Source organism: Schistocerca cancellata, chromosome 8 (assembly GCF_023864275.1).
Source record: "Schistocerca cancellata isolate TAMUIC-IGC-003103 chromosome 8, iqSchCanc2.1, whole genome shotgun sequence".
Lineage (NCBI taxonomy): Eukaryota > Metazoa > Arthropoda > Insecta > Orthoptera > Acrididae > Schistocerca > Schistocerca cancellata.
In genome coordinates this window covers 596,899,896-597,188,253 of record NC_064633.1, presented here as the reverse complement: position 1 = coordinate 597,188,253, position 288,358 = coordinate 596,899,896, and the positions used below count along the sequence as shown (strand labels likewise).

At 44.0% G+C, this 288,358-nt stretch overlaps 1 protein-coding gene across 1 annotated transcript; it reads left to right on the top strand.

The window, feature by feature from the left end:
- Window positions 1-48,235: 48,235 nt before the first annotated feature.
- On the top strand, window positions 48,236-278,930 carry LOC126095701 (uncharacterized). The gene is made up of 14 exons (XM_049910453.1): window positions 48,236-48,450; window positions 88,163-88,396; window positions 103,362-103,561; window positions 122,131-122,352; window positions 132,137-132,409; window positions 154,331-154,504; window positions 154,685-154,878; window positions 202,624-202,702; window positions 210,338-210,674; window positions 230,198-230,525; window positions 242,451-242,688; window positions 259,834-260,055; window positions 269,050-269,313; window positions 278,743-278,930. The coding sequence occupies exons 1-14, from the start codon at window positions 48,359-48,361 to the stop codon at window positions 278,928-278,930; spliced, it is 3,045 nt and encodes a 1,014-aa protein (XP_049766410.1). The 5' UTR covers window positions 48,236-48,358.
- Window positions 278,931-288,358: the final 9,428 nt, after the last annotated feature.

The following is a 288,358-nucleotide window of genomic DNA, read 5'->3' as shown; positions in this document are numbered from 1 at the left end:
TCGGCAGTGGCGGAACACTGCCTTAACGAAGGACACAGGATGATGTATGACAAGACACAATTGATCTCTCCTGCTTCTCGCTAATGGGAATGTGTTCTTAAAGAATCCGTTGAAATTAGATTATCAAGTAATATCATTAACAGAGATAAACGTTTTCCTCTAAGTGAGATATGGAATCCGATTTTGTCCGACTTTAAACAACAACCGTCTTCTTTTCGATCATTGGATTCTTCAGACTAGTGCTGTTGCGATTTATCGTTTCTGCCGTCTTCTCCCATCGGCGCGCGGCTTGTGTCTACTTCCCGCCAGGAGGCGCTGCCCATCATCTCACGCACGCGAGGTACTCTGCACGTGGTGTATTAAGGTTTCCGTCGTTGTGTCCGGAATCCTCCACCCTTTAACTCCTTTCCCAAGGTGGCTTCCATCAACTCCCCCTCCCGGATGATGCCCTCTCTCCCTCCATTTATCCCTCCTATCAGCTCTGATCCTCAACCCCCCCCCCCTTCCTTTCCTCTGTCCTTTTCCTGGGCTCCCTCTCCCCCCACCCTTCCATCCTCTTTTTTTTCCCCACCTACCCTCTCTCTGCCCCCCCTTCTCTCCCCCGAGTCCTTTTGCATTTACCTCCTCTGCCTTTTCCCATTCCCTCTCGCTTCTGCCCTGCCCCTCCCCCCCTTATGAGTCCTCTCCCTCTTGTGGTTCCCCCCTTGCGTTTTTCATCTCCTCCCTCCTTGTCCCCCCCCCCCCATCTGTCCTCGGCTATGGTGTGTTATCTTTGTGCCGACATTTTAGTACAGTGTTTACAGCGAGTGTTCAGTCTTGTGTGTCTTCTCCGAAGTGTTGCAAACAGACATCATATTGTCGCTGGGTGTGATTTTTATATCTCTTGCGAACGGAAACCAGACTGTCACCATGTTTTTTAATTGTCTGTCTACTATGTTCCCTGTCTGCTTCCTGTGTATTTTATTAGCTTTGCCAACCTTTTGCTTTATGTTTTAACTTTCCACAATTTTCTGCCGCCGTTTTACAATTTCAGTCACCGTTTTATCACCTGATTTTATTGTTTCTTATCTTCTTTCTTACGTTTTAAAAAGTCTGTAGGCTGCAGAGCAGCGTAATACGCTGCTGCCATCCCACCCCCTTCGGGGGGGAAACGAAATACAATAAAAGAAAAAAAAATGGCCGGAATTCAGTTTTCGGCGAGGCAGTGCACGAGCATTAACACACCTGAAGATGGCGGTTTGTGTGGACGACGACATGATCCGGCTGCAAACCCGTGAAGAATATCAGCAAAGATGTAGAAAGTTTGAAATAAATTTGTGATCCCAACGTCGTGGCCTTCCCTTGTAAGCGATCATTTGTTACGTACAGATGAATCGAATATTTTGCCTGATTGCAGTTGGAGAAAGAAGCGGAAGAAAGCGACAGACAGTGACGCTGGAGTTGAGGGTCAGCGGAAGGAGGCCAAAGCTCTTAATCCAGGTGCTCCAGAGATCACTGGGCAAACTGGTTACGGAGGAATGTTCCGGCGGGGGAAAGCTTAACACGCCACCGCAGCACTGCGCCAACACTCGCCTCGGCGCCGGCAAATTGCAGTGGACGGACGCCGCCAGCTGGAACCCGTGGGCCGGAGGTGGGTGGCGGAGGGGGCTTCCGCTGTCAAGGACGACGGGTCGGAGGCAGGGAATTCCCGCTTGCGTTTCGAGGGCCGGGCGGCCGCGAATAGCCGCAGTCAGCAGTCAGCCGCGAATAGCGCGCCACGCCGCAGCAAGTGCGCCCGCCCGCCCGCCCAACAGCACACCGCGGAGGACTCTCCGGCCTGCACCGTAATGTGACGTCACAGGTAATCAGCCGAGAAGTCAGCTGCGTCACCGCCACCGCCTCAGCAGGCTAAACAGGTCGGTGCAGATTTCAAACTACGCGATGAGCCGTTGTCCATCTGTCTCGATATTCGCGTGGCGCTTCCGTGCACGTTCCCCACAAACAAGTTTCTCAGTACCGCTTCTGGTTGGTCCACGTAAACACGCCAGAATCGATTTATAAATGCCGTTCTAGCTGTCGATGTCCTTTCTCAGTACCGCTTCTGGTTGGTCCACGTAAACACGCCAGAATCGATTTATAAATGCCGTTCTAGCTGTCGATGTCCTAGTTGCGTGCTCGTTCACGAAACAGAAACGGTCCCAGACTCGTTCCCTGATGCCGCAGACCTGAACTCTGAGCACACTTCAGCGCCTCGAAGCTTACCATTCATTATAAAGTTGACACACTGTTCCTTTTGTCACAGTCATAACTTCTCCCTAAAAATTATCACACGTACTCAGTTTTCTCTGCCAGTAAAACACAGGCCATCAGCCTCACACAAGCACACCTCCTTCTCTGTTCGTATCTGAGCTGATCAGGCCACCTTTTTTCCCTCTCTTCATTATTTGTATTGTTGTGATGTTCCTCTCTCTCTTTCTCCCCCACCGCACTCAGCTTAAATCTATCTGATTGTAATATTTGTTGTTTTAGGTTTCATGAACTAACTTAAACTCCGGTTATATTTCTTCTTTTCTTTTCTAAGGTATTTCTTAATGGATATTTTTCTATACACTTCGTGAATCATTATTTACAAACAAAACATTGTTGTTGTTGTGGTCTTCAGTCCGAAGACTGCTCCTTTGATGCAGCTCTCCTCGCCACTCTATTCTGTGCAAGCATCTTCATCTCCGAGTAGCTACTGAAACCTACAGCGTTATGAATCTGAAGCATGATGGTATGAGTAAATGATTGGTATATATCGCCACTATAAACTGCTCACGAAATGATTATACGATAATAATAAGAACAAAAACTCACATATCATGTACACTGTATTTTTAGATAGTTCGTTGCGCATATTTTAGTAGATGAACATCAGATTTGATGCTAGTGCACTGTTTTGGGTTGACAACAACACTATAAGAGTAACCTTCGCGTTAACCGATGCTCTGACAAAATATTTTTTTGTGGCTTGCATCTGGTAGACAAAACGGTAGATCATTCACGTCTCATTCTTCCTTGCATAAATCACGTAATGGACGTTCCTAGAATACTTTAAGGAAGAGTTGAGTTATGAATTTGCCTTGATTTAAGCGCATGCGTGGTATTCGTTGTTATTAATCGTCTATTCCTGGACCAGTCAGTAAACCAAGTGGATAACGCTGTTTTAGCCAGCAACTGCACATGTTGTGCTAGTTTTGCTATCTCGGTCAAATCTCATTGCGTCTGAAAGTCATTCCTCGACTTTTCATCCATTAAGCTCAGCGTTTCTTCAGAAGGCAATCTATTATTTAGGATTTCACATAAGTTCTTTCCTCACTTTGCTAAGCTATCTACTACTTCATTCCTGCTTGCTTGTTTGGAAGGACTTCTTTAGTAATAGCTGCAATTATAGGCGACACACTTTTTATCCCTTTTGTTATTAAGGCTCTTTCTTCTACACTTAGAGTACTGGTTAATATCAACATACAGCTTCGTATGCAAGATCTACTGTATTTTATGGCTTCCTGTAATAGATTTTTGCTGCATTAGGTAGAGACTATAGGGCTTGTATGCTGCACACCCTACTTTGTTGCCGTCGATGGTTTTCGATCTGACCGTATAAATCTTTGATGAATTCAGGAAGATAGTACTGAGCAAGATGTTGATTTCACTCTTCACATTTAGAGAATGTTCTCTGCTGCCTTTGGATAAGCAACTGCCAGCAGAAAGTCGTATACTCTTAGCGCAATTATTTGGTACATAGTTTAATTCTTAATTTCTTTGCGTGTTTTTGGTACTTGCATTGTTTAATTCATAAATTTCGGGCGTATTATAGTATTTGAGAGTTGTAGCATCGCGTATTTGTACCTGAACAGTGTAAATTCGCGTAGTCGTCTGTCTTCTGTTTTTGTTTTGAACGGCCAGTGTCGGTTGGTCACAGCCAGTGTGCTCCCTGCCGCCGCTGGATAAGCAGCTGCCAGCAGCAAGTCGTATACTCTTAGCTCACTTATTTGCTACATAGTTTAATTCTTAATTTCTTTGCGTGTTTTTGGTACTTGCATTGTTTAATTCATAAATTTCGGGCGTATTATAGTATTTTAGAGTTGTAGCATCGCGTTTTAGTACCTGAATAGTGTAAAATCTCGTAGCCTCCTTCCGCCGCCGAGCAGTGTGTCAGCAGTGAGCAAGAGGCAGCATTACTGCATTTACTAGGCAATCTTGTATTTTAATAACAGTTTAAATTTTGTGTCGAATTGTTTGTGTTCTCTGTAGATTAGTTCAGACGTTCTTTGCACAACAGTTTTTAGCATGGATAGCGACTGCAACTTGCTGTGTTCGGATGCAGGCTGAGTTGGAATCCCTTCGCTCCCAGCTTCAGGCAGTGTCGGCTTTGGTCACACAGCTTGAGGCTGTTGCCAATGGGCATCACTGTGGGGGTCCGGATGGGGGTTTGTCGGGGACGACCAGCTCGTCCCACGCATCCCCAGATCGGACTACGGCTGTGGCTGCCCGGGATACTGCAAACATTGAGGCTGATCCCTCACCTGTGGTAGAGTGGGAGGTCGTCTCGAGGTGTGGCAGGGGGCCAAAGACCTTCCAGAGGGCTGAACGGAAGGCCTCTCCAGTTTGTCTGACGAACCGGTTTCAGGCTCTGTCTCCGGCTGATACTGATCTTCGGCCGGACATGGCTCCTTGTCCTGATCCAGAGGTTGCCCCTCAGTCTGCAAGATCCGGGCGGTCGCAGAGGGTGGGCTTACTGGTAGTTGGAAGCTCCAACGTCATGCACGTAATGGGGCCCCTTAGGGATATGGCAGTAAGAGAGGGGAAGAAAACCAATGTGCACTCCGTGTGCATACCGGGGGGAGTCATTCCAGATGTGGAAAGGGTCCTTCCGGGTGCCATGAGGGGTACAGGGTGCACCCATCTGCAGGTGGTCGCTCATGTCGGCACCAATGATGTGTGTCGCTATGGATCGCAGGAAATCCTCTCTGGCTTCCGGCGGCTATCTGATTGGGTGAAGACTGCCAGTCTAGCGGGATGAAAGCAGAGCTCACCATCTGCAGCATCGGCGACAGGACTGACTGCGGACCTTTGATACAGAGCCGAGTGGAGGGTCTGAATCAGAGGCTGAGACGGTTCTACGACCGTGTGGGCTGCAGATTCCTCGACTTGCGCCATAGGGTGGTGGGGTTTCGGATTCCGCTGGATAGGTCAGGAGTCCACTACACGCAGCAAGCGGCTACACGGGTAGCAGGGGTTGTATGGCGTGGACTGGGCGGTTTTTTAGGTTATATGGCCTCGGGCGAGTACAGAAAGGGCAACAGCCTCAAAGGGTGCGGGGCAAAGTCAGGACATGCGGGGACCAAGCAGCAATCGGTATTGTAATTGTAAACTGTCGAAGCTGCGTTGGTAGAGTACCGGAACTTCAAGCGCTGATAGAAAGCACCGAAGCTGAAATCGTTATAGGTACAGAAAGCTGGCTGAAGCCAGAGATAAATTCTGCCGAAATTTTTACAAAGGCACAGACGGTGTTTAGAAAGGATAGACTGCATACAACCGGTGGTGGCGTGTTTGTCGCTGTTAGTAGTAGTTTATCCTGTAGTGAAGTAGAAGTGGATAGTTCCTGTGGATTATTATGAGTGGAGGTTACACTCAACAACCGAGCTAGGTTAATAATTGGCTCCTTTTACGGACCTCCCGACTCAGCAGCATTAGTGGCAGATCAACTGAGAGAAAATTAGGAATACATTTCACAAAAATTTTCTCTGCATGTTATAGTCTTAGGTGGAAATTTCAATTTACCAGATATAGACTGGGACACTCAGATCTTTAAGACGGGTGGTAGGGACAGAGCATCGAGTGACATTATACTGAGTGCACTATCCGAAAATTACCTCGAGCAATTAAACAGAGAACCGACTTGTGGAGATTACATCTTGGACCTACTGATAACAAACAGTCCCGAACTATTCGACTCTGTAAGTGCAGAACAGGGAATCAGTGATAATAAGGCCGTTGCAGCATCCCTAAATATGGAAGTTAATAGGAATATAAAAAAAGGGAGGAAGGTTTATCTGTTTAGCAAAGTAATAGAAGGCAGATTTCAGACTACCTAACAAATCAAAACGAAAATTTCTGTTCCGACACTGACAATGTTGAGTGTTTATGCAAAAAGTTCAAGGTAATCGTAAAGTGCGTTGTAGACAGGTACGTGCCGAGTAAAACTGTGAGGGACGGGAAAAACCCACCGTGGTTCAACAACGAAGTTAGGAATCTACTGCGAAAGCAAAGAGAGCTTCACTCCAAGTTTAAACGCAGCGAAAACCTCTCAGGCAAACAGAAGCTAAACGATGTCAAAGCTAGCGTAAGGAGGGCTATGCGTGAAGCGTTCAGTGAATTCGAAAGTAAAATTCTATGTACTGACTTGACAGAAAATCCTAGGAAGTTCTGGTCTTACGTTAAATCAGTAAGTGGCTCGAAACAACATGTCCAGACACTCCGGGATGATGAAGACATTGAAACAGAGGATGACACGCGTAAAGCTGAAATAATAAACACCATTTTCCAAAGCTGTTTCACAGAGGAGCACCGCACTGCAGTTCCTTCTCTAAATCCTCGCACAAACGAAAAAATGTGTCCAAGGAATAGAAAAGCAACTGGAATCACTCAACAGAGGAAAGTCCACTGGACCTGACGGGATACCAATTCGATTCTACACAGAGTACGCGAAAGAACTTGCCCTCTTTCTAACAGCCGTGTATCGCAAGTCTCTAGAGGAACGGAAGGTTCCAAATGATTGGAAAAGAGCACAGGTAGTCCCAGTCTTCAAGAAGGGTCGTCGAGCAGATGCGCAAAACTATAGACCTATATCTCTGACATCGATCTGTTGTAGAATTGTAGAACACGTTTTTTGCTCGAGTAACATGTCGTTTTTGGAAACCCAGAATCTACTTTGTAGGAATCAACATGGATTCCGGAAACAGCGATCGTGTGAGACCCAACTCGCTTTATTTGTTTATGAGACCCAGAAAATATTAGACACAGGCTCCCAGCTAGATGCTATTTTCCTTGACTTGCGGAAGGCGTTCGATACAGTTCCGCACTGTCGCCTGATAAACAAAGTAAGAGCCTACGGAATATCAGACCAGCACAGCATGTTGTAATCAATGGAGAGACGTCTAGAGACGTTAAAGTAACCTCTGGCGTGCCACAGGGGAGTGTTATGGGATCATTGCTTTTCACAATATATATAAATGACCTAGTAGATAGTGTCGGAAGTTCCATGCGGCTTTTCGCGGATGATTCTGTAGTATACAGAGAAGATGCATCATTAGAAAATTGTAGCGAAATGCAGGAAGATCTGCAGCGGATAGGCACTTAGTGCAGGGAGTGGCAACTGACCCTTAAAATAGACAAATGTAATGTATTGCGAATACATAGAAAGAAGGATCCTTTATTGTATGATTATATGATAGCGGAACAAACACTGGTGGCAGTTACTTCTGTAAAATATCTGGGAATATGCGTGCGGAACGATTTGAGGTGGAATGATCATATAAAATTAATTTTTGGTAAGGTGGGTACCAGGTTGAGATTCATTGGGAGAGTCCTTAGAAAATGTAGTCCATCAACAAAGGAGGTGGCATACAAAACACTCGTTCGACCTATACTTGAGTATTGCTCATCAGTGTGGGATCCGTACCAGATCGGGTTGACGGAGGAGATAGAGAAGATCCAAAGAAGAGCGGTGCGTTTCGTCACAGGGTTATTTAGTAAACGTGATAGCGTTACGGAGATGTTCAGCAAACTCGAGTGGCAGACTCTGCAAGAGAGGCGCTGTGCATCGCGGTGTAGCTTGCTCGCCAGGTTTCGAGAGGGTGCGTTTCTGGATGAGGTATCGAATATATTGCTTCCCCCTACTTATACCTCCCGAGGAGATCACGAATGTAAAATTAGAGAGGTTTTCCGGCAGTCGTTCTTGCCGCGAACCATACGCGACTGGAACAGAAAAGGGAGGTAATGACAGTGGCACGTAAAGTGCCCTCCGCCACACACCTTTTGGTGGCTTGCGCAGTGGAAATGTAGATGTAGATGTAGAATGTTTATACTGTATGAAATTATGAAAGAATAATACATTTTCTTCTCTGAAGATGAATGGGACTAGGTATTCCGGTAAGATGTATTTCTGTGTTTTATTTTCGTACAAGGTCCACCTTTCAAGATATTTCTTAATTAGCGGTTTTCTTCTATTTCCAGAGAAATATTTAAATTTCTCGGTGTCTGGCAGATATTTCGTTATTCCATTGATTGTCCTGTCTGCGGGCTTCGATTCAAAATGAACTCATTTACGAGTTTTTCCCTTCTGATACGCAGTCGGGCTCCTCCTTGCTCAAGAACGAGAGCCTTTGATGGTATACTCTTAATAAACTCTTTGGATTTTACACAATGCAAAATCCCTGGCTTGGCGAGCGTTTCTGCTACAGAATTTTACAATTCTGTTCTTGAATGTTTCGTTATAAACATGCATTACACGTCTTTAAATGATGATCATTACTAACGAACTATGGAAGTACACGCTCTTGTATTCGGAAATTAATGCTAATACTGCATGAAGAAACGAAATTACAATTACTGTTCGTCGTTGTGAACATAATGCAGCTAAACAGATTGCCCGACCAGAGGTAAGGCAGGTTCTGATGGCCCTATTCCTGCCAGAATAAATAAAGAAGAGCGTAAATAATTAAATATTCGTTCAATGAATTTAGATACGTGCTTTGTTGGTCAGCTTCCTATTTCCAATAATCTGGACCAAGTGACGTTTTGTTCAGCAGAAGGAAAGAGGAAGAGTTAGACCGACCAAAAAGTTATCGATCTCCCATATTTAAGTGAAGAAAAGCAGTCGTTCTGACTGAATCGGTAACGGAACAGATTATTTCCACAGCCCTTGCGTACAAAACAACCGTCGATTGGAGAAGTACCGTAGACTGGGTTAGCAAAATCGATGTAGGCCATAAGTTGTAAACTCGTCAGAGATAATTCGTTTTCCACATTTGGATTTCGTCTCCGGAAGTTTTGTTGCATGTAAGTGTAGCACATGAGCAATGACCTGCTTTGGCACATGACTACCTTACGAGGAGAACACCCATACTGCATGTTCTAGTTAGCAGCCCACTTGGGATACATGTGAGAGTATTTAAAAGTCTTTCACACTTAGGGATGGTTATTAAACGCCATGAGTGGCGTAAGGCCGAGTCCTCCGCAAGCTTGAGAAGCGACCGGCAGCGCACTACATGTCGGTATGAGACACTCCATCTAGAAGCAGCAGCATCGGGCGATACGATCGGGTGTCCAACTTGCAAGTGATCAGCTCTCTCTGCAGGTTGGCTACTAGAGCCGACCAGCTGTTCCTATAGAACGGCGCCCATAAATGTTGCAGCTCGAGAAAATTAGCTCAGCTTAGGAAAAGAAGGGGATAAAGAAGCGCTGTGCTTGAAATTTACAAAAACAGGAATCTTCATGGAGGGTTTCATAATTTCATAATCAACAACGAAGATAACCAGACAGATCCATCGAATATAAACGGATGAGCAGGTATGTTGGACTGTCTCATCAATGAATTAAAGATGTTTCTTGTATGGCCAAGAACTTTCAACTGCTAATTAGAGCAAAAGAATGACTCAAAACTAGACATAATTGTCTCACTACCGGAAGTACGATAAAATGTGTGACTGCCTCCACAAGAAGTTCTTAGCGTTTTGGTAACACCGTTGCCTGGTAATCAGAATCGTCGTGGGTTACGGATTTGAACCCAGCTTCTTTTTATTTCTGAACTAACCCAGCTACAACTCTATAACCTGTTTTGTGTTGTAAGTTTTATCTGTTCTCTTTACACTGCATCTCAAAGAACATTTTTAACGTATGCCGAAGTACTTGATCTTTATACACCTGGTGATCAAAGTCAGTATAAATTAGAAAACTCAATAAGTCACGGAATAATGTAGATAGAGAGGTACAAATTGACACACATGTTTGGAATGACATGGGGTTTTATTAGAACCAAAAAATACAAACGTTCAAAAAAAGTCCGACAGATGTCGCTTCACCTGATCAGAATAGCAATAATTAGCATGACAAAGTAAGACAAAGAAAAGATGACGTTCCTTACAGGAAATGCTCGATATGTCCACCATCATTCGTCAACAATAGCTGTAGTCGAGGAATAATGTTGTGAACACCACTGTAAAGCACGTCCGGAATTATGGTGAGGCACGGGCGTCGGATGTTGTCTTTCAGCATCCCTAGAGATGTCGGTCGATCACGATACACCTGCGACTTCAGGTAACCCCAAAGCCAATAATCTCACGGACTGAGGTCTGGGGACCTGGGAGGCCAAGCATGACGAAAGTGGCGGCTGAGCACACGATCATCACCAAACGACGCGCGCAAGAGATCTTTCACGCGTCTAGCGCCATCCTTCATAAACATCGTACGTTCCAGCAGGTGTTTATCATCCAGACTGGGAATGATGCGATTCTCTAACATATCGGCGTACCTCTCACCCGTCACGGTAGCAGTTTTGCTGTCCATAGCGGTCTGTCTGACATTTTGTGAACTTTTTTTTTTGGTCTAATAAAACCCTATGTCATTCCAAGAATGTGTGTCAATTTTTACCTCTCTATCTACATTATTCCGTGGTTTATTAAGTTTTCAAATTTATACTGACGTTTTGATCACCCTGTATATAGGGTGGCCCATTGATCATGACCGGGCCAAATATCTCACGAAATAAGCGTCAAACGAAAAAACTACGAAGAACAAAACTAGTCTAACTTGAAGGGGGAAACAAGATAACGGCATGGTTGGCCCACTAGATGCCGCTGCCATAGGTCAAACGGATATCAAATGCGTTTTTTAAAATAGGAACCCCCACTTTATTACATATTCGTGTAGTACGTAAAGAATTATGAATATATTAGTTGGACCACTTTTTTCGCCTTGTGATAGATGGCGCTGTAATAGTCACAAACAAATGGCTCACAATTTTAGGCGAACAGTTGGTAACAGTTAGGTTTTTTAAATTAAAATACAGAACGTAGGTACGTTTGAACATTTTATTTCGGTTGTTCCAATGTGATACATGTGCCTTTTTGAACTTATCATTTCTGAGAAAGCATGGTGTTATTCGTGATTACCTACAAATACCACATTAATGCAATATATGCTCAAAATATCTGTCAAACTCAATGAATTTGGCAATACGTGTAACGACATTCCTATCAAAAGCGAGTAGTTCGCCTTCCGTAATGTTTGCACATGCATTGACAATGCGCTGAAGCATATTGTCAGGCGTTGTCGGTGGATCGCGATGGCAAATATCCTTCAACTTTCACCACAGAAATAAATCCGGGGACGTCAGATCCGGTGAACGTGCGGGTCATGGTATGGCGCATCGACGACCAATCCACCTGTCATGAAATATGCTGTTCAATACCGCTTCAATCGCACGTGAGCTATGTGCCGGACATCCATCATGTTGGAAGTACATCGCCATTCTGTCATGCAGTGAGACATCTTGTAGTAACATCGGTAGTACATTACGTAGGAAATCAGCATACATTGCACCATTTATATTGCCATCAGTATAATGGGGGCCAATTATCCTTCCTCCCATAATGCCGCACCATACATTAACCCGCCAAGGTCGCTGATGTTCCACTTGCTGCAGCCATCGTGTATTTTCAGTTGCCTAGTATTGCATATTATGCCGGTTTTCGTTACCGCTGTTGGTGAATGACGCTTCGTCGCTAAATAGAACGCGTGCAAAGAATCTGTCATCGTCCCGTAATTTCTCTTGTGCCCAGTGGCAGAACAGTACACGACGTTCAAAGCTGTCGCCATGCAATTCCTGGTGCATAGAAATATGATACGGGTGCAATCGATGTTGATGTAGCATTCTTAACACCGACGTTTTTGAGATTCCCGATTCTCGCGCAATTTGTCTGCTATTGATGTGCGGATTAGCCGCGACAGCAGTTAAAACACCTACTTGGGCATCATCATTTGTTGCAGGTCGTGGTTGACGTTTCACATGTGGCTGAACACTTCCTGTTTCCTTAAATAACGTAACTATTCTGCAAACGGTCCGGACACTTGGATGATGTCCTCCAGGATACCGAGCAGCATACATAGCACACGCCCGTAGGGTATTTTGATCACAATAGCCATACATCAACACGATATCGACCTTTTCTGCAATTGGTAAACGGTCCATTGTAACACGGGTAATGTATCACGAAGCAAATACCGTCCACACTGGTGGAATGTTACGTGATTGCACGTACTTATACGTTTGTGACTATTACAGCGTCATCTGTTACAAAGCGAAAACAGTGGTCCAACTAAAACATTCATGTTTCTTTACGTACTACACGAATATGTAATAAAAAAGTGGGGGTTCCTATTTTTAAAAAACACAGTTGATATCCGTTTGACGTATGGCAGCGCCATCTAGCGGGCCAACCATTGTGCCTTCTGTTTTCCTCCTTCAAGCTAGACGAATTTCGTTCTTTGTAGTTTTTTCGTTTGACCATTATTTCGTGAGATATTTGGCCCTGTCACGATAAATGGACCAGCCTTTGTATCACACACATTAAATTCCTCTGAAAGGTCATTGAACAACGGCGAAATTTTACTGATATTTGGTTTTTGGGAACATAATTCATCGGCTGTCAATGTTAATGCCAAATTTTTCAGTTAACCTAAATAGTATGCATAAATAAAGGAATTATCTGGAAAAAGAGGTCAAACGTTTTATGAAATGGTTCGGCTGAAAATAAGGAACAAAATAGATTTTAGAAACATTTGATCCACCTCAATTGCTCTTTGTTATTTCGAGCATCATTCAAAGGCTCGTCTTACGTTTCTTCAATCTATATTGTTTGTTTTAGACAAATCATTTCACAAGACATTTGACGAATTTATTTCTCTTTTTTTTATTTTCAAGTTTTATTGAGTGACATGTTCGTGTTCACACGTGCTTGACTTTTCTAGCATTTTACGTTCCTATTGATAACACCAAGTCTCGTCACCAGTGATGATCTTTTATAGAAAAAAATTCTCCACGTTATGCACTTCAATCAAGTCGCGACAGGTATCCACGTGTCGATTTCATTGTTAGGCAGTCAAGGTGTGAGGGACAAACTTTTCAGACACTTTTCTCTTCTTTAAAACTTTTTTGAGGATACCATGAACACTTGATTTTTAGGCATCCAGTTCGTTGCTTCATCGCGATTTCTAACGCTGACGTACTACATCCCCACGTCCTCTACTTAACAGCGACTGCTCACGACTGCTCGAATACACATCTGTTGTTTACAGTTATTAGTCCAAGCTGCTACAACAGATATTGTGCTCACGTCACTTACATGCTAGAAATGAGATCAGCCACGGAATTGTTTGGAGGGGCAGTGTACATCACTTCATATCGGACGTACATATGGATATATTTCGCCTTATAGTAATAAATATGTGGGCAGGTTGGCTATCACTGAACTTTCGCTAATTGAAGAGCCGCCATGGGAAACGAGTGAGCGTAGTACAATGAATCTTTGTGGAAAGATTTGTAGGGACACTCGTAAGAGAAATAAAGACTTAACGAAGGAAAGAAACACATTTTAATTTGCACGTGAGACGATAACGTATGTTAATTGCGTACCATGTTTGCGTTCCAGGCTACAGATTCTCCTCAGAGTGACAACCTTCTACATCCTAGACAGCTTGGAACCGCACTGGAAACACCATTTCACAATTGCTTATAGCACTTCTCGAGAGGTGGACCTTGGAACGTTCAGCTGTCGTCGCACAGCTCGTGCAATGATTTAAGATGCTCATTGCGTACCGCATTCTCAGTCACGACAACAGTAACTTCTTCCAAAATTTGCGGCGCAACTGGGCGTCGACCTCTCCCAGGAGTAATTTCCAAATCGCCAGTTAATTCGAACTCATGCGGTGCGGATAGATGTCTTCTCCGAATTCCGCGTCGATACTTGTTAAAAAGTAGCTGCACTTTTCCTGTTGTTTAAATGAAACAGCTTTACGAGTACAGTTTGGTCACCTTGTCCTCACCCACTTTGATTGTCTGCATCAGTAATGCACACTGATTATTGTGTTTCAACCCTACTTGGCCGTACCAGTGCTGGCGGCTAAAGGCAAGTCATTACATTGACACTACTCACAACCCAAATCGTGGAGCACACAGTCTGGACGTCGTCCCGATGAAGTTGGATACCCATACCGTAAAGATTTTTCCGTCTACACTGTCTCAAACAGTTGAAGTTTGATTATAATAACCCTATGTAGAGAAGGTCAATACAAAGGAAACGAACTTGCAGCCAATATCACGGAAAGAGGAAGTAGATAGCGAATTTGACAGAGCACTAAAATACTCACATCAAAACCAGGCACCTGAACTAGCTCACTTACCGTTAGAATTCTGGAGAAACCCTACGATGGCAAAGCTGTTCCGGTTAGTAGGCAAGATTGATGTTCTCAGACTTCAAGAAAGTGTAATTATTTCAATTCAAAGGTATGAATGCAGCGAAAGGTACCAATCAACCGAGTCATCAGTTTAATGAGTTTTGACTGCAAAATGTTGATAGAATTATTTACAAATTAATGGGAAGACTGGTAGAAGCGGACCTCAGGGCAGCTTAGTTTAAGTTCCAGAGAAATAGTAATCGCCTGTCCTGTTAGTCGCGAGTCTGATTTTATCCCTGGCGTAGAAGCAACGTCAGTGAAATAGCTGTTGTGACCTCTTGAACTAAGAACGCTAAACAACATACACACATCAAAAAAAGTTTTGCATCACCCCGGTTCCCAGAACTCCTGAAGATAGACGTTGACTGTGGATGTTGTATCTCAGAGACAGCCCATTTGACTGTTTAGAGATGTCATTAAACCTGCCCGAAGATGTAAACGACCATGCAGGAGCTGCGCCTATTAAATGGAGGGGGTCCGACAGCCGATTTCCAGTCGTTCCACGAGGAAGGAGGTATGTTGTCCGGACATGGAGGAGATACAGAGAGAGAGAGGAACTGTCGATGACATGCCTCGCTCAGGTCGCCCAAGGGCTACAGCTGCAGTTGATGACCGCTACCTACTGATTATGGCCCGGAGGAACCATGACAGCAACGCCACCGTGTTGAATAAAGCTTTTAGTGCAGCCACAGGACGTCATGTTACGACTCAAACTGTGCGAAATAAGCTGTATGATGCGCAACTTCACTCCCGACGGCCATGGCGAGGTCCATCTTTGCAGCCACGACACCATGCAGCGCGGTCCAGATGGGTCCAACAACATGCCGAATGGACCGATCAGGATAGGCATCATGTTCTCTTCACCGATGATTGTCGCATATGCCTTCATCCAGAGAATAGTCAGAGACGTGTTTGGAGTCAACCACGTCAGGGTGAACGCCTCAGGCACACTCTCCAGAGAGTGCAACAAAGTGGAGGTTCCCTGCTGTGTTGGGGTGGCATTATGTAGGGCCGACGTACGCCGCTGGTGGTCATGGAAGACGCCGTAACGGCGACGTGAATACCATCCTCCGACCGATAGTGCAACCATATCGGCAGCATATTGGCTAGGTATTCGTCTTAATGGACGACAATTCGCGCCCTCATCGTGCACATCTTGTGACTGACTTCCTTCAGGATACCGACATCACTCGACTAGAGTGGCCAGCATGTTCTCCAGACATGAAAAGGACTGTATATGGACGACGTCACCCACCAATCACTCTGAAGGATATACGCTGCATTTGAGGAATGTGACAATCTGGACTAACAGTGCCTTGATAAATTTGTGGATAGTATGTCACGACGAATACAGGCATGCATCAGTGCAAGAGTACGTGCTACTAGGTATTACAGATACAGGTGTTTACAACAATCTGGACCATGACCTCTGAAGGTCTCTTTGTATGGTGGCACAACATGCAATGTGTGGTTTCCATGAGCAATAAAAAGGGCGGAAATGACTTTTATGTTGATCTCTATTCCACTTTTCTGTACAGGTTCCGGAACTCTCGGACCCGAGGTGATGAAAAACCTTACTGTTGTGTTATAAATCCAATGAAACAACGAACTGGAACCGCTAAATAAAGTATTCAAGATATTCTGCAGAACGTTTTGAAGAGGAGTAAAGTCTGTGCAAACTCTAGTCTCGCACACCTTTACTATCGAACAAAAGCAACAAAGCGTGGATCCCTGTCGCGACTTGACTGAAATAAAAAAAAATGTGGAAATCTCTTTTCATCAAAAATCGTCACCAGTTACAACGCTACTAGAAAAAGACAAAATGCCGAATGGGTCCCTGTCGGTTCAACAGGACTGAAGAAGGTGCAAATGTGGCGCGAGTTGATCGACATTCCAAAGAAGAAAAGAAAATTAGTATGTAATGTCCCATCGACGTTAGGGTCATTATAGACTGAGCGCAAGCTCGGATGAGAGGAAATCGGCCATAGGAACAATCCGGGCATTTGCCTGGAGAGATTTAGGGAAATCGTGGAAAACCTAAATCTGGATGGTCGGACGCGGGATTTGAGCCGTCGTCCTCGCGAATGCGAGTCCAGTGTACTGACCACTGCGCCACCGCTCTCGGTTTCCCGAAGCAGAGCTTTTATGACTGTTTCGAGTGGCTGTATGAACGCTTTATGCGTTACTCAAGTTAGGAGAGAATATGTAGAACACCTGAAGCATAAGATCCACCATCTTAACTTTTCTCTATTTTTTTAAATTTATCCAGTCTCCCAACGTTTTAGAGGGTAGGTAAATGCGAGGGGATATTAATTCCAAGCACAAAATATTTGATTAGGCGAACATCCGCAACTGAGGAATATATATCATAAAAATGTCATGGGAAAAGTGGAATGTAAACAAAAGTCTGGAAAACAGAGAAAACTGCCTACAAAAGAGAAGAGAAGCTACTAGAATTTTTTAGAGAGAGAGGGGTGAATGAGCTACATCAAATCAAAAAAAGATTTCAAAGGGCGTAAGACGAGGAATCATTACAATCTGTTTAAGAAACAACTAACCTATTGTATACCGCCAATATTGCTACTAGTGAGCCCAAAAACTAATCAAATGGCCCATTCTAAGCAGGTTAACTGTAACATAACGGCAAAATATTTTCGAGATTTACACATTATCATAAACCTGTAACCAGACTCACTTTTAGTGAAAATTATACTCAAAATAACAATTCAATGTCCCCAGATTTAAAAGAACTTAAAGAAATGATATGGGTCTTAAAAAACAATCAGGCAGCCGGTGAGGATGGGATTAAGGCGGAGCTATGGTGGGCTCTTGATAATGACATTATTCTTAAACTTAAAAATTTAGTAGAAAAAATTTTGGGAGAAAGAAGAAATTCCGGAAGACTGGAAAACTGCCGCTATACACCCTCTGCACAAGAAAGACCTACAACAGATCCCAATAATTATAGGGGGATGTCACTTCTGCCAGTAATGTATCCTACCTGAAGCACTACCCTGTCGGGCGGAACATCAAGTATATGCACAATTAAGGGAACACCATTAGGTTTTCGGGAAAAATAGATCATGCATTGAACAGATCTGGAGTCTGAAAACCATCTATGAAATGAGAAAACTAAGAAACAAAGATTCAACTATTACCTTTGTAGATTTCATGAAATCATATGATTCCATTAATAGAGAATCTGTTATCAGTATTATAAAAGAATTCGGCTTACATCCAAGAACTACAAACTTTATCAAAGACACACTGAGAAACACATCATCTAAAGTCAGCTTCCATGGAGAAATCTCCAAAAGGTTTGAAATAAAAACAGAAGTCAGGTAGAGAGATAGGCTGTCACTTTTAATTGTGCCCTGCAAAACGTGATTAGAGAATTGCTTAACATCCGCAGATGACATTGCCCTGACCACAGATACACCGGAGAATGTGAAAATCCAAATAGAAAACCGAATTGAGCAAGCAAGAAAAATAAGTTTAAAAATTTCTTTCATAAAGAGAGAGTTTGTAACATACGGCCAAATTTACCCGGAGAAACTATTCATAAATGAAAACAGAATCGCGGAAGTCAATTCACTCAAATGTGAGAGAGAAGATAAAGTAATAAGAGCAAATAAGATCAACATCGCATCCTAGAGTACCGGAAATATACAGGGTGACTCACCTAACATTACCGCTGGATATATTTCGTAAACCACATCAAATACTGACGAATCGATTCCACAGACCGAACGTGAGGAGAGGGGCTAGTGTAATTGGTTAATAGAAACCATACAAAATTGCACGGCAGTATGTTTTTTAACACAAACCTACGTTTTCTTAAATGTAACCCCGTTAGTTATTTTAGCACATCTGAACATATAAACAAATTCGTAATCAGTGCCGTTTGTTGCATTGTGAAATGTTAATTACATCCGGAGATATTGTAACCTAAAGTTGACGCTTGAGTACCATTCCTCCGCTGTTCGATCGTTTGTATCGGAGAGCACCGAATTACGTAGGGATCCAAAGGGAACGGTGATGGACCTTAGGTACAGAAGAGACTGGAGCAGCACATTACGTCCACATGCTAACACCTTTTTATTGGGCTTTTTCACTGACGCACATGTACATTACCATGAGGGGTGAGGCACACGTACACACGTGGTTTCCATTTTCAATTACGGAGTGGAATAGAGTGTGTCCCGACATTTAAGGCCAATAGATGTTCAATGTGGTGGCCATCATTTGATGCACACAACTGCAATCTCTGGCGTAATGAATGTCGTACACGCCGCAGTACATCTGGTGTAATGTCGCCGCAGGCTGCCACAATACGTTGTTTCATATCCTCTGGGGTTGTAGGCACATCACGGTACACATTCTCCTTTAACGTAGCCCACAGAAAGAAGTCCAGAGGTGTAAGATCAGGAGAACGGGCTGGCCAATTTATGCGTCCTCCACGTCCTATGAAACGCCCGTCGAACATCCTGTCAAGGGTCAGCCTATTGTTAATTGCGGAATGTGCAGGTGCACCATCATGCTGATACCACATACGTCGACGCGTTTCCAGTGGGACATTTTCGAGCAACGTTGGCAGATTATTCTGTAGAAACGCGATGTATGTTGCAGCTGTTTGGGCCCCTGCAATGAAGTGAGGACCAATGAGGTGGTCGCCAATGATTCCGCACCATACATTTACAGTCCACGGTCGCTGTCGCTCTACCTGTCTGAGCCAGCGAGAATTGTCCACGGACCAGTAATGCATGTTCCGTAGATTCACTGCCCCGTGGTTTGTGAAACCCGCTTAATCGGTAAACAGGTAGAACTGCAACGCATTCTCTGTTAATGCCCATTGACAGAATTGCACTCGATGATTAAAGTCTTCACTATGTAATTGCTGATGTAGCGACACATGACGTCTGGTAACACGGTGTACTACAGTTGGTCTGCGTGCGGAGACGAATGCAGAATAACAATAGCAGCAAGCGCTACATGCGGACACTGCGAGAGCTAGACCAAACCACAACAGTGCACTACAGCCACGCTCGTAAACATGTCCCTGCAGATGCTGCTCGCCGACCGTGGCCTGTGTTTGTTACAACATGCAACTGAACGTCGGAGGTTACAAGCGTCAACTTTAGGTTACAATATCTCCGGATGTAATTAACATTTTACAATGCAACAAACGGCACTGATTACGTATTTGTTTATATGTTCAGATGTGCTAAAATAACTAACGGGGTTCCATTTAAAAAAAACGTAGGTTTGTGTTAAAAACATACCTCAATGCATTTTTTTTATGGTTTGTATTAAACAATTACACTAGTCCCTCTCCTCACGTTCGGTCTGTGGAATCGGTTCGTCAGTATTTGATGTGGTTTACGAAATATATCCAGCGGTAACGTTAGGTGACTCACCCTGTATACGAGAAGAAGTCATTACCATAAGACACCAAATGTAATATTACAGTACAGTGATGAGAACAAGGGCTTTGTATGGTGTTGAAATTCTAGACCTAGTACAAAAAGGTGGGATAAATAAAGCAATAAAAATAGAAAGGAGGCCATTTAGACGCATACTCGGTCCACGGACAACAGGAACATAATACAACAGACCACGACACAATGAGGAAATCTACGAACATGTAGAGAACATAATACGTACTACACGCAAGAAAATAATGCCATTTTTTGAACATTTGGCGAGAATGGAAAACGACAGGTGTGGTGTCACCGCCAGACACCACACTTGGTTGGTGGTAGCCTTTAAATCGGCCGCGGTCCGTTAGTATACGTCAGACCCACGGTGTCGCCACTATCAGTGATTGCAGACCGAGCGCCGCCACACGGCAGGTCTAGAGAGACTTTCTAGCACTCGCTCCAGTTGTACAACCGACTTTGCTAGCGATGGTTCACTGACTAAATACGCTCTCATTTGCCGAGACGATAGTTAGCATAGCCTTCATCTACGTCATTTGCTACAACCCAGCAAGGCGCCGTGTTCAGTTACTATTGATACTGTGAATAATGTACAGTCAAGATCGGCGCTCATCATTAATGGATTAAAGTTAAGTATTCCACCAGCTACGTCCGTTTTTCTAAATTCAAATTTCCTTGTCGTGTTCCAGACCTCACACCAGCCTGCGTGAGCTAAAACGCGTGCTTTTCGGCTTCCTCTAGTAACCCGGTGTTGGCTCTCCTGCCAACCTGCAACAACAGGCTCACAAATAAATCTTTAATAAATTGATGAAGATCAAAGACAACTTTAAATGACCTCCAAGAAGCAAACATTGAGATAATGGGCACACACAAGAGAAACTTATGAAACTTATAGAGGAACAAAATTCAGAAGGTGATCTTGAGGGAAGAACAAGAGAAATAAAGAAAGCAGCCTCATAACATCGAGCAGATCTGGAGACAGAGATCGGAACGCATGAAATTAATGTGGGCAGAAAGGAAGAAGAACGAGGAAAGCAAGAACTGATTTATTGATTTGACGTACTCTGTAAAAGTGCCATTCGAATAAATAAATAAAAATAGATATACGTATGTACGTGTGTGTGTGTTTGTGTGTGTGTGTGTGTGTGTGTGTGTGTGTGTGTGTGTGTGTGTTCCAAATCTCCTCCCAAATCCCTGAACCGATTTGAACCATACTTGGCACCCATATACCTCAGTGTCAGGCGACAATCGCCGTGGTGGTAAGAACAACCTAAACCTACCAGTCATAGGAGGGGGGGGGGGGGGGGAGGGGGGAAGGCGGTGAGAAAGAAACATAGATCACAGAATTTAGTCATCCAGGATTTGTAAATGCGAGCAGTTAGCGACTTGCAACAAACCTTACACATATTTTCAAAGCCTTATAAATTTTCTTCTCACTCACGAACGCTACAAAATGATGAAACTAAAAAGGTTTATCGCCTGTTATTTTTCCGCTGCTCACTCTGTTCAGGCAGTCGAAGTGCCGCATGAGGCTTTAGTTATTATTTATTTACTACTAACTCCAAACCGAGCGAGGTGGCGCAGTGGCTAGCACACTGAACTCGCATTCGGGATGACGACGGTTCAATCCCACGTCTGGCCATCCTGATTTAGGTTTTCCGTGATTTTCCTAAATCGCTCCATGCAAATGCCGGGATGGTTCATTTGAAAGGGCACGGCCGACTTCCTTCCCTAATTCGACGAGACGGATGACCTCGCTGTCTGGTCTCCTTCCCAAAATAACCCAACCAACCCAACCCAACTCCATTCGCGACTCACTTTACAGACAATGTCCACACTAGCAGCTGGATGTCCCTAGAAAATTATACCATTGTACAACACCTACTTCATGAGATATGACGTCATAAACATTAAGCTCAAGGTCAGATGCCACGTGGTTCGGGCGTCGACGCACAACTATAAATAAGTACCTGTCAAACACCGGTTTTCTGCGCTAGTTTATATAATAAATATCCACTTCAGTTGCCAGTAATTCTTCTGGTCACCCCCCGCGACGTGTTGTCCAGGAGCGTGTTGTAGTTGCTGGTTCTGTGCTCCCGTACGTTTATCTGACGTGAGCGTGACTGAGTGACCTGACTGTCACATATTTATGTCTTTATAATCATTTGGTCACACTTGATTATAAAGTTGGCTTAGAAACAGGTCGAGCAATAAATAAGAAACTTTCGGCAACTGAAGTCGTGTTTTTTATTATAAACACTGATCACTAGAGTTAATAGAGAGAGTGGTATGAGACAGACTTACGATTATAGCATTTGTGTATTGTGAGAGCATTGATTTGAATACACTCTTTGAAATTTTGGATATATCAAAGGAGAGCAATATTATTTAAAACTTGTATAGGAACCAGACAACTGTTGTAAGAGGTGAATGACTTGAAAATAAAGGAGTGTCTCATAAAGGCATGAGACTAGACAGTCACTATATCATTAAATCTGTACGTTCAGAAAGCTGTGAAGGAAACCAAGGATATATTTGAATATGGAATTAAAGTTCAGGGAGAAGAAAAACGTTTGAGGTTTTCCGATGACATTGTAATTCTTTCAGAGACAGTCTGGAGCAGCAGACGGACGGCATGTGTACTGCCAAGAAAAGAGATTGTAATTTGAGCTCAACAAAAGTAATACAATAATGGTAGAATTTAGTCGACATTGATCAAGTTATTCCGCGGGAATAGACAGGAACGTGAAATTAAAAGTTGTCGATGACTTTTGCTATTTGGACAGCAAAGTAACTTAGGATACTCGAAGTAATAACCACAAGAAATGGAAACAGTCAATATCAATAATACAGTTCCCGGAAAGTTTTAAATGTCGCGAAATGCGGTAGGGAGGTGGTGTTAGGTGGAAAGGTGTTGAGCCGTAATGTTTTTATTAACATTTATGAAACAGTAATGACTCTATTTTTAAAAGCAAAAATCCAGGAATAACATTAAATGATAAGACTGAATTTCAGTAACACAACTGATAGCAAACAACTCAAAAGGGCAATAGTATAAAATCACTACCTCTTAGTAAAGAATATTAAATGAAGTAAAAAAAAATACATTTACATTACACACAGCAAAACATATGAAATGATTATGTCAGAAATATCAACCATCGGATATTGCCAGTAATTATTATTTAGAAGTAGCCAAAATGACTGACGAAAGTAGTTCAAATTTATGATGATAGAGGCGGTGGCAGAGGGAATGGCAGTAGCAATAATTCCTCCTTCACTACTAACATAGGACGGCGGTTACCACTACCTTCATTAAAATTTTCAGTAATGGTACTCAGGCATCTTTAACAAGATCACAGTTAACAAGAGATACAATCACCTGTCCTGTAACACAGAGACAAGTAGTTAATTGTTTAGTATAAGTTAACATACTACAAATGCAGAAATTCTTCTTTAGTTTTTTTTATAGATGCACACAATTTGGTAAACAGCTAGAGCACATGTAGTAGCCACCAGGTAACTATAGACATGTCTCAGAAATAAGGCAGCTAAGTTCACCAATTCTCACTGACTATAAAGTACAATTCGTAAGTCAGAAGAATTACATCTGCATTCTATACCATTAGATTCTAAAATCATTTGGGGATAGTAAGAGCCACAAGCCCACACACATTGACAGAATTGGACTCAAGTAGTACCAGGAAAAATCTTCATGGATAACTCATTTATAAACATAAAGACCGGCAACCAGGACACGGACCGAGCGAGGTGGCGCAGTGGTTAGCACACTGGACTCGCATTCGGGAGGACGACGGTTCAATCCCGTCTCCAGCCATCCTGATTTAGGTTTTCCGTGATTTCCCTAAATCGTTTCAGGCAAATTCCGGGATGGTTCCTTTGAAAGGGCACGGCTGATACCCTTCCCCATCCTTCCCTAACCCGAGCTTGCGCTCCGTCTCTAATGACATCGTTGTCGACTGGACGTTGAACAACACTCACTTAACCTAACCAGGATACGGAGTCAAAATAGCCACCACACTACACCAAGTGACGTGCAGACTAATCGGATGCTCACCGCAATTTCTCGTAGAATCCAGCTCCCTTGCTTAGAGAGCGCCGAGAGAAGGATGTAACAAAGATTACTCGTAGTCGGAAACCCACGGGTATCATGCAGCAGACGCCAGTGCGTCCAGTAGTTGCAGAGGTCAGACTGGACTCCAAACCGGCACCCCGATGGACACAAACTGCTTGCAACTTCAGTAGCAGAGGACAAACCGAATAATGTGGGTCCTACCGAAGTATCTCTTAACGAGCAATGTTCGCTGCTGCAACCAACACTCGGCCCCGCCAATGCCGCAGTGAGCAAAGGCACCACTCTTGCCAAAGGGTCACGGCAGATGCTTGGCCACAACAACGCCCCGCCTCAGCTGCGCCCCTAGTTGCCCGTGTCACGCTCCCCATTTTTCCAGGTTTCTCCTCCGACCTGCCCTTTACAGGTGACAGTAACGCTCCATGCGGTCTTGCGGCCAGAGGGACTCCATATCCGCGGGAATTCACGATATTAAAAGCGGGGGTACGGCTCATGTCAAATATCAGTTTTAGCGTTAAGGATCATTTCTGAAGGAATTTGCCTAGAGTGTAGTTTTGTATGGAAGTAAAATATCGATAATAAGTTCACAAAAGAAGAGAATAGAAACTTTAAAAAATATAGGGGAAGGAAGACTGATAGATCGAATAATTAAAGAAGGGGTTACTGCGCGAATTGGAAGAAAACAGCCTTATGGCTGTAAGAGGTATGCGCTGCCTGCGATATGTAAGCTATAAGAGAATCTGAGACCAAAGAGCAGTGTTGACTGCAGTACGAACTGTGTAGCAGTAGCAGTAAGTTGTTGCTAGGGAGCAGTCGCCTGTCTGCGGTTGTCAGTCCTGTCTGGTGTATCGTGTTGGCTGGGCCGGTCTCGGTGCAGCGATGCCGAAGCCTGAGTATTATTGTATAAGGTAAAAAGCAGCCTCGCGCATATCTAGTAATGTTATGTGAAATCCCATGTAAATCTTTTAAAAATGTCCTAATAATAATCTTCGTGATATTTGAAAGAGAGTATTCCAGTTAACATTGTCAAAAGATTTCTCTAAGTCTACAAATGCTAGAAACGTAGGTTTGCCTTTTCTTAATCTTTCTTCTAAGATAAGTCGTAAGGTCAGTATTGCCTCACGTGTTCCAACATTTCTACGGAATCCAAACTGATCGTCCCCGAGGTCGGCTTCTACCAGTTTTTCCATTCGTCTGTAAAGAATTCGCGTTAGTATTTTGCAGCTGTGACTTATTAAACTGATAGTTCGGTAATTTTCACATCTGTCAACACCTGCTTTCTTTGGGATTGGAATTATTATATTCTTCTTGAAGTCTGAGGGTATTTCGCCTGTTTCATACATCTTGCTCACCAGATGGTAGAGTTTTGTCAGGACTGGCTCTCCCAAGGCCGTCAGTAGTTCCAATGGAATGTTGTCTACTCCGGGGGCCTTGTTTCGACTCAGGTCTTTCAGTGCTCTGTCAAACTCTTCACGCAGTATCGTATCTCCCATTTCATCGTCATCTACATCCTCTTCCATTTCCATAATATTGTCCTCAAGTGCATCGCCCTTGTATAGACCCTCTATATACTCCTTCCACCTTTCTGCTTTTCCTTCTTTGCTTAGAACTGGGTTTCCATCTGAGCTCTTGATGTTCATACAAGTGATTCTCTTATATCCAAAAGTCTCTTTAATTTTCCTGTAGGCAGTATCTATCTTACCCCTAGTGAGATACGCCTCTACATCCTTACATTTGTCCTCTAGCCATCCCCGCTTAGCCATTTTGCACTTCCTGTTGATCTCATTTTTGAGACGTTTGTATTCCTTTTTGCCTGCTTCATTTACTGCATTTTTATATTTTCTCCTTTCGTCAATTAAATTCAATATTTCTTCTGTTACCCAAGGATTTCTGCTAGCCCTCGTCTTTTTACCTACTTGATCCTCTGCTGCCTTCACTACTTCATCCCTCAAAGCTACCCATTCTCCTTCTACTGTATTTCTTTCCCCCATTCCTGTCAATTGTTCCCTTATGCTCTCCCTGAAACTCTGTACAACCTCTGGTTCTTTCAGTTTATCCAGGTCCCATCTCCTTAAATTCCCACCTTTTTGCAGTTTCTTCAGTTTTAATCTACAGGTCATAACCAATAGATTGTGGTCAGAGTCCACATCTGCCCCTGGAAATGTCTTACAATTTAAAACCTGGTTCCTAAATCTCTGTCTTACCATTATATAATCTATCTGATACCTTTTAGTGTCTCCAGGGTTCTTCCATGTATACAACCTTCTATCGTGATTCTTAAACGAAGTGTTAGCTATGATTAAGTTGTGCTCTGTGCAAAATTCTACCAGGCGGCTTCCTCTTTCATTTCTTAGCCCCAATCCATATTCACCTACTACGTTTCCTTCTCTCCCTTTTCCTACACTCGAATTCCAGTCACCCATGACTATTAAATTTTCGTCTCCCTTCACTATCTGAATAATTTCTTTTATTTCATCATACATTTCTTCAATTTCTTCGTCATCTGCAGAGCTAGTTGGCATATAAACTTGTACTACTGTAGTAGGTGTGGGCTTCGTATCTATCTTGGCCACAATAATGCGTTCACTATGCTGTTTGTAGTAGCTTACCCGCATTCCTATTTTCCTATTCATTATTAAACCTACTCCTGCATTACCCCTATTTGACTTTGTGTTTATAACCCTGTATTCACCTGACCAAAAGTCTTGTTCCTCCTGCCACCGAACTTCACTAATTCCCTCTATATCTAACTTTAACCTATCCATTTCCCTTTTTAAATTTTCTAACCTACCTGCCCGATTAAGGGATCTGACATTCCACGCTCCGATCCGTAGAACGCCAGTTTTCTTTCTGCTGATAACGACATCCTCTTGAGTAGTCCCCGCCCGGAGATCCGAATGGGGGACTATTTTACCTCCGGAATATTTTACCCAAGAGGACGCCATCATCATTTAATCATACAGTAAAGCTGCATGCCCTCGGGAAAAATTACGGCCTAGTTTCCCCTTGCTTTCAGCCGTTCGCAGTACCAGCACAGCAAGGCCGTTTTGGTTATTGTTACAAGGCCAGATCAGTCAATCATCCAGACTGTTGCCCTTGTAACTACTGAAAAGGCTGCTGCCCCTCTTCAGGAACCACACGTTTGTCTGGCCTCTCAACAGATACCCCTCCGTTGTGGTTGTACCTACGGTACGGCCATCTGTATCGCTGAGGCACGCAAGCCTCCCCACCAACGGCAAGGTCCATGGTTCATGGGGGGGGCCTTGAATATTAGTACAGCAATTCTGATAGCATTGTCTTCACATCCAAATAAATATGTACTTTTGAATTTTTTCGTTTGTACTTTCTCCGAATGTTCCTTCTTCAGTGTATTTTGGAAGTAAAATTTTCCTTATTATTGTTTGTCTATCTTTTGGAAATCTCCATTTGTCCTCTTGTCCCTCTTTTCATTTAATACGAATGTTTCAGAGCCGTAAAGGCACTCGGATTTGATTAACGCCCAATAATGTCTTCGTTTTGTGTTTAGAGGTGAAATTATAGTTGGTTCATGACTTTTTTGGGTCTGAGGGTTTTACTTGTTTTGTGGTAACAAGTTACATAAATTTTTTTGGCCTGTCCCTCGTCAATAGATGACAAGAGAAACTCACTGGATTTTTCAATATATTTAGTTTCTAGAACTGTCGGCGCCATATTGTGGTAGAAACGGCACTTTAAAAAAAATGTGTACTTAGGAAATCTACTCTTTATGTTGTGTCTTTAGGAATTTTTGTTCTGTTTGACTGCCCTGCCAATGTGCAGTTTTATGTGGTATTTAAAAGTCTAGCAGTCTGACCTAATATCGATTCTTCCTAAATTGTGTTGTTAGTTAATTTTAAGGTCCGATTTTAGTTTTGGCACTGTTGGATTACTTTATCTGAAACAACGATTAAAACTAATGGATTCTACGACATTATTTGACTCCTGTGTATTTTCAAAACATTACGAAATATGTCCCATTATTTTTACTTTATATTTTTTCTGCTGTGTAGCGTTGTTCTATTGATTGCAGTGGTTCTGACGTCCAGATTTTGCTCATTCAGAGTTCGAAAGGGAGAATTACTGTCCTCTGAGTCATAATCATTTTCCATTTTTATCAGATAAGACTTTTTGCTGCTGGAAGTACAGAGGTTTATATGTTTAATTATTTTGCACTCGGCGCGTTCCGGGAAACCATTATCGTTCTCAAGAAATGTTGTTTCTCACTTTTAATTTTTTATTACGTTAGTATATTTAACGACTATTTCCTGTGTGTGAACAGCTTCAGTGTTCGGGAAATTTCACCCTAATGCTCACGGGTGGAAATTTATTTGTTTAGTCTTTTGATGTCATGTGGGTACTGAGAGATTTGAAAGTAATTATGTTTATGGACTTTGTGTGCCTGTGATACTGCAACTCACTGATGTTAATCGTCACCTATACAGCACACTTGCGCACAACCAAAACCGAAAAAAATGGTTCAAATGGCTCTGAGCACTATGGGACTCAACTTCTGAGGTCATCAGTCCCCTAGAATTTAGAAGTACTTAAACCTAACTAACCTAAGGACATCACACACATCCATGCCCGAGGCAGGATTCGAACCTGTGACCGTAGCGCAAAACCGAAAGATTAATAAACAATCTACTGAGATATTATTTACATCTACATCTGTATCTACATACACATATACATAGGTACTCCGAAAACCACCGTAAGGTGCGTGGTGGAGGGTACTCTGTACCATTACTTGTCATTTCCCCTTCTCTTTCTCTCGCAAAGAGAGCGATGGAGAAATGGCCGTCTGCACGCCTCCGTATTAGCTCTGATCTCTCGTATCTTATCTTCTTGGTCCTTACCCGCGACGTATGCTGACGACAGGAGAACCGTTCGGCAGTCAGCTTCAAAAGCTGGTCCTCAATTATTTTTTTAAATAGTGATTCCTAAAAAGAACGCCGCTTTCCATCTGGAGTTCCTGAAGCATCTCCGTAACATGTTTTGTTGGAATCTACCGGAAAAAATCTAGCAGAACTCGTCTGAATTTCTACGATGTCTTCCTCCAATCGGACCTGGTACGGATCCCAAACATTAGAGAAGTACGTAAGGATAGGTTGCACCAGCATTATATATGCGGTGAACCACTCTTTCCTACAAATCTCTTAATAAACCAAAGTCGACCACTGGCCTTCCGTATCACACTTCTCAAATCCTCGTTCCATTTCATATCGCTTTTCATTTTTATGCCCACATATTTAAACAACTTGACTGTGTCAAGCTGGACACTAATAATGCCTATCCCAATATTACAGGTACGTGTTTCCTACTCCTCCGCGTTAATTTACATTTCTCCACATTTAGAGCAACAAAATCAACTGGAAATTTTGTCTAAGCCGTCTTGTACCCTCCTACAGTTACTCAACTTCGACACCTTACCGTACACCACGGCATTAACAGCAAATAACGGCGGCTTCCTTCGCACCCTGTCCGTAACTGTACGAAGGTACAAGACGGCTTAGACAAAATTTCCAGTTGGTTTGCTGAATGTCAGCTAGAAAGAGAGAGAGAGAGAGAGAGAGAGAGAGAGAGAGAGGGAGAGAGGGAGAGAGAGGGAGCGGGAGAGGGAGAGAGAGAGGGAGAGGGAGAGAGAGAGAGAGGGAGAGAGAGAGGGAAGAGAGAGAGAGAGAGAGAGAGAGGGAGAGAGAGAGAGAGAGGGAGAGAGAGAGAGAGAGAGAGAGAGAGAACTACAGCGGTCCTATCACACTTCCCTGGGGTACTCCTCACAATACTGGGTTCTATTATTTAAGAAGTCTTCGAGCAACTCACATATCTGTGAACCTATTCTATATGCTCGTACCTTCGTTAACAGCCTCCAGTGTGGCACCGTGTTAAATGTTTTCCGGAAATCTGGAAATATGGCATCTGTCTGTTGCCCTTCATCCATAGTTCTCAGTATATCATGTGAGTAAAGGGTAAGCTGAGTTTAGCAAGAGTGATGATTTCTAAAATCATGTTGATTCGTGGACATAAGCTGCTTAGCTCAAGGAAGTTTGTTGTATTCGAACTGAGAATGTGTTTAAGCATTCTGCAGGAAACAGAAGTTAGGGATATCGTTCTGTAATTTTGCTGGTCCGTTCTTACATACTGGAGTCACCAGCGCTTTTTTCAGTCGCTTGGGACTTGCTGGTGGGCGAGAGATTCACGATAAATGTAAGTCAGATAAGGTGCCAATGCCGTAGTGCACTATTCGTAAAATAGAACTGGGATTCCATCCGGACCTGGTGATTGATTTGTTTTCAAATATTTAAGTTACTTCTCTACGCCGGGTATGCTTATTTCAGCATCGTCCATACGGGAGTCTGTCCGATGGTCAAATGACGGTATGTTTGTACGGTTCTCCTGCGTGAACCATTTTTTGAACGTGAAATTTAAAACTTTTGCTTTCGTTTTGCTATCTTCAACTGACACACCAGAGAAGTGACTGATTGGAAGCCTTAGATCCGCTTGGATATTTTACATACGACCACAATTTTCTCGGTTTCCCTGCAGACCTTTTAAACACCTGAAGCAGAAATAATTAGACACAAATGTAAGACTATGATGTCAGCAGGGTTATGTATGAACTTTCTGAGTAAAGGTAACAGTTAGGCAAAGTCCGATGTGTTATTTGCTTGTGTAGCAATGAGCTAGTTACTTTTATGCACATTATTCTGAAAGTTTTTTTTAAATTAAGAACGTCAACACATTTGAAGAAATTCACTGAGTTGCTTTTAGTTTTTTTTTTTTTTTCATTTAGTAATTTGCCTTCACACGTTTCTCGACGTCAGTGGATCTACACTTGTTTCTGTCGTGACCTTTAATTACCGGTGGAATGATTTAACACACGCAAAACTGTTTATACAGTGTACGAACAGCCACTGATATTTGTTGGATACAGGAAACTTTATTTTCATCTGATGTGTTCTTCAAAAGATTTCCAATATATTGAGACACATTACCAATGTATGGTATGTTTGTTACACATATACATTTCAGTCTTTTTCTTCAACTGTGTTATTTGCAGCCGTTTTTTCTTTACTTTATTTAGTATTGTGTCAACAAGAGAGCTTGTGAGGTCAACAGCTACTACAATCAATTCCACAATATTGCAATGTTCTGGTGCGTGTTTTCTGTGCTAAAAGTATTTTTATTTTTCTGTTGATACTGGCTTGCATGTTTCCTGTTTGCGAACGTTTTAATTACGTGATGTATCGGCATTAAAGGAGGAATTCAGGAAAACGGTAAAAACAATCTCGGTTTTGTAGTTGGTAATGGAATTCGCTTGGCGCAACGAATATTTCGATTAGCAGGAATAAATCTACACTGATACAAACCCAGGGAACGCCTACAGCACAAATCTGAGAACCGGACATTGATCGCCTCGGGTACAATGTGTTAACGACTGCAACACGTCAGCCATAAATCTAATATGAGCACTTTCGACGGTCAGTATACTCACAAATAGCTTCTGACGCTCCATAAATGGAGAAAAACCACCGTTGCCGCCATTCGATGTACAAAAGTACACTCGCGTAAATTAATAGGCCATGTGCTGATTTTATCTCCCACAGATGTCGTAACGTACCTCAATAAACCAACCTTAGTTAAGTAATAAAAGGAATTTCACCAAGCGCTGAATTTTTCCAGTGGAGTCTTATGCTGAGGCGTGTATCGTGCGTGGTTGTATAAGTTGAGAAATTGCAATATGGTGGTCGTAATAGAAACTTAATAATCTACTGAGTCACAGCCATCAAATAATTATCGAAATGGCAGCAAAAAATTTGTCCAGATACTACACCCATTTTCATCTCTTGCAGTTAGTGAGCGTCATCCCATTTCTAACAGTTCTTTTCACACTGAATCATTTTTTGAACTAACTGCCAAATTTAGAATATCACATCACCTGTGATAATGTTGCTGTCATTGTTTGCGGTAGCATTTTGGCACTTTAGCACGGATGTTATCATAATCGTCTGTCCGAAGACCGGCAAGATGCAGCAGACCATGCTAGTCTATACTGTGGAAGGCTCTCCATGTCTGCCGTTTGAAGTCTCAGTGGTAGTCCTGTCAGTCTGTCCACTTTTAGAGTAAACATGTGCCATTAACCTCTTTCCTCCCCAGTCAGAATAAGTACCTTCTAATTGGCTATCTAATGTATCCATCTAACCCATTGAGTTCTTCTGTAGTACCAAATTGGAAAAGCTTACACACCTTTCTTGTCTGAACTATGTAAAATAGCTAAGTGAGTCTAAGATTTCCATTCCGCCACTTGTTGACCAGTCTGGTGAGACACCTGAAAATAGCAAAACAAAAGCCGGAGCTTTAAATATCACGTTCAAGAAATCGTCCATGCAGGAGAATGGTACAATCATACCGTTGTGGCCGGCCGCGGTGGTCTAGCGGTTCTAGGCGCGCAGTCCGGAACCGCGCGACCGCTACGGTCGCAGGTTCGAATCCTGCCTCGGGCATGGATGTGTGTGATGTCCTTAGGTTAGTTAGGTTTAAGTAGTTCTAAGTTCTAGGGGACTGATGACCTCAGATGTTAAATCCCATAGTGCTCAGAGCCATACCGTTGTGTCACCATCGAACAGACTCACCTGTAGCCGATATAATGATAAGCATCCTTGGCGTAGAGAAAAAACTGAAGAAACTGAAAACAAGTAAGTCGACAGGTACGGTGTTTGACAGAGCACTCTACGGAATTGGCCTCTTACTTAGCTTGCATTTACTGAGAATCTCTTGCCCAGCGCTAAGTCCCAAGCGAGTGGAAAAAAGTGCAGGTGTCACTTGTGCCTAAGAAGGGCAAAAGAACGGACCCGCAAAATTGAAGACCAGTATCAAATGGTTCAAATGGCTCTGAGCACTATGGGACTCAACTGCTGTGGTCATAAGTCCCCTAGAACTTAGAACTACTTAACCTAAGGACAGCACACAACACCCAGCCATCACGAGGCAGAGAAAATCCCTGACCCCGCCGGGAATCGAACCCGGGAACCCGGGCGTGGGAAGCGAGAACGCTACCGCACGACCACGAGATGCGGGCGAAGACCAGTATCCCTAACATCGGTTTCCTACAGACTCCTTGAACGTATTCTCGCTTCGAATATAATAAATTTTCTTGTGACCGAGAATCGTATGTCTCCGAATCAGCATGGTTTTAGAAAAAACTGCTTGTGCGGAACTCAGCTTGTCCTTTACTCACATTATGTACTGCGAACTGTATATGAAGGACAACAGGGAGATTCCATATTTCTAGATCTCCGAAGAGCATTTGACACGGCTCCGATTGCAGGCTGTTAACGAAGGTATAGTCTGTCTGTAAACTCAAGAGCGAGCAGTGCTTTAGGTGGGGGAAGCGGCCTTTCCCAGAAGAACCCTGCCACTGGCCTACAGGGGCACCCAAAGTCAGTTGCCCGTTACCTGCCTAGCGGTGTAGATCAGCGAGCAGTGATACACGTCGTTCTGTTCGTGGGATCTTAATTGCCAGTGTCAGACAGTTAATTTTGTATGCTTACTGATATACTTCGGTATCCAGAAGTGATGGATAATCGCCCTGCATTGCAAGAGAATGTGCAGAATATGGAGAAGAGGAGGTATTTATGGAGTAACGAGCGTTAAATTGTTTGTAATGTTACAACATCATGTGTTAAAGAGGCGGCACAAAAGAACTGTGGGCTAATATCACCAGTCCCAATCAGAGGGCTGCAATTTATGCAAACGTCAGCCTCGCCACAATAGGACGCATAAGGAAGAAACGCGAAAATAGACCGCGTGGTTTACTGGAACCGCCACGAAGGAAAACTGCTAATTTTGGGAGGAAACTCTTCGTTATAGGCAGTTTCACAAAATCGGTCATTCGACAAACGATGGAGGACTTTCACATAAACCAAAAAAGAATGACGACATTACGGACATTGCTTACTGCCGTAAAAAAAAAAAGTCTGTTTTCTTTGAAAGAAGGATGTTTTACGTAAGACACAGCGTAAAATCGGATTTACCTGGAAATTTCTAGCTTTTAATAGAAACATAAAGTAAGAACAAGGCTTCAATTCTACAGATTGATTGCACCATATGGGGTTCGTTTTGCGAATAGCAGTAGAGGGTACATACATTCACATGAACAGGCATTCGGTTCTGTATTTGTAGCAGAATCCTGACTTCCGTTCCTACATTAATATTACTTACTCTATAATGTTGTGTTTCGGAAGAAGCTATCGTCTTTTGTATTGCTTATGGTCTTAACGCATTTGTCTAAAAATAAACACTGCCAGGACGTATCTGTACACGGCGTCGCCACAGATTTAAAACGCGCGCCGCGGCAGGACCGGTACTAAGTTGTGAAACAGCCTGTAGAAGCGCATCGTGACGTAGCTGGGTAGGCAGAGTGGGGACTCGCTCGCTCGCTCTTCAGTTTACCGACAGACTAGAGGTGGGCCAAACGGTTATTCTGGAGTAACCGTTATCACAGTTCCAGTTATTCTTTGATAACCGTTATCGTTAACCGTTATTAATAACTGCCAAGTTATTTTTCGCTAGCGAATACCGATAACTCCGACAGTTAAATAACGACATAGTTGGAATCCATCAGTTTAGTTATCAGTATAACTGCGAGTAGTATGAAATAGCAGGAATGTCGTATGAATCGTGTCATAACCTTAGCTTATTAACTCCGGGTACATTTTAGTTGATGTTAGAACGATTATTAGTGTTTCATATTATATGTTTGTAGGTTATCGGTCGCTATTAGAAATATTATCTTCGCAGCTGCGACAGAAAGTACGCGGAACTTCGCCAAAGCACTGTTTAAGTAAAATGTTAACAACGTGCGTTTTTAAGTATGAAGTAATATGTAAACTGAGTACTGTAGGTTAAATTCGAAGCTTAATTTCTTGTGCTGCTCACATAATAGAATAAAGTGTACAGCCTTATAATACAACAAAAAATATACGTAATGTGACAGATTCATTTACTCCTGTGCTGTAAAAGCTAGTCCTATTGGGGAAAGTGTGAGTACGCTAATCCAAGTTTTATGTCAGATTTGCAAACTGCTCGATTTCCCCATCGACAGCATGTTTATAACATATGAAGACATGCAGACCGTAAAGGTTGACAGTGTTACATTTCAATCATCCCTACATAAATTAAATCACATTCAATACATCATAAATACACAAAACATCACAGCTAGAAAAAAAAAAACCTTAATTACCACCATCAAATTCCGGCACTGCAACCTAGATCGACAGCCCCGCCCCCCCTCCCCCCCCCCCCACACACACACAAACCAACTCATAAACACCGTGCTGTAATGACATTCACACACCACAACACCTTTACGTCGAAGCAGACGGGTGGAATCAGACGCTTCCATTGACCTCTCCTTCTACTCTGTAGATGAATATCGTAACAGAGACTGATAGACCAGCTTAGGTAAAAATTCTGCTATATTTCAGTTTTGACAGCACTTGGTTGCAACAGTCAAGATCGGGTATTCTGTGTACGATAAATTTATTAAAAGTACGTAACTGTGTTTTATTCTGTCAGTGTACCAATTCTGTAAATATTAGCAGTTACTGTGATATATTCACATATTTTGACAATCTCCTGACAAATGATGAGGATAATAATTATTATATTCCACTGTATTATGTTATACTTTCTGACATGTTATTTGTCATTCGCGATGGCCAGCGGCTATTTCCGTAGCAGTACGAAAATATTTGTTCGCTCCAGTTACTATCCTCTCTGGAAATATCACCTGGAACTACGACCTTTAACTGGAGTCACCGAGTCAGGAACGTCTAGACACACAGTTATTCCGTTACCAGCTTCCAGGTTATCTGTAGTGGTAGCCCGATAACTACCAGAGAACTAGAACTACGAGCCAATAACGATAACTGCCAGAGGAGAATACCGGTCTCTGACAGTTATTTCCATAGTCGCTCGAATTCCTAAGTAACTTTCCTTCTACTACCCGTCCAAGCTAAATTAACACGTGAGGCGGTGGCTTAAGGGAACGACCGTACTTGTTAATGCCTGTACTGCAGCTCCTATCAGCCACGGCTCGGACATTAACTTTATTTAATTGTTTATGCTAAAAGTAACGAAGGCCCACGAAATAGTACACAGTTCTTATCAACAGATGGCGCGCAGTTTCACAGTTATTCCCGTGGTCTATAGAACGCCTTCCAAATGCGCGGTACGATCTTCGATCAACAGATGGCGCGAGGCACTGTTGACACTAAACAGTTATTGAAATAACTGCCAGAATCAGAGGAACGGTTATCGCAGTAACCGTTACTTCTCAGTAACCGGTTATTTCTATCAGTTACGTTATTTTTTGCCACCTCTACGACAGACTATACGAGCATACGGAGTAGCTTCCCAGATACGTCATGTTGTCCTCGGGGGCGAGAGTTCACCAGAGACAAGGATATCGTCAGAAGTCTGATAGGACCGCTGTTGTTTCCTATATACGTAAATGATTTGGCAGGCAGGGTGGGCTGCAGTCTGCGGTTGTTTCCTGACGATGCAGCGAAGTTGAGTGAATGTAGGAGGAACAAGATGACTGAGACAAAGTTTCTAGTTGGTGTGATGAATGGCAGCTAGAACTAAATGTAGAAAAACGTACGTTAATACTGATGAGTAGGAAATAAAGACCTGTAATGTTCGGATATAACATTAGTATTGTCGTGCTTGACACAGTCACGTCATTTACAGGGTGTTTCAAAAATGACCGGTATATTTGAAACGGCAATAAAAACTAAATGAGCAGCGATAGAAATACACCGTTTGTTGCAATATGCTTGGGACAACAGTACATTTTCAGGCAGACAAACTTTCGAAATTACAGTAGTCACAATTTTCAAAAACAGATGGCGCTGCGGTCTGGGAAACTCTACAGTACGATATTTTCCACATATCCACCATGCGTAGCAATAATATGGCGTAGTCTCTGAATGAAATTACCCGAAACCTTTGACAACGTGTCTGGCGGAATGGCTTCACATGCAGATGAGATGTACTGCTTCAGCTGTTCAATTGTTTCTGGATTCTGGCGGTACACCTGGTCTTTCAAGTGTCCCCACAGAAAGAAGTCAGAGGGGTTCATGTCTGGCGAATAGGGAGGCCAATCCACGCCGCCTCCTGTATGTTTCGGATAGCCCAAAGCAATCACACGATCATCGAAATATTCATTCAGGAAATTAAAGACGTCGGCCGTGCGATGTGGCCGGGCAGCATCTTGCATGAACCACGAGGCGTTCGCAGTGTCGTCTAAGGCAGTTTGTACCGCCACAAATTAACGAAGAATGTCCAGATAGCGTGATGCAGTCATCGTTTCGGATCTGAAAAATGGGCCAATGATTCCTTTGGAAGAAATGGCGGCCCAGACCAGTACTTTTTGAGGATTCAGAGACGATGGGACTGCAACATGGGGCTTTTCGGTTCCCCATATGCGCCAGTTCTGTTTATTGACGAAGCCGTCCAGGTAAAAATAAGCTTCATCAGTAAACCAAATGCTGCCCACATGCATATCGCCGTCATCAATCCTGTGCACTATATCGTTAGCGAATGTCTCTCGTGCAGCAATGGTAGCAGCGCTGAGGGGTTGCCGCGTTTGAATTTTGTACGGATAGAGGTGTAAACTCTGGCGCATGAGACGATACGTGGACGTTGGCGTCATTTGGACCGCAGCTGCAACACGGCGAATGGAAACCCGAGGCCGCTGTCGGATCACCTGCTGCACTAGCTGCGCGTTGCCCTCTGTGGTTGCCGTACGCGGTCGCCCTACCTTTCCAGCACGTTCATCCGTCACGTTCCCAGTCCGTTGAAATTTTTCAAACAGATCCTTTATTGTATCGCTTTTCGGTCCTTTGGTTACATTAAACCTCCGTTGAAAACTTCGTCTTGTTGCAACAACACTGTGTTCTAGGCGGTGGAATTCCAACACCAGAAAAATCCTCTGTTCTAAGGAATAAACCATGTTGTCTACAGCACACTTGCACGTTGTGAACAGCACACGCTTACAGCAGAAAGACGACGTACAGAATGGCGCATCCACAGACTGCGTTGTCTTCTGTATCTTTCACATCACTTGCAGCGCCATCTGTTGTTGAAAATTGTAACTACTGTAATTTCGAAAGTTTGTCCGCCTGAAAATGTACTGTTGTCCCAAGCATATTGCAACAAACGGTGTATTTCTATCGCTGCTCGTTTAGTTTTTATTGCCGTTTCAGATATACCGGTCATTTTTGAAACACCCTGTAAATATCTGGGCATAACGTTGCCGATATGACGTGGAACGAGCGTGTGCGGACTGTGGTAGGGAAGGTGAATGGTTGACTTCGGTTTACTGGGAGAATTCTAGGGAAGGGGACCGCATATGGAACGCTAGTGCAACCTATTCTTGAATAATGCTCAAGTGTTTTGTATCCGTACCAGGTCGGATTAAAGGAAGACCTTTGCTGTGCTGTGGTCCCCAAGCGCCGCTCGTATCACGTGTACTGCCTACGAGCGCTCATAGGCAGCACCCAGCGGCTGGTACACGCGGCGCTCGGGGATCACAGCACAGCTACGACACCTGATGATGGGCTTATAACAGTCCGAAACCGGTCGTGTGAAAATAAAGTAATTTACAACTGAAGCGGTATTTTCAACCTCTGCTACTTGGAAACCATTTGCAACGATTCCAGGACTTCAAGTTTCCAAACAATGACGGAATTTTTATGTACGACAGTGTGCCATAACACCGTTCACGAACTGGTTTGAAGAACATTCTGCATAATTAGAACGAATTATTCGGACAACCAGAATGACAGATATAAATTTCATCGACCATTTGTGGGATGTAGTCAAAAGGCCAGTTCTACATCTACATCTACATCCACACTCCACAAGCCACCTGACGGTGTGTGGCGGAGGGTACCTCTATCGGTTCTCCCTTCTATTCCAGTCTCCTATTGTTCGTGGAAAGAAAGATTGTCGGTATGCCTCTGTGTAGGCTCCAATCTCTCTGATTTTATCCTTATGGTCTCTTCGCGAGATATACGTAGGAGGGAGCAATATACTCGGTGAAGGTATGTTCTCGAAACTTCAACAAAAGCCCGTACCGACCTACTGAGCGTCTCTCCTGCAGAGTCTTCCACTGGAGTTTATCTATCATCTCCGCAACGCTTTCGCGATTACTAAACGATCCTATAACGAAGCGCGCTGCTCTCCATCCCACACCGGTGAGCAGTATTCGAGCAGTGGGTGAACAAGTGTACTGTAACCTACTTCCTTTATTATCGGACTGCATTTCCTTAGGATTCTTCCAATGAATCTCAGTCTGGCATCTGCTTTACCGACGATTAATTTTGCATGGTCATTCCACTTTAAATCAGTCCCAATGCCTACTCCCAGATAATTTATGTAATTAACTGCTTCCAGTTGCTGACCTGCTATATTGTAGATAAATGATAAAGGATCTTACCTTCTATGTATTCGCGGTACACTACACTTGTCTACATTGAGATTCCATTGCCATGCCCTGCGCCATGCGTCAATTCGTTGCAGATCCTCCTGCATTTCAGTACAATTTTCCATTGTTACAACCTCTCGATATACTACAGTATCATCCGCAAAAAGCCTCAGTGAACTTCCGATGTCATCCACAACGTCATTTATATATATTGTGAATAGCAACGGTCCTACAACACTCTCCTGCGGCACATCTGTAAACACTCTTACTTCGGAAGAGAATGACATGCTGCGTTCTGTTATCTAGGAACTCTTCAATCCAATCACACAATTGGTCTGTTAGTCCATATGGTCTTAATTTGTTCATTAAACGACTGTGGGGAACTGTATCGAACGCCTTGCGGAAGTCAAGAAACACGGCATCTACCTGAGACCCCGTGTCTACGGCCCTCTGGGTCTCGTGGACGAATAGCGCGAGCTGGGTTTCACACGACCGTCTTTTTCGAAACCCATGCTGATTCCTACAGTGTAGATTTCTAGTCTCCAGAAAAGTCATTGTATTCGAACGTAATACGTGTTCCAAAGTTCTTCAACTTCTACAAATTCTGTGGACAAAATCCTGCACCAGCAACATCCTTAATAATTGTGGGCGGCTATAGAGGCAGCATGGATCAAAATTTCTGCAGGGGACTTTCAAGTACGTGTTGAGTCCGCTCCAAGTCGAACTACTGCACTGCGGCAGGCAACCGGTGGTCTGACACGATATTAGGAGAAATCGAATAACTTTTGTCAGTGCAGAGCAAAGGTGAAGGTGGACATTTTCCGTCTGTTTAGTTATGCATCGTTACCTTTTTTGTATCTCTCTTCCTCTGTTTCCTTCTATCTATGCTAGAGCGTGCCCGACGTGTGTGTGGCCAAAGTCGCCTCACTGACGCGTGCTTGCCCACTTGATACATTGCTCAGGAGGATTGAATTTAAGGGGTCGGTCAGACGTTTAGTTGAATGATCTGATGATTAGTATGTTAATACTGCGCAACGAATAACGCGGGGGAGGGCTCAAACAACCAAGTGGGCAAGTCAGTAAAGGGCACGCTCCATCATGATCTATAAGGACACCATTTTGTTAGTAAAATTGCTCTCTACACAGGACTGGGGTTTGTAATGATCATTAAATTCATGATATTGCTCTCGACACAAGACTGGGGTTTGTAATGACCACTAAATGCATGACATCAAGTTTATAGAACATTTATTGTCTAGATTCCCAGAAACTTTACAAACTTAATATGACATTTATTATCTATATTCCCCAAAACTTTACAAATTTAATAACTGCAGCAAACAAAGTCAAGTCAAATAACTTCTAGTTTTGTCTCGCACTGAAGGCGCTTAAACTAACAGGCATCTCATTTCTACTTAAGCACTGGGAAAGAGGACGGGACTACGTTGCTTCCCTTGTGGTCCGTCTGTTGGGACAGTGATCGAAATTCGCACCCAAGATTATTACAAGGACCGAGTAACAAAAATTCTCTTTGGTGGAGAAACGGGGAACAAAGAAGACACAGGCCGGCCGAGGTGGCCGAGCTGTTCTAGGCGATACAGTCTGGAACCGCGCGACCACTACGGTCGCAGGTTCGAATCCTGCCTCGGGCATGGATGTGTGTGATGTCCTTAGGCTAGTTAGGTTTAAGTAGTTCTAAGTTCTAGGGGACTGATGACCTGAGAAGTTTAGTCCCATAGTGCTCAGAGCCATTTGAACCATTTTTTGAAAGCAGACACAAACATCTCCCATATTCACAAAAGAAAGCAAATTCTTAAAAAAATAAAACATCCTGTGAAATACGACACACGCAAATAATCAATTAACAACACATGTATGCATCCTAACCTTAACTAATTTCCAAAAACGAACTGGTAGCTCGCTGGTACTACAAATCGGCACCAAGTGGGTGACCGATACCAACAGCTAATTTCTTTGTACTCATCCCTGTGTTCATTCTTGCTTTCCATACTATACAATCATTCACACGCTCAACCTTTTCTTTATTAAAGTAGTTAGGACGTGCTGCCTGTAGATGGGGGTTAAAAAGGAACCGTGAACAAAATCTATGAGATGGGCTAGAAAAATTTTACATCACACGCTTAGAACCGTAAGTATGTGACACACGCAGCTCCTACCATGTTTCACACGGAATCGTCATCCAAATTACTAATCAGCCGTTACGACCACGTGTAAACTAGGCGGGGTGAGGCCCCAGGATACTTTAAGATTGCAAAAAACGAAGCTTCTAAAAGTGAAACTATACGATTCTTTTTAGAGCTGTTGCTGCTGTCGTGTGCTGAGGCACCAAGTGATTGCAGCACTATAAAGGGATATCGCGAGCCCCCATGCTCGCCTCTGAAAAACAAACCCTAACTGAAATCTTTAATTGTAAAGGCAAATTGTCTAAAAAATTAATGAAGGAATGGCCGTAACGGCACGCTAACTGTTTCAATCCTGAAGAAGAGCGTATTACTAACAGTGTAAAACATAATGCCTCATCCCACGGTGAAATTGGTGGCAAAGGCGGAGATCGCCGTCGATTCCGTCAACTCAGTTCAGCCGCTACCCCAAGAGTGACTATCATGGCGGCTCTCAACGGTCGTTCCCTTACATGGAGGGGAGGAGGAACTGTTACCAACCCCTACCCCATGGCCAACAGGTGCACCATCTCTGTCTTTACTCCAGGCTTAGGTTGGCACTAACCGACCTACAGGGTGACCACATCTCTGCCTTGGCACTACCAGCAGACGAACTCTTAATACAAACCCCAAACTTAATCAACCCAAGGCAACGTAGTGCGATTAGGGAAAGGAAATGCATTTATGTAATTATGAATTGAATTAAATAAACAGGTAGTCCACTTCTTCACTCGAGATATCACACCATTTAAACTAAAAAAAGTGTTGAAAGTATATTCAATATAATGCAACAAAGAACTAATTGTAATGAGATGGAACAAACTATTCCCACTCAAGTCCTCATATTGATGTCGAGTAACAGGTGATTGTATAATTTTGATCAGGCAGTGTATAATATTTGCTGTGGGGGTCAGAAGCAGAAGCAGTTACGAGAATACTGGCGGTTGCCGTAGTAGGCAGCAGCTGGAGCATACAGGGCACATTGGCTACACCGCGAAGTGTACTCTGCCCCTCACTGCACAAAAGGCACGAGTTGCGTGCACCACTACAGTAGCAGCGTCCCCAAATAACAACTTTTCCATCAGTATTGGTTAAAAACACCCTTGGTTGCAATTTTAGTTTTTTTTTTAATTTGATGACTAACTGAAACCCTCAGCTGCCGAGAAGTGTTGTTGATATACCTCGATGTGGACAGCTGAAAATGTGTGCCCCGACCAGGACTCGGACTCGGGATCTCCTGCTTATCCATCTGAGCCACCGAGGACACAGATGAATAGCGCGACTGCAGGGTCGTATCCCTTGCACGCTTCCCGTGAGACTCACATTCCCAACTGTCCACAATTCTACGTATGTACTCGTATTGTACGTTATAGACAATTGCCCACCCACCCATTACTCGCGCACGCTTTGGCGATTCCCGTAAGAGTTTGGGCAACCCGTGCGCATTCGCACAGACGAAGGTCGACGCCTGCGTAGCCTTAACTATATATATGAAGACAGTAACTGTTCTCGAAAGAACAGATACTGCTGATGACCGTGCAGCTTTTCCCTGGAATAAATGACGACTAACTGAAACCCTCAGATGCCGACAGGTGTTGTTGATATACCTCGATGCGGACTGCTGAACAACAACACCTTCAGCAGCTGAGGGTTTCAGTTCGTCGTAATTTATTCCAGGGAAAAGCTGCACGGTCATCAGCAGTATCTGTTCTTTCGAGAACAGTTGCTGCCTTCATATACAGGATGCTACAAAAAGGTACGGCAAAACTTTCAGGCAACATTCCTCACACACAAAGAAAGAAAATATGTTATGTGGACATGTGTCCGGAAACGCTTACTTTCCATGTTAGAGCTCATTTTATTACTTCTCTTCAAATCACATTAGTCATGGAATGGAAACACACAGCAACAGAGCGTACCAGCGTGACTTCAAACACTTTGTTACAGGAAATGTTCAAAATGACCTCCGTTAGGGAGGATACATGCGCCTACCCTCCGTCGCATGGAATCCCTAATGCGCTGATGCAGCCCTGGAGAATGGCCTATTGTATCACAGCCGTCCACAATACGAGCACGAAGAGTCTCTAAGTTTTGTACTGGGGTTGCGTAGACAAGATCTTTCAAATGCCCCCATAAATGAAAGTCAAGAAGGTTGAGATCAGGAGAGCGTGGAGCCCATGGAATTGGTCCGCCTCTACCAATCCATCGGTCACCGAATCTGTTGTTGAGAAGCGTACGAACACTTCGACTTAAATGTGCAGGAACTCCATCGTGCATGAACCACATGTTGTGTCGTATTTGTGAAGGCACATGTTTAGCAGCACAGCTAGAGTATCCCGTATGAAATCATGATAACGTGCTCCATTGAGCGTAGGTGGAAGAACATGGGGGCAATCAAGACATCACCAGAAAATCTGTGTTTATGACACGATTGCATAATTGATTGTGAAAATTTACAATTTGATCACGTTGGAATGAAGCCTCATCCGTAAAGAGAACATTTGCACTGAAGTGTGGATTGACACATTGTTGGATGAATCATTCGCAGAAGTGTACCCGTGGAGGCCAATCAGCTGCTGATAGTGCCTGCACACGCTGTACATGGTACAGAAAGAACTGGTTCTCCCGTAGCACTCTCCATACAGTGACGTGGTCAACGTTACCTTGTACAGCAGCAGCTTCTCTGGTTATCGTCAACTGCACGAAGAATTCCCTCGTCCATTTGCAGGTGTCCTCGTCGTTCTAGGTCTTCCCCAGTCGCGAGTCATAGGCTGGAATGTTCCGTGCTCGCTAAGACGCCGATCAATTCCTTCGAACGTCATCCTGTCGGGACACCTTCGTTCTGGAAATCTGTCTCGATACAAACGTACCGCGCCACGGCTATTTCCCCGTGCTAATCCATACATCAAATGGGCATCTGCCAACTCCGCATTTGTAAACATTGCACTGACTGCAAAACCACGTTCGTGATGAACACTAACCTGTTGATGCTACGTACTGATGTGCTAGTACTGTAGAGCAATGAGTCGCATGTCAACACAAGCACCGAAGTCAACAGCACCTTCGTTCAATTGGGCGAACTGGCGGTGAATCGAGGAAGTACACTACATACTGACGAGACTAAAATGAGCTGTAACATGGAAATTAAGCGTTTCCGGACCCATGTCCACATAACATCTTATCTTTATTTGTGTGTGAGGAATGTTTCCTGAAAGTTTGGCCGTACCTTTTTGTAACACCCTGTATATATGAAGACAGTAACTGTTCTCGAAATAACAGATACTGTTGATGACCGCGAAGCTTTCCCCTGGAATAAATAACGACTAACTGAAACCCTCGGCTGCCGACAGGTGTTGTTGATATACCTCGATGTGGACTGTTGATCAACAACACCTGTCGGCAGCCGAGGGTTTCAGTTAGTCAGCCGGCCGGTGTGGCCGTGCGGTTCTAGGCGCTTCAGTCTGGAAACGCGTGACCGCTACGGTCGCAGGTTCGAATCCTACCTCGGGCACGGATGTGTGTGATGTCCTTAGGTTAGTTAGGTGTAAGTAGTTCTAAGTCTAGGGGACTGATGACCACAGCAATTAAGTCCCATAGTGCTCAGAGCCATTTTTTCAGGTAGTCAAGATTTATTCCAGGGAAAAGTGCACGGTCATCAACAGTACCTGTTCATTCGAGAACAGCTACTGTCTTTATATATATATATATATATATATATATATATATATATATATATATATATATATATATATAATTATTATTGGTGTTTTGCCATTAAAGAGCGCATTTGGACTAAACTACATGGCCAGTTCCTCTTGCTGCCTTCCTTGCTGCCCAAACTTCCCTCATTCGCTCGCTGTGTTTCTGTTTCCGGTCCTCTGTCCATGCTTCTTGTCGGCTTTGTGTCTTCGGCTTCATCTTGATTGCCTTTTTGGTTGCCCATATTTCTTTCATCTTCTGGCTGTGATCTTGCTTGCGTTCTTCGGTCCATTTTATGCCTGTTCGTTTGTCACATTGTATCTCATGTAGTTTACTTTTCTTAATGATGTTTCTGAATTTTATTCTGTCGTTTATTGTGTCTGCTGTTATGTTGAGTTGGTTCAGGTCGTTTTCTACCTCTGCCACCCATTTGTTGTTTCTAGTGGTTACCCAGTCAAAGATCTGTTTGGTCAGCCTGTGTGATGGCATTCTGTATAGGTGTCCGTAGAATTGTAGTCTGTGTTTTCTAATCTTTTCTGTGATTGTCTCCGTATGTTTGTACAGTTCCATTGTTGTTAGTTGCGCCAAATATTTTCCTAAGTATTCTCCGTTCCACTTTTTCTAATTGTCTGATACGTGTATGTCCTAGGATTAGTGTGGTCTCTGCTGCATATAGTGCCTCGGGGAGCACCACCGTATCGTAATGGCGTAATTTGGCTTTTTGTGACATAGACTTCTTGTTGTAATGATTCCACACTACTTTGTATGCCTTGTCCAGTTTAGTCTTTCTTTCTTCGTTTGAGTCTCTGTTATGTCCACTCATTTGTAGTGTTTCACCGAGATATTTGAAGTTTGCCGTTTTGTAAATCGTGCCATACTTTGTGTTCAGAGAAGAGAGTTCCTTTGTGCTCATAAACTGTGTCTTTTCGTAACAGATCTGTAGTCCAGTTTTGGAAGCGATTTCGTGCAGTTTTTCAATAGCGTCTTTTGTTTCCTTTATACCTTTCGTGACAATTGCCAAATCGTCTGCAAAAGCCAGGCATTTAATCTGTAGGTTTCCTAAGGTTATCCCTGTTGTGATGCATCCCATTCTTTTATGACCTTATCTAACACCAGATTGAAAAGGAGAGGTGAGAGGCCATCACCTTGTCGGACACCTGTGCGAATTTCAAAGGGCTCTGATAGTTCCCCACAGAACTTTACTTTGGAGGTCGTGTTCGTTAAAGTTTGCTCTATGATGGCCCGTGTTTTGTTGTCTACTTTGTATTCTGCTAGAATTTTGAAGAGAGTTTTCCGGTCGATAGAGTCGTACGCCTTTTTGAAGTCAACAAAGGTAATGATCAGGTTCTGTTTGTGTTGTAAAATCATTTTCAGGTTCCAAATTTGTTCCGCACAAGACCGCCCTTTACGGAAGCCTGCTTGGTGTTCCCCAATCAAGTGATCGGTCTGGCATTATAGTCCGTTCAGTAAAGCTTTAGAGAGGATTTTGTATGTGACTGGTAGTAGGGATATTCCTCTGTAGTTGTTCGGGTCAGTCTTGTCACCTTTTTTGTGTAGTGGGTGTATCCGGGCAGTTTTCCAGTCGTCAGGAATTTTCATGGTCTTCCAGATGTCTTCCAAGATCCTGTGGATGTCTTTGGTGAGTTCTGGGTCTTGTAACTTCCAGATTTCCGCGATGATGCCATCTTCTCTTGGTGCTCTACGATTCTTGAGTGACTTGATTATTTCTTTAACTTCTTCTAGAGTTGGAGGTTCACTATCTGGATTGTACGTGCTCGTTTCTGTCATCATTTCTTCCATAGGGGGATCTGTGTTGAGCAGTTTTTCAAAGTACTTTGCCAGAATGTCACAATTGCTTTTGGTATTGGTTTCTAGGGCTCCATCCGGTCTATATATCAACGACGCGTTTCGCCTTATTTAGGGATCTTCAGGTTATCTTTTCTAGATGGGCGCGAGAGGCACCAAGATTTCCGTCATCTACATCTACATCTACATGATTACTCTGCAATTCACATTTAAGTGCTTGGCAGAGGGTTGATCGAACCACAGTCATACTATCTCTCTACCATTCCACTCCCAAACAGCGCGCGGAAAAAACGAACACCTAAACCTTTCCGTTCGAGCTCTGATTTCTCTTATTTTATTTTGATGATCATTCCTACCTATGTAGGTTGGGCTCAACAAAATATTTTCGCATTCGGAAGAGAAAGTTGGTGACTGAAATTTCGTAAATAGATCTCGCCGCGACGAAAAACCACTTTGCTTTAATCACTTCCATCCCACCTCGCGTATCATATCTGCCACACTCTCTCCCTTATTACGTGATAATATAAAACGAGCTGCCCCTTTTTCCACCCTTTCGATCTTGGTGCCTCTCGCGTCCATCTAGAAAGGATAACCTGAAGATGCCTAAATAAGGCGAAACGCGTCGTTGAAAAATAAAAAAAAAAAGTAAAACTAAAATTGCAACCAATACTGTTCAGCACTGGTTTGCTGTCATGCCACATATGGACTGGAAGAAGCTTTCCATCGCCTGCCTCTCTGCAGCGCAGAGCGAAGCGGCGTCGGCATGTGGACGGCCCTGCTGCTGGCGGCAGCGACCGCGGCGGCGGGCGCGGCGTGCTGGTTCCTGCGGCGCAGCGCGTCCCACTGGGCGCGGCGCGGGCTGCCCCACCTGCGGCCGCACCTGCTGCTCGGCAACGCGGCCGGCTTCGCGCTGAACCGGCAGACGTGCGGCCAGGTGTTGGGCGAGCTGTACGCGCGCCTGCGCGGCCACCCGCTGGCCGGCATCTTCCTGCTGTGGCAGCCGGCGCTGCTGGTGCGCGACCCCGCCATCGCGGGCCGCGTGCTCGTCCGGGACTTCGAGTGCTTCCGCGACCGCGGCCACCGCGCCTCCGAGCCCATGCTGCAGGACCTCTTCTTCCTCAGCGGCGACCGCCGCTGGAGGACCCTCAGGGACAGCCTCGAGCCGGGGTTCGGACCGAAAGGCGCCAGGTAACGCCCTGAAGGTCACACCTTGCTTCCTTTACGTCACTTTCTAACTGAGCAGTCTATTAAATGTCACATAACTTGGCGAGTAGGTTACAAATGGCGAGCTGCACACGGCTTTAAATTGCTGTAAGGAAATTGTAACCTGCTCGGATATCATTGATAACCATGCCAAGAAACTGCAACAGGAGTTCTAAAGTAAACGTGTCATCTTGTTGTTGTTGTGGTCTTCAGTCCTGAGACTGGTTTGATGCAGCTCTCCATGCTACTCTATCCTGTGCAAGCTTCTTCATCTCCCAGTACCTACTGCAACCTACATCTGCTTAGTGTATTCATCTCTTGGTCTCCCTCTACGATTTTTACCCTCCACACTGCCCTCCAATACTAAATGAGTGATACCTTCATGCATCAGAACATGTCCTACCAACCGATCCCTTCTTCTAGTCAAGTTGTGCCACAAACTTCTCTTCTCCCCAATCCTATTCAGAACCTCCTCATTACTTATGTAATCTACCCATCTAACCTTCAGCATTCTTATGTAGCACCACATTTCGAAAGCTTCTATTCTCTTCTTGTCCAAACTAGTTATCGTCCATGTCTCACTTCCATACATGGCTACACTCCATACAAATACTTTCAGAAACGACTTCCTGACATTTAAATCTGCACTCGATGTTAACAAATTCCTCTTCTTGAGAAACGCTTTCCTTGCCATTGCCAGTCTCCATTTTATATCCTCTCTACTTCGACCATCATCGGTTATTTTACTCCCTAAATAGCAAAACTCCTTTACTACTTTAAGTGTCTCATTTCCTAATCTAATTCCCTCAGCATCACCCGACTTAATTTGACTACATTCCATTATCCTCGTTTTGCTTTTGTTGATGTTCATCTTATATCCTCCTTTCAAGACACTATCCATTCCGTTCAACTGCTCTTCCAAGTCCTTGCTGTCTCTGACAGAATTACAATGTCATCGGCGAACCTCAAAGTTTTTACTTCTTCTCCATGAATTTTAATACCTACTCCGAATTTTTCTTTTGTTTCCTTCACTGCTTGCTCAATATACAGATTGAATAACATCGGGGAGAGGCTACAACCCTGTCTTACTCCTTTCCCAACCACTGCTTCCCTTTCATGCCCCTCGACTCTTATAACTGCCATCTGGTTTCTGTACAAACTGTAAATAGCCTTTCGCTCCCTGTATTTTACCCCTGCCACCTTCAGAATTTGAAAGAGAGTATTCCAGTTAACATTGTCAAAAGCTTTCTCTAAGTCTACAAATGCTAGAAACGTAGGTTTGCCTTTTCTTAATCTTTCTTCTAAGATAAGTCGTAAGGTCAGCATTGCCTCACGTGTTCCAATATTTCTACAGAATCCAAACTGATCTTCCCTGAGGTCGGCTTCTACTAGTTTTTTCCATTTGTCTGTAAAGAATTCGCGCTAGTATATTGCAGCTGTGGCTTATTGAACTGATTGTTCGGTAATTTTCACATCTGTCAACACCTGCTTTCTTTGGGATTGTAATTATTATATTCTTCTCGAAGTCTGAGGGAATTTCGCATGTCTCATACATCTTGCTCACAAGATGGTAGAGTTTTGTCAGGACTGGCTCTCCCAAGGCTGTCAGTAGTTCTAGTGGAATGTTGTCTACTCCCGGGGCCTTGTTTCGGTGTCATCTTAGTGAGGAATATTGTTAAAAGAGTGAAGACGGCCGGAGTTGATCACTTTCCGTTTGGATTCGTGTGGTGTGCGTACTGTAAGAGCTTCGGTACACACACCATCGGATTATTTGACTTGTCGCTCTAACGAGGTAGGCGAGTGTCAGCAGTATGTCTCGTGGTCTTATCGTAGCGTGTTTATCTTCTTCCGTTAGGTCAGACGATAGAAATGCCACTTGCACGCTTAGAGTAGCAGATTGACGGTGACCAACTTTAAACAGACCTTGATTAATTTTCACACACATTTATTAAAATAGTAACAAGCATAAACATTATGTAGTTTGATTTTGGATGCTATTTACAACTGACAATTTGAAGTTCCTTTGGTATTAGTAGGTTAATCTTATTCTCACATTTCTCTGGTACTTGACAAAGTGTCTATACATTTATCTACGTGCCTAAGTACAGGAATATGGTAATCGTATTAGGCGCAGACTGAAACTTGACTATAGACTGGTACAGACTAATGCAGACAGGTACAGACTGGTGCAGACTGACTAATTGGAGGTCTGTACACTCGTTATAATACCTCACGCATTCAGGTATCACTGCGCGAGTGTGATCCACGAGGAGAAAAGGTTCTACGTTAGCAGCAATCTCATTGGCTGCGTTACATATTAATACGCGGATCGGCGGAAGCAGTATTTGGTCCGTCTCTAAGGCAGCGCCATCTCGTAGTGCGGAGATGGACGAGCGCTGCGCCTGCGCTGTTGTGCTTAGCGGGACGAGCTATAGTGGGAAAGTTGTGTACACGCTGACTATGCAGAACTATGTACACAACAATTCGGCTGCTAGAAAGAACAGTGAGTGGAAAAAAGTCACCACATTGTATGTTCATTAAAGCAAAGGGGACACCGTATTGCGCTCAGATGTGGGTGGATCGTCGTACCACAACTGTCGATCCCACTGTCATCAGGCCAGCTATGGAAGCAGCTATACTCTGGTGGAGTGAGGAATTACACTCTGCATTTTGTGGGAAGGATGGGGCTGGGGAGATAGGCAAAAAGGGAGGCACATCAAAACCAAAGAATCTCGCAGCCTTTCATTTAGCGTGTGTGAAATGTTGCCGAAACATTAGGCACTGTAGGAGGAGATTGTGGAAAGAGATCCCGTACACCACAAACCAGTCCACAAAAAGTATGAACGTATGGAATGCCTCTCATCCTATCTGATATTTTTTACATGTAATGAGAACATCAGAGGTTCTATTACGCCTCTATCGGCCACACCCGATGTTGCTTTTGCATTCACCCAGTGTTCATCTAGCTCATTTCTGCAGACACTGCTCACGCGCACCTAAAATTTGCAAGATATCGTAAATGAATAAAGCATGCTCTTTTTCACGAAAACATTTTACTCATTTATTTTTGTTAAAATTTTTTGGAACAGTTTCTTTTCTTCCAAGAACGTCATTATATTAGAGCGCAGATATACTTTTCGATCCTGCAACGAGAGAGACGTAAGCCATATTGTTATATACATTTGTACTTCCATTTGTAAACTATTTGAAAACTGTAGTGATTTGCGTCTTTTTGCAGTCGTATAGAAATCATTCGCTCTTTCCTGTACTACTTCCTTAACTCATTGAGTCCAATGATATAATTGTAAAATTTTTCATAACATTCCCCTTTGTGATCATATTTGGCATAGAATACAAGAAGAAATTGGCAAAAATTAACAGGGTAGTTTCACTTTGGACCCACTGGAACGTACAGTTTTCAACCACCAATGATTTCATGAGATATATTTGGAAGCAAGTTCGCATTTTCTTTTTTATATAGACACAGTCTCATATCTCGGAACTCTATGAAATCATAAAGTGTAAAACAGATCCCAGTCCTAAGCAACAAGCAAAAATCGGCCTAAAATCCCACCGACGCATGAGGCTGAAGATACCCGTTTGGCAAACCACCGTGTCCTGCTGGGTGAAGAAGTCCGTAACTGCCTGGTGCACATCCTCGACCGTCAGGAATCGTCGGCCCTCAAGGCTTTTGTAAGAGACCGTACATTAACCAGCCAAGGTCACTGATGTTCCACTTTTCGTAGCCATCGTGGATTTTCCGTTGCCCAATAGTGCATATTATGCCGGTTTACGTTACCGCTGTTCGTCGCTAAATAGAACGCGTGCAAAAAATCTCTCATAGTCCCGTAATTTCTCTTGTGCCCAGTGGCAGAACTGTACACGACGTTCAAAGCCGTCGCCATGCAATTCCTGGTGCATAGAATTATGGTACGTGTGCAATCGATGTTGATGTAGCATTCTCAACACCGACGTTTTTGAGATTTCCGAATCTCGCGCAATTTGTCTGCTATTGATGTGCGGATTAACCACGACAGCAACTAAAACACCTACTTGGGCATCATCATTTGTTGCAGGTCGTGGTTGACCTTTCACATGTGGCTGAACACTTCCTCTTTCCTTAAATAACGTAACTATCCGGCGAACCGTCCGGACACTTGGATGATGTCGTCCAGGATACCGAGCGGCATACATAGCACACGCCCGTTTGGCATTTTGATCACAATAGCCATACATCGACACGATATCGACCTTTTCGGCAATTGGTAAACGGTCGATTTTAACACGGGTAATGTATCACGAAGCAAATACCGTCCGCATTGGCGGAATGTTACGTAGTACCACGTAGTTATACGCTTGTGACTATTACAGCGCCATCTATCACAAAGCGAAAAAAGTGGTCCAACTAAAACATTCATATTTCTTTACGCACTACACGAATACGTAATAAAAATTGGGGTTCCTATTTTAAAACAACACAGTTGATATCCGTTTGACCTATGGCAGCGCCATCTAGCGGGCTAACCATAGCGCCATCTGGTTTCCCTCCTCAAGCTAGACGAATTTCGTTCTTTGGAGTTTTTTCGTTTGATGCTTATTTCGTAAGATATGTGACCCGGTCACTAACAATGGACCACCCTGTATATCACAATTAGTAAGTATTATTATATTTTGGATACGAATAAACTGATTTGATATTTTTGTTTCTGTTACAAGGTATTGCATAATACGTGTACAGAAGTGTAGGAAATTTAAGAGCCCCCAACATCTAACAGCACTCCGTTTAAAAATAAACATTTAAAATGAATTAGCTTGTGCTCACTAATTTTTTCCATCAATTCTGTGTAAATGGTTTGCTGGACCTGTATGTTAACAGACTACAGTCGCAGTTAGTGGCCTTGGATGTGTGTGATGTCCTTAGGTTAATTAGGTTTAAGTAGTTCTAAGTTCTAGGGGACTGATGACCACAGAAATTAAGTCCCATAGTGCTCAAAGCCACTTGAACCACTCAGTGCCTCTTCTGTTTTATTTTACCAAGTGTTTCTTTGTCACCCCTTTCCCCTTCAACCATTACCTTCTTCATTGCTCTTGACGGCCAATTTTTCGATATCCCAGCATCTGACGAAATCATTTCAGCACTTGCTCTCACAGAACCATCTTCAGAAACTCCATATTTTAATTTCTCCGCATAGTCGTATTTCGGATCGTGACCCTCATCGTGTTGTTTTCTATTTTCCGTAGGTGTCACATTTCAGCTGCCTGGATCCGACTATTTGCACGCTTACTCGCCCATCCGAGATTCAAATGCATAGGCCTATGTAGGTAGATCTATATACCGCTAACTTCTCCAGATATCTGCCCGACTACATTAAATGGATGTCCTACTGCCGCGGATCTTCCCTGGTTTCTACTTTCACGTACGCGTTTACATAGATGGGAAAGCCCAAGTTCTTAAATTAAAAAGCAGTTGTAATGGCTCACGTTCAGGTGTGATATTATGCTTTTCTTCACTTTTGTTTGCAATTAAGGTTTTTCTTTTTATGACATTTAGTCCCATTCTATTGTTTTATCATCTCTTCCACCTAGACACAAATGTCTTGAACATTTTGTTCACGGACGGCTGTTGTCACAAGCTAGTCTGGAAACGCGAAGCCTACGTAAAGAATGTTTCACAACAGATAACGCTTGATTACGTCAACGACATTAGTTTCATTTCTATGGGTCATTTTTCTTAGATATTTTAGGTCGCAGCATAAGTTCGCAACGTTTTTGTTTTGCATTTTGGTATTCCGATTGTTACGGGTTTATTTGTCGTTTGTCATTTTTTATTTGTACTTAATTGATGCTACCTGAGTGTACATACTGTCATTTTGTCATCTGGAGACAGTAGGAGGAGCTGTGGACGCTATGAAATGGGGTGCCAAGTGGAGAAATCGGAACAGTTCCGACATATTCTACTGTCTGAGTTCAATAGAGAGGTGGCAGCAGTGGACGCAGCCGGAAACATTTGCGCCGTGTGTAATGCCAATAGACAGAGCTCTGCAAAAAAATCATTTTCTCCGTTAAAGGAGGGACGTTTTGACGTTAGTGACTCTCCACCTTCAGAAAGACCACCGCAGATTCGTGAAGGTCGTTTAAACCAATTAATCCACAGTCATCCACGTCAGTGTACTCGAGAACTAGCAAATGTGGCGAACTGTGAGTATTGCTGTCCTGTATAGTTATTGAAGACGGGAAATGGTGGCTTTATGCGAAGATAAGGAAAATAATGTAATGGATGAGTCTAAACAAAACAGCAATTCCCCATAGAAAGGAATGCGAGCGCTCACAAAAGTTAATGTTATGCATGTGGTGGAACAGCGACGGTATGTTGTACTACGAGGTGCATTCAAGTTCTAAGGCCTCCGATTTGTTTCTAATTAACTACTCACCCGAAATCGATGAAACTGGCGTTACTTCTCGACGTAATCGCCCTGCAGACGTACACATTTTTCACAATCCTGACGCCACGATTCCATGGCAGCGGCGAAGGCTTCTTTAGGAGTCTGTTTTGACCACTGGAAAATCGCTGAGGCAATAGCAGCACGGCTGGTGAATGTGCGGCCACGGAGAGTGTCTTTCATTGTTGGAAAAAGCCAAAAGTCTTTAGGAGCCAGGTCAGGTGAGTAGGGAGCATGAAGAATCACTTCAAAGTTGTTATCACGAAGAAACTGTTGCGTAACGTTAGCTCGATGTGCGGGTGCGTTGTCTTGGTGAAACAGCACACGCTCAGCCCTTCCCGGACGTTTTTGTTGCAGTGCAGGAAGGAATTTGTCCTTCAAAACATTTTCGTAGGATGCACCTGTTACCGTAGTGCCCTTTGGAACGCAATAGGTGAGGATTACGCCCTCGCTGTCCCAGAACATGGACACCATCAGTTTTTCAGTACTGGCGGTTACCCGAAATGTTTTTGGTGGCGGTGAATCTGTGTGCTTCCATTGAGCTGACTGGTGCCTCGTGATGACTGGGTGTTGTGTGATGTCCTTAGGTTAGTTAGGTTTAAGTAGTTCTAAGTTCTAGGGGACTGATGACCATAGATGTTATGTCCCATAGTGCTCAGAGCCATTTGAACCATTCTTTTTTTTTTTTTTTTTTGAGCTGACTGGCGCTTTGTTTCTGGATTGAAAAATGGCATCCACGTCTCATCCATTGTCACAACCGACGAAAAGAAAGTCCCATTCATGCTGTCGTTGCGCGTCAACATTGCTTGGCAACATGCCACACGGGCAGCCATGTGGTCGTCCGTCAGCGTTTGTGGCACCCACCTGGAGGACACTTTTCGCGTTTGCAGGTCGTCATGCAGGATTGTGTGCACAGAACCTACAAAGATGCCAACTCTGGAGGCGATCTGTTCAACAGCCATTCGGCAATCCCCCAAAACAATTCTCTGCAATTTTTTGATCATGTTGTCAGACCGGCTTGTGCGAGCCCGAGGTTGTTTCGGTTTGTTGTCACACGATGTTCTGCCTTCATTGAACTGTCGCACCACGAACGCACTTTCGACACATCCATAACTCCATCACCACATGTCTCCTTCAACTGTCGATAAATTTCAATTGGTTTCACACCATGCAAATTCAGAAAACGAATGATTGCACGCTGTTCAAGTAAGGAAAACGTAGCCATTTTAATTATTTAAAACAGTTCTCATTCTCGCCGCTGGCGGTAAAATTGCATCTGTCGTACGGTGCTGCCATCTCTGGGAGGTATTGAAAATGAACGCGGCCTCATTTTAAAACAATGCGCATGTTTCTATCTCTTTCCATTCCGGAGAAAAAAAATCGGAGGCCTTAGAACTTGAATGCACCTCGTACAAATTGCTTCCGCAAGGTGTAACCATGACTGCTGACATTTATGGTCAACCACTGAGATGTCTTGCGGACACGTCCAAGGAGTCCCACCAGGATGACTGCGTGAAGTGATGCTACTCCACGGTAACACCAGCCCGCGTTGTGTTGGGACTGACAAAGAACAGTATACGGGAGTTGGTTGGAAAGACACGCCACACCCACCTTATGCACCTGATCACCTTTTCAGCTCTCTGTCAAACACCCTTCAAGGATCTTCCTTTCCGGATGAAAATGCGCTACAACGATGGTTCAACGAGTTCTTAGCCTCAAAACCCTGTGATACAGTCGCAGACTCGAAAAGTTACCCAGCGTCGGCAGCTGTTGTATACAGTGAAGGAGAATCTGTTATTGGTGACTGAAGTGTTCATTAAACTTAGGGGGAAAATCCTAAGAATTTATGTACCAACCGAACATTAATTTGCGGTGGCCCTGGGATGTATTTCCAGACCGAGGCCGGCTGTTTCACTGCCGTCTCCACAGGCAACTATTCGCAGAACAGAGGGGACAGACAGGGCAGTGGCAGTGGTGACGAAGGCCATGAGACGGCTCCATAATAGCCTCCAAGTTTCTCCATCACGAATTCCCAGAACAGACTGCCCAAACATCAAGCGATGAAGCCCAAGGGGTGAGAGAGAAGGTCTCCATTACATCCGACTGCAGCAGACCGTGTCTCTGAAATCCGTCCCTCTGTAGTGAATTAGACAGTCTGTGAATCAGTACTTACAATCGATATTTTGTTGTACGAAGAACTTGCGATGGGTGAATTACACTGCCCCTGTACACATTTGTGTATCAGGTTTATGCAAACATTTTATTGCAGACATTCTGTGTAAACAAATGTTTGGCGCATTGGAAATACTGTGCGTCCTAGTGTTCGCGTCTGGTAGTCAAGACTGGAGCATACGCTTTTGTGGCTCGTTGCGTACTTCACTTTTCACAGATCAATGTTATTTATACGTCGCCGGTCTTTTCCCAGTTGGCTTGACAGCGATTTCTCATCCCCAGTATTTCTCCATAGTAAATACCGGCCATCTTGAGATTCTCACTTCGCAAACGATAAGGCCTTTCAGAAACATACATGCGATTTCACAAGATTACATCTTCCACATGAATAAGACATAACCTTTCCGTAAATCTCAGCTTACGTATAGGAATAGAAACTTCATAGTTTCAAAAGAGCCAAAGTCGTAACTTTTACGTTTGTCCACAGCAACTTTTCCAATTAAGTTTAGGATCAAAGATTTAATTTAACTTTCACAAATGTTCAGTGTCTCAATCTGACGCAAGACAAACATCCAGACGATTGTAAAACTCGTCCCATACATTTTTCAGCTTGTCTGCGGTCACTACATTCAGTTGCCATTGCGGTATCCCTCTTCCACACAATCCATTCTATTTGCGTATCTGGGACAGTTACGGAATTCTTACGCTGTAGCGTGCGATCACTCCAACGAGTATGTATAACCGTTACACTCCGTGACTAACAGAATGAGGCGGTCTTTGGAATGATCAAACAATGTTACTCGGTGCGATGACAATTATGCGAGGAAGTAATGATGTAGACAATTGTTGTTCTTTGTCTAGGTAATTGTTGTACGACGCGATTACACAATTGTAACGGATTATGCAATTTAAGTCCTTATGTGTTACTAGTCTGAAAAATATATTCTATTAAGTTCCAGCTTTGTTTTCCAATTAATATATTTAGGATCAAACTTTCCAATATATACTTGGGGTTAGGGGTATAACTGCAGATATTTTTGTTGCTGACTGAGGAGAGTGTACTGAACGACATTATGCCAGTAATTATTTCATCTGCGGACTAATAACTGTAGCTACTAGAAACGGTATGTTTTTAGGTTGGTCAGTAGCTCCAAGCACACGTCTCAAGAGGAAGCCATTAATGCTTATTTTCCCACGGACAGCAGATCAGGTGTCAAAAGTGTGTATGCGTGAAAGCAAACCAGTTAGTCTATACTGACAGGCGTAGTCCTCTTACAAGGGAACATTCCCAAGTGTCAATAAACGATCTTTGTTAAACTTGGCAGTTGTGTAGACGTAGCAAAATAAGGCAATACGTATTTTTTATATTCTGCCTAGTTGCACTTTTACGGGATTATGCACACCACGAACGGTAATTTGGCATATTACGTTTGGAAGGAATATCTCCGAAACAATGATACATAAAATATGTTACTCATATAAGAGTTGATATGTAATTAACGTTCTGGAAAACTGAATTTGTTTTGTAATAACTAGAAATTTTGCAGAATACCCCATCACCATTCATTAATTTTGAGAAATAACAACTTGTGTTACAACATAAATTAAAGAAGCCTTCAAGCTATGAAGATACATATATAATGAAGCTGGTTTCTTAAATGACAGCAGGAGCGCTCTCCTGGTTGTCCCATGCACCCTGGATGCAAAATCGTACGTCAGTCTGGTCATTCGATATGTTGTGAAGTCATTCACGAACAGCATTACAGGGTTTTTTTTCCAGCAGGCAAGAGTATATTCAATACACCTAATTAAAATATCTAAACATTCATTACTATTTAAGAGAATATCAAGCAGTAAATTACGTAACATGTTTGCCAGAAGAGTGTTAGACGCAGAGAAAAAGCAACAAACACATAGAGTTGGGTACACATGGGTACATATTAACTTCCCAATGATCACAAAACCTGTGCCTATTACTCAACAGCCTGTAAAATAGGCTATATATGGTTCAAATGACTCTGAGCACTATGGGACTTAACATCTGACGTCATCAGTCCCCTAGAAAGCCGGAAGCGCGGGACTGTTACAATCGCAGGTTCGAATCCTGCCTCGGGCATGGATGTGTGTGATGTCCTTAGGTTAGTTAGGTTTAAGTAGATCTAAGTTCTAGGGGACTGATGACCACAGATGTTAAGTCCCATAGTGCTCAGAGCCATTTTTCCCCCCTAGAACTTAGAACTCCTTGAACCTAACTAACCTAGGGACATCACACACATCTATGCCCGAGGCAGGATTCGAACCTGCGACCGTAGCGGTCGTGTGGTTCCAGATTGAAGCGCCTAGAACCGCTCGGCCGCAATGGCCGGCAAAGTAGGCTGCTTCTGGATTGTAAAAATCTGCATAGAATGGATGCGTGGACAGAAACTGCAATCTCGTAATAGTTCTGTTTGGGGAACGTTTCCTTTGACGGAATTTTCACTTTTAATCGATTATGAAGACAGCTACTATCCAGCCTCCACTGAGAGAGCAACTCGCGCACGTAAGTGCACTCCTTACTATCCACCAATGTTGAAAGGAATTCAGTGGACAAAATTGCGCGGTCCAAAAATTAAGATTGTTATTTACTACAATTTTATCAGTATCGCCAATGCTGAAACCTGACTGAATATGAAAGACATCCTCTACATCAATTATCCACTCCGCAAATCCATGAAACGGTAGCAATCAGACTTCAAAGTTTATGTAATGTTGTTACAGAAGGATTAGTCACATTATTAGTGTGCAAAATAACATTAAAACTATAATCTAAAGACTGTCCCCTCAATAATTAACTTACGTAGTTTGTGAGAGGCCTTAGTCAGCTTCTGTTGATATTCACTGACGCGTAAACGAAAGTTGGTAGGCGTGTTGCTTCATCTGAAAGATAATATCTACCCAGATTTCGTGGCAGTCGTATAAGAGTGGTGTTAGTGGCGCCTCTATGAGGATGCAAATCAGGTCTGCTGTCAATACACGCTGTGCCGGTAGTGAGAGTTAGTTACCTTTGGGACTGGACGTGGTGAGTCGATATTAGTACAGAACGTCTTTCAAGGCGACAAAGACGCCATTTTGTAGGAATGCATGCTTTCGCGGCAATATCCGTTAATAAAACGTTCTCTGGTTTCGAGCCGCGTCAAGTGGTTGACTGCCCACGAGCTTTCGGCAGAGATCTCCTCTGCCATTTTCAAGTGGATGAATGCCGTGTGGTTGTCATTGCCGTGCTCATATAGCCTCGCCTTCGCTCGTGACGTCACTGGTGTTCGGTCCCGCACCATATATGGTAATGTTTTGGCTGCGCGACTGCCGGGCCCACTTCAACTCCCAGATCCCACGCTGTACTCAGCGGCAATCCACCGTCTCCATTAAAGGTGTTGTCAGAAATTCTAATCTCTATGGCCTCCTTAGGCACACTCTGACGTCATCATATTTCTTACATCATTTCGAAGACATCGCCTTGGACACGGCTGCTACAAAGCGGAGCTGTTTTTATCGCTACGTCGACGATACCTTCGTCATTTGCTCACATGGACAAGAAAAGTTAGAAGAGTTCCTGGAGCACCTCAGCAGTGTCCACGACCACATCAGCTTCACAATGGAAGTAGAGAAGGAGGGTTCCCTGCCGTTCTTGGACGTGCTTGTCCGCCGTAAACCCAGTCGGTCTCTAGGTCATAGCATTTGCCGCAAGCGCACCCTCACGGAGCGGTATCTGGACGCCGCTAGCTTCCACCAGACAGAACAGAAACAGTCAGTTTTCACGACCTTAGTACATCGAGCTGAAACCGTCTCAGACGCTGAAAACTTGCCGAAAGAATTGAACCACTTACGCAAAGTTTTTAAGGAAAACAGTTACAACAACAAAAAGATCTCACAAGCAGTGCCATCCAAGTCTCAAAGGAAGAAGACCTCTGAAGAAGACACCAAGCAGGTTGCATTTTGACCATTTTGTGGTTCGACAACAAGGAAGATTAGTCGGCTCCTGGAAAGGCATAAAATACGAGGTGCATTCAAGTTCTAAGGCCTCCAATTTTTTATCTCCGGACTGGAAAGAGATACAAACATGCACATTGTTTTAAAATGAGGCCGCGTTCTTTGTCAATACGTCCCAGAGATGGCAGCACCGTACGGCAGATGGAAAATTTTACCAGCAGCGGCGAGAATGACAACTGTTTTAAATACTTAAAATGGCGACTTTTCCTTACTTGAACAAAGTGCAATCATTCGTTTTCTGAATTTGCGTAGTGTGAAACCAATTGAAATTCATCGACAGTTGAAGGAGACATGTGGTGATGGAGTTATGGATGTGTCGAAACTGCGTTCGTGGGTGCGACAGTTTAATGAAGGCAGAACATCGTGTGACAACAAACCGAAACAACCTCGGGCTCGCACAAGCCGGTCTGACGACATGATCGAGAAAGTGGAGAGAATTGTTTCGGGGGATCGCCGAATGACTGTTGAACAGATCGCCTCCAGAGTTGGCATTTCTGTGGATTCTCTGCACACAATCCTGCATGACGACCTGAAAATGCGAAAAGTGTCATCCAGGTGGGTGCCACGAATGCTGACGGACGACCACATGGCTGCCCGTGTGGCATGTTGCCGAGCAATGTTGACGCGCAATGACAGCATGAATGGGACTTTCTTTTCGTCGGTTGTGACAACGGATGAGACGTGGATGCCATTTTTCAATCCAGAAACAAAGCGCCAGTCAGCTCAATGGCAGCACACAGATTCACCGCCACCAAAAAAATTTCGGGTAACCGCCAGTGCTGAAAAAATGATGGTGTCCATGTTCTGGGACAGCGAGGGCGTAATCCTTACCCATTGCCTTCCAAAGGGCAGTACGGTAACAGGTGCGTCCTTCGAAAATGTTTTGAAGAACAAATTCCTTCCTGCACTGCAACAAAAACGTCCGGGAAGGGCTGCGCGTGTGCTGTTTCACCAAGACAACGCACCCGCACATCGAGCTAACGTTACGCAACAGTTTCGTCGTGATAACTGAAATGATTCCTCATGCTCCCTACTCACCTGACCTGGCTCCTAGCGACTTTTGGCTTTTTCCAACAATGAAAGACACTCTCCGTGGCCGCACATTCACCAGCTGTGCTGCTATTGCCTCAGCGATTTTCCAGTGGTCAAAACAGACTCCTAAAGAAGCCTTCGTCGCTGCCATGGAATCATGGCGTCATCGTTGTGAAAAATGTGTACGTCTGCAGGGCGATTACGTCGAGAAGTAACGCCAGTTTCATAGATTTCGGGTGAGTAGTTAATTAGAAAAAACATCGGAGGCTTTAGAACTTGAATGTACCTCGTAGACACAATCTTCAGGCCTCCGACAAAGATCCGGCAACTAATGTAATCTGTGAAAGACGATGTAGGCCTCAGAACGCCAGGAATTTACAAGATACCGCTTGGATGTGGGCAGTTCTATGTCGGCCAGACTGTTCGCACTTTTGAACAGCGCCGTATGGAACATGAAACGTGTTAACGTCTGCGCTATCCCGAAAAGTCAGCTGTAGCAGAACGTGCTCTGCATAGCGGACACCGACTTGCATTCGATGAGACGTCTATTATTAAACGGAGAAATGGCTTCTGGGACAGCGTGATGAACAAGGCCATAGAGATTAGAATTTCTGACACCTTCAATAGGGACAGTGGATTGCGGCTGAGTACAGCGTGGGATCCGGTGTTGAGAGAGTTGAAGCGGGCCCGGCAGTCGCGCGGCCAGAACATTACCATATATGGTGCGGGACCGAGCTCCAGTGACGTCACGAGCGACGGCGCGACTATACAGAGTGAGTCACGTAACGTTACCGCTGGATATATTTCGTAAACAACATCAAATACTGACGAATCGATCCCACAGACCGAACGTGAGGAGAGGGGCTAGTGTAATTGGTTAATACAAACCATACAAAAATGCACGGAAGTATGTTTTTAACACAAACCTACGTTTTTTTAAATGGAACCCCGTTAGTTTTGTTAGCACATCTGAACACATAAACAAATACGTAATCATTGCCGTTTGTTGCATTGTAAAATGTTAATTACATCCGGAGATATTGTAACCTAAAGTTGACGCTTGAGTACCACTCCTCCGCTGTTCGATCGTGTGTATCGGAGAGCACCGAATTACGTAGGGATCCAAAGGGAACGGTGATGGACCTTAGGTACAGAAGAGACTGGAACAGCACATTACGTCCACATGCTAACACCTTTTTATTGGTCTTTTTCACTGACGCACATGTACACTACCATGAGGGGTGAGGTACACGTACACGCGTGGTTTCCGTTTTCAATTACGGAGTGGAATAGAGTGTGTCCCGACATGTCAGGCCAACAGATGTTAAATGTGGTGGCCATCATTTGCTGCACACAATTGCAATCTCTGGCGTAATGAATGTCGTACACGCCGCAGTACATCTGGTGTAATGTCGCCGCAGGCTGCCACAATACGTTGTTTCATATCCTCTGGGGTTGTAGGCACATCACGGTACACATCTCCTTTAACGTACCCCACAGAAAGAAGTCCAGAGGTGTAAGATCAGGAGAACGGGCTGGCCAATTTATGCGTCCTCCACGTCCTATGAAACGCCCGTCGAATGTGTACCTCACCCCTCATGGTAATGTACATGTGCGTCAGTGAAAAAGACCAATAAAAAGGTGTTAGCATGTGGACGTAATGTGCTGTTCCAGTCTCTTCTGTACCTAAGGGCCGTCACCGTTCCCTTTGAATCCCTGCGTAATTCGGTGCTCTCCGATACACACGATCGAACAGCGGAGGAGTGGTACTCAAGCGTCAACTTTAGGTTACAATATCTCCGGATGTAATTAACATTTTGCAATGCAACAAACGGCAATGATTACGTATTTGTTTATGTGTTCAGATGTGCTAATAAAACTAACAGGGTTCCATTTAAAAAAAACGTAGGTTTGTGTTAAAACACATACTTCCGTGAATTTTTGTATTGTTTGTATTAACCAATTACACTAGCCCCTGTCCTCACGTTCGGTCTGTGTAATCGCTTCGTCGGTATTTGATGTGGTTTGCGAAATATATCCAGCGGTAGTGTTAGGTGACTCACCCTGTATAAGCACGGCAATGACAGCCACACGACAGTCACCCATTTGACAATGGCAGAGGAGATCTCTGCCGATAGCTCGTGGGCAGTAAACCACTTGAGGCGGCTCGAAACCCGAGAATGTTTTATTAAAAGACGTCATTGTCTGAACTTCACTGAGATTGAAATAGGTCGTCTAAAAGGGCTACGAGAAGCTGTCGCAGAAAGAATTTTCAGCAATGTAGACACTGCACACGAATGCAAGCGGCGGTGGTCGCAAGAGCGTAGGGTCGCAATAATACAGGTCTCCGGACGGCCACGTGGAACTACCGACAGGCAAGACCATCGTGTTCAGCGGATGGATCTAGCTCATCGCACTGCAGCTGCGGCTGCAATTTCACATAAGTTGGCACCACAGTGATACAACGAATAGATACAAATCGGTTACTTCAAGCACAGATCCGAGCCGACCCCTGTAGTGCATTCCACTGACCCCATACCACTGCCATTTGTAATTTCGGTGGTGTCAAACCAGAGCTTATTCGAGGGCAGAGTGGATGTCTGCTGCTTTTTCTGATGAAATCTATGTCTGCCTCTGCGTCAGTGATGGACGTATGTTGAGTAAAAGGAGGCTAGTTAAAGTCCCGCAACCAACTTGTCTGCGTGCTAGACGCCCTGAACCTACACTTTGCGTTATGGTCTAGCGTGTGACAGGAGGAGTAATCTCGTGGCTATCTCACACCCCTTGACTGCAATACTGTACGTCAGTCCAGTGATTTTACTTGTTGTGTTGCCATTCACGAACTGCATTCAGGGGTATTTTCCAAGAGGATAATTCTCGCCCATATGCCGTTGTTGTAGCCTGACGTGCTCCACGGAGTGCCGAAATCTTGCTTTGACCTGCACTATCACCAGATCTGCCTCCAATCGAGAAGATATGGGACATCATCGGACGGCAACTCCAGTGTCATGCATAAACAGCATTAACCGTCTCTGTACGAGGTGCATTCAAGTTCTAAGGCCTCCGACTTTTTTTCTAATTAACTACTCACCCGAAACCGATGAAACTGGCGTTACTTCTCGACGTAATCGCCCTGCAGACGTACACATTTTCCACAACGATGACGCCATGATTCCATGGCAGCGGCGAAGGCTTCTTTAGGAGACTGTTTTGACCACTGGAAAATCGCTGAGACAATAGCAGCACGGCTGGTGAATGTGCGGCCACGGAGAGTGTCTTTCATTGTTGGAAAAAGCCAAAAGTCACTAGGAGCCAGGTCAGGTGAGTAGGGAGCATGAGGAATCTCTTCAAAGTTGTTATCACGAAGAAACTGTTGCGTAACGCTAGCTCGATGTGCGGGTGCGTTGTCTTGGTGAAACAGCACACGCGCAGCCCTTCCCGGACGTTTTTGTTGCAGTGCAGGAAGGAATTTGTTCTTCAAAACATTTTCGTAGGATGCACCTATTACCGTAGTGCCCTTTGGAACGCAATGGGTAAGGATTACGCCCTCGCTGTCCCAGAACATGGACACCATCGTTTTTTCAGCACTGGCGGTTACCCGAAATTCTTTTGGTGGCGGTGAATCTGTGTGCTTCCATTGAGCTGACTAGAGCTTTGTTTCTGGATTGAAAAATGGCATCCACGTCTCATCCATTGTCACAACCGACGAAAAGAAAGTCCCATTCATGCTGTCATTGCGCGTCAACATTGCTAGGCAACATGCCACACGGGCAGCCGTGTCGTCGTCCGTCAGCATTCGTGGCACCCACCTGGATGACACTTCTCGAATTTTCAGGTCGTCATGCAGGATTGTGTGCACAGAACCCACAGAAATGCCAACTCTGGAGGCGATCTGTTCAACAGTCATTCGGCGATCCCCCAAAACAATTCTCTCCACTTTCTCGATCATGTCGTCAGACCGGCTTGTGCGAGCCCGAGGTTGTTTCGGTTTGTTGTCACACGATGTTCTGCCTTCATTAAACTGTCGCACCCACGAACGCACTTTCGACACATCCATAACTCCATCATCACATGTCTCCTTCAACTGTCGATGAATTTCAATTGGTTTCACAGCACGCAAGTTCAGAAAACGAATGATTGCACGCTGTTCAAGTAAGGAAAACGTCGCCATTTTAAGTATTTAAAACAGTTCTCATTCTTGCCGCTGGCGGTAAAATTCCATCTGCCGTATGGTGCTGCCATCTCTGGGACATATTGACAATGAACGCGGCCTCATTTTAAAACAATGTGCATGTTTCTATCTCTATCCAGTCCGGAGAAAAAAAATGGTGGCCTTAGAACTTGAATGCACCTCGTACCAACCGACCAAGTGTAACAGGCATGGCACTCCAGCCCACAAACTGACATCCGGCACCTGTACAACAAAATCCATACAAGTTTGAGTGCTTGCATTAAACACTATGGCGGTTACACCGGTTATTAATATCTTATAATATTATCATTATTCCATCCAGGATTTTACATTGTTTTATTAGTTTAGATCACTTATGGAAAGCTGGGTGTTCTCATTCTGTCCAAAATGGACGTCTTAATTCCACCTTCCCTCATCATCTTCTAATTGTTTCACTTATCCACCTCAATCATCTGGATGGTGGAGAAAAGGAATTTCATTTCTGATGCCTGGAGCCTCGGTGACCAACTCTTTGTATGCGCTATTGCTCTGATACCGTTGGTCAATATAGGTACGAGTAGCTGTTGAACATCACTAATTTTTGCTTTTCTAGAATCTTGTCGTCCCATATGTGTTGATAGAATTGAGCGCCCTCTTGCACTCCGACAGGATATTACCAGGAGAGTGCAAAAGTGTGTTCAATTCTGTCAACAAGTGAGGACCCATTTATGTCACGACAATATTTCAGAAAAAGCAAAATTAGTGATGTTCAACAGCTACTTAGTGCCTATAATGAATGAATGAATGATCATGTAAAATTAATTGTTGGTAAGGCGGGTTCCAGGTCCTTAGAAAATGTAGTCGACCAACAAAGGAGGTGGCTTACAAAACACTCGTTCGACCTATATTTGAGTATTGCTCATCAGTGTGGGATCTGTACCAGTTCGGGTCGACAGAGGAGATACAGAAGATCCAAAGAAGAGCGGCGCGTTTCGTCACACGGTAATTTTGTAAGCGTGATAGCGTTACGGAGATGTTTAACAAACTCAAGTGGCAGACTCTGCAAGAGAGGCGCTCTGCATCGCGGTGTAGCTTGCTGTCCAGGTTTCGAGACGGTGCTTTTCTGGATGAGGTATCGAATATATTGCTTCCCCCTACTTATACCTCCCGAGGAGATCACGAATGTAAAATGAGAGAGATTCGAGCGCGCACGGAGGCTTTCCGGCTGTCGTTCTTGCCGCGAACCATACGCGACTGGAACAGGAAAGGGAGGTAATGACAGTGGCACGTAAAGTGCCCTCCGCCACACGCCGTTGAGTGGCTTGCGGAGTATAAATGTAGATGTAGATAAGGACCTACGCTATCAAAGCATGTACCATCACAAAAGGAGGGTCATCAAGGCTCCAGGCGTCACAAATGAAATTCCTAAGATGCACCATCCAGAAGAGTAAAATAGATAAGTTAAGGAACGATAAAATAACGAAGAAAGCCAGATTCAAGACATCCCTTTTACGGAGTAACGGCATATCCAGACCAGAGTGGCACGAGAAAGTAATGAATACATTTGGAAAAAGAGGTAACAAGGGAAATAGCCAGGAGGAAGGCCAAGAATCCTTTCGTTGGACATGGTGAAGGAAGACATCGCTGCCAAAGGAAAGACAGTGGATAATGTTCTACGTGACAGATTGTACGTGGACAGAAGAGGATCATTAACAGTCCTCGGCAAACTTAAACTGTAAAATGTTGTTGTTGTTGTTGTTGTTGTTGTTGTTGATGATGATGATGCTGATGGCGACGATTAGGATTTATAACCGTATTATTAGCTCTTAAAGTCGGTCCCAGGACTGCAGCGGTCACGCACATTTTATCCGTGGACCTTACCGACGTCTTGCTGGCGAGACGTTGAACACTAGAATCGACTGTCTATTGTTACCTTTGGATACTAATTTAGTTCTTTTGAAAATCACAAAGTGTCAGAAGAACAGAGACATATATGGAGTGAAGATACATAAGCGCGCCAGACTAAAAGGAGGCATCCCTAGCAGAAATCAGCTAAATGCCATGTAACTTCGCCTCTATCCTTGATGACGCCCTTAATTCGGTGACGAAGGAATAAGTTTCTTCTGGTGGGATATGTCCAGCTGAATCTGATGATAAGATCCCACACACCTACCAAATTTCAGGAATGTTGGTTGCTACGTTTCGCTCGCTGTTCCCAGGCATTTTCTATGGGATTAATGTCTGGTGATTCAGCGGGGCAGTTAGAGTACGGCATGATGCCTGAGTGAACGACTAGCAAAGGGATGTATGCGTGCAGAACTGGGAGCCTGGCCGTGGTCATCTAGGAAAATAAGAATGTACATAGCGTATCTATGATGAGGATGTAGAAAGAAGGGCTATAGTTGATCACTGAGAATGTTGAAACAAACATACTGCTTCTTGTTCGTTCGAACATGAACAAGAGGCGCCGAGTTGTGCGAAGTGCGTCCCTAAAACTGCAAGTAACCATTTTCGGCCTGCCATACGAGATCTGTCCGGAAAACAGCCGGACATCTCGAAGTACAGGCCAACGAAGGTATTTAGTGATATGGCTTTGGCAGCACTGCCTTGCGCGTTACCTCCTTTGTAAACATGTACCTTTTTAGAGTGTTGGAATCTGGTTGAAGTTTCATGAAATTATTATTTTAGTGCAGCGTCTCCAAGTGTTAGTTTTTGAAACATGCAACTTCCTGGTGCAAGGTACAACTTTGTATGAAACGTTTATAGAAACGTTTCAGCTTTTGAAAGAAGCTGACAGATGTTCAGTGACATATATGCAATGTAAGAAATGCTTTTTACGGTTTAAAAGTGGTCGCCAGTCATTTGATGATGGTCCTCGGCCAGGAAGGCATTCCACTTGAATTGACTCATACGTTCTGAAAATCAACAAACTGCTGTCTAAAATTCTTCGATTGACTGAAGACGTGTTGCTTCATGTGGAGCTGTGAGTAATGAACTTTTTCGAGCTACTCGACTCTATAGGTGCAGATATTCCTATTGGTGACTGAGGATGGTGTACTGACCAACATTACATCAGTATTTATATCATTTGCAGACTGCCAGTTTTAGCTATTACAAGTTCATGTTTTTTGGGTAGTTAGTACATTCAAGTCACGTGGAAAGAGCAAGGCCATTAATGCGTATTTTACCCTGGGCGGTAGGTCACGTGTTGAATCGCGGACGCGAGGACGCGCAACGGTTGGTCTACACTGACAGGCGTAGTCCACTTAGTGCAGTGCTACAGCCATACTAAAAACATCAGGTCGTAAATTTTGGGACATGTTCATGGGAAGACAGCTCGACTCAGGGAAAGAACAACACATACCCTGCTGTGTACTATATTTAAAAATGTGTCCACTTGTGGACACACACACACACACACACACACACACACACACACACATATATATATATATATATATATATATATATATATATAATGCGGATGTAGAAAAAAGGGGTATAGTTGATCACTGAGAACGTTGAAATATATATATATATATATATATATATATATATATATATATATATATATATATATACTCCTGGAAATGGAAAAAAGAACACATTGACACCGGTGTGTCAGACCCACCATACTTGCTCCGGACACTGCGAGAGGGCTGTACAAGCAATGATCACACGCACGGCACAGCGGACACACCAGGAACCGCGGTGTTGGCCGTCGAATGGCGCTAGCTGCGCAGCATTTGTGCACCGCCGCCGTCAGTGTCAGCCAGTTTGCCGTGGCATACGGAGCTCCATCGCAGTCTTTAACACTGGTAGCATGCCGCGACAGCGTGGACGTGAACCGTATGTGCAGTTGACGGACTTTGAGCGAGGGCGTATATTGGGCATGCGGGAGGCCGGGTGGACGTACCGCCGAATTGCTCAACACGTGGGGCGTGAGGTCTCCACAGTACATCGATGTTGTCGCCAGTGGTCGGCAGAAGGTGCACGTGCCCGTCGACCTGGGACCGGACCGCAGCGACGCACGGATGCACGCCAAGACCGTAGGATCCTACGCAGTGCCGTAGGGGACCGCACCGCCATTTCCCAGCAAATTAGGGACACTGTTGCTCCTGGGGTATCGGCGAGGACCATTCGCAACCGTCTCCATGAAGCTGGGCTACGGTCCCGCACACCGTTAGGCCGTCTTCCGCTCACGCCCCAACATCGTGCAGCCCGCCTCCAGTGGTGTCGCGACAGGCGTGAATGGAGGGACGAATGGAGACGTGTCGTCTTCAGCGATGAGAGTCGCTTCTGCCTTGGTGCCAATGATGGTCGTATGCGTGTTTGGCGCCGTGCAGGTGAGCGCCACAATCAGGACTGCATACGACCGAGGCACACAGGGCCAACAACCGGCATCATGGTGTTGGGAGTGATCTCCTACACTGGCCGTACACCACTGGTGATCGTCGAGGGGACACTGAATAGTGCACGGTACATCCAAACCGTCATCGAACCCATCGTTCTACCATTCCTAGCCCGGCAAGGGAACTTGCTGTTCCAACAGGACAATGCACGTCCGCATGTATCCCGTGCCACCCAACGTGCTCTAGAAGGTGTAAGTCAACTACCCTGGCCAGCAAGATCTCCGGATCTGTCCCCCATTGAGCATGTTTGGGACTGGATGAAGCGTCGTCTCACGCGGTCTGCACGTCCAGCACGAACGCTGGTCCAACTGAGGCGCCAGGTGGAAATGGCATGGCAAGCCGTTCCACAGGACTACATCCAGCATCTCTACGATCGTCTCCATGGGAGAATAGCAGCCTGCATTGCTGCGAAAGGTGGATATACACTGTACTAGTGCCGACATTGTGAATGCTCTGTTGCCTGTGTCTATGTGCCTGTGGTTCTGTCAGTGTAATCATGTGATGTATCTGACCCCAGGAATGTGTCAATAAAGTTTCCCCTTCCTGGGACAATGAATTCACGGTGTTATTATTTCAATTTCCAGGAGTGTATATATATATATATATATATATATATATATATATATATATACAGGGTGCTACAAAAAGGTACGGCAAAACTTTCAGGAAACATTCGTCACACACAAATGAAGGAAAGATGTTATGTGGACATGTGTCCGGAAACGCTTAATTTACATGTTAGAGCTCATTTTAGTTTCGTCAGTATGTACTGTACTTCCTCGATTCACCGCTAGTTGGCCCAATTGAAGGAAGGTAATGTTGACTTCGGTGCTTGTGTTGATATGCGAATCATTGCTCTACAGTACTAGCATCAAGCACATCAGTACGTAGCATCATCAGTTTAGTGTTCATCACGAACGTGGTTTTGCAGTCAGTACAATGTTTACAAATGCGGAATTGGCAGATGCCCATTTGATGTATGGATTAGCACGGGGCAATAGCCGTGGCGCGGTACGTTTGTATCGAGACAGATTTCCAGAACGAAGGTGTCCCAACAGGAAGACGTTCGAAGGAATTGATCGGCGTCTTAGGGAGCACGGAACATTCCAGTCTATGACTCGCGACTAGGGAAGACCTAGAACGACGAGGACACCTGCATTCGACGAGGCAATTCTTCGTGCAGTTGACGATAACCCTAATGTCAGCGGCAGAGAAGTTGCTGCTGTACAATGTAACGTTGACCACGTCACTGTATGGAGAGTGCTACGGGAGAACCAGTTGTTTCCGTACCATGTACAGCGTGTGCAGGCACTATCAGCAGCTGATTGGCCTCCACGGGGACACTTATGCGAATGGTTCATCCAATAATGTGTCAATCCTCATTGCAGTGCAAATGTTCTCTTTACGGATGAGGCTTCATTCCAACGTGATCAAATTGTAAATTTTCACAATCAACATGTGTGGGCTGAGGAGAATCCGCACGCAATCGTGCAATCACGTCATCAACACAGATTTTCGGTGAAAGTTTGGGCAGGCATTATTGTTGATGTCTTGATTGGGCCCCATGTTCTTTCACCCACGCTCAATGGAGCACGTTATCATGATTTCATAAGGGATACGCTACCTGTGCTGCTAGAACATGTGCCTTTACAAGTACGACACAACATGTGGTTCATGCGCGATGGAGCTCCTGCACATTCCAGTCGAAGTGTTCGTACGCTTCTCAACAACAGATTCGGTGACCGATGGATTGGTAGAGGCGGACCAATTCCATGGCCTCCTCGCTTTCCTGACCTCGACCCTCTTGACTTTCATTTATGGGGGCATTTGAAAGCTCTTGTCTACGCAACCCCGGTACCAAATATAGAGACTCTTCGTGCTCGTATTGTGGACGGCTGTGATACAATACACCATTCTCCAGGGCTGCATCAGCGCATCAGGGATTCCATGCGACGGAGGGTGGATGCATGTATTCTCGCTAACGGAGGACATTTTGAACATTTCCTGTAACAAAGTGTTTGAAGTCACGCTGGTACGTTCAGTTTCTGTGTGTTTCCATTCCATGATTAATATAATTTAAAGAGAAGTAATAAAATGAGCTCTGACATGGAAAGTAAGCGTTTCCGCACACATGTCCACATAACATATTTTCTTTCTTTGGTGTGAGGAATGTTTCCTGAAAGTTTGGCCGTACCTTTTTGTAACACCCTGTATATGCCTCAAGTAACTAAATTTTTTGCACGTATTGCACAGTATTAGGAGAGAATAACCAACAGGTGAGTCACCTTAGCACATCTATTTGTGGTACTTACAACATGGTGACTTGTGAAAATCGTTTGTGAAAAAGTGGTTCAATTTCCCTTGAACTGGGTCCATTTAGGTCCTACTAAAGGAAATAAGTAAAGGCTGTTAATCGGGTTTTACTGAATAAGTAATATGCATACTATGATAGTTTAAGTAACAGCAGCTCTTCTTGTATGTTACAGATACTGTTGTTGTTTGATCTAAGAGAATATTAATGCCAGATGAAATTTAAGTGTGTGCTGAGCAAAATTCATTTGTTGTATTCCTGAACAAAGTACCACTAATTTTTAAATTTCGATAGTTTTAACACTACCGCCTCCTACTAAATTTGCAGTATCCAGTTATTGTTATTCCTGTGAAGGAATTTTATAATAGCGACTTTGTGTAATGGAAACGAGTGGGACTATTTTTCGATTCTGGAAGGGCTGTTATTGAGAGGAAACGATAGTAAAATAAACGGGAATCGAACCAAGGTTCTATTAGTAATCACGCAGACTCTAATTACGTAAAAAGAAACAGTCGTCAACCTAATTAGGCAAAGTTGTACTCAGTACTAGCATGATTCCTAAAGAAACTTATCTATGTAGGTTTACTTTACTTGATACCGAACTTTCGTTTTTTTTTTTTTTTTTCGTAAACATGTTAGTTATCTAGTAAGTGGATCACAGGATGCTGGGCTGTGATGTTGTTAGCCGGCCGCGGTGGCCGTGCGGTTCTATGCGCTCCAGTCCGGAGCCGCGCTGCTGCTACGGTCGCAGGTTCGAATCCTGCCTTGGGCATGGGTGTGTGTGTGATGTCCTTAGGTTAGTTAGGTATATGATGCCCTGTAGCCTGTTAATGTGCCGTTTGAAGTACGGACGCCTGGTGCGCTGCCATTGTCTCCTGAGGCGATTCCTCATTGAGATTAGGCCCAGGATTTCCTGGGACAGGGCCGCACTGCGTTGTTGTGAGGTGCGATCAGGTATGGTGCCTGCCATTGCGTCCTGGACGTCGTTAGTGAGGGTTTCTACTGCCTCGTCAATTTGTGCTGTTTCATTAATTTCGTGTATAGGTGGGATATGGCTATCGAGCGTTTGCTTGAACAATGTCCAATTCGCACGCCCGTAGTCCAACATCTTGCGTTGTTCCATGCGCTGCAGTGTTTCCTCAATGTATAGTATTACAGGTTGGTGGTTTGAGGGCAGATCGTTTCCAGCGGCAACGTTGAGTGTCGATGCAGTGCCCTTGATAAGGGCCATGTCTATCACGTCTGGCCTGTGTCCGCTCTGATAGGGAATGTGTGTCGGTTCAGTCGGCGCTAGTATAATGTAGTTTCTGCCTAGTGAATGATCGTACAGTTTTTTTCCGTTTGCGTGAATTCCATTCTGGGTGTTTTGCGTTGAGATCTCCAGCGACTATTACTCGCGGTGAAATGTTGAGTAATGTGCTGATATCGCGTGTTGAAATCCCTACAGGGCTGTTGTATACCGATATTAGTGTGGTGTAGGCTCCGTTGAACTTGACTCAGACGGCCGTAACCTCGATTTTTTCCAGTTCAGGGAGCTCTATGTTTGTGTGCTCAATGTCTTTGTGTATGACGATTGCAGTTCCACCTGCCACGGCGTCGCCCGGTCGGTCGGTACGATAGACACAGTAGCCAGGAAAGTCTAATTGTTTGTGCGGTTTAAGCTTAGTCTCGCTCAGTAGCGCGACAAGGATTCCCTTGCGCTCCATGAACGCGGCAAATTCTGCCCTTTTGTTTTGGATCGAGTCTGCATTCCAGAACAGGATCTGTGATAGTGTGTGCGGGTTTGCGTTATGGGCCGGGTGTGGTATATTATTCATGTAAGAGCGTGAAAGAGTGTTGTGATGACAGTGTGTATGACAGCCCAGTATTGCCCGGGTTCGGCGCTCATGAGCTGGCTGATGAGTATAGTGACGGCCGTCAGTACCTTGGTAAGGATTTGAACGGTCGTGTGTCGAGGGAATAGTGTTTCCAGTATTCCCCCAGGTGATGTGTTGGTGTTGGCTGTGGCAGCCTGAGGTGCTGTTGAGTTAGCGGCCGCTTGTGCGGGTATTGGTGTGTTGTTAGGTGTGGCATTTGTGTTTTTGTTTTGTGACAGAGGTTGTGACGCCTGTGTTACTTCTGTGGTGAGGGGGATGGTAGTGTGAGTTACAGTCTCGCTGTCTTGTCGACTGTTTTCCTGTGTGTCGCTGATCTGTTGTTGCTGCGTGGCCTGTTGTGGTGATTTCGTGTTCCCCACCCTGTGTTTACGTGTACGTCTATTCCTTTCTGGGTTTGGGGTTCGGGGGGTTCTTGTATGGATGTGTTTTCCTGTATATGGTGCGTTCCTTCGCAGCACGTGATTTCCGGGAGTGGGGTCGTGTTGTTTGGGGGCATAGGTGTTGGTACCGATGCTTGTTGGGTTTCAGGTGTTGTCTGTGGCTGTTGTGTAGCTGTTGCAGCGGTTGTTACGCGTGTGTGTGAAGGGCGCTGAGTTTCCGCGGCCTGTGTCGTTCCGCCAGGGCGTGCGACCGTGGCAAACGTTACGCCGTTCCTTACTGGGTTCGGCGCTGGCCTCGGGCGTGGTATGTCGTACTGTACCCTGCTCTTGTCTTGTTTCCGCTTCAGCGCCTGTTTGTATGCACTGCACTGTCTGAAGTTTGCCGCATGGGGCCCACCGCAGTTGGCACAGCGTCGCTGGTTTGGCTGTGTTTGTGTGCAAGTGTTGGATCTGTGATTGCCAGCGCATCCGCGGCGAGTTACCAGGCCGCAGCGGAGGGCCGAGTGGCCGAACCGCTGGCAGTTGTTACATTGTTGGGGGGACGTTGGGTGGTTCGTAGTGTTCTGCACGTACGTCCATCCGCAGAAAGCTCTTTATCTGCTGAATGGCGCGGGAATCAGCCGCGTCGGCTAACTCAGCCATGTAGTGTGGTAACGGTGCGTGTGTACGGAACCCTGTCATCCGGGAGGCACTTTTACAGTCGAATCCCAGCTAACAAAGCACCGCCTGTACTGTCTCGTTGGGGGTACTGGGATCCACTCCCTTGATCACGTACTGCTGGGTTCTCTCGTCCAGTCCGCAGCTCGTGGTCGTGCGGTAGTTTCTCGCTTCCCGCGCCCGGGTTCCCGGGTTCGATTCCCGGCGGGGTCAGGGATTTTCTCTGCCTCGTGATGACTGGGTGTTGTGTGCTGTCCTTAGGTTAGTTAGGTTTACGTAGTTCTAAGTTCTAGGGGACTGATGACCATACATGTTAAGTCCCATATTGCTCAGAGCCATTTCTCTCGTCCAGCGTTCTGTACGTGTAATGTTCGATCTTCCAATCTTTGAGGAAGCTCAGAAGATCTTTATATTCGTTGTCTGTGGCAACGTACAGTGAGGCCCTATCCCCCGAGTACTTTGCATGTAATGTACTGTTTATGTGCCTTTCCGCGAATGCAGTGTTAAGGGCACTAAGGTTCCCACACTTTTGTATAACGACTGGGGGTAAACCAGTCTCGTGTTGTGTGGGCACCGCTGTGGCTTTGTGTGCTTTGTTGTTGTTCGCCACAGCTGTGTTTGCGTTTTGTTTTGTGCTAATGTTACTAGCCTGACTGTTTATATACTTTCCGGGATGCGAGGTCGTGGTCCAAGAACTTTTCTGCTCCTTACGTTTCGTCCAGGACTGCGCTGGACTTCCTCAGAGGCGCTGCTCCGCTGAGTCTTGCCGGCAAGACTCAGCGGAGCAGCGCCTCTGAGGAAGTCCAGCGCAGTCCTGGACGAAACGTAAGGAGCAGAAAAGTTCTTGGACCACGACCTCGCATCCCGGAAAGTATATAAACAGCCATGTCAACCGGTCGTGAAAGCCTTCATTCTACAATTACTAGCCTGAGATGAGCTAGTAGGTGTAGGCAACAGCGCCTTTCGGTTGCCTAGCGAGTTTGGCTGCTCGCTTGTTTGTGTTGGTGTTTTTTCCCTGGGTGTGCGTTTTGGGCCCTCCACCTGCCAGGGCTCTGTGTAGGGGTTTTCTGTGTCCACATCCGCCGCCACTGCCTCGATCTCTTGAGGCTGCGGCGCCGGTGGGAATATGGTACATGACTGTCCAGGTTACGTTAAGTGTAGTTGTTTTGGTGGGTGAGACGTCCGCCCCGAAAAGTTCGGTGATTAGCCGGCGCGACTCGAGCTGCTTTTGCGCTTTCGCGCCAGGCTGTCGAGCGTCGCCAGCCGCTCCCTTGCCTCCGGTCGTGGGCGGGGCGCGAGTTTCGACGGGTGCAGTCGATCCTCGCGCCTCGTGTGTTGCAGTCTTACTGCGGCTAACAGCAGGGGAAGTGCTAGCACTCCGCCATCTCGCACTTAGGATTATTTATGAGGTGGGAGGGGGGAAAACGACAATTTTGCTTTTCTCGCTAGGCGAGGGGAAGTGTCTCTTGTTCCCTATTGATGCGGACACGACATCGCAGACATGCCTATGTGCAGCGTAACAGAAATCTCCAGAGGATGGACAGCGATACCCACAGTGACAGTGAAAATAGTGACAATGATGAGGAACAGGAGGAGGAAGCTGAGATGTGACAGTAAATAAGCAAATTGCTAGCAATATAACCAAGAAAACATCAAATGCTGTACATGGATGATCACCTAATGTAGTTAATACATTTGATTAGTTACAAATAGGATAAGCAACATTATTTCTCTATTAATGACCATTTGTGTGTGTCTGTGTGTGTGTGTGTGTGTGTGTGTGTGTGTGTGTGTGTGTGTGTGTGTGTGACTGGCGGTCAACGGCTCGAAGAAACCATTCCGAGGTATTCACCGTCAGTCACATCGGTGATTCTACTAACAAATCTCTCATCTATCCTATCTTCTTTCTATATTCTTCTAAAAAAATATATATTTGTATTTCAACCTTAAATTATAGTTTTTTGAAAAGTGTCATTCTTTGTAAATTTTGTAGATAAAACAAAAGGAAAGAAAACTGTAAAAAGATGAGAAACGAAAATTGTAAGATGTACGACCTGTTTCAAACATCAGGTAACAGGTCTATAATTTGGCAATAAATAAATAAAAATAAATACTGTTCAATATTGAAGTGGGTGGTCCCTACGTTACGCTAACATGCGCTGTTCGTGCAAGCGCGCCACCTAAAGGAGGTGCGGAAGAAGAATGGCCGGCAGCACGCGGGCGTGGTCCCGTGAAGGAGCCGCGGTACTGCCTCAGAGTCCCTAAAAGAACGCGAGAATCAAGTTGGGTAACCGGAGGCTACCAGGAGCTGCGAGCCGAAGCTCCAACGCGGCAGTCCGCGACTGGTTGCGCGGCTTTGTGTCGAAGAACACAGCATGTTGTTATCAACGGAGAGACGTCTACAGACGTTAAAGTAACCTCTGGCGTGCCACAGGGGAGTGTTATGGGACCATTACTTTTCACAATATACACTCCTGGAAATTGAAATAAGAACACCGTGAATTCATTGTCCCAGGAAGGGGAAACTTTATTGACACATTCCTGGGGTCAGATACATCACATGATCACACTGACAGAACCACAGGCACATAGAGACAGGCAACAGAGCATGCACAATGTCGGCACTAGTACAGTGTATATCCACCTTTCGCAGCAATGCAGGCTGCTATTCTCCCATGGAGACGATCGTAGTGATGCTGAATGTAGTCCTGTGGAACGGCTTGCCATGCCATTTCCACCTGGCGCCTCAGTTGGACCAGCGTTCGTGCTGGACGTGCAGACCGCGTGAGACGACGCTTCATCCAGTCCCAAACACGCTCAATGGGGGACAGATCCGGAGATCTTGCTCGCCAGGGTAGTTGACTTACACCTTCTAGAGCACGTTGGGTGGCACGGGATACATGCGGACGTGCATTGTCCTGTTGGAACAGCAAGTTCCCTTGCCGGTCTAGGAATGGTAGAACGATGGGTTCGATGACGGTTTGGATGTACCGTGCACTATTCAGTGTCCCCTCGACGATCACCAGTGGTGTACGGCCAGTGTAGGAGATCGCTCCCCACACCATGACGCCGGGTGTTGGCCCTGTGTTCCTCGGTCGTATGCAGTCCTGATTGTGGCGCTCACCTGCACGGCGCCAAACACGCATACGACCATCATTGGCACCAAGGCAGAAGCGACTCTCATCGCTGAAGACGACACGTCTCCATTCGTCCCTCCATTCACGCCTGTCGCGACACCACTGGAGGCGGGCTGCACGATGTTGGGGTGTGAGCGGAAGACGGCCTAACGGTGTGCGGGACCGTAGCCCAGCTTCATGGAGACGGTTGCGAATGGTCCTCGCCGATACCCCAGGAGCAACAGTGTCCCTAGTATGCTGGGAAGTGGCGGTGCGGTCCCCTACGGCACTGCGTAGGATCCTACGGTCTTGGCGTGCATCCGTGCGTCGCTGCGGTCCGGTCCCAGGTCGACGGGCACGTGCACCTTCTGCCGACCACTGGCGACAACATCGATGTACTGTGGAGACCTCACGCCCCACGTGTTGAGCAATTCGGCGGTACGTCCACCCGGCCTCCCGCATGCCCACTATACGCCCTCGCTCAAAGACCGTCAACTGCACATACGGTTCACGTCCACGCTGTCGCGGCATGCTACCAGTGTTAAAGACTGCGATGGAGCTCCGTATGCCACGGCAAACTGGCTGACACTGACGGCGGCGGTGCACAAATGCTGCGCAGCTAGCGCCATTCGACGGCCAACACCGCGGTTCCTGGTGTGTCCGCTGTGCCGCGCGTGTGATCATTGCTTGTACAGCCCTCTCGCAGTGTCCGGAGCAAGTATGGTGGGTCTGACACACCGGTGTCAATGTGTTCTTTTTTCCATTTCCAGGAGTGTATATAAATGATCTAGTAGATAGTGTCGGAAGTTCCATGCGGCTTTTCCTCGGATGATGCTGTAGTATACAGAGAAGTTGCAGCATTAGAAAATTGTAGCGAAATACAGGAAGATGTGCAGCGCAAAAGGCACTTGGTGCAGGGAGCGGCAACTGACCCTTAACATAGACAAATGTAATGTATTGCGAATACATAGAAAGAAGGATCCTTTATTGTATGATTATATGATAGCGGAACAAACACTGGTAGCAGTTACTGCTGTAAAATATCTGGGAGTATGCGTACGGAACGATTTGAAGTGGAATGATCATATAAAATTAATTGTTGGTAAGGCGGGTACCAGGTTGAGATTCATTGGGAGAGTCCTTAGGAACTGTAGTCCATCAACAAAGGAGGTGGCTTACAAAACACTCGTTCGACCTATACTTGAGTATTGCTCATCAGTGTGGGATCCGTACCAGATCGGGCTGACGGAGGAGATAGAGAAGATCCAAAGAAGAGCGGAACGTTTCGTCACAGGGTTATTTGGTAACCGTGATAGCGTTACGGAGATGTTTAACAAACTCAAGTGGCATACTCTGCAAGAGAGGCGCTCTGCATCGCTGTGTGGCTTGCTCGCCAGGTTTCGAGAGGATGCGTTTCTGGATGAGGTATCGAATATATTGCTTCCCCCTACTTATACCTCCCGAGGAGATCACGAATGTAAAATTAGAGAGATTAGAGCGCGCACAGAGGCTTTCAGACAGTCTTTCTTCCCGCGAACCATACGCGACTGGAACAGGAAAGGGAGGTAATGACAGTGGCACGTAAAGTGCCCTCCGCCACACACCGTTGGGTGGCTTGCGGAGTATAAATGTAGATGTAGATGTAGAAGGGGAACGAGCTCAGCCCTTCGGCACTCGGCCGGTTGCCGCTGGGCTGATGCGCACGCCCCGGGCGCTTCCGGGCGACTGGCTACGGAGCGCTGGTAAGATACAGGACAGCAGCACAGTTTAGCAAGTAACGTTCCAGAGAACTGACGTGAACTACAGTGGAGAAGCAATAATGTGTTTAGGCAACAATTGGCTCTTAGTAACACTTACTATCTGTATACAAAGGTAGGATGATAATTATAGGTAAATGGTTACTAATGGTGGAGCACCATTCACGTGGACGAGAGGTTCTTTCGTCAATTTAATTATAGGAAATTACTAAGACTGAAATAGCTGTGAATTAATAAAACCTTTCTACTAATTATTATTTGCTTTCTCAAGTAATATTCACTAGCTTGTATTATTTAGCTGAAATGGAATATGCGGCACCTCAATCTAATATACACTCCTGGAAATTGAAATAAGAACACCGTGAATTCATTGTCCCAGGAAGGGGAAACTTTATTGACACATTCCTGGGGTCAGATACATCACATGATCACACTGACAGAACCACAGGCACATAGACACAGGCAACAGAGCATGCACAATGTCGGCACTAGTACAGTGTATATCCACCTTTCGCAGCAATGCAGGCTGCTATTCTCCCATGGAGACGATCGTAGAGATGCTGGATGTAGTCCTGTGGAACGGCTTGCCATGCCATTTCCACCTGGCGCCTCAGTTGGACCAGCGTTCGTGCTGGACGTGCAGACCGCGTGAGACGACGCTTCATCCAGTCCCAAACATGCTCAATGGGCGACAGATCCGGAGATCTTGCTGGCCAGGGTAGTTGACTTACACCTTCTAGAGCACGTTGGGTGGCACGGGATACATGCGGACGTGCATTGTCCTGTTGGAACAGCAAGTTCCCTTGCCGGTCTAGGAATGGTAGAACGATGGGTTCGATGACGGTTTGGATGTACCGTGCACTATTCAGTGTCCCCTCGACGATCACCAGTGGTGTACGGCCAGTGTAGGAGATCACTCCCAACACCATGATGCCGGGTGTTGGCCCTGTGTGCCTCGGTCGTATGCAGTCCTGATTGTGGCGCTCACCTGCACGGCGCCAAACACGCATACGACCATCACTGGCACCAAGGCAGAAGCGACTCTCATCGCTGAAGACGACACGTCTCCATTCGTCCCTCCATTCACGCCTGTCGCGACACCACTGGAGGCGGGCTGCACGATGTTGGGGCGTGAGCGGAAGACGGCCTAACGGTGTGCGGGACCGTAGCCCAGCTTCATGGAGACGGTTGCGAATGGTCCTCGCCGATACCCCAGGAGCAACAGTGTCCCTAATTTGCTGGGAAGTGGCGGTGCGGTCCCCTACGGCACTGCGTAGGATCCTACGGTCTTGGCGTGCATCCGTGCGTCGCTGCGGTCCGGTCCCAGGTCGACGGGCACGTGCACCTTCCGCCGACCACTGGCGACAACATCGATGTACTGTGGAGACCTCACGCCCCACGTGTTGAGCAATTCGGCGGTACGTCCACCCGGCCTCCCGCATGCCCACTATACGCCCTCGCTCAAAGTCCGTCAACTGCACATACGGTTCACGTCCACGCTGTCGCGGCATGCTACCAGTGTTAAAGACTGCGATGGAGCTCCGTATGCCACGGCAAACTGGCTGACACTGACGGCGGCGGTGCACAAATGCTGCGCAGCTAGCGCCATTCGACGGCCAACACCGCGGTTCCTGGTGTGTCCGCTGTGCCGTGCGTGTGATCATTGCTTGTACAGCCCTCTCGCAGTGTCCGGAGCAAGTATGGTGGGTCTGACACACCGGTGTCAATGTGTTCTTTTTTCCATTTCCAGGAGTGTAATATAGTTTGAATAACTGTAGCGAGTTGCATAGTTCTGATTGCTGTTATTGTAATATGACATTTAAATGTGGCTCAACAACCAGCATGGGGAACTAGACTCTAATTTATCGGTAGATTCAGAACGTGGCTCAACACTTAAGTCAAACACAAAACTAGAAAACACTGTTAACTACATCAGCCCAATATTCAAGAAAGTTGGTAGGAGTAATCCACTAAATTACAGACCCATATCATTAACGTCGATATGCAGAGGGCTTTTGGAACATATATTGTGTTCGAAGTTTATGAATTACCTCGAAGAAAACGGTCTATTGACACACAGTCAACATGGATTTCGAAAACATTGTTGTTGTGAAAAACAACTGGCTCTTTACTCACATGAAGTGTTGAGCGCTATTGACAAGGGATCTCAAGTTGATTCCGTATTTCTTGATTTCTGGAAGGCTGTTGTTACTGTACCATTCAAGTGGCCTGTAGTAAAATTTTGTGCTTATGGAATATCGTCTCTCTTATATAGCTGGATTAGTGATTTCCTGTCAGAGAGACCACAGTTCATAGTAACTGACGTAAAGTCATGGAGTAAAACTGAAGTCATTTCTGGCGTTCCTCAAGGCTGTATTGTCGGCTCTTTGCTGTTCCTTATCTATATAAACGATTTGTGAGACAATCTGAGCAGCCGTCTTAGGTTGTTTTCAGATAACGCTGTCGTTTATTGACTAGTAACGTCATCAGAAGATCAAAACAAATTGCATAAGATTTAGAAAATATATCTGTATAGCATGCAAATTGGCAAATGGCCCTAAATAACGAAAAGTATGAGGTCATCCACATGAGTGCTAAAAAGAATCCCTTAAACCTCGGTTACACGATAAATCTGTCAAATCAAAAGACCGAAAATTCAACTAAATACCTAGGAATCACAATTACGAACAACCTAAATTGGAAGGAAAACATTGAAAATGTTGTGGGGAAGACTGCGTTTTATTGGCAGGACACTTAGAAATGTAACAGATGTACTACGGAGACTGCGAACACTACGGTTGTTCGTCCTCTTCTAGAATACTGCTGAGCGATGTGGGATACTTACCAAATAGGTGTGACGCAGTCATCCAGAAAGTTCCAAGAAGAGAGAGTGTCACTGAAGCGATACAGAATTTTGGATGGACATGATTAAAACAAAGGCGTGTTTCGTGCTGACGAATCTTCTCACGAAATTCTAGTCACCAACTTTGTGTTCCGAGTGCGAAAATATTTTGTTGAGTCCGGCCTACAGAGGGAGAAACGATCACCACGATAAAATAGGGAAATCAGAGTTCGTACGGAAGGAAAAAGGAATTCGTACTTCCCGCGCGCTATGCTAGATTGGAATAGTAGATAATTGTGAAGGTAGTTTGATGAAACCTCTGCCAGGCACTTAAATGTGATTTGCAGAATGTAAATGTACACAGAAAATTGTGAACACTATTATCTCAATGAAAACAATCTTTGAACTGAGTACTGTAACTCTCCATTCATGAAAACTACGTGGATTATTTGAAAATTTACGCTTACCAAATAATTATTTATTTTACAGCTCCACAATATTTGTTAACTTTTGTTAAGGAAAATGATTGTTCTTCGGTTCAGTAAAGCAGAATAGTCGGATTCATCGTAGCACTTAGGACAGGACCCTGTCTATGTCAATGAATAAGGATTAAATACGCTGGCTCAACACAAGTGTACAGAACACAAAACTGTTATTGAAAATGGAACCATGTATCTGCTCCATGCAGTTACTAAACTGCTAATGTGAGATGAAGATGGTGGCAGCGTCGATCTCCTCAGCTATTCAAAAAAGTGCAGCGTAAAGTATCCATGGCCCTTCCTGTGTGACGAGCTCTGAAAATTCTCCTCTTAGCGTCGAATTTTGATAGCACAGAGCTAACCAAAGTATGCCACGAATAATAAGGCACATTACGTCCACATCCGATGTTACATTACACGATATTGCATTAGTTCTCGCCTCATTCAGTTCAGAAGACGTGCACTTTTTGTCTCTTAGCCACCGACTGACTCCTGCTACACAGGAGCCTTGCTGTTCGACCGCCAATCCACCTTTTCTATTCCTGCCCAATCAGTTCCGTTGCGGAGGGACCTCCATCCAAGTTCTACATGACTACAAACCTACGTTCCTTATGCATGAACCAATATTACAATTAAATATTTAGCATTTTACATTCTTTTACATCGCATTACTTCTGACACAACGTCCACAGATTAATTACAATGATATAAATTATCATAAACAAAGGATAAAACACTTACATCGCTTTACATCAAAGAGTATAGTTATATAAAAGTCACATTAAGTAAAAACAGACAAAGAAATTACATAAGATCGTTATAGATAATATCGATACTTGTGTTGCAGAGTGTCTGCATTTCATTAAGTAGTTCCGGTAGAAGGAGACGAATCACTGGTAATGAGAGATATAGCTTCTCGAAAGTCTCATCACTACCTCATCGAGCTGCTCATAAAATACTCTATTTCACAACCACTTTCGGTCGACAAACAATCACCATTTTCTTGAAAGCATTTACAGCTACATATTAGGCGAATGTAAAGTCATTGACATCAAGTAATAAAGTCCTAAATTTTTTACTGTTTTCAGCGATGTCAGAACAGAGACGATGTAGTGGTTCCATTATTTGGCGTCAATGATTTGTCCTTGCTTTTTAAATAAAACCACCTTTTCTTGCTGCAGCTTAATTTATTTTTCCCAGACGTGTTCCGCCTTTTTCTTATTCCAAGGTATCTTCAGTGGGATCTGTAACGATACAGTTTCGGTAATTTTACGAGGGCTATCCACAAAGTACATTACGTTTTGGAATTAAAAATAATTAAAGGATTGGGAATTTTTTTATTATATAGAGATGAAAGCCACACTTAAATACTACTTTTCTACATAGTTGCCATTTAAATTAAGGCACTTATCGTAGCGATGGACAGCTTGGAAATTCCTTCGTCGTAATATTCGGCCGCCTGCGCCTTCAACCACGTGGCGACTGTCTTTTGGGACAGAAAAGGTGTGATTTTTGTGGATTTCCTGGAAAGAGGCACTACAATAAACTCTCAAAGGTATTGCCAAACTCTGCACAACCTCAGAAGAGCAATACAAAACAAGCGCAGGGGAAAGTTGGGCTCAAAGATCTTGCTGATTCACGACAACGCCCGGGCCCATACGGCAAATGCCACTCGTGAAGTTATCGAATCTTTTAGGTGGGAGTTGTTTCCTCATCCGCCGTACAGTCCGGACCTGGCACCGAGCGACTTCCACTTATTCCCAGCAATGAAGAAGTGGTTGGCTATGCGGCGTTTTGATGACGACGCACAGCTTCAAGAAGAGGTAACCACGTGGTTGAAGGCGTAGGCGGCCGAATTTTAAGACGAAGGAATTTCTAAGCTCGTCCATCGCTACGATAAGTGCCTTAATTTAAATGGCAACTATGTAGAAAAGTAGTATTTAAGTGTGGCTTTCATCTCTATATAATAAAAAGAATTTCCAGTATTTTATTTATTTTTAATTCCAAAACGTAATGTACTTTGTGGATAGCCGACGTAGATTATCTAAAAATAACAAAACTGTTTTCTTGTAGATCCCACTGAAGATGCTTTAGAGCAAGAAAAAGGCGAAACGCGTCTGGGAAGAATAATTTAAGTCGCAGCAGGAAAAGGCGGTTTTATTTACAGAACAAGTATTTCTGCGATTTCTGCGGAGCGTGGCCACGCAAACAAACTTGTCAATGATTTTATTCTTCTGATACGATGCTGTAAATACTTTTTAGTCCTGATGATGGTCTGTCGAACGAAACTATTTTTAAAATAAAGACTTTTATCAACAGCGTGAGGCAGTAATCAAGGCATTTTGCAAATATCAACGAACTGTGGGACACCAACTGAGACGTAACGCCTTACATCGCGCCTATTGAGGTCGGCATAACAGTGACGAACAGGCGTACAGTACGAGTCACGAGCAGGACAAGTGACGTCAGATACCCTGGTATATGTACTTTCTATGCGATCTGGTAGATGTCACTAGCTGACGGACACTGTTTGAACTGCAATCAAAATACTGTCATTTTTATTTGCACCTCTGTTTGTTTACCTAATTGAGTATTAATTACTACCATAATTGTGCTCAGTTGTGCGAGTGAATGAAGGAGTGAATGTGAAATAATGTTTTCTGTAAAGTTTGTATTCTACACTTTGAAGTAATTGGTCTCGTGAGGAATATTCGAGAATGACGTGTGTGTTAGTCAATCGTACCGCGGAGTTTGTGGCACTGGTGAAATGAGATTATAATTTCGGTAAAATAGGTTTGTTAACAGGAAGTTAAAACTTTATATTTGTGGTTTTTCCAAATTTATTTATGTTAATTTACTGTTCTGATTCAGTGAGAAATTTTGATTGGTTCTTTATATATGCGCGAGTTTGAGTCGGTTTGATCCTGCTTTCCCATTAGCTGTGATGATTCTCTGCCAATTATAAATTAGCATATTCGCACGTATTTCGGGAACTAGAAACTTATTTGGTGTAGAGAGATGAGTAGAGTCGGGGCTTGGATTTCATAGTGAGCAGACCTATAGATAAGTGCTTCGATGAAAATTATTAATATTGTGATATTTCCCGTACCGAAATGTTTGGGAAGTGCCGTAAAGTATGGAAGAGAGTTCGATATATTGCACAGTCTATAATACGGAACTTTTGGTGACATTTTAAATAACTAAATTTGGCGTGGCGTGTTGCTTGCTCTAGAATGTGAACATTTTGTTACGTGAGAGTGACTATACCAACATTTCAGAGAGCTATTCTAAAAGAAACAATCGGTTTGTAAGCTTTCGGAGAAGGATAACTAATAATTACCATAAACTGAAAACGGTTATGAATGATGGGTGCGTGTGGACATTTCAGTCCTTGTACACCCTAGAGCAAGGCTTGGAAGTAACTTCGGTATGCAAGCTTGCCGTAGTAGAGTAGCAAGTTTCAACAGACTATGCTGTCATCTTCAGGTCTTTCGTTGTAAAACATGTTCATTTTACGCTGACCTCACGCACAAGGTGTGAAGTGGATAAAAATAGCATGCTGTCCACATGACATCCTGTGCGTGAGCTCAGCGTAAAATGAACGCCTTTTGCAACAAGAGATTTTAAGACCTGAAGATGACAGCATAGTCTGTTGAAACTGACTGTCTTAAAAAAAAAAGGAGACAGATTTTATGCGTTCTTGGCCGGTAGAAGGTTTTTAATAATTTAACAGATCATCCTCCAGTTTCCCCCAAATTTGAACTTTATTCGCTGCAACACCGCAACGCGCCGCCACACACCTCTTACAACATACAGTATGTTGAGATACAGCTTTGATGCCCAATGGCGGTGGTGGGGAATCCCTCAGAATGAGCTCTAGTAACATTGCAAAGAGAATACTTAAGTCATCCACACAGAATGATTAATATTGACTATTGTGACTTCAGACTTGTGACAATGATGTTTAGCATTGATCTTTCATTGAGCTATACAGGAAAGGAACTGCAAAGGCGATAATTTTGCAGGCACATGTTCTTCCTGCTGGACGAGATGGCACAACGTCTTTTGAAGGTGCTGGAGGCTCCAGCAGAGCGGCTCCTGGAGCTGGACGTCTACGACCAAATGCACCGTTTCGTCATCGACACGGTGGGGACGTGCGCTTTCGGCGTGGAGTTCGAATCCATGCTGAACTACGACTGCTTCTTCGTGAGGAAGACGAGGCGCATGGCTACCGGCTCGCTCCTCAGAAGGATCAGAAAGTACGGTACTGTGCACTCAACACTACAGCCTTCTGCGTATTACGTAGCAGCTCATGCAAAGCATTCCTGCTTTCCTATTTTCTTACGATAATATTGTCATTTTGAAACCACGATCAAGTGCAAATCTGAATGCAGCGTCGTCAGTTAAGCATAACTTTTAATAATGAAAGCATATTTATTACTGACCCCAATGTATGGCCAGAACAGAATTGAAGTAAGATACGGAAGGAGCTGTTATTTATACCAACGCTTAATATTGCAGAAACATTTGAGATTTCGAGAATCTCGCAAAATTGACAAATACTACATATCAAATACACTGTTGTACAAAACTTGAGGACAAAGTAACTTTAAAATGATGCGTCACTGCCACGTAACACAGCTTAATGTGTTTGTGTTGCTTACATAATACTAAGGAGAGCTGGGCTACAGACTGGCGTGGCAACAGGAGCAGAAATGTTTAGGGAACTACGAGGTGCGTTCAAGTTCTGAGGCCTCAGATTTTTTTTCTAATTAACTACTCACCCGAAATCGATGAAACTGGCGTTACTTCTCGACTTAATCGCCCTGCGGACGTACACACTTTTCACAACGCTGACGCCATGATTCCATGGCAGCGGCGAAGGCTTCTTTAGGAATCTGTTTTGACCACTGGAAAATCGCTGAGGCAATAGCAGCACGGCTGGTGAATGTGCGGCCACGGAGAGTGTCTCTCATTGTTGGAAAAAGCCAAAAGTCACTACGAGCCAGGTCAGGTGAGTAGGGAGCATGAGCAATCACTTCAAAGTTGTTATCACGAAGAAACTGTAGCGTAACGTTAGCTCGATGTTCGGGTGCGTTGTCTTAGTGAAACAGCTCACGCGCATCCCTTCCCGGACGTTTTTGTTGCAGTGCAGGAAGGAATTTGTTCTTCAAAATATTTTCGTAGGATGCACCTGTTACCGTAGTGCCCTTTGGAACGCAATGGGTAAGGATTACGCCCTCGCTGTCCCAGAACATGGACACCATCATTTTTTCAGCACTGGCGGTTACCCGAAATTTTTTTGGTGGCGGCGAATCTGTGTGTTCCATTGAGCTGACTGGCGCTTTGTTTCTGGATTGAAAAATGGCATCCACGTCTCATCCATTGTCACAACCGACGAAAAGAAAGTCCCATTCATGCTGTCGTTGCACGTCAACATTGCTTGGCAACATGCCACACGGGCAGCCATGTGGTCGTCCGTCAGCATTCGTGGCACCCACCTGTATGACACTTTTCGCATTTTCAGGTCGTCATGCAGGATTGTGTCCACAGAACCCACAGAAATGCCAACACTGGAGGCGATCTGTTCAACAGTCATTCTGCGATCCCCCAAAACAATTCTCTCCACTTTCTCGATCATGTCGTCAGACCGGCTTGTGCGAGCCCGAGGTTGTTTCGGTTTGTTGTCACACAATGTTCTGCCTTCAATAAACTGTCGCACCCACGAACGCACTTTCGACACATCCATAACTCCATCACCACATGTCTCCTTCAACTGTCGATGAATTTCAATTGGTTTCACACCACGCACATTCAGAAAACGAATGATTGCACGCTGTTCAAGTAAGGAAAACGTCGCCATTTTAAGTATTTAAAACAGTTATCATTCTCGCCGCTGGCAGTAAAATTCCATCTGCCGTACGGTGCTGCCATCTCTGGGACGCATTGACAATGAACGTGGCCTCATTTTAAAGCAATGCGCATATTTCTATCTCTTTCCAGTCCGGAGAAAAAAAATCGGAGGCCTTCGAACTTGAATGCACCTCGTAGTTAACACAACAAACAGAAGATTTACTTAACGAAGATTCATTACAAGTAATTCGACATAAAACAGAGTCCAGGTATCACAATTTTACAAGAAAGAGGCTCCAAGTGCGAATGCACCGAGTGGCTGCCGCAGACCGTCCTACACTGATGAGCCAAAGAAACTGATATAGGCATGCGTATTCAAATACAGAGATATACAACAGGCAGAATACGGCAACGCCTATATAAGACAACAAGTGTCTGGCGCACTTGTTAGGTCGGTTTCTGCTCTTACAGTGCCACGTTGTCAAGAATTAAGTGAGTTTGAACGTGGTGTTCCAGTCGGCGCCTGCTTCTTTCACCTCCGTCGCCTACCGTCATGGTACTAACAAGGGAACCTCCCCATCGCACCCCCCTCATATTTAGTTACAAGCTGGCTCAGTGGATAGGCCTTGAAAAACTGAACACAGATCAATCGAGAAAACAGGAAGAAGTTGTGTGGAACTATGAAAAAAATAACCAAAATATACAAACTGAGTAAACCATGTCCGACATAGGCAACATCAAGGAAGGTATCAGCGCAGCAGCGCCGTGGTCCCGTGGTTAGCGTAAGCATCTGCGGAATGAGAGGACCTTGGTTCAAGTCTTCCCTCGAGTAAAAATTTTAATTTTTTATTTTCGCAAAGTTATGATCAGTCCGTTCGTTCACTGACGTCTCTGTTCACTGCAGTAAGTTTAGTGTCTGTGTTTTACGACCGCACTGCAAAACCGTGCGATTAGTAGACGAAAGGACGTGCCTCTCCAATGGGAACCGAAAACATTTGATCGCAAGGTCATAGGTCAACCGATTCCTCCACAGGAAAACACGTCTGATATATTCTACACGACACTGGTGATGCCATGTGCGTCACATGACAGGAATATGTTTTCTACCCACCTAAGTTGTACACTTGGCGAATGGGTAAAAAGATTCTTGTACATTGCCCGATTTTGGTTTTCTTGTGGATGTGAAAATCACTCACAAAAAAGTGATTAAAACATAAGAGTTTGTCACATAAACTGCAACAGTTTCACAGTTTTCCCTGTGCTCTTCAAAACATAGGTTTTTAACGTTTTCAAATTTTTCTGTTTGTAGACTGTCGAATCCTGCTTATGTCCAAGCAAATCTGAACATGTCCTGAAATGTTGGAGAGCGAAGTTGCTTATGTGTGAATGCCTGAACTTTGATAATTGTCTGAAAATAAAAAATTAAACTCTTCACTCGAGAGATGACTTGAAGCCAGGACCTCTCGTTCCGCAGCTGCTCATGCTAACCACGGGACCACGGCGCTCCTGAGCTCACATTATCCTTGATGTTGCTTATCTTCTGCATGGACTACTCTGTTTGTATGTTTTGCTTATTTTTTTCATAGTTCCACACAACGTCTTCCTGTTTTCTCGCTTGATCTGTGTTCAATTTTTCAAGGCCTATCCGCTGTGCCATCTTATAACTAAATCTGAGGGGGGTGCGATGGGGAGATTCCCTTGTAAGTTCAGAAGACGGTCACATTCTAACCGGGAGCGATTACCTTTGCAAATTAATATTTTATTACAGCCAAGACCGTTTTGAATACATTGCTGGTGAGTATAGTACTTTTGTAGATAATAAAAGGTTAACGCAGGATAGGTAAAAATAGAAGGCAGAATCGAATCAAAACCGTGACCTCAAAAATAAGTGTGGGTTTGGCTTCGGAGAGTTTCTTGCTCTTCGCTGAGAGTCGCAACCTGACTAGCGAGAGGAGACGCAGAGTCCCTCCCTCCGCCACGTCTCTGCTCTCAGGAGCCCTAGTCCCTCAGGATTAACAGGAGAGCTTCTGGCAACGTACAGGATCACAGGGCGAGATCCAGGCTTACCAGGAAGTTCCACTGAGCCAAAAAAGAAGGCGCCGGCAGTGCACTAGCTTCTGGGCATTCAAATAACGCTGTAAAAGGCCAAAGCCGACAAGAGTGGTTTCAGGATGACTTGCGCATAATTTCTGTTCGGTAGCATGAACGCCAGGTAGCGATAAATGTTGTGTCTAGACAAGACAGCCTAGACACAATGAGAGGAAGCCGAAAGGCACGCGCTTAAACGCACGCAGGCTGGCGTGAGGTCTGAAACAGGATACGTAATGAATGCTATAAAGAAAAGTACGTAGCTTCTGGAATACTTAACTTTAATCCACATTTGTATAACATCGCTCTTGATGATACATTAACAGAATCTCAATATCACTTGAATACGGCGCCTTGCTAGGTCGTAGCAATTGTAGCTGAAGGCTAACTATCGTCTCGGCAAATGAGAGCGTAGTTGTCAGTGAACCATGGCTAGCAACGTCGGCTGTACAACTGGGGCGAGTGCTAGTACGTCTCACTAGACCTGCCGTGTGGCGGCGCTCGGTCTGCCATCACTGACAGTGGCGACACGCGGGTCCGTCGTATACTAGCGGACCGCGGCCGATTTAAAAGCTACCACCTAGCAACTGTGGTGTCTGGCGGTGACACCACAATAAATATACGTTAATTCAATTTAAGCTAGTGATAATTAGTAAGAGGAACATTTCTGCAATGTTCAGCAACAGCACCAATCGTTTGCTGCGGTTGTGTCGATTAAATACCAACGTGTAACTTGCAATGAAACAGGCACCTAATCTCAGTTTTTGGGAAGTCGAATGGTTGACTGCGGCTTATTGGGAGAGTTCTGTGCGCTTACGAATGACAGCACGTACAGAACTATTTTGTGACTTTGTTGTGATTCTGGGATTCCCATCAGGATAGATTAAAGGAAGATGTTTGTCAGCAATTGATAATGTGTTTTCGGGTATTCTGTCGAGTTATTGTTTCCATTTTATGCAGAAAGTGGAAGCAACAACAATAACAACACCACAAAACAACCTGAACCGCACTGTTAATCAGTTTCGCCAAGAAAAACTGAACGATCGCGTCTGTAAGCAGTGTTCTACATATTCTAAGTATTTTAAAGAACGCCATTATTAACCATCAAAAAAGTGCTACATTCATAATTTTGACATACAACAGAACACTAGACATTTCTGTTTACTGTCGTGTACTTCAATATAGTCTACTGAATTTAATTTGGTATCTGTCATTATGTTAAGAAATAACTTAAGAGTTTGTCGTCTGATGTAGACTGTACTGTGTGATATGTCCTTATTATCGTTTATGCTGCAGCTGTACCTTGTATTGTACGTTACGTAACAGACTTATGTATTCAAACGTGGTACACGTTTCTACTTCTATATCTACACAGGTAATCTCCAGTTAATATAGTGCCTGGCATATGATTCATCGAATCATCATTAAGCTCTTTCTATTTCGTTCCACTCCCGAAAAGCGCGTGTGAGAAACGAGCTCTTAAATCTTTCCGTGCGGGCTCTGATTTCTGTCATTTTGTAGAGGTGATCATTTCTCCCTGTGCAGGTAGACACCAACTAAATTTTGATTGAAATTTCGTGAAATGACGCAGCCGCAACGAAAAATGCCTTTGTTTTAACGGCTGCCACCCAAGCTTGCATATCATGTACGTGACACTCTCTCCCTTATCTCGTGACAGTAAAAAAAGTGCTCTCCTTGTTTGGACTATTTCTATGTTCTCCGTGAATCCTATCTGATGTGAATCTCGTACCTTGCAGCAATACTCCAGAAGAGGACGGACAAGCGTAATGTAAGCAAATGGTTCAAATGGCTCTGAGCACTATGGGACTTAACTTCTGAGGTCATCAGTCCCCCAGAACTTAGAACTACTTAAACCTAACTAACCTAAGGACATCACACACATCCATGCCCGAGACAGGATTCGAACCTGCGACCGTAGCGGCCGCGCGATTCCAGACTGTAGCGCCTAGAACCGCTCGGCCACCCCGTCCGGCGTAATATAAGCAGTCTCTTTAGTAGACCTGTTGCATCTTCTAAGTGTTCCGTCAGTCAATCGCAGTCTTTGGTTACCTTTCCCCAAGACATTATCTGTGTGAACGTTCCAATTTAGTTATTCGTAATCTCTAATTATTTATGTAATTGAAATCACTCGGTTTAGAGTTGTGTAATATTGTCTTGTAACCGAAATTTAACGAATTTATTTTAGTACTCATGTGGGTAACCTCACACTTTTTGTTATTTAGGATTAGTTTCCTCTTTTCACACGATACCGATACCCTGCTAAATCATATTGCAGCTGGTTTTGATGTTCCGATGACTTTGCCAGACGGCAGATGACAGCATCACCTGGAAAAAATCCAAGAGAGCTCTCAGATTTTCTCCTAAATCGTTTATGTGGATTAGGAACAGCTTACGAACTGTGAAATTTCTGGCAGAAACCACGAATACTGTAGCAAAACTAGGCTATACTCCGCAGGTACGCAGTACGATTAGCAGTCGCTTGTGAGAAACGGTGTGAAACTCCGCTTGGAAATCTGAATATATGGAATCAATTTGAGATCGCATGCCGACAGCACTCATTACCTCGCATGAATAAATGACTAGTTCTGTTTCAGAACGATATTATCCGACTTCCCTCCTTTAGGTTTTTTAAATAATAATCACAGGTAGGTGAAACTGGATTGTTATACAGGGTGTTACAAAAAGGTACGGCCAAACTTTCAGGAAACATTCCTCACACACAAACAAAGAAAGGATGTTATGTGGACATGTATCCGGAAACGCTTAATTTCTATGTTAGAGCTCATTTTAGTTTCGTCCACCTACGCTCAATGGAGCATGTTATCATGATTTCATACGGGATACTCTACCTGTGCTGCTAGAACATGTGCTTTTACAAGTACGACACAATATGTGGTTCATGCACGATGGAGCTCCTGTACATTTCAGTCGAAGTGTTCATACGCTTCTCAACAACAGATACGGTGACCGATGGATTGGTAGAAGCGGACCAATTCCATGGCCTCCACGCTCTCCTGACCTCAACCCTCTTGACTTTCATTTATGGGGGCATTTGAAAGCTCTTGTCCACGGAACCCCGGTACCAAATGTAGAGACTCTTCGTGCTCGTATTGTGGACGGCTGTGAGACAATACGCCATTCTCCAGGGCTGCATCAGCGCATCAGGGATTCCATGCGATGGAGGGTGGATGCATGTACCCTCGCTAACGGAGGACATTTTGAACATTTCCTGTAACAAAGTGTTTGAAGTCACACTGGTATGTTCTGTTGCTGTGTGTTTCCATTCCATGATTAATGTGATTTGAAGAGAATAAAATGAGCTCTAACATGGAAAGTAAGCGTTTCTGGACACATGCCCACATAACATATTTTCTTTCTTTGTGTCTGGGGGATATTTCCTGAAAGTTTGGCCGTACCTTTTTGTAACACCCTGTATAACCTATATAGAGACCCATGTGATAATACCTACGTTTACCAATATCCCTCTGAACATCTTCGCACAGAGATGTGACATGTGGGGGGCGTGCTGAAAAGTAATGCCCCCGAATTTTAATGTGATAACTCTTAATCTATTTGATTAAACAAATCTTATTAAACTGCCCCAGACTGCCGCCAAATTTAACAAAAAAGACGTAGAGGAAGACCACCAGCCAGATGGGATAGAGATACAAGGAGGACAATGGTGTTCAATTGGGAACGGAAAGCTCAGGATCGGATGAGATGGAAGGTCTTACTGGAATGCTTTGCTACACGCCAAATCAAAGAGGCCACATCATTATCTGATAGAACTCGCTGATGATGATGATTTAACTGTCTACATCCTTATTCTTCATGGCTACGTATTTCCAGACATGTGCCGCTAGAAGGCTCCGAATTGAAGCGTGTAACATGACTATGTGTAACGTAACTCTGCTGGCGCCTAAGAAACAGCGCGCCTTAATCGAGTTTAGAATTCGAGGAGTTCGTCCACACAGGGAACATCCCCTGCTTCAGTATGACAATGCCAGACTTCAAATGTGAGCTGCGACATCTTCAACAATCCGCCGCTTTGTATTCACTGTCATTGATCATCCTTCGTACGATTCCGACTTGGCCGCTCTTCATCTGTTTCCAAAACTTAAAGAACACCTTTGAGGATTTCAGTTAAATAGTGATGAAGCCGAGGCTCCATCAACAAAGTCGAACATTCTACAGTTACGGCACCAACAAACTGTATTCTCGTTGGAAGAAATGTGTTCGTCGCTAGGGTGACTATGTTGAGAAATAAATAATATGTAGTCATGAAGAATAATGATGGAAAATGTTAATAACGTTTGTTTTATTTAAAAAGGTATAAGAGCATTCACGTAAAAGAATACGGAGACACTAGTTTTCAGCACGTCCAATCTTTGGACGAGTTTGGTGGTATGATCGATTATACAGATGTCCTTGGTATTGGCGAATGATTATTGCTGGACTCAATGCTTAGACAAACATCAGCTAATCCAGCTGTAACAAGACTTACACAGGTCTGTTTCTGGAACGTCGTTTGTGGTTGGTAACGGTACGTCACAAGTATATAAATAATGAAGTATGAAATTTGTGTTAATGGTTTTAGATTCACAGCAGTATTTTAAACATGGTTTTTGAGTACAAGCAACAGTTCTGTAAGGGTTTGCCGTTAACACCCATTCAGTGACCGCGGCAGAGGACAGGTTGCCATCGATCTGGTCTTTATACTGGTTCATGGACTTAATCGTTTACGAGTACTGCAGGCATGTTATGCCACAATTTCTGGCCTCGAGTTGTGCTATGTCGAGTCGTTTGGGCTTACGTTGAACCATAAGAACTTGGAGGTGTGCTTCTGTCCAGATGAAGGCACTGCATAATAACACCAGGGAAGATCATTCCTAGAAGAATGGAGTCGACCAGAAGAGGGAGCCCAGAGGTAGCCAAGAAAATAGTGGGTGCCTTTAAAATCTGCAGGGTGGTCCAAAGGATAGAACCACCTTTCCAAACCAAAGGGAAATTAGGATAAGCAGAAATTTAAAGTGAAATAGTGTGAGATCTACATCTACATCTACATCTACATCCATACTCCGCAAGCCACCTGACGGTGTGTGGCGGAGGGTACCTTCAGTACCTCTACCGGTTCTCCCTTCTATTCCAGTCTCGTATTGTTCGTGGAAAGAAGGATTGTCGGTATGCCTCTGTGTGGGCTCTAATCTCTCTGATTTTATACTCATGGGATTTGGGGAGGAGAGGTGAAGCCTTGAGGATATGTTACCAACATGGTGGCCATTTTGAAAGCCGCCATCTTGGGGCAAACCTTTACTATTAGATAAGATGAGAGTCATCTGACATGTAGAACATGTAGAGTATTACACGAGAAAAGCAATGGTGTCTTCCTTTGAGCATTTTATTCATTCTCGAGCTGTCATTTACAGGGGATGAACGCTGAGTATGGTGATGTGGGGTAACACTCACTATTCCAATCTGTGAGCTGCTACTCCACGTTATAGAGTCACCGTCCAGCAATACCAGTGTAAAACTACGTGCAACGGTGACCTGAGTTTAACTAAAATTTTAAGCCAGAGTGCTGTAATGAAACTTCAACTCTCTCACACATAAATATGTTTCTGATTCCTACGAAATTGAAAATTTTGAGTGTGATTACAGCCTTTTACTATCATAAGGATCCAAGAATGAAATACGATGAGCCAAAATAATAACATATAATTAGAAAAAAAATGTAAATTTCTGCAGTGCAATTGGCAGAGTGAAGAATGGTTGCGTCCTACACCACGGATCATACTTGGAATGCGGATCACGCAATGTGACTAATTCGCTGGACTGACAGAAATCGTGAAGCGCAAACTGGACGTTAACGCGCCATACGTATGTCGCACTATGTCTCCTGCTGTCTGCAGGGGCGAACGCCGAACGCAGCGAGCGATTCTCCTCGAATATCCCTGTCAAGCCGGAGCAGCGTAGAGCCTACCACGCACCGTCGGGAGTCTGCAATTCAGTGGACACTGGGCCACAGTTGTGACTCGACCGACGTACCCCAGTGCCTGCTGGTCTATGTCGGACCAAGAGCTGTGTCTCCAAACCGACACCTAATTGTAATCGCAAACCAAGGCTCTCGGTCAGGAAATTCACTCACATTTGCCTCACGACACTGAACCGTGATTTATTTTCAAAGAATATACTTCAGAATTTACTTTATTTACTAGCGATTCATCAAGAACATCATCACATTTAATCACACTATGTGAGCGTGGAAGTACTTGCCAGGGAGTAACTGATGAAATCAAAATGAAATTGCTTTTAACAAATGGGAATTTTATTCCTAAAAGCCATTTTTTAAGAAGCGGGTTTAAAATTATAAGCAGAAAGCACCCTCTAAATATCAAGTTACAATTTACTCAGAGCTAGAAAGAAACAAGTTTTTGAGTGTATGAGTTTTCGGGCTGAGAACCTTGCCGCTCCCTTTTGACACGGCAGTAGTCACGACCGCTCACAACAACTTCTGAAAGACTGCACTGGTGCAAATCTGTAACACACCAGATTACCTTAAACAAATAGTTTTAACAATTCACACAAGCACACCAACTATGCACCCCGTAGGAGGGATGGAAATGGTACAGAACACTAAAATTAAAAGATTAACTTGCCACCGAAGGTGCAACTTGATTTTAACTTCTAAGAAAAGTCTTACGGTGAAAGGGTGGCAACTTTATATACTAAAATGATCATTTTAATAAAAGCCTATAAAATGCAATGTTATATAAAATTATACAAAGTTGCCGAAATAAATTAAGATGCTCTACAGTACACACATACCACCTCTCAAAAAAATGGTTCAAATGGCTCTGAGCACTATGGGACTTAACATCTATGGTCATCAGTCCCCTAGAACTTAGAACTGCTTAAACCTAACTAACCTACGGACAGCACACAACACCCAGCCATCACGAGGCAGAGAAAATCCCTCACCCCGCCGGGAATCGAACCCGGGAACCCGGGCGTGGGAAGCGAGAACGCTACCGCACGACCACGAGATGCGGGCCCCACCTCTCAAGATGACAGGCAAGATCAAAACATACTTCAGGTTTTAGGCCGTTACACTCCAAGCAATAAATTCGTTAACACAGCAAATCCGATAAACATGACAGAGGCAGCTCCGAACGACAGACAAACAGTAACTGCCCAACAAATGCGGACGAGGGACAGACGAGCAAGCTGGGGACGAGAGACTGACCCAGACTCACTCCGACTGACCAACTGACAACAGACTGGCGAGCTCAGAGCGCCCCTTAAATGCGCGTGAACAGGCAACCTTTCTCCTTTCCCACCAGAGGGAGACACCAAAGCTGCGACTGCCGCAGCGGGGTCACCGCCAGAAACGGAGGGCGACTGCTTCACACTACGCGCTGCGGCGCGCTCTCCAAAACAGCAATATTTGCCACGGCTCAGACACATAAACCGTAATGCCGTTCACCTAACCCAGAGTGTATGGTCGGCCTCGCGGCTGCCATACAGTACTTGTGATTACGACTCCTCACTGGTAGTTCCATCGCTACCCTCGTCCTCTCCTCACGCCCCGGAACCGTCTCTGTGTCAGTCTTATTTATTTTATTTTATTTATTTATGCATTTATTTTACCTGGCAAGATTAGGGCCTTCAGGCCCTCTCTTACACCTAACCAGGCATACTCAGATTCAACAAATTTCAGTTTCTACAGAACATTAAGGACATATAACATGTTATACAGTATTAATGTTAAAGAAAAAAAATAGAGATTATAAAAGTAGTACAATGATAATTATAACAATCAAAAAATAATTATAACAATAAAGAATAATTATAATAATCAAGAACAATAATAATAGTAATGAGTATGTATAGGAAAGTAAACATATTTTTCTTTTATGATTGTCAGTCCTATTGCTAGTTGGGAATTTTCTCGTTATATTCTTGCAGCTTGTGAGTTATTCTCATCAAGCAGAGACATAAGACGATGGAATGGGGTGAAAGAGATATAAAAGAGGTAGATCGGTTAGAGGAAGAGAAATAGAATGGTAAAATTCGAAGTTATGATAGAGAGGAGAAAGAAAAAGATGAGAGGAGCACAACAATGGTGGCTATACCGTCCCTAACATGTAAGTCTTGAGTTCCCTCTTGAATGTTGAGTGGTTCTGGATAAGACGCAGATCACAGGGGAGCGCGTTCCATAGTTGTATGGCTGAGATGGAGAATGACACGGAGAAAGATTTTGTGTTATGTAAAGGTACAGCCAAGATGCTAGACGTATCCGATCTGGTATTGCGGTTCTGGAATGATGATAGGTGTTTAATGTGAGAAGATAAGTATTGGGGGCACCAGTGGCTAAGAAATCGATGAAGTAAGCACATCGTGTGGAGATCGCGGCCCGTATGTGGGCGTATCCAACCTAGCTGGGAGTATGAAGGACTGATATGATCATACAACCGTATATTGCATACGTATCTAACGCAAGCATTCATCACTAGCTCGAGGCATCTCGAATTTTCACTATTTGTGCCGTGTTGAACTACATCACAGTAGTAAAGATTAGGCAAGACTAGTGTTTGGTCTAATTTTTGTTTAACATGGGTTGGAAATATTTTTCTAAATTTTTGAATTGCATGTAGGGAGGAGAGCGATTTCCGGCAAGCTGTGACTGTTTGTTCTTCCCAGTTTAGGTGTTCATCCAAGATTATTCCAAGGTCTTTTACTGTTTTTTGGTATGGTAGTTGGGTACCATTGAGGAGTATTTGAGGGACTGTTTCGCGAAAGTACCGACTGATTAACTTTGGATGAGATATAAGTATGACCTGGGATTTCTTGGGGTTTAGTTTCAGACCTAGGTTCTGTGCCCATCGAGAAACAGAGCAAAGATCTGCGTTCATACTCGCTACTGCGTCAGCAATGTTCTTGGGGTTTGCACTTATGTACAGTTGGATGTCGTCGGCATATAGATGGTAGTTGCAGGAGTGAATCACTGAAGAAATATCATTAATGTACAGTGAGAACAGTAATGGACCAAGGACGGAGCCTTGGGGAACTTATCTCACCTGTCGATGGGACATCAGCGAACATATACGCTGAAGCGCCAAAGAAGCTGGTATAGGTATGGGGGTGTTCACGGACATAACGTGAACAGGCAGAAAACGGCGCAGCGGTCAGCAACGCCTATATAACACAACAGGTCTCTGACACAGTCGTGAGATCGTTTACTGCTGTTTCAATAGCAGGTTGTCAAGATTTAAGTGTGACTGAAAGTGGTGTTATAGTCGGTGCTCGAGCGATGGGACACAGCATGTCAGAGGTAGCGATGAAGTGGGGGTTTTTCCGTACGACCATTTCACGACTGTACCGTGAATATGAGAAATCTGGTAAAACATCAAATCTCCGACGTCGCTGTGGCCGGAAAAAGATCCTGCAAGAATGGGACCAACGATGACTGAAGAGAATCTTCAACGTGACAGAAGTGCAGCCTTCCGCAAATTTCCTCAGATTTCAATGCTGGGCCATCAGCAAGTGTCAGCGTGCGAACCATTCAACGAAACATCATCGATATGGGCTTTCGGAACCGATGGACCACTCGTTGTGTACCCTTGATGACTGCACGACTGTTCGGACGAGTCTCGTTTCAAATTGTATCGAGCGTTTGGGCGTGTACGGGTATGAAGCCAACCTCATGAATCCATTGATCCTGCTTGTTTCAAGCTGGTGGATGCTCCGTAGTGGTGCGAGACGTGTGCAGTTGGAGTGATAAGAGCTGTAATGTTAAGTGTGCCTCACTGCTGTTTTTTAAAACTAATTTGTGCCTGATTTTATTCTGAGAAGCTCAGTAAAGTATGTAAATACCGTAAACGTAAATGTGATTCAAAAAGTACTTGAAGTGGAGTGCTGCTGGTCAGCACGAAAATCTTTAGCGCGCAATCCCCGCAACGATAGTAGTTGTGAATCTTTGAGTATGGACTCTAAAAGAAAAGACAATTGATTTATGAAAAAGAAAGAGGACTGTTAATCTGTATCTTGTGGAAAGAGGGCGTGTTTCTAGGACGTCGCTCAGAACGTATTGTTACATTTAATGAAACCTGATATTTTAATGATAAAACGGAGTAAAGTGTGTGTAACAGTTGCCAAACATTCATGTATACAAATTTTCTGGAAGTGAAGAATAAAAATATTTTGTCTTGGAGGTGAACTTAATTGTGGTCGCCGTCTATCAATCGACATTCACTAAAATACAGGAAAAGAAATACATTCTCTATAGTTTTCATTCAATAAGTAACAACCTCTCATAATTTCTTAATTACAGTAATCGGATTATGTTCTTGTGCAATAGTATGGTGCTGAACTCCACTGACCAATTTTGGTGTAACAGGACGCGTAATTTGAAGGAAGTTTGTGTCCAAAGCAATCTCCTTTTCTCACGAAAAGCGGATTGTTGTTTGATCTTATTTACTTACAACAGTGATCCCTTAGATATGAAAAGCTACGAAAACTTGAGCTGAAAGCTATCAGCAATACGGCCAAGTAACTAACAGAGTGGTATTTTAAACCTTAAAGAACAATAACTTCCTCCAAATTGCAATACGTCAACAACTGCTGCAGAAGCTGATCGTTCAAGGAGGCAGCAAACAAAATTCAAGTACCAGTTACGACTTAAAGTAAAAATCTCAATCAAAAATCAATCTCTCTCTCTCTCTCCAAACACTAATATGAATATTCATATTATTAAGATAAAAGTCATTTTATAGAGCCCCTGCTACGTCTAAATACGACTCTGACAGGTGAAGCTTACGTAAGCATCCTGTCTGATCATCTGCTTTCATACACGTCCATTGTGCATTCCGACGGACTTGGGCAATTCCAGGAGGACAATGCGACACCCCACACGTCCTGAATTGCTTTAGAGTGGCTGCAGGAACTCACTTCCGCTAGCCATGAAACTCCCCAGACTTGAACATTATTGAGCATATCTGGGATGGCTTGCAAGGTTCTGTTCAGAAGCGATCTCCACCTCCTGGTACTGCAGGATTCATCGTGTGAGTTCCCTCCAGTACTGCTTCAGACGTTAGTCGAGTTCATGTGACGTCGTGTTGCGGCGCTTCTGCGCGTTCTCTGGGGGCCCTACACGATATTATGCGAGTTTACCAGCTTCTTTGGCTCTTCATTGCAGCTAACAAGTGCTTGGGCGCCTTCAGCTGACGGCAGGTCCAGCTTTAAAGCGTCCGACGCCTGTTGCAGGACGCTGGTTCTGGCGGTGCCCGACGCGGCCAGGGCGATGGGCGTCCGCTTCCTGCGCTCCGGCGACGCCGACGTCTTCCGCTGGCTGACGGCAGAGATCGTGGCGCACCGCCGCCGCCACAACGTACGGCGCAACGACCTCATGCAGCTGCTGATGGCACTCGCAGCCAAGGAGGACGCCGGGGACTCACCACAGTCTGGTCAGTAGCAGCCTCTGTTCACTGCTAATGCCTAGAGTCACAGCCGACGTAGGTAATCGCTCTGGTATGGAAAGTATGCATACGGGATACAATTTTATAAAGAACTAGGTGAGTACCTAGCGTTACAGAGGTACGTGTTTATTCCAATTCCATTATTCCAGCTTCTCTTTCCCCACTCCCTTCATTCATCTGCTCTTTCCTCCTCTCTCTTTCCAGTCTAGTAAAATAAGTCATCAACTAGTGAATTAAGTCATCAGTCATCATCAGAGTGGGAAGAAATTACATCTGGTGTCCCACAAGGATCCATCTTAGGGCCACTAATGATCTCTCATCAGTTACACTGCCAGAAGCAGAGTTCGTTTTTTTTTGCAGGTGACACAAGTATTGCAATAAATAGTATGTCGAGTGTAGTTCTAGAACGATTTGCTAATGATATTTACATCAATATTAATAAATGGTTTAAAGCCAACTCAGTGACATTAAACTTCGAAAAGACTCACCATATGCAATTCAAAACCTGTAAGAGGTTTCCACCCAGCATATGCATAAAGTAGGAAGAAGAGCAGATAGAAGAGGTTGACAGTCTTAAATTCCTAGGATTACAACTTGATAATAAGTTCAGTTGGGAGGAGCACACCACAGAACTGCAGAAACGCCTTAACAAATCTGTATTTTCAATTCGAGTGTTAGCTGACATAGGCGACATAAAAATGAAAAAGCTTGCATACTTTGCCTACTTTCATTCCATAATGTCATATTGTATAATATTTTGGTGTAACTGTTCAAGTTAAACAAAAGTTTTCAGAGTCAAAAAGCGTGTAATACGTATTATTTGTGGAGTAAACTCACGGACGTCCTGTAGAAACCTCTTCAAAGAACTGGGTATACTAACTACTGCCTCTCAGTATATTTACGCCTTAATGAAATTTGTCCTCAATAATATCTCTTTTTCCAACAAACAGCTCAGTTCATACATACAATACCAGGAACAAAAATGATCTGCACAAGGACTTAGAAACACTTACTTTAGTTCAAAAAGGGGTCCACTACTCAGGAACACTCGTCTTCAATAATTTGCCAGCAAACATAAAAAATGTAGTTACAAATAAAGATCAGTTTAATAGGAGCCTGAAAGACTTACTAGTTGCCAACTCCTTCTACTCCATTGACGAATTTTTTAATAGAAACAAATGATGTATTGTATATATTCGTATTATTAGTATTGTTATTTCACCTTAAAAAGAAAATATTGACGTGTTCCACATCCACGAGGATCTCCTCAGCACGGATCTATGGAACGAAAAACTAATCTAATCTAATCTAATCTAATCCATCTCCTCATCCCCTACCTGTCCACCGCCTCCTCGCTCCTCTCCTCCACGTTTCTCTATCCGTTTCATCCTCCCCCTCTCCCGGGGCATGTCCCCATTCCTCCGCTCCATCCATCGGCTCCTTTCCTTCTTGTGCTCATCTCCTTCTCCTCTCTCCGTCCATGTTCTCCTCTCTACCTCTTCCCCCCATCGATTTCTCTCCACCTTAACATCCACCCCCCCCCCTCCCAATTCAATAAGAGGTTACTGATATTTACCCAGCAGTACATCGTTGCGAATAGCTCGGTTGAAATCGATCGATGGTCTTAGTAGGCGTCTTTTATCAGCGAATTTGCCCTCATATGCGCGCCCCATACATTATACCTTACGACACACATATTTTACACATGCTTAACGTATTTCTCACACATTTGTACACATACTTCACTTGTATCTCAAGCGAATTTCGCCCTGTAGTTTCATTTTCACACAGCTCAAATGTTATCACGTGATATCTCCTGCAATGCAATGATATTTCGTGGAATGATAATTCTGTAGGTACATTCACTGGTATATGTGAGTACTGTCTGTGAAACGTGTTGCCAATATTGTTAGTTGAAAGAAGTAATAACTGCCTGATGCGACAGTTTTACTACGTGAATAGGGAAAGTGAAGTAAGCTATAAACTGTTCTCTTATCAACATCTCGTGGAACTGGCCGGTGACAAAAGCTTTCGTAATTGTTTGAGTTCATGTGTTAAGTGATTTGCAAGTCACTAACTGCTTTCCTTACCAAATACTGGGTTAATAAAGCTTGTAATTTTGCCCGTTATGGTCTAACTTCTTTTTCACTCCCACCCCCATCCCTTTAGCTCGTTCTTACCCACACAGTGATTATTTCTAGACAGTAAGAGACACGTGTACCAAGTTTCTTTTAAATTGTTCTGTTGTTTAGGAAGAGATGTGGAACGTACATACGTACATATGGTCACATGTACATACATCACATGTTATAGTATCTACGCATTCCTTAGCATAAAATGCCGTAGCGTTCCTTGTTTCTGATATATTTTTTGTCATCAGCCTTCCGATCGGTACGCTGCAAAGATCCACTATTTCATCTCGTGTATCTTCATCTCACAGTCGGACATACGCCCAACATTCTCAACTGTTCGTTACATTCAGGATGAATCGCCTGAAACTTTTACCACAAATATTGTGGACATCGAAGGCATTATTCATGTGCAGTTTTCACAGGATGCATTGGTTGACAGGGGCTCGTATTGTCAGCCAGTCAACAAATGTAGTAATATTTAGGAAGCGGATTTTTGTGGAGCCTTTCATTGTTTTAAATGGAACAATGCTAAAAGTAGAGCAAATCAGAATATCAGTCGTGTTCGTTGCGGGATTGTAATGCGAATCGTATACGAGAAATCGTATTTTGAAAAGTTTCCACACTGACACTTGTACTATACCCGTGATAGCACACACTAAAGAAGAACGCAAGTGGGTACATCTACATCTACATTTATACTCCGCAAGCCACCCAACGGTGTGTGGCGGAGGGCACTTTACATGCCACTGTCATTACCTCCCTTTCCTGCTCCAGTCGCGTATGGTTCGCGGGAAGAACGACTGTCTGAAAGCCTCCGTGCGCGCTCTAATCTCTCTAATTTTACATTCGTGATCTCCTCGTGAGGTATATGTAGGGGGAAGCAATATATTCGATACCTCATCCAGAAACGCACCCTCTCGAAACCTGGCGAGCAAGCTATACCGCGATGCAGAGCGCCTCTCTTGCAGAGTCTGCCACTGGAGTTTGTTAAACATCTCCGTAACGCTATCACGGTTACCAAATAACCCTGTGACGAAACGCGCCGCTCTTCTTTGGATCTTCTCTATCTCCTCCGTCAGCCCGATCTGGTACGGAACCCACACTGATGAGCAATACTCAAGTATAGGTCGAACGAGTGTTTTGTAAGCCACCTCCTTTGTTGATGGACTACATTTTCTAAGGACTCTCCCAATGAATCTCAACCTGGTACCCGCCTTACCAACAGTTAATTTTATATGATCATTCCACTTCAAATCGTTCCGCACGCATACTCCCAGATATTTTACAGAAGTAACTGCTACACTGGCTATGTGATTCTGACCAGTGACGAGGCAACTGGCCATCCCAGGTTGTATTCAAAACGATCACCGTTAGCAGTAGCACACGCTTCCAGTCTGGTACGGAACTACTGCTGCACACGTGGTCGCACTTGAGCGGAGATGTCCGAGCAGGCTGCAGTAAGACGTCGTTCCATATTATCGCGTGTAGTTGGCGTTCCCCAGTAGACAACATCTTTCAGCTTTTCCCACAGGAAAGCGTCTGCAGGTGTCGAATGCGGGGAATGGGCCGGCCAGGGTACATGTCCAGAGTGTCCAATCTAACGATCTGGAAATACACTCCTGGAAATGGAAAAAATAACACATTGACACCGGTGTGTCAGACCCACCATACTTGCTCCGGACACTGCGAGAGGGCTGTACAAGCAATGATCACACGCACGGCACAGCGAACACACCAGGAACCGCGGTGTTGGCCGTCGAAAGGCGCTAGCTGCGCAGCATTTGTGCACCGCCGCCGTCAGTGTCAGCCAGTTTGCCGTGGCATACGGAGCTCCATCGCAGTCTTTAACACTGGTAGCATGCCGCGACAGCGTGGACGTGAACCGTATGTGCAGTTGACGGACTTTGAGCGAGGGCGTATAGTGGGCATGCGGGAGGCCGGGTGGACGTACCGCCGAATTGCTCAACACGTGGGGCGTGAGGTCTCCACAGTACATCGATGTTGTCGCCAGTGGTCGGCGGAAGGTGCACGTGCCCGTCGACCTGGGACCGGACCGCAGCGACGCACGGATGCACGCCAAGACCGTAGGATCCTACGCAGTGCCGTAGGGGACCGCACCGCCACTTCCCAGCAAATTAGGGACACTGTTGCTCCTGGGGTATCGGCGAGGACCATTCGCAACCGTCTCCATGAAGCTGGGCTACGGTCCCGCACACCGTTAGGCCGTCTTCCGCTCACACCCCAACATCGTGCAGCCCGCCTCCAGTGGTGTCGTGACAGGCGTGAATGGAGGGACGAATGGAGACGTGTCGTCTTCAGCGATGAGAGTCGCTTCTGCCTTGGTGCCAATGATGGTCGTATGCGTGTTTGGCGCCGTGCAGGTGAGCGCCACAATCAGGACTGCATACGACCGAGGCACACAGGGCCAACACCCGGCATCATGGTGTGGGGAGCGATCTCCTACACTGGCCGTACACCACTGGTGATCGTCGAGGGGACACTGAATAGTGCACGGTACATCCAAACCGTCATCGAACCCATCGTTCTACCATTCCTAGACCGGCAAGGGAACTTGCTGTTCCAACAGGACAATGCACGTCCGCATGTATCCCGTGCCACCCAACGTGCTCTAGAAGGTGTAAGTCAACTACCCTGGCCAGCAAGATCTCCGGATCTGTCCCACATTGAGCATGTTTGGGACTGGATGAAGCGTCGTCTCACGCGGTCTGCACGTCCAGCACGAACGCTGGTCCATCTGAGGCGCCAGGTGGAAATGGCATGGCAAGCCGTTCCACAGGACTACATCCAGCATCTCTACGATCGTCTCCATGGGAGAATAGCAGCCTGCATTGCTGCGAAAGGTGGATATACACTGTACTAGTGCCGACATTGTGCATGCTCTGTTGCCTGTGTCTATGTGCCTGTGGTTCTGTCAGTGTGATCATGTGATGTATCTGACCCCAGGAATGTGTCAATAAAGTTTCCCCTTCCTGGGACAATGAATTCACGGTGTTCTTATTTCAATTTCCAGGAGTGTAATTCGTGAAGACATGCTGTAGTACTTTGTGCATATTGGTACCATAGGTTCTTTCTAGCCTGTTGAGCAACGTCTTCTAGCATCCTTGAAACATGATCTGTTAGGTAGATGCGATACTTGTGCGCGTTCAGTGTTCTGTCTATGAAAAACGGGCCTATGAGCTGATGATTCACTGTCCCACACCACATGTTTACACTCCGTGGACGCTGGCGTTCCACCCGACAATGGAAATGAGGATTGTCGACAGATCGATAGTGCATATTTCGGCTGTTTACCTGGCCATGGCGGTGGCTGAACGGTTCTAGGTGCTTCAATCCGGAACCGCGCGACCGCTACGGCCGCAGGTTCGAATCCTGCCTCGGGCGTGGACGTGTGTGATGTCCTTAGGTTAGTTAGGTTTAAGTAGTTCTAAGTTCTATTGGACTGATGACCTCAGATGTTAAGTCCCATAGTGCTCACAGCCATTTGAACCATTTGAACCTGGCCATGATTGGTAAATGTAGCTTTATCACTAAACCACATACATGATACATTTGTGGTCCATCGACAGAAGTTAACACTATACTCATAATCGTTTGCGTTCACCTCTGGACGGAGAAAGGTGTGATAGGGTAGGCAGCTAGAAAGAGGACACTTGCCTGACTCATGCCACTTCCTCGTGCGATTGCGTGGGAGCTACCGTGTGGATCAACAGTAACAAGAACATTAACATCCCTCTCTGCTCACTTACCTCACAAAAATCTTCGTTACTCGAACTACTGCCATACAGCGAACGCCACTACTGCCAGCTAAATAAAAGATTCAAACTACGGAAGGCACTAACTACTGATAGTCTTAGCAAATGAAAGATTCTAATAGAGAACAAACAATGTATTTACCTCAATATTCATAATATATATAGCAGTTCATGACATTTTTCAAAACTCCGCTATCTCTCTCCCCACATCCACCACTGCTGGCGGCTCACCTCCAACTGCGCAACGCTACGCGCTGTTCACATCCAGCTGCCTAACACTACAATGGCGAGTATTACAACAATGCAAAGCAGCCACAGACTGCACACAGCACAGCCAGTGATTTTCATATAGAGCGCTACGTAACGTTGCCAATAAGAAAACATAAACAGCCTACTTGCCAATAAGAAAACATAAACAGCCTACTTACAACTGCATTCATCCTACACTATCCATATGCCACAAGCATGTCGTCATTTTCTGCATTGGTAAATCCCATCGTTATCTCACAACCTGCTGCTTGGACAGTCACACGTTGACTAGCAAGTTGCAGTTCACTCAAGGAACACCCAAGTACACTGAAAGCAAACATAACAACATTGTACCTGGCAACTACGCAGGGTGAATCGCACAAACAAGTGTCTGTGTGGAAACTTTTCAAAATACAAAGTCTCGTAAACGACTCGCGCTAGAATTCTGCAACAGACACCACTGACAGTCTAACTTACACTACTTACAGTTTGTTAATTTAAATAGGCACTGTCCCATTTAAAAAGTCTATGTTTGAACAAAAATTACACTTCCTAAGTATTATTACAATCTGTTTATTGGCCAACAATACGAGTTCCTGACTGCCAATCCATTCTGTGAAAACCGCACATCAGTAGCACTTCGCACTTCAGCAATATTTGCCGTGTACGTTTTAGGTAATTCACTGTATATAATCTAATCATTTTATTTCCTCACAATTTTCTTTCTGCTATTCCCTTTCGTAGCAAGGAAGCTATTCCGTCCTTCCGTAGCACATATCCTACCGTCAGCTCCGCTCCTCTTGTTTTCTTCAGATATTTATATCCTTGTCTATTCTGTACAGAACCTAAACTAACTGTTCTACAACTGCATCTGGATACGTATTCCGTATGACACCACACGGTACATGGCGCAAGATACCTAGTCCACTGTTAGTCGTTGTCTTCCCGTTTCCACTAGCAATTGGAGCGAGGGAGAAAAGCCTGTCTATAGGCAACTAAATGCACGTTGGCAATAGAAGAATCGTCCTGCAGCCAGACGCAAATACCGAATATCTAAATTTCAAAAGCATTTTTCGAAAACAATGTGTCTTCTAGAACGAAATTTTCACTCTACAGCGGAGTGTGCGCTGAAATAACAGTTTTAATCTGCCAGGAAGTTTCATATCAGTGCACACTCCGCTGTAGAGCGAAAATTTCATACTAGAAACATCCCCCAGGCTGTGGCTAAGCCATGTCTTCGCAATATCCTTTCTTTCAGGAGTGCTAGTTCTGCAAGGTTCGCAGGAGAGCTTCTGTAAAGTTTGGAAGGTTGGAGACGAGATACTGGCAGAAGTAAAGCTGTGAGGATGGGGCGTGAATCGTGCTTGGGTAGCTCAGTCGGTAGAGCACTTGCCAGCGAAAGGCAAAGGTCCCGAGTTCGAGTCTCGGTCCGGCACACAGTTTTAATCTGCCAGGAAGTTTCACAATGTGTCTTCCCTCCAGAGATTCCTATTTGAGTTCACGAAGCTTTTCTGTAATACCCGTTAAAATATCTGGCAACACACCTCTGAGCAGCTTCGATCCGACCTAGCAGGGATCCCAAACATTCTAGCAGTACTGAAGAACAGGTTGTACCAGCGTTCTGTATGCAGTCTCCTTTATAGCTCAGATACATTTCCATGAAGATCTACCAATGAACTGAATTCTGTCATTCGCCTTCCCTTCTACCAACCTTTCAATCTCGTTTCATTTCACATCGCCTTGCCAGGGTCTTTCTGTGACATCATACGTAAAAACTCTGAAGTTTCCAGATAGAGGCGCTTATATTTGAGGGTAATTGCGCATTGCTATCAAAGCTCTCTTCACGTGTGCTCGTGTGAGTCTTCTGTTCACGTCGCTTCATCAGTCGTGCGATGTTGTCCTTATACTATGTGATCCGGTGCTCCACAACCATTTTTCCTTTCTTAGTTTACTCTCTCAAGTAGAGGGCGCCTACTCGTCATCATCGATTTCGTCCGAATTTATGATATATGCAGGGCTTGGCCAGAAATTGTAACGTACCCTCTCTCTGTTATTGTTTTTTGTTTTTTTTGTTATTGTAGTTGTAGAGATATGAAATTATTGTAGCAGTTTGGTTAGTCAGCCGTACTTCGGAATTTTTTGACATTAAATGGAGTCTCAAACTTGCGTAATAAATACTTCGCGTGAAGTGCGATTTGCGGCATAACCAAAAATTAATTGCGGAGATGCAATCCACAGAATATTAACAAAAAAGCTTTAGAACAATGCGCACGACTGACTGGACACATTCAGAGGGTACGTACATTCGCGTACGAGTGGTTGCGATCTGATGAGAAAGATCTATCTTAATTTTTTTGTGTAAAATAATTACATCGTAACACACTCGGAGATTGCGAACGTACAATCAGGGTAGAGGCACGTACTTTCTATCATTCCCCGTGACCTGGGTAAAAGAATTGCAATTATTTAAATTTAAGAATATTTCTTTTTCAATCGGACTCCTATTTTTATACGAAAAGGAAGATTGCAGGTTCTGAATGTCTCGGCAAAAACACATCTAAATTAATCTTAGCGGCCACCAAAGGAAACTAGTGAGCACAATCACGTACCTCTATTGTTGAGCAGCGCCGTCGTAAAGATCGGCGCCCCCATCTGAAATTCGCCTTCTCGAATTAACGGAATAATTTGTACTCCATTGGTATGGGATTTATCTTGATCTTGACAGAAATTATAAAACACATTTTTTCATCATTTAACACCTTCATTTAACACACACATAGGCATGAAACTATACAATACGTCTTTACGCCAGCACATCAGAACAAAAAAGGTAGTTAATACTAGAAGTAATAAAAGAATCTCGAAATTAGTCCTTTGTCTCTCAATAATGAAAAAGTTTTTTAGAGTATTCCTCTGGTATGACAGTCGAACAAATTTTCTTCTAGTATGTTTGAGATTAAATTACAACATTTTTTAGTTCCTTTTCAAAATGAAAGTGACAAAAGTGAGAGCATCGAATGCCCAATGGTTCAGGAAAGAATAACATTTTTATGGCGCTGGTCGGCCGAGACAAGAGCCACTGATTTTAGCGCAGTGTCCTGGCGGCGGTTGGCGAAAAGAGTACAGAATGGTAATCCGAGGAGTTTCTCTGTGGATACTTTTCGTTTTATTTTCAGTATTTACGTTACTTACACTGAAAATTGACCGAAATACTGATCAATATATTGTTTTCATCAGTATTTTCAAAACAGGTACTAAAAGACAAAGTAAACTGTGAGATTGTTGATTAACTTTCAAGACACGTATTATAAAGCGTACATGGGGACTTAGCACATAAAATTAGATACCTTTGTTACCTTACAGTTGGTAATTTGCACGTGCTATTGTAATATTCATCGTAAAAAAAGGGGAAGTGGTAATTTTATTGGCATCATGTGCACGTTACAAACGCCGCAATCTTAGAGCTATATGGTTGTCTTAAAATTTATATACAGAAACAAGTTCCATTTACACTCATAAAAGATTCTGTCTAATCGCACAGTTTGGGAGCAAACCACGTGCAGTGCATCATTTCGGCAAATATTGGTGAGGATAGCTGATGACGTACAATGAAATGCATTGTGATGCAGTCTTGCCGGGATGTGGTTTATTCTTCTGTCTCGACAAGATAAGGGCAGTTTTGATACTTTTTTTGATCCAATTCATTAGACAACGATGGAAACAGACATCGCTGGGCTGTATTTGTGGTGCACATATGGGGGAAACCACTTCAATAACGCACGATGCAATTAACAGAAGAAACGTCTGCTGCACATAGGGTTTCATCACATCAAATGCAAACTGAGAAATTATTGGCAGTGTAAGTAACGTAAAAATGGAAAATGAAAGGCGTTTCTATCAATGCTTTACTCCCACTATCCTCCCATCACCATTTCATACTCTTCCTGCTGCTCCAACCACTGTCTGGCAACTAGTCTGTCATAAATGCCTCTAATCTCGCCCGATCAACGCCAAAAGTGCCATTTTCTCTAAACCCTTGGCCATCTCGAGCTCCCACTTCGTCACTTTCATTTCTGGCCAAGCCATGCGTATACCATAAATTTGGACGAAATCGATGGTGACGAATAGGTGCGGTCCTCTTACCAGCCCAACGGGTTGTTCATTGTATTGAAAAACTGCAACTATGAATCTCTTTCACTGGGAATGGCTATATCGTCGGTCAACTGTAACATGTGATACCTGCTTACCTTGAATTCTAATTACACTTCTCAACCTTCTTTTTATTTCCATGAGTTTCTTTATCACATGCAGGTTGAATAGAACGCGACAAAGACTGCAGTCTTAACTGAATCCTATTCCTGGTCTCAGTACTTTTCTCTCGGTCCTCTCTTCTTACTGTTGTCCGTTGGTTTCGTATATATTTTGGTTACTGAAAGAAAATCGTGTAAAATGCTGCTGGGTAGAAGTCCATCATCCAAAATGCGTTCTGAGTAAGTATAAACATTTGGAATGTACGGGGCTCCGCAACTTCCATGTGCTTGATATATGACAGTTTCCAAAACAACACCTTTAATTCGCTTATAACTTGTTTATTGTTTGACTGATGTTCGAGACCACCCCATCATCGAGATTCTTATCCTAGCATCAATGAATCCGGTAGCATTATGTGTACCACACAGCAGCTGCGTTCCTTCTTCGTGTTTTCATGAAGTTGGCATCCATTGTATACCTGTGTCCGCAGCGATTGTTGAATATTCAAACAGAAGGAATTACAGCAGTCAGTCGCAAAATATGTAATTTATTTTACATCTAGATTTAGGCTATATCGACTGAAGACATAAAGTCTAAAAATGAGTCCGTGGTGATGTTTTTGGAACTTAATTTTACAAGTCCATCTTGATCACATATTTCTTTTTTTTTTTTCGACTGTGACCGGTTTCGGCCACTGCCATCTTCAGATCATGAAATGTTCTGATGTAATATCAACGTCAAGCCCGCCCGGTTAGCCGAGCGTCCTAACGCACGGTTTGCCAGAGTGGGAAGGAGCGCTTGGTCCCCGGCGGACTTGTGTCGAGGTCCGGTGAGCCAACGAGTCTGTGGATGGTTTTCAGGCGGTTTTCCATCTGCCTCAGCGAATGCAGGCTGCTTTCCCTTATTCCGCCTCAGCTACACCATGTCGGCAATTGCTGCTCAAAGAAGTTCTCCACGTTAGCGTACACCATCGTTACTCTAACTCGCAAACATGTGAGTTACACTAGTCTGGTGTCAGACGTTCCCTGGGGTGGGGGTGTGGGGTCCACCGGGGGCCGAACCGCACAATAACCATGGGGACAGTGTGGGGCGGTGGAGGGGTGAAGTGGACTGCGATAGTCGTCGTGGGGTTGTGGACCACTGCGGCTGTGGCGGGGACGGAGCCTCTCCGTCATTACTAGGTCCCCAGTTAACATACGATACAATACAATAGAATAAACGTCAAACTAAACATGTAGGTACATACATATTTACATACAATACAATACAATAGAATCAACGTCAAACTAAACATGTAGGTACATACATATTTAGTTTCACATTGATATTACATCAGAATATTTTATGATCTGAAGATGGTAGTGGTCGAAACCGGTCAAAGTAAAAAAAATTTTGATCAAGACGGACCTACAAAATAAAGTGCCAAAATTTAGACTATAACTTGTGTCTCCCATGTAATGGCTACCGTAATTTTGTCGTGTTATGCTCTGACATGTTAGGACTGTTTGGTAAATGCACCAATCTACATCTACATCTACATCTATATCTACATTTATACTCCGCAAGCCACCGAACGGTGTGTGGCGGAGGGCACTTTACGTGCCACTGTCATTACCTCCCTTTCCTGTTCCAGTCGCGTACGGTTCGCGGGAAAAACGACTGTCTGAAAGCCTCCGTGCGCGCTCTAATCTCTCTAATTTTACATTCGTGATCTCCTCGGGAGGTATAAGTAGGGGGAAGCAATATATTCGATTCCTCATCGAGGAAAACACCCTCTCGAAACCTGGCGAGCAAGCTACACCGCGATGCAGAGCGCCTCTCTTGCAGAGTCTGCCACTTGAGTTTGTTAAACATCTCCGTAACGCTATCACGGTTACCAAATAACCCTGTGACGAAACGCGCCGCTCTTCTTTGGATCTTCTCTATCTCCTCCGTCAACCCGATCTGGTACGGATCCCACACTGATGAGCAATACTCAAGTATAGGTCGAACGAGTGTTTTGTAAGCCACCTCCTTCGTTGATGGACTACATTTTCTAAGGACTCTCCCAATGATGACAATGCTTTTGCTTTTGGTTGAGGCCTTATTCCCGCTGCAATGCGGGCTCGGCCTTGTCGCAATTGTTTTGGCAGTGTTAATTGCAGAGGGTGGCAGGATGCCCTTCCAGCCGCCACACTGAACCCTCTTGGACGGAATGAATGTACCCCAGCTGTCTGTGTCTAGTGCAAGCCGTGGGAGAGTGCGAACGTGTTCCAAATGTCTGTGAGTCGTGTCACTGAGACGTAAAGTGGGTGCCAGCCTGTTAATCACCTAGCGAGATGTGGAAAACCGCCTAAAATCCACATCCAGGCTGGCCGGCATACCGGCCCTCGCCGTTATCCGCCGGGTGTATTCGATCCGGGGCCAGCGCGCCTACCCGAGTTCAGGAAGCAGCGCATTATCGCTCTCGGCTACCCTGAAGGATAGATGAAAAACTGAATTTCCACGAACACATAAGGCTAACAACAGACAAAGCAGAAAAAATAATACACAAACTGGTGAGGCGAAATTCAAAACAGTACAGACTACCTCTACCAGTCATACGTACATACCACTATGCGCTCTTCGAATCAGTACTCAGCTTAGAAGCTAGCACGTGGGTACATAGACTGAACGTTGTCAGCAAGAAAGCATCCGTCAGACGAGGGCAGAGAAGTGTCCTACTTAGGCTATCTGGAGCCTTCGGTACCATCTCAGCGGATGCACTGTGTGTGGTGCTCGAAATATGCCCCATAGACATCACGATCAAATACAGAGCTGCAAGGTACTGGTTAAAGATGGGGAGACTAGATAAGGTACACACAATAACCGGTGTGCCGATAGAGACGATACGTCACTAGACATGGCCTGCACCTCAACAGGTATGGGAAGGGGAGGATGGCTAAGCTAATAGGTGACAGCATAGGTGGGGTGGTGGGATCACTCATGGGAAAACTCCTGCAGTAGTGGGTGTTAGAGCTGCACCTTTTTTAGATTGAAGTCAGCTGATAGGTATTCCTGCTTAAGGGAAGTCTCTCTAACAAAGGAACAACTTTTGACAAAGCTTAGGTATCCGAGTAATGAGGGAATTAGTATATTTCATCAAAATATACAAGGTATTAGAGATAAAGTTAGTGAACTGCTTATAGATGTTGACTCTCAAATTATCGGTATATATGAACACTTCTTAAATAAGTAGATAATTCAGAGGCTTCCTTTACCAGGATACAGGTGACTGGCAGCTTTTCGAGGAGCTCTTTGCGGTGTGGAGGAGTAGCCATGTATGTGAAAAACGGCATCCCATTTGAGTCAACTGATGTTTCAAAGTACTGCACTGAAAAGGTGTTTGAATGTTGTGCTGGTGTGGTTAAATTTAACGCAGCTAAACTTCTAACTGTTGTTATTTATAGATCCCCAGACTCCGATTTCACAACATTTTTGCTAAAGCTAGAGGAGGTTCTTGGTTCACTTTATAGGAAATACAAAAAGTTAGTTATATGTGGTGACTTCAATATTAATTGTATAAATGATTGTGCAAGGAAGAGGATGCTGGTACACCTCCTTAATTCATATAATCTTATGCAAACCGTATTCTTTCCAACGAGAGTGCAAGGGAACAGTAGGACAACCATATTTGTTCATTCCTCATTACTAGAAGGGCATTCTGTTAGCAAAAAGGTGAATGGCCTGTCAGATCATGATGCACAAATTTTAACTCTAAAATATTTTTGTGCTGCAACACGTGTTAAATATAGTCATCAGCTGTTTAGGAAAGCTGATCGAGTTGCTGTAGAGACCTTTGTAAACCTTATCAAGGAACAAGAGTGGCAAGATGTTTATAGCACTGATACAGTAGACGATAAATATAATGCTTTTCTGAAGACTTTTCTCATGCTCTTTGAAAGTTGCTTTCCGTTAGAACGTTCAAAACAGGGTACTAGCACATACAGGCAGCCTGGATAGCTGACTAGAGGGATAAGAATATCTTGTAGAACAAAGTGGCAATTATATCAAAACGTTAGAAACAGTCAAAATCTAAATGCAGCAGCCAATTACAAACAGTATTGTAAGGTGCTTAAAAATGTTATTGGGAAGGCAAAAACTATGCGGTATGCAGATAGAATAGCTAAGTCTCAGGATAAAATTAAAACCATATGGTCAGTCGTAAAGGAAGTGACCGGTCTGCAGAGACAGGTCGAGGATATAGAATCAGTGCGTAGTGGGAATGTCCGTGTTACTGATAAGTCGCATATATGTACAGTACTTAATAATCACCTTCTGAATATAGCAGGTGAACTAAATAGAAACCTAGTCCCAACAGGGAATCATATAGCGCTCTTAGAAAAAAGTGTTCCGAGACTGTTACCTGAAATGCTCCTCCATGATACTGACAAGAGGGAGATTGAGTTAAGAATTAAATCTCTGAAGCCCAAGAACTCTCATGGATATAACGGGGTATCTAGCAGAATACTGAAGTATTGTTCTATGTATGTTAGCCTAGTACTTAGCCATATCTGTAACTTTTGCTTTAGGAGTGGTCGGTTTCCTGACCGATTCAAGTACTCGGTAGTGAAGCCACTTTGTAAAAAGGGAGACATTGATAATGTTGACAATTATAGACCTATTTCTATACCATCGGTGTTTGCTAAAGTTATCGAGAAGTTTGTATATACAAGGTTACTGGAGCATTTAAATTCACATAATTTGCTGTCAAATGTACAGTTTGGTTTTAGAAATGGTTTAACAACTGAAAATGCTATATTCTCTTTTCTCTGTGAGGTTTTGGACGGATTAAATAAAAGGTTGCGAACGCTAGGTGTTTTCTTTGACTTTACGAAGGGTTTTTGACTGTGTTGACCAAAAAATATTACTGCAGAAGTTGGACCATTATGGAGTAAGGGGAGTAGCTTACAATTGGTTCGCCTCTTACTTTAAGAACAGAAAGCAGAGGGTAATTCTCTGCAATATTGAGAGTGGTAGTGATGTTCAGTCCCAATGGGGCACTGTTAAGTGGGGCGTTCCCCAAGGGTAGGTGTTGGGGCCACTGCTGTTTCTTATTTATATAAATGATATGCCTTCTAGTATTACAGGTGATTCAAAAATATTTCTGTTTGCTGATGACACCAGCTTGATAGTGAAGGATCTTGTGTGTAATATTGAAACAGTAACAAATAATGTAGTTCATGAAATAAGTTCGTGGCTTGTGGAAAATAATTTGATGCTAAATCACAGTAAGACTCAGTTTTTACAGTTTCTAACACACAATTCAACAAGAACCGATATTTTGATCAGACAGAATGGGCATATTATAAGCGAGACGGAACAGTTCAAGTTCCTAGGCGTTCGGATAGATAGTAAGCTGTTGTGAAAAGCCCATGTCCAGGATCTTGTTCAGAAACTAAATGCTGCTTTATTTACCATTAGAACAGTATCTGAAATAAGTGACAGTTCAACACGAAAAGTAGTCTACTTCGAATATTTTCATACGCTTATCGTATGGTTTTATTTTTTGGGGTAATTCTTCTGATTCAAAAAGGGTATTTTTGGCTCAAAAACGGGTTGTTCGAGCTATATGTGGTGTAAGTTCGAGAACCTCTTGTCGACCCCTATTCAATAGTCTGGGAATTCTGACATTGCCCTCACAGTATATATTTTCTTTAATGTCGTTTGTTGTTAGCAATATTAGCTTATTCCCAAGAGTTAGCAGCTTTCACTCAGTTAATAGTAGGCAGAAATCCAATCTGCATGTGGAATGCACTTCCTTGACTCTTTTGCAGAAAGGAGTGCAGTATTCTGCTGCATCCATTTTCAATAAGCTACCACAAGAACTCAAAAATCTTAGCAGTAGCCCAAACTCTTTTAAGTCTAAACTGAAGAGTTTCCTCTTGGCTCTCTCCTTCTCTTCTGTCGAGGAGCTCCTAGAAGAACTAAAAAATTAAGCAAATTCCGGTGTTACATTGTTGATTTTCTTTATTTAAACTTACGACTTGTCACCTGAGTACGTTTTTTTATATTTCATTTTATCTGTTTCTAATATCGTGTTATAATTTCATGTATTGACTCATTCCATGACCATGGAGACTTCTCCTTAATTTGGTCCCAAGGAACAATAAATAAATAAATAAAAGTTGGCGTTTGGATACATGGCAAGGTGAGCGGGATGTAAGTGATAAGGGAAGTAGACTGCACGACTTCCTCCCTGACATAAGCGAGCGGCTGAGAATGAGACATATCGATCCCAGCCGCGGTATGGTACATTTCTTAACCGGACACGGACCTTATCCCACGCACTGAAACCACGTGAGTCTGAGGCAGACACCTAAATGCACATGCGGAGAAGAAGATTCCCCAGAACACACTGTCTTTTTCTGCGGGCAATACACGAACAACAGACATACACTACACTTTGACTTTACAGATACAGACATAGATGTATACACAGCAGTAAGAAATGAAGAACAACGGGCACAATTCAAGGCACTGACAAACAGTACTTCAAAAACAACACATGAAGGGTACATGTGGACACGACATTACAGACATGCCTATGTGCAGCGTAACAACAATCTACAGAGGAGGGACAGCGATACCCACAGTGACAGCGAAAATAGTGACTATGACGAGGAACAGGAGGAGGAAGCTGAGATGTGACAGTAAAGAAGCAAAAGTGCTGGCGATCTAGCCAAGAAAACACCAAATGCTGTACATGGATGGGCACCTAAAGTAGTTAATATATAGGATTAGTAATAAGTAGGACATGCAACGTTATTTCTCTACTAATAACCATTTGTGTGTGTGTGTGTGTGTGTGTGTGTGTGTGTGACTGGCGGTCAACGGCTCGAAGAGACCATTCCGAGGTATTCACCGTCAGTCACATTCGGTGATGGTACTAACAAATCTCTCCTCTATCCTAATTAAGTCGGGTGATGTTGAGGGTATTAGATTAGCAAATGAGACACTTAAAGTAGTAAAGGAGTTTTGCTATTTGGGGAGCAAAATAACTGATGATGGTCGAAGTAGAGAGGATATAAAATGTAGACTGGCAATGGCAAGGAAAGCGTTTCTAAAGAAGAGAAATTTGTTAACATCGAGTATAGATTTAAGTGTCAGGAAGTCATTTCTGAAAGTATTTGTATGGAGTGTAGCCATGTATGGAAGTGAAACATGGACGGTAAATAGTTCGGACAAGAAGAGAATAGAAGCTTTCGAAATGTGGTGCTACAGAAGAATGCTGAAGATTAGATGGGTAGATCACATAACTAATGAGGAAGTATTGAATAGGATTGGGGAGAAGAGAAGTTTGTGGCACAACTTGACCAGAAGAAGGGATCGGTTGGTAGTACATGTTCTGAGGCATCAAGGGATCACCAATTTAGTATTGGAGGGCAGCGTGGAGAGTAAAAATCGTAGGGGGAGACCAAGAGATGAATACACTAAGCAGATTCAGAAAGATGTAGGTTGCAGTAGGTACTGGGAGATGAAAAAGCTTGCACAGGATAGAGTAGCATGGAGAGCTGCATCAAACCAGCCTCAGGACTGAAGACCACAACAACAACAACAACATCCTATCTTCTTTTTATATTCTTCCTACAAAACAACAAAATTTTATTTATATTTTAACCTTAAATTATTGTTATTTTGAAAAGTATCATTCTTTGTAAATGTTGTAGGCAAAACAAAAGAAAAGAAAACTGTAAAAAGATGAAAAACGAATATTGTAAGATGTACAACCTGTTTTGAACATCAGGTAACAGGTCTATAATTTGGCAATAAATAAATAAAAATAAAGTAAAATACCTTGACGGATGCACCAATGATGACAGTGTTAGAGTCGAAATCTATACATACAATAAATTAAGCATTTTACAATTGGCTGCTGTCCTTTGGTGTTTGTATTTTTAAATTTTCCTCCAACCAAAGTAATCATTAGCTGCTAGGCAGTTGTACTTCATGCTGACTTGACTGCATTCGGTGCCAGTGTACTATTCCAGGTCACGAACACCGGTCAGATAAAAAGTAATTTGTATGCAGCTTAAAAGCTGTCGTTTTGCAAACCGTGGCTCGCCTGCGCCTCGCCATCTGGTGGCGCCCGGGCCGGTGACACACGCTGACTCACTCACTCACTCTGCCACAGACTTCGGCGGCGACATGCTGGCGTCGCAGGTGATGATGTTGCTGATGCTGGGCCGCCACAAGGTGGCCACCACGCTCGCCTTCTGCCTGCACCAGCTGGCCGTCCACCACGAGGTGCAGACGCGGGCTCGGCTCCAGGTGGACACCGCGCTGCGCAAGCACGGGAAGGAGCTGAGCCTGGAGGCGCTCGCAGACATGCCCTACCTCGACATGGTGCTCTCAGGTGAGGAGTGTTGCAGGAAGGGTGAAAGGTATGCGCTAAGGTCTGATCAGGGTAGCTTCAGAAAATAGTCGGTACTTACCAACCGCAAGGTGGAACGAGTATAATATCTTTGAGTACGAGGTTCTTTGATGGTTAAGAGAGCTGGGCATGCGCAGTAAAAGACCGAGGAGTCTCAGCTAGGTGCACAAAGGAAGCAGACGTGTGCTTTCTCTGGGCACCTACCTGCGACCCTTCTGTTTTTTACTGCGCGTGCCCAGCTCTCTTAACCATCAAAGAACCTCGTACTCAAAGATATTTTACTCGTTCCACCTTGCGGTTGGCAAGTACCAATTATTTTCTGGAGCTACCCTGATCAGACCTTAGCACATACCTTTCAAGGGCGTCGGCACGTTAGAGGTCAGCAGTGAGGCCTGTGCACTCTCTTTAAACTCGCCAGCGGCTTCTATGACGCCATCCCCGAAATCTCCGTCTGCGTATGCTCGCTCACACCACTCGTCAGTCTTCACCACAGCCCATTTAACAGAAAAATCGTGACCGATGTATGATGTCGAGTACTAGTAGACTACAGGACCGTAGAAAGGAGAGCCAGTACCCAATTTTGAAAGTATAGCAAAGGATTCACGACATGGTCACTACATACACTACTCAAGGCATGACTATTATTTACGAATACACTGGCCAATTGGTTAGCAACGAATATTGTTCTCTTTACAAGTTCACAGACACACACACACACACACACACACACAATCACACACTGTACCTCTAAATGAAACAGTTGAGATATTAAGGAAGAAACTATTGAAAAACAAGACAGTGAAAAGACCTGAAATAACACAGTTTTACTTAATTTATTACTCTCACATAATTACTCCTCTTTCAACAACAAAATTCTCAAGAAAGACCTGGGGCTAGGAGTGAGTTGCACCTTAGTGGCCTATTAGCAGAGATATTTATCAACAGTTCAAATGGTTCTGAGCACTATGGGACTTAACAGCTATGGTCATCAGTCCCCTAGAACTTAGAACTACTTAAACCAAACTAACTTAAGGACAGCACACAACACCCAGTCAACACGAGGCAGAGAAAATCCCTGACCCCACCGAGAATCGAACCCGGGAACCCGGGCGTGGGAAGCGAGAACGCTACCACACGACCACGAGCTGCGGACTATTTATCAACAGTATAGAAAATAAAATGGTGTCACTAAAAGTTAATATCAGAAACTTAAATTCTGTAAGAGGTATATACATTCCTGGAAATTGAAATAAGAACACCGTGAATTCATTGTCCCAGGAAGGGGAAACTTTATTGACACATTCCTGGGGTCAGATACATCACATGATCACACTGACAGAACCACAGGCACATACACACAGGCAACAGAGCATGCACAATGTCGGCACTAGTACAGTGTATATCCACCTTTCGCAGCAATGCAGGCTGCTATTCTCCCATGGAGACGATCGTAGAGATGCTGGATGTGGTCCTGTGGAACGGCTTGCCATGCCATTTCCACCTGGCGCCTCAGTTGGACCAGCGTTCGTGCTGGACGTGCAGACCGCGTGAGACGACGATCCATCCAGTCCCAAACATGCTCAATGGGGGACAGATCCGGAGATCTTGCTGGCCAGGGTAGTTGACTTACACCTTCTAGAGCACGTTGGGTGGCACGGGATACATGCGGACGTGCATTGTCCTGTTGGAACAGCAAGTTCCCTTGCCGGACTAGGAATGGTAGAACGATGGGTTCGATGACGGTTTGGATGTACCGTGCACTATTCAGTGTCCCCTCGACGATCACCAGTGGTGTACGACCGGTGTAGGAAATCGCTCCCCACACCATGATGCCGAGTGTTGGCCCTGTGTGCCTCGGTCGTATGCAGTCCTGATTGTGGCGCTCACCTGCACGGCGCCAAACACGCATACGACCATCATTGGCACCAAGGCAGAAGCGACTCTCATCGCTGAAGACGACACGTCTCCATTCGTCCCTCCATTCACGCCTGTCGCGACACCACTGGAGGCGGGCTGCACGATGTTGGGGCGTGAGCGGAAGACGGCCTAACGGTGTGCGGGACCGTAGCCCAGCTTCATGGAGACGGTTGCGAATGGTCCTCGCCGATACCCCAGGAGCAACAGTGTCCCTACTTTGCTGGGAAGTGGCGGTGCGGTCCCCTACGGCACTGCGTAGGATCCTACGGTCTTGGCGTGCATCCGTGCGTCGCTGCGGTCCGGTCCCAGGTCGACGGGCACGTGCACCTTCCACCGACCACTGGCGACAACATCGATGTGCTATGGAGACCTCACGCCCCACGCGTTGAGCAATTCGGCGGTACGTCCACCCGGCCTCCCGCATGCCCACTATACGCCCTCGCTCGAAGTCCGTCAACTGCACATACGGTTCACGTCCACGCTGTCGCGGCATGCTACCAGTGTTAAAGACTGCGATGGAGCTCCGTATGCCACGGCAAACTGGCTGACACTGACGGCGGCGGTGCACAAATGCTGCGCAGCTAGCGCCATTCGACGGCCAACGCCGCGGTTCCTGGTGTGTCCGCTGTGCCGTGCGTGTGATCATTGCTTGTACAGCCCTCTCGCAGTGTCCGGAGCAAGTGTGGTGGGTCTGACACACCGGTGTCAATGTGTTCTTTTTTCCATTTCCAGGAGTGTAGATGCCACCTTCATTCTGTTTGATGGAACTCATGATGAAATAATAAACTCACGCAAATAAATTCAATGTTGATGTTGTTGAGGCCTTCAGTCCTGAGACTGGTTTGATGCAGCTCTTCAAGCTACTCCATCCTCTGCAAGCTGCTTCATCTCCCAGTACTTACTGCAGCCTACATCCTTCTGAAACTGCTTAGTGTATTCATCTCTTGGTCTCCCTCTACGAATTTTACCCTCCACGCAGCCCTCCAGAATTAAATTGGTGATCCCTTGATGCCTCAGAACCGATCCCTTCTTCTAGTCAAGTTGTGCCACAAACTCCTCTTCTCCCCAATTCTATTCAATACCTCCTCATTAGTTATGTGATCTACCCATCTAATCTTCACCATTCATCTGTAGCACCACATTTCGAAAGCTTCTATTCTCTTCTTATCCAAACTAGTTATCCTCCATGTTTCACTTCCATACACGGCTACGCTCCATACAAATACTTTCAGAAACGACTTCCTGACATTTAAATCTATACTCGATGTTAAAAAATTTCTCTTGTTCAGAAACGCTTCCCTTGCCATTGCCAGTCTACATTTTATATCCTCTCTACCTCGACCATCATCAGTTATTTTGCTCCCCAAATAGCAAAACTCCTTTACTACTTTAAGTGTCTCATTTCCTAATCTAATTCCCTCAGCATCACCCGACTTAATTCGACTACATTCCGTTATCCTTGTTTTGCTTTTGTTCATGTTCATCTTATACCCTCCTTTCATGACACTGTCCATTCCGTTTAACTGCTCTTCCAAGTCCTTAGCTGTCTCTGTTATATTATGGTATAATTTCTGATAAATCATCTAGACTACTCAACCACACAGATGTAAAAATCGGCTTCAGCTGCTACAGTAACTTAAGTAGCAGATTTATTCACAATATCAAACAGTCAGATACAGAACGTGACGTATCTGACACTTAAAAACTTACGCACGGCCAATGCAACAGCTATTATGTGCGCCAAACAGGCAGAAGTTTCAGAACACGATTTAAAGAACATAATGACTGTTACAGAGCCGAGAACTGTAAGAAATCGTCAGTAGCAACACACTTCAAAGACATAGGCTATCTTTCAAACTCCAAGACAACCTTGAAATTTTGCACAAAATATGAAAAAGTATAAGAATGTGTATAATGGATAAACTGGAAATAATTTCATTCATTGATCGTCTCGTGATGGCTGGCACCTTTACATCTCCTGCCACCTGCTGTTGGCCACGGACGTGTGCAGTGGTCGGACGTTGCTTCGCTGGCGAGGTGGACGGGGAAGTTCGCGGTCGGGACACGAACAGCGGCCCTCAGTGTGTATGCCTCTGCCCCTGATTCGGATCGCTAGTGATGCAGCAGAGGCCCCTTCTGCTTGGCCTTCTCTCAGCTCTTGAATCTGGGTAGCGTGAGCAGAGACTCCCACCGACTTTCGTCGTGTTTTGAGCACGCTCAGTGTTGGTTCTGGATCCTTACTTCATTGAAAAGCACAGTCTTAATTATAAGTTCTTTTAAGACACTATGAAGGAATGAGTTTGCTTGCTGTAACGACATGATACTGTAATAATTCATGGTGTACCATTCAGAGATGCAGTACTGTGCAACAGCTGAGTTTGTTGGTTGTTCTTCTGCAGTACTGTGCAACAGCTGAGTTTGTCGGTTGTTCTCTACCCGTGTGACGGTTATGCACCGCTCATCTTTACCGTACGGTCCATATGATCTGGCTTACATTTCGCAACAGTGGCAGCGGATGTGGTAGGCTTCTGGTTTCCGGAGTCATAACTCGTCCTTGAGAGTCGTCCAACAAGGCTTTCGTCTTGGGTAGGAGGAGAAATACGCAGTTAACGTTATACTTCCGGAGTGTATTTTCCGATTTTCACTGATGTGTTGCCGACGTGAGAGATAAACGCCGTTGTGTAGCCGTCTTTGTCTTTATAGCACGCTGGACTTCACTGTTACTGTAAGAATTCTTAGAAGAAAGGTGTGCTGCAATTCATCTGGTAAACTGTCTTTGTCGGCAAGTGTATACGGCAGTGTGGCGAGGACGGCCTCTGGTTGCGATGGGCTTGGCAGCTGGTGGCATGTGAGAGTAAATCTGTCTACATACGGTGATATACAGAGGATATAAAATGTAGACCGGCAATGGAAAGGAAAGCGTTTCTGAGGAAGAGAAATTCGTTAACATCGAGTATAGATTTAAGTGTCAGAAGTGTATGGAGTGTAGCCATGTATGGAAGTGAGACGTGGACGATAAATTGTTTGGACAAGAAGAGAATAGAAGCTTTCGAAATGTGGTGCTACAGAAGAATGCTGAAGATTAGATGGGTAGATCACATAACTAATGAGGAGGTATTGAATAGAATTGAGGAGCAGTTTGTGGAACAACTTGACTAGAAGAAGGGATCGGTTGATAGGACATGTTCTGAGGCATCAAGGGATCAGAAATTTAGTATTGGACGGCAGCGTGGAGGGTAAAAATCGTAGAGGGAGACCAAGAGATGAATACAATAAACAGATACAGAAGGATGTAGGTTGCAGTAAGTATTGGGTGATGAAGAAGCTTGCAGAGGATAGAGTAGCATGGAGAGCTGCAACAAACCAGTCTCAGGACAGAAGACCACAACAACAACGGTGATTTACGGTAAACCCTGGCGACCTATCGAAGCTTTGCTTGAGTAAAACGAATAGATTTGTAAAGTAGTTTTATTTTATTGTCACCTTCGTGAAACTGCTGTTTTAGCGCAGAGAGTTCAGATGTTGCAAAAATTTTACATGGTGTGGTTCGCGCGGTCCAATTACAGCATCATCACCTACAGTACATGTGTGAAGAAAGTGGAGGGCTTGCCGACACCTGACTCTAGGGCTCCTTATCTGCCTCCTAAACATGTTTTCCCGCACTGATAAGCGTGATGATGATAGGATTCCCTGGACGCCCAACGTCAATGTGAAAAGCATGATTAAAATGGCTAAAAGTTAAAAACAGCTAAAATAAAAACAAAATTACTTCTGGATCGTCCATTCATGCATATTTACACACAAGTACGCAAACACACACACACACACACACACACACACACACACACACACACACACACACACAGTGTAAAAATTCTTTTATGTCAGTTCTTGAGAAATTACTTCAGTAATTATATTAAATTTCACCCTACAGTTGCATGAGCAAATAAACTTTACCTAGGTTTCGGCTATAATAAAGTAACCTTGTTCAGAAATGCCACAATATAAAATTAAAATTTAAACATGCCAGATATTGGCCTTGTCAAACTTAATGTCTGGCATACTATAATTTTAATTTTATATTGTGACATTTCTGAATAAAGCTACATTATTATAGCCGAAACCTAGTTAAAGTTTATTTGCTTATGCAACTGGAGGCTGAAATTTAATATGATAACAACACCAGGTATTTGTTACTCACTGGTCACTACACTAAGAAATTCGCCAACCACTCTGCGACAACCGAAGGTCTTATGCTGGAGCCCAGATAGTGCACAAAACTCTGAAAGCTTTGCCACACTCGTCTCATCATTAGCTTAAACAATGGGTAGGTCCCATACGCTCTGGTCTGAATATAAGATGCACTCCACTAAAACATGGCTCACGGTGAGTCGTACAACACAATCAGCACAAGCTGGATGTTCTTCTCGCCGCAGTAAGAAACCGTGAGTTACGGTCGGTGTCCTATGTGGAGACGAGTCAGCGTGACTTCAAAAAAATGGTTAAAATGGCTCTGAGCACTATGGGACTTAACATCTGAGGTCATATACAAATGCCTTCCCCAAATTTCGTTTCTATACATTAATTGTTTTTTGATGATGCGATTTTTTTTTCCATCAGTGTAAATGATTGCTTATATATTCAGAACTTGCACAGTCGAAGAAAATCTATGGTTACAATTAGGTGGCAACGAAGGAAAAATAAGGCGAGGAGCGGGATTAGATCCTAAGACCTCGCGCTTATGAAAATAAATCGACCATACTGTACATGAAAATGAAGTCCCATGTTTCTTGACAGAGCGTATGGGAATGATACCGGAGACCCGGACCGCCTTCCTCCGACAGTAAAGGGGATGAATGATGATGATGCAAACGACACAGCAACACCCAGGCATCTCGGGGCAAGAGAATATCTCTGACCCCGCCGGGAATTTAACCCGGGACTCTGTGCTCGGGAAGCGAGAACGCTACCGCAAGACCACGAGCTGCAGACGTACTGTACATAAGGACTCACAAATAATTGTTTTTATATATGTTAAACACTGGGTTATACACTGTTGAGCGAAAGTGATTGGTCCACCTCACTAATGCCGTGTGGGCCGCCGCGCAACACGACGTGGCATGGACTCGAGTAATGACTGAAGTAGTGCTCGAGGGAATTGACACCAAGAATCCTGCAGGGCTCGCCAAAAATCCGTAAGAGTACGAAGGGGTAAAGTTCTCTTCTGAAGATCACTTTGCAAAGCATCCTAGATGTGCTCAATAAAGTTCATCTCAGGGGAGTTCGGTGGCTAGCGAAAGTGCTGAAACACAGAAGAGTGTTCCTCGAGACACTCTGTAGCAAATCTGGACGTGTGGTGTGTCGCAGTGTCCTGCTGGAATTAACAAGTCCGTCGGAATGCGCAATGTACATGAACGGGTCCAGGTGAATAGAGAGGATGCACACGTATGTGTCACCTGTCAGAGTGGTATCTAGACGTATTAGGGGTACCATATCACTCCTGCTGCACATGTCCCACACTATTACAGAACCTCCACCAGCTTGAAAAGTCCGCTCCTGACATGGAGGGTCCATGCATTCATGAGACTGACTTCACACCGCTACACGCCCGAGCGCTCAATACAACTTGAAAAGAGACTCATCCGAACAAGCAACATGTTTCTAGTCATCGAAAGTCAAATGTCGGTTTTGACAGGCTCAGGGGAGGCGCAAAGCTCTGTGTCGTGCAATCAACAAGGGTACACCACGAGTGGGCCTTCGGCTCCGAAAGCCCATATCGATGATGTTTCGTTGAATGGTTCGCACGCTGACACCTGTTGATGGCCCAGCATTGAAATCTGAGGCAATTTGCGGAAGACTGCACTTCTGTCACGTTGAACGATTCTCTTCAGTCGTCGTTGGTCCCGTTCTTGCAGGATCTTTTTTGGGCCGCAGCAACGTCGGAGATCTGATCTTTCGCCGGATTCCTGGTATGTATGGCACATTCGTGAATTGGTCGTACGTGAACATCCCCTCTTCATCGCTACCTCTCAGATGCTGTGTCCCATCGCTCGTGCGTCTACTATAACGCCTCGTTCAAACTTAAATCTTGATGACCAGCCATTGTACCAGCAGTAACCGATCTAACAACAGCAGCAAACACTTGTTGTCTTATACAAGGTGTTAGAAAAGGTACGGCCAAACTTTCAGGAAACATTCGTCACACACAAAGAAAAAAGTATGTTATGTGGACGTGTGTCCGGAAACGCTTACTTTCCATTTATTACTTCTCTTCAAATCACATTAATCACGGAATGGAAACACACAGCAACAGAACGTACCAGCGTGACTTCAAACACTTTGTTACAGGAAATGTTGAAAATGTCCTCCGTTAGCGATGATACATGCATCCACCCTCCATCGCATGGAATCCCTGATGCGCTGATGCAGCCCCGGAGAATGGCGTATTGTATCACAGCCGTCCACAATACGAGCACGAAGAGTCTTTATATTTGGTACCGGGGTTGCGTAGACAAGAGCTTTCAAATGCCTCCATAAATGAAAGTCAAGAGGGTTGAGGTCAGGAGAGCGTGGAGGCCACGGAATTGGTCCGCCTCTACCAATCCATCGGTCACCGAATCTGTTGTTGAGAAGCGTACGTACACTTCGACTGAAATGTGCAGGAGCTCCATCGTGCATGAACCCCATGTTGTGTCGTACTTGTAAAGGCGTGCAGGAGCTCCATCGTGCATGAACCCCATGTTGTGTCGTACTTGTAAAGGCACATGTCCTAGCAGCACAGGTAGAGTATCCTGTAGGAAATCGTGATGACGTGCTCCATTGAGAAGAACATGGGGTCCAATCAGGACATCACCAACAATGTCTGCCCAAACGCTCACAGAAAATCTGTGTTGATGACGTGATTGCACAATTGCGTGCGGATTCTCGTCAGCCCACACATGTTGATTTTGAAAATTTACAATTTGATCACGTTGGAATGAAGCGTCATCCGTAAAGAGAACATTTGCACTGAAATGAGGATTGACACATTGTTGGATGAACCATTCGCAGAAGTGTTGCCGTGGAGGCCAATCAGCTGCTGATAGGGCCTGCACACGCTGTACACGGTACGGAAACAACTGGTTCTCCCGTAGCACTCTCCATACAGTGACGTGGTCAACGTTACCATGTACAGCAGCAACTTCTCTGCCGCTGACATTAGGGTTATCGTCAACTGCACGAAGAATTCCCTCGGCCATTGCAGGTGTCCTCGCCGTTCTAGGTCTTCCCCAGTCGCGAGTCATAGGCTGGAATGTTCCGTGCTCCCTAAGACGCCGATCAATTGCTTCGAACGTCATCCTGTCGGGACACCTTCGTTCTGGAAATCTGTCTCGATACAAACGTATTGCCCCCTGCTAATCGATACATCAAAGGGGTATCTGCCAACTACGCATCTGTAAACACTGCGCTGACTGCAAAACCACGTTCGTGATAAATACTAACCTGTTGATGCTACGTACTGATGTGCTTGATGCTAGTACTGTGGAGCAATGAGTCGCATGTCAACACAAGCACCGAAGTCAACATTACTTTCCTTCAATTGGGCCAACTGGCGGTGAATCGAGGAAGTGCAGTACATAGTGACGAAACTAAAATGAGCTCTAACATGGAAATTAAGCGTTGCCGGACACATGTCCACGTAACATTATTTTCTTTATTTGTGTGTGAGGAATGTTTCCTGAAAGTTTGGCCGTACCTTTTTGTAATACCCTGTATAGGCGTTGCCGACCACAGCATCTATTCTGCCTGTTTACATGTAGGAAGTCTCTGAGATGACGTCACACGGTGAGGTACGGCGGTGTGGTTGCAGAGACGCTGCGGCTGCACCCGCCCATGTCCAACCTGTCGCGCAGCTGCACGGCGGCCTACACCTTCCCCGGCACGACGCGGCTGGGGGACGGCGCGCTGCACCTGCGGCCGGGGGAGGCGCCGCTGCACATCCCCATCTGCGCCCTCCACCGCGACCCCGGCTACTTCCCGCAGCCCGAGCGCTTCGACCCCGAGCGCTTCGGCCCGGACCAGCTGGCGTGCCACACGCCCTTCTCCTACCTGCCGTTCGGCGCAGGGCAGCGCTCGTGCCTCGGTAAGTCGCGCGCGCTGGACAATCCATAGGCGACGTCGGCGCAACTGTACGGTCAAGTGGTTGTGCAGACTACAATTAACTACGCTGCCTGCAAAGGTTAAAGACCAAGCTAACTTTCGCATGACCCGCCACTGCCAAGTAACACACACTGACAAGCCAAAACATGAAACTTCCTGGTGGATTAAAACTGTGTACCGGACAAACTCGGGACCTTTGCCTTTTGGGGACAAGTGCTCTACCATCTGAGATACCCAAGCACGACTCATGACCTGTCACCACAGCTGTAATTCCGGCAATACCTCGTCTCCTAAGCCGGCCGGGGTGGCCGAGCGGTTATCGGCGCTACAGTCTGGAACTGCGCGACCGCTATGGTCGCAGGTTCGAATCCTGCCTTGGGCATGGATGTGTGTGTTGTCATTACGTTAGTTAGGTTTAATTAGTTCTAAGTTCTAGGGGACTGATGACCTCAGATGTTAAGTCCCATAGTGCTCAGAGCCATTTGAGCCTCGTCTCCTACCTTCCAAACTTCACAGAAGCTCTCTGGTAGACCTTGAAGAATTAGCACTCTTGGAAGAAAGGATATTGCGCAGACGTGGCTTAGCCACTGCCAGGTGGATGTTTCATTCAAGCGAAAACATTACGATTACTGCCTTTCGCGGCGTTGTACGCTGCCTGGTGGCGTTGAGAGAACGTGACGCGGTAAGACAGATACACACTACTGGCCATTAAAATTGCTGCAACAAGAAAAAATGCGGATGATAAACGGGTATTCATGAGACAAATATATTATACTAGGACTGACATGTGAATATATTTTCACGCAGTTTGGATGAATAGATCCAGTACCCAGAACAACGACCTCTGGCCGTAATAACGGCCTTGATACGCCTGGCCATTGAGTCAAAGAGAGTTTGGATGGCGTGTACAGTTACGGCTGCCCATGCAGCTTAAACACGATACCATAGTTCATCAAGAGTAATGACTTGCGCATTGTGACGAGAACGTTGATCGGCAACCATTGACCAGACGTTTTCAATTGTTGAAAGATCTGGAGAATGTGCTGACCAGGGCAGCACTCCAACATTTTCTGTATCCAGAAAGGCCCGTACAGGACCTGCAACATGTGGTCGTGCATTATACTGCTGAAATGTACGGCTTCGCAGGGATCGAATGAAGGGTAGAGCCACAGGTCGTAACACATCTGAAATGTAACGTCCACTGTTCAGAGTGCCGTCAATGCGAACAAGAGATGACCGAGACTTGTAACGAATGGCACCCCATACCATCACGCCGGATGATACGCCAGTATGGCGATGACGAATACACGCTTCCAATGTAAGTTCACCGCGATGTCGTCAAACACGGATGCGACCATCATGATGCTGCAAACAGAACCTGGATTCATCCGAAAAAATGAGATTTTGCCATTAGTGCACCCAGGTTCGTCGCTGAGTACACCATCGCAGGCTCTCCTGTCTGTGATGCAGCGTCAAGTGTAACCGCAACCATGGTCTCCGAGCTGATAGTCGATGCTGCCTCAAACATCGTCGAACTGTTCGTGCAGATGGTTGTCGTCGTGCAAACTTCCTCATCTGTTGACTCAGGAATCGAGACGTGGCTGCACGATCCGTTACAGCCATGCGGATAAGATGCCTGTCATCTCGACTGCTAGTGATACGAGGCCGTTGGGATCCAGCACGGCGTTCCCTATTACCCTGCTGAACCCACCAATTCAGGCATTGGATCTCGACCAACGTGAGCAGCAATGTCGCAATACGATAAACCGCAGTCACAATAGGCTACAATCCGACCTTTGTCAAAGTCGAAAACGTGGTGGTATGCATTTCTCCTCCTTACACGAGGCATCACAACAACTTTTCACCACGCAGCGCCGGTCAACTGCAGTTTGTGTATGAGAAATCGGTTGAAAACTTTCCTCATGTCATTGTAGGTGTCGCCACCGACGCCATCGTTGTGTTAATGCTCTGTAAAGCTAATCATTTGCATATCACAGCATCTTCTTCCTGTCGGTTAAATTTCGCGTCTGTAGCACGTCATCTTCGTGGTGTAGCAATTGTAATGGCCAGTAATGTATGAGTGGAGCAGAGACGAGTGGGAAATCATTTCAGCGATGATAACAGGCGAAAATGCGGAAATTCGCCGGCTTAAGCGACCTTGGTATTAGCGAAGTTGTTGTGGTCCAGCGCCTGAGAGCGAACACCTCGGAAACGGCGAAGCTAGTTTTACTATCGTTAGTATCAGAGGAAAGTTATTGAAGAATGCTGTAACCACGAGCAGGCGACAAGAAGTTGGACGACTATACCTCACCACGGAACAAATGGATGAGAAGCTTGCCCACACTCTAAAGAAGCGATATGTGGCAGATCTGGCGACAGAGTACAGTGCTCGCGCAGGCACAAGTGTTTTGGTGCACACTGTTCAGAGATCGGTGTTGAACGTGGTGTTCAGTAGCAGAAGGCATCTACATCTACGCTTTCCCCTCTTCACCCAACATCATCGTTAGTAATGATTACAGTCGGCACGGGGTCATCGAGACTGGACCAGTGATCAATGGAATCCTGTCGCCTGGTCGGATGAATCCTGTTTGTTGTTATATCAGGTCGATGGTCGTGTCCAGATACTCTGCCCTCCAGGCGAAACGTTTCTCGAAACATAGAGCACTTTTAGTACGCAGGTTGGTCGGAGCTGTATTATGTTCTGGTGCACATTCATCTGGGTTTCCACGGGACCTGCGGTAGTAATAGAAGGCACTATGACAGCTGTGGCCTGCGTGAACATTATTAGGGATCACCTGTAACCCCTTACGCTTGATATACACTCCTGGAAATTGAAATAAGAACACCGTGAATTCATTGTCCCAGGAAGGGGAAACTTTATTGACACATTCCTGGGGTCAGATACATCACATGATCACACTGACAGAACCACAGGCACATAGACACAGGCAACAGAGCATGCACAATGTCGGCACTAGTACAGTGTATATCCACCTTTCGCAGCAATGCGGGCTGCTATTCTCCCATCGAGACGATCGTAGAGATGCTGGATGTAGTCCTGTGGAACGGCTTGCCATGCCATTTCCACCTGGCGCCTCAGTTGGACCAGCGTTCGTGCTGGACGTGCAGACCGCGTGAGACGACGCTTCATCCAGTCCCAAACATGCTCAATGGGGGACAGATCCGGAGATCTTACTGGCCAGGGTAGTTGACTTACACCTTCTAGAGCACGTTGGGTGGCACGGGATACATGCGGACGTGCATTGTCCTGTTGGAACAGCAAGGTCCCTTGCCGGCCTAGGAATGGTAGAACGATGGGTTCGATGACGGTTTGGATGTACCGTGCACTATTCAGTCTCCCCTCGACGATCACCAGTGGTGTACGGCCAGTGTAGGAGATCGCTCCCCACACCATGATGACGGGTGTTGGCCCTGTGTGCCTCGGTCGTATGCAGTCCTGATTGTGGCGCTCACCTGCACGGCGCCAAACACGCATACGACCATCATTGGCACCAAGGCAGAAGCGACTCTCATCGCTGAAGACGACACGTCTCCATTCGTCCCTCCATTCACGCCTGTCGCGACACCACTGGAGGCGGGCTGCACGATGTTGGGGCGTGAGCGGAAGACGGCCTAACGGTGTGCGGGACCGTAGCCCAGCTTCATGGAGACGGTAGCGAATGGTCCTCGCCGATACCCCAGGAGCAACAGTGTCCCTAATTTGCTGGGAAGTGGCGGTGCGGTCCCGTACGGCACTGCGTAGCATCCTACGGTCTTGGCGTGCATCCGTGCGTCGCTGCGGTCCGGTCCCAGGTCGACGGGCACGTGCACCTTCCGCCGACCACTGGCGACAACATCGATGTACTGTGGAGACCTCACGCCCCACGTGTTGAGCAATTCGGCGGTACGTCCACCCGGCCTCCCGCATGCCCACTATACGCCCTCGCTCAAAGTCCGTCAACTGCACATACGGTTCACGTCCACGCTGTCGCGGCATGCTACCAGTGTTAAAGACTGCGATGGAGCTCCGTATGCCACGGCAAACTGGCTGACACTGACGGCGGCGGTGCACAAATGCTGCGCAGCTAGCGCCATTCGACGGCCAACACCGCGGTTCCTGGTGTATCCGCTGTGCCGTGCGTGTGATCATTGCTTGTACAGCCCTCTCGCAGTGTCCGGAGCAAGTATGGTGGGTCTGACACACCGGTGTCAATGTGTTCTTTTTTCCATTTCCAGGAGTGTAGTATCGAAGGTAACTGACAGAAATACAATATGAGACGAACTGTCGTTACACTTCCATTGAAAGACTAAATTACATTTGGAGTCACCGAGATTTGTGATGGTTCTCTGGGTATTACAAATGGCGGGACTTGGTTAATATCGGGTGTGTGGTCACCACAGGCGGCCTGCATGCTCTGAAACGTGCTCCCATGCTGGCCACAGGTTTGGTAAAGACATCCTGTGGTGGAGCCTTCCATTACTGCAGCAACGCGATTAACATCTGCTGGATAGCCGCTGGTGCAGGCGCACGTACTGCAGAACTTCTCCCCAACGCTTTTCACACGTTCTGGATGCATTTTAAGGCTGGGAATGGGCATGCCAGTCCATTCCCCCAAAATACTGTCGTTGCAACAGCTCCTCCACCTGCGCTGGTCGACGTCGTCACGAAATATCATCCGCAAAAATGAAGTCAGGGTCCAACGCATCCCTGAAAAGACATGCATGGGAATGGAGTGAAGTGTCACAGCAATGTTGATCTGTGAGTGTATCTTGCTCAAAGATTTGAAGTTCAGTACGTCCATGCAACATTATTACTCCCAAGAGGACAACACCTGGACAACAAAAACCAGCTTATTGGACAATTTCCGCACCATCTCACCATATGAGCAATTTGCAACATTGTCGAACATTTTAAAATTTTGTTCTTGAAGGGTTCCACCGTCTTAGGTTGTTTTGAGAGTGAAAACATGGCCCAGGTAGGCTGTTCCTTCTTGTCATCTGTCTTGTGATTAGCCGATCGCAGAGGTAAGAAAAATAATACAGCCCACTTGTACCATGTTTTCAGTCTCAAAATTGTCCAAAATGATCGTTTTGGTGACTCGGGAATAGTGGTGTGCATTGTAACCTCCAAATCTTTGAACATGGTACACTCAAAAAATGGTTGAAATGGCTCTGAGAACTATGGGACTTAACGTCTGTCATCAGTCCCCTAGAACTAAGGATTGGAACCTGAGACCGTAGGCTCGCGCGGTTCCAGACTGAAGCGCCTAGAACCGCTCGGCCGCTCAGCCGGCATAGTACACTCACCGGCCAACGCTGTTGTGTTGCTGTGTTCTTTTTCCATGTGCGTCTCTTTAGGTGTGCATTCCATATTGACTTTATTTTAATAAGACAATGCGACACAACATCAAGCAGCTGTGGGATCGAGAGGATACGCGGCGAATGGACTGCTCTGTGAGATTCGTTGGGGATATAAATTGCAGCATACCCACATGCTGTGACCACCGTCCAGCGGTTTTCAATGGAGAAATGAAACACCGTATCGCAAGAACTCTTACCAACCTTGTGGTCGTCATGGCAGCAAGTTGCAGAGCATGTACGCTGTACATGGTCATCACACATCATATTAAGTTTCACGTTTCGGCTTTTGTAATGTCCAGGGGACTACCACAAATCGCGGTGGCTTTAGTGCCAATATGTTCTTTCCATGTATCATCGAAATTTGATCGAGCTATGTTTCTTGGCAGTGATACGTCGTGCGAAGTTTCTTTCGTCTCTAAGTTCTTTCGTCATCTGTAGCCCACCGTGCCTTCTAATTTTTGTACAGCTAAACTACCATTAGTGCGCTCTCTGCTTGAGACAGTTCTACTACGTCAATAAACCTTGAGAAAAATAGCTATTCAAAGGAGTTTTCTCAGCCGACAATCAACTTCAGAACGCAATATGGTATACAGACCATTTGCTGTTGTCGCGCTGTGGTTTTTAATAACCTTGCTCGATTTAGAAACAGTTTCAACAGATTTTGCTTGGCACGATATCACAAAGAGTGGCATGGAGAATCATAAATTCAGAAGATGCCTTCCCTATGAGGTCTAGCCGACGTTGTACAGCCAATGAATGCAATAAATAATCTTTACAGAAGCACATTTAAAGCTCGCTCTGGAAAATACATCGCTGTGCAGACCTATTCTGCAATGTGTCTCTTTAAACGAAGCCGAACTTGATTCACCATACGAGGTGCATTCAAGTTCTAAGGTCTCTGATTTTTTTTCTCCGGACTGGAAAGAGATAGAAACATGCGCATTGTTTTAAAATGAGGCCGCGTTCATTGTCAATACGTCCCAGAGATGGCAACACCGTACGGCAGATGGAATTTTACCGCCAGCGGCGAGAATGACAACTGTTTTAAGTACTTAAAATGGCGACGTCTTCCTTACTTGAACAGCGGGCAATCATTCGTTTTCTGGATTTGCGTGGTGTGAAACCAATTGAAATTCATCGACAGTTGAAGGAGACATGTGGTGATGGAGTTAAGGATGTGTCGAAAGTGCGTTTGTGGGTGCGACAGTTTAATGAAGGCAGAACATCGTGTGACAACAAACCAAAACAACCTTGCGCTCGCACAAGCCGGTCTGACGACGTGATCGAGAAAGTGGAGAGAATTGTTTTGGGGGATCGCAGAATGACTGTTGAACAGATCACCTCCAGAGTTGGCATTTCTGTGGGTTCTGTCCACACAATCCTGCATGACGACCTGAAAATGCGAAAAGTGTCATCCAGTTGGGTGCCACGAATGCTGACTGACGACCACATGGCTGCCCGTGTGGCATGTTGCCAAGCAATGTTGACGCGCAATGACAGCATGAATGGTACTTTCTTTTCGTCGGTTGTGACAATGGATGAGACGTGGATGCCATTTTTCAATCCAGAAACAAAGCGCCAGTCAGCTCAATGGAACACACAGATTCACCGCCACCAAAAAAATTTCGGGTAACCGCCAGTGCTGAAAAAATGATGGTGTCCATGTTCTGGGACAGCGAGGGCGTAATCCTTACCCATTGCGCTCTAAAGGGCACTACGGTAAGAGGTGCATCCTACGAAAATGTTTTGAAGGACAAATCCCTGCCTGCACTACAACAAAAACGTCCGGGAAGGGCTGCGCGTGTGCTGTTTCACCAAGACAACGCACCCGCACATAGAGCTAACGTTACGCAACAGTTTCTTCGTGATAACAACTTTGAAGTGATTCCTCATGCTCCCTACTCACCTGACCTGGCTCCTAGTGACTTTTGGCTTTTTCCAACAATGAAAGACACTCTCCGTGGCCGCACATTCACCAGCCGTGCTGCTATTGCCTCAGAGATTATCCAGTGGTCAAAACAGACTCCTATAGAAGCCTTCACTGCTGCCATTGAATCATGGCGTCAGCGTTGTGAAAAATGTGTACGTCTGCAGGGCGATTACGTTGAGAGGTAACGCCAGTTTCATCGATTTCGGGTGAGTAGTTAATTAGAAAAAAAAATCGGAGGCCTTAGAACTTGAATGCACCTCGTACTATGAAACGTCCCCTTTGAACAATTAATACAATACTGTGCGAAAAAATAGGTTGGAAATGCTCACAAATTTGTGTTTTTACGTCATTACAGACCTTTTGACATTTCGATTCGATGTTATGTAACTCAGTAGTTAAATCTTCACGTGTTTGTTCAAGTGTGGTGTCTAACTTCTGAAGCTTTTGCTGTGTTTGTCTCTGATTTTGTTCCATTGTGTCTAACTTCTGAAGCTTTTGCTGTGTTTGTCTCTGATTTTGTTCCATTGTGTCTAACTTTTGAAGATTTTGTCCCATTTGTTTCTGATTTTGTTCAAGCGCTGTGTCTAACTTTTGTAGCCTCTGTCCCATTTGTTGCATTAACTGTAATAACAATGCACTGGTGTCTGAAACATATTCCTCAGTGCTTTTCGGCAGTGAATTTGCACCGGCAACATTCACACTTTGACAAGCGGAAAATGTGTCTTGACTCATTTGAGAAAACGGTGAGGACGCAAAACCTGAATCTACAGTATTTGCAAAATTGTGTCCTATCATTTCGGATTCCTGAGGCGAGCTGTTGCCGACCGATAATGCTTCCCTGTTCACTACCTGTTTCACTGCCTACGCCATTGTTTGACGCCCGCTCCATTTCCCTATGCACAGTTACCAAATTACTACTTTGAATATTAGTTAATTCATTACATGGTGGGGCCAACACACTGCTTTCGTCTTCACTGTCATTTCTCAGTTTACTTTGGAGCCGAGTGTTACGTTTTTCACACGCCATTATTGTCACAATATTTCACACGATAACACAGAAAAGCACAATTTGAATAGCAAAAATAAGAGAATACATTAACATAGCACTGAAAATAATATGTAGTTAATTACAAGCGCAGCTGCGAAATACTTGGTGCAAATCTACATGCATGCCACAACTGTTTTACAGTACAGCAATGAAAGACTGCAACTACAAAGGAGATTCTCTCTACAATTACGCACTAGCAATAAACAAAAGCTACAATAAATACACAAACTACAAGAAAAAATCAGAAGATTCCAGTGAGGTATCCTGGCAGGGTCGCCATATGAAACGTCCCCTTTGAACAATTTATACAATACTGTGCTTAAACTGACACACAATGTTTTTAGCGCAACGCAATCTGACTATCAAAGATCCATGCAAAGGAATGGCCCTGAGTAACATTAAACTACACCTTTCAAAAATCACTTACCTCACAAAAATCTTCATTACTGGAACTACTGCAATACAGCGAGCGCCACTACTGCCAGTGAAATAAAAGATTCAAACTACTGAAGGCACTAACTACTGATAGGGATAGTTAGCAAATGAAAGATATTAATAGAGAACAAACAATGTATTTACCTTAATAGTCATAATATATACAGCAGTTCATGACATTTTTCAAAACTCCGCCATCTCTATCCCCACATCCACCACTGCTGGCGGCTCACCTCCAACTGCGCAACGCTACGCGCTGTTAACATCCAGTTATAGCAGTTCATGACAACAATGGCAGACAACAATGCAAACTAGCCACAGACTGCACACAGCACAGCCAGTGATTTTCATACAGAGCGCTACGTGGCATTACCCATATAAAAATCTAAACAGCATACTTACAACTACCCCTACCATGTGAAAATTGACTTCACAAAACTATAACAATACGCATACGCAAATCGCACTGTTCCGAAACCATGTCGTCACCAGGGATAAGACACTGACACTGTCAGACGGAAGCGACGCAAGCAAAGAGCATGAGGTGGGTGTGCGTTCTTGGTTTGGAGAGAAGCAAAGCTTTCTATGAACGAATTTCTCGGTTGTTAAATAATTAAAATTCACATCGATACAAACCTGTCTAAAACGTGACAATCTGCTCATACTTGGGATCAACCGCGACTCTAGGGCGCGCTTGCTGAAGGCACTGCTTGCTTTCCGTCTGTCCGCAGTCCACAAGGTAGATGCGAGCCCCCCCCCCCACAGAAGCGACTACCATCCCTACTAGTTACCGCGGATCACTATCTGTGACGTATTCTGTCGTTACACTTATTGTGATTGACTCAAGTTTAGCCGTTACTGATAAGTGTGATTCACGTTTAGCTTCAACACCACATTACCTTGGAACTCGTGCTCATTTTATTTCTCTGACAAAATTATTTGTCTACAGTGCATTACTTCTCTCCCATCTTTACCCAACTTCGAAGATCCGTCCTTTAGGCTGAGTGGTGTCTTTGCACATTTATTGCGTGGAAACCACGTGTTCAGATCTGTCAGTGTTTTACAACATTCTCGGCGTCTTGCACAGTGCTTCCCCGTTTACATCTTTCGACTTCGCACCTCCCGCCTTTGCCAAGTTTGTGCCCCTTACATCATGATGCGGCTCTGAGTGTTGTTTGCTGATCTACATCTTCAAAAATACCCTGCAAACTACCGTGAAGCGTATGGCAGAGGATACTTAGCATGCTGTCACGTGTTACAGATTCTTCCCGTGCAAATTACGAGTAGAGAACGATAAGAATGACTTTTTAAATGTGTCTGAGGGTATAGTAATGAGGCTGACCTTGTCTTCACGATCTCTACGGGAGAGACTCGTAGGGGGACGAAGGGTATTCTGGTCTTTGAAACTTCTTAAGTAGGCTTCCGTGATTTAAAGAAGACATTGACCTTACACACAAAAGAGCAGCACAGACATCAACATCTACATCCATACTCTAGAAGAGCGTAGCGTACCAAAGGATTGGAAAAGGGTACAGCTCATCCCCTTTTTCAAGAAGGGACGTCGATCAGATGTGCAGAAGTATAGACCTATATCTCTAACGTCGATCAGTTGTAGAATTTTGGAACACGTATTATGTTCCAGTATAATGACTTTTCTGGAGACTAGAAATATACTCTGTAGGAATCAGCACGGGTTTCGAAAAAGACGATCGTATGAAACCCAGCTCGCACTATTCGTCCACGAGACTCAGAGAGCCATAGACACGGGTTCCCAGGTTGATCGCGTGTTTCTTCACTTCCGCAAGGCGTTCGATAGAGTTCCCCGCAGTCGTTTAATGATCAAAGTAAGAGCATATGGACTATCAGACCAATTGTGTGATTTGATTGAAGAGTTCCTACATAACAGAACGCAGCATGTCATTCTCAATGGAGAGAAGTCTTCCGAAGTAAGAGTGATTTCAGCTGTGCCACACGGGAGTGTCGTAGGACCGTTGCTATTCACAATATATATATATATATATATATATATATATATATATATATATATATATATATATATATATATATATATATATATATATGTAAATAACCTTGTGGATAACATCAAAAGTTCACTGAGGCTTTTTGTGGATGATGCTGTAGTACATCGAGAGGTTGTAACAATGGAAAATTGTACTGAAATGCAGGAGGATCTGCAACGAATTGATGCACGGTGCAGGGAATGGCAATTGAATCTCAATGTAGAAAAGTGTAATGTGCTGCGAATACATAGAAAGGTCCTTTATCATTTAGCTACAATATAGCAGGTCAGCAACTGGAAGCAGTTAATTCCGTAAATTATCTGGGAGTACGCATTAGGAGTGATTTAAAATGGAATGATCATATAAAGTTGATCGTCGGTAAAGCAGCTGCCAGACCGAGATTCATTGGAAGAATCCTAAGGAAATGCAATCCGAAAACAAAGGAAGTAGGTTACAGTACGCTTGTTCGCCCAACTGCTTGAATACTGCTCAGCAGTGTGGGATCCGTACCAGATAGGGTTGATAGAAGATATAGAGAAGATCCAACGGAGAGCAGCGCGCTTCGTTACAGGATCATTTAGTAATCGCGAAAGCGTTACGGAGATGATAGATAAACTCTAGTGGAAGACTCTGCAGGAGAGACGCTCAGTAGCTCGGTACGGGCTTTTGTCAAAGTTTCGAGAACATACCTTCACTGAAGAGTCAAGCATTATATTGCTCCCTCCTACGTATATCTCCCGAAGAGACCATTAGGATAAAATCAGAGAGATTAGAGCCCGCACAGATGCATACCGACAATTTTTCTTTCCACGAACAATACGAGCCTGGAATAGAAGGGAGATAGAGGTACTGAAGGTACCCTCCGCCACACACCGTCAGGTGGCTTGCTGAGTATGGATGTAGATGTAGATGTCTGTGCTGCTCTTCTGTGTGTAAGGTCAATGTCTTATGTTAGTCTATTTGGTACGACACCCTAACAAGTGATTTTCCGGCAGTCTGCTCTATAGATTGTCTACATTTTTCCACTAACCTCTCAAAGAAGGGAGTCCTCCTCTTGCTCTATGTTATGTGGTGTCCGCTAAATTTGACGAGTCTTTTCTAGTAGCACTGGACGTTAGAGTTCTACTTGAAATGGCCTTCAATGCAGACACGCTCTTCAAAACTTGTTGTTGTTGTTGTTGTCTTCAGTCCTGAGACTGGTTTGATGCAGCTCTCCATGCTACACTATCCTGTGCAAGCTTCTTCATCTCCCAGTACCTACTGCAACCTACATCCTTCTGAATCTGCTTAGTGTATTCATCTCTCGGTCTCTCTCTACGATTTCACCCTCCACGCTGCCATCCAATGCTAAACTTGTGATCCCTTGATGCCTCAGAATATGTCCTACCAACCGATCCCTTCTTCTAGTCAAGTTGTGCCACAAACTCCTCTTCTCCCCAACTCTATTCAATACCACCTCATTAGTTACGTGACCTATCCATCTAATCATTAGCATTCTTCAGTAACACCACATTTCAAAAGCTTCTATTCTCTTCTCGTCCAAACTATTTATCGTCCATGTTTCACTTCCATACATGGCTACACTCTATACAAATACTTTCAGAAACGACTTCCTGACACTTAAATCTATACTCGATGTTAACAACCTTTTCTTCTTCAGAAACGCTTTCCTTGCCATTGCCAGTCTACATTTTATATCCTCTCCACTTCGACCATCATCAGTTATTTTGCTCCGAAAGTGGCAAAACTCCTTTACTACTTTAAGTGTCTCATTTCCTAATCTGATTCCCTCAGCATCACCCTACTTAATTCGAGTACATTCCATTATCCTCGTTTTGCTTTTGTTGATGTTCATCTTATATCCTCCTTTCAAGACACTGTCTATTCCGTTCAACTGCTCTTCCAAGTCCTTTGCTGTCTGTGACAGAATTACAATGTCAACGGCGAACTTCAACATTTTTATTTCTTCTTCAAAACTTAGAAAATAACATTAATCCGCGATGTTATTATCCTCAGGAATGATTCGTTACAAACAAGCGTACGTAACGCAGCGAAAATTGTTTGCCATCGGAAATGATCTGCTATTGATTTTGAGCTAGCAATGTAACGTTTCCAGGCTACACAATAACGGGACGACAAAACCGTGCATGCCTAGAAATTATCGACTTAAACCTGCCTTCCGTGATCTCAAATTAATTAACTAATGCCAGGAAATGCCTCATATTGGTATAAATTGCTCGTAGCATAAATAGTTCTATTTAAATTATCGGTAGACTTAATATACGATAATTGTCCTGTAATAACATCAGCATATGGTATCATTGCAAGCCTCACGACTATTCACAACTAATGTCTTCCAAAGGTAATTTAATAATTCTTAGCTAAATTGACGAAAAGGATGAAACAGCAGTGAAGACATGAAATTTCCTTTCAACTTAACTGATATTATTTGATCTAAAAAGCATCAAAACTCAACACCGAACAGTCAGATTTATGATCTATGATTTACGTTGTGCTGTCATGAAAACACGTGATCCAAAACGTGGATTTGAATATATTGATGGAAAAAATCGCAACACCAAAAAATAATTAGAGTAATGAAATTTATGGAATACAATTGTCTAAATGACATATTTAGGTCAGTAACATTGAAGGTCACAGGTTAACGTAACCGCGAGAAAAGCCATTACAGATGTAAAATGCTGGAACATTAATAACCGATGTCGAATGCAAGCATGCAGACGTGCATCATCGCGTTGTACAGGTTCCAGTGTCAGTTTACGGGATGGAGTTCCATGTCTGTTGCAGTTGATAGGTTTATAGAAGTACGGATAATGCTGGCTGTAGATGAAGCTGGAGTTGTCATCTGATGATTCCCTATACATGCTTGATTGAAGACAGATCCAGAGACCGAGCGGTCAAGGCAACCTGTTGACACCATGTAGAGCACGTGGGGCGTGTTGGTTCATAAGAGCGGTATATGGTCCAGCGGTATCCTGTTGAAAAACACCCCCTAGAGAGCTGTTCATGAAAGGCAGCACAACAGCACAAGACTGACGTACAAGTTTTCAGTCAGGATGGGTGGGACAACCACGAAAAAGCTCCTACTGTCTTACGAAATCGCACCCCAGACCATAACAGTAGATGTTGATCCAGTCTGTCTAACATGCAGTTGGTTGCAGGCCTCAGCTGGGCTTTTCTAACCAAGAAGCGGCCATCGCTGGCACCAAGGCAGAACTAGAGAGGGGGGATCCGCTCTTGAACTAATTCATAGAGTTGAATCTTTCAAAGGAGTGAACAATCAGTGATTCAGAAAAAAAGAACGGTAGCTCCAAACGTTTCCCACGGCAGAGAGAGAGAGAGAGAGAGAGAGAGAGAGAGAGAGAGAGAGAGACGGAGCATTTCAGCAGCGCCTCTGCTGGTCAGAGCACAGTGCACGCCACACAACACAGCCAGCGCCGGCCTCTGCCCTGCTTCTACCTTGGCTGCCTGCATTGTGCAGTGCCCCATTGGATTTTGTGTTTCACATATGCTGTGCTGTCTCTGTGCGTCGTCTGCCGTGTGCAGTGTCTGGCGCAGCTTAACTTCGCATCGCACTCTGTCGGCGATCGTTTCAGTCGCACGTCCTGCCCTCTGGGCAGTTGATGCGAGCAACAGGACAGAGAGCCACCTAGCGGATAACATAGGAACTACTTGCAACAACCTGCTCGCAAGGGAACGGACGATTTGTCTCGGAGCGGGTGAGTTCACTGCTCCCCCCACCCTCGGAACTCGCCCGCTCAACGCTCACCCCACCGTCTCGACTCTAGCCAGAGCGTTGAGCAAAGCGACTCAGGTGCCACTCTGGTCTCTGCGGTCTCAGCTCATGCAGTAATACAGCTCGTGGCTCGAACTGCTCGACTCAGTGCCTCTGCATCGGAGTTCGTCCCTACTGGATATTGTTCTTCGTAGTAATACCGCTATGTATATTACATTATTATGTTATGTATACATCAATTGTTTTTATTTTATTTTTATTTGTTTCAACTGATTAGATTAGGTTCCTGATGACTCCTCTTACTACAGGATTTTTATTATGGACACTCGAATTTACGCTTTAATTACGAGCGAACCGATAAACGTATCGCAAAATGTGATACACCAATATTTTCCTTGTTTTATTCTGCGTAAGTCTATATGCAGCACTTTCGTTTTACAGTCAAATTTATATTTTTTTTCTTATTGTGGTACGGATTTTGCGTTTTTAGGCGTTTTCGGAAGGAACCGCTCACTTTAAAAATATATGGCTTGTGATGTATTTGTATGAGGTTAATGTAATTTTAATACATTATAGCCAAATATATTGTTAATGTAAAACTCAAGTTACAACATTTTCCGATCACCCAAAAAACCACGATAGTGCAAAATAAATCAGTAATCAAGAACTTTGTCATATCGTGGAAATTTCAATAAACAATACAAAATTCTTACTCATTATCTGTGTTACTTCAAAATAGGATCAAATAAGATCAGAATACAGGTATAGTACTGGAATAAACCAAGTTTAAAGGGCAATGTGCCTTCCATTTATTTTCTATTGTAAATGAGCGGTGAGTCATGAAATAGAGCTAATTCATTTCAGGGAGTGAACGGTTCTGATCCAATCTCTGAAAAGAACAGTTTTTCCCATCTCTAGACAGAACCAGCTTTCACCAGAAAATACAGCAGACCTTCTCCGTGCTCTCGAATCAGCTCTGGCTTGCGACCAATAGCGTCGCAAATGGCGATTATTTGTGGTCAGTGATATGCGCGCTGCAGGGCGCCTGGCTCGGAGATGTCTTTGAAGTAATCGATATTTAATAATTTGTTGTGCCGCTGTGGTGCCAACTGCTCCTCAGTTTGCAGCTGCAGAGACAATACGATGAGCCAAAGACATACGTCGATCACTACTGTGCAACGCATATGTCAGGAGCCCGGTCCTCCTGCGAATATACATTCTAGCGACTACCGCTGCCAGCAATCATGTACAATGGCTATATTCCTGCCAAGTCTTTCTGCAGTTTCACAGAAGGAACATCCAGCTTCTCGTAGTCCCAGTACACGACTTCGCTCATGATCTCTGGGGTACTGATAATGGTGTCTTTGTCGCCTTACAGGCATTCTTGACTGACATCAACTTACCACGTCCAGTCTCAGAGGTAACCTGTGGTGTCACCGCCAGACACTACACTTGCTAGGTGGTAGCCTTTAAATCGGCCGCGGTCCGCTAGTATACGTCGGACCCGCGTGTCGCCACTGTCAATGATTGCAGACCGAGCGCCGCCACGCGGAAGGTCTAGAGAGACTTCCTAGCACTAGGCCTAGTTGTACAGCCGACTTTGCTAGCGAAGCTACACTGACAAATACGCTCTCATTTGCCGAGACGATAGTTAGCATAGCCTTCAGCTACGTCATTTGCTATGACCTAGCAAGGCGCCATTGCCAGTTTATATTGAGATTGTACTTAATGTATCATCAAGAGCGATGTTCTCCAATTATGGATTAAAGTTAAGTATTACATCAACTACGTACTTTATTTACTACTATAATTCCCTTAACAGTTCCAGACCTCACGCCAGCCTGCGTGAGCTTCAACACGTGCATTTCGGCCTCCTCTAGCATCCCGGTGTTGGCTCTTCTGCCAACACATCATAACCAATTTAGCAATTTGATATGTAATCCACCAAGAGCATTTGCATTTTGTATCCACTGACAGAAATAAACCGCAGCACCAAGTAGGAGTTGTGTTTGCATCCTGATAGTGTAGCAACTAGCGCCACTCTTACGCCAATAGGGTGAAATTTGAATAGTCATCATTTTTCAGATGTAGTGAAACACGTATGTATTCAGCGATGGCGAGCCATGAGAGAATCTCTGACCAGAGAGTTATTTATCGTTGCTAGTCTGCGCTTGACCGCGCGAGAGTTCAGTCGCGAGTTGCATGTAGTCAGTCAGTGCTAGTAGCGCGCGAGAGAAAGTCGCAGTTGTGTGTGAGGAGTCGGCGGGCGTCGACATGGCTCTATGGTCGGGATTCAGGACGAGTTATATTGTTAAATAAGGTAATGATGCAGCATTGCGCTCATCTGATAATGTAATGGATCTTAAGTGTAATTAATTTGTTCAAGAAACGCCCCAATAGTAATTTTGTTTTCAAACCAAGCATTTTAACAAAACAAACATTTTATTGAAAGAAAATTTCCCATGCATTTCCTTTGCTTTTCTTCCAAGAATCAATTTATCACGCTGGTTATTGCACAGGGCCTAAGGTTAGCGCAGCTGGCCTTATAAAATTTATCAGGTTTAGCATAACGTTAATTTTGTGGGGACTTAACATTTTTGCACATTTTTATTATCATTGACTTTTATTACTGTGGGAAGCTAACATATGGGACTATTTGCATTTTTTATTCAATTCATATCATTTAAAAAATTACGGGGTGATTACAAAAAATGGTTCAAATGGCTCTGAGCACTATGGGACTCAACTGCTGTGGTCATAAGTCCCCTAGAACTTAGAACTACTTAAACCTAACTAACCTAAGGACATCACACACATCCATGCCCGAGGCAGGATTCGAACCTGCGACCGTAGCGGTCGTGCGGTTCCAGACTGTAGCGCCTTTAACCGCTCGGCCACTCCGGCCGGCTGGGGTGATTACACTTGGCTCTATGTACATTGACATTTAAAATATTTTCATTAACATTTCTCTGGGGAGGTTACAGTAGAAACATGCCTACCAACTTTCGATTGCCGGCCGGGGTGGCCGAGCGGTTCTAGGCGCTACAGTTTGGAACCGCGTGACCGCTACGGTCGCAAGTTCGAATCCTGCCTCGGGAATTTGTTTCTGATGTCCTTAGGTCATTTAGGTTTAAGTTGTTCTAAGTTCTAGGGGACTAATGACCTCGGAATTTAAGTCCCATAGTGCTCAGAGCCATTTGAACCATTTGAACCAACTTTGGTTTATGTCACACAACTCCTACTTGGCGCTGCGATTTATTTCTGTCAGTGGATACAAAATGCAAATGCTCTTTGTGGATTAGATATCGAATTGCTAAATCCGGCCACGAATCAGAAACAATACGTGACGGAAATAGGATATGCCTGACATTGATAGTAAGCACTAAAGTCACTCAGCCACTCATTTGATAACACACTTTAAAAGAAATAAAAAGCGACACACAGCGAATTATCCGAATGAGGCGGAAATCGGTAACATGATGTACATGTACAGATGTACAAATGAGTGCAGTTTCAGAGCAGTTTCATGATTATTCAAGAGAAAAAGCTACACAAATTGAGCAGGTCGGTAACGTATTGCTCCAACTGTTGTCCTTATGCAAGCACTTATTCGGCTTCGTATTGATTGGTAGAGATGTTAGATGCCCTCCAGAGGCATATCGTGCCTAATCCTGTCCAATTGGGGCATTAGATCTTCAAAACCGCGAGGTGGCTGGACAGCCCTGCCCATAGTGGTCCTAACGTTCTGACCTGGTGAGAGATCCGGCGATCTGGTTGGCCAAGACAGGATTTGGCAAGCACGATGACGAACAGTGGAAAGTCTCTCCGAGTTTAACAATCTAACACTACACGTAGGAGAGTTGCCAAAGTTCCGACATATCGCTTTCCCGTCGTCTAAATTTGTATCCCTCTTACAGAAGGTCACACATGGTCATGATTCCGTTGACGATTTGGTTCTGTGAATTTGTTGCAGGAATGTCCACATCTACTTTTCGTGACACTCCCCACCCGGTTAAACAAGTCAACCCCCATTCGTGCTTCCCTTCTTTGTCGAAGACCTCCTGTTTCACTCTAACATACTTGAAAGATAATCTAGGATTTGTTACAAAATTCAGTGTCTTGGGCGCATGCCAGTAACCGGTTTTGGCTTCGCAGACATCATCAGATCTATAAATTACAGCAGCTATGCGTAGCTGCGTAGTCAGTACATCAACTGCTTACGCACCTAAGGTTCGCTGCTGTAATATTTAATTCTAACGACGGCTGCAAAGCCGAAACGTTTTACCAATTTTAATGAATTAGCACGTGTGCGAAATACTGATTTTCGTAATCTAATCCGACACACAGGTCAACGGGATCTCTAGAATGGATTAAACGATTTTTTTTGTTAACAACTTCTCTTCTTGACTAACTGCATTTTTCCAATGTCCTACAAATGAACCTGAATGTAGCACGTACTTTACTTGACGCTGAACCAATATGTTACACTGTCCAGTCTCATTAATGCGACCACCTGTCAAAAGCCTGTATAACCACCTATTGCAGATGTGCAGGTAGAGAGTCAATGACGTTCTCGAACGTATGTTGGGTTTGTCGGTTGAGGATCCATAACCGAAAAAACCCGATCGTGGTGTTCTCCCTCCCCCCCCCCAGATTACCTGTTACTGTAAATCTGGGGTTTTTATTGACCAGGGCAGCACAGCACAGCAAACTCACCATGCTGCTCTTCGAACCACGCACGTACAGTGCAAGTTGTGTGACATGTTGCATTGTCCTGCTGGTAGATGCCATCGCTTAAAGAAAACTTGTGTCGATCCATTGTGCGCCCCCCCCCCCCCCCACCACCACAGAATGGTGAGATCAGCAAGGGAGTGCCATGAAAACGTTGCCCACACCATAACAAGGCAAATATGTTTGCCTTCAGACGTTTCACGTGGTACACGCCAAAGGCCGTCTTCCCGGTGAGGCATAATACGTTGTTCATCTGAAAAGGCCAACTGTTGGCGATCTCTGGACGTCCGGTTGCGGTATTGGCGCGCAATTTCCAGCCTTCGTCACCGATAAACAGTAGTCAACATGGGTGCACGACGCAGGCATCTGCTGCGTGATCCATACACAGTGATTCGCTGCACGATTTTTGTGTAGCCTCTCTGTTCATCTCATCTGGACGATCAGCTGCTCAACAGTTGCACTCATCTCTGCATCCGTCATCCACCCCTGTCATTTATGACCCGTGCTACACCACAGTCTCCTCGGTGCCGGTTTGGGATAGCGCCATTTCGCCATGCGCGTTATGCTTTAACCTCAGCGGCTCGCGAACGGTTTAAGTCTTAAGCATTTCGGAAATGCTTCCATCCTTGGCCTGAAAGATAATGATCATGCCCTTTTTGACGTTAGGTAAGTCGCTCCGTTTCCGCATTACGACAACGACTGCACTGTTTTCCGCGTTCCCCTTACACGTTTTATATACCTACACTGCCAGTGCTGCCAACTACCGTCCGTCAGTGTATACTGCATCGAACAAGTTGCACCAATGTATCAGTTGACTGATTCGTGGTGACTCATTGATGTTACAGCTACATGACTTTGCTTTTCTCTAAGTGCTCATATCTTGATATTTAAAGCAATTTGTTACTTCTGCACCTGTCGACGACTTGCCATCCGAGGTAATGCCCGGTGTCTTCTATACCCAGAAATCCACAAACGACCTTACATGATCATAGTTTCGTTAGTAAATGTTAGTGTGATATTGATTCAAATGTTTTCCAGAAACAGATTAGATGACTGGAATTGGTCAAAACCCGTTATAATAACTCATAAAAATATAGTACAAATGTATTGAAATTTTTGTATAAAAGTCTGTAGTATGGAACAAATTATTCCGTGTGTGGTGGAAGTTGTCAATGAAACCCTGTTATAATAAAAATGAAAATACAATGTCTGGTACGAAAAGTGTCACACCATGAAGCACTAGTTCGATATTCGTCTCATTTTATAGAGATATTTGTGACTTATGACTATTAAATTGTTAATTAGTATTTTATTCCATTGAAAATTTATGTTCATAGTCAACAACAATAAGATGTATCACCCCGCAGACAATATTACACCTTAGCACTGGTTGTGATATGGAAATAAACAACTCCCAAACGTCATATTCAGAAATTTGTTGCCTTGCCTGAAACACACGTTTCATCTGTTTATCGGGCTTGTATGGCAGTATATAGCTTCCCACTGCGTCACAGACAAGATTTACGTGAGACATATTGGGAGATCACTCAGGGCATTCGAGTACCTGTACAGTTACGAAGTGAGAAACTGCATGGAGTGTTGCATAATGCTGTAGGAATATGCCATATGGTATCCCTGTCATGAACGGTAGGACAACAGAGTTTACTATTCTTGACATAAATGGCGAGAATTCAGCCTTTAGAATCACTCCTCGTATCCCATAGACCCCCATGCCATGATTCCAGAAGATGGAGATGTATGCGTCTCGATGACTGCTACGTCTTGTGACCTTTCAGTAGGTCGTCTATGCAAACCTTGAAGTTAACCTGACCTCCACACTCAGAAGCGAGTCTCATCTCTGAACACCACAGAATGACTCTTAATATTCCACTTCACTCTGGTTCTACTGCATGAAAACTGCTGCTTTCTGTGATATGGTATCAGCGGTTAACGATGCATGGAACTCATTACTTGAACCCAGCTTCCAGTAACCTGTTGCCAGTCATTTGTAATGGCTCCATGCCTTCAACCCTAACATTTCCTTAAGCTGTGTCTATCTCTCTACGAGACAGTCGAATATTTCTACGATCTTCTTCTAGTGTTGTCCATCTACGAGGACCTATGTATACTTTCCTTGACGCATTGTTGTCCTCAGTCTTCTTGTCACCACACGTGTCGCAGCATGTGTGATGTGTTGATATGGTTCTTCTGTCTACCTGTACCAATAATTCGTCCTTTTCAAAATCTGAAATATAACGATGAACTGCATGTGTTGCTAGTCCAGTTGCGATCTATGCTTGAAAACTTTCAAACGCTAGACACCCAAAAGTTATCAAGTAATCACACTGTTCTTCATTTATAATAATAGCTTTCCTCTTGTACCAAAAATAAGCTCACACGGTATGCAGTTTTAATCAATCCATCCCACAGGCATTTAAATGCAGGAGTCTAGGTTTGATTGCGTTTATTTGAAGTATTCTAAGTTTTATGCTCTGAATTTCTGTCAGTGAATTTATATCTAAACGTATCTGATACATCTAATACGTTATTCACACTACCAGAATACTCGTGTTTACATTACACGTGGCTGTAACCAATTCTGTGTATATTTATTGTTGCAGGAGAGCGACTGGCCCTGCTGCTGATGAAGACGACCCTGGCGAGGCTGCTATCCCGCTACGAGCTGTTCCAAAGTCCGAGAACAGAGTACCCCGCGCCCATAGACCCGCGTCTGTTGTTGCTGCATCCCAAAGGTGGACTCTGGGTCAGGATCTCCAACAGGCACTGGCTACCATGCGACTAAGCGAGAGGAACCTGTCTGGTGCTCTGACTTACACTCCTCATGGTGGATTACGTTTCCCAATTCCAAGAGCGATTACTCCGTGACCATAGATCCACGTCTGCTGACACTGCTTCCCAGAGGTGGGGTGTGACTCAAGGCACCCAACAGTTACTAGTTGCCATGTGCCTAGCAGGTGTGGGAACCAACATGCAGCTCCTGCTTGTACCCCTCATTGTGGAGCTGATGTCCCAGCTGCAGGACCAACTACTCAGCACCCTCAGACTGATGTCTGCTGGTGCTGCACCACAGAGGTGGCCTGCAGATCAGAACCTCCAACTGGCTGACCTGAGGCTACGTGGGCCAGAAGCTTACCTGGTGTTCCCACTCGTAACTCTTCTAGTGGATCCCCTTACAGAGCACTGTTACCGACTACTCATTGCTCTCAGAACCATACTTGCTGACTCTTCAACACACCAATGGGGTATGGGTCACGATCTCCTGCGACATCTGCAGATCTGCCATGGGAATAAGCGATGTAGGAGCCTATCTGGTTTCCTGATACACCTCCTGGTTGATTTTGTTTCCAAAACCTAACATTGACCTCTGATACCGATAAACCCATGTCTGCTGATGCTGTACCCCAGAAGTAGGTTATGGGCTAAGACCTCCTACAAGCACCGGTTCCCTTGTGAAAAGCAGGTGGTTGTAAATGTACACACAGCTTCCACTGGTATCCCTCATGGCTGATCTCATTCTGCAGCACCAACTACCCAGTGGACCTTGACCCATATATTTTTGCGCTGCATCCCAGAGGTGGACTGTGGGTCAAGATCTCCAATGGACATGCTGAGACTTGCTGACCTTCCAACACAGCAATGGGCAATGGGTCACGATCTCCTGTGACATCTGCAGATCTGCCATGGGAGTAAGCGATGTAGGAACCAATCTGGTTTCCTCGTGCTCCTCCTGGTTGATTTTGTTTCCGAAACCTAACAATGACCTGTGATGCCGATAAACCCATGTCTGCTGATGCTGTACCCCAGGAGTAGGTTATGGGCTAAGACCTAGAAACACTGGTTCCCTTGTGAAAAGCAGGTGTGTGTAAATATACACACAGCTGACGCTTGTATCCCTCACGATGGTCTCATTCTCCAGCCCCAACTACCCAGTGGACCTTGACCCATATATTATTGTGCTGCATCCCAGAGGTGGGCTGTGGGTCAAGATCTCCAATGGGCATTGGCTGCCCTGAAACTAAGTCAGATGGAGACCTGCCTGGAGTTTCCTTGGTAGACCTTGTTGCCTAATCCCAGAGATGACTACCAGGCATCCACAGACCTGTATCTGCCATGGTACACCTCAGAGGTGAGGGATTGGTCAGGATTTCCAATAGTCACTGGCTGCCTTGTGACTAGCAAGCATAGGCACTTCCTAGCAGTGGATATACCGATTCCCAGCCCATAGACCCATACCTGCTGATGCTGCAACTAGCAGGCGAGCTCTGGATTAAGCTCTCCAGTAGACAATGGCAGCCTGAAAGCTAGGCAATGCAGGAATGGACCTGGCGTTCCCATTTGTATCCCGCTTGGTGGATCTAGATACTCAAATCAGGAGCGACTACCCAGCACCCGCAGAGACAACGCCTTCTGAAGCTGCATGAGATGCGACTGAAGATACTCAACAGGAACTGACTGCCCTTAGACTAGCAGGTGCTGAACCCCACCTGTTTCAGCTGGTATCTCACCTTCTTCAGGAATTCAAAGTGATCACTGCAAAAGACATGAACTCATGTAGCAATGTTATTTTTGCAGTTGTCATCTGTGCTATAAAATGCTCTACAGCTGCACTTCACATTATATTGTCTGGCATATTAAGGTGTTCCGAGCAGAATATTTATTATTTTCATTCTGTCATTGGGTAGACATTATGTGAAAAATAAAGATGGTACATGTAAAGCACTAACATCTACTGAGGTATGTGTTTAGTAATTATGAGAAGTTGGGATGAGTGCTCAATTAGGACACAAGTTATAAGAATTTTTTTCCAGTACTACATTGTATCATAAACACAGTAAAATCATTCCAAATACTTAACTTATGAACTTCTTATGGGCCTTAATCTAATTTACATACATACCAACTCGACTCAGTTTACCGCTGCTTGTACTCAACATGTGCAGTTACTTAGAGGTCCCACTATATTTCGTTGCTTTTAGTATTGTGGAAATGATGTGTGGCCAGAAACCTATTACAATTACATCACTTACCGTTAACAAATTTACTTGTAACATAAATAGTGTATACACTGAGATGACAAAAGCCACGGGACACCTCCTAATATCGTGTCAGCTCTCCATTTGCCCGGCATTGTGCAGAAACTCGACGTTGTATGGACTCCACAAGCCGTTGAAAGACCCCTGCAGAAATACTGAACGATGCTGCCTCTTTAGCCATCCATAATTGAAAAAGTGTTGCCGGTGCAGGATTTTGTGTACTAACAGGCCTCTCGATTTTTTCCCATAATATGTTCGATGTGATTCATGTTGGGCGATCTGGGTCGTTCACTGGAACTTTCCAGAACGTTCTTCAGACCAATCACGAATGATTGTGGACCGTTGACATGGTGAATTCTCATGCGTAACAATTCCATCCATGAATGGCTGAAAATTATCTCCTAATAGCTGAACATAGCCCTTTCCAGTAATGGTCGGTTCATTTGGACCAGAGGACACAGTCCATTCAATGTAAATACAGGTTACACCATTATGGAATCACCACCAGCTTCCACAGTGCCTTGCTGACAATCTGAGTCAATGGCTTTGTGAGACCTGCGCCATACTCGAAAACCACCATCAGCTCTTACCAGCTGAAATCGGAACTCATCAGCCGAGACCACGGTTTTCAAATCGTCTAGACTCCAACCGGTATGGTCACCAGCCCAGCAGAGGCTCTGCAAGCGATGTGCTATTAGCAAAATCAATTACATCCTTCCTCTTCTGCCATAGCCCATTAACACCAAATTTCGCTGCACCGTCTGTTACGTCGGTGCCATTTGTTACGTTATATACAAAAAAAATTACATATATATTTTACATATTTTTATTTTTAATTTATCAGCATGAACTTTTCTTTTGTTAGTGCATGATTCTTTTTCTCTGGGATATTGTCTTTTCTTATCACTTTTACTTACGAGCATAAGTAAATATGAGACGGGTACTTGAAGGGCCGCTGTTATTCATGTACCAACTTTAGTTTTTGAACGTGATGACTAAAGTGTAGTTGGCGTTAACTGAATTTTTTTTTTCCGACTACACTATGTCGACGCAACCCAATTACCACCAAAGTCTGCATTTCTACCATACTGGTCTCCACACTCTGACGATTGACCCTACACAAAGTTTTCATTTCCACAACCAGTGGAGGAATAGGCAGACATTGGTTAACTGAAATATCTGGAGAGGTTTATATTTCCACCGTATGCACTTCTGAATATGGTAGTATTTTTAACAATCAACATACTCTTTCGTGACATTTTAATAACGACATTTAAGTATCGCCACAGTCCCGTTGGTGTTGGCATATTCTTGACTGCAGGAAACCTGCCTGATGCAGGTATATTTATGAACGTTTACGAATAGATAAGGGTTTCTGCACACAACAGTATCATCATCATCACTAACACTTGGAAATGTCTTCCTTCGTGAGACTGTAAGTAGGCTGTTTAGGCTTTCTTTATGTAAGTTTGCTGTTTATGTTTTTTATTGGCAACGTTACATAGCACTCTGTATGAAAATCACTGGCTGTGCTGTGTGCAGTATGTGGCTAGTTTGCATTGTTGTCTGCCATTATTGTCATGAACTGCTATAGCTGGATGCGAACAGCGCGTAGCGCTGGGCAGTTGGAGGTGAGCCGCCAGCAGTGGTGGACGTGGGGAGAGAGATGGCGGAGTTTAGATAATCTGTAAGACTGAATGTCAATTATGAATATTAAGGTAAATACATTGTTTGTTCTCTATTAATATCTTTCATTTGCTAACTATCCCTATCAGTAGTTAGTACCTTCAGTGGTTTGAATCTTTTATTTAGCTGGCAGTAGTGGCGCTCGCTGTTTTGCAGTAGCTTGAGTAGCGAAGATTTTTGTGAGGTAAGTGATTTGTAAAAGGTATAGGTTAAAGTTAGTCAGGGCCATTGTTTTGTAGGGGTTATTGAAAGTCAGATTGCGTTGCGCTAAATAATATTGTGTGTCAGGTTAAGCACAGGCTTGTATAATTGTTCTAAGTGGACGTTTCACATGTAAAATTGTTCAAAGGGGACGTTTCATATGTCGACCCTTAGCCTAGGATACCTCACTGGAATCTTCTGATTTTTTTCTTGTAGTTTGTGTATTTAGTGTAGCTTTTGTTTATTGCTAGCGCGTAATTGTAGAGAGAATCTCCTTTGTAGTTGCAGTCTTTCATTGTTGTACAGTAAAACAGTTGTGGCATGCATGTAGCTTTGCGCCAAGTATTTCGCTGCTGCAATTAACTAGATATTATTTTCAGTGCTATGTTAATGTGTTCTCTTGTTTTTGCTATTCAAGTTGTGCTTTTCTGTGTTGTCGTGTGAAATATTGTGACAATAATGGCGTGTGAAAAACGTAACACTAGGCTCCAAACTAAATTGAGAAATAATAGTGACGACGAGCGTAGCTTATCAGCACCACTGGGTAGTGAATTAACTAATATTCAAAGTAGTAATTTGGTAACTGTGGATAGGGAAATGGAGCGGGCGTCAGACAATGGCGTAGGCAGTGAAACAGGTAGTGAACAGGGAAGCATTGTCGATCGATCGGTCGGCAACAGCTCGCCTCAGGAATCCGAAATGATAGGACACAATTTTGCAAATACTGTAGATTCAGGTTTTGCGTCCTCACCGTTTTCTCAAATGAGTCAAGACACATTTTCCGCTTGTCAAAATGTGAATGTTGCCGGTGCAAATTCACTGCCGAAAAGCACTGAGGAACATGTTTCAGACACCAGTGCATTGTTATTACAGTTAATGCAACAAATGGGACAAAGGCTACAAAAGTTAGACACAACGCTTGAACAAAATCAGAAACAAATGGGACAGAATCTTCAAAAGTTAGACACAATGGAACAAAATCAGAGACAAACACAGCAAAAGCTTCAAAAGTTAGACACAATGGAACAAAATCAGAGACAAACACAGCAAAAGCTTCAAAAGTTAGACACAATGGAACAAAAGCTTCAAAAGTTAGACTCAGTGGAACATATGCTTGAACAAACACGTGAAGATTTAACTACTGAGTTACATAAAATAGAATCGAAATGTCAGAAAGTCTGTAATGACGTAAAAACACAAATTTGTGAGCATTTCCAACCTATTTTTTCGCGTCATGAGAATGTATTACAGAATCACGAAGCAGCCATAAAAGAACTGCAAACCATTGTTCATGAAAATCATGAGACCTTGTGGGCTAAAATTGACTCAGTTGCATCTACCGATTCGGTTACGCAACTGGCAAAAACTCAGGAAAACTTAAAGAACACAGTAGATTCGATTTCAACACAAATGGACACTCTGAAACTTGGTTCAGAAAAACACACTGAGGAAATGTGTTCACTATCGGAGAAAGTAGCTGAACTTTCGGATCAGGTCACTAACTTATCTACAAAGGTAGATGATGATCTGAATGACACAAGACCCGTAGCCTTCACTGACACAGAAGACTATGAACAAATAAGAAAATTCAAACAAAATCAAAATCAAATTAATACACAGTATAAAAGAGAAATCCGGGAAGTACAAGATCAGTTGACGCAGGTGATACAAGAATTACGTATTTCAGAGGACACTCGCGCCCCAATACTGGAAGAGGGACATAGAAATACGGAAAAGCCACAATATAATAACACAGAGCATTTCGGTAATTATGAAAGAAATTGGCAAGGTGCACCGAATTTTGAGATGGAACCGCCGACACGACGTAACAATGACCGATATGTGACTCGCCGACATGATGATTTTGACTATAAGCTGTTCATTACTACACGTAAATTCAAAACATTTAAGAATTCTGGCAACGACATTCATCCACAAGCGTGGCTCCATCAATTCTCTCATTGTTTTCCTCCCAACTGGTCATTAGAACACAGATTAGAATTTATGTGTGGCTACTTGGAGAATGAACCAGCTGTAAGAATGCGATCGGTCATTCACGATTGTCACAGTGAAGGAGAATTTTACCATGCGTTCCTCTCAGCATATTGGTCACAAGCTACACAAGATCGCGTAAAACATAGCATCATGATGATGAAACACTTTGAACAATCTGAATTTTCCAGTCTTGTCAAATATTTTGAAGACATGTTGCACAAGAATCAGTACCTATCAAACCCATACAGCCCCTCAGAACTCATCCGCATTTGCTTAATCAAACTGCCTGAACATTTACGACATATTATTTTGGCAGGACGTTGCAAAGACGACATTGAAGCTTTTCAGGGATTGTTACAAGAACTGGAAATTGACACAGACAGTCGCGGGATGCGAAAACAGGAAAACAATCACTACAGGTCACATCCGTCTCAATTCCGTGACGACAGAAACAATAAATGGCCACGACAAACCTATTCTTACAACGTAAATCGTGACCAAAACAGACACCACCCATATGATAACCACTGGCAGAGTAATAGTTACAGGGAAAGATCACCTTTCCGCGGTAATGACTATCACAGAGACAATCAGAGAAACAGACAATATGGGAACCAAAATAACTATTATCAAGGGAGACAGAATAACTTTAGACGCAACGGTCCAGCACGCAGTTACGACTCAGGCAGAAATTCTCCACCACATGACCGACAAGAAAGAAACTATCGAACCTACCGACATGACGACAGACGATATGATCGTAACGACAGACCTGAATTGCATCAGAACTGGCGAGTTTTAAACAGAGCTGGGCCCTCTGGGCAAGGCGAATTTGTGGAAGTTAGGTCTCCAAATCCCAATAACGACGCGCGCCAACAAAGAGACAATAGGCGATGACTCACACCGCTGGCAGCCACAATATGTACTTATGAAACTGATGACGCTGCTGCCGTAGCTAGTAATTACGTAAAAATGGAAGACATTAGAGACATCTTACTCCAGGAACACGACGTAAAACATAACAACATTGCATATCCTGTGATCCACATTACTGTAAATGACGTAAAATTTACGGCAGTACTTGACTCTGGCAGTCCCATTTCAGTAATTAGTGAAACAGCTTTTAGCAAATGCAACAAATCGAACGATTGCCCCACACTTCCGTTACGTAAGATTAAATTACAAGGTGCAATCTTTGGAAAAAGTGTAGATGTACGCCAACAAACCAATTTAGAATTCTTTTGCCAAAGCCACAGCTTCTCTATGAACTTTCTTATTGTTCCATTATTGTCGACGGAAATTATACTGGGAGTAGACTTTTTGAATGAATACAAAGCAATTTTAAGCTTTCACGATGCTGAAATAAGTTTAGAGAAAGAAGGTATGTCAATAGCTTTGAAATTTGAAGACTGGCTCTCAAACCATGATGTGGAAATTAATCGGCTTTACCTTCTGTTAGATAACAGTTCGGAATTTTCTACGGAACTAGACACTAACAATCACTCTGCAAGTACTGACAGGGATGACATCGACGGCATATTTGAAATTAAGGAGTTAATTCAGAATAAAATTCAGACAATTGAGAATTGTAATGACACTGATAGGCAGGACCTTTTTGAGATTTTACAAGCACATTCCACAGTTTTTACTCACAAAACAGGAACAATTAAGGGGTTTCAATACCAATTTCGTGTTCGTGAGCATACTAAATTTTGTGTTAGACCATACGTAATTCCAGCACATTATAGGGACCGTGTTAGAACAGAAATACAATCTATGCTTGACGAGGGCATTATTGAGCCTGCAGTAAGCTCATACAACAATCCGTTACATGTTGTTGAGAAGAAAAATGGATCGATCAGACTTGTCTTAGATTCGAGACAAATCAATACTATCATTATTCCTGAAACAGACAGGCCGCAGACGATGGAAGAACTTCTTCAAAATTTTAATGGTGTAAAAGTGTTGTCTTCCATTGATCTCAGATCCAGCTTTTATCAGATCGAACTACATCCAGAATGTAGAAAATACACAGCTTTCCTTTGTTTCGGCGTTTGTTATCAGTTTCGGAAACTTCCTTTTGGTTTGAACATTTCTTCAGCAGCATTCATTCGCGGGTTAAATTCCATATTACCTGAGTTCTTAAAACGTCACATCACCTTATATGTGGACGATATTCTAATAGCAGAAGCCTCATGGGTACAACATAACCGCATCCTCAACAGTTTGTTACGTATTTTTGCAGAATCTGGAATTACAGTTAACTTGGAAAAGTCTGAATTCGGTAGGTCAAAGGTGAAGTTTTTGGGACATATTATTTCTTCTGAAGGCATTCAGCCGGATCCTGAAAAGTTAGAAGCAATCAGAGCCATTCCAGTTCCATCCACAAAAAGACAAGTCCGCAGTTTTCTAGGTCTCGTAAATTTTTACCGTCGTTTTCTGAATATGCAAATTCTAGTTACACCAAAACTTTGTTCTCTCACTGGAAAAAATACTATTTGGAACTGGGACGAACAAGCACAGTTGGAATTCAATTCTTTGAAAGAAGCGTTACTTCACGCGCCAATACTAGCTCATCCAGATCTGTCACAAGATTTCTGCCTTAGCACTGATTCTTCCAAAGTTGGTCTTGGTGCCCATTTATTTCAAGAAGCCATAGAAGATGACATTACTGTTCAGAAAACCATTGCTTTTGCTAGCCGAGTGCTAACAAAATCTGAAAAAAATTATTCCGTTACTGAATTAGAAGCTTTAGCTATCGTTTGGGCATTTAACAAATTCCGTTTCTTTCTTTCTGGTAAGCACGTAAAAGTATACAGTGATCACCGTGCATTACAATTTCTTATGTCTTCAAAATTAAATCATGATAGGTTAAAACGTTGGGCATTGTTTCTGCAAGAATTCCGCTTCACAATAGTCTACATTCCCGGCAAGGAGAACATTGTTGCGGACGCACTGTCACGCGCACCGGCTGGGCTTGAGAAAAGTAACACAGAAGGCAACCTCGAGAAAAATTTCAGTATTCTTTACATTCAGAAAGTCGCCTTTGAAAACTTCATCACCACATCTTTAAAGGACATTGCTCATGAACAAGATAAAGATCCGATTTGGAAAGACATCAAAGGTAAATGGCATGAAAAGACACACACTCAGATTCGGCATTATTACCTGGTTAGAAACAACATACTCTTCAAACGCTGCACTGTTGATGACAAGCTATGGGTACTTTGCATTCCAGACGATTTTGTTAATAAGCTCATTTGGTACATTCATTTCAGCTATGCACATTTTGGCCCACGAAAATGTTTTCATATTCTTCGAACGACTTGTTATTTTAACAATATGGAAAAGCGAATTCGAAGAGTCTTGTCTATTTGTAAACTTTGTCAAAAGGCGAAACCGTCTACTATCTCACATCGTGCTCCGCTGTTTCCTATCATTCCTTCTAAATTAAAAGAATTTGCTGCTGTTGATCTCTTGGGACCGCTTGTCAGAACATCTAATGGATTTGCATACGTTCTAGTCGCTGTTGAACTTACTTCAAAATTTGTTTCTTTCACTCCGTTACGTAAAGCCACTGGACGGTCTGTATCCAACGCCTTTGTTAAAAATTTCTTACGTGAAGTTGGACACGTTAGTAAAGTCATTTCAGATAACGGACCGCAATTCAGATCTGCTGTTTGGTCACGCATGCTTCGGAATCATAAAATCAAACCTGTTTTTATTTCATTGTATTCACCACATTGCAACCCGTCTGAACGGATTATGAAAGAAATCAATAAGCTTTGCAGACTTTATTGTCACAGAAAGCATCAGCATTGGGACAGATATTTACACTTATTTCAAAATGTGCTGAATGAAATGCCTCATGATTCCACTGCTTTACCACCTACTCTTGTACTGAAGAATGTAGAACCACCGAACAGAATCAGAGAGCTTGTACCTTTCCCGAATACACGTAAACTGCGACACAAAGACATAATTGATTTGGCTCTTAAAAATATAAAATCTGCAGCAGAGAAAAGGAGAAAACTACACGGTAAAGCAAATGCAAAGAAATTATATATTGGTCAGAAAGTTCTCATTAAAGCTCATTCATTGTCACATAAGAAGAAACACTTGAGTCACAAATTCTTTCTAGTTTACAATGGACCTTACAGAATCCGACGTATACCACATGATAATTGCGTTGAAGTTGAAACTCTGCGTACTAGGAAGAGTAAAGGTTTACACCACATTTCTCATGTCAAACCATTTATTGACAGATAATTTGCTTTTTAACTTAGTCTTTGCAATTTTCACTTCACGCTACTTGTACAATTTGTCAGAGTTAAGAAACTGTTAACATGCAACATTTTGGTTTGCTTACGAGTGGATTCTGGATTTGAGGTGCTTTCTGTGAAATGCCAGATGACACAGTGGTTGGTTTGTGTGACAGCTACACGATTATATCACGACGTTACTAATGAGTGACAATTTACAATGTTGCTTTTGCGGTGTATCTGTTTGATATCTGCACAGTTTTTCTGAATTCTTCTGTAAAGTAAAACATGTTTTAGTGGTGACTTTTGTGCTATTGCTACAAGGAGACAGCCTTTTCCGTAGGACAACAATACGTTACAGCACAGTACTTTCCTCATCACGGCAATAAGCGTAATAAGTATGATATCTATACGCAAAGCATTTCACTTTTGTGTATCATGAGGTAAGTACATTGACTTCTGCAGAACTTAGCTTTCGGAGGACAATAACTACGACACTCCCCAGAGATTATCTTAGAGCAAGACGCACATTTAGCGCTACTGGACACGTATTTGAGTGATTAATTTTGTACTTAAGACATTTATTTTTAGAGATTTTTGAATTACAAAGAAAGTTTTTCGTGACACATTTCATTTCATTGCTGTAAGCTGTAATACCTGAGGATACAATTACAATAAACCTCAGGGGGGTACACGCCTACTTTGTGTACCATGTGTTTGGCAAGCACAAGGAGCCCTAGCTAATATGGTATTTGCTTATACAACTTTACACATCGGTACCATATTTCTCTAACACATAAATTACACACCTATCTGATCATTTAACAGAGAAACAAACATCCTTTTACTACGTCAGTGACACATGTTTACGCAATTACAGAGTTGGATTACTTCACACTTAAGAAATTGTACTTTGTCTGTACTTTGTGCACTGTTCATATTTTTTTTGGAACCATTGTGATACTATGAGAACTTTGAATGATGTATTTGGTAAGGGAGTATAATTTTTAAAGTACGTTTGAGGTAGATGACACTACTGAAATGAGCAGAGAATTTTCTTTAGGTTTTGAAATCATTGGAGGAAGCTACGACGTTTTTGACATTTGACTGAGGTGTTATGATGTTATTTTTACGACGACGATGTGTATTATGCTGTTGAGGTATGTTTATGTCAATAAAATTCTTGACCTATGAAATGTTTTTAAATGAGACTGTCACTGTAGCGGAAACTGCTGTCGTAAATATTTCCGTAAGAAAGTTAAGTGACCACCTGCACATAATGCGACGTGGGCACCCAGGTGTGTCAGACACCTGGAGAACAAGCCTTTTCAGACGCTCAGGTAGAAAAGAAAGCCATTAGGATGTGCCTTTCATCGCTAATGCGACACGCTCGTTACTTGAAAACATATGATTTTTGTAATGCGTTGTGGGCACACAGCTGTGTCAAACACCTGGAGAATAAACCATTAGGATGTGCCTTTCATCGCTAATGCGACACCCTCGTTACTTAAAAATTTATGATATTTACTGAAATGCCTAACAAAATGACAAGAAATATTTTTACATCTGCACACCTGATTATGACAAGAGTCTTTGTACGAGAGTTGAGAGCAATTAACTTATGAAATGAAATGTCACATGACTACTGAATGACATTTTTATGCTTTGGTTTGTGTAATTGCTTATTTCATTTGATGTCTGGTTTCCAGCTGTGTTGCAGCATTGCTTTTATAAAATGAGATGCATTTGCTAATGTGAACTCTTTCTGTCAACAGATCTATTAAATGATAATTTTGTAATCCACATTCTTTAAAAAAAGGAGCACTTGGAAAGGAAAGAACAATAAGAAGTAACTAGTAACAGTAACACTTAATTTTCTTTTCAGGTACATGGTAATATTTTTTTTACAATCAGTTGTTATGGTGCACCACTTTAATTACATAGACATTAAGATGTGAATATGCATTTCCCTTGTCTGCATTGTTGTTTCCTGTAATATTTTTTCTGCTTGAGCTATGTCATGTTTAGGTATAAGTTGCTGCTGTTTGTCAGGCATAGTGTTACTGAATTTGACTTTGTGTTACTCTTCTAAGCTAGTTTTTCTTGTTTCCTGCATTGCCTTATATTAGTTGTAATATTGCACTTGCTTTGCTAATTTATGCTGCTTGCTTTGCCATTTCTATATTTTGTCATTGATGTTTGTGTTAATTATTTTTTTTTTTTTTTGCTGCATTGCCTCGTCCCTTGGTATATATATCTGAGCTCAGTAGATTTAAGTTAGCTTAAGAGGGGGTAGACTATATAAGAAACTGACTATGGAGAATAGGTAAAGAATGCATTGCGAAGAAAGGTTTGGGCCCCAATGAGTATTGTACAATCAGAAATAATTATTTTGAAAGAAATATGAATAGAATACAGGAAGGAGGTATAGGTAGGATTTTCTTAGAAATAAATGATGAGGTAAGCAATGTGTGAACATATAAATACAGAAAGCATGCTTGGATAGGATTTTTTTGGTGGAAACAAATGTTGAAATAAGACGAAAGATCTATCGAATGAAGTTGTGGGGTGGACTGCAGTACCAAATGTTACACTGAAAACAAACCCTGTCCTTTCCTTTTGTGTTATCCCACTATGTGTTTGGGTACCCTTGTGTATTTGTGTTTTTCCTGTCTTTATGTGTTTAGCTGATGAGAGCTCTGTTGTAGACTTTTTCTAATAATATGTTATTTACTTTGTAAAGATGCTTAGACATTATTTATTCTGTGTTGTTTTAATGCTCATGTGTGAAGTTGAATTTTTAAAAGTGATTCTGATCTTTTATGTATGTACTCATGTCATCATTCCTGTAACACTGATGTATATGTTTATTTCTATTCTTTTGTAAAGCCCCTATTACTACAAATGTTATCTGTATTGTTATGTTTTTAATGATGTATTTTGTACCTTTGTAATTGTATTCTTACGTCATAAAATTGTAATTGACACCAGTTCATCATATTATTAACTTGTAAGCATTCATTTCACTGCACACTTTTCTGTTGGTCATACTATATGGACACTATGTGAGAAGTTGGGACTGTTAGTGTTTGCACGTGTGTTACTAATTCAGCAAGGGACTGGATAACAGCATTGCTGGTTCTAAGGACAATTCCAAAAACTTTGTGAGTGCACAAGTGGTGGTTATGGACTTGCTCTATTATCCGCAAGACTCTTCAATGGTGATTGTGCACCTGCACAGTCGCAACAGATGGCTGCTGGCCATCTCTACAAGGACTACAGTGGGTCTACACCTCTGGTGGCCCACCAATACCACAATCTCTACCAGGACTACAGTGGGTCTGCTCTGTGATGACCTACCTACCAATCTTCTTCAAAACGTCGAATGACTCTGCTGTGGGTTTGCTCTGTTGTGGCCCATTACCTGTCAGCATGTCAAGAGTCAGCACTGTCTTTCCGTTGTAAGGACAACACTACTTCTTCAAGACTGCATGGAAATCCACTACTTCTGTGTGCAATTTTTTTTACTAATGAGACTTTGTGAACAAACACCTGTAATTACTATTATGATGAACAATCTGGACTGTCTTTATGGACTGTGAGAAAATTTTAGCTTTTGACCAACATTGTATCAATAAGTGTGTGCATTGGATATCTTTGTTAGTGTAATTATGAAAAATTTTATCAAATCATTATTGGCCACCGGCCAAAAACATTTTGTAAAATTTTTTGTGGGGAGCATGGGGGCCATGTAAGTAGGCTGTTTAGGCTTTCTTTATGTAAGTTTGCTGTTTATGTTTTTTATTGGCAACGTTACATAGCACTCTGTATGAAAATCACTGGCTGTGCTGTGTGCAGTATGTGGCTAGTTTGCATTGTTGTCTGCCATTATTGTCATGAACTGCTATAGCTGGATGCGAACAGCGCGTAGCGCTGGGCAGTTGGAGGTGAGCCGCCAGCAGTGGTGGACGTGGGGAGAGAGATGGCGGAGTTTTGATAATCTGTAAGACTGAATGTCAATTATGAATATTAAGGTAAATACATTGTTTGTTCTCTATTAATATCTTTCATTTGCTAACTATCCCTATCAGTAGTTAGTACCTTCAGTGGTTTGAATCTTTTATTTAGCTGGCAGTAGTGGCGCTCGCTGTTTTGCAGTAGCTTGAGTAGCGAAGATTTTTGTGAGGTAAGTGATTTGTAAAAGGTATAGGTTAAAGTTAGTCAGGGCCATTGTTTTGTAGGGGTTATTGAAAGTCAGATTGCGTTGCGCTAAATAATATTGTGTGTCAGGTTAAGCACAGGCTTGTATAATTGTTCTAAGTGGACGTTTCACATGTAAAATTGTTCAAAGGGGACGTTTCAAGACTTAGCGTAAATGGAACCTGACGCATACACAAGCGACCAAAGCTGCCACAAAACCATGCTCAAATGCTGGAATCCTGACATGGATTGCCACCTTGACTGCAACATGCACTATCAGATCAAAAGTATCCGGACATCTTGTAGTCGACATTAAGAAGGACTATCTGCACCCTTCGGCTTTGTGACTGCTTAAACTCTACTGAGGAAATCATCAATGGAGTGTCTGAATGTCTGTCAATGAATACGAACCCAGACCAGCCTAAACTAGAGAAGGTACAGATGTTGGACGGTTGGGTCTTTATAAAACTTTGACAACTTGTGAGCTGGATTTTCGTGAAGAATTTGTCTAACCTTTTTCCATTTTGGATCTGTGTTTTGAAGAATCTGAATCTGCCTACGTAACTGAAGAATATACTCTCTGTGAATTGGATCTTTCATTAACAAAATTTTATAATCAGACATTTGTTCCACCAGTTCACTGATTTCTGGTAAGCCTTCAGGTGAGCGAGAAAGTGCGTATTTTGTAACATTGTCTTTACCTTTTATATATACAATGTCAAAGTCATATTCCTGCAGGAATAAGCACCATCGAGTAAGACGGGGATGTTGCAACTTGCATTTAAGGAGAAATGATGAGGCTTGATGGTCTGAATAGACTTTAATTTTTCTTCCATAGATATAATAGTTAAATCGCCCAAAAGGCCATACAACGGCGAGTGCCTCCAACTCCGTATAAGACTTTTCACACTCAGACAACACTTTACTCGTAAAGCTAATCACTTGGATTTGCTCGTGCCCATCTACTAATTGAATCTGGAAAAGACAAGCGCCGATACCCACAAGTAATGCAAAATTCCTTGTCCATCTGAGGATGATGGAGAATGTTACTGTTAACCAAACTGTCTTTAATTTTCTGAAATCCGTCTTGGCATTCCGGCGCCCAATTCCAATGTGAATTCCTTTTCAAAAGGTTGTGAAGAGCGGGATTGTTCAATACCAGATTGGGAACAAAACGTCTGAAGAATGACGTAAGACCGATAAATCCTCTCAGTTGCCTTTTTGTAACAGGGGTTGGAAACTTTTTTATAGCAGGCAATTTTTCCGGGTCAGGTTTAATTCCTTCAGGGGTGATGATGTGTCCCAAAAATTCACTTTTTCCAAACTTGGATTTCTTAAGATTTGCTGTAACACCATACTCTCTGAATTGTTGAGATGCCTTTTGCAGAAGGACCACATGATCTTCCCAATTTTTCGATGCTACAAGAATGTCATCCACATAGACTGTTACCTCATCTAAAAGTTCTGGACCTAGTAAATAGTAAAGGGCTTAAATAAAAATTCCTTTAGTCCAAACGGTACAAGTTTGAAATGGTAAGATACACCTGCAAATATAAACGCAGTGTACTTCCTAGACTCCTGCGCAAGTTTTACTTGCCAGTAATCGCTTTTCAAATCGAGGGTGCTCAAACACTAAACTCCATGAAACTTCTGCAGATGCTCTTCAAGAGCCTCAGGTCTCGTTCTTATGGGTACTATAATTTTATTGTTTAATCTTGCATCTAAGACTAGCCTTACGCTGCCATCTGATTTTAGTACAGACAATAAAGGACTCGAATAAGGTGAATGAGATACTTCTACCACATTCCAGCGTAAAATTTTCCTGATCTCGCAGTTTACAGCTTCGCGTCACGCATATGGAATGGAATAGCTTGTTCTACAGTAGGTTGAATGGGGGAGGACATCCATTTGATATTCAAATCCTTTTATTAGTCCAGGTTTCTTAGAAAATACTTGAACGTAATCTGTTAACAAATTGTAAAGCTCATTATTCTGTAGTTTGGATAATTCAGTGGACTCACCAGCTTTACAGTATAATTCATTCTGACCGGGAATTAGGTCTTTATACTCATCGTCATTAACACTTTCAAGATCTGTCATGTCTTCTGTCTGACTGTACTGTTGCCTTTTAGTCCATGACCGTATCGCTATTTGAAGCACACCAAAGTTTGTCTTCACCTTACTTCTTAACAAATTTACTGTTACTTGTTGCTGATTCGCTACTAGAGTACAGATTCCACACTCGATGTCAATTTTAGCTTTCGTCTGTCTCAAAAATTCCATACCAAGGATACATGGCACTGACAGGTTTTTAACAATAAGAAAAAAGCATGTTACTGAAATAGACTCTATCTGGATTTGAAGCTGAGTCTAAAGATTTACAGGTTGTGTTAGTGGACCAATTGCTCCCGAAACGGTGCAACCTTGAATGGGAATTGATAAAACTTTGCATACAGAGGATATTTGCTTAAATAAACATGAAGATAAGACATTTATACTAGCTCCTGCATCTACAATGGCTGTTACTGGTATGTTGGCAATTGATACTCTTATGGAAGTTTGAACTTGTTCGTCCCATGCGTCATCATTGTCTTTCGTCTCAGTTTCTGCTACTAGGTCATCCCGTAAGTTTGTCTCTTTATCATGCCTAACTGCTTTAATTTCGTGTGGACTAATAGACAGGGTGCCCCCATTCAAACCTGCAGCATCCTCTAGGAGGCTCAAAGGTGCTGCTTTTAATTTTCCGCTCGACGCTTACTTTCCTGCTGATTTATATTTCTTCAAGTTTCTTCCGTCTCGAACTGGTGTTGGTTTTGTGGTACGAACTCGGGTTGAAATGGATCTTGTCGTGGCGTATTCGCTTGCGCATAATAAATCTGCGTATTATGCGGGCGTTTAGGCTTCAGCCTTCCCGAAGGTCCGTTCGCTTGTTGCGTGAAGTGTATATTTTGTGGCTGAAAAGTATTTTGCTGTGGCTTGTGTTGATTGTAACTGTTACTGAAATGTGTACGTTGGTCTCCACCTTAATTATGCCATTTATTTCCTTTCCACTGACGATTTGAATCGTAAGACTGATCGTTTTGATAATTACCGTTGATCGGTTGCGTGTTTCCATATTGCTGGGCCTGTGTATTATAATGTGCATTACCGTACTGATGTGACAAATTATATACTGGATTGTATCTCTAGCCGTTATTATACTTATTTTTGTATTTGCTGTTCGAGTATGTAATGTGTTTATTTTTGAAACCGTTGTGGGGCTGGTACTGGCCGTCGTTGTGACGCCCTTTCGCTCGGCCACCATTGTTGCCTGCGTATTCCGTATTGTGATGGTCGCCTGCACTGAAGTGGGCGTTGGCAACATCAACTCTAGCGTCCTCGTAAATCAGATCTAATGAATCACAGATAGGAAGGATTCCGAATCGTCCTCAGACACGTTTACTAACTTTTCTCTGATCGCAATCGGTAGCTTGGTTTTTAGAATCATAATAACGTCTTCGGCGGTGATCGATGAATTCTAGAACTTGATTTTCGCTAAATACTTTTCAAAATATCTCCTCAGACCACCGCGCTAACTGTTAAAAACTTCAGCGTTGTAAACCTTTTTTCTCAGGCTCTGATGCACATAAGAACTCCAGAATTTAGCTAAAAACATGTGTTCAAACTCTTTGTAACTTTTACAAGAGTCGACCATTTCAGCTCCCCATAAGGCAGCATCGCCTACGATAAAGCCAGTAACGAATTGAAGTCGCTGGCGGTCACTCCAACTGTTGCTGTTGTGGTCTTCAGTCCTGAGTCTGCAGCTCTCCATGCTACTCTGTCCTGTGCAAGCTTCTTCATCTCCCAGTACGTACTGCAGCCTACATCCTTCTGAATCTGCTTAGTGTATTCCTCTCTTGGTCTCCCTCTACGATTTTTACCCTCCACCCTGCCCTCCAGTACTAAATTGGTGATCCCTTGATGCCTCAGAACATATCCTACCAACCGATCCCTCCTTCTAGTCAAGTTGTGCCACAAACTCCTCTTCTCCCCAATTCTATTCAATACCTCCTCATTAATTATGTGATCTACCCATCTAATCTTCAGCATTCTTCTGTAGCACCACATTTCAAAAGCTTCTATTCTCTTCCTGTCTAAACTATTTGCCGTCCATGTTTCACTTCCATACATGGCTACACTCCATACAAATACTTTCAGAAACGACTGCCTGACACTTAAATGAATACTCGCTGTTAACAAATTGCTCTTCTTCAGAAACGCTTTCCTTGCCGTTGACAGTCTACATTTTATATCCTCTCTACTTCGACCATCATCAGTTATTTTGCTCCCCAAATAGCAAAACTCCTTTACTACTTTAAGTGTCTACTATTCGGAAAAACTCCTGAAAAATTTCGGAGGAATGCTATTGGATGAATTTCTCTTTTCTGTTGGTGAAAGGTCGGAAAAACACGATGTTTGATCACGCTTTCCTCCTGCATCAAATGACAAAAGTGGGTGGGCTGGGCCGGCCGGAGTGACCGAGCGGTTAAAGGCGCTACAGTCTGGAACTGCACGACCGCTACGGTCGCAGGTTCGAATCCTTCCTCGGGCATGGATATGTGTGATGTCCTTAGGTTTGTTAGTTTTAAGTAGTTCTAAGTTCTAGGGGACTTATGACCACAGCAGTTGAGTCCCATAGTGCTCAGAGCCATTTGAACCATTTTTGGATGGGCTGGTGTTCCGATTAAATTATGCTTCTTGAGTTTGAGCGTTATCAAGTGGTGAACGGTAATGTACCTGCTGTTGTTCATTACATCGTGTTGAATTACTTTCCTGACACGGGATGAGGGGAATTTTCAACTTGACATTTTAGTGTACGAACTGCATCAACTATCTGTTGATGGCATTCAGGTAAATCTTGAGCTAACGTTCGTCTTATCTGGCCTAATTCTGACATGACCGTGTCTCCTGTTTTTCCAGGCGCTGCCAATATTTCAAAGGTTACATTTTTGACAGTTTACCTGAGTTCGTTCTTGACCTTGTTTTCTATTAATCCGTCTTTGTTTTTAATCCACTCTTGGCATGTGCCTTAACAGTATTCTTTATTTGATCCTCTACATTAAGAGTCTCAATCTGTTTGGAAAGATCATCAACAACATTCTCAATCATGTCTACTGCGGTTTTAACTCCCTTGACCTCATCAGAGATTGCATTATAATCGTCTTTTAAGGTCGCAGCTTGTTGATGATATTCCATCACTTTTGAATTTGTCTCTCCCTTGGCTGCTTCGATTTTTTCATCTGACCGAGTTGAGATATCCTCAATTTTTTACTCTACTTGTGTGTCTATTTCTAACCTAATGGTCGTGATCTGACTACTGATTTCGTTTTGGACATTGCCCAACAGGGTATTTAATCAGCTGCTTGTCTGCCTTTAGTTCGGCCTTTACAGAATTTAACCGTGTATTTAGGTCATTTATCTCCGTTTGCAGATCTGTTTTTACTGAATTTATGTCTGCTTTTACTGAATTTATGTCTGGTCTTACTAAACTTAAGTTTTCATTAACATTTGCAAGGATCTAGTCTTTATTACGCCGTCTTTCGGCCTTCTCTTCTTCTTCGCGGGCCTTTTCATCTAATCTTTCCTGTTTTTGGCTTTCGAACTTACGTTCCACTATTGTTTCAATCCTTGCGGCTAAGTCATTTATTTCAAATGCGGGAATAGTTTGCACACTAGGGCCGGCTTCTAAAAGTTCGGTCGGGGCTGTTTCTGCCTCCGCTCGTGTACCTATCGTGCGTGATCGTAATGGATAATGAGGTACATGCGCATCACCGCTGTCGTCTGCTTTTGTTTGTGTCCGCTGTTTACCGTCAGCAATGTTTATGAATTATTCGTCAAACGTCAAAATGCTACAGATATTGTTTGTCACTGCCGTCAGTCGTTTATCTGTGACATAGTGCTATGGCTTACTGGGACCTAAGATGAAATTTTAACTCTGGGTAACAACTGACGTTCACGTACGCCAAGAAGACAAGATGGTTCCTACCAATTACAGACAAATGAAATATCACCCGTTTTACCAGTTTTGAGCGTAATTATCCACTATATTGTCATTTTTTTATGCACTGACAACAATGGTACACCTTTCACTGAATTTAACTACAGAACAGTGGACTATGGACAAATTGAAATAAAGCTGTTTCAAGGCAAGGGAAGACAGGTTCATGTTCTAATCAACTCGAAAGATGCTGCGTCACTACAAAAGCAAGGCTACTGCATATGAAAATTCCACTTACTATGGCTGTCTTGATGGTGGTACGGCTGGATACTCGCGTTTTTTGGTATTTTCAGCAATCGGTCTTCTGAATTAATTAAAGGTTTGTCCCACTTCTCCTTTTCTGTTCCATTGCATCAGCATGAAAAAATGAAACAGTTACTATAACAAGCACTGAAAAATTATAACACATTCATGAAATGATTTTTGATCGAGTCCCTGTTCGGGCGCCAAGTGTAGCGTTGCTCTTGGGGCGCGAAAAGAAAAAGAGTTGTTATTTTATATTTTTGCTTGCAAAAATTTCGAAAAAATGAATATTTTGGTGAGCCACTTGGCAACAGAATCAGGGATTGATTACATTATTATAATAACATACGTTGAGCATTAAATACCTGAATAAGAGCAGCATATTGATATATTTGAGATCGTTTGGAAGAAACATTACCATTTCTGTGCATTTTTATAGTCGCGATGTAGTCATACCCGGAACAACACTAAGGGACCAGAAGATTTCTAGACTTTGAAAGAAATGCAACACTACACAATTAAATAAAGAGTTGATTCAGAAATAATAGGAAAACGATAGTGTTCCTTCTGCCTCATGCTGCGTTCGGCCCATCAGCATGATCTTAATTTCTGGTGATGAACTAACACAAAATAATTATCATTCATGTAAATAAGGAGATGGAAATCTTCGAGGTTAGTTTACCAAAATAAGCACACTTACCTTCAACTCACGTTATTTTCATGCTACGTACCTTTTCATAATTAAATTACAATAGATGACCATTGTGGTTAAATACTTTATACATAGCAGTCAGAATGCCCTCTTGATGCTGTCTGTTCGTAATCAATTACAAGAAACCACATGTTTTCTGATTGGAAAAATAATAATTAACATATTCACTCAATATTTTCACATAAAATATAAAATACCGATTCGGAACGCAGCAAGTCCGCGTCCTTCTTTCATGGAATACAAACAGTAAAAGGTGAGGCACCAAATGCCTCATTTGTCTTGAAACAACAGAATTCTTTTCTATATCATTAATCGATACATGTACATAGAGATTTACAGGCACCGCGCAAGAACGGCAAAGATAAAGAATAATAGATTCTGTCGCTGCTATGCGATGGTTCATTTCTTTTGCTTTACAGTTCGATAACTTTAGGCCACCGGGCGTTTACTACTGAGCGTATATTAAAGTTTGTGAGGCGAAAATTACTAAAATCACAGTGTGGAGCGACGTCGACGTTCTGACTGGTCATAAAGATGGTCCATTGGGTTCAGGTCGGAGCTCTGGTCATGGCAGCCTACTTCCGGAATGTTATTTTGCACAAATGTTTGCCTCAAATGCTGCTTGATGATTGGGATCACAGTTATGCTGACACAATCATGTCTGAAAGGTTTCTCTACTGTACACTGCACGTAATATTGTAAAATGTGATCATATCCTTCACATTTAGCGTTTTCTGAAGTTTAATTGAAAGCACTCCCTCACCATGAAAAACATCCACAAACCGTAACATAACTTGCTCTGAACTTCACTGTTGGCACTACACATGATGACAAGTAATGTTCTCCAAGCATTCCCCAACCCCAGATTTTTTTATCTGATGGTCACAGCGTGTAGTGTGATTCATCACTCCAAATCACTCGTTTCCAGTCAAGCACTACCAATGGTCGTCGCTTTTTACATCCACCTAAAAGCGTCGCTCAGCACTGACTATCGACGTGAGTGGCTTATGGAGAGTGGCTCCACCACCGTACGCAATCTTTTTAACTCCCTACGCACAGGTAATGTTGTTAGCTAGACCCCTAGTAGCACTTTGGGATCACTAATGATTCCTTCCGCTGACTTCAATCACCCAGCCGGCCGTTGTGGCCGAGCGGTTCCAGGCGCTACAGTCCGGAACCGCGCGACAGTTATGCTGATACCAGTTCGATTTTACACAGAGTAGGTGAAGCAACTTGCCCCTCTTCTTGCAGCGGTGTACCGTAGGTCTCTAGAAGAGCGTAGCGTTCCAAACTATTGGAAAAGGGCACAGGTCAAACCCCGATTTCAAGAAGGGACGTCGAACAGATGTGCAGAACTATAGACCTATATCTCTAATGTCGATCAGTTGTAGAATTTTGGAACACGTATTATAAACGAATATAATGACTTTTCTGGAGACTAGAAATCTAATCTGTAGGAATCAGCATGGGTTTCAAAAAAGACGATCGTGTGAAACACAGCTCGCGCTATTCGTCCACGAGACTCAGAGGGCCATAGACACGAGTTCCCAGGTAGATGCTGTGTTTCTTGACTTCCGCAAGGCGTTCAATACAGTTCCCCACAGTCGTTTAATGAACAAAGTAAGAGCTTATGGACTGTCAGACCAATTGTGTGATTTGATTTAAGAGTTCCTAGATAACAGAACGCAGCATGTCATTCTCAATGGAGAGAAGTCTTCCGAAGTAAGAGTGATTTCAGGTGTGCCACATGGGAGTGTCGTAGTACCGTTGCTATTCACAATATATATATGTAAATAACCTTGTGGATAACATCGGAAGTTCACTGAGGCTTTTTGTGGATGATGCTGTAACATATCGAGAGCTTGTAACAATAGAAAATTGTACTGAAATGCAGGAGGATTTGCAACGAATTGATGCACGGTGCAGGGAATGGCAATTGAATCTCAATGCTACAATATAGCAGGTCAGCAACTGGAAGCAGTTATTTCCATAAATTATCTGGGAGTAGGCATAAGGAGTGATTTAAAATGGAATGATCATATAAATTTGATCGTCGGTAAAGCAGATGCCAGACAGATTCATTGGCAGAATCCTAAGGAAATGCAGTCCGAAAACAAAGGAAGTAGGTTACAGTACACTTGTCCTCCCACTGCTTGAATAATGCTTACCGGTGTGGGATCCATACCAGATGGGGCTCATAGAAGAGATAAGATCCAACGGAGAGCAGCGCGCTTCGTTACAGGATCACTTAGTAATCGTGAAAGCGTTACGGAGATGATAGATTAACTCCACTGGAAGACTCTGCAGGAGAGACGCTCAGTAGCTCGGTACGGGTTTTTGTTGAAGTTTCGAGAACATACCTTCACCGAGGAGTCAAGCAGTATATTGCTCCCTGCTACGTATATCTCGCGAAGAGAGCATGAGGATAAAATCAGAGAGATTAGAGTCCACATAGAGGCATACCGACAATCTTTCTTTCCACGAACAATACGACACGGGAATAGAAGGGAGAACCGATGGAGGTATTCAAAGTACCCTCCGCCACACGCCGTCAGGTGGGTTGCGGAGTATGGATGTAGATGTAGATGTAGACAGCTACGGTTGCAGGTTCGTATCCTACCTCGGGCATGGATGTGTATGGTGTCCTTAGGTTAGTTAGGTTTAAGTAGTTCTAAGTTCTAGGGGACTGATGACCATAGATGTTAAGTCCCACAGTGCTCAGATCCATTGGAGCCATTCAGTCGCCCTCTGCAACGCTCGATGGTCGTCTAAGGCGCTGCAGACATGGACTGTGCGGCTGGACCCGGCGGAGGTTCAAGTCCTCCCTCGGGCATGAGTGTGTGTGCTTGTCCTTAGGATAATTTAGGTTAAGTAGTGTGTAAGCTTAGGGATTGATGACCTCTGCAGTTAAGTCCCATAAGACTTCACACACATTTGAACATTTTTGAGCTCGATGGTCCCTGTCCATCATTACATGAAGTCGGTCTGGTCGTGGTTTTTGTATCGGGATTTTCTAAACGATGGACCCATTTTCAAAAATTCGTATCTATCCAAGTACTAATTAAAAAGGAGCAAGCTTTATACCTGCAGCGGGCGGGGCGGTGATGGTTTCAGAAGCGGCCGGCAGAGTTTGCACGTCGCGAGGGCCGTCATTCCGTTCACTGTCTGTTGCGAGTGAGATGGCGACTGTGGAGCACAATGTTTCCCGCGTTCTTGAATTCGCTAAAAGTGAGTCGCAAATTGTAATGCGGCAGGCAGTTCGTACCAAATTCGGTATTCAATCACCAACTCGCAAAAGCATTAGCCGTTGGGTTAAGCAATTTAAACAGACTGGGAGGCCGACAACGTGTGTCAGAGGATGGTGTCTGACGGTTTGAAGAAAGATTTTTGCGCAGTCCCAGTAAGTCTACCGATAGAGCCAATCGGGAACTTGGAATACCACAACCAACTGTATGGAAAGTTCTGGGCCGGCGTTTGTTGTACAAACCCTACCGATTACAGCTTGTGCAGGCTCTCAACCCCAGTAACACATTCAGTGGTTTTGTGTAGGGTGACACATTTCTGCAGTGCGTAATTTTTAGCGATGAAGCGACGTTCCACCCTAGTGGAAAACTCAACGGACACAATGGTAGTCTGTGTGATTTAGAAAATCCACATTGACCATTGCAACAAGAAAGAGACCCACCGAAGATCAACGTGTTCTGTGCAGTATCCAGTACAAAGGTTTATGGACCGTTTTTCTTTGCGGAAAGAACTGTAACGGGACTCACATTCCCAGGACTTCATTTTCCAACAGGATGGAGCTCCGTCCCATGGGTACCATGATGCATGAGGCTTTTTGAATGACTCCGTTCCTCAGCGCTGCATCGGTCACAGGGGACGTAACGGGACCACACCCTGCCTGTCCAACCCATGTCAATTTAGGCAAGTATTTGACCCATTTCTGAAAAAAATTATTTTTGATGTAGGACCTTAATGTTTTGACTGTATGTTACATGATGCTAATAGAGTCAACTGTACTAAAATCTACTTAATCCATTTTATAGTTTTTAAGAAATACTTTTTTTAAATTTATTAACAAAAAATATTAGGTTTTTCTGCAGAAAATATTTTTTGTGAACTTCCTATTGGGGGAATATTAATGAATGTAGTACCAGAGGTCGTTTTTGTGTTATGCAGAGCCTCTGAAAATTTCATTCTTTTATCTATGATAGTTTCTGATATAATGGGGCATATGTACTGAAAATTTTACTTTGCAGGAAATCAACTTTAAAGAAAATGCTTTTGAAATTTGTTACGTACAGTTAATTTAAACTGTCCTGCTGCATATGATGGCCCTTCTTTGGCCTCTAGCAGGCCTTCCAGCGTCTATTCCACCTTCCTGAACGTTTGCCTTACTTTCTTGGCCGTATTAGATGCAGACCTGTTTACATCGGCTATCCTCATTTTGTCGCAATGTTGCAGCCCAGTGATCATATTTTTACTAGGATTAATTCCCAGCTTTTCAGTACGCAACACTTTCCAATATTACCACAATTGAATGTAATAACATCATCATGAGCTCCTAGTTTCGTTGTATGCAGGCCTACATATACAGTTTCAGAAAGGCGGTTCCAAATTATGCTGTTGAAACATTCATTTGGGTTCTGTGTCTGCTCATGCAGACATTTCCTTAGGTCAGGATGAGCCAAGCCTCTGAAAATAGGTTTAATTGCTGTAATAACAGCAGCAGGAAGAGAATGCTGGTGAGAATAAGATTCTCCAGTTGCCTGTGTATTATAATGTGCATTACCGTACTGATGTGACAAATTATATACTGGATTGTATCTCTAGCCGTTATTATACTTATTTTTGTATTTGCTGTTCGAGTATGTAATGTGTTTATTTTTGAAACCGTTGTGGGGCTGGTACTGGCCGTCGTTGTGACGCCCTTTCGCTCGGCCACCATTGTTGCCTGCGTATTCCGTATTGTGATGGTCGCCTGCACTGAAGTGGGCGTTGGCAACATCAACTCTAGCGTCCTCGTAAGTCAGATCTAATGAATCACAGATAGGAAGGATTCCGAATCGTCCTCAGACACGTTTACTAACTTTTCTCTGATCGCAATCGGTAGCTTGGTTTTTAGAATCATAATAACGTCTTCGGCGGTGATCGATGAATTCTAGAACTTGATTTTTGCTAAATACTTTTTCAAAACACACGTGGTAGGAAAATGCTAGAAAAAATTTGTTTCCAGCAAAATCCTTTTCAGAGTACTTAAATAAAACTCTGATCTATCGAAATATGATGAAAACCGAAAACACTGTGGTCCCCTTAAGGACCTGACTCCGCGCCTCTGGCCACCGAGATGTCCTAATCTCACACCCTGCTACTATCTGTTATGGGGTTAGGTGAAGGAAGTCGTTTACGACACGCCACTATCGACTACTCTAAACGATCTGCGGAAATGGATCACTGCTGCGATGCACTCAGTAACATAAGATACGCTTTCGCGTGTGTGGGGCGATTTTGGCTATTGCGTCGATGTTTGCCGTGCAGCCAAAGGTAGCCACATTGAACATTTATAACATTTATCACCTTTATAATTACTAAATAATTATTTAAAAATAATTAAATACAAATTATTTCAAATTCATTAATTTATTTCATTGGTATCAAACATTATGAACAAAAAATTCGAAACTTCATCTTTTCATTGGTATAAAACTTGTTCATTTGGTATTTGTATTTGAATAAATACAAGGTTTTGAAAATGGGACTATCATTTAGAATAACCCTATATTTTCGCGTTTACACTTCACAATCAGGTGACATGGACAGCTTCCGAACGGCTGAAATGTTCGTGACGGATTTGATTCTCAGGTGACATCCAAAGACTAGTTCACATTCGGAGTTACTCAGTTCTCCTAACGGTCGTATTCCATTATTACAACTTCACACTGACAACAAAACGTTCCCTCATCCCCTGACATCTATTGGTCAATTCCGTGTTACATCGGGACCAGCCGCATAGTCCATGTGCAGCGCCTTAGACCGCTCTGCTAATCCCGCATTCTAACAACATATGGTGGTTTGATAAGCCAGGTAAAACAACAAGAAAAAATGCTTACTTCTTAAACAGTTCATCTTACTTCTAGATACAGTTTTCATTAAGGGGTATATACGTGATCCTCCGATCCACCTGCTTTTTCGTCTCATCTGAAATACAGGTTCTATCAAACTCTGTAAAATACTCGTTGACTGCAACTATCACTTCCTCATTTGACGAAACTTTCCTCCCAACAAGCCTAAGTTTTAAGTTATGAAACAAGAAAAATTTACTTGGGGCTACGTCTGGTGAATAAAATGGATGAAGAATCAATTTAAAGCCCAATTCATACACTTTCACAATTGTTATCGCTGATATGTGGGATGCTGGATTATCCTGGTGAAAGAGCACCTTTTGTGTTCCAAACTCGGTTTTCATTTTCATCCAACGCAAGTTTAAAACAGTCCAAAAATGAAGGATAATAGGGTCCAGTTATGGTGCTGCCTTTTTCCAAGTAATCTATCAACATTATTCCTTGAAAACCCCAAAAAACGGGGCCCATCACCTTACCGGGTGACAAAATGGTATTTGCCTTCTTTGGTGCACTTTACCCAGCCTTTGGACATTGTTTTGCCTGCCGTGTCAATACTGGTGTGTAATGATGGATCCAGGTTTCACCAACATTCGCAAAGCGGCGCCAAAATTCTTGCGGATTGCGACTAAACATCGAAAGACAGTGTGTCAAAATGTCGTGTCGGGTGCGGTGTTCGTCGACTGTGAGCAATGGTGGCACCTACCTCGTACACAGCTACTTCGTAGCCAGTTCTCCCTGCAGGATACCATGCACTCGCTCAGCTGAAGTGTCGGAAGTCTCAGAAACCTCGCCAATTTTTATTCGGCGGTCTTGCATTACCGTATCATGTACTTTGTCAAGGGTTTCCTCTGTAGCAACGCCAATGACAAGGCCGGAGCCCGCTTCGTCTTCTGTGCTTGTCCGAACAAGTTTAAATTCATTAATCAAAACGTAAATGGACTCCTATTATGGTACAGAGTCGGCACGAATTTCGTCGGATTCTGTTTTGATTTGTGAGGCAGTCCAGCCCTTCACTTTAAAATGTTTAATTACAGCATCAAATTCTGTATCCTTCATTTTCAATCGCACACTTACCGATTCAGACGGCTGTCATGAATGGACTGTACGCTGTACATTGTTGATATTCTTTATGCGATCCTTCTAATAGTCCAGTTTACCAACCATGGAAACGCAACAACTAGCGTTTCTAACTCGATACGTTGAAACTGCCTTTCCAGACTCATAGTACTTACGCAGGGCAAAGTCCAATACCATTGCATGGTTTTTAGTCTTGTTAGGCCACTGTGTCCACTGAATTGTAGATGAAGAGGCTGCGTGGACCCACTCACCTTCCACCAATATGTGGGCATTGCACATGGAACTGTTTGCGTCCACCACAGTATCGCGAATTATTTGGCAATATGTTGAACCTTGTATTTCGTCGTCGAGGTTGAGTTAAACAAGCCCTCGTCTATATTCTTGTCGTAACCCCTTTTCAGGTGTACTGTTACGCAGTTTATTTCACTGTTGTGGCCTGCTTTTTTGTCTTTCCTTCTCATTAATAAAAAAATTAACGAACAGTTGTTGCAGGCCACGATTGGAAATGAAACTTCCTTATTTTTTAAGTGGCGGTAGCAATGTTGGTCTAACTCGGACTTTGTTTCATTCTTTTTGGAGAAGCAAGTTCTAAGGTTTCAAAAAAATAAAGAAACGCCCGTCAGTACATGACATGTGGGTGACCATCACAATGACAGGTACCTTGGAAAGGCCTCGGGATTCGACCTCTGCCTACCTTGCCTGAGGATGACAGTCCCCGAAATAAAAAAAAATAAAAAAATAAAAAATAAAAATAAAAATACGACTACATTGGACGGCAGGAGCGCGCTTCTTCTTGGGCCACGTTTAAATTCGTTGATCGAAAACTGAATGGACTCCAATGATGGTCAGAGTCCGCGTGAACTTCATCGAATTATTCGGTTTTCTCCGTTTTGAATCGCAGTCGACACACTAACAGGTTCAGACGGTTCTCATCAGTAAACGTTACGCTGTACATTGTTAAAATTCTTTATACGCTCCTTGGAACAACAATGCTTACCAACTACGCAAGCGCAACACAGATGTTCCGTTCTTCCATGGAAACCTACCACATTTAGCAAACCAACCACATATGCTTGATTGTCAGATTGTCCGCCTCGGTAGCTGAATTGTCAGTGCGGCAGAAAGCCATGCAAAGGCGCTCGGGTTCGATTCCGGCCTAGGTTGGAGGGTTTCTCCGCTAATGAACCGGGTATTGTGTTGCCTTCATCATCATGTCATCCCCATCCATACGCAAGTCGCCACAGTGGCGTCACTTACAAAGACTTGCACCAGGCAACTGGTCTACCCGACGGGACGTCCTAGCTACGCAACATTTCATTTCATTGTCCTGTTTTTTTGCGTTCGCATCGTCACTACACAGTCACATGATTAAGAGTGCCTTACGAAACACAGCATATCACCTTTAAGACACGTAGATAAATAGATGTGTCAGAATCATAGCAATTGTCGCTTACATACTTGTATGAATGTAAAAAACAGTAAATAAACATCGGCTAGAACACTCATACATCGTTATGCGTGACTGCTGGAAACTTGGAGGAACCATCGTAAGGTGCACTGACACATAAACACAGTGATAACAAAGCTCCACTGTCAAAGATCCGGAGTATGCTCAGCCATATTTCCCGTTTTGGCACAGGGGTCCGTGGTTTCCGGTGCCTCATTCCAAAGTAACGGCATTTGATACCATGCCTCATTATACGACTGCATCATACTGCACTGAAACTATCTGCACAACATATGGACGGTTTGCGCTGTGCACCTTATTTGGAAAGCGAATATTCCATTCACTTACTATACATACAGTTGACAACATTTATGACCACTTGTAAACCTCCCCCTCACTTATCGACCTTAATGACAGTGAAAAATTAAACCGCGTGTACCTAATGGGAATTTGGGAAAAGCAATCGTCACCGAAGTTTATCTGTCGGTAAAGAGGCAGGAAAGGGTTACATCTAAATGAAAGGAAAAATGCAAATGAAACTGGTGGAAATTAATTTTGAAAAGGGGTAAAGTTAATAAAGAAAGTAAATGTGCGGCCGTTACGTTAACAATTAACTAGCGGTAATTAGATATTTAAGATTTGGGGAAAATTACGGTCGCCAGTCCTATGGACAATTACTACAGTAACTGAAAAACAAAGGTTATTGCACATATAATTAGCACTAGAAGCGTGGCAACTGAAGGTTGACACGTGTAGTGTGAAAACTGAATGTTTGTCAGAAGTAATAAATTTCGCAACACTCTGACTTAATATAGCAAAATAATTAATAAAACCGGAAAATTGAAAGTTAATTTAGTGACTGAAATAATAGTGAGCTTTGTTTCTGAAACACATCGAAATTCAGTAAAATACGGTTAGTCTTGGGCTACCTCAACAAAAATTTCAAAAGCTACTCTAATCTACGCACTTTAGAAATAAGAGATTTAACTTTTCACTTGAATTAAATGATTCTGAACAATTAACAATAGAAAAATTTAGTACGTACCAAGCTGAGCTGCAGTCACAGGTAAGCTAAAATATAGCAACAAAACTCGCACTCTTAATTTGTGCTTGTGTAGTCTAAATATTGTAGCCAGCTATGAATACTTTAACTGAACTTTGAACTTAAAGCAGTGAAATGGAATGATATTACTTTAATGCTGGCGTATTAATTTCAACGACACTCGGGTTCATTCCGGAAAAGGAAGGGACCCTGCTTGGTAATGCAATTGGGACAATGAGCAACAAAGGTTCATGCTACGTTGCTGTAATTTTGTGATTTGAACAGTTTTAAAAGCTGAGGTCTGGCATACAGTTCTAAAACTTTACGTGCTTCCAGTCTTCCTTGTTGGTTGATTGATGTTTGAAGCCGTCGATCGAGGAGGTGGCGACAGTCACTCATTGTCGGCCGTCGCTGTTGCAGAAGCTGGATGTTGGCGCGCCTTCTTCTCGACACGGTCACCATGCGAAACGGGCTCTTGATGTGCGCCAGCTAATGCTTCCCGTCCGCGACACCGTGTGAGAAACTAACATAGCAAGTCGAGCGCAATTACATGCTGCCAAACCCCGAAAGCGCGGCAACTCGCGGGAGCGTCACACAACACACCTGCTCCACTCGCTACTCCAGCCAGACTCCGCTCTGCCCGCGCTCCACGCGGCAGAGTTAACACTACCAAAGATCCTAAACACTTTGGTTCTCCACATGACCTACCGATGTATTCGTTCGATAGCGTAGTTTTCCCTGGGCAAGACCCAGCGTAAAAATACAAATAGTATTTACAAAACAAACCAATTATACATCGACATAAATGCATGTACAGGGTTATTACAAATGATTGAAGCGATTTCACAGCTCTAAAATAACTATATTATTTGAGATACACTCCTGGAAATGGAAAAAAGAACACATTGACACTGGTGTGTCAGACCCACCATACTTGCTCCGGACACTGCAAGAGGGCTGTACAAGCAATGATCACACGCACGGCACAGCGGACACACCAGGAACCGCGGTGTTGGCCGTCGAATGGCGCTAGCTGCGCAGCATTTGTGCACCGCCGCCGTCAGTGTCAGCCAGTTTGCCGTGGCATACGGAGCTCCATCGCAGTCTTTAACACTGGTAGCATCCCGCGACAGCGTGGACGTGAACCGTATGTGCAGTTGACGGACTTTGAGCGAGGGCATATAGTGGGCATGCGGGAGGCCGGGTGGACGTACCGCCGAATTGCTCAACACGTGGGGCGTGAGGTCTCCACAGTACATCGATGTTGTCGCCAGTGGTCGGCGGAAGGTGCACGTGCCCGTCGTCCTGGGACCGGACCGCAGCGACGCACGGATGCACGCCAAGACCGTAGGATCCTACGCAGTGCCGTAGGGGACCGCTCTGCCACTTCCCAGCAAATTAGGGACACTGTTGCTCCTGGGGTATCGGCGAGGACCATTCGCAACCGTCTCCATGAAGCTGGGCTACGGTCCCGCACACCATTAGGCCGTCTTCCGCTCACGCCCCAACATCGTGCAGCCCGCCTCTAGTGGTGTCGCGACAGGCGTGAATGGAGGGACGAATGGAGACGTGTCGTCTTCAGCGATGAGAGTCGCTTCTGCCTTGGTGCCAATGATGGTCGTATGCGTGTTTGGCGCCGTGCAGGTGAGCGCCACAATCAGGACTGCATACGACCGAGGCACACAGGGCCAACACCCGGCATCATGGTGTGGGGAGCGATCTCCTACACTGGCCGTACACCACTGGTGATCGTCGAGGGGACAGTGAATAGTGCACGGTACATCCAAACCGTCATCGAACCCATCGTTCTACCATTCCTAGACCGGTAAGGGAACTTGCTGTTCCAATAGGACAATGCACGTCCGCATGTATCCCGTGCCACCCAACGTGCTCTAGAAGGTGTAAGTCAACTACCCTGGCCAGCAACATCTCCGGATCTGTCCCCCATTGAGCATGTTTGGGACTGGATGAAGCGTCGTCTCACCCGGTCTGCACGTCCAGCACGAACGCTGGTCCAACTGAGGCGCCAGGTGGAAATGGCATGGCAAGCCGTTCCACAGGACTACATCCAGCATCTCTACGATCGTCTCCATGGGAGAATAGCAGCCTGCATTGCTGCGAAGGGTGGATATACACTGTACTAGTGCCGACATTGTGCATGCTCTGTTGCCTGTGTCCATGTGCCTGTGGTTCTGTCAGTGTGATCATGTGATGTGTATGACCCCAGGAATGTGGCAATAAAGTTTCCCCTTCCTGGGACAATGAATTCACGGTGTTCTTATTTCAATTTCCAGGAGTGTATTTTCACAATGCTTTGCACACACACATACAAAAACTCAAAAAGTTTTTTTAGGCATTCAAAAATGTTCGATGTGTGCCCCTGTAATGATTCGGCAGACATCATGCCGATAATTAAGTTCCTCCCACACTCGGCGCAGTGTGTCCCCATCAATGAGTTCGAAAGCATCGTTGATGCGAGCTCGCAGTTCTGGCACGTTTCTTGGTAGAGGAGGTTTAAACACTGAATCTTTCACATAATCCCACAGAAAGAAATCGCATGGGGTTAAGTCGGGAGAGCGTGGAAGCCATGACATGAATTGCTGATCATGATCTCCACCACGACCGATCCATCGGTTTTACAATCTCCTGTTTAAGAAATGCCGAACATCATGATGGAAGTGCGGTGGAGCACCATCCTGTTGAAAGATGAAGTCGGCGCTGTCGGTCTCCAGTTGTGGCATGAGCCAATTTTCCAGCATGTCCAGATACACGTGTCCTGTAACGTTGTTTTCGCAGAAGAAAAAGGGGCCGTGAACTTTAAACTGTGAGATTGCACAAAACATGTCAACTTTTGGTGAATTGGGAATTTGCTGCACGAATGCGTGAGGATTCTCTACCACCCAGATTCGCACATTGTGTCTGTTCACTTCACCATTAAGAGAAAATGTTGCTTCATCACTGAAAACAAGTTTCGCACTGAACGCATCCTCTTCCATGAGCTGTTGCAACCGCGCCGAAAATTCAAAGCGTTTGACTTTTTCATCGGGTGTCAGGGCTTGTAGCAATTATAAACGGTAAGGCTTCTGCTTTAGCCTTTTCCGTAAGATTTTCCAAACCGTCGGCTGTGGTACGTTTAGCTCCCTGCTTACTTTATTCGTCGACTTCCGCGGGCTACGCGTGAAACTTGCCCGCACGCGTTCAACCGTTTCTTCGCTCACTGCAGGCCGACCCGTTGATTTCCCCTTACAGAGGCATCCAGAAGCTTTAAACTGCGCATACAATAGCCGAATGGAGTTAGCAGTTGGTGGATCTATTTTGAACTTCGTCCTGAAGTGTCGTTGCACTGTTATGACTGACTGATGTGAGTGCATTTCAAGCACGAAATACGCTTTCTCGGCTCCTGTCGCCATTTTGTCTCACTGCGCTCTCGAGCGCTCTGGCGGCAGAAACCTGAAGTGCGGCTTCAGCCGAACAAAACTTTATGAGTTTTTCTACGTATCTGTAGTGTGTCGTGACCATATGTCAATGAATGGAGCTACAGTGAATTTATGAAATCGCTTCAATCATTTGTAATAGCCCTGTATATACAAATAGTAAAACAATTACAATAAAGAGACAGAAAAATCATATCTTCAGGTGACAAAATAAGGAAAAAAATTATAGTACAATAGATGGAAATAGGAGGATATGCATTTCCGTCGTTACACACTTTACCCTTCATCCTCAAGCTTGCTGTCAATACCGCTCAGTACTTTCTCGGTTTTATTTTTCCGGCCGTGTTACTTCTACGTTAGCATGACTCACAGCAGTATCAGTGGGTGTACTTGACCGATACGCGTTGTGTGTGTGGGCTCACCGAAATCAAGTCACTGTTCCCACGGCGACGGCGACGACGTAACCATTCTGTTTTATCTGTCTGAGTGTTATTGCAATGTTCTGTGTTTTTTGTGTTGCACGTTTTAGTGATTACTTGTTACAGACTTTTTTAATGTTGTAAATTTTCAAAGAAATAAAAGTAATAGCAGTAACTTACCGAATAATCATAATTACATTATGAGGCTGTAACTATCGATCGGAGACATCCGGATAGTTACATCTAATGCTCAGAAAATATCCCTGAACATTTTATTAGTGAATTTGAAGTTCACGCTGCATATGTTTCACTGCAGGAAATCTGAAGCATGTGACGACAAGAACGACGCATAAGTGACGGAAGATAGTAAATAGTCGCATCTCATGAGCAGTGACCCACAGGCATTTGACTGCAGGAAACGTAGCGTAATTACGATGAGAACCGATGTAACATGATGCCCATGCTGGCAGAAAACTTAAAGCCAACGTCTGAATGGCAGTTGACAAACACATATGGACTTTAGGGGTAGCCGGCCGCGGTGGTCTAGCGGTTCTGGCGCTGCAGTCCGGAACCGCGGGACTGCTACGGTCGCAGGTTCGAATCCTGCCTCGGGCATGGGTGTGTGTGATGTCCTTAGGTTAGTTAGGTTTAAGTAGTTCTAAGTTCTAGGGGACTTATGACCCAAGATGTTGAGTCCCATAGTGCGCAGAGCCATTTTTGAACCTTAGGGGTAATGCTGAACTACGTATAAACATATAAACAGACACACAGGTAAAAGCGACCGCAACAAACACGATGTAAGGATTGCAATGAACAGTGGAATGTACGTAGGTATTACTGCTGGGAGCTTAACGTAAGGGACGCCTATTACAATGTCATATACAGGATGGTTCACGAAGATATGAAAGTATTTTAATATGTTATTCTACAAGTAAAACCAAAGAAATAAGTTTGTTGAAATGTTTAGTTACGGAGTTATGGCTAGTAAAAGATTTCGCCTGAAATTTAGCAATTTCGCTAATATGAAGCCATCGAAAAACTGTGCGAAGTTAAAGTAAAACACGATATCGATTTTTTTATTGGTCTGGTGATTCTTATAAAACATGTCTCAGACGTGTATCTGCAGTAGTTTTTCAGAACGTTGTCCGTTTTTTGATAATTAGCACCGTTTTCGAAGACTGCGCTGAATATATTTTGAAGATACGAATATGAATGAAATTTTCACTCCGCTGCAGAGCGAAAAGCTGTGGCTAAGCTATGTCTCCGTAATATCCTTTCTTTGAGGAGTGCTAGTTCTGCAGGGTCCGCAGGAGAGTTTCTGTGAAGTCTGGAAGGTAGGAGATGAGGTAGTGGCAAAGATAGCTCAGCGTGTTCGGTCAGAGGGTTAGTAGCTCTCTGCAATAAAAAAATTCAGTGAGTAAATCATCGATGAACTTGATGAATTGACGTCCACCACGAAAAAATGCAACGAACAATCTCAAACAAAATGGGATTAAAAAAAAAAAAAAGATGGTAGAGCACTTGCCCGCGGAGGCAAAGGTCCGAGTTCGAGTCTCGGTCCGTCACACAGTTTTATTCTGCCAGGAAATTTAAAGATACAAAAATGCTATCCCATGCAATTCTGTAATAAACTAAACAACAGAAATTCAGTTGTAAACTAGTAAATTTAACGTAGGAAATACTAAAAATGACATTCGATTCGTGATCGTAAGCAACGGAAAATATAAACTTTATTTCAGAGAAAAGTGATGGTGTTTAGGGTAGTCTCCAGTTTCCATCTGCCTCATAATATTTTCTCTGTGGATAAAAGGGGGGGGGGGGAGGGGGAGCAGGAATCACTGCTGTCCTTTTCTTCCAATTGCGCACGCAATTCATACCACAGATGACATTACTCTATAAATAGTAATCCATCTCACAAACGTGCTATGTGAAAAAACTGCGATACTGATAATTATGTAGTTCCTGTTCAGTGAAGTGTGATTGCGAATAACGCTGCACGGCTTATTTAATCAAGTTTGCAGAAACAGGAAAAAGACAAAGCAATTCCTTTCAGGGCCGGCCGAAGTGGCCGTGCGGTTAAAGGCGCTGCAGTCTGGAACCGCAAGACCGCTACGGTCGCAGGTTCGAATCCTGCCTCGGGCATGGATGTTTGTGATGTCCTTAGGTTAGTTAGGTTTAACTAGTTCTAAGTTCTAGGGGACTAATGACCTCAGCAGTTGAGTCCCATAGTGCTCAGAGCCATTTGAACCATTTTAGTTCCTTTCATATTTTTTGTACGTATTCTTGGTGTACTATGGTGGAACTGGAATCATTAGTGTATTCCAAAGATATTATGTTGTCAAGATTTTTGTTTCTTGTGTGTGCGGGGGATATTGCTGTACAGCCTCGGACTTACTCAACGTCACAGGTCCTACCTTCTGTCTTATTGGCACTGATAATTCTAAAATGAGATTAAACCGTGAGACCGCCACTTGAGTAATTACTGAGCTCTTTTTGAAATGTGTGAATCACTGTTAGTCATCATTCACGGAACACAGTGTCCTGTTCAAGTAATGCGAATCATTCAGACCGTTTAAAACAAAAAATCATCAGCAGCTTTGTTATGTATGGAAAAACAGCTACCGATTCACAACAGATTTAACATTTACACAAACATTGCCCGTCTGCGCTTTTAGCAGAGTCGCGCATAGCAACAGGGAGGTGTTTTTCAGAAGGAGGCCTAATTCTATGCGTCTATCACTCGACTTCTAACTTATTCATCGCTGTGCACATCAACTCGCATTGGACTTACTTTGCCACGGATAATTTACATTCCAACGTCTTAATTCAATACTGTATGTAACTTATCAGTGGACTAAACACGAAATACCTGGTACTGAAGTTATTTTCATAATAGGGCTTTCCCATGTGCTTTTTGGCTTCATTAAATACAGTGCCATTAGATTAAAAGTACAGTAATGAATGAAGAGTCGTAGCTTTTCAAATAACCCAACCTTCTGACCAACGCCAAATTAGAATCATACTGTCACTGTAATCTGTTTACACAGACCATGGTAATGCTTTTGAACTAATAGGTTTCTAGAAGAAGCTGTGCTGGCGAAATTAATTCATAAGTAATGAGAATGAACGTATTAATGAGGGAAATAAATGTCCTAAATGAGGTGGCTATGATTATGAATAGCCGGCCGCGGTGGCCATGCGGTTCTAAGCGCTTCAGTCCGGAACCGTGTGACTGCTAAGGTCGCAGGTTCGAATCCTGCCTCGGGCATGGATGTGTGTGGTGTCCTTAGGTTAGTTAGGTTTAAGTAGTTCTAAGTTCTAGGGGACTGATGACCTCAGATGTTGAGTCCCATAGTGCTCAGAGACATTTGAACCATTTTTGTTTATTATGAATAAAGCCGTCTAGATCACTTGGTATATTTATTTACTCAGAAAGTCGTTTCGGCTACTGGCATCATCGCGACAAAACTTAGATTTTATGAAACAAAATTCGGTATGAGTAGCAATAAAACCTATGCCTTAGCGGGGTGTCAACTTATCGCCCTACTGAGGCATAAGGCTTACTGGTGTTCACACTGAATGTTGCTTCATAAATTCTAAGTTTTTATGTGATCAAGGCATAAGTAAAGAAATATGGAAGGTGGTAATAATCTGTTATTAAGAAATAATAGATAAATTTATATAAAGCGTATGTATATTTACTGCTAGTTTACGTATTCAGTTTCATCGCACTACATCATTGCCTCCATCCATTTAAAAGCATTTCCCGAACGTTGAAGGGAAACCTGAATACACTCTGAAGCATACTTGGTGAAATAGCCGACGCTGTGAACCAGATTTAACATATTGGTTCCTGGAGATTTCGTTATGTCCACCTTTGACTTTATGTACCCCGAAGACGAAGAAATCGAAGGCCACAGTCCAGCTGTACCTCCGCTTATCTATCTGCTGGCGAATCTTCGATATACGTACTCCGCACTGTGAGAGCAAAGTGAAGGGGTGCTCCACCCTGTTGGAATACAACGGAACACTACAGCGTCAGCATTGCCGCAATACCGACTACTGAAACTGTGGTTGCAGGAACCGATTGTAAAGAAAATGGTTCTCTACTTCTGAAAAAAAAACCTTTTAAATAATAAAGCATGACCTATACAAGGAATCTGACACCCCCTGTTAGTCATGGACGGAAAAAAAATTGGCATAGTCTTTGTCAGAACGTGTAGAATCTTATGTGGGGCCAATAAGACGTCAATTTAAATCTAAATGTGGTATGTCAATAATCAAAATATCCACGGGTGTGCTGCCGGTCTATAGTGTCCAACGGGCACAATATTTCGGCGATCATACATGTCGCCATCATCAGGTGAACTGACGGACTGAGCTCCTGTGAACGTGGCGGCACGTAGTATTCTCCATTAAAAAGAGGGTACCCCTTCGAAAGTCACTAGAATTGATTAGTCAGAAGTTTGACGAGAAGACCACTGAACTTTTTAGGCATGTCTTGACTTCCACGTATTTGCTTTTTAATGGAGAATACTACGAACAAACGGAGGGAGTCGCCATGGGTAGCCCACTCTCTCCAGTGGTAGCGAATTTGTACATGGAGAACTTCGAGGAGGAAGCCCTGTCGTCATCCATATGGAAACCTACTTGCTTTTTCCGTTACGTGGACGACACGTTCGTCATCTGGCCACATGGTATGGATAAACTCCTTGACTTCCTTACACATCTAAACTCCATACACCCCAACATCAAATTCGCTATGGAGACTGAAAAGGGGTAAATTACCTTTCCTTGACGTCTTGGTCAAGAGAAGGGCTGACGGCTTCCTAGGTCATGGGGTGTATCGGAAGACAACGCACACTGATCTGTATTTGCACGCAGACAGCTGCCACCACCCTTCACAGAGGAACAGGGTACTTAAAACTCTAGTACATAGGGCGCGCACTATCTCTGACGCAGAGAGTCTACCCCAGGAATTGGAACACCTGAGAACTGTATTTCGAAAAAATGGGTACTCAGAGTGGCAGATTCAACGTGCTCTCCGCCCAACCACTGCAGCACAACCTGTTGAGATGGATGAAGTCACGAGGGAGGAGGTAGGCACTGCATTTATTCCATACACAGGCGCACTCTCGGGGAAAATCGCCCGCATTCTGAAGAAACGCCAGGTCGGAACTGTGTTTTGTCCTCCAAATATAACTCGTGCACTGGTGGGGAGCGCCAAAGATGACCTCGGTTTGAGGAAGGCCGGCGTGTACCAGATTCCGTGTCAATGTGGCAAGTCGTATATTGGTCAGACGATGCGTACCGTCGAGGATCGATGCCGTGAACACCAGAGGCACACTCGACTGATGTATCCGAGCAAGTCGGCGGTCGCTGAACATTGTTTGTCGGAAAATCACGCCATGGAGTATGACCGCACGAGGATTCTGGTACAGACGTCGAGATACTGGGACAGCGTTGTTAGAGAGGCCATCGAAATTCGCACCAATGACGACCTCATAAACCGTGACTGTGGCTATAATCTTAGCAAGGCTTGGGAACCAGCGATTGGGTTAATCAAGAGTAAATCTAGCAAACGTATAGTTGTGACGACCACGGCGGACAAAGCCATCACAGTGACGTCATCTCAGACGCAGTCGCAATCTGGTCCACCGCGCGACCGTGGCGCGGGGCGCGGACGGCGGAGGGAGCGCGCCGCGGGCGGAGGGTATTTAAATCGGCCGCCGCCGCGACCGAACCCAGTTCCCTCTGAGCAGCCATAGCGTACGGATCTCCGTGCCGGCACGTTTACAGGGGCTCAGTCCGTCAGTATGTATGATCGCCGAAATATTGTGCCCGTTGGACACTATAGACCGGCAGCACACCCGTGGATATTTTGATTATCAAATACGCCGGGAGAAACTCAAGAATCACATGGTATGTCAATGTTTACGTACTAAAAAAATAAATTAGGTAATTCAGTACAATTATTATGTAGATGCGATAAATCACTTTAACGGGGGCCAAATGAACAATTAAAGCCAATATAATTCCAGTAAACCTGCAAAATTAATATATATATATATATATATATATATATATATATATATATATATATATATATATATTGTAGGGGCCTACATAGAGATCGCGGATCTGCTAGATGCCCAGGAAATACGTAATTTTGTTTTGAAGCTGACAGCAAACGCGAAAATAGGTGCAAAAATACTATTGGTTAGTTTTCAAGCAGTAATGGTGGACACCATCAGCTGGTAATATACGTAATTTTATGGTAGCTAATTTTACTTCACAAAAAAATAAAATATGTACTCCCTCCAAAAGATGTTACACATAAACATTAAAATAAAATTATGATGAGCAGCAAAATGTCTTAGAAGAATTTTGAAAAAAAATTATTAATTGGACTTTAATTTGGCGGGTTTTCAACACTGTCAACTAGACGAAATAATGGAAAGAATATTTATTGGAACTAAACAAAATTGAACCTTGATATCGTGACAGTACTTTTAAAATAGATAACTGCAATTGTCTTTAATTTTGAAATGAGAGAGAGAGCGTAATAATTTTCTTTTAATGTCTTAACTGTTGCTGCAGGCAGTGCGATGACGTCAGCGGTGGTCCGCGCGGACGATGTGTGAAGTTAATCCTCGTTCGTGGCGTGAAGATAATGATGGATCCTCCTGTTTCATTAATATTCCAGTCCTCCTGTTTCATTAACATTCTAGTTACGGCGGTGGTCCACGTCTTCGTTGTAGTCGAATCAGCTGGCAGTACTGGCGCGATAATAATAGTTCCAGTGTGTGCGTTGTCGTTACGCGCGCGACGTTTTATTATTAAAACTTTATCAATCACGCTGTGCGGGTAGTTCGGAATTATGCAATGTCTTTAGTATTTTACGATATATAGCCGGTTAATGCCAATACTTCGCACAGTTGTTTCGTCCGTGTTGCCACGGGAAAACAGTCACATGTCTTTTATCACTATAACAGTCAGTTAAACGTCAGTTCAATTTACGTCGTCGTCTTTAAGACAGTTTGGATGATATAATAAATGTTTCTTGATCAAATCACAGCACTGTTCTTTTACTTAACATTTTGGTTTGTTCCACCTTCACGCAATTCTAACAGTTAGTGTCTCCACACGACAATGGTGTCTGGTTCACGGCTAATTGTCACAAGTTCACACAGTATGTAAAATCGTCACCGCAAACACACGATATTCTTTTCAGGTTTTACTGTTCACTTAACAATGCACGATCTCCTATTAACACAGCGGACGCGCTGTAATTAATTGTTCCTCCCCGTATCACCGACTTTTAAGCCGAACTTTGCAACGTTTCTCCACCCGCGAACCGGCCACGATACCACAACAACTCGCACGCTCTCTATCGATAGTCGTTCGCTCTCTCTCTGACACAGTACCTCTCCTTGCCCAACCAAAGATTTACAAACCATATAAAACCAGAACATTCATATTAGTACAATATAAAATATAAAACAGTAGTAAAATGAATGAATAAACAATGTGACTTATTAACAAATAAAGAATAGTTGAAACAAATGATACATACGTACTATTACAAGGTAATGCACAAAAGAAAAAAAATATTATCGACCTTCGGGGAAAGCAATGTCTTTACACGCTGCAGCATATCAAGTTAAAAGTTTCCCCAATCGTCTCTTCTGTAAACACGAAGGATTTATAAACTGTCTTTGTGAATCCGAGTCGCACATACTTTCTTTATGTGTCTCTGCCATTCCGTCGTAGTCTGAGGTAACCAGTTACCCAGTGCGGCAGTTGTGGAAAGCCGTCTCACCAGGAAATAAAATGTAATGCATAAGGTTGCTGCCTGTCTGTCAGATCGTAAGAAGGAGCTCCACGAGCTATCCGTGACCCAATTTGTGAAGTGCCATAATCAGATACGCTCTTCTCTTCAAAGTACAGTGTCAAACTTTCTAAATTATTGATCCAGGCGCGTCTGCTTCGTTGCTTAAACGACGAGTTGACTCATTCGGACTTGAATCGACTGCTTCTCTGATCCGTCGAACATTTCTTTGAGGTACAGAATGCCTCCATGAGCGTTATTCATCGTCGGGTTTTCCAGTTCTTTCGAACTCTCTGACAAACAACCAGATGTTTGCTTTTATTGCAGCTGGCTTTTGAAATCTCCGAGAGAACTCCTGTTGGCCATCCAGATAAGATAAACCACGCGTTAACAACAGTGACACATTCCTCTATCGTAAGCATCCGGCTTGATTATCCTGGATAAAAGCAATAGGCCCTCGTTATCACAGAAATGAGTTATAATTAAATATTATCCAAATGCAGTCATTATTTCTTAGATCGAGTCTTTATGACCACACTGTACTAAGCAATCTAAGTAAAGGTGAATGTTAGTTGTCGCCTGCACAGGCAGATATTTCCCCACTTGCAAGAGATGCTCGGTTCCCGTACTATTTTTATAATTACTTTCTTATAATTACTTCTTATTTACCGTGATGTAAAAGAGATACTGCATCTTCTACCTTGTGCAGGTACTGAATAAAGATTCATATTTGTTGGCGAAAAAATTTACAGGAATTTATTAGCGTTTCTGGAAGCCAGGAGACGAGTAAAGTGGACTTCGAGAGCCGTATTTTCTATGTTAGATGTAGGACTTATCTGTGGGAGAGGTACTTACTAATTTAAGTAAAATAATTCGAGCTCACATGCATATATGTTAAATAACAGACAGAGACGTAACATCGATTTTTGATGGGTACTCACCCCAAAGAGTAATCTATCAAGGGCCTAGCAAGAGTTGAGAGGATGGAGTACAGAGCTAGGAAAACAATGAGGTGCGGCGATCACCCCGCGTGCAGGAGCTGCCAACATGTTGGCGATGCTCTTCCCGAATTTCGTCAGCGACGACGATAGAGGCAGATGGAGAGTGACTGGGCAACTGAGACGCCGACAATGAGACACTTGTGGCTTTACGCACTGCCTGACAAAAAAAAAGACATGGTTGAATGTCAGTGTAACTTCCTACGTATACACACCAAAGGCGGGTGTGTGAATTATGAGAGCTGCCTTTCTCTACAAGTAGAACGTCCACCAGAGTGGATTAGTACTGAGCGTGTCAGGTATTGTTACCAGGGTGTACAAGCGGCGCGAACAGTGTCAGACGTTGAGGGATCACTGTGAAGCACACGGAAATACCATGCCTTCGTGTGGGACTACATTATCAACACCTGACAGATTAAAAGTGTGCGCCTGGCAGAGAATCGAATGATGGCATTGCTATCCTGAGTGAAAGTGAAGAAGAATTACATTATCTGCTGAACGGAATGAACAGTGTAATGAGTACAGAGTATGGAGTGAGAGTAAATCGAAGAGAGACGAAGGTAATGAGAAGTAGTAGAAATGGGAACAGCGAGAAACTTAATATCAAGATCGATGGTCACGAAGAAGATGGAGTTAAGTAATTCTGCTATTAGGCAGTAAAATAACGAATGACGGACGGAGCAAGGAAAACATCAAAAGCAGACTAGCAATGCGAAATTCCTGGCAAGAGAAGTCTACTAATATCAAATATCGGCCTTAATTTGAGGAAGAAATTTCTAAGAATGTACGTCTGGAGTACAGCATTGTATGGTAGTGAAAGAAGGACTGTGGGAAAACCGGAACAGAAGAGAATGGTGCTACAGACGAATGTTGAAAATTAGGTAGTCTGAAAAGGTAAGGAATGAAGAGGTTCTGTGCCGAATCGGAGAGGAAAGGGATATGTGGAAAACACTGATAAGGAGGAGGGTCAGGATGGTAGCACATATGTTAAGAGATGAGGGAATGACTTCCATGGTACCAGAGGGAGCTGTAGAAGGTAAAAACTGTAGATGAATACAGAGATTGGAATACATCCAGCTAATAATAGAGGACGTAGGTTGCAAGTGCTACTCTGAGATGAACAAGTTAGCACGGAGAGCGTGGCAGGCCGCATCAAACCAGTCAGAAGACTGATGACCCAAAAGAAAGTGCCAAATTCTTTGTAAATGTGGATTGATTCACTGAAATAACACCTCACTCCTAACCCGTGAAGTTTCATTTTGTTTCCCCCTCGCCTTCTGAGAGCGTCACTTCTTTAGCAGGCAGCGATATGTATCAGCCATCTAAATTTCCAAACTGTTATTTTATTAGGTTAGCACTTTCGGCATTATACTACGCCATCTTCTGCAACCTGAACAATGTGTAGGAAGACTGCAACCTCGATTCTGGTCAAAAGAGGAGCCAGCATTCGAAGATTGTTATCTGTATATTTATAACTGATTACAGACACCAGTCTTTGAATGCTAAACTGAAGTTATAATCTTCCTTCAAGGGGCCCGAAGATGGTGAAATATAACGCCGGAAGTGGTACCCCAATAAGATAACAGTCATAACAGTCTGCAAATTTAGACGACTGAAAGGTGTTTGATTTGACAATCTGTACTGAACAACTGAGGTTCCACAACCATCTCTGAAAAGACGGACATAAAGAGAATCTCAGAGCAGGTTTCCCGCACATATTTGCAATATCACTATTGATTCACACCAGTATCCCTTACGATATCGGACTAAATGAAACGAAACATTTAATGGAGAGAGGGAAGACATGGGAGGGAATTTACTGAGGTGACTAGCTGTTGAGGAAGTTTACTGTTATGATGTACAGCTGGCCGATTAATGTTTGGTATTCGAAATAATAAGCAAGTATCATTTAATTATTTCATCTGGAAGGATATGTTTTACGCCACAATACATTTCTCGAAGTGTCAATATCGTATGAATCAGTATATTAGTATAAAGAGGAGAGCAGCTGCAGCATTTCACGACAGTTTGGGGAAAGAAGAGGAATTAGAGAGGTGGGAAATGGAAAGATGAAAGCCTTGTAGAATGTCCCACCTGGTTTCCACAGATTTCAGTTTTTATTTTATTTATTTAATCCTTTGTCTGGTCTGATGCGGCTCGTCATGAAATCATCTGCCAACTTCATTCCACATCCAGAGTAGCATTTACAACCTACATTCTCAATTATTTCTCTGTCTTCCTCTACATTCCTTTCCACTACAGTCCACAGCTCCCTCTGATACCATGGGGAAAGAAGAGGAATTAGAGAGATGGGAAATGGAAAGATAAAAGCCTTGTAGAATGTTCCACCTGGTTTCCACAGATTTCAGTTTTTATTTTATTTATTTAATCCTTTGTCTGGTCTGATGCAGCTCGTCATGAAATCATCTCCCGTGCCAACTTCATTTCACATCCAGAGTAGCATTTACAACCTACATTCTCACAATTATTTCTCCGTCTTCCTCTACATTCTTTTCCACTACAGTCTACAGCTCCCTCTGATACCATGGAACATAATCCGTGACGTCTTAACAGACGTCGCACCATCCAGTCTTTTCTTCTTATCAATGTTTTCCATATATTCCTTTCCTGGCCTATTCTTTGGGGAATCTCCTAATTGCTTACGCTATCATTCCACCTAATTTTCAACATTCTTCTGTAGCACCAAATCTCAAATGCTCCGATTCTTTTCTGTTCCGGGTTTCATATAATCCATGTTTCGCTACCATACAAGGCTGTGCTCCAAACTTACATTGTAAGAAATTTCTTTCTCAAATGAAGCCGTATGTTTGATACTAGTAGACTTCACTTGCCCAGGGAGCCTATTTGCCACTGCTAATCTGCGTTTTATGTCCTCCTTGCTTCATTCGTCATGGGTTATTTTACTGCCTAAGTAGCAGAATTCCTTCAGCTAAAAAAAAAAAAATGGTTCAAATGGCTCTGAGCACTATGGGACTTAACATCTATGGTCATCAGTCCCCTAGAACTACTTAAACCTAACTAACCTAAGGACAGCACACAACACCCAGCCATCACGAGGCAGAGAAAATCCATGACCCCGCCGGGAATGGAACCCGGGAACCCGGGCGTGGGAAGCGAGAACGCTACCACACGACCACGAGATGCGGGCTAACTTCAGCTACTTCGTGATGTTAAGTATCTCGTTGTTCTCATTTCTGCTACCTTTCATTACTTTCGCCTTTCTTCGATTTACTCTCCATATTCGGTACTCATTAGACTATACATTCTTCTGCACTTTCACGGAGGATAGCAATGTCATCTGTGAATCTCATCATTGATATCCTTTCACCTTGAATGGTAATTGCACTCTTGAACCTTCCATTTATTTCCGTCATTGCTTCGATGTACTGACTGAACAGTAGGGTGAAAGACTACATCCTTCTCTTACATCCTTTTTAATAGGAGCATACTCTTATTGTTCCCTCTTGGAATTTATACATATTGTATATTACCCGTCACGCCCTACAGCTTACCCATACTTTCCTCAGAATTTTGCACATCTTGCTCCAATTTACATCCTACGAACGTGTCTTGACTTCAGTGTAGTCTCGCTTCCGTTATAAATTGAAACGTCAGAATTGTCCTCTGATGTCTTTATTCTTTCATAAGCCAAATTGATCGTCATATAACACATCCATAATGTTCTTTTACATTCTTATGTGTATTATTCTTGTTACCAATTCGGATGCATGATACGTTAAGCTGGTTGTGCTATAATTCTCGCACTTGTCAGCTCTTGCAATCTTTGGAATTGTGTGGATGATATTTTTCCGGAAGTCAGATGGTGTATCGCCAGTCTCATATATTCTACACATCAAAGTGAACAGTCGTTTTGTTTCCATCTTCCTCAATTATTTTAGACATTGTGATGGAGTGTTACCTATCCCTTCAGCCTTATTTGATCTTTAAGTCATCCAAGGCTCTTTTAAATTCTGATTCTAACACGCTTATCCCCTATCCCTTCTACGTGCCACAAGAGAAATTCCGACATCACCTGCAATCATCATGAGTGATGTCTGTTCATTCGGACATGTCCCTGATTTGTTTTGTACTTGTGGTTATGCTTTATAAATTGTTGTGCATACATGTTGTAGATAGAAAGAGAATTGAAAGAAAAGAAGCCAAGCCACACGAGTGAGAAAGAGAATCCACCATGTCACAGGTGTCCGCTGAGTAAATAACGACACCCAATGATCAAAAACAAGATTAAAATTATAACTAGTAGTAGCGTTGATAGTTCACGAAAATTTTAAAATGTTGCTAATAGGTAGTATGGTCTCTGTCAGAGCGTAAGAAGGATGTCAGCCTGCAAGGGTGTGTCGATTTGGCACAGCAGGTTTGACGTTACGGGATCGTTTAAGTCAGAGCGGGTGTTGGGGTACCTCTGAATATTGTGCTTCAAAAGATGGTTTAGACTAATCAAGAGATTCGTACGGCTTCCTACGCTTATTTCAGATATTTTTCCCCTACGATTCGGGGTTTAAGGGAATTCGAGGTCTGCATAACTAATTCTTAAGTTTAAATACACTCCTGGAAATTGAAATAAGAACACCGTGAATTCATTGTCCCAGGAAGGGGAAACTTTATTGACACATTCCTGGGGTCAGATACATCACATGATCACACTGACAGAACCACAGGCACATAGACACAGGCAACAGAGCATGCACAATGTCGGCACTAATACAGTGTATATCCACCTTTCGCAGCAATGCAGGCTGCTATTCTCCCATGGAGACGATCGTAGAGATGCTGGATGTAGTCCTGTGGAATGGCTTGCCATGCCATTTCCACCTGGCGCCTCAGTTGGACCAGCGTTCGTGCTGGACGTGCAGACCGCGTGAGACGACGCTTCATCCAGTCCCAAACATGCTCAATGGGGGACAGATCCGGAGATCTTGCTGGCCAGGGTAGTTGCCTTACACCTTCTAGAGCACGTTGGGTGGCACGGGATACATGCGGACGTGCATTGTCCCGTTGGAACAGCACGTTCCCTTGCCGGTCTAGGAATGGTAGAACGATGGGTTCGATGACGGTTTGGATGTACCGTGCACTGTTCAGTGTCCCCTCGACGATCACCAGTGGTGTACGGCCAGTGTAGGAGATCGCTCCCCACACCATGATGCCGGGTGTTGGCCCTGTGTGCCTCGGTCGTATGCAGTCGTGATTGTGGCGCTCACCTGCACGGCGCCAAACACGCATACGACCATCATTGGCACCAAGGCAGAAGCGACTCTCATCGCTGAAGACGACACGTCTCCATTCGTCCCTCCGTTCACGCCTGTCGCGACACTGGAGGCGGGCTGCACGATGTTGGGACGTGAGCGGAAGACGGCCTAACGGTGTGCGGGACCATAGCCCAGCTTCATGGAGACGGTTGCGAATGGTCCTCGCCGATACCCCAGGAGCAACAGTGTCCCTAATTTGCTGGGAAGTGGCGGTGCGGTCCCCTACGGCACTGCGTAGGATCCTACGGTTTTGGCGTGCATCCGTGCGTCGCTGCGGTCCGGTCCCAGGTCGACGGGCACGTGCACCTTCCGCCGACCACTGGCGACAACATCGATGTACTGTGGAGACCTCACGCCCCACGTGTTGAGCAATTCGGCGGTACGTCCACCCGGCCTCTCGCATGCCCACTATACGCCCTCGCTCAAAGTCCGTCAACTGCACATACGGTTCACGTCCACGCTGTCGCGGCATGCTACCAGTGTTAAAGACTGCGATGGAGCTCCGTATGCCACGGCAAACTGGCTGACACTGACGGCGGCGGTGCACAAATGCTGCGCAGCTAGCGCCATTCGACGGCCAACACCGCGGTTCCTGGTGTGTCCGCTGTGCCGTGCGTGTGATCATTGCTTGTACAGCCCTCTCGCAGTGTCCGGAGCAAGTATGGTGGGTCTGACACACCGGTGTAAATGTGTTCTTTTTTCCATTTCCAGGAGTGTAGTTAAGAAATATTCGCTGATGGCTGTGGAATTGGTGTTGAACTATATTGAGCTGGTGGGTACAACTTAACTGCGGGATATTGTGGTACCAGACAGTAGTACCGAAATCCGGAATTTGAGATTTTTGATACAGCGTTGTTTGCCTTAACGTGGCAAGACCGTTTATTCGAATTGCAGGTTATTTATTTGGCAAAACCAAATATTAATTTGTACTTCGTTCAGTGGTACTACACGCTTAAAGGAAAACAATAGCGAGTGTCCAACATATACTGTAACACGTTCTGGGCATAAAGCGATAGTTAATCGCCAATGCCTGAAGTGGAAGATTTTTGTTCACATATTTGACTGCTAGACTAAAAGTAGCGGTGGCAACAGTTTTCTTTGTTGTAGGACGAATTTGTTCGTAGGTCGGGTTCTCGGGCACTCATTCACAGTGGCCATGTACCTTAAAACCTCTGTGAATAAACCTCCTCCGTTAAAAATAAAATTTAAGATTCTGATATTTGTACCAAGACGGAAGTACAATCAGCACTTTATGATCTGTAAAACAGAAAGGTAATAAGAGCTATAAAGGGAAAGAAATACACACATCAAAAGAAGAGTTTTGCATCACCTCGGTCCCGAGAGTTGCGCAGCCTGTACAGAGAATTGGAATAGAGATCAACATAAACATTATTTATTGCTCAAGAGAACCACACATCGAATGTTCTATCACCGTAAAGCGAGATCTTCAGAGGTGGTGGTCCTGATTGCTGTACACACCTGTACTTCTAATTCCCAGTAGCACGTCCTCTTGCATTGATGCATGCCTGTGTTGGTCGTGGCGTACTATCCACAAGTTCAACAAGGCGCTGTTGGTCCAGATTGTCCCACTCCTCAGCGGCGATTCGGCGTAGATCCCTCAGAGTGGGTGATGGGACACGTCGTTCATAAACAGACCTTTTCAATCTATCTCAGGCATGTTCGATAGGGTTTATGTCTGGAGAACATGCTGGCTTCTCTAGTCAGGTGATGTCGTTATGCTGGAGGACGTCTTTCAGAAGATATGCACGATGGAGGCGCGAATTGTCGTCCATGAAGACGAATACCTCGCCAGTATGCTGCACTGTCGGTCCGAGGATGGCATTCACGTATCGTACAGCCGTTACGGCGCCTTCCATGACCACCAGCGTACGTCGGCCCCACATAATGTCACCCCAAAGCAACAGGGTACCTCCACCTTGCTGCACTCGCTGGATAGTGCGTCTAAGGCGTTCAGCCTGACAGAGTGGCCTCGAATTGTCTGGTTGAAGGCATATGCGACACTCATCGGTGAAGAGAACATGACGCCATTCGGCATGTTGTTGGACCAATCTGTCCCGCGCTGCATGGTGTCGTGGTTGCAAAGATTGACATCGCCATGGACATCTGGAGTGAAGTTGCACATCATGCAGCCGACTGCGCACAGTTTGAGTCGCAATACGACGGCTCGTATCTGCACGAAAAGCATTAGTCAACATGGTGGCGTTGCTGTCAGGGTTCCTCCGAGCCATAATCCGTAGGTAGCGATCATCCACCGCAATAGTAGCCCTTGGGTGGCCTGAGCGAGGCATATCATCGACAGTTCCTGTCTCTTTGTATCTCCTCCATGTACGAACAACATCGCTTTCGTTTACTCCGAGACACGTCGATACTTCGCTTGTTAAGAGCCCTTGCTGCAGAGTATCAATGCGGACGCGATCGAACAGCGGTATTCACCGTCTGGGCATGGTTAAACTACAGATAAAACGTGCCGTGTACCTCCTCCGTGGTGGAATGGCTGGAAATGATCGGTTGTCGGACCCCTCCGTCTAATAGGCGCTGCTCATGCATGGTTTTTTACATCTTTGAGCGGATTAGTGAGATCTCTAAACAGTCGAAGGAACTGTGTCTGTGATATAATAACCACAGCTAACGTCGATCTTCAGGAGTTATGGGAACTGGGGTGATGGAAAACTTTTTTTGGGATGTGTGGATATTAACACTAGCAAGATACAATTTACTTTTTGAGTTTGAACGTCAATGTTTCTTTTTGTTGCTACGAAAGGTATTAAATTCAAACAAAAATCACAAAAAGTAACTCGACCACAGATCACTAGGGGGTTAATAGACATTCTACAGTCCAAAAACAGTGACTCTTTCATATGTTTCGTAATATTATCAATTGTAGTTCAAATGGTTCAAATGGCTCTGAGCACTATGGGACTTAACTTCTAAGGTCATCAGTCCCCTAGAACTTAGAACTAATTAAACCTAATTAACCTAAGGACATCACACACATCCATGCCGGAGGCAGGAATCGAACCTGCGATCGTAGCGGTCACGCGGTTCCAGACTGTAGCGCCTTTAACCGCTTGGCCACACTGGCCGGCTCAATTGTAGTGTTCCAATCTTAATCCTGTAGTGCTCTTAGGCCAATTGGTATTGTTTCCCAAAGTCTAGAAATATTTCGAAAATTACAGACATATCTGACAAGTCTTATTTTATATCATACCAAAGGTATGTAAGAAAATCAGGGCTGCCAACTTTCCTACACTGAATAGCCAAAGTAAATGGTACAACTGCCTAATATCGTGTAGGGCTACCGCGAGCATACATAAGTGCCGCAGCGCGACTTGGCATTGACTCGACTAATGTCCTAAGTAGTGATGGAGGAATTGACACTAGAGATCCTGCAGCGCTGTCCATAAATCCGTAAGGAGGTGGAGATCTCTTCTCAACAGCACGTTGCAAGGCTTCCCAAATATGCTCATTAATGTGCATGTCTGGGGAGTATGGTGGCCAGCGGAAGTGTTTAAACTCAGAAGAGTGTTCCTGGACCCACTCCGTAAAAACTCTAGACATGTGGGGTGTTGCATTGGTTCAAATGGTTCAAATGGCTCTGAGCACTATGGGACTTAACAGCTGTGGTCATCAGTCCCCTAGAACATAGAACTACTTTAAACCTAACTAACCTAAGGACATGACACACATCCATGCCCGAGGCAGGATTCGAACCTGCGACCGTAGTAGTCGCGCGGTTCCGGACTGCGCGCCTAGAACCGCGAGACCAGCGCGGCCGGCCGCCAGGTGTTGCATTGTCCTGCTGGAATTGCCCAAGTCCGTCGGAATGCAGAAGGGGTATGAATGGATGCAGGTGATCAGACAGGATGCTTATGTACGTGTCACCTGTCAGATTCGTGTCTAGACGTCTCAGAGGATATATATCACTCCAACTGCACATGTCCCACAGCTTTACAGAGCCTCCATCAGCTTCAACAGTCCCCTGCTAACATGCAGGTCCATAGATTCATGAAGCTATCTCCATACCCGTACACGCCCATCCGCTCGATACAATTTGAAACGAGACTCGTCCGATCTGCCAACGTGTTTCCAGTCGTCAACAGTCGAATCTCGGAGTTGACTGGTCCACACCATTCGTAAAGCTTTGTGTCGCATAGTCATCAAGGGTACACAAGTGCGCTTTCGGCTCCGAAAGCTTATATCGATGATGTTTCGTTGAATGATTTCCACCCTGACACTTGTTGATGGCCCAGCATTGGAATCTGCAGCAGTTTCCGGAACGGTTGCACCCCTGTCACGTTGAACGATTATCTTCTGTCGTCGTTGGCCCCGTTCTTGCAGGATCTTCTTCCTGCCGCAGCGATGTCGGAGATTTGATGTTTTACCGGATTCCTGACATCCACGGTACACTCGTGAAATGGTCGTGCGGGAATATCACTACTTCATCGCTACCTTGGAGGTACTATACCCTACCGCTCGTACGCTGCCTGTAACACCACGTTGAAACTTACTTAAATCTTGATAACCTGTCATTGCAGCAGCAGGAAGCGGTTTAACAACTGCGCCTTTTTTTTCTTTTTTTTCTTTTTTTTTTTGTTTCTTTAAAAAAAACAGAGGTGAAGCCCCTCCACGCCCACACCGGCATGATGGCCAACACAAAAGGTCTGCTCCCATCTCTGCATAGGGGTTAGTATTCACTGAAGTGAGGTGTCGCCGGATGAGGGTACTGCGACGTTTGCGTACGTCTGGTTAAGGTTAACCATTAATAAGCGCTCATCTGGAGATAGATTGGGTCGAAGTCGAACGAGAGGAACAGACACTTGTTGCCTTATACAGGGTGTTACAAAAAGGTACGTCCAAACTTTCAAGAAACATTCCTCACGCACAAATAAAGAAAAGATGTTATGTGGACATGTGTCCAGAAACGCTTAATTTCCATGTTAGAGCTTGTCTTGATTGGGCCCCATGTTCTTCCACCTACGCTCAATGGAGCACGTTATCATGATTTCATACGCGATACTCTACCTGTGCTGCTGGAACATGTGCCTTTACAAGTACGACACAACACGTTGTTCATGCACAATGGAGCTCCTGCACATTTCAGTCGAAGTGTTCGTACGCTTCTCAATAACAGATTCGGTGACCGATGGATTGGTAGAGGTGGACCAATTCCATGGCCTCCACGCTCTCCTGACCTCAGCCCTCCCGACTTTCATTTATGGGGGCATTTGAAAGCTCTTGTATACGCAACCCCGGTACCAAATGTAGAGACTCTTCGTGCTCGTATTGTGGACGGCTGTAATACAATACGCCATTCTCCAGGGCTGCATGAGCGCATCAGGGATTCCGTGCGACAGAGGGTGGATGGATGTATCCTCGCTAACGGAGGACATTTTCAACATTTCGTGTAACAAAGTGTTTGAAGTCACGCTGGTTCGTTCTGTTGCTGTGTGTTTCCATTCCATGATTAATGTGATTTGAAGAGAAGTAATAAAATGAGCTATAACATGGAATAAGCGTTTCCGGACACATGCCCACATAACATATTTTCTTTCTTTGTGTGTGAGGAATGTTTCCTGAAAGTTTGGCCGTACCTTTTTGTAACAAATGGTTCAAATGGCTATGAGCACTATGGGACTTAACTTCTGAGGTCATCAGTCCCCTATAACTTAGAACTACTTAAACCTAACTAACCTAAGGACATCACACACATCCATGCCCGAGGCAGGATTCGAACCTGCGACCGTAGCGGTCACGCGGTTCCAAACTGAAGCGCTTAGAACCGCACGGCCACACTGGCCGGCTTTTTGTAACACCTTGTATACGTGTTGTCGACCACAACACCGTATTCTGCCTGTTTACATATCTCTGTATTTGAATACGCATACCAGTTTCTTTGGCACTTCAGTTTATTATTCCTCATATAGCACGAGAAGATACGCCAAATAGTGCCATACGAAGCCGAGAGATATCGCTCGAGTAAGGTGGGCCGCACTGGAGATAGCGGCCGGTGGCAGAGTGCTCTGCCGCCCGATACGAGCAGATAAGCTCTGACGTAACACAGGTCACGTGACGGCGTCGTGGCGTCTCTCCATCTGTCGGCGGGCGCTGCGCGAAGTCACTGGCAGTGAGCCGTCGCACGAGGACCAGGCTGTCGGATCACATCTGCCCCTCCTGCATCCGACAGCGCCTACTCTCGAACAGGTACTGTGTGAAGAGGAGCGGATCGCGCCGCTCAAAGCGTGGTGCCCGTCGATTAATTAGCTGTCGTCACTCGTCTTGTAGCGGCTAGAACAGTGAATATAAATCATCGGATCTCTTGCTCAGTCTGGAGGAATACGTGACAACTGGTGTGAAGTGGTTCAGTATTTGAGAAGAAATGCTGCCAAACGCAGGGAGAGATACCCACTGGTTCATTGTCACTAAGTTCTTGTAAATGCTACTAAAGTTGCAGGCACAGCATTCCTTCTGATGCGATGCGTCGCGCGTACTTCGTGGCGAGGCTGGTGAGCAGTAGCTAGGAAGCGGTCGGCAAGTGTTTCGGCGGTCCCGCCGGAGACAGGCATGCCGGCCGCGTGCTGGCCACTGTGTGACGTCAGCTGGGGGACGGCCGCGCTGCTGGCCCTGGCCCTCTCGCTGCTGGTGGCCGACGCGCACGTGGTCCGCGGCTACTGGCGCCGGATGGGCGTGGCGCAGGCCACCTCCCGGCTCTTCCTGGGCCACGCCAAGGACCTGCTGCTGGGCACCACGCACCTCTGCGGCGTCATGGACGAGGTGTACCGCCAGCTGGAAGGGCAGCCGTACGGGGGCTTCTACATGGTGGGCAGGCCGTGCCTCATGCTGCGAGACCCCGACCTCGTCTGGAGAGTGAAGCACGACTCCAGCCACTACTCCCTCAGGCAAGTTTCACGTAGTGTGTAAGAGACTCTCACCCTTACTCCCCCAGGAAAGCTGCAGCCACTATGTAAAGACGCAGACCGTTTCTCCCGCTCCTTCATTTAATACATCAACATCAATCTACATCTACATCCATACTCCGCAAGCCACCTGAAGGTGTGTGGCGGAGGGTACCTTGAGTTCCTCTATCGATTCTCCCTTCTATTCCAGTCTCGTCGAAAGAAAGATTGTCTATATACCTCTGTGTGGTCTCTAATCTCTCTGATTTTATCCTCATGGTCTCTTCGCGAGATATACGTAGGAGGGAGCAATATACTGCTTGATTCCTCGGTGAAGGTATGTTCTCGAAACTTCAACAAAAGCCCGTACCGAGCTACTGAGCGTCTGTCCAACAGAGTCTTCCACTAGAGTTTATCTATCATCTCCGTAACGCTTTCGCGATTACTAAATGATCCTGTAACGAAGCGCGCTGCTCTCCGTTAGATCTTCTCTATCTCTTCTATCAACCCTACCTGGTACGGATCCCATACTGCTGAACAGTATTCAAGCAGTGGGCGAACAAGCGTACTGTAACCTACTTCCTTCGTTTTCGGATTGCATTTCCTTAGGATTCTTCCAATGAATCTCAGTCTCGCATCTGCTTTACCGACGATCAACTTTATATGGTCATTCCATTTTAAATCACTCCTAATGCGTTCTCCCAGATAATTTACGGAATTAACTGCTTCCAGTTGCTGACCTGATATATTGTAGCTAAATGATACGAGATCTTTCTTTCTATGTATTCGCAGCACATTACACTTGTATCCATTGAGATTCAATTGCCATTCCCTGCACCATGCGTCAATTCGTTACAGATCCTCCTGAATTTCAGTACAATTTTCCATTGTTACGACCTCTCGATATACCACAGCATCATCTGCAAAAAGCCTCAGTGAACTTCCGATGTCTTCCACAAGGTCATTTATGTATAATGTTAATAGCAACGGTCCTACGACATTCCTCTGCGGCACACCTGAAATCACTCTTACTTCGGAAGACTTCTCTTCATTGAGAATGACATGCTGCTTTCTGTTATCTAGGAACTCTTCAATCCAATCACACAATTGGTCTGATAGTCCATATGCTCTTACTTTGTTCATTAAACGACTGTGGGGCCCTCTGAGTCTCGTGGACGAATAGCGCGAGCTGGGTTTCACACGATCGTCTTTTTCGAAACCCATGCTGATTCCTACAGAGTAGATTTCTAGTTTCCAGAGATGTCATTATACTCGAACATAATACGTGTTCCAAAATTACACAACTGATCGACGTTAGAGACATGGATCTATAGTTCTGCACATTTGTTCGACGTCCCTTCTTGAAAACGGGGATGACCTGTGCCCTTTTCCAATCCTTTGGAACGCTACGCTCGTCTAGAGACCTACGGTGCACCGTTGCAAGAAGGGGGGCAAGTTCCTTCGCGTACTCTGTGTAAAATCGAACTGGTATCCCATCAGGTCCAGGGGCCTTTCCTCTTTTGAGCGATTTTAATTGTTTCTCTGTCCCTCTGCCGTCTATTTCGATATCTACCATTTTGTCATGTGTGTGGCAACCTAGAGAAGGAATTACACTGCAGTCTTCCTCTGTTAAACAACTCTGGAAAAAGACATTTAGTACTTCGGCCTTTAGTCTGTCATCCTCTGTTTCAGTACCATTTTGGTCACAGAGTGTTTGGACATTTTGTTTTGATCCACCTACCCCTTTGACATAAGACCAAAATTTCTTAGGACTTTCCTCCAAGTCAGTACATAGAACTTTACTTTCGAATTCATTGAACGCCTCTCGCATGGCCCTCCTCACATTACATTTCGCTTCGCGTCTGAAAATTTCCGTGAATTGCCTCAGAAAATAAAGGAAACTAGAGTTACAAACAAAATAGCTTAAGGAGCGTTAAGAGTAATTACCATTACCTGTTAGTTTCTGTCTCTGGTTCTTTGCCAGGCCTTTGTTTACAATTTGTCTGACGTTTCACCAGTACGAGTGGCTATCATTCTCAAAGCTTCACCCTTCACTGCTGGTGTATGGTGAAGCTATGGCATTACCAGCCAACCCTGCTGGTAAAACGCCAGAAAAATCATCAAACATTCGTCGTCCGAAACGCCCGAGACAGTAATCAACAGAGAGTTGGTCAACAAGTCTCCACGAAAGTCTTAATAACTTTGTAATCAGTTACAACAAGCTTCTGACATCTGTCGTAAAGTTCAGTTAGTTTCATATTTTGCACTATAAATCGTGGTGATATGGAATGAGTCATCTAACATGCACATCGCTGGTCGATTTGAGTCGCACGCATGTGTGTCGCATTTCGATCGGAGCTGCCGGTGGTAGCGGTCGCATGTGCACGGCGTGACTGTGTGTTTTCTTTGGTAAAGGAGGCTTTGGCCGAAAGCTGGAATGTGTAACAATCTTCTCGTGGCACCTGCTGCAACTCAACGGATCATTTTTGCTGCGAATAGCACTCTATCCTTCTCCTAATATTGTTGGACATTTACGTGGTATTTTCGTGTTTTTTATTCAACAAAGTTGAGAGATACCAATTTCTACGTATCACCTTTTACACATTACAGCAATATAAATAATGGAAACAGTTGTCAGGAGAAACATTCTCAGTTTCTTTTCAGATTTTACTGTGCTGTCTTTGAGCCATTTTGTATCACTGGCTAAGTGAGCAAAAATTTTAGTTGCAACATCGTGCAACCTTTTTGTGCTAAAGATCTCCTTAACGTGGAGTAATGGATCTTATTTCTTCTCCAGGTATTGTAATTATGTACATAATCGTTCCTTTTGTACTACACTGGATTATTTACAACAAACTTCATCAGCGAACAAATATACTGCGAAGTAGTAGTCAAAATGAGCAACTCTTTAAACAGGTGTTTACAAAATGATCATGGGTGAACACGACGTATTATTGTTACAGCACGTTTCTGTACAATGAAGACTTTCTTAAATATGAGTTACCCCAGAACATTATTCCATACGACAATATTGAATGAAAGTATGGAAAATACATCTATTTACTGATTTGTCTCTCCCCAGATTTGCAATGATTCTAAGTGCAAATGTGGTTGAACGAAGCTGTTTCGGAATTTCGAAAATATTTTTTTTCCGGTTTAAATTCTCATCAATACAGACATCTAAAATTTTTGAATTTTCCACCCTATTTATTATTTCTTTATCATGTATTACACTTATCATTGATGTGGTAACATTAAGTTGTCCAAAATTGAATATGTTATGTCTTTCATAAAATTGAGAATGATATCTTTCACAGAAAACCAGTCAATCATACAAGAACGTTGTTTACCATTTCTTCTTTTTCTGTAAGTATGCTTGGATTGATTGAAATACTAGTGTCCTCTGTAAAAACTAATAGCTATGCTTGTTGTATATTAGATGGAAGATAGTTTACACATATAACAATAGTGGGCCTATGATTGAGCCTTGGGGAACCCCATATATATATAATTTCATCACTGTCGAAATAACAGCCCCAGTGGATCAATTGCTAAGCATAATTTTCTGCATTCCATTGGTTAGATACTACATTAACTTTTGGTAAGATATAATATCAATCCCATAAAAGATAAATTTATCTAGGAGAATGCTGTGATTCGTGTAGTCAAATGTATAGACAAGTCGCAGAAATACCAACCGGTGCTATTTTATTGCTGAATGCATGTATAATTTGCTTAGTGAATATGTAAATGGCATTCTCAGTATAGTAACGCTTCTGGAATCTAAACTGCGATTTGCTGAGGATAGTCTTCTTGCTCAAGTGAGACACCGTTCTAAAAAATTTTGGAAAATTATGTCAGCAATCAAAGTAGACGACAGTTGTTGGCATGTCTCCTATATTGGCATGTCTCCTATCTCCGTTCTTCAATAGGAGTTTGACGACGGCATGTTTTAGTCTCTCTGGAAAACAGCTTCGAGTTAGTGATGCCTTACATATTTCAGATAAAACAGGGGTTTGTCATGTGAAAAGAAACCTTTAGTGATCTATTGCAGACTCCATCAAAACCAGATGAGGTTTTACTTTCGAGATAATATATATTTTCCTTAACTGTTGACAACTGTCTTCAAATGATTGTTGTGAAATCGCTATAAGCGCGGTATCACGATTTATTGGCTAAGCGCAGCACCTTTCTATGTACGTCAAGAATAGCACTTACAGTGTCTTTGCTTATCTTTAACTGTCAGCCGCGAGCGTCCGTCGTACTCGTTCGAGGTTGTCTGGGATTGTGCTTGTTTACCTCAACGTAGCTTATTCTCGGCACAGCCCTATCCGTATCTAAAGCGTTTAAACCGCCCAGACACTCAATTTTTGCTTACTGCTTCAACGCCATACACTTCCACTAACATTCCATGAAGTTCCGTCTTCTTTTCCCATAAATTTAAGCAAAAATTCATGTTAACGCGTTGCTCAATTTTGATCTCCGTTTTGCTACGACACGAGTGCGACGAATCAACGGCGGCTTTCTCTGAGAATGAGAACATAAGAGTTACAAATAAGCAAAGACCGTGCAAGCACTGTTGTTCGCGAACGTACGCAGACGTTGGGTATTCAACAACGCTTCACCATGGTGGTTAGAGCGATTCCACAAGAAGCATGTGCTGACACTTTCCAACAGCTTTGCAACCGATGTTCGAAGTTTCTTGCAGCTGCTGGTGATTACTCTGAAGGCCAGTGGAGGTATTTTGTAATTCAACAAATATATACGAGACAGATTAGTGTAATAACAAAAGGTATCTTAAAAGTACTCATTTAAAGAAAACGATTAGTATATTGTCTTAAGAAATGAGGCAGCAGGATACGATAATGCTTCTAATTGTAAGAATACTTCTGGATGTGCCTGTACCTCCTTCATATGATCCTCATGAGCTCTACGTACTTCGTACAGTGAGGGCAGTACAACTGCGCCGCAGGTTCCTTCGAATACACTCTCTACATTTATTCAGCAGGGTTTCCAGGAAAATCTTCAATTTTCTTAAAATTTTCCCATTTAAGTAAGTAAGTGACTGTATACCGTACCACCAGCTGCCAGTACTTACGTGTACAGACCTCTATTCATTGTGTGCCTTAGGGACAAAGCAATACAGGGAGTAGTTTCGTAGGCTTCGCATTACAGACATATCTTCTGCATCATATCTTTTGCTCCAGTATCATGTCGTTTTTGGAAACCCAGAATCTACTCTGTAGGAATCAACATGGATTCCGGAAACAGCGATCGTGTGAGACCCAACTCGCTTTATTTGTTCATGAGACCCAGAAAATATTATATACAGGCTCCCAAGTAGATGCTATTTACCTTGACTTCCGGAAGGCGTTCGATACAGTTCCGCACTGTCGCCTAATAAACAAAGTAAGGGCCTACGGAATATCAGATCAGCTGTGTGGCTGGGTTGAAGAATTTTTAGCAAACAGAACACAGAATGTTGTCATCAATGGAGAGACCTCTACATACGTTAAAGTAATTTCTGGCGTGCCACAGGGGAGTGTTATGGGACCATTACTTTTCACAATATATATAAATGACCTAGTAGATAGTGTCGGAAGTTCCATGCGACTTTTCGCGGATGATGCTGTAGTATACAGAGAAGTTGCAGCATTAGAAAATTGTAGCGAAATGCAGGAAGATCTGCAGCGGATAGGCACTTGGTGCTGGGAGTGGCAACTAACCCTTAACATAGACAAATGTAATGTATTGCGAATACATAGAAAGAAGGATCCTTTATTATATGATTACATGATGGTGGAACAAACACTGGTAGCAGTTACTTCTGTAAAATATCTGGGAGTATGCGTGCGGAACGATTTGAAGTGGAATGATCATATAAAATGTTGAGATTCATTGGGAGAGTCCTTAGAAAATGTAGTCCATCAACAAAGGAGGTGGCTTACAAAACACTCGTTCGACCTATACTTGAGTATTGCGCATCAGTGTGGGATCCGTACCAGATCGGGTTGACGGAAGAGATAGAGAAGATCCAAAGAACAGCGGCGCGTTTCGTCACAGGGTTATCTGGTAACCGTGATAGCGTTACGGAGATGTTTAGCAAACTCAAGTGGCAGACTCTGCAAGAGAGGCGTTCTGCATTGCGGTGTAGCTTGCTCGCCAGGTTTCGAGAGGGTGCGTTTCTGGATGAGGTATCGAATATATTGCTTCCCCCTACTTATACCTCCCGAGGAGATCACGAATGTAAAATTAGAGAGATTCGAGCGCGCACGGAGGCTTTCAGACAGTCGTTCTTCCTGCGAACCATACGCGACTGGAACAGAAAAGGGAGGTAATGACAGTGGCACGTAAAGTGCCCTGCGCCACACACCGTTGGCTGGCTTGCGGAGTATGAATGTTGATGCAGATCAACCAATTATTTTAGTTTTCCACACAGTAATTAATCCTAAGAGTTGAGGTCCATGGAACAGTCCTCCCATTTCTGTCCCTCTGCCATGAAAAATATCGTCTAATCCATCTTGAAAAATCTGACTTCAGTGTGCTGAAGCCAAGTGTTGCATAAAACTTTTGACTGCACTGGGACATCGTGTACCTAATCAGAAATAGTGTTCTGAATAAACTATTTGTACATAGATCCTCTAACATGTAATCGGGAAGAGTATGTGCCTGTTAGAGTCACCTACAGTTCCAACTTGCACATTGACCTTTAACAGCTACAAAAGTTGTATATCACTGAGTTTATCTCACACATATCTGTTATTCTCAACAAAGAAATATGATTAATCAATTTAAAGAGGATACGGTTGCTGCATGCATCTAGGTGATGAATCACGTTGTGGAAACTTGTTTGACTTTATTTCATCAGCCCACAGTTACTACTCATCAGAGTGCCAATGCGTTAGTAATATCTGTAATGTGTTCACAAATGTTCAAATGTGTGTGAAATCTTATGGGCCTTAACTGCTAACGTCATCAGTCCCTAAGCTTACACACTACTTAACCTAAATTATCCTAAGGACGAACACACACACCCATGCCCGAGTGAGGACTCGAACCTCCGCCGGGACCAGCCACACAGTCCATGACTGCAGCGCCTGACCGCTCGGCCAATCCCGCGCAGCATCTGTAATGAAAAAGTTCCTTAAAGTGAAAGGAGAAACAGAGACACGCATACACATATAAAGCGAAAGAACACACACTCCCGTATATATTTAAATGAAATGTTCCTTCAGTACTTGGAGCAACATGGAAATATTAAAAACTGTAACACGTAGTATTAATGTTCTACAATAAAATTATACTCACACAACATCAGCAAAAGTATCTAGCTAAACAAAAAGTTATATTTTCAAAGGTAACTGACAGTTTGCAGATTGTACATATTTACGAGAAACACACAGTGCAGTGATTCACTCTGGGAATACTAGAAAACAAAACAAAAATAATGTTATTACGCACTGAATTTTTAGGTTATAAAGATGCAAGTATAAATCCATAGCCCATTGACTAACTGGTTTCAACACATTGTATAAACCAAGTCTTACCAATAATTTAATTGTGCTCTGTGTAAAAACGTCTAGGGCTTTCTCTATCATTCCTTTCACCCAGTTGATGTTCTCCCACAACTTTTGTTCCTCTTCGTTTTCCTTCCTTTGCATTCCAATCTATCATCACAATTAAATTTTCTTTTCCAGTATATGAATAATTTATTTTATCTCATCACACATTTGATTATTCTTTTAACCACCTGCGGTTGTAATTGGCATATGAACTTGTATTATTCAGGCTGTGTGCTTGGCGTCTGCCTTGCCTACGACAATATGTTCACTACTGTTGTTCATAGCAGCTCATTCATATTCCAAGTTTGTTATTTATAGCTATTCCTCTCTTACCCTTATTTCATGTTTTGTTTATAACTCGTACTCCCCAAACCAGAAATCCTGTCCCTCCTACCAGCCGCACATCACTGATTTCCACTATGAGCTCTAACATATCTACCACCTGCCTGCGTATGAGAGGTCACCAACGCACGCTCCAACACTGGTACGCCGGTTAGAATCCTAACAGTGGATGCAATTTTCACTGCCAGTATTTGGCTAACACGGGAGGAGATTCGGTGGCGTGAAGTTCAATCTTTGCGCCAGTATCCTGGATTATATTCCAAATTTCTTCCCGTTGTCGCAAGAAGCGACGGCACGTGACACTGTTAACGGTGATACGTACATTGGATGGGCGGGTTAAGATCTGCGACCACCTTGGTGCTATTCCAGAGTCTATACTAGCACCATGTTGCACCCTCTCCTTCAGTTTCATCCATAACAACAGAGATCCAGTAATACACGGTACAAGCCCTCATCACAGCCATCCACGATACACAGTTAAAACTCGACACTTCGTAACTGGTCGGAGGAAGGCAATGAGAAACCACTTACCCTAGGACCTTACCTAGAGCATCAGTGCAGGATTCATGCGTCCAGTTCCCTAAGTTCATTCCCTGAGGGACTACTTTGAATTTAAAGTTACTGACGAGGTAAACATTCCACCCTCTGATCCGTACAGCACCTATTTTCATTCTCCTCGTGACATCATCTTCCTCGTCACCAGCCGAAGATTCAAATAGCGAAGAAGAGGTCTCGTCTTCATGCCATACAGTAGAGCTGCGTATCACAGGAAAAAATAGCCCCTGCACTTTTCCCTCACTTTCAGCTGTTGTCAGTACTAACACAGAAGAATCGTGTCGGTTAAATGTTACATGATACGAACAGTCAATTGTCCAGACTGTTTCTCCTCGAACTACTGACCAGGTCCCTCTTCAAGAACGACAAGATGGTCTGGCCTCTCCGCAGATACCACTTCGTTGTGGTTGTACCTAAATTAATGCTATTTGTATAAGTGAGGAGTGCAAGCTAACTCACTCTGCAAAATCTATGGTTAACGTGAGGGGAAGCACTATGTTCCAGTGTGATCCACCTCTGTATTGAGGAAATATTAGCCTCTGTAATAAATAACGTAGAAAAACATGTGAATATAAGTTTCTACGTCTTTGTGATCTTACAGTATTTCACTATTGTTTCGTAATTCTGTTACAGCCTTTTAACCCCTGAAGGTTCCCATCCTCCAGGGGAACGCACGAATGCTGCCTTCTTTAGTTAATCGCTGGGAACTTTTCCTGTATGGGTAGCAGGTCACGAAGGTTCTTAAAACATTATTATTCTAACAGCTTTAATGAAATAAAAAAATATATAAAATGAAATGATTTTGAAAATGTTACTTTAAACTGTTTTTGTTATTTTTCCTTCTTTCTTTCAGTACGAACTTTGTTGTAGAACCCCTTATTTACGTGTGGTAATAAAAATTCATTTAGACAGAATTAAGCACATTTAAAATTACGTGAACTTAGTCAACCCTCTCATGCTGATAAATTCATATTAACTGATTAAGAATATTTAGTTGAGAATTAAATCTTTTACATAATTCGGCCTTGGCACACATTTTCTAAATGCAGTGGATTTTTTAAAAAAATATTTACTGAATTCTTTCCCGGCGTTAGCTATGGAACGCAAGACTGTCTCTATTAGCAGAAAATGGTTAAATATTGCCAAGCCGACGTTTAATTATCATTGATAAAACACGCTTCACTATACATTTAAGTTATTTGAAAGAACCAACAAATTGTTAAACTTCAACGTTAACTATCCGCCTATGAATGCACAAATGTGAAACTAGTAATGAATTCCGTCAGTCTCAGGATCGCTGTAAAAGAAAAACTTTTTCTTAATTCACTGCTAATTTTTATATGCTCCCGTTTTACGGGTTTGGTTAATTTTTCTTAGCGAAACATTTTTTTTAAATGTGCCGCCGCTGCAAATCGTTCTGTCGCGGCACAGCCCAGCAACACCAGCGATAATTGCTAAAAATGCTGAAAATTCTTTAAAGAAATATTATAGATGATATGGGCAAGCTAATTTACATTAGTAAGACACACTTTTGATAAATTATAATGTATTTAGACCACAACAATAATTCAACTTACATTAGTTTGTAATTTCTCCTCTAATGGCGGCTAAATCTAGATACAGACAGATGAAGTCTACGCTTTCATAAAATGCTACGTCACAGGTTCCTCTCTCTCTCAGCTCTCGTGGAAGACGACAAAGAATGCACATTATGTATCCCTATTTATACTATTGCTGCTTGTTAATTTCTCTTTGTAATCTTACAACATTATTTTCCTCTGTGGCTGAATTTTACATTTTTGTTATCGCAGATATTGAAACATTTCGCAATTACATTATGAGTATGGAAATATTACAATCATAAATACATCGAGAATATTACTACAGAAAATATTACAATAATAACGAATGTCCTTTACACAAAATTAAATAATACTTTTTGTTAAATAATTACAATAATTACAGTATATACAAATTGCTTCATAGTACAATTAAATTTTAGTTTATTAATAGTGTGTGTGCTGCCAGGGAACGTTACACAGCCACTACAAATTTATGTTTGATCAAACAAATGGTTGAAATGGCTCTGAGCACTATGGGACTCAACTTCTGAGGTCATTAGTCCCCTAGAAATTAGAACTAGTTAAACCTAACTAACCTAAGGACATCACACACATCCATGCCCGAGGCAGGATTCGAACCTGCGACCGTAGCGGTCTCGCGGTTCCAGACTGCAGCGCCAGAACCGCACGGCCACTTCGGCCGGCGTTTGATCAAACCACTGATGCTAGGATACTCCACTTTGCAACTCTCTCGGTCTTGAGAGTACATAAAATCGTTTGGTTACCGGTTGAGAGGCAGCCATATTAATTATTACATGGTGCTACATTTAGGATATGTCTTCAAAATTCCTGGAATAAGTCCGGATAGCGAAATCTACCTATTCATTTATCTATAGGTTTCATGACGGTGCCTGTCTAATTGTCCATGCACATTTGGGTTCTTGCCATTGGCCTGATCGTACAGTACTGACAGAGTTTTCCGTTTACAGTTAATAACGTATTTAGCTTCGACCACATGCAATTCTTTGTCTTCTGCTGCATTTTCCTATATAGTAGGAATTAGATGTTGGACGCAATTTTTTTGTGTAATCCATTTTGTTCATCTTCTGTTTTATGTTATGAACTATTATGCCACCCAGTGTTCTGCTAAGAATGGGATTATTACGTTAGCTTAACTGGGGCATCCGAGGGGCATTCAATAAGTATTTCAGGATTTATTTTTGTCGGACAGATTCTGTTGAAAAAATGCGTAATTTGCTGTGGGACATCTTGGAATATTTCCGCTTCGGCCCCCATAGTTTCATAAAGTTCTTATAGGCGACGGCGCTGTATGTAGCCTTCAAAATGGCATCTGTTAACTGTAACCGATCAATGTCATTCAATACGATCACGACGACACCCCTCGATCGACGTTAACACTCATGGTGTCACTCGTTTTCATACATGGCAGTGGACGTTTGAAAATTCATGACGCAAGCTCAATGGTCGTCAATTGATTTAAATGTATTTCCCGGCTGACTCTTAATTCAATTGCTGCCACGGTGGTGAGGAGAAAGAACACATCCTGGTGGTACCAGCAGTATGCGTATTTAGATGTTCGATTAATATGAATGGTTTGCAATTTTCCAGCGATTCTATTCGAACTCTATGCTGATGTACCGACAAGGACCATTTTCGCAGATAAACATGCAAGTACGTAATGGATGTTCAGTTTCTCAATATAGTTCGTCGCACTCACACATTATACATCCGCTGTAAGAACAATTTCATGCATTTACATTTTTGGTGTCGCACAATATTGGTTGGCTAAATATTATGACGATACGTTGCATACAACTTCCACAGATATTGTTTATCATGTAGTCAAGACTACGTAATGAAGCCAAAATCGTGGATAAAATTGAAATGTAGTTTGTTTATTAACACTTCTCTTTTCACTAATTAAATATGAAATATGAATCGGGATTGGAGGTCATGACCCTATTCTTCTTTTTAGTAATTTAGGTCCACGTTAATTAATATCTGGTAGTTAATAAGCGAACTATTTTTTATGCTCGCACGTTGTTTGTATCAGTTACCCCCGCAACCGTCCAGGGGTAAGATTCTATTAATGTTCCGCGCACACGCCTTTCACCGTTTTATAAAATGCACAATTACGTAAACTATAGCTTTCCGTTGCGCACAACTTTCGTGGGTTCCACCACCATAATAATTTCCCAAGAGTATCTTTCCCAGCTAAGACAAAGTTCGAATTATGTTGTCGGATTCATTTTCACTCCACCCGACAATAAACGTCTATGATCACTTCGCCACACGTAATGTATTTTAAACGTGCTTGAAGAGTCTTTAAATAATCTCCTTGATGAATTTCTCAGTCGCTTACCACTTTTTCATCGACTAACCCGATCGCGATATCTGAAGGTAGATAGCTCAATAATGTGTTACATGTTCTTTTATATGTATTAAAAAACCAACGCGCCTCTATATCTTTCTGTCCCGCTTGGTCTTTGCTACTTCGCTTTTTATTACTTTTCATTATATTGCTTCTTAGTAATACTGTGCAGTTATTAAAAAAAAATGGCTCAAATGGTTCAAATGGCTCTGAGTACTATGGGTCCGCCGCTCGTGGTCTCGCGGTAGCGTTCTCGCTTCCCGAGCTCGGGGTCCCGGGTTCGATTCCCGGCGGGGTCAGGGATTTTCACCTGCCTCGAGATGACTGGGTGTTTGTGTTGTCCTCATCATTTCATCATCATCCAGGACAGTGGCGCAATTGGACTGAGCAAAGATTGGGTAATTGTACGGGCGCTGATAACCACGCTGTTGAGCGCCCCACAAACCAAACATCATCATCATCATCATCTGAGTACTATGGGACTCAACTGCTGAGGTCATTAGTCCCCTAGAAGTTAGAACTAGTTAAACCTAACTAACCTAAGGACATCACAAACATCCATGCCCGAGGCAGGATTCTAACCTGCGACCGTAGCGGTCTCGCGGTTCCAGACTGCAGCGCCAGAACCGCGCGGCCATTTCGGCCGGCTGCAGTTATTAAAGTTTCGTATTACTGTCCCCTTTTTAATTCTTCCCCGATTTTAATTAATATGATGCTAATTGACACGTCTGCCCGCAAAGTACCGTTATAAACGGAGGTGTGTTCCAAGCCGATATCTGTTATTGAGTTTCTTTTGGCGAAAAACCAGAGCACCGCTGATATTCATAGACGCTTGCAGCATATCTACAGAGACTTGACAGTGAACAAAAGCACGGTGAGTCGTCGCCCGAGATGTGTGTCGTCATGACGACAGACCCGTCCCATCTCCAGCTTGCCTGCCGGCCGCACACAGCTCTGGCTCCTGCAACGTTGCAACTTGCGGACACACTCACTCCGCTTCCATCTGTTTAGTCCAATGAGGGATGAACTCTGTGGGAACCAGCTCGTGGAAGATGTGGAGATAACTGTTGCAGCAGCAAGAAGCTGGTTCCGATGTTAACCCGTAGATTGGTACCATTCGGACATGCAGGCTCTCCCAGTAAGATGGCGTAATGGTGTTGCATTGAAAGGTGATTTTGTAGAAAAAATAGGGTTTTGTACACAAACGAATGGAGAACAATATTGTGTATTGGAATTCTGAATAAAACCAACCTGCTTTCAAAAAGAAGGTAGATGTTAATTACACTACTAGCCATTTAAATCGCCACACAAAGAAGAAATGCAGATGATATACGGGTATGCTTTGGACAAATATATTATAACAGAACAGACATGTGGTTACATTTTCACGCAGTTTGGGTGCATAGATCCTGAGTAATCAGTACCCAGAATAACCACCTCTGCCCGTAATAACGGCTTTGATACAACTGGCCATTGAGACAAACAGAGCTTGGATGGCGTGTACAGGTACAGCTGCCCATGCAATTTCAACACGATACCACAGTTCATGAAGAGTAGTGACTGCAGTATTGTGACGAGCCAGTTGCTCGGCCACCATTGACCAGACGTTTACAATTGGTGAGAGATCTGGAGAATGTGCTGGCCAGGCCAGCAGTCGAACATTTTCTGTATCCATAAAGGCCCGTACAGGACCTGCAACATGTGGTCATGCATTACCCTGCTGAAATGTAGGGTTTCGCAGGGAACGAATGAAGGGTAGAGCCACGGCTCGTAACACATCTGAAATGTAACGTCCACTGTTCAAAGTGCCGTCAGTGCGAACAAGAGGTGACCGAGACGTGTAACTAATGGCACCCCATACGATCACGCCGGGTGATACGCCAGTATGGCGATGACGAATACACGCTTCTAATGTACGTTCGCCGCGATGTCACCAAACACGGGTGCGACCATCATGATGCTGTAAACAGAACCTGGTTTCATCCGAAAAAATGTTGTTTTGCCTTTCGTGCACTCAGGTTCGTCGTTGAGTACACCATCGCAGGCGCTCCTGTCTGTGATGCAGCGTCAAGGGTAACCGCAGTCATGGTCTCCGAGCTGATAATCCATGCTGCTGCAAACGTCGTCTAACTGTTCGTGCAGTACTTTTTGTCTTGAAAACGTACCCATCTTGTTGACTCAGCACGATCCGTTACAGCCATGCGGATAAGATGCCTGTTATCTGGACTGCTAGTGATACGAGGCAGTTGGGATCCAGTACGGCGTTCCGTATTACCCTCCTGAACCCACCGATTCCATATTCTGCTAACAGTCATTGGATCTCGACCAACGCGAGCAGCAATGTCGCGATTCGATAAACAGCAATCGGGATAGGCTACAATCCGACCTTTATCAAAGGCTGAAACGTGATGGTACGCATTTATGCTCCTTACAAGATGTAGGTGTCGCCACCGCCGCCAACTTTGTGTGAATGCTCTGAGAAGCTAATCATTTGCATATCACAGCATCTTCTTCCTGTCGATTTCGCATCTGTAGCACGTCATCTTTGTGCTGTAACAATGTTAATGGCCAGTAGTATACTTATTGAATCCCCCTTGTAAATCCGGCTTGTTAGCATATAGCATGTAAGATAACGGCTTAATGTTGCGAAACGGTACCAAGTGGTTCGACAATATCCGGTTAGTTGTAGAGAAGGCAAGTAGTCGACTACGGTACAACAGGAAAGTTTTGAAATCGTGACCAGACCGCTTGTACCACCCATTCTTGCGTATGGCCCGAGTGCTTAGAATTAAAGGAAGAAATTGAAGCTATTTGAAGACGTGCTGTTAGAATTGTGAATTTGTTACCGGTCTGGCGGATCAGTAGGAAAGTGTTAAGGAAATTCTTTGGAAGCTATGATGCGAATGCTTGGAAGAAAGAAACAGATCTTTTCGCGAAACGTAAACTTCCTAAGTTAGGAGTACCAACATTTGCTACAGATTGCAGATTAATTCTACCGTCCCAAACTTGCAGCCCGAATGACTGTAAGGACAAAATAAGAGAGATTAGGTCTTGCGGAGAATACATGAAGTAGATATTTTCTCAACGCTATCAGCTTTCTTAACGCTGTTGTCTTTCTGTGCGAAAAATTGGCCACTGTTATATGTTGTAGACCTTTTTACAACCATTTTACCGAGCGAGGTGGCGCAGTGGTTAGCACACCAGACTCGCATTCGGGAGGACGACGGTTCAAATCCGCGTCCGACCATTTAGGTTTTCCATGATTTCCCTAAATCGCTTCAAGCAAATGCCGGTATGGTTCTTTTGAAAGGGCACGGCCGACTTCCTTCCCCATCCTGCACTAACGCAATAGGACCGCTGACCAACAATTTCTTGCATTATGTGTAATTCTCAACTGAAACAGTGCAGCTGTAATTTTTGTGTGTGAGGTCTGTGCTTCGTGTACCTCGGACTGCGTGTCTGTGAGAGATGGAATGAAACAGTGGGTTACCAACTGCTACATCAGTACACTTAATTTACGAATATATGTTGAATTTAACGTTTTTTGGTTGATGTTCGTGACTGTAAGATCATGGAAATGTATGCATCGAAGATCACGGATATGTATGCATCGGTGGCCCTCATGGTCGACTGTGCACCTTAAATTACGGTAAAAGGAGCAAAATAGTGCCTGTGTCTGTTATGCATCTACTGTATACACTGCAAGCCACCCTATGATGTGAGCCCAAGGGCTGTCATCATAGAGAGAACCAGTAATACACTGTTACGACTTCTGCACCACTTGTTAGCAGCAGATACAGTGTCTGTGTTGTGACTTGGCAAGACAGCAAAGCCACTATGATTGGTAGCTGAAAGGCACGCGTTAAGCTCACGCAGGCTGGCGTGAGGTCTGGAACAGTTATAGGAGTTGAGTCTAGTAAAAAAAGGTACGTAGCTTCTGGAATACTTAACTTTAATCCATAATTGGTGAACATCGGTCTGACGGTACATGATTCACAGTATCAATAGTAACTGGTAATGGCGCCTTGCTAGGTCGTAGCAAATGACGTAGCTGAAGGCTATGCTAACTATCGTCTCGGCAAATGAGAGCGTAATTTGTCAGTGAACCATCGCTAGCAAAGTCGGCTGTACAACTGGGGCGAGTGCTAGGAAGTGTCTCTCGACCTGTCGTGTGGCGGCGCTCGGTCTGCAATCACTGACAGTGGCGACACGCGGGTCCGTCGTATACTAGCGGACCGCGGCCGATTTAAAGGCTACCACCTAGCAAGTGTGGTGTCTGGCGGTGACACCACAGTCTGCGCCGAAGACTGAGACGGCGTGGAGTTTTACAATTATTTATTGAACTTTCTGTACAATTTCTCCATCGTTGTCGCTGCCCAGCCCTGCGGATCCCTCCGCCTGGCTGCTGCTGTGTAGATTCTCCGACAATGCGCGCAGCGCACAACGCTGATCGCACTCGGGAGCCTCAGGCCACCAGTGCTCCGCTGAAGCCAGGATGCCCTGTGGTTGGGATGAACTTGGCGCCGCCCGGTGCCCCAGTACGGGCACTCCCACGGAGCCGCGTCGCCATGAGGTCGGCTGCCGACGCCTGCTGCACCGGCGGCTGGGAAGCCGTCAGTCGCGATGTCCGCGAGGTCCCGTCACAGACGGACCACGCGCCGTGGGGCCGGGTTGCCGTGAAGGCCGGGCGTCAGTCCCCGGCGGTGCCTGTGACGGAGACCGCGCTGCGGCCGGTCCTGCTGGAAGTTCTCACTGTAGTCAGTCAGCCACGGTGCCGACCGAACTCGGGCCGACCTCCAGAGCTGAAGCTGACATCTGGCGAGGAACAGATGACTCCTGTCAGCAGGAACAGACTTCCGGAATCGTCACCTACGAAGATTGAATATTCGAACACGGACCACGTCTGTCCTCACAGCCGAACTGCTTCCTAATGGCTTCTGTCTGTTGCTGCCTGCACTCGACTATTTATATCCGGCAGGATACGATGTTGGAAGAACTTTGTGAAAGGACTTTCAGATCTAGTGCAGCTCAATAATTATGATGTCAGTACAATACAATCAAGAGACACAATATAATCAAGCTGCAGTCACTACTACATAATCAGATCCTTTCGCCAAGGGTTACCAAAGCAGTAAAATATGCCTGATACAAGTCAGGATATTTAGGGGCCCGCATCTCGTGGTCGTGCGGTAGCGTTATCGCTTCCCACGCCCGGGTTCCCGGGTTCGATTCCCGGCGGGGTCAGGGATTTTCTCTGCCTCGTGATGGCTGGGTGTTGTGTGGTGTCCTTAGGTTAGTTAGGTTTAAGTAGTTCTAAGTTCTAGGGGACTGATGACCATAGATGTTAAGTCCCATAGTGCTCAGAGCCATTTGAACAATTTTTGATATTTAGGGAATTATTCGTGACAGTTTAAGATGGTGCTGAATATTATTCTATATTATCTTCTCTGTCGTGTATATTACATGAAGAATTTTTGTTCGTCGTATGTGCACATTGGAAAAATAAAAAAGGTTATGTTTTAACGTTTCCTCACAGATTTTCATCATTGTAATTATTATCTGTCACAATAATGAGTAATTCATTATTTTCAATTAATAAAATACTCGTACGTGAAATGGTAAACTAAAAGAGAAGAATGGAAAACTTAAAATACCAATTCAATAGGCAAAAAAATATGTAAAGTAAATAATTAGAAAAGAAATTAATTTTTAGATATTTTAATTGTGTATGTTGAAAATACTCTGACAGGATATTGTGTACTGTTTAGTTTCCAAAATGGTACTTCAGAAACAATAGTTCTCATTCTTTTAACTTAATTAATGGTGGTGGGGTAATGTGTAAAATTGCAAATTATGATAGAAATTGATTGCAGTGTTCTCAAGAACATTAATTTCGTATCAACTTTTATATAAAAAAATGTTTTTCGTGTGTCATTGTTTCGAAGATATTCCTTCTAAACTTAAAACTTCAAGATAGCTTTCGGGATGTGTTTTACCCTTTAACAGTTAAATTTTGTACAAACAAAAAAATACACATTACCCTATTTAGTTCCCTCTACAAATCCACCAAGTTTCATAAAGGTCGGTAAATGATACTTGTTCCATTGTCAGCCACCATACTAGTACCAAAACGGAAGGTAACAGACAGAGACCGAAATAGTGAGTTTGATCTTCCGAAATTGTTTCACCGTGGAAGATAGTAACGCGTTACCTCCTTTCAGTCATCGTAAGAGCGTCGACACAGCAAATACAGAGGTAACCGATCACGGAATACGAAAGCATCCGCTTTCGCTTAGTAGTAGGATCAGCACCAGACGAGATACCTTCAAGATTCTACAAAGATTATGCGAAATAACTTTTGTAGCAGCATTAGACTGCTGCAGTCACGGAGGGTATCAAGTGCCTGGTAAAAAAAGTGCAGGTAATTCACTTTTCGAAAGGGCTGCAAGGCACACAAATATAGGCGTATATCGTTGACGTCGATTTCTTGTAGAATTATAGCACATGTTTTATGTTCAAGAATTGTAACGTTCTTGGAGAGTGAAAGTCTCCTCTGTAAAAGTCACCATGGATCCCGCAGACATGTTGTTGTTGTTGTTGTTGTTGTTGTTGTTGTTGTCGTCGTCTTCAGTCTAGAAACTGGTGCGATGCAGCTCTCCATGCTACTCTAGCCTGTGCAAGTTTCTTCATCTCGAAGTACATACTGCAACCTACATCCTTGTGTATTCATCTCTTGGTCTCCCTCTACAATTTTTGCCCTCCACGCTGCCCTCCAATACTAAATTGGTGATCCCTTGATGCCATACAACTTTCCCTGCCAACCGATCCCTTCTTCTGGTCAAGTTGCGCCACAAATTCCTCTTCTCCCCAATTCTATTCAGTACCTCCATCTAATCTAAAGCATTCTTTTGTAGCACCAAATTTCGAAAGCTTCTATTCTCTTCTTGTCTAAACTATTTTTCGTCCATGTTTCACTTCAATACACTCCATATAAATACTTTCAGAAAGGACTTCCTGACACACACTCTATATTAGACGTGTGGCTATGTCGTCTTATATTCTGCATTTATGGCAATGCCATTCTGCGTAATAGTTTGGTTTACTGTCACACAGGGGCGCCCGTATAAAAGGCAATGCTATGGATCCCATTTGGAGGAACCTGTTGGATGTTGATGACCGCCATTGGCGCGAGGTCATGGGACATCTAACGAAGGCCTTCGTAACGGAGAAGACGCGGAAGGTGTCCTTCCTACTGGAAGAGTGCGGCCTACGCATGCAGAACGCGCTGTCGCAGCGGATAGAAGATGTCGGCTGGAGAGACTTCGACCTCATGTGCGTCTGCTCGCGGTTCGCCACCGATGCCATCGGCTGCTGCGCCTTCGGCATCGAATGCGGCGCCATCGATGACCCGCGCTCAACGTTCCTCCAGTTGTCACACGAGGTAAGCACGGCGGAACTCATCACGTTTCACGGAGAGGAAGCGTGATGTCCTCCGGTAACTGGCAAAAGTGTAAATAATCACACAATATGAAGTATGGGTTGGTGCATAAGTTCGTAGCGTTTTTCCCTAAGTTTGATAAACACAAAAGATAGAGATTTTACTCATCAATGATACGAGTATATTCTCCTCCACTATTTACAACAGCCTGCCAACGCTGGGGCAACTTTTCGATTCCGGGACAATAGAATTGACGTGGGTTTATTCGGAGCGCATTTTCATCCGGAAAGGAAGTTCCCTGAAGGTTGTTCTATAGAGACTGGAAAAGGTGAAAATCTGAGGGGGCAAGAGCGTTTTTTGTCAGTTTAGGGGAATGCGGGAGGGTCTTAAGCCGTCGGCACACGGACCGTGCATCCGAACGAGTGTGGAACAGCACGTTCGGGAGTCTTTCCGAACTTGCAGAGCAATATCTGGCATGTCAGATATTCTGAGCGTGCGTCTGAGCGTTGTCCAAAGAGATGGCACAACGCCACCTACGTCACACGCACGCCGGCTCCCTTCAGTACAGAGTTCTGAGGCGCCATATTGGCATTCATTCTAGCCTGTATGTATATATGCCGTTTCTGAGCACCATAAAATTGTGAATCATTGGAAACCCGTTCTTAATTGTGTGATTCGTTCCAATAAAATAATGAGAAACATCATATTCGTAGCAAAATAATTATGCAACTTGCATATTATGGGGGTAGGCTATTTGAAGGCAGCGACACACTAAAGATCCACCCAAAACGCATTGTTCTTGCTACAATTTGTTATAGATAAATTTCAATTAGGAACATAACTAGCTAACGTTTTCAGCATAACGTAACATAATATGATCAACCACAAGGACCTTGTTGTTGGTTTAGCGTAATGAGTAGAGTCATTGTACAGTTATTAGTTCTTTGGTAGGGCAACGTTGTTGTTGGTATAGCGTAGAGTAAGAAGCCAGTGGAATCTAAATATATCGTTATTATCAGAAGAGGACTTAGAAGATGCCCTAACCAGAGCTTGGGAAATGTGTCTCCGTTCACTGAACAACGTTCCAAGTGTGACTGAATGGTGGTCCCAACGAGCGAAACCGAAGCTAAGGAAAGTTTTAATATCTTTTAGTATAGATATGGCCAGAGAAAGGAAACAGACTGTAGAATTCTACTACAGCGTGCTCAGGGACCTCTACGATCAGACAGATGCAATTCCTACGCGATTAAAGGACACCAAGAAAATAAAAGCAAAGTTAATAAGTCTGAAACGTAAGGAACTGGGGGGACTTAAAATAAAATCCAAAGCAAAGTCAGTCACTGAAGATGAGACTGCTGCATTGTACTACCTTGTCAGACACGCCAAGAATAGAAGAAGTTCAAATAGATGATTGTACCATAATCACCACCCAGAAGGAAATAATTAAAGAGATCTCGGCGTACTTTGAACGTATGTATGCGTCAGGGGAAACAAACGAAGAAGAACACGATGAGCTCTTTGGTACATATCTTCCACGAATATCGCGAGATGATGATGAGAACATTTCTTCGGACATCACCAAGGAAGACGTATTAGAAATCGTGTGCAGCTCCCCTGCTCGAAAATCTCCAAGACCTGACGGACTGCCCATTGAATTCTATAAACGATTTTGGACCCTAATAGGAGAAAAGTTCACCGAAATTGTCAATGAAGTCTGACAAGGAAAGCCAGTGCCTGCAGAGTTCAAACAATGCAAAATCGTATTGATCCCGAAGAACAGAGGCTGCAAAAAAATAAACAACCTACGGCCGATTTCGCTTTTAAATTCAGATTATAAAATTACAGCTCGAGTAATTAACAAGCGCTTTACACCATTCACTGCTAACATCATAGGCAAACAGCAATCTTGTGCTTTTAGAAGGACGATTTTACAAACTGCGGCTTTGTATCGCGATGTCATTGCGCTAGCGCAGGCAAGTAAGATAAAATGTGAACTGCTTTTCATAGACTTCCATAAGGCATTTGATCAAATTAATCACAAATACCTGATAGAGACAATGCGCCGAATGGACTTCCTGCCAAAAACCATCGGCATCATCAAGAACATGGCAATGGGTGTTACTGCACAAATCTCCGTTAACTGTCAACTGACAAAAAAAATTGAAATAAAAAGGGGTGCAACCCAAGGAAGCCCCTTATCCATGCTCCTGTTCGTTATATAGCTGGAACCTTTCTTGAGACAGCACAGGATGACAGGCATTACCATTCAAGGAACAAAGACCGTGGTAGGTGCTTACGCGGACGATGTAGGCGTAATCATCAGAGACCAAACAGATGTGACACAACTAGAGATGATACTTGCAAAATACTGTTCCGCGTCAGGTGCGAGGGTAAATGAAAATAAAAGTAAATTTCTAAATATAAAGCGGCTCGCTAACCTGCGCATTGAGTGGGCGAACCATGTTACTGAACACAAAGCTCTTGGAGTGGCATTGACAACGTCCCTTTTAAAAACGATAGCAATAAATTGGCGGGAGGTGGCAAGGAAAATCAAGGGAGCTTTGATTGAAAACTGTCAACGTAGCATAGACCAGTTCCAGAGAATACTGTTTATCAACACGTATATTTTATCCAAGGCCTACTACATAGCACAGGTTCTCCCCATTCCATCAATGGTGGCGAAGACGATCATGTCCACCTTAGCAAAGTTCTTGTGGAAAGGGGAATTGTTTCGAGTGCCGGTGAAGACAGCAGTTTTGGATCCAAGCAATGGAGGAATGGGTCTAACCGACATCAAGTGTAAAGCGATGGCAATGTATGTCAAACGAACATGGAGCATAATGTGTAATGATCCAGGGTGCATTACAGCAAAACTATACTATATTGTCAGGCCAGAAAGTGTAGAGCCGCCGATAAATATACAAAAAATTAGTTTTAAGCTGAAACACATTAGGGAGTATTATCTTGAACTAAGTTATCTCAGTAAAAAGCTTTTAAACTCAAAAAACGTTACAGCAAAAGCGATTTTAGCTGAAAGACGGAAACATGAAAGGAAAAATAACATAGAAACTAAATATGCTGGAATAGCATAGAATGTGGTCTGGAAAAACATCAGTAGTGATGTTCTTTCGTCTGACGTGAGAACAGCGTGGTACAAGGTAGTCAATAACATCACCAGCACTAATGAGCGTCTCTTTGCCATCGGTTTAAGTGACACTAACCTCTGCAGTAAATGCAACCTCGTTGATAGTGTGCCTCATCGTTACACATGTGGTGATCGGATTATTAACTGGAGGTGGAACAGGGAGAAAATTGCTCCAATAACAAGAACATCAACAAACAATGTACCGACTAACATTTTCTTCAGACCAGAGGAAAGTTACTACCCTCAGGCAAAAAATAACGCAGTGATTTGATTAATGGGCAAATATACAAGTTATGTTTTTAACAATATCTGGAGCGATGAACATATTGAATACAAGATGTATACGGAAAATGAATTCGAGAAAATACTTACATATCAGAATCACAATAAGAAATATGGTAACATGATCCGAATTGTCTTCAACCGAATGGGTATAGGTTAGGCACTGGATTCCTAGTAGAGAGGGAATGGGTTGGGTCACGTTCCCGACCCTAACCTCACCTGCAAGTCACACATGAAAAATAAGTCAGTAGTACAGCAGATACAAGAATATGGCAAGAAACATCTGGTGTCTGATATAAAGGAAGATCTTGCACTCCCTATAGATGCGTTTAGAAGGCTGTAACTGACAAAAGTAGCAAGGCAGTGAAATATTTTTCGATGTCGCTGTTCGGGACTTCTCGTCTGTCCACGTAATTTACCCTGGAAGGAACACACATCAAGGATTTACTGAATGATTAATGTGGGTCTGGGGAATGATGATGAGGAACCTCAGGCTGCAGAAGAAGAAAATGTGCATACTGAACTGCCACCAGTTGACGGTGACAGTGAAGGTGCTAAATTGTGCTACTGCTAAAGACTCATTTTTTGAATGCTGTAATTTATGACTGCAATTGTCTGTCACCTTATTTATTTTATGTCATTTCATTGTAGCCATTTTGTTACCGTTTTTTGGCGAATTAAAAAAAAGTTGCGTCTGTGTACAGTAATTAGTTCTTCGGTAGGGCGGTGGTTCGCGTCTTCATACTACCAATTTTTTTCCTAAAATTCGCGTTTTTTTTAGGTTCAGATACTTTATTATTAGTTTAATATAACATCGAGTATAGATTTAAGTGTCAGGAAGTCATTTCTGAAAGTATTTGTATGGAATGTAGCCGTGTATGGAAGTGAAACATGGACGATAAACAGTTTGGACAAGAAGAGAATAGAAGCTTTCGAAATGTGGTGCTACAGAAGAATGCTGAAGATAAGATGGGTGGACCACATAACTAATGAGGAAGTATTGAATAGCATTGGGGAGAAGAGAAGTTTGTGGCACAACTTGACCAGAAGAAGGGATCGGTTGGTAGGACATGTTCTGAGGCATCAAGGGATCACCAATTTAGTACTGGAGGGCAGCGTGGAGGGTAAACATCGTAGGGGGAGACCAAGAGATGAATACACTAAGCAGATTCAGAAGGATGTAGGTTGCAGTAGGTACTGGGAGATGAAGAAGCTTGCACAGGATAGAGTAGCATGGAGAGCTGCATCAAACCAGTCTCAGGACTGAAGACCACAACAACAACATAAGTATACGCAATAATATTTGGTGTTATGTAAATATAAGTTCACCTCTTTTTGAGGGGTGACTTTGTTCGATTGGCTTAATCTGCAGGACAGCTTGCGCTACTTGTATAAAGATATTTTGCTCCCTTTTCTTTTACGCCTCGTACTTCACATGTTGCAAAGATTCTGCTACTGGGTAGGAACAGTGATCAAGTAAAACTGACCTTGGGGTTTCACTAACATGTGGGAATGTTGAAATAATGTTTATGTTATGCGGAGAAGTAATCCAAATTTGTACCGCACTGTTTACGAAGGAACTTTTATAAGCCTGTGTCCTTATTGACTGGACATGGTACTTTCCTTTTCGTGGACGATGGAGGAAATGTGCGTTTTAATAGATCTAACGTGGGAATTTTACGCGCGCCTGTTGAGTAAATAGTGTGATTTACGAGCTAGAAACATCCCTCAACTGCTGCTGGAGTGCGTTTCGATCGTGTATACCATGTTGGGGCCCACGTGCCGTATGCACAAGTCGCATCGTTCCTGAGCGTCCAGCAGCACGTTGAACTTTGCACGCTCAACGTTAACGTTCGACAGCACGGTCCGTGTGCCGACGGCTTTATCGGTGAGTAGCATCACTTCACGCAGTCTTGCTGGTCGTTGTTCATGTATTGCGTCTGAAAAGACGTTTCAGTTGTTCATAGAAAATGTCAGAAGTGATGGTTATACCTCGAGGAAGCAATTCGTAGTACACCACACCGTCGCCGTCGCACCAGGTGTATAACACTTTCTTTTGTGGATGCGTGCAGGCAGGTCTTTGTCCGGAGGGTTGCTGCATTGTTTGGGCTCAACCATTGCTTTCTTTTCCTTAAGTTAGCATAGAGACACCGTTTCTCGTCATCAGTAACGAAACAGGGTAGGAACGATCGGTGTTGTTCACGAGCCAATTGATGAAGAGCAAGCGGAGATGGACAATGTCCACCTGCTCCTTTTTGTGATTTTGGCTTTGAGCATGTGGTACCCACACCCCTGATTTCACAATCTTCCCCATCGCTCTTTTCCTTAAGTTAGCATAGAGACATCGTTTCTCGTCATCAGTAACGAAGCAGGGTGAGAACGATCGGTGTTGTTCACGAGCCAATTGATGAAGAGCAAGCGGAGATGCACAATGTCCACCTACTCCTTTTTGTGATTTTGGCTTTGAGCATGTGGTACCCACACCCCTGATTTCAGAATCTTCCCCATCGCATGCACATGTCGCGCTTTGATGAAATTATCACCGTCCTTCACACTTGCCAGTTCTCGACTACACCGACGTGGCTCATTGTGGATTAATGCGTTTAAACGATTTTCATCTGACCCCCAAGGTCTTCTGTGGAGAGTCACTAATGTCAAAACGGTCCTCCTCAAAAGAAGAACTGTCCAACTGCATTATCCGCACACATTTCTGCCTGCCGCCGGTGCTGTCTCCCCTCCACTGAACTCGAACAGTAGAGTAAGTCGAAAATGTACTGATTTCTCCACTTGACACTCCATTTTCTAGCGTTCACAGCTCCACTCACCATCTGCATTCCGGGCGGGAAGGAGCGCCTGGTCCCCGGCACGAATCCGCCCGGCGGATTTGTGTCGAGGTCCGGTGAGCCGGCCAGCCTGTGGATGGTTTTTAGGCGGTTTTCCATCTGCCTCGGCGAATGCGGGCTGATTCCCTTATTCCGCCTCAGTTACGCTATGTCGGCGCTTGCTGCGCAAACAAGTTCTCCACGTACGCGTACACCACCATTACTCTACCACGCAAACATAGGGGTTACACTCGTCTGGTGTGAGACGTTCCCTGGGGGGTTCACCGAGGGCCGAACCGCACAATAACCCTAGGTGTGGGGCGGGGCGGCGGCGGGGGGTGGGGGGTGAAGTGGACTGCGGTAGTCGTCGTGGGGTTGTGGACCACTGCGGCTGCGGCGGGGACGGAGCGTCTCCGTCGTTTCTAGGTCCCTGGTTAACGTACAATACGATACAGTGATAATATGAAAACTCAAATAGCAACAGTGAAATATGAAACTTCGTGGCAGATTAAAACTGTGTGCCCGACCGAGACTCGAACTCGGGACCTTTGCCTTTCGTGGACAAGTGCTCTACCACCTGCGCTACCCAAGCACTCCGCTGCAGAGTGAAAATCTCATTCTGGAAACATCCCCCAGGTTGTGGTTAAGCCATGTCTCCGCAGTATCCTTTCTTTCGGGAGTGCTAGTTCTGCAAGGTTCGCAGAAGAGCTTCTGTAAAGTTAGGAAGGTAGGAGACGAGGTACTGGAAGAAGTAAAGCTGTGAGGACGGGGCGTGAGTCGTGCTTCGGTAGCGCAGATGGTAGAGCACTTGCCCGCGAAAGGCAAAGGTCCCGAGTTCGAGTCTCGGTCGGGCACACAGTTTTAATCTGCCAGGAAGTTTCATATCAGCGCACAATCCGCTGCAGAGTGAAAATCTCATTCTGGAGCAACAGTGAACTTGAAATAAAATATGACAGTCGGTAAATAAATGCATAGCAACCGGAATACGAAATTTTCCTTCTTTGTTGGGGCCTTTGTCCCGCGTCGCGCGTAGTCGGCCGTGTTACTACTGCTTAGGCAGCGTTAGTTGCAGAGGGTCGCCGGAGACCCTTCCTGCAGCCATCTCGACCCCCTCCCCCGGGACGGAATTAGTGTACCTCAGCTGTCTGCATCTAGTGTAACCCATGAAATAGTGCGAACGTCTTCAAATGTCTGCGAGTCGTGTAAATGGGGCAGATCTTGGGGACCAGCCACGTATTTACCTAGCGAGATGTGGAAAACTGCCTAAAAATCACATCCAGGCTGGCTGGCAGACCGGCCCTCGTCGTTAATCCGCCGGGCAGATTCGATCCAGGGCTGGCGCGCCTACCCGGATCCAGGAAGCAGCGCATTAGTGCTCTCTGCTACCCTGGCGGGTAGAAACCGGAATACCAAATGCAAAGTGAAAACGACTCGAACTTACGCACCATCCTAACACATCTCACTACTAACAGACGAATTCTCGATATCGCATGCTTCTACATGGTACCACTTTTATACGAAATATGTACCTTCTTAATCTCATTAAAATTCTTCTGGTCTGCTGCCATGTCATCTTATTAAAATCGTAGAAAACTAAAATATAGAGAAGCTGTGTAACTCTTCGAGTTTTAGACAAATTTATCTGAGCAGTGGGTACATCGACATATTGTATTTCTTACAGCTTCATAAGACCAGCGACGGTAAACTTCTCAGACTTTTTTGGCACTAAAATGCCAACAGTCGCTGTTAGAACACAAGCAGAGGCTCTATGGGGACCATTCGTGAGTTATTTCGCATGGTGGTAATTGGTAACCCACTATGGAATATGTGCGACCATTTTTCGCTGCTGTTAGTCACGAAAAAGCGAAGCCAGCACTCCAGTGCATGCAAGTAGTTATCAATTACCTTTAAGTAATGTCATAAGTGAATATAAATAGTGGAAAGAGTAGTTAAAATGCCAAATTCTTTGAAGAATTGTCGAGAGGTGATAATACACTCCTGGAAATGGAAAAAAGAACACATTGACACCGGTGTGTCAGACCCACCATACTTGCTCCGGACACTGCGAGGGGGCTGTACAAGCAATGATCACACACACGGCACAGCGGACACACCAGGAACCGCGGTGTTGGCCGTCGAATGGCGCTAGCTGCGCAGCATTTGTGCACCGCCGCCGTCAGTGTCAGCCAGTTTGCCGTGGCATACGGAGCTCCATCGCAGTCTTTAACACTGGTAGCATGCCGCGACAGCGTGGACGTGAACCGTATGTGCAGTTGACGGACTTTGAGCGAGGGCGTATAGTGGGCATGCGGGAGGCCGGGTGGACGTACCGCCGAATTGCTCAACACGTGGGGCGTGAGGTCTCCACAGTACATCGATGTTGTCGCCAGTGGTCGGCGGAAGGTGCACGTGCCCGTCGACCTGGGACCGGACCGCAGCGACGCACGGATGCACGTCAAGACCGTAGGATCCTACGCAGTGCCGTAGGGGACCGCACCGCCACTTCCCAGTAAATTAGGGACACTGTTGCTCCTGGGGTATCGGCGAGGACCATTCGCAACCGTCTCCATGAAGCTGGGCTACGGTCCCGCACACCGTTAGGCCGTCTTCCGCAGCCCGCCACCAGTGGTGTCACGACAGGCGAGAATGGAGGGACGAATGGAGACGTGTCGTCTTCAGCTATGAGAGTCGCTTCTGCCTTGGTGCAAATGATGGTCGTATGCGTGTTTGGCGCCGTGCAGGTGAGCGCTACAATCAGGACTGCATACGACCGAGGCACACAGGGCCAACACCCGGCATCATGGTGTGGGGAGCGATCTCCTACACTGGCCGTACACCACTGGTGATCGTCGAGGGGACACTGAATAGTGCACGGTACATCCAAACCGTCATCGAACCCATCGTTCTACCATTCCTAGACCGGCAAGGGAACTTGCTGTTCCAACAGGACAATGCACGTCCGCATGTATCCCGTGCCACCCAACGTGCTCTAGAAGGTGTAAGTCAACTACCCTGGCCAGCAAGATCTCCGGATCTGTCCCCCATTGAGCATGTTTGGGACTGGATGAAGCGTCGTCTCACGCGGTCTGCACGTCCAGCACGAACGCTGGTCCAACTGAGGCGCCAGGTGGAAATGGCATGGCAAGACGTTCCACAGGACTACATCCAGCATCTCTACGATCGTCTCCATGGGAGAATAGCAGCCTGCATTGCTGCGAAAGGTGGATATACACTGTACTAGTGCCGACATTGTGCATGCTCTGTTGCCTGTGTCTATGTGCCTGTGGTTCTGTCAGTGTGATCATGTGATGTATCTGACCCCAGGAATGTGTCAATAAAGTTTCCCCTTCCTGGGACAATGAATTCACGGTGGTCTTATTTCAGTTTCCAGGAGTGTGTGTACCTTGTTAATCTCATTAAAATTCTTCTGGTCTGCTCCCACGTCATCTCACTAAAATTGTAGAAAACTAAAATATAGAGAAGCTGTGTAACTCTTCGAGTTTTAGACAAATTTATCTGAGCAGTGGGTACATCGACATATTGTATTTCTTACAGCTTCATAAGACCAGCGACGGTAAACTTCTCAGACTTTTTTGGCACTAAAATGCCAACAGTCGCTGTTAGGACACAAGCAGAGGCTCTATGGGGACCATTCGTGAGTTATTTCGCATGGTGGTAATTGGTAACCCACTATGGAATATGTGCGACCATTTTTCGCTGTTGTAAGTCACGAAAAAGCGAAGCCAGCACTACAGTGCATGCAAGTGGTTATCAGTTACCTATAAATAATGTCATAAGTGAATATAAATAGTGGAAAGAGTAGTTAAAACGCAAAATTCTTTGAAGAATTGTTCAAGAGGTGATAATAGATCTTTATAATTCTTAGGTGTCCATACTGATGACAGTTTAGACTGGAAAAAGCACATTTTGGAACTCCTAAAACAACTTAGTTCAGCACCTTTACACTTTGAATCATTATAGATCTTTGACAGAGCCAAATCAGTAAGTCGACATTATTCTCAGATTTTCAACCTATAGCGTCATGTGGATTAGTGTTCTACGGTAACTCGTCTTTAAGAAAGAAAGTCTACATTTCTCAAAATACCTACTATAGGAATAATATGTGCTGCTCACCCACGATCATCTTGTAGAAATATGTTTAACGAGATATGTATTTTAGCTGCTGCTTCACAGTGTGTTTATTCCCCCATAAATTATGTTGTAAACAACCCACTGCACTTCAAAAGGAACAATGATCTACATAAGTACAACACCAGAAGGAAAATGGCATTCACTACGCCATATTAAGGTTGCCTGAAACACGGAAGTGGATGCACAATGATGCAGCGAAAATATTTAATCACTTACCCACTGAAATAAATTGTCTGACAGGCAGCAAAGTAAAATTTGAAAATGAAGTGATTAAGTTTCTCCTTGACAACTTCTTGTATTCCGTAGAAGAGTGTCTATCATTGTGATGGGTACTCATATCCGTAATCCTTCATTTTTACTAAAAATCAAGCGCACACACACACACACACACACACACACATACATACATACATACATACACACACACACACAAAAACCTTCTCAATTATCACCATGTACGCATATTTACAAAATAATTTGTGAATATAAAATGACCTATCCTGCGTCATTACGATTTATCGTGGAGATGATTCATAGAACATGAGACTAACCGATGAGTGAACATCACATTTTATTCTCACTGCTCGTTATTGGTCAGTCAGTACTTTCCAAGTCATGAGTCACACCAGAAAATTAGGCCACTAGATGATAGTGAATGAAAACACTTCACAATTGTTAATACGTTGATTTGTTTGTTTCAAAAACAAATAACTAAACGAAGAGCACAAGTTTTCAACTTCGATTCCTGAGTTCCTCAGTAATATTACTATTCTCATTCAAGTTTTTATCAATCAGAACAATCTACTTAATGTAATGAATCTACTTCATGTGCTACATTAATTTTTTGCCTGTAAATCAGAAAATATTATTCCTTGTTTTCAAAATTGAAATTGTATGTAGCTTTAATTATAACCTAATTATCAAGAAATGTATTTAGATTATGCCAGGAGGAATGGTTAGTATTAAAGGACGTTAATGGAACTATCTTTCCAACCAACAAAACCTAGTAAACATGGGCTCTAAAACGAATACCTTAAGAGATCTGAACACTTCTTCATCTTTGGTACTGTGAAACACATCTCTTCTACTGTAATCTCTTTGCTTTCCACAGTTTTAGAGGTGTTAGTATAGATAAAAACAGAAAAAAGGTGTCTGGGAAAAGTGGGCTCTAAAGTGCATGCCTTAAGAGCTGTGAGCACTTCTCCATCTTCGCTACTCTTCCACTGAACAAGTACTCATAGCTCTTAAAGGTACGTATTATAGAGCTGTTGTTTTACTGAACGTTTTTGCCCCGCAATATCTTTCCTGTCTTATTAATGAATAACGACCATTCCTCCTGGGACACCGTGTACATGACAACAGGTAAAGAAAAATCGGTCGTATCAAATTACAATGGAATTCTGCTTGTTCAGCAAATCAATCACACGTGTAATCGAGGTTGGAATGCTCTAATGTCCGGAAATTTTGGCAGGCTGTCTAATGAAAGCCTTCTTCCAATGGCAGAGACACTGAATCTTGAATTTACAGGCTGTGTTTATCAACCGGTGGCAAAATTTCGCAGACATCATGTCGCTATGGCAGCCGCACATAGTCAGCGTTCTGCGCCCAGACATTTTGTCTCGTGATACGTACGAGTTCTTCAGGGATGTCGCTTTGGACATTCTTCGCTACAGGCGAGACAACAAACTGTGCCGAGACGATATGATGAATGAGCTGCTGAAAGTGAGGCTAAATGGTCTCAAGTCTGTTCAAAATAGCAACACAGGTAGGATACCTATTATCTTAATAATATTATCTATAATGTTCCACTTGTCAGAATGTGTAATAATAGGGGCACTCGGTAAGCACACTACTGGCCATTAGAATTGCTACACCACGAAGATGACGTTCTACAGACGCGAAATTTAACCGACAGGAAGAAGATGCTGTAATATGCAAATAATTAGATTTTCAGAGCATTCACACAAGGTTGGCGCCAGTGGCGACACCTACAACGTGCTGACATGAGGAAAGTTTCCAACTGATTTCTCATACTCGTATCTCGAAATTGCTGCTCGCGTTGGTCGAGATCCAGTGACTGTTAGCAGAATATGGAGTAGGTGGGTTCAGGAGGGTAATACGGAACGCCGTGCTGGATCCCAACGGTATCGTATCACTAGCAATCGAGATGACAGGCATCTTATCCGCGTGGCTGTAACGGATCGTGCAGCCACGTCTCGATCCCTGAGTCAACGGATGGGGACGTTTGCAAGACAACAACCATCTGCACGAACAGTTCGACGACGTTTGCAGTAGCATGGACTATCAGCTCGGAGACCATGCCTGCGGTTACCCTTGACGGTGCATCACAGACACGAGCGCCTGCGATGGGGTACTCAACGACGAACCTGGGTGCACGAATGGCAAAACATCATTTTTTGCGGATGAATCCAGGTTCTGTTTACAGCATCGTGATGGTCGCATCCGTGTTTGGCGATATCGCCGTGAACGCACATTGGAAGCCTGTATTCGTCATCGCCATACTGGCGTATCACTCGGCGTGGTGGAATGGGTTGCCATTGGTTACACGTCTCGTCACCTTTTGCCCGCATTGACGGCACTTTGAACAGTGGACGTTACCTTTCAGATGTATTACGACCCGTGGCTCTACCCTTCATTCGATCCCTACGAAACCCTACATTTCAGCAGGATAATGCACGACCACATGATGCAGGTCCTGTAAGGGCCTTTCTGGACACAGAAAATGTTCGACTGCTGCCCTGGCCAGCATATTCTGCGGCGCTCTCGCCAATTGAAAACGTCTGGCCGAGCAACTGGCTCCTCAAAATACGCCAGTCACTACTCTTGATGAACTGTGATATCGTGTTGAAGCTGCAATGGCAGCTGTACCTGTACACGCCATCCGAGCTCTGTTTGACTCAATGCCCAGGCGTATGAAGACCGTTATTACGGCCAGATGTGGTTGTTCTGGGTACTGATTTCCCACGATACATGCAGCCACATTGCGTGAAAATGTAATCACATGTCAGTTGTAGTATAATATACACTCCTGGTAATTGAAATAAGAACACCGTGAAATCATTGTCCCAGGAAGGGGAAACTTTATTGACACATTCCTGGGGTCAGATGCATCACATGATCACACTGACAGAACCACAGGCACATAGACACAGGCAACAGAGCATGCACAATGTCGGCACTAGTACAGTGTATATCCACCTTTCGCAGCAATACAGGCTGCTATTCTCCCATGGAGACGATCGTAGAGATGCTGGATGTAGTCCTGTGGAACGTCTTGCCATGCCATTTCCACCTGGCGCCTCAGTTGGACCAGCGTTCGTGCTGGACGTGCAGACCGCGTGAGACGACGCTTCATCCAGTCCCAAACATGCTCAATGGCGGACAGATCCGGAGATCTTGCTGGCCAGGGTAGTTGACTTACACCTTCTAGAGCACGTTGGGTGGCACGGGATACATGCGGACGTGCATTGTCCTGTTGGAACAGCAAGTTCCCTTGCCGGTCTAGGAATGGTAGAACGATGGGTTCGATAACGGTTTGGATGTACCGTGCACTATTCAGTGTCCCCTCGACGACCACCAGTGGTGTACGGCCAGTGTAGGAGATCGCTCCCCACACCATGATGCCAGGTGTTGGCCCTGTGTGCCTCGGTCGTATGCAGTCCTGATTGTGGCGCTCACCTGCACGGCGCCAAACACGCATACGACCATCATTGGCACCAACGCAGAAGCGACTCTCATCGCTGAAGACGACACGTCTCCATTCGTCCCTCCATTCACGCCTGTCGCGACACCACTGGAGGCGGGCTGCACGATGTTGGGGCGTGAGCGGAAGATGGCCTAACGGTGTGCGGGACCGTAGCCCAGCTTCATGGAGCCGGTTGCGAATGTTCCTCGCCGATATCCCAGGAGCAACAGTGTCCCTAATTTGCTGGGAAGTGGTGGTGCGGTCCCCTACGGCACTGCGTAGGATCCTACGGTCTTGGCGTGCATCCGTGCGTCGCTGCGGTCCGGTCCCAGGTCGACGGGCACGTGCACCTTCCGCCGACCACTGGCGACAACATCGATGTACTGTGGAGACCTCACGCCCCACGTGTTGAGCAATTCGGCGGTACGTCCACCCGGCCTCCCGCATGCCCACTATATGCCCTCGCTCAAAGTCCGTCAACTGCACATACGGTTCACGTCCACGCTGTCGCGGCATGCTACCAGTGTTAAAGACTGCGATGGAGCTCCGTATGCCATGGCAAACTGGCTGACACTGACGGCGGCGGTGCACAAATGCTGCGCAGCTAGCGCCATTAGACGGCCAACACCGCGGTTCCTGGTGTGTCCGCTGTGCCGTGCGTGTGATCATTGCTTGTACAGCCCTCTCGCAGTGTCCGGAGCAAGTATGGTGGGTCTGACACACCGGTGTCAATGTGTTCTTTTTTCCATTTCCAGGAGTGTATTTGTCCAATAAATACCCGCCCGCTTATGATCTGCATTTCTTCTTGGTGTAGCAATTTTAATGGCCAGTAGTGTAAATCAACACATTGTTTTGTGATATCAGGTTGATTTTACTAAGGATTCCAATACACTCATTATTGCCCGTTTTTTCGGTAAGAAAACATTATTTTTCAACATAATCTCTGCTCAGTGTGAAGGCCTTACGCAATCTTATTGTGAGGGCCCGTACGCTCAGGTGTTAACACTCTGCTGGTCGACGTCGAACCCAACGTTTCACTGCATCAATGACCTCAGCACTATCCAAGTAGGTCGTCGCGTGGAGTACATTCCCCAACGCGCCAAACCGATGGAAGTCGGAAGGTGCGAGATCCGGGCAGTAGGGTGGAGGAGGAAGAACAGTCCAATGAAGGTGTGTGAGCTCCCCCATTGCGCGTTGTCAGGGAGCAGGAGAAGCCCGTTTGCATTTTAGCGGCGACAAACAAGCTGCAGTTGTTTCTCTAGTTTCCTGAGGGTAGCGCGAGACACTTACGAACTGACCGTTGAGCCATGAGGGATGACATCAAACAAACGCTTTCAGAGTGCCAAAAGACGTTTCCATGACTTTACAGGGTCAGAGTGTGGCTCTGAATTTTTTCTTCAGGAGAGAGTCGTGTGGCGCCACTTCATGGATAGTCGTTTTGTTTCCTGATTGAAGTGGTGAATATAAGTTTCATGTTCTGTGACTATGTGCGGCACAACATTGCCACTATCGGCTTCGTAACGCACAAGCAGTTCCGCGCAGATGGTCCTTCGCTGCTCTTCACGGTCTTGTACAGGGTGTTTCAAAAATGACCGGTATATTTGAAACGGCAATAAAAACTAAACGAGCAGCGATAGAAATACACCGTTTGTTGCTATATGCTTGGGACAACAGTACATATTCAGCAGACAAACTTTCGAAATTACAGTAGTTACAATTTTCAACAACAGATGGCGCTGCGGTCTGGGAAACTCTATAGTACGATATTTTCCACATATCCACCATGCGTAGCAATAATACGGCGTAGTCTCTGAATGAAATTACCCGAAACCTTTGACAACGTGTCTGGCGGAATGGCTTCACATGCAGATGAGATGTACTGCTTCAGCTGTTCAATTGTTTCTGGATTCTGGCGGTAGACCTGGTCTTTCACGTGTCCCCACAGAAAGAAGTCACAAGGGTTCATGTCTGGCGAATAGGGAGGCCAATCCACGCCGCCTCCTGTATGTTTCGGATAGCCCAAAGCAATCACACGATCATCGAAATATTCATTCAGGAAATTAAAGACGTCGGCCGTGCGATGTGGCCGGGCACCATCTTGCATAAACCACGAGGTGTTCGCAGTGTCGTCTAAGGCAGTTTGTACCGCCACAAATTCACGAAGAATGTCCAGATAGCGTGATGCAGTAATCGTTTCGGATCTGAAAAATGGGCCAATGATTCCTTTGGAAGAAATGGCGGCCCAGACCAGTACTTTTTGAGGATGCAGGGACGATGGGGCTTTTCGGTTCCCCATATGCGCCAGTTCTGTTTATTGACGAAGCCGTCCAGGTAAAAATAAGCTTCGTCAGTAAACCAAATGCTGCCCACATGCATATCGCCGTCATCAATCCTGTGCAATATATCGTTAGCGAATGTCTCTCGTGCAGCAATGGTAGCGGCGCTGAGGGGTTGCCGCGTTTGAATTTTGTACGGATAGAGGTGTAAACTCTGGCGCATGAGACGATACGTGGACGTTGGCGTCATTTGGACCACAGCTGCAACAAGGCGAACGGAAACCCGAGGCCGCTGTCGGATCACCTGCTGCACTAGCTGCGCGTTACCCTCTGTGGTTGCCGTACGCGGTCGCCCTACCTTTCCAGCACGTTCATCCGTCACGTTCCCAGTCCGTTGAAATTTTTCAAACAGATCCTTTATTGTATCGCTTTTCGGTCCTTTGGTTACATTAAACCTCCGTTGAAAACTTCGTCTTGTTGCAACAACACTGTGTTCTAGGCAGTGGAATTCCAACACCAGAAAAATCCTCTGTTCTAAGGAATAAACCATGTTGTCCACAGCACACTTGCACGTTGTGAACAGCACACGCTTACAGCAGAAAGACGACGTACAGAATGGCGCACCCACAGACTGCGTTGTCTTCTATATCTTTCACATCACTTGCAGCGCCATCTGTTGTTGAAAATTGTAACTACTGTAATTTCGAAAGTTTGTCCGCCTGAAAATGTACTGCTGTCCCAAGCATATTGCAACAAACGGTGTATTTCTATCGCTGCTCGTTTAGTTTTTATTGCCGTTTCAAATATACCGGTCATTTTTGAAACACCCTGTATTAGGCGGCGGGGAACCCAGCGGCCAGACCCTTTTGAGTAACTCAGCTGGTGGAAGCGTGTTTCAGCACTACCACAAGAGACGTCCGGATGTGCAGCGAGGTGTTTCGTTGTGATCCTTCGATCACCTCGAGTGAGAGTGTCCGCACGTTCCAACACTGCAGGACAGTCACATCTGTGTGCGGCCGGCCGGCATGCAGGGAATCGAACAAGTCGCCCAACGACTCACCGTGCTTTTGTTCGCGTTTCCGTAGACATCCTGCAAGCGTCTGTGAATACTTACGATGCTCCGGCTTTCTGCAGAAAGAAACTCAATGACTGCTCTCTAACTGGAACGCAGCTCAGTTACAGAAGTCATTTTTAAGCGCCGTACCTATCGAAACTTCATGAAACTATAGGGTCTGAAGCGGGAATACTTCACAAGGTCCCACAACAAATTCTAAATTTTTTCAACCGTAACTGGCCGAGAAATAAAATGTGTTGCTCTACTTATTGAACTCCTCACGTATAAGTATATCTGGCTGTTCGATTCGTCTTCTCAGAAAACGAATATTTCGTAGTTCCCTCACAGTCGTCTTGCAAGTTACCTCTTACTCAGACATTTTACGAATCACACTGTAATCACTCCTGGGAAGAGTGCTCATATTAGCCAGAGATTGTGGACGTAAATCGGCCATGAGGACAATCTGTGCTGCATCCGATTAAATTTCGTAAGCCTTCTCTCTTTGGTAATATATATTTCTTCGCTACACGTTGACCGAATAGAGAAGAAAGGGTGAGAAGAACAGATATCTCCCCGTTGGTACAGAAGGTCAGGCCCTATCACCGAAGTCCACAACACCAGAGTGTAAATGATTCTTGCAACGTGCCATTAAGCAGAATAAATCCTCATATGGAGAATACTTTTGGGGGAGGGGGCAGAGCTTGAAAGGTGACATTTATAGTCTCCGATCTTTCATATATTATAATAAGTAGCATTCCTTACTGTAATATGCAGTGCTTTTTTTCTAAAAAACAGTTTGAGGGTACTCCGACGTGGGATATAATGCAGTGAAAATCATTTATAACTGAAGCATGGGATATCACCCGTCTGCTTTTAGCCATGACGTCATCAACATGTTGAACTACAAAAAAAAGAAAAAAATGGTATCTGACTCTTCAGTTGACTTTACAGCTCAAATGAAGCAGGCGATACCGAGAAGCACAGAACCATACAAGAGAAAGTGGTATGGAACACTTCAGTTTACATCGCCTCAAATGAAGCATGCGATTTGAGCATGCGCATACCCGTTTAGTACTACCATCGCTCACTATTGGCGGGCGAAGGCACTACATGCTGGTCGAACCGGCTGCCAGCGATTCGGTTGTCGAGAACGACTGGCGCAGCTTCGAAATGCTTGAAACAGTCAATGGCATCGATTTTCCCATCAAAGATTGCACTGGTATCGTTCGTATTGCAATTACCAACACGAAAAAATGAAATAAAAAATTTACGTCCGTGAAATAAATCTCTGGCACACTTCCAAGTTCTCAACATCGCAAAAAAGTTACTTTATCGACGGAAAAGCTTAGGGGTACGCATCCCCCAGCGTTCCCCCAGAAAAACAGCACTGGTAATATGACACATTGATTGGCTTCAGATCGTTCGCGGTCGCGTCGGCTGCACAACTGTGTCTCCCTGATGCCTTGGATACGAAAGTGGCTTCGACCAGTGTCTAGCAAGGGCGTTGTTGTCGTGAAAGTTCTTCTGGTTTGGTAGGAAAACAGGGCGTTCTGCTTGAGTCTATTCCGTTTGGGCTTCTCTTATCGAAGACGTGTTTTGGAGGTGTGTGACGTAGCGTGCTAACGTGAGTGGTTGCGTCAACGTATACTTAGAGAGGGAAGCGTACGTGTGAGCAGCAATGGGCTTATACCGACAAAGAGATTATAACAAGCCTACGCCTCTCTATGTGCCTGTTGTGCAGTACAAGGTAATGTGACCTGCCGACCTATATTGAGTTGCCGTAGGGTATAGCGTGACTAATCACTCCGATTTGCTCGTTTTCAGTCAGACAGTCACCACTTCCGTCGATCTTTACACCACCTCACTTAGCACTGACTACGGAAATATGTGGCTTATGAGGAGCTGCTCCATCATCCAGCACCATTCCTTTTAACTCCCTACACACAGTCATAGTGCTAGCTACACTCCTGGTAGCACATTGGAACTGACAAGTGATTCCTTCCGCTGCGACGTTTTTACAAACACCCTCCACAATCAGTGTGCGCTGATATGAAACTTCCTGGCAGATTAAAACTGTGTGCCGTATCGACAGTCGAAGTCGAGACCCTAGTTCGATTCTCGGTCCAGCAGCCAGTTTCACCCTCCGCAATGTTCGACGGTCCCTGTCCGTCGGTAAATGAGCCAGCCTCGCTTTGGCTCCTCCGCGTTATCACTTCACAAACACTTCAACGGCAGTCCGAGTCGCTTTGCGCAGCTTAAAAGGTCTGAAACGTCCCAAATGAGTTTGCGACTCTGGTGACGTCCAACGACGTGCCAAGTCCCTGAGCTGCTCCGACCGGCCCATTGTGCAGTTACCGCTTCTGAACTGACAAAACAGTTGTCTCCTCCTTTTATAAGGCTGTGATGACATCTAGTGGTCAATTCCACATTACGTAAGGGTGTGCAAGTACTTTCGATTATACACTGTAGTTATACTAGGTCCTGCCAGAGGTCAGTCGAATGCAAAACCCTCCTACTGGTGTCTGCTTAAAAGGGAACTGTACGAATATACACTACTGCCCATTAAAATTGCTACACTAAGAAATGCAGATGATGAACGGGTGTTCATTGGAAAAATATGTTATACTAGAACTGACATGTGATTAAGTTTACACGCAATTTGCGTGAATACATCCTGAGAAATCAGTACCCAGAACAACCACCTCTGGCCGTAATAACGGCCTTGATAAACCTGGGCATTGAGTCAAACAGAGCTTGGATGGCGTGTACAGGTACAGCTGTCCATGCAAGATCAACACGATACCACAGTTCAGCAAGATTGCACAGTGTCCAATTTGACACAAAAACAAATTTGCGCGTCGAATATTTCGCTGAAAATTATAATGTCTCTTAAAAATTTTTTATAAACTAGTGGCCATTAAAATTGCTACACCACGGACATGACGTGCTCCAGACGCGAAATTAAACCGAAAGGAAGAAGATGCTGTGATATGCAAATGATTAGCTTTTCAGACCATTCACACAAGGTTGGCTCCGGTGGCGACACCTACAACGTGCTTACAGGGGAGGAAAGTTTCCAACCGATTTCTCATACACAAACAGCAGTTGACCGGCGTTGCCTGGTGAAACGTTGTTGTGATGCCTCGTGTAAGGAGGAGGAATGCGTACCATCACGTTTCCGACTTTGATAAAAGTCGGATGGTAGCCTATCACGATTGCGGTTTACCGTATCGCGACATTGCTGCTCGCGTTGGTCGAGATCCAATGACTGCTAGCAGAATATGGAATCGGTGGGTTCAGGAGGGTAATACGGAACGCCGTGCTGGATCCCAACGGCCTCGTATCACTAGCAGTTGAGATGACAGGCATCTTATCCGCATGGGTGTAACGGATCTTGCGGCCACGTCTCGATCCCTGAGTCAACTGATGGGGACGTTTGCAAGACAACAACGTAACGACGTTGTCTGCAGCTGCATGGAGTATCAGGTCGGAGACCATGGCTGCGGTTACCCTTGACGCTGCATCACGGACAGGAGCGCCTGCGATGCTGTACGGGGTGCAGGAATCGCAAAACATCATTTTTTCGGTTGAATCCAGGTTCTGTTTACAGTATCATGATGGTCGCATCCGTGTTTGGCGACATCGCGCACATTGGAAGCGTGTATTCCTCATCGCCATACTGGCGTATCACCCAGCGTGATGGTATGGGGTGCCATTGGTTACACGTCTCGGCCACCTCTTGTTCGCATTGACGGCACTTTGAACAGTGGACATTACATTTGAGATGTGTTACGACCCGTGGCTCTACCCTCCATTCGATCCCTGCGAAACCCTATATTTCAGCAGGATAATGCACGACCGCATGTTGCAGGATCTGTATGGGCCTTTCTGGATACAGAAAATGTTCGACTGCTGCCCTGGCCAGCACATTCTCCAGATCTCTCACCAAATGAAAACGTCTGGTCAATGACGGCCGATCAACTGGCTCGTCACAATACGCCAGTCACTACTAATGATGCACTGTGGTATCGTGTTGAAGCTGCATGGGCGGCTGTACCTGTACACGCCATTCAAGCTCTGTTTGACTCAATGCCCAGGCGTATCAAGGCCGTTATTACGGCCAGAGGTGGTTGTTCTGGGTACTGATATCTCAGGATCTATGCACCCAAATTACGTGAAAATGTAATCACATGTCAGTTCTAGTACTATATATTTGTCCAATGAATACCCGTTTATGATCTGCATTTCTTCTTGGTGCAGCAATTTTAATGGCCAGTAGTGTACATTGCGCGTAATTGCCACGAAGATGATATAGAAGAAATTAGTGCTCATACGGATGCGAATATATAGCCTTTTTGGCTTGTCCTATTTGCGAGTGAAACAGGAAATGAAATTTCTGGTAGTGGTACAGGGTAAATTTCGCCATTCACCGTACCGTAGGCTGCCGATTATGTATGTACACTGGTGTCTAAGAGTGAAGTATGTAAGGGGTCCGTAGGCCCTTACTATAAATTTGCACTCGGCACAGGTCGATAGGGCAAACAATCGATTGTGTCGTGTTGAGAGAGCGAGTGTGGAGTTGAGTCAGTGCCATGTTACGGGTAGAGGTGTGTGGAGGCCAGTTGTTGTAATGCAAGGCTTTAAGGACAAAGGGAGTTACCATCGCCGTGGTTTAACCCCTTTGTACTAGAATAATATCGGGAAGGTGAAGAAGTATTGTTACGAAACTGATTAGTGACATTCTAGTGCCGATATTTTGGTTTCGCGTCTACCGCGCCGGCATCTCCTTGGATTGCAGTGTTGGATTGCAGTGTTGGATTGCAGTGGTGTATTAGCGTGTGACGATAATGGAAGATGAAGAAGCCTGTGCTGAGATTAGCCGTAATTAGAAATGTATGACGAAGGCAGTGGCTGTCTCCTCCTTTTTGTGTTTTTGTGACAAATATAGGTTCGTAGTTAGTGAAACTGTGTTGGTGATTTTCTTGTTACCAGACATTTCATTATTACAGTATCAAGAAGGGCGAACTGGAAAGTAACAACTTCCGTAGCAGTCAATTCCGATTGCCAGCCCCATTAGGTACACGGTCACATTAATAATAATTATTGGGCTGCTATTCGATCAGATCAGGTCGGGATAAATAATCGGAGGTGTTACAAGTAACAGACCGGAATTTGGCAAGGTTGCGTCTATTTTTCCACAATACAGTACAATCTGGTGATAGTAAAGTAGACAGTATATAATGAACATAGAACGTAACAAATGCAACATGCATAACGGTAGACAAAAGGGTTCTTAAAATGCTTTTTTATTCCAGTCTCTGATCACAAATTAGTTCTTTAGACTATTACCGGTTTCAGTCTGTACTTACCATATTCAGATCTTTTTTACGCCATGTCCTAAAGTGATACGGACATAATGGCATCGCCAAAACATATAAGTATAATCAGCATAGCATCGTCACACAGATTTAAAATATGGTGTAGATTATGTCGCAGTTGGTGAAAAGTGTTCTTCGTTCTTCCGAACTTAACGGATTCACACACACATTCCGACAACTGGTTAATGCGCTCGGTTTGGGGTGTGACAGCCTCTGGCAGCAATACAGGCCTGACAAACGATGGGCCATGCTGTGAATGATGCCATCAGTCTCATGTTGATGCAGTGCCGCCCATTCTTCCTGCAGCGCTGCTCGCAAGTCTTGGAGAATGTTTGGTGAATGCTGACGTGGTGCATCCATGTCCCTAGTACATACCAGACGTGCTCTATGGGATTCAAATCGAGAGAGCGAGCAGCCCGTGTCATGTGTGAAGTATCTTTAGTTTCCAGGAAAACATCAACCGCCCGTGGTCTATGAGGTCGAAAATAATCGTCCAGCAGTACGACGTTTGGGCCCGCACAATAAGTCCCGACATATCGTCACGAAACCTGACGACAGTTAAACCTCGCCTGTTTACCTGTACCATTTCATTAACAGGTATTCAAGTGGTCAACATAATCCCTGCCCACTCCATTAGGGATCCTCCTCCATGGTTGCGTCCCGAAGCCGTGCTCCACGCCACCTCCAGATGCGAATCCGTCGAGAATGACCGTCGAGACCAAATCAGGACTCATCTGTGAAAAGAGCATTGGCCCACTTTGCAAGTGGCGTGTTGACGGTTCCACTCTAGTAGACATTCCCTTCTGTGAAGACGCGTCAGAGGCACACATACAACAGGTCTCCGACGATGAAGGCCACTCTGCCGCAGCCTTCTGTACACCGTTTGCCTCGCTACAGCACGGCAATTGGATGCTGCGAGGTCAGATGCCAGTTGCTGTGCAGTACTGAGGCGGTACCATAGTCCCCTTACAGCCCAATGACGGTCCTATCTTTCTGATGTCACACAAGGTCGGTCCTATCCTGGTCTCCGGAATACAGTTTCGATCTCTACAAACTGTAGCCACGTCCGAAAAAGAACAGAACGATTCACGTTAAGGGGGGTGGGGGGCGGGGGGCGGGGGGCGGGGGAGTTGGACGTCAAAGGGGCCGACTTCGAGAAGGAGAGGCACCACAGGACATTTTAATTTGCACTGTCTATACTTTTACAAATAAATTCATAAAAGTTTGACAGTATGACCAGGAAGGATTCAGGATCCACACTCATAGCAGAGGAAGTTCAAAAACGTAACAAAACAAATTTTCTTACATGTGAAATTTCATCATTATTTTCACTTGGTATTGGCTGCATTTGTTGTTGTAGGTACACTTTTCTTCATAAGTAAGAGATATTATGTTGTGTTGGCAGAAGAGCCAACACCGTGTTACTAGTGGAGGCCGAAATGCACGCGTTTTAGCTCACGCAGGCTGGCGTGAGGGGGGAAGAACTATACTGAGGTGAGGTCTGGAACATGACAAGGAATTAAAATTCAGAAAGCGGACGTAATTAGTTTGATACTTAACTTTAATCCGTTAATGATGAACGTCGCTCTTGACGGTACATGATTCACAATATTATCTGTTCAGAATACATTCGTAGTAACTGAATATGGCGCCTTGCTAGGTCGTAGCAAGTGACGTAGCTGAAGGCTATGCTAAACTGTCGTCTCTGCAAATTAGAGCGTATGTAGACAGTGAACGATCGCTAGCAAAGTCGGCTGTTCAACTGGGGCGAGTGCTAGTGGAGTCTCTTTAGACTAGACCTGCCGTGTCGCGGCGCTCGGTCTGCAATCACTGATAGTGGCGACACGCGGGTCCGACGTGTACTAACAGACCGCGGCCGATTTAAAGGCTACCACCTAGCAAGTGTGGTGTCTGGCGGTGACACCACAGATTCTTCGGTGAATTTTGCACAGCATACGAACCATACTTACAGGTGTGTGCGACACTAGAACTGCCAAATCTGTTGAAAACTGTGGTGAAAATTGAGATAATTAACTGTAAAATTCGAGTTTTCTCTAAACACGAAGTTTAAAACGTAAAAGCCCATTCATTTTTCCATAGATTAAATAAATTCTAGAGTTTAATACACCTGTAAGTATGGTTTGTAAGCTGTGCAAAATTCATCGAAGAATCTCTCTTATTTATGGAGAAACGTGTACCTATAGCAACAAAGGCAACCAACAGAAAGTGAAAAAAATCATGAAATTTCGCATTTAAAAAATATTATTTTTTCGTGTTTTTGCAGTTCCACTGCTATGAGTGTGAATCCTGAATCCTTCCTGGTCATTCTGACAAAGTTTTATGAATTTATTTGTAAAAGTACAGACAGTGTAAATTAAAATGTCCTGTGGTGCCTGCCGTTCTCGAAGTCGGCCCCTTTGACGTCCTGCGCCCCTTAAGCCACCGCGACACATGAGTTTTCAACTGTCCTGCTTTCATTCCTCTCATGGCCTTCCACCGCAGAGAGCCTGGTAGGCGTCTTCACTCTGCTATGCAGCGCCGTCTGTGTACACAGTTATTCTGGAAGTGGGACTACCCAGCAAACACTATCCCGTTGGATAGGTGCCCTGACGTCATCGTTGGGGTGATTATGCGTTGGACCCAATGCCTTCTTTGGTGCATGACACGATCGTACGGACGTCTGTTGACAGTTAACATGATTATATCGTGAATTAGACACAAGGCTGTTTATATAGTGGTTTGTTGCTTTAATTTTCGACACGAGTGTAGATGCAGATGTACAACGTGCGGCAATAAAGTAATGCGACTGAATTTTTGCAAGATGTGGCAATCCCGCAAGCTTGCGTAGGCACAGTATCTTTGACCTTGGTCTATAAGCTGCTTCTAATCCAAGCGGCACATCGATGCAACTGCTCATTCGTGAGTTGTGCTGTAATAAGTTAACACGTGTTTGTGTCTCTTTTTACGGAAATGGAACCGCATAATATTGCGCAACGGTATTCCATTTCTTTTTGCGTTAAATTGGGAGAAAACGTGACGACAACTTACGGTAAGCTTCAGAAGGCTTTTGGAGAGGAAGTTATGTCAAGAGCTCAAGTTTTTCGTTGGCGTAAAATATTTAGTGAAGGCAGAACGAATGTTGAAGACCGCAGTGGACGACCATCAACCTCACGGACGGATGTCAACTTGGCCAGTGTGCGTGAACTCGTACGATCTGATCGAAGATTATCCGTGAAAGTAACAGAAGAACTGAACATCAATCGAGAAATAGTTCGTTTAGTAATAACTGAAGATCTTGGTACGAGGAAGATCTGTGCAAAAATGATCCCCAAAAATCTCACACCACAACAGCGAGAAACGCGGAAAAATGTGGCAGCCGATCTGTTAGAACAAACGGAAATCAGCCCAGAATTGTTGACCCGCGTTATCACTGGTGATGAAAGTTGGTTTTTTCAGTACGATCCAGAGACAAAACGGCAAAGTTCGCAATGGTGCTCAAAGGGATCACCCAGACCAAGAAAAAGCTCGCATGTCAAAGACAAAAGTGAAATGCATGCTTCTGTGCTTCTTCGCTTTCAAGGGAATTGTTCATAAAGAGTGGGTGCCTCCTGGACAAACAATTAACCAATATTACTACAAAGAAATTTTAGAAAGACTTCGTAAAACGGTTCTTCGTGTCCGTGCCAGCATTGCTGATAATTGGATTCTGCATCACGATAATGCGCCATCCCATACTGCTCTGTCAGTACAGCAATTTTTAACCTCTAAACAAATTTCAGTACTACCACAGCCAACTTATTCACCAGATATCGCTCCGAGCTACTTTTTTCTATTTCCAAGAGTCAAAACGGCGGTCAAGGGACACCATTTTCAAGCAACAGAAGATATCCAAAAGCTGTGACGAAGGTCTTGGAGGATATTACAGAAGATGAGTACCATAAATGTTACCATCAATGGCAGAAGCGCTGGAAAAAGTGTGTGCAACCAGAAGGGAACTACTTTGAAGGAGACAACACTTAACTTTACTAAAACGGTAAGCAACATTTTTTTTCACATCAGTCTCATTACTTTATTGTCGCACCTCGTAGATCAGTGACACAAATCAGTCGGAACAGTGAGGTAGCTGTCAACGGTTAAGACAATGAACATCTTCGGAAACTCAGATATGACACTGCCGGAAGTTAGGGACAAATTCATACAGGGTGTTACAAAAAGATACGGCCAAACTTTCAGGAAACATTCCTCACACACACAGAAAGAAAATATGTTATGTGGACATGTGTCCGGAAACGCTTACTTTCCATGTTAGAGCTCATTTTATTACTTGCCTTCAAATCACATTAATCATGGAATGGAAACACACAACAACAGAACGTATCAGCGTGACTTCACTTTGTTTCAGGAAATGTTCAAAATGTCCTCCATTAGCGAGGATACATGCATCCACCCTCCGTCGCATGGAATCCCTGATGCGCTGATGCAGCCCTGGAGAATGGCGTATTGTATCACAGCCGTCCACAATACGAGCACGAAGAGTCTCTACATTTGGTACCGGGGTTGCGTAGACAAGAGCTTTCAAATGCTCCCATAAATGAAAGTCAAGAGGGTTGAGGTGAGGAGAGCGTGGAGGCCATGGAATTGGTCCGCCTCTACCAATCCATTGGTCACCGAATCTGTTGTTGAGAAGCGTACGAACACTTCGACTGAAATGTGCAGGAGCTCCATCGTGCATGAACCACATGTTGTGTCGTACTTGTAAAGGCACATGTTCTAGCAGCAGCACAGGTAGAGTATCCTGTATGAAATCATGATAACGTGCTCCACTGACCGTAGGTGGAAGAACATGGGGCCCAATCGAGACATCACCAACAATGCCTGCCCAAACGTTCACAGAGAATCTGTGTTGATGACGTGATTGCACAACTGCCTGCGGATTCTCGGCAGCCCACACATGTTGATTGTGAAAATTTACAATTTGTCCACGCTGGAATTAAGCCTTATCCGTAAAGAGAACATTTGCACTGAAATGAGGTTTGACACATTGTTGGATGAACCATTCGCAGAAGTGTACCCGTGGAGGCCAATCAGCTGCTGATAGTGCCTGCACACGCTGTACATGGTACCGAAACAACTGGTTCTCCCGTAGCACTCTCCATACAGTGACGTGGTCAACGTTACCTTGTACAGCAGCAACTTCTCTGACGCTGACATTAGGGTTATCGTCAACTGCACGAAGAATTGCCTCGTCCATTGCAGGTGTACTCGTCGTTCTAGGTCTTCCCCAGTCGCGAGTCATAGGCTGGAATGTCCCGTGCTCCCTAAGACGCCGATCAATTGCTTCGAACGTCTTCCTGTCGGGGCACCTTCGTTCTGGAAATCTGTCTCGATACAAACGTACCGCGCCAAGGCTGTTGCCCCGTGCTAATCCATACATCAAATGGGCATCTGCCAACTCCGCATTTGTAAACATTGCACTGACTGCAAAACCACGTTCGTGATGAACACTAACCTGTTGATGCTACGTGCTGATGTGCTTGATGCTAGTACTGTAGAGCAATGAGTCGCATGTAAACACAAGCACCGAAATCAACATTACCTTCCTTCAATTGGGCCAACTAACGGTGAATCGAGGAAGTGCAGTGCATACTGACGGAACTAAAATGTCCACATAACATATTTTCTTTCTTTGTGTGTGAGGAATGTTTCCTGAAATTTTGGCCGTACCTTTTTGTAACAACCTGTATGTACCGGGTGTCTCTACTAAGAGTTCTTTGATGGATTTTCGTAGGTGTTTCCGCAGATATTTGTAAGGTGGTGATTGTAAAGTGTACCTGTAGTGAACCCAAACAAATACTTCTCATCATGTTTTTCATACAATGCCCATTGTCAACAGAAAGCGTCGATCCGTTACAAACAAAATGGTTTCTAAAGCAGAATTTTACGCGAGATGTGAATAATGAGGCTGGAATAGGTGCATTTTACACATTGGGTCTCTCGTTTTAAGGCACACTCAATAAGCGATCGCTTGGCCGGGAGTCAGTCATTTGGGTTCCAGGCTATATCTTCCCAATATCACATGAAAGACGCAATAGTCCTGTGGGAAATAAATGCGTACTCAAATTGCTTGAATGACTTCATGAGTTGGCTGTCAGACTGTATTCTCGCCCTTCCCATGGACTTCGCCGCTCAGTTTCTGGCAACTGTGTAATGGTACGAAGTTCATGTTCACAAGAACCGAGGTCAACATTACCATCCTTCAATTGGGCCAACTGGCGGTGAATCGAGGAAGTACAGTACATACTGACGATACTAAAATGAGCTCTAACATGGAATTTAAGCGTTTCCGGACACATGTCCACATAACATATTTTCTTTCTTTGTGTTTGAGGAATGTTTCCTGAAAGTTTGGCCGCACCTTTTTGTAACACCCTGTATACAGCTTAAAGTGTTGATGTCCAGTAGTGACTGCCTTTCTTGTCGTGGTCACGTGTTTCAGAGTTCTCGGACGACTCCCTGGTGGCGTACGTGTTCGCGACGTTCGGCTTCGCGCTGGAGATGCTGGCCAGCACGCTGAGCTTCTGCCTGTACGAGCTGTCGCTGGACACAGAGGTGCAGACGCGCGCCCGCCGGCAGGTGGACGCGGCGCTGAGAGCCCGCGGCGGCAGGCTCAGCTTCGAGGCCGTCCAGGAGATGACCTACCTCGACATGGTGCTGACCGGTAAGGCCACTGATCTCCGTTTTACAGTAAAGCAGCTGCAACCCACCACGCATTCTCCCGTTCCGCAACAACTAATGACGGTCAGACGACTGATACGAGTACTGTGTTCTGAAACCTCTGAAATAGTTGTTAAAAAAGCTACTGAACCGTGATTTATTTTCAAAGAATATTCTGAAATTGCATGTCCCTAATGCCAAGCCTTATTATCGACCATCAGTATCATGCCAAGCATCTCAGATAATTACAATGTGTAAAAGATAGTTAAATGAGACGTACAAACAATTTCACACTCCCCCAAAGAAACAACCTAACCTACTTCATTGCTGGACTCGATTCAAAAGGCAGGTCCTTAGCAATTATGGCATATACAAAGCAAATGGCAACTACAGAACCAGCTGAACAATATTGAACGTGATTTATTTTGAAAGAATATTCTTAAGAATTTATTTTATTTACTAGCGATTCATCAAGAACATTAACACATTTAATGACACTATGTAAGCATGGAAGTAGTTGCCAGGGAGTAACTGATGAAATCATAACCAAATTCCTATTAACAAATGGGAATTTTATTCTCTTCAATAGTGACTAAAAGCATTTTTTAAGATTAACAGATTTAAAAATTATAATCAGAAAGCACCCTCTAAATATCAAAGTTACAATTTATTCAGAGGCAGAAAGAAACAAGTTTTGCCTGTATGAGCTTTCGGGCAGACAACCTTGCCGCTCCCTTTTGACACGGCCGTAATTACGACCGCTCCCAACAGCCTCTCAAAGACTACACTTGTGCAAATCTGCAACACACCAGATAACCTTAAACTAAGAGTTTTAACAATTTACACAAGCACACAAACTATGCACCCCCCCTCCCCCGTAGGAGGGATGGAAATGGTACAAAAGCCGGCCGGAGTGGCCGAGCGGTTAAAGGCACTACAGTCTGGAACCGCACGACCGCTACGGTCGCAGGTTCGAATCCCGCCTCGGGCATGGGTGTGTGTGATGTCCCTAGGTTAGTTACGCTTAAGTAGTTCTAAGTTCTAGAGGACTGATGATCTCAGATGTTAAGTTCAAATGGTTCAAATGGCTCTGAGCACTATGGGACTCAACTGCTGTGGTCATAAGTCCCCTAGAACTTAGAACTACTTAAACCTAACTAACCTAAGGACATCACACACATCCATGCCCGAGGCAGGATTCGAACCTGCGACCGTAGCGAGATGTTAAGTCCCATATATTCAGTGGTCGTGTACGGTTCATAAACCCAGAACATGCCGGTGTGACCGAGCGGTTCTATGCGCCTCACTCTGGAACCGCACGACCGCTACGGTCGTAGATTCGAATCCTGCCTCGGGCATGGCTGTGTGTGATGTCCCTAGGTCAGTTACGCTTTAGTAGTTCTAAGTTCTAGAGAACTGATGACCTCTGATGTTAAGTCCCATATATTCAGCGGTCGTGTACGGTTCATAAACCCATAACATGCCGGTGTGGCTGAGCGGTTCTAGGCGCTTCAGTCTGGAACCGCACGACCGCTACGGTCGTAGATTCGATCCTGCCTCGGGCATGGCTGTGTGTGATGTCCCTAGGTCAGTTACGCTTAAGTAGTTCTAAGTTCGAGAGGACTGATGACCTCAGATGTTAAGTCCGATATACTCAGCGGTCGTGTACGGTTCATAAACCTAGAACATGACTAAACGAGGAAACGAAAAACTAATAATAATTTAAAGAAGAGTAACAAGGAAAGTACATAATCGATCTTAGACAAAGGAGAATGAAGGAGCAACAACAAAGAGGAAATCACTCTCTTGGAGCAACAACCTACAGTCCTACAGTAAGTAGTAATAGACAGCAAATCATCGAGTAAAACTGAAGTGATATCAGGTGTTCCCCAGGGAAGCGTCTTGGGACCTACGCTGTTCCTGATCTATATAAATGACCTGGGATAACAACCTGAGCAGTTCTCTTAGGTTGTTTGCAGATGATAGTGTAATTTACCGTCTAGTAAGGTCATCCGAAGACCAGTATCAGTTGCAAAGCGATTTAGAAAAATTGCTGTATGGTGTGGCAGGTGGCAGTTGACGCTAAATAACGAAATGTGTGAGGTGATCCACATGAGTTCCAAAAGAAATCCGTTGGAATTCGATTACTCGATAAATAGTACAATTCTCAAGGCTGTCAATTCAACTAAGTACCTGGGTGTGAAAATTACGATTAACTTCAGTTGGAAAGACCACATAGACAATGTTGAGGGGAAGGCGAGCCAAAGGTTGCGTTTCATTGGCAGGAAACTTAGAAGATGCAACAAGTCCACTAAAGAGACTGCTTACACTACACTCGTTCGTCCTCTGCTAGAATATTGCTGCGCGGTGTGGGATCCTTACCAGGTGGGATTGACCGAGGACATCGAAAGGGTGCAAAAAAGGGCAGCTCGTTTTGTATTATGACGTAATAGGGGAGAGAGTGTGGCAGATATGATACGCGAGTTGGGATGGAAGTCATTAAAGCAAAGACGTTTCTCGTCGCGGCGAGATCTATTTACGAAATTTCAGTCACCAACTTTCTCTTCCGAATGCGAAAATATTTTGTTGAGCCCAACCTACATAGGTAGGAGTGATCATCAAAATAAAATAAGAGAAATCAGAGCTCGAACAGAAAGGTTTAGGTGTTCGTTTTTCCCGCACGCTGTTCGGGAGTGGAATGGTAGAGAGATAGTATGATTGTGGTTCGATGAACCCTCTGCCAAGCACTTAAATGTGAATTGCAGAGTAATCATGTAGATGTAGATGTTGATGTACAGTAGACGAATAGCATAAGAATCCGGTGGGCAGGACATGTAGACCGTACTCCAGAAGAAAGACATTTTAACAAGGCACTTTGAAGGGAACCAGACATCAGGAAGACCAAGGCAGCACTAGATGGACGACCTGGTGAATTACCTGGCAAATCCGAGGACTGAAGGCAGCTGAAACAGAAAGAATGGAGGCGGTTTATGGAAGCAGCGTGTAGTCAGCAGAGCCGCAGATCACTGGATATGTATGTATGTGCTTTTGCATTGATTGACTGCTCCTATGCAGACTATTTCCACACAGATTCTCAGGTGGTTTTACGTTCCTCGCGCAGTTTACTACCAGAAGACAACGATAATTATGGGTCCAATAATAATGGAAGGGCAGAATTATTGCAAAAATTAGTCTTATATTGACCATGTTGTAATTTATTTGTAAAACATGTAAGTGATTTGTCAAAGAGACAATTTTCAGTACTGACTCTTTCCCATATTGGAAATCGCAGATATTCTGCAAAGATATACATAGTATCGAGCATTCGATCTCTAAAAGAGTATCTTTGAACACGCTCAGTAGACTGCTAGTAGAAAGCTCTTTGAGGTGCCAGTTGAGATGGACCAAAGAGGAACCAATAGATTGTATTGTTATTTGAGCAATGTTCGGCCAGAATAGTCACAAACGGTCGAGTTTTGGACGCGGACAGCAAAGAGACGCTGATAGTTAGCCATTTGAACCAATTTTAGAGAGACCAAACTTGACACGTATGCCAGTAATGAAATGGGGCGTTACAGAAACCAAACGCCAGTGACAAAACCGGCCAATACACGGAGCTGGATGGCACTACGTCAGCGCCGCCGCTTGAGAATTGTGTGTAAAATGGGCTGCAGTGAGGGAGGGTATCGGATGAACCAGCGATAGCGGCATGGTTTCTTTATCAGAAGAGGCAGCGTATGTAGTGAGGCACTACGGTACCAGTGGCTGTGCTCGGCTTCACATATTACGAATGGGTGGACCATGGAGGGGCAGCGGGGAATTGAACATTGTTCGTTTAAAACATTTTTAAATTTATTGGGTCACAAAATTATTATTATTAATAATGCAAATTGAGCACCAGATAACTGTTGAGAGCCGGTCGTGGTGGCCGGCGGTACTAGGCGCTTCAGTCTGGAACCGCGCGACCGTTACGGTCGCAGGTTCGAATCCTGCCTCGGGCATGGGTGTGTGTGATGTCCTTAGGTTAGTTAGGTTTAAGTAGTTCTAAGTTCTAGGGGACTGATGACCACAGAAGTTAAATCCCATAGTGCTCAGAGCCATTTGAACCATTTTTTAACTGTTGAGAACCAGAGTGGTTTTAACAAGGTAATCACTATTTCATTAGAAAGAAGATAGAACAGAACCGTTAAAACTTACAAGATGGGTAACAGAATTTGGGTGCTGTTTCAAGGGTCGTTTAAGATTTATCCACACGTCCTTGAAATCCGGTTGTATAGGCGGGCATAATCAGTTACTGTCAGTTGCACAAAACACACAAACTTTTATTCTCCTACGAACCATTTAATTACACATTGCCTTAAAAGGCACTATTGTACTATTTGGAATTAAAAACTACAGACCATTTTGAATACATATGCATTTATTTATGAAAGTACAAGGTACAGTCACCAACAAATTTTACATATGCACATACTCCTTTACCTTTAACCCAAATAAACACAGACTCATTTACAGATATCTTTCTCTTACTACGAGTATACAAAGACAATGGCGATGGTGACATATATGCAGATTTACCAAAGTCTTTATTTGCAAGTTCGGCCACATGGTACGTACGATAGGCAATAACGTCTCTATCAACAAAACTTTCAAGTCCACCAACACTAGGTACACCTGTACCTCCACGTACAACAGATACAGTAAGCCAACCATTTCCATGTGAAAATGTGTCATTAAGGTCGATACTAAAATTAAGTCTACAACCACAGAAAACACACGGTCCATCGACAAGTGCAGTAGCGGCAACACTCTTGACTGGTATGCGATTCTTCTTGTCCCCAGCTGTTGAGGCAAACTCGATGTTCTCAATGGTTTTATAGACTGTCTGTTTGGTACGGCGACGAAGTCTTCTGTAATACCTAGTATTACGAGTATACGCGTCCGGGATAACGCATTTTGACCAAAAATATTTTTAACAATTTTGAAAAACTGAGATCGGCGTGTACAATTTATTTGCTCTCAAATTTAATATGAACAACGTTTTAATTACTTTAAGAAAACTTGAGATATATCGTGGGCTGAAGGCCCAAAACCACATCAAAAACAAGAACGGCTGAAGGACTGAACACAAGTTATAAGAAAATTGCTTCAAAGAATACAAGCAGCTGAAGGCCTTACTTAAAAAATACTTCACACAACACGTTGAACAACTCAGGGCTCAGGGGCTGGATAACAAGAATTTCAGATAGAGCAAATTTAAAAAAAAAATCGTTTTCAACAAATGAATTTTCAGATTTTAATTTAAGACTGTTGAAGGCATTACCTTAAAAATGTTTCACGTAATAGCGCGGCTGAAGGCCACACACTGGACACTTAACAAGTCAGGGCTTAAGGCGTGGATAACAAGAATTTCAGATAGAACAAACTTTCAAAATTTAGTTTTTAAACAAATCAGTCTTCAAATTTTAATTTAAGTCGGTTGAAGACCTGTCATTGAGTTTCTTTTGGCGGAAAACCAGGGCATCGCAGATATTCATAGACGCTTGTGGAATGTCTTAGGAGGACCTGGCAGTGAACAAAAGCACACTGAGTCGTTGGGCGAGGCGTTTGTCATCATCGCAACAAGGTGGCGCAAACCTGTCCGATCTCCAGCCTGCCGCAAACAACAGTGAGTCCTGGAGTTCTGGAACGTGCGGACGCTCTCAATCGGTGTGACCATAGGATCACAAATTGACGTCCCTGTTGATAGTGTCGACAAAGTCGTCTACCAGTTTGGGTAATCGAAGATTTATGCCGGCTGGGTTCCTCGTCGCTTAATAAAAGAAGATAAAGAACAACGGAGGATCATCTGTGGGTAGTTGCTTGGGCGTTACGAGACTGATGGTCACAATGTTTTGCCTGACAGTGTCACAGACGATGAAACATGCGTTCACCACTTCGCCAATCCACGGAGTAGCTTCACATCACCCGTCCTCCGAAGAAAATGTTCAGAGCGGCAGCCTCGGCCGGTAGAGTCATGGCGACGGCCTTGAGGGACTCTGAGGGAGTTATTCTGTTTGATGTCTACCTTCAGGCTGCGACGATCAGCTCGGAAGGGTATCGTTGAAGAAACGACTTCGGCGTGTTTGCCGCCGCAAAAATGCGAACGACTTCTTGTTCTCCATAATAAAGCATGGCCTCACACGAGTCTGCGCTCCCGAGACTAGCTCTCAAAACGTCTTTGGACTGTTCTTCCTCATCCACCCTACAGCCCACAACTCGCACCTTCCGACTTCCATCTGTTTGGCCCAACGAAGGACGCACTCTGGGGAAAGCAGTACGTCGACGATTGGGAGTTTATTGAAGAAGTAACCCCTTGGCTCCGACGTCGAACAGAAAAGTGGTGATGTCGTGTGACTAGGGCCCCCCGTAGGGTAGACCGTTCGCCGGGTGCAAGTCTACCGATTTGACGCCACTTCGGCGACTTGCGCGTCGATGGGGACGAAATAATGATGATAACACAACACCCAGTCCCCGAGCGGGGAAAATCTCGGACCCAGCCGGGAATCGAACTCGTGCTCTTAGGATGGACGTTCTGACGAGCTGACCACTCAGCTACCGGGCGCGGACAGAAAGGTAATAGCATGCGTGCATACACACCCTCCCGGTAAGATGACCGTAAGGGTGCCACATTGAACGAATATTATGTTGAGAATTGGGTCTTGTAGGTAAAAGATTGGAGAATGATGCGGTGCACTGTAAACCTGAATAAATTGAACCTGCTTTCAGAAAAAAAATGTGTTGCATTATCTATTGAGCGCCCCTCGTACTTTGGCGACAGAAGGTTACGGTTTTACTGCGTGACAATTATTGAATCACACGAAAAAGACGTAAATTATTTACAAACTACGGCGAGCACACGGTTTATTCGAAATGTAAACGTCACTGGATTGTGGACGATGTAGCGCAAACGACTAGCGAAATTCTGCATCAATGGTTTTTAGGTTACTGCTGTACACCTTGTCTTTAATATAGCCCCACAAAATGCAGTCGCATGTGTTCACCTCCGGAGAACATGGCGGGCAATCGAGGCCAATACCACTGGCCTCTAGGTATCCTCCAGAACGCGGTACTCAAATTGCTCCTCCAGGACATCAAACACTCCCCTTCTTCGATGGGGTTGAGCTCAGTCCTGCATGAAGCACATCTTGTCCAAATCACAGACACTTTGGATAATGAGGATGAAATCATCTTCGAAACCCTTATGTACCGTGTAGTAGTCAGCGTGCCTTCAAGGAATATCGCAGCGATTGTTGTGTGACAGGACGTTTCACACCATACAGTCACCCATTTGTGTGAAGAGACATCTAGATTTTGGAATGCCGGTTCTCAGTGGCCAAAATGAGCCAGTTTCACTGTGTCGAAACATCGCTGATGTCGATGACCTTCTGAATGGCTGTTTTGAGCGACCTCATCCAAACCCAAAGTGGGCTTCGTCGCTAAACAAATCCACGCATGCGCATACTAATCCACATCACACCTCGCCCCCAACCGTCCAGTTTGAACGTCCTCGCGCAAACCGTTCAGATGTTCTACATCTACATCTACATCTACATCTACATCTACATCCATACTCCGCAAGGCGGAGGGTACCTTCAGTACCTCTATCGGTTCTCCCTTCTATTCCAGTCTCGTATTGTTCGTGGAAACAAGGATTGTCGGTATGCCTCTGTGTGGGCTCTAATCTCTCTGATTTAATCCTCGTGGTCTCTTCGCGAGATATACGTAGGAGGTAGCAATATACTGCTTGACTCTTCGGTGAAGGTATGTTCTCGAAACTTTGACAAAAGCCCGTACCGAGCTACTGAGCGTCTCTTCTGCAGAGTCTTCCACTGGAGTTTATCTAACATCTCCGTAACGCTTTCGCGATTACTAAATGATCCTGTAGCGAAGCGGGCTGCTTTCCGTTGGATCTTCTCTATGTCTTGTGTCAACCCTATCTGGTACGGATCCCACACTGCTGAGCAGTATTCAAGCAGTGGGCAAACAAGCGTACTGTAACCTACTTCCTTTGTTTTCGGATTGCATTTCCTTAGGATTCTTCCATGAATCTCAGTGTGGCATATGCTTTACCGACGATCAACATTATATGATCATTCCATTTTAAATCCCTCCTAATGCGTACTCCCAGATAATTTATGGTATTAACTGCTTCCAGTTGCTGACCTGCTATTTTGTAGCTAAATGATAAAGGATCTATCTTTCTGTGTATTCGCAGCAGATTACACTTGTCTACATTCAGATTCAATTGCCATTCCCTGCACCATGCGTCAATTTACTGCAGATCCTCCTGCATTTCAGTACAATTTTCCATTGTTACAACCTCTCGGTACACCACAGCATCATCTGCAAAAAGCCTCAGTGAACTTCCGATGTCATCTACCAGGTCATTTATGTATATTGTGAATAGCAACGGTCCTATGACATTCCCCTGCGGCACACCTGAAATCACTCTTACTTCGGAAGACTTCTCTCCATAGAGAATAACATGCTGCGTCCTGTTATCTAGGAACTCCTCAATCCAATCACACAATTGGTCTGATAGTCCATATGCTCTTACTTTGTTCATTAAACGACTGTGGGGAACTGTATCGAACGCCTTGCGGAAGTCAAGAAACACGGCATCTACCTGTGAACCCGTGTCTATGGCCCTCTGAGTCTCGTGGATGAATAGCGCGAGCTGGGTTTCACATGACCGTATTTTTCGAAACCCATGCTGATTCCTACGTCATGCCGATTTTTTTCATATAGTTCAATAATTGTCAGCCTGTAATGAGTACCAAGAGGTTTGCTCCCCCTACCACTCAGATACTAGCGTAGTCGATTCCCTCAGCAAACAGTACTCGAACTGTCTGCCTGTGAGTCGGAAAATAATGTACAGGCGCGCGTTAGCGATTTAGGTCAGGGGGGCGGGTTCGAGTGCGTATCCTGGAGAGCTGACAGCAGGTGTTTCCGGCAGAGACGCTGCGGCTGTACCCGGTGGTGGCCGGCGCGTACCTGGAGGAGTGCACTCAGACGCACCGCCTCAGCGGCCCTGGAGGCTCCAGCGTCGTGGTGGAAGCGGGCACCCACGTCGTTGCGCCGCTCTTCTCGCTCCAGAGGGACCCGCGACACTTCCCAGAGCCTCTGCGGTTCATTCCGGAGCGCTGGAGCCCGGAGAACAGCGCGGGCCGACACCCGGGCGTCTACATGCCCTACGGAGCGGGCCAGCGTCGCTGCGTGGGTGAGTCTGGCTGACCGCGCTTCCCCCTGAGTGCCCACAACAAGTAGGGGCGCGGCGGGCGGCTGGCTCTCATTATCATTTCCCGGTCTCTATGCTGAAGCTTATTCGCCAACACGAAACAAGGGCCTGTACACTACCCAGGCAGTTAAACCGGCAACAGTCGTAAATAAGATACCGCTAGTCCAGATGTTCCCAACCGTTCTTAGACCATTACCTCTGACAAGGGAACCTCCCCATCGCACCCCCCTCAGATTTAGTTATAAGTTGGCACAGTGGATAGGCCTTGAAAAACTGAACACAGATCAATCGAGAAAACAGGAAGAAGTTGTGTGGAACCATGAAAAAAATAAGCAAAATATATAAATTGAGTAGTCCATGCGGAAGATAGCCAACATGATGGAGAATTTGAGCTCAGGAGCGCCGGGGTCCCGTGGTTAGCGTGAGCAGCTGCGGAAGGAGAGGTCCTTGGTTCAAGTTTTCCCTCGAGTGAAAAGTTTACTTTCTTTATTTTCGCAAAATTATGATCTGTCCGTTCTTTCATTGACGTCTCTGTTCACTGTAATAAGTTTAGTGTCTGTGTTTTGCGGCCACACCGCAAAACCGTGTGATTAGCAGACGAAAGGACGTGCGTCTCCAATGGGAACCGAAAACATATTGCCCACGGAATACATCTCAAGAATTAATGCACTCTCTTCCAAAGTAGCGAACAGTCAACTGACAGCCAGGGAGCCTCGTTAGCAGGAATAATCTCTCCTCCGTGCGTTGTAGTCGACTGACGTCATGTGTTTCGATGTTTGCTTAGGTGTAGCGTCCCCATACTACGGCGCAGTTACCTCGCATCGGACGGACGGACGGACAGATAATAATTGTCTGAAAATAAAAAATTAAACTTTTCGCTCGAGGGAAGATTTGAACTCAGATCCTCTCGTTCTGCAGCTGCTTACGCTAACCACGGGACCACGGCGCTCCCGAGCTCACTCTCTCTTTGATGTTGCCTATCTTGCGCATGTACTACTCAGTTTGTATATTTTGCTTATTTCTTTCATAGTTCCACACAACTTCTTCCTGTTTTCTCGATTGATCTGTGTTCAGTTTCTCAAGTCCTATCCACTGTGCCAACTTAAAATTAAATCTGAGGGGGACGCGATGGGGATGTTGCCTTGTGAGTGCAATTAGACATTAGCTAGTACCCCCAACCTCCCCCAACTTGCCGCTGCCCCGCCCCTTCCCCAACACATTGTCACCAACTTTAACACCTAATTAAACTCTAGGATGAAAAACTTTTCTTGGAAGGCATGTATCTTTAAAATGATGGAACATGAGTGATATTTAGTGTGTGTGTGTGTGTGTATGACGAAGGAATTCGTCATGCCTCGCACCTGCTATCTACAACTTCTTCTCAGATAAGAAAGCTAACTATCCACAGTGAGGGTAGACAGTTGTTATAAACGTGGTTCCCCACCATTGCTCCTCTTCATTGCGGTACTTGCTTGACCTGCACACTACAGCTGCATTAAGAGTCAACCAAGTTAAACTGTGTAAAGTGTACTTGCTGTTTATAAATCACCTGATTGCTGCACTTCTGAACGGGCAGAAATTGGAAGATTTCAGGCTGTTAATGCTTTGTGTCTGACCACAGCCACGGTCATTAATAGTAATACTACTACTACTACTACTACTACTACTACTACTACTAATAATAATAATAATAATAATAATAATAATACGGCAGCAGCAACAAATCAACAACTCAACCAATTACTAAAGATAACAGAAGTATTCAGTAATGATATAAATATGGCTTTCGGAACAGACAAATGTAAGAAAAATAGCATAGTCAAGGGAAAATACACTAAACAAGATTACTTATTGGATAACCATAGCGACTGCATAGAAGCGATGGAAAAAACAGATGCTTATAAATATCTAGGATACAGGCAAAAAATAGGAATAGATAATACAAATATTAAAGAAGAACTAAAAGAAAAATATAGACAAAGACTAACAAAAATACTGAAAACAGAATTGACAGCAAGAAACAAGACAAAAGCTATAAATACTTATGCTATACCAATATTGACCTATTCATTTGGAGTAGTGAAATGGAGTAACACAGAACTAGAACCACTCAATACACTTGCACAGTCACAATGCCACAAATATAGAATACATCACATACATTCAGCAACAGAAAGATTCACGTGGAGCAGAAAGGAAGGAGGAAGGGGATTTATCGACATAAAAAACCTACATTATGGACAGGTAGACAATTTAAGAAAATTCTTTATAGAACTAGCACAAACTAGAAAAATATACAAAGCAATCACTCAAATAAATACATCGGCTACACCATTGCAGTTTCATGACCACTTCTACAATCCTTTAGATCACATAACATCAACAGATACAAAGAAAGTAAATTGGAAAAAGGAAACACTACATGACAAGCACCCGTATCATCTGACACAGCCACATATCGATCAAGACGCATCCAACACATGGCTAAGAGAAAGCAATATATATACAGTGAGACGGAAGGATTCATGATTGCAATACAGGATCAAACAATAAACACCAGATATTACAGCTAGCATATTCTTAAAGATCCCAATACCACAACAGATAAATGCAGACTTTGCAAACAACAAATAGAAACAGTAGATCACATCACAAGCGGATGTACAATACTAGCAAATACAGAATACACCAGAACACATGACAATACACCAAAAATAATACATCAACAACTTGCCATACAACATAAACTAATAAAACAACACGTTCCCACGTACAAGTATGCACCACAAAATGTACTGGAGAATGATGAATACAAATTATACTGGAACAGAACCATTATAACAGATAAAACAACACCACGTAACAAACCTGACATCATACTCACCAATAAAAAGAAGAAATTAACGCAACTAATCGAAATATCCGTACCAAATACAACAAATATACAGAAGAAAACAGGAGAAAAAATTGAAAAATACATCCAACTGGCTGAGGAAGTCAAGGACATGTAGCATCAGGATAAAGTTGACATTATACTAGTTATACTATCAACTACAGGAGTCATACCACACAATATCCACCAGTACATCAACGCAATACAGCTACATCCAAACGTATATATACAACTACAGAAATCTGTAATTATTGATACATGTTCAATTACCCGAAAGTTCCTAAATGCAATTTAACATATACCGTACAGTTAAAAGGAAGTCACGCTTGATCAAGGTCCGCGTCACTTTCCATTTTTAACCAGACATAACGTCTGAGAAAGGAAAGAAATAATAATAATAATAATTCTGTGGTGCTACAGAAGAATGCTGAAGATTAGATGGGTAGATCACATAACTAATGATGAGGTATTGAATAGAACTGGACAGAAAAGAAATTTGTGGCATAACTTGACTAGAAGAAGGGATCGGTTCGTAGGGCGCATTCTGAGGCATCAAGGGATCACCAATTTAGTATTGGAGGGCAGCGTGGAGGGTCAAAATCGTAGAGGCAGACCAAGACATGAATACACTAAACAGATTCAGAAATATGTAGGTTGCAGTAGGTACTGGGAGATGAAGAATCTTGCACAGGATAGAGTAGCATGGAGAGCTGCATCAAACCAGTCTCTGGACTGAAGACCACAACAACAACAACAACAACAACAATAATAATTATTATGTGTACGGCATTACAGTGGCCTTCATGAAGTTGCTGCTGTGTTGTGTTGCCAGTTAATTCATTTATCTGTTTCGAAGCTAGAAATGAAGCAATTTGTGAACTACTGCAGGTACTGTCTGCAACACGGAGAAGACATGTTCTCGAGATATTTAGCATTTTTGAGCTATACGTCTCACTTTTATCATCAGCGATTTCCGTGACAAAGCACAACATCGTGTGTAGTGGGTGTAGTGGGTGGACTATTTCAGGAACCTGTAACCGACACCGCATTAATGTTATTAAATGAGAAAAAAAAGATATTGTTGACAACTGATATAATTATTAATAGAATCTTACAAAATTATAATAATAGTAACGATCTTTTGAAAATAACTTAGTTCCTTGACTGAAACGGAATCGAATCGTTCAGTTTTTACTCCTCAGAATATTCCATTTTACCCCTCAGGGGGTAATTACCCCCAGGTTGGGAATCACTGCACTAGTCTGTAGTTCACTTTTCCACATTTCCAGCTCTCCATAGGTACTAGGGTCATACTGAAAGTAGTGAATAATAATTTTTAAATGTCGTAACGCTTATCTTTTTTAGATAAAACAAGTACATCATCTTAGTCTACAGATATTTGCATTGATTTATTGTATATAGTTCACTAGTTTATGATTCACACATTTTATCTTAGTTAGGTAATCTTACATCGCATTTACGCTGAAATACTTCCTCTCGTTTTATTCCTAAATCTAACACTAACATTTTTCATCCCTCGAAAAGGAGATGCTTTGCAGAAACACTAGTTTAAAATCTTTGATCCTACAAAATTTCACTGCACCACCTTTGTACCTCATGATTCCATAACACTCGGAAACAGGTCAGCACAATGGCGACAACACATTGTGGAGTATACTCTGCTCATGTGTGCAACCCACGACAAGTAGTGCTATTTGGATTCTACGATACACAGGCCAAGGAGTGAAAGTACACTTCTGGTTTACAGTGGACCTGAAGATAGGGGAAGTATTGCGCTGAAAGTAGTTGTTTGAAATAAATTTCTTTGATAATATCGCTGGGGTGGTTCGTTTCCTTTATTTTTGCCACAATACTCTTCAAAAAAATCAATACCTTCATTTCGCAGTCTGTGAAGAAGGTTTTGGCTGGCGGTTCTTCTCTGAAGTTTATGGCCTTTGGTCAACAAACATGGGACACAACGGGCACAATCTTCTCGACCTAAGCTTTGAGTCATTTCTTGCACAGCACTGTGTCCTACTGCAAACCTAGCAGCGGTTTCACTCGCTGTAACACACTTGTCGTCTCTATCGAGCTCAACGCAAGCTTTCTCGTTGTTGCATTCCATGGAGGCAGTTCGCAGGCGACAGCTGTGAGGCTCATCTTGGATTCTCGTTTTCCCCTCTTTGAAGACTGCTAGCTCCCACGCAGAGCATACGCACGTTGAAATGTGAGGTGAATTTCGAAATCAATGTTAGCACGCTGTCGAAACGAAACGTTGATGTACACCATTTAGCCTGTCGTAAGGTGGTAGACACTAATGACGTCACAATACGGAAACGTGTGAAGGAAGTCCGTAGATTACGATCCTGCAGTCGTTTTTCTTACATTGTTGAAATTTGAATTTCAACAGTGGAAGAGGTTCATTACCAGTACCTGGGAAACTGGAACTGTTAAATTATGATGATGGTTCAAATGGCTCTGAGCACTATGGGACTTAACTGCTGAGGTCATCAGTCCCCTAGAACTTAGAACTACTTAAACCTAACTAACCTAAAGACATCAGACACATCCACGCCCGAAGCAGGATTCGAACCTATGACCGTAGCGGTCGCGCGGCTCCAGACTGTAGCGCCTAGAACCGCTCGGTCACCCCGACCGGCAATGATGATGATCACGCGCACAAAATTCTAACATTTCGGCCACATTGTACCCTTTCCCCTGTACGTAGAACAGTTCACAATCAAAGTGGCTTCTGCATTTCTACAAACTCTGTCTCTATAAAACGTCGACTCTACTGAAAAAAGATAGTTTAGCTCGCCTTAAAATACAAATTTAAATATTCCACTCGCCACGCGCTTTTTGAATACGAGTGGCACACAAACAATCACTAAACAGCAACAGATAAAGCAAATAATTTACTAATGGTAACACGAAAGTTCGGTGTAATACGGTACGAATCAAGTACGACCACAGTCCTACTCTTTTTTTATTTTGATTTATTTATTGAGTCATCAGTTTTCTGACTGGTTCGGTGTGGCCCGCCACGAATTCCTGTCCTGTGCCAAACTTTTACTCTCAAAGTAGCACTTGCAACCTACATCCTCAATATTTTCTGGTTATATTCCTATCTCTATCTTCTGCTACAGTTCTTACCTCCTACAGCACCTTCTAGTACGGTGGAGGTCATTCACTGATACCTTAACAGAAGCCCACCATGTACGTTCTTCTTGTCAGTGTTTTCCATATACGCCTTTCTTCGCCGATTCTACGGAGCACCTGCTCATTCATTACCTCATTAGTCTACCTAACACTCAAAAGTCATCTGTAGCACGACTTCTAAAATGCTTTGTTTCTCTTCTGTTCCGGTTTCCCCACAGTCCTTGTTTCACTAACATGAAATGTAGGGCTCCAAACGTACATTCCCAAAAGTTTCTTCCTCAGTGTACGCCCTATATTTTACAGTAATAGACTTCTCTTGGTCAGGGTTGCATTATTTGTTTGTGGTTTTTGTGCCCTCCTTGCTCAGTCCGCCATGGGTTGTTTTGCCGTCTAAGTAGAAGAAGCCCTTATTTTCATCTCCTCCGTGATCCCCAAGTACTGATGTTAGGTTCCTGGACATTCTCATTTCTGATACTCCTCAGTGCGAATAGCAAACGAAACGGTCACTTTTGGACCTGTACTACACTTAATTATGCGCTACGGTAATATCCCTCTCGCTGCATTTAATTTCCAGTGACTCTCCCAACTCGGACTATACCAATTTCCTGCATTTTTTTCTACGATAAATAAATGTTTAAATAACGTGCTATTTATGTTTCGATTTCATCATTTGGATTTGCAGCTCCTTGTGTTTACCGTGTTTGTAGTTACAATTGTAGGATGTAAGGTCCGCCAGTTATTCGGCGGACCTTAACTCCTACAATTTTTATGTTTTGGTTATTTCAATAAACATAGTCCGGACCTATATTTTCAGGCGCTACAGTCTGGAGCCGCACGATCGCTACGGTCGCAGGTTCGAATCCTGCCTAGGGCATGGATGTGTGTGATGTCCTTAGGTTAGTTAGGTTTAAGTAGTTCTAAGTTCTAGGGGACTGATGACCTCAGAAGCTAAGTCCCATAGTGCCCAGAGCCATTTGAACCATTTTTGAACCGATATTTTCAATAGAGTTTTGAATAGCCTCTGTCCCCTGAACTGCGCTTTCAGTCGTCTCTGTCCCATTAACGTGTTAACTTCCTTGAAACTGTTTATTTGTTTACCATCTATCACAAAGCGAAAAAAGTGGTCCAACTAAAACATTTATATTTCTTTACGCACTACACGAATATGTAATAAAAAATGGGGGTTCCTATTTAAAAAAACGCAGTTGATACCCCTTTGACCTATGGCAGCGCCATCTAGTGGGCCAACCATAGCGCCATCTGGTTTCCCCCTTCAAGCTAGACGAGTTTCGTTGTTTGTAGTTTTTTAGTTTGATGCTAATTTCGTGAGATATTTGGTCCGGTCACTATCAATGGACCACCCTGTATACACACACACACACACACACACACACACACACACACACACTGAAACGTCCCCTTTGAACAATTGTACATATGAAATGTCCACTTAGAACAAGTTATACATGACTGTGCTTAACCTGACACACACAATGTTTTTAGCGCAACGCAATCTGACTATCAAAAATCCCTGCAAAAGAATGGCCCTGACAAACATTAAACTATACCTTTCACAAATCACTTACCTCACAAAAATCTTCGTTGCTCGAACTACTGCAATACAGCGAGTGCCACTACTGCCAGCTAAATAAAAGATACAAACCACTGAAGGTACTAACTACTGATAGGGATAGTTAGCAAATGAAAGATATTAAGACTCTTCAATGGTGATTGTGCACCTGCACAGTCGCAACAGATGGCTGCTGGCCATCTCTACAAGGACTACAGTGGGTCTGCATCTCTGGTGGCCCACCATTACCACAATCTCTACCAGGACTACAGTAGGTCTACTCTGTGATGACCTACCTACCAATCTTCTTCAAAATGTCGAATGACTCTGCTGTGGGTTTGCTCCATTGTGGCCCATTACCTGTCAGCATTTCAAGAGTCAGCACTGTCTTTCTGTTAGAAGGACAACACTACTTCTTCAAGACTGCATGGACATCCACTACTTCCGTGTGCATTGCCTTTTATTGCTCAGACTTTGATAAAAGAAACGGCAGTTTTACTGTGGTGAATGATCAGGACTGTCTTTATTGACTGTGAGAAAATTTTAGCTTTTGACCAACATTGTATAAATAAGTGTGTGCATTTGATATCTTTGTTATTGTAATTATGAAAAATTTTTTCAAATCTGTATTGGCCACTGCCCAAAAAAATTTGTAAAATTTTTTGTGGGGAGCATGGGGGCTATGTAAGTAGGCTGTTTATGTTTTCTTTATGTAAGTTTGCTGTTTATGTTTTCTTATTGGCAACGTTACGTAGCGCTCTCTGTATGAAAATCACTGGCTGTGCTGTGTGCAGTATGTGGCTAGTTTGCATTGTTGCCTGCCATTGTTGTCATGAACTGCTATAGCTGGATGTGAACAGCAGATAGCGTTGCGCAGTTGGAGGTGAGCCGCCAGCAGTGGTGGACGTGGGGAGAGAGATGGCGGAGTTTTGATAATCTGTAAGACTGAATGTCAATTATGAATATTAAGGTAAATACATTGTTTGTTCTCTATTAATATCTTTCATTTGCTAACTATCCCTATCAGTAGTTAGTACCTTCAGTGGTTTGAATCTTTTATTTAGCTGGCAGTAGTGGCGCTCGCTGTTTTGCAGTAGCTTGAGTAGCGAAGATTTTTGTGAGGTAAGTGATTTGTGAAAGGTATAGTTTAATGTTTGTCTGGGCCATTCTTTTGCAGGGATTTTTGATAGTCAGATTGCGTTGCGCTAAAAACATTGTGTGTCAGGTTAAGCACAGTCTTGTACAATTGTTCTAAGTGGACATTTCATATGTACAATTGTTCTAAGGGGACGTTTCAACACACACACATATATATATATATATATATATATATATATATATATATATATATATATATATATATATATATATACACAAAATTCTAGCTTTCGCAACCAACGGTTGCCTCGTCAGGAAACAGGGAAGGAGAGGGAAAGACAAAAGGATTTGGGTTTTAAGGGAGAGGGTAAGGAGTCATTCCAATTCCGGGAGCGGAAAGACTTACCTTAGGGGGAAAAAAGGACAGGTATACACTCGCACACACACACATAACCATCCGCATATACACAGACACAAGCAGACATTTCAAATTAGTTTATTAGTTAGGTTTAAGTAGTTCTAAGCTCTATGGGACTGATGACCTCAGATGTTAAGTCTCATAGTTCTCAGAGCCACTTGAACCACTCTTGTGTGCACTGCTGTCCCACGACTTCTTCTGTCACCTCAGTGTTAAGCACTGTAGCTCGCTGGAGGTCCTAAGTGTTTTCACGTCGCATCTTCTTCTTCTCAGCTGAAATCTTCTCGAAGACGACGATGAAGTTCGGGCTGGCGTCGCTGCTCGCCCAGTTCGAGCTGAGCCGGTGTTCTCGGACCCCGGAGCGCCCGGCGAGAGCTCACCCGCTGGCGCGGCTGCTGGTTCCAGCCGAACCGCTGCACGTGCGAGTGTCGCGCCGCTCCTGGTTCACCTACGACGAGTGAGTGAGTGCTGACTCGGCTGCTGACGTGTCTCCAGCGTCTCCGTGCACCACTCCTCTCCGGCACACGGGCGCAGCTCACCTGGAACTGACCCGTGGGATCCCAGGTGCCGACTCACCTACTGACACATGCAGTACCTGTGTACACCACGTTTCACGGCGCACGGAGCACACCTGTCGCTGAACTGCGAGGCCACAACTGTTGACTTGGCTGCTGACATATGCATTACCAGTTTGCGCCACGTCTTTTGTTGCACCTGGCACTCCTGAAACTATGGCGTGTCCACGTGGGCAAGACATATACGAGGGCAGTTCAATAAGTAATGCAACACATTTTTTTTCTGAAACAGGGGTTGTTTTATTCAGCATTGAAATACACCAGGTTATTCCCCAATCTTTTAGCTACACAACACTATTTTTCAACGTAATCTCCATTCAATGCTACGGCCTTACGCGACCTTGAAATGAGGGCCTGTATGCCTGCACGGTACCATTCCACTGGTCGATGTCGGAGCCAACGTCGTACTGCATCAATAACTTCTTCATCATCCGCGTAGTGCCTCCCACGGATTGCGTCCTTCATTGGAAACATATGGAAATCCGACGGTGCGAGAATGGGGCTGTAGGGTGCATGAGGAAGAACAGTCCACTGAAGTTTTGTGAGCTCCTCTCGGGTGCGAAGACTTGTGTGAGAACTTGCGTTGTCACGAAGAAGGAGAAGTTCGTTCAGATTTTTGTGCCTACGAACACGCTGAAGTCGTTTCTTCAATTTCTGAAGAGTAGCACAATACACTTCAGAGTTGATCGTTTGACCATGGGGAAGGACATCGAACAGAATAACCCCTTCAGCGTCCCAGGAGACTGTAACCATGACTTTACCGGCTGAGGGTATGGCTTTAAACTTTTACTTGGTAGGGGAGTGGGTGTGGCGCCACTCAATTGATTGCCGTTTTGTTTCAGGTTCGAAGTGATGAACCCATGTTTCATCGCTTGTAACAATCTTTCACAAGAAATTGTCACCCTCAGCCACATGACGAGCAAGCAATTCCGCACAGATGGTTCTCCTTTGCTCTTTATGGTGTTCGGTTAGACAACGAGGGACCCAGTGGGAACAAACCTTTGAATATCCCAACTGGTGAACAATTGTGACAGCACTACCAACACAGATGTCAAGTTGAGCACTGAGTTGTTTGATGGTGATCCGTCGATCATCTCGAACGAGTGTGTTCGCACGCTCCGCCATTGCAGGAGTCACAGCTGTGCACGGCCGGCCCGCACGCGGGAGATCAGACAGTCTTGCTTGACCTTGCGGCGATGATGACACACGCTTTGCCCAACGACTCACCATGCTTTTGTCCACTGCCAGATCACCGTAGACATTCTGCAAGCGCCTATGAATATCTGAGATGCCCTGGTTTTCCGCCAAAAGAAACTCGATCACTGCCCCTTGTTTGCAACGCACATCCGTTACAGACGCCATTTTAACAGCTCCGTACAGCGCTGCCACCTGTCGGAAGTCAATGAAACTATACGAGACGAAGCGGGAATGTTTGAAAATATTCCACAAGAAATTTCCGGTTTTTTCAACCAAAATTGGCCGAGAAAAAAAATGTGTTGCATTACTTATTGAACTGCCCTCGTACATCACCAGTGTGCGCCACGTCTTTTGTTGCACCTGGCACTCCTGAAACTATGGTGTGTCCACGTGGGCATACTATGTGAAACGTCGCCTTAGAAAAATTATTGAATTTCTGTGCTGGTAAACCTCTTACATTATTTGATTTTCAAACAGCTGAGCAAAACTGAACTTTAGTCAGACATTTCTCTCTGTGCTTATTCTGATCAACACGAAACTGACAAACAATATTTTTAGCGCAACGCAGTCTGACTTTCAATAATCCCTACAAAAGGATGCCCCTGATTAACAATAACCTATGAATCACTTACCTCACAAAAATCTTGGTTACTCGAACTACTGCAATACAGCGAGCGCCAATACTGCCAAATAAATAAAAGATTCTAACTACTGAAGGCACTAACTACTGATAGGCATACTAAGAAAATGAAAGATTTTGATAGAGAACAAACAATGTACTTACCTTAATAGTGTTCAAAAGTCACAATATATATCAGTTCATGATATCCAGTCTTACAAATGTACTCTCTCTGATGGACACACGTCCAGATCATCCGCTCTCAAAACTCCGCCATCTCACTTCCCACATCCACCACTGCTGGCGGCTCACCTCCAACTGCGCATCGCTACGCATTGTTAACAGCCAACTGCCCAACACTACAATGGCGAATATTCCAACAATGCCAACCAGCCACAGACAGCACACAGCACAGCCAGTGATTTTCATACAGAGCGCTAGGTGACGTTACCAACATAAAAACCTAAACAGCCTACTTACAATACTTTACCAGTGTGCACCACGTCTTTTGTTGCACCTGACACTCCTGAAACTATGACGTGTCCACGTGGACATACTATTTCTCCACTGGGGGTTGTCAACTTAAACACTTTTGAGCCATCAAGTTTCCGCTTACTTTGGCAACCTGTTTCAGCGTTTTTCTACGCCTTCTTCAAGTCCCTCACCGACGTGCAGGAAGAATCTACCTCGGTTGTCATCAAATCAGAGGCCATCAATACTGGTGCTAGCAGATATCTACTTGCCACAGTGAACACTTCGAGCATCACATGCTGGCATCGGTTGTTCACTGTAGCAAGTAGATATGTGCTAATACCAGTTTTGTTAGCCTCTGTTTTGATCACAACTGGGGTAGATTCTTCCTGCACGTCGGTCATAGGCCTGAAGATAGCGTAGTAAAACGCTGAAACTTGTTGCGAAATACAATAAGATTGAAAACTGACGGCTGAAAGGTGTTTGACATCCGCTATCGAGCAGTCGAGCCGCGCGGGATTAGCCGAGCGGTCTGGGCGCTACAGTCATGGACTGCGCGGCTGGTCCCGGCGGAGGTTAGAGTCCTCCCTCGGGCGTGGGTGTGTGTGTTTGTCCTTACGATAATTTAGGTTAAGCAGTGTGTAAGCTTAGGGACTGATGACCTTAGCAGTCAAGTTCCATAAGATTTCACACACATTTGAACATTTTTTGAACAGTCGAGTCCCACAACCATCTCTAAAAAGATAGACACACAGAGATATTTCTCCACTGTGTCGTTTAATCGACCTCACTGTCTACTTCGTTAACAAAAAAACATTTCCAATGGTATTAGCAACGCTAATGCTATAAAAGGTGTGTGTGAAAAGTAATGAGATTGATATTTTGTCTACCGAATTTTTTTAACAACAATATTTTCCCCTTGGCAGCTATACACCGGCGGAGTCGTTGTTTACAGTCTAGCTAACAACGCTGAAAAAGCTTCAGCTGATAGGACCTTTAACATGTCGGTCAAATTAGTGTGAATGTTCTCCAGAGTACCAAAATTACGTACTTTTAAGACATTTTTCAATTTCGGGAAAAGAAAAATTCACAAGGCCTTAGATGAGGTGAACAGGGGGGCAATGGGACAACAGGAATGCCTTTTGAGGTCAAAAATTCTGTCATGGAATTGACTGTGTGGCATGGGGCACCAACCAATTGCCTGCGACGTCGAGTCTCACTCGATTCACTCTTTTACTGAGCTCTTCAAGGACCTCTTTTGTAAAACACTTGGTTGACAGTTTGTCCTGGAGGAAGAAATTTCTTATGCACGGAATTCCCACTGCAAAAAAGCAAATCAACGTTGTTATGATCTTTTATTTCCCCATTCTATCTTTTTTCCGTCGAGGAGATATCTCAGTGTGCCACTCCTCCCTTTGCCACTTCACCTCAGGATCGTCACGTGTGATCACACCACTGAACCATTCGTGGTCACTGGAAGTACTCTCGAGATCAATACACACGTTTCTCAGACTGTCCTTCTGCTCAGTTGTGACGTTTTTCGGCAGAGTTTTGGCACAAACCATTCGCATGAGAAAAACTTCGGTCAAAATTTGATGTACGGTGAAAGTGTTTAGCAGGTCACCCATCGTCCTTATTGTTAAACGTAAATCTGATCTTACAAGAGCAGGCGCACGTTCGACGTTTTCGTCAGTTTTTGAAGTCGAAGGTCTCCTTGAGCAAGGTTCACCTGCAACGTATTCTCGGCCTTACAAAAATGATTTCTGCCTACGAAAAACTTGCGCTCTTGATCAGGAATGTTCCCTATAAGGCTGTTTCAACTTTTCGAAGGTCACACTGGTGAATAAACATGTATAACACAAATATGGCATATTGTTTCTCTAAATTTCACTGTTTTAATTCCGTAACCCACTACAAAAACGTAATTTCACTGACGGCACTTTAAAAAATTATGTGATGGCTGTACTAAGCTGACACATAGGCTGAACATCTGGAATGGGATGAATACACCAGTCCATAGAAGGAGAACATCACAGCGTTGTCGGATCGCTACCAGTGTTGTCTGTCTCATTACTTTTCTGACGCACCTCATATGTTGACCAGGTCAGTCTTTCAGTGCTCTTAGCAGTTACCTAGTCTTCACTCCAGTTACCAATACTATCCTGCTAAGGCCCTGACTTCATGATAATGTTGCAAACTGTTGCACTAATACCGACTGGGTCTATATCACCGTAGTCTCTTCCGAAGAAATATATTATGCCAGTAGTCTCTTGTTTAACAGGGTTAGAGGGCATTAGTAGCGTAACTGGAATAAATAAATCTGCTTATTATCTTAATCAATAACGTATTCTTTGCTGTTCAAAATATAGTTGTCGTCGTTGTTAAGAACATGCATCTAGTCAGACATGAGAGCAATTACGTAACTCGTATCTCAGAGCTAGCGTTACGTCAGTGTCAAAAATTACCGCACCTGTTCACTTTACGTGCATTTACAGTCTTTCAAAGTTGATCGTGAATTTTAATACTGCCTCCGAAACTCAAAGTCAATCCACCGAAAATCTCCAGTCTCGAAGATAATCCACTTTCCTTCTTCTGAGCCTCACTCAGTTAATGATTGGGCTTCTACGGAATAACATGAGCTGGATAAGATGTAACTCGATGAGGGTCTAACACAAACGCTCTTGCAACAAATAACTTCTCACCACATGTCTTAAATTTCGTAACAACATATTATTTTCAGTTTTTGTTCGTTCTTCATAATACATTTGTATCGTTAGTGTAATAAAAGGAATTCTGGATGGTCATGTATATGAATGGGACTTAATGATGTGAAGATAACCAGTCAACAACTGATACATGAATTAAGATCACACAAAGATGTTCATCTTTCTTTATTTCTCAAATGCAATACGATATGTTTGTTTTTAATAACAATGAAAGGCTTCAGTCGCAACGACGACGTCTTTCAGCTTGGCATGGCCGTCGGCTTCTTGCATATGATGACTAGATTTCAACGACGCCGCACCTTGTTGCAGCAAGTCCAGCGCCATTGTTCCAGCGCCCTCGAACCAAAGTAATAGAAAGAAACAGCAACTCACAGTGCACACTGTTTCGAACACAAAACCATACATATCACAGATATACATACACAGTTTTGACATTTTGAACCAATAAAGCGTAACTACGTTACCTTCAATATGAATATTTCATACTTTGTATATCCAGAGTTCTTACCACAAACCACGCATCGAACCTCGTTTCTGAAGGAAGGTAGGGCTGCCCAAGGATGTGCTATGTTTTCTCACGAATATCAGCAAAAACTGTCATACGGAGCCATGTGTGCTGACATGTGCGCAGGCAGCAGCAGTACTTCTTTGGCTATGTCGCTCACGCTGATCTCAGCAGATCTGTCGCTGACCTGTGATGACATACTGGGGCGACTTTTCTGTTGGGAGTTGCCAATGTGACGTCCTGTCTATCTTGAGGTGATCATAACGTAACTTGTAACTGTTCGTTTCCACACACTCCCGATCAAGGATAATCTCAGAATATTAAATTCTGGTCCATGTGAGATCACATGCATTAGGGGCCTAACATTAAATCTCCAGAATCATGCGCGACAGCTTATTAGATTGATGCCCTCAGTAATCACTGATATGATCCCAATGTAATTAAAATTATTCTCTGATGCGAAATTTCAAGTTTCAAATCTCTCAGAGACACGAGCGTTTCGAAAGAGTAAATACACTGAACAACGAAAGAAACTGGTACACCTGCCTAATATCATGTAGGGCCCCTCGAGCACGTATAAGTGCCACAACACGACGTGGCATGGACTCGACTAATGTCTGACGTAGTGCTGGAGTGAACTGACTCCACGAATCCTGCACGGATGCCGATAAATCCGTAGAGTAAGAGGGAGTGGAGATGTTTTCTGAACAGCACGTTGCAAGGCATCCCAGACATGCTCCATAATGTTCATGTCTGGGGAGCTTGGTAGCCAGCGGAAGTGTTTAAACTCAGACGAGTGTTCCTGGAGCCTCTCTGTAGCAATTCTGGACGTGTGGGGTGTCGCATTGCCCTGCTGTAATTGCCCAAGTCCATCGGAATGCCAAATGAAAATGAATGGATGCAGGTTATCAAACAGGATGCTTACGTAGGTGTCACCTTTCAGAGTCGTATCTAGACGTATCAGGGGTCCCATATCACTCCAACTGCACGCGCCCCACTCCATTTCAGAGCTTCCAGAAGCTTCAACAGTCCCCTGTTGACATGCAGGGTCCGTGGATTCTTTAGGTTGTTTCCATGCCCGTAAACATCCATCCGCCCGGCACAATTTGAAACGGGACTCGTCCGTCGAGGAAACATGTTTCCAGTCATCATCAGTCCAATATCGGTGTTGACGGTCCCAGGCGAGGCGTAAAGCTTTGTGTCGTGCAGTCATCGAGAGTACACGAATGGGCCATCGGCTATGGAAGGCCATATCGATGATGTTTCGTTGATTGGTTCGCACGCTGACAGTTGCAGATGGCCCAGAATTGAAATCTGCAACAATTTGCGGATGATTTGCTCTTCTGAAACGTTGAATGATTCTCATCAGTCGTCGTTGGTCGCGTCCGTGCAGCATCTTTTTCCGGCAGCAGCAATTTCGGAGATTCGATCTGTTACCGGATTCCTGATATTCACGGTACACTTGTTAAATGGTCGTATGGGACATCCACCACTTATTCACAACCTCGGAGATGCGATGTCCGATAGCTCGTGCGCCGACTGTAACACCACATGCAGACTCAGTTAAATCTTGATGACCCGGCATTGTAGCAGCAGTAATCAATCTAACAAATGCGCCAGACACTTGTTGTCCTACATAGGTGTTGCTGACCGCAGCGCCGTATTTTGCATGTTTAGATATCTCTATATATGAATAACGCATGCCTATACCAGTTTCTTTGGAGCTGCGGTGTATTATGCACCGTTCGTAATTAGCTTTCCCACAATGTGTTGTGTTTTTTAAATGTATTTATATTTTGATTAAATTATTATTCTCTTGTGAGGATTCAGAAAACTGTCGTGTGGTTTGCAGCACTTCTTGGCGGGAAGAGCAAAAACGTTTTAGAAACTTAAGTACTGTATGTGATGGTTTATATGTCACCTGAAATCGTTTCCACAAGCCGCAGCGTTCTCAAGATTAAGAACAGAGTTCGCATTGCCACTTAATTTATTTGTGCCGTGATCACGTTCGATCACGACCGGATATGAGACATAGCAACTACGAACAGAGAAATCTAAGAGACCAGACAGAACTGGAAATTTTCTTTGTGTACTAAAACACACATTAAAAGAAATTGGATTCAAATCACAAACGAGGTAAATAGCAGTGCGCCTTCTGCCTTAACTACGATGTTTTCCGACATGTAGTCGGTCCCTGGTAGCTGTATGAAAACTATAAAAACAACGTTATTTCTGTTTCCATTAATAGGAGATGGGTAGCAGAGAAATACTTTGAGTAATAAGCAGGCACTACAGCAGTTGAAAGCACAATAACCATATGGAGGGTAGGATGTTGTAGCATACTGCACATTATTATTTTACCTTAGTCAGAATTGCTAGCAATAGGCTCCGTAACATTTCAATTTTATATCTTGCTGGCTGCTTCTTTAAATTACGTCCTTTAACATTTTCGACATTTGATCTTAGCTGCACACACAAATTCTTACATATCGCTGAACAATAGTAATATTTTATAATTACTAATTAGTGTTTGCGGACCACGCAATATACGCGTCCGCCGTCTTTAAAAAAAATGTATCAGGACTGTGGTAACAGAAGAGGATTACAATTCTTCAGCTGTAAAAAAATAAGAAACACAAAATATCACTATCGATACAATTTATGAACAATTCGTATTCTGCGCTGTGGTGCGTATGATCTTCTTTGAAACATCAGGTGGTCGCTGCTCAGCGACGATCTAAGAACTTTTTACACAAATTGTATGGCTTTTTTGAGCCTGCATTGTTAGATTATCGAATGTAAGTCTATTTAAGCTATCGAAACAGATACTAATATTACAAATGACATAAAACTGTTCAATATATTAAAGTTAAATTCACTATTGACACTTCACTACTATCACACAAACGAATTCTAGCTACGAATCATATGGAGGGTAGGATGTTGTAGCATATTGCACATTATTATTCCAAAAAATATTACTTACAGTGCACCATATACCTTCGTGTCCGTCATTAAAGGTTTAAAATAATTCAAAATTCAATGCAATTAAATTAAGTAAGTTTCTTGGCAACGGAAAACTATTACACTACTGGCCATTAAAATTGCTACACCACGAAGATGACGTGATACAGACGCGAAATTTTACCGACAGGAAGAAGATGCTGTGATATGCAAATGATTAGCTTTTCAGAGCATTCACACAAGGTTCGCGCCGGTGGCGACACTTGCAACGTGCTGACATGAGGAAAGTTTCCGACCGATTTCTCATACACAAACAGCAGTTGACCGGCGTTGCCTGGTGAAACGTTGTTGTGATGCCTCGTGTAAGGAGGAGAAATGCGTACCATCACGTTTCCGACTTTGATAGACTTCGGATTGTAGCCTATCGCGATGGCGGTTTATCGTATCGCGACATTGCTGCTCGCGTTGGTCGAGATCCAATGACTGTTAGCAGTCAGGAGGGTAATACGGAACGCCGCGCTGGAACCCAACGGCCTCATATCACTAGCAATCGAGATGACAGGCATCTTATCCGCATGGCTGTAACGGATCGTGCAACCACGTCTCGATCCCTGAGTCAACAGATGACGACGTTTGCAAGACAACAACCATCTACAGGAACAGTTCGACGACGTTTGCAGCAGCATGGACTATCAGCTCGGAGACCGTGGCTGCGGTTACCCTTGACGCTGCATCACTGGCAGGAGCGCCTGCGATGGTGTACGCGACGACGAACATGGGTGCACGAATGGCAAAACGTCATTTTTTTCCGATGAATTCTGGTTCTGTTTAT

Coding starts and splice junctions, on each gene's coding strand:
- LOC126095701 (XM_049910453.1), top strand. CDS start 48,359: ATGCTGCAGGACCTCTTCTTCCTCAGCGGCGACCGCCGCTGGAGGACC. Junction 103,562..122,130: donor CGGGGACTCACCACAGTCTG/GTCAGTAGCAGC, acceptor ACTCTGCCACAG/ACTTCGGCGGCGACATGCTG. Junction 230,526..242,450: donor TCCTCCAGTTGTCACACGAG/GTAAGCACGGCG, acceptor TTGAATTTACAG/GCTGTGTTTATCAACCGGTG.